The following is a 271,146-nucleotide window of genomic DNA, read 5'->3' as shown; positions in this document are numbered from 1 at the left end:
CAGTCCACATGCACCCGGACCTGGCTGACTGCAGCCACCCCGAGCTGGCGTCCCTGAAACTGTGCTCCCTTCCCGTTCATTCGCCCCTCCAGCTGGAATCATCTCCCCCTGAATCCTTCCCTGAAACCTTCCAGTAGTTTCCACTGTCCTTCGGGCTGAGTTCAGGCTCCTTACCATGATCCGACTCCTCCCAGCCACTCCCACTCCTCCATCTCTTACTCAACAAAAGAGCCCTACTCAGCTCCTCTTCCATTCTTCCAAGACACCACGCCTCCATCCCTTCCAGGTTGTCCAGGACCCTCCATCCTTCATGGCAGCACTCTCATCTCCCACACTCATCTTCCTCCCTCCCTCCCCGCTGCTTTCAGCCCATCTCTTTACCCACCAACTCTATTCATCCAAGCCTGCTGCCTGTAGATTTCTGCTCCCCAGACCCGGTTACCTGCCCCTGCTCTGCACCATCATCTGTCTGAACTGAGCCCGTCTTAACCCTCATTAACACTCTGTGATGGCAGGCTTCCCACGTGCCCGAGAGCCAGTCCCTGCCTGGCTTGTTGGCTCCCCATGGCTCTCCAAACGTTCCTGCATCAGTAAATGTGGGCTGAATGAAAACACAGACTCATTCCAGAACAGCCATGATGCCCAGCCTCTCTGCTACCTCCCAAACTCCTGCCCAACATGCGCTTCCAGCTCTGGGCTCCTCCTTTTATATTCAATCACACGACGCCAGCTTCCCTGTTCTATTTCCCTGTAACGTAACTCCTGTTGTTACTTTTCGCTGCCCCCTCACTGACTCAGCCTCATATTCCTCCCCTAGTCAGGACAGCCCACCCCACCAAGGACCTCAGAAGTTCCTGGAAACTTTGAGAAGTGCTGAAGAATTGGCTGCTTAACTTTTCGAGGCTGTGGGGCGGGTTGGCCCGCCCCCTAGAGGTGACAGTGAGAACTTGTGTAAAGTCACCTGGGCCCACCCTCACGCCACCATCCCCATCAGTAATTTCCAGAATCCCCAGAATTGCTAAGTGCAAATCCAGAAGGACCAGTAGGAGTCCTCCAGCCCAGCTGCCAACATTTACAGATGAAAACTCGACCCATAAGATCTCAAAGAAGAAAGATGGTGAAAATGCCGGTCTGCGGTCCCTCCTTGCCCCTCCCAGCCCCCTCCTCCTCCAGCATTTTAGGCCCACCCACTATAAATTCAGAGAGTCGGCAGACACAGGCACCTGGGGGTGGACACCGGCTTCATTCCTTCCCTCTCTGACTGAGTGAAAAAGTGTAACTGTCCATAGGAGAGTGTGTTTTACGGCCAGGGACACAGAGCTCTAAAGCACCAAGTGAGAGGCGGGCCCTTGGTGTGGGAGCTTATCCAGGAACGCGGTTTCTTGATCTCTCTCCTAGAATTATCCGAGACAATCCAAAGCCTTGTTCTAACAGAGCTCAATCACCCATAAAGCAAAACACCTGGGGCGCTCTGGTCGAATTTAGTAATCATATGAAGCGGGAAATATTTACTCACAGACCTTCTGCGGTGCATGCATGATAAAATGAGTGACATTTTAGGTTTTTTTTTCCCTTAAGTCAGATGCAGCTCTACCCAACGCCTGCCGAGCCTGAAATGAGATGAACCTCTCTCACCAGTCATTACTCTGGGGAGATATTAGGGTTTGGGGAAGGTGACGGGGGAGCCGTGGATTTAACACAGATGTTATGATGTAGCTAAATGGTGTCTGTTCAAGGAGAGTAGATGTGGGTGGTATCCGTGGGCAAGAGACGTCCCCACAGGGAAAGACCGTCCCTTTATCACAGGTGGCACATGCTAGATGTACCAGATTGTTTTTTCTATCACAATGCAGCTGTGAGACAAGACTTTAAATGCTTATATATTTTGAACACTCAGTAACCTATATCCATGTTTCTTAAAGTGTGATCTACAGGCCACTGAGGGGTCTCCCAAACACTTCTGGAGGTTTACGAGGTCAAAACTACTTTCAAGATAGTACTGAGATATTATTTTTCTTTTTCATCGCGTTCACAGTTGCACTGGTGGATAAAACTGCTGGTGCCTAGCACGAATCAAGGTGGTGACACCAAACTTCACCAGCAGACACCATAATCTTTGCATGCACTCATGGAAAATGAAAAATCCGGTTTCACTTAAAAATGTCCTTGATGATAAAAAGAAGGAAGCTGGAGGCATACCCCTCCCAGACTTTAGACAATACTACAGAGCTACAGTCATCAAAACAGCATGGTACCAGCACAAAAACAGACAGACAGATCAATGGAACTGAATAGAGAGCCCAGAAAGAAACCTACATATTTATGGTGAATTGATCTTCGACAAAGGAGGCAAGAATAGACAATGGAGAAAAGACAGTCTCTTCAGCAAGTGGTGCCAGGAAAGCTGGACAGCCTCATGTAAGTCAGTGAAATGAGAACACTCCCTCACAACATACACAAAAATAAACTCAAAATGGTTTAAAGACCTAAACATAAGACATGACACCATAAAGTTCCTAGAAGAGAACACAGGCAAAATATTCTCTGACATAGATCATAGCAATGCTTTCTTAAGTCAGTCACCCAAGGCAAAAGCATTAAAAGCAAAAATAAACAAATGAGACCTAATCAAACTTAAAAGCTTTTGCACAGCAAAAGAAACCATCAACAAAACAAAAAGACAACCTACAGAATAGGATAAAATATTTGCAAACAATGCTACTAACAAGGGATTAATTTCCAAAATATATAAACAGCTCATACAACTCAATATCAAAAAAACACACAACCCAATTTAAAACTGGGCAGAAGGTCTGAACAGACATTTCTCCAAAGAAGACATACAGATAGGGAATAGATACATGAAAAGATGCTCAATATTGCTAAGTATTAGAGAAATGTAAATCAAAACCAAAATGAGGTATCACCTTACACCAGTCAGAATGGTCATCATCAGAAAGCCCACAAATGGTAAATGCTGGAGAGGCGGTGAGGAAAGGGAGCCCTCCTGCACTGCTGGTGGGAATGTAACTGGTGCAGCCACTACAGTAAACAATATGGAGGTTCCTTAAAAAACTAAAAATAGACTTACCACAGGATCCAGCAATCCCACTCCTGAGCATATATCTGGCAAAAACAAAAGCTCTAATTCGAAAACATACATGCACCCCTGTGTTCACAGCAGCACTCTTTATAACAGCCAAGACATGGAAGCAACCAAAATGTCCACTGACAGATGACTGGATAAAGAAGTTGTCGTGTATATACACATACACACACACACATACACATACATACATATTACTCAGCCATAAAAAAGAATGATGTATCGCCATTTTGCCGCAACATGGATGGACCTAGCAATTATCACACTAAATGAAGCCAGACAGAGAAAGACAAATATCGTATGATATCTCTTGTATGTGGAATCTAAAAAAAGTGATACAAATGAACTTATTTACAAAACAGAAATAGACTCGCAGACATAGAAAACACACTTTTGGTTACCAAAGGGGAAAGGGAGGAGGGGGAGGAATAAAGAAGTAACAGATTAATAGATAACAAACTACTATATATAAAATAGATAAGCAACAAGGATTTACTGCATAATGCAGGGAACTATATTCAATATCTTGTAATAACCTATAATGGAAAATAATCTGAAATATATATATATACATACACTAGACAACTGATTCTCTTTGCTGTATATCTGTAACTAACACAATATTATAAATCAACTATACTTCAATTAAAAAAAAAGTCCTCATTGAAACAGTTAAAAAACAAGAATCTTATTAAGTCTCAGTCTTCTGTTACACACCTTTTTAAAAAGTTACACATTGAGCACTTGCGTTGCACTCGGAGCACAACCCTGTCCAGAAAATATGCAACTGTGGGCTATTTGAATTCAAGCTGCATGAGCCGCTTCTTTTGTGGGACACTACTGTCCCTTGAAAGGGTGACTGACAAACTGGGCTTATTCAGACACGGATATCTAGAGACGTTCTCGCAAAAATAAATAAAATGAGCCTGTCACTTCAATGGAAGCAGCTGACAACACGTGTGCCAGTGATCAAACTTGACCTTTCAAGCAAAAATAGAGTTTCGGAAAACTTGTGTCCACCGCTGTAAACTAGACGGCTTCCCAGCCCTTGCAGACTTTTCCAGTGACGTCAGTGGTGTTACTAACAAATGCGACGGTTTTTATCTGGTCGAGTGAAATTCGCCAGCATTTGAAAGATCTGCGAAACTCCGTGAGTCACTGTTTTCCAAGTGACCGGTGCATGATGTCATTAAGTCACACAGGCGTGAAGACCCACTCAAGCTCTGGACTGACCAGTGGATTTTGATCTAACAGAGTACGAATTTCACTGATGAGGCTTCAGAGGCCACATCGCAACTAACCTTTAAGAAACGATTACTTGTCAATTTTTCAAGTAGAAAAATATCCCTGATTATTTAAATATTTCTCCTTTTTACAACTACATATTTGTGTGAAGCCAGACTTTCTCCAAATATTTCAGCGTAAACAACACATCCCAACACATTTTATTCAGAAGCAAACGTGAGAAATCAGCTGTCTTCTCTTAAACCAAACATTAGAAAGAGCGGTAAACATGTAAAGCAATGCCACTCTCCTTAAAATTTCTTTGCTTTGGAAAGTATAGGGTTTTTTTAATTAAAATTGTGTTATGTTAACATATGATGGGTTTATTGATGTTATTTTTTTATTGAAGTACAGTCGGTTACAAGGTGTCAAAATCTCTGCTGCACAGCACAGTGTCCCAGTCACGCATGTACATACATATATCCGTTCTCATATTCTTTTTCATTAAAGGTTATTGTAAGATACTGAATATAGTTCCCTGTGCTGTATCGATGTTATTTTTAATTACACTTTTTAAAACTTCTCAGCTTGCATTTCTAACATATATGGACAAAAGTATCTTCTCTGTCCGTCTGTCTCTCTCTCTCTCATGCTTATCTCCACAGCATCTGTAACTAAATCAAGCTGTATCACTCCCCTACTTAAAATCCTTCAGCGGATTCCCACTGCAATTAGAATACAATCCAAGCCCTCTCCTGCAGCCAGCGAGGCACTAATCGAGACCCAGGCCAGCCTCCGCCGTCATCAGGGCCCCCACCCCGCGCTCGAGCGCAGCCCCCGCCCCATTTTCCAGGGCACCTCCAGCTGCTCTCACTTCTCGCCTTTGCACTTACTTATCCAAACCCGTCCAAGGCGGCCTGGGCCCTGTGCAGCCACCACCACTGCCTCAGGGCCCTCCACCAGCCCTCAGCCAAAGCAGCGTCTATGCGTGGCCCTGGGACTCCTTGAAATCACCTCGTTTACTGTTTTTACGTCCGTGTTTATTGTCTGTCTTCCTGCAGAGGCTGGACAGCTCATCCAGGTCACTCTTCCTTGTCCAGAGATTCTCACGCAGTGAAAAGAATGAGACCGTCCAGTGGGGACCCAAAATCTCAGACGCCTTAGGGTGCGGGGCTCTCTGGGCTGCGCCTTCCTTTTAAGGACTGGTGAGATTCCCGTGAAGAAAAGGGAGGGAGCCCTGGAGGAGCCACACAGTCAGACTTAGAGACATACATTTCCCAGGCTGGCATCCACGAGGAGGCCGGGGTCCCCCTGTTCCAGCCCCCCTCCCAGGCCGCTTAGGACAGGAGGCCGTGGAGGGCCACGCTGTCCAGGGCGCTGGCCCCCAACTCCCAGGCAGACGGCCCACACCTGTGACAAGACTGGGTGGCGGGCATCTCTGCTGCCCTCCAGCCCCACTCAGGCAGCAGAAGATGACCTCATTGTTGTGTCTGGGGTCCTGTTTTCACTATGTTCTGTTTTTGTCTCTTGCATGAAGTGGTTTTATTTTTCAGAATCGGTGTTCCATTACCCCCAAATCAACTCACACAAACAGGTACACATGCGGTCTCACTCCCACCCCAGTTACCTCCTCCCCACTCCACAGCTAACCCATTTCACCAGCCTCTTCTACCTTCCCCAGAGTCTCTGTAAAGTGACAAAAATTCAGCAGTCTTCTTACTTTCACTCTTATTTATAGGAAAGGCAGCATATTTTATACACCCCACTGCATCTGGACTTTTTTCACTTAATATTCCTGGGAAATCAGTTCCTAGATAGCAGCCTCGTTCTTTTTTATGGCTACATAGTATTCCCATGGGGGGAGGTACCATGATTTATTTAAACACTCGCCTCTTGATGAATTTATTTTTAACCATCCCCCCCAATTGTTTACTAGTAAAAACCAGTGTCAGTTAACAAATCTTGCAGGTCATCATGGACACGTGCAATTCTATTACGTCAGTCCCCAAGAGAGTTATTTTGCTGGGTCAAAGATTACGTGCACGTGTAACTTTGACAGATATTGCCAAATGACTCCCCATTCTACCTGCCAGCATTAATGGAAGGAAAGTTTGGTTTCCTCACAGGTACACCAACACAGCACATTGTCAAATTTTTGGACTTTTTCCAATCTGATAGGTTAAAAATAGTATTTCAGCATAGTTCTAATTTGCGTTGCTCCTATCACGCGAGTGAGGTTGAACACCGTTGTTACGTATTTGGGGCCATTTCTATTTTCCACCCTGTGAACCATCTGCCCACAGCCTTTGCCCAATTCCCTTTGGGGTTTCTGGTCTTTTGCTGATGGGTATCTGTGAAGTGAGCTGCAAATACTTTTCCTAGTTTATCCTACTCGCCTGTGATGTTTTGCCATGCAGACTTTTTCATATTGTTAAATTTATCAATCTTCTGTGATTTCTATGGTTTTATGATTTCTGGATTTTGAATCAGAGTTAGAAACATATTTGTCACCTCAGGGTTATAAAGGTTTTAACGCACGTCCTCCCAAGATCTCATTTGTACTTACATGGATTTTTTTAAACATTTAAATCTTTGGTCCGTTTGGAGCCTTTTTTTTTTCAATTTCTTCTTGCACAGGGAAGAGGATTCCTTGCGTCCTCTCTCTCCATTCAGCCCCCCTGGGCTCCTTTTCTCTCCGAACCTGAACTTGGCCCTGGCACTACCTTTAGACATTACAGCAGCTGCCAGCAATGCAGACGTGGGGAGAAGGCAGCCGCCCTTAGGCACCTCCCAGAGGGATCAGAGTTTCCACATGTATCCGAGCTGTCTGGGATGAAACTAAGTTTGGGGGGATTGAAGGGGGCAACTAAAGGAACCCAACAGCAGGGACCCCAAAGTTGGTTGCCTTAGCCAGTTAAAATTCTTGGAAGCACTGAACAGAGTCACTTGGAAAATGAGAGAAATGGACTTAAAAAGCAGTTCCAGGGTTTCAACATGTGTTCTTCGCTGGTAGAATTCAGGATGAGGATTTGAAGGGCCCTGTGGGAGTATCCTCTCACGGCTCTCCCCTAATCCTCTCCAAATCGCCCGGGCTCTACAGCTGTTGGTTAGCCAGATAAACTATTTGTTCAATTATTCTTGGCCTGGATGGGGCGGCTTGCCTCAAAGGCTTTGGGCTTCATAATTCGGGCCACTTCAATCGGCCCAGGCCCTCCCAGGGCTGCGCACAGGAGACAGGGCCTGTTTGAAGACTGCAGCGCTCCCCGGACGGCTCTGCCTTCCACGGCCCTTTCATCTCCACCCAGACGGGGCCGGGGCGCTGACACCTCCCCACGGACCCCAGTGTCGGGGAGCAGAGCTAGCTTTGGGAACGATGCCAAAGCAGAGAATCAAGGCGATACAATAATTACAAATGAAAGGGAGATTAGCCCGCACTGTCGGGACAAATGCTTCCAAAATGGTTCCCGAAATCTTGGGCGGCACATTCTCAAAGGAGACGCTGCTGCAGCTGCTGTCTCCACGGCAACGGGGCCAACAGATGCCCGGCTGGGAGCGCTGGCCCGCAAATGTCAGACTCAACAAAACCCCAGCCCCGGGGCGGGAGATGACAGACCAGGTCACCTCTGCATCATGGAAATGGACTGGTAATTAACACAATTTTATTTCCTCCATTTGTCTGCTCTCCCTCCGCCTTCCCTTGGCTTCAGCAGAGTCCCACTAATAAATGGTTGACAGCTGTTGAGAGATGGGTGCAGTCTGGCAGTTGCTACGAGACACATTCTCTCTTTGGGTCTGATCCTCTGCCCACTGCAGGGTCCTCAGCAGAGCTGCTGGGACCCTGGCTCTCCTGCTGCGTTCTCATCTCGCCTCCCCCGCCCAGTCTTTACTTCACTTGCTCAGGATACCCTGAGGCAGCACTATGAAGCGGCTTGGGCTAGCTGTACACCCACCTCTACCCCGTGATCTCCAGCATCTCCCTGAGACCCAGTCGAACAAAATCTAAGTAACAGGAGTGGAACTGCTGTACGACCCCTGAGCTTCGCCTGCAGGTCCTGCCGAGAGTGCCTCTCCACCTAGACGCTCTCCCCGACACCTCACACCAGCTCACGCATCCCTGCAAGGAACTCGCCCTGGAAGCCAGGAGTCCCAGGAACGTCGGCCAAGGGCGTGAGGAGGTTCTTTTCAAATATTCATTGAGAGACCCTTCTTTTTAAAAACAAGCTCGTCGCATAGTTACTGGCTTGGAGTCAAAGAACCCAGACACAAGCTCAGCTCCTCCATTCACAACGAAGCACCGACCATGTGCAAGTGTACGCTGTAAGCTCCCTCCTGGAGAGACGGAACCACACGGATTTGGGGTGAACCTCCAACGCCCAGCAGAATGCTCAGTGCCCGCAACAACCAAGCAGAGAAGTTCAGTTAGGCAGGGCGTTCCTAACTTTTGCAATCACGTATCTTTGTCAGTAAGTTTTCAACAGGCATCCCTAAGTAAACCTACCTATATAATATATAATATATAATAGGTAGGTTTATTTAAATAATATTACCTATTCTGATAATGAAAGGAGCATTATAGAACATACAGAAAAGCAGAAATCAGAAGAGGTAAGATTAAAAATAAGCAGAGGTTCTAATGTTTTCTTCTTACACCGCAGCAGATCACCTTGCTCTCCCACTTTAGAAGCCACTGGTGCAGGGGATACACAGGTTCTGCAATCAAAAGACTTACGGTCTGGTTGAGAAGACCTGAAAAAAAAATAACACTGAAACTTATAGAACAAATATATATATAATAAAATAAAAGTTTAGAGGAGGAAGTGATCACCGAGTTTCCAGATGGGCTTCATGGAGCCCACGAACCCCACTGAAATTGGATGCCCAAGTTTGCAGGTATGTGCACATTTTTCTAAGGAAAGATCAAAAGCTTTTGTCTGATTCTCAGATGGATCTGGAAGACCCAAAAATTGCAGAACAAGTGGCTTAAAGGGAGAAAGGAAACGAGAAGACAGAAGCATCCTGTCCAAAGTTGTTCTGCTTTTGCAGATAGAACAATCCAGACCTGATGGCCTCCTTCTCCAAAAGTTACCCAAGGAGATCAAGGTGTTTCCAAGGACTGAAACTTTTTCTCTAGGTTAGTGATTTTCCACCTTCTTTCAGCAGTGCCCAGCAAATGAAGTCTTACGTGGAACCCGCATAGATAAAAGTGGATCAGCGTGAAGATGCTCTGGGTGAAGTAGAGTTGATCCCAAATCACCATCATCCCCAACTTCAGGGTCCCCACATCAGTGATTCCAGAGGACTGGAGGTCTCCTTGAAATACAGCTGGAAATCCCTGTGCTTAGCATTCTTGAGCCCGTGAGGTGACAGTTTTCCTTAACCAACATCCTCTTCACTCTGTTCAAAATCACTCCTCTGCTACAGGGTCCACCTCTGGCTGTTTGACTTCCTTTGCCTCCTTTGACAAAGTGCCCACGAGCTGCAGTCTCCAACTGTCTTTCACCAAGTGTGGCCCACGGCCCACCCTCATCAGAACTACTGGTCTGCCTGCTAAAGACGCAGGCTCCCGGGCAGCAGCCCCAGCCTCCTGACTCAGGACACTGGGCATGGCTCCGTGTCACGTGCAGCTTCGCAAGCTCCTCACACAATCCTCACGCGCCCTGGAGTTTGGGACCTGCCGCGGGGCCCCCACCACGACTCCCACCACCATGCCCTCAGCTGTGCCTGAGCCTACCCAAAAGCTGAAGACAGAGCCAGAAGGAGATGAAAACCCCCAGCCTGTGTGTCCGTGGCTCCAAGGGGAACAGCAGCTGAGTGTCCCCCGGGGTGACAATCCCCTTCCTCCGGTCAGTGGCAGGCGGGTTCCTTTCAATATAGCACGTAATGCCCTGCAGACCTCAGGAGGGAACCAGGGCAGCTCAGAGGCGTGGGATTACCCACGTGGACGCCAGTCCCCTGCAGCCGTGGTGTGGGGGGCCCGAGGGAGGCTGAGCCCCAGAGTCCGAGCATTCGGGGGAAGGGCCAAGCCCCTGAACCTCTGCCTTTTCCCACGGGTAAAAAGACAGCAGTGGCTGAAGCCCATGATGAAGCTACGGGGTAAACTGGCCTCACGGGACCCTCCCTGAGCTGAGCAGCAGGTAAGCGTGGATGCTGCCCGGCTGACGTGGAAGCAAGAACCGTGCAGAGAGATGCGGACGCGTGGCAGGGTGTAGAGTCCCAAAGCCAGTTCTCCATCCTCTGCCCTCCTTCCAGCCAAATCCAGTGCAGCTTCCTCCATGAAGCCTTCAGCGCACACCGCTGTCTCCCGCCGAACTCCTGACTGGTGTGTGGGCATCAGCGGGCACATGTGAGCGTGAACTTGGACCTGACTCAAGTCCCCCTTCTTTCGTCTCAGTCACTTGGACTTCTTCAAGGGTGGAAACAGCCTTCCACCCCCACAACAAAGGGAAGCCTGGCCATGGCGGGCCGGCCCCAGGGGACAACAGGGTGTGGCGGGAAGGAGCCGGCAGCCGGCTCCCCGCCCTCCGCGGGGGAGCAGGCTCCCCTCGTGGTCCTGGCTGCTTCCCACCCCTGATTCTGCCTGAAGTTCAAGGATTTTCAGTACTTCTCATACCATCGATCTCAGCTGGCCAAACAAAAGTTTGGTGATTTCAGTGAGCACTTTTGGAGAGTAGGGCATGTTTTTTCTGAATTTGTTCTATAAGGTTGAGCGAGGGTACTGCCGGAGGGAGTGAAATACAGCGGTCACCACTACGTACTGTGTGTCAGGCACCGGCCAGGCCCCGTACCAACAGCTTTTATGTTTACTTATCCAGTTTAACACTCACAGCAAATTCACGAGGCAGAATTGCTGTCCACACTCCGCGCAAGAGGAAGCCAGCCCCAGTCTGCAGTTAAAACCTCCATAAGTGGTGGAATTCAAACTCAGATCTGCTTGACCTGGGCTCTGTCCCGTTACCTACACCCTAGGCTGGCCTAGGGCTCACATAGGGCACAGAAGCTTTTAGCCAAGTGTCTAAGAACTGAGCTCAGTGAAGACTGCATCCTTTCCCTCCCTGCCTTCTGACATCACCCCTGGAGACGGGGCAAAGGTTTGAGTCAGACACTACGGCCTTAGGTTCCTCGCCATCCACAATTTCACCCAGTCCCTCAGTGACAGTCAGATGGGCCCAGTTCCTACCAGATTCACATTCTTCCGTCTCCAGCTTCGGGTTTTTCCCTCTTCCCTCCTGCCCCTGCCTGAGAGAGATGCACTTCCTAGAAGTCCAACCTTGTGCAGCTCAATGAAAGACTTCTGGACTCCAGGACGTGCTGGCGTCACAGCTGAGAAGGGAAGGCCCCGGAAGCCTGCAGCCATCTGCTCTGGGCCCAGGGCCGGCTGGGAGGACGGCTTTGGAAAGGAGAAGGCAGGTGTGCAGCCTTCGCCTCCAGCCGAGGTCACGCAGCCTCCCAGGTCTCACGTTCCCACCTCGCTCTGATGAAACCCCCAGGGACTGGAAACATGGCGAGAACAGGGTCAAGGACGTGCGCTCCTTCTGCCCTAGAGATTCTGCCAAAGAAATTCACGTTTGCCTTAAGTGATGGCGTGTTAACAGACCCAGTTTTGTGTCTCAGCCACGGGCTTCTGCTGACGGACGAAGCCAGGATGGCACTGGGACGCTCTCCCATCACTGTGTCGGGCTTGCTCAGGATACCTGTTCATGCCTCTCACTGTTCAGAGGGCTACCAGCCTAGGAAGCCAAGAAACAACACCGCTGTGAAACTGTCTTGGACCTGGGATGTGTAGGATCAGAAGTGCATCCTGAAAGGTAGCAGGAAGGAAGAGAGGAGATGGACCCAGAGGCCAGCGCGGGGAGGTCTGCACAGTTTCGTACTTTTCAAGCAGAACTGAACGTAAGCCTGACTCCTGCATTAAACTTGGCCCGAAAGAAGCCTCTTAACGTAAGAGCTCTGGCTGGATGGAGACACGGGGAAATGGGGCTGCAGGGGCCCACGCTGGAGGGAAAGAAAGCACTGAGATTGCTTCACGGCTCTGGTGCTGGCTGCAGGGACTAAGCGCGCACTGAGCTCTTTCTGCATTAACACGTCTCCAGGGGCAACACAGCACCCCCTGGTGGCCGGATGGGTGTGCGCGTCATCTCAATAGCGTGGAAACTGCGCCACCTGCTGATCACTCTGTAGCATGTCGACTTGCCAACTCCAAACTTTACTGCAGGTATTTTCAATTTGCTGACCTAAATTAGGCAGTATTGAGCCTGTTGGAAGTGTACTGGTGAAATCTTTTTTAAAAAGTGAAAATACAGTATGGTTTGCTTACCGTTCAAAGGGAACCAAGGAAACTGGGCAGCAATTATTTCAATAATAAATGCTGCCCGTCTGTCCGGAGATGCGCGCGGAGCCAACACCTTGCAGTGAAAAAAGGCAAGAATTTTGGAGTCAGACAACTGAGGTCAAATTCCCACTGGCTTCGTGAACTTGGGAAAGTCACTTAACATCTCTGAGCGTCAGTCTTCCTTATCTTTAAAGGCGGGGAGGGGTTGACCTTGCAACATTACAGTACAATTTAAATGAGATAATGTATGTAAATTAAAAAGGAAATGTGTATAAAGTAAACCACTTAATATGTATAATAACTAGATTTTAGATGTATAATATAAAATTTTAACATAGAAAATTTCCCCCAACTGTTAAAATTGTGAAATATTCCCGAAGTGGCTGTATCAAATGAGACGACAGAATCTCTGAGGGTTTTTGTTTTAATAGTCCAGATTGTCCTTTCTCTAGAAAGGTTAATTCTGACCCTGCTCAAAGAAATAATTTATTTCTGGTCACTGGGCCTAGAAACAGAATTTCACCAAATTGAGATTCCACTAACATTTACTGAATACCAGCCACGTGCGCAACACTTTCAGAGAAACTCCTTTATTTTCAGCAGTAAAATCTAAAGCATCAAGGCCCCTCCCTTCTCACTGTAGGTCAACTAAACTTCAATAAAAAAAAATTTTTTTAAGACTCAACCCTTCTTTCCACCAGAAAGTCTTTGCCAAGAATATTAGAACTTCCTGCTTTCATACTCTTTCAAGTACTTTCAAAATTACTCAGAAAACCCCAACACTGGAAACAACCCAAATGTCCATCAACAGAGGGAAGGACTGTAGTCAATCCATACAACATACCTACAAATACAGTCACACAATAGAAAAGACAAACCACCAGATAAACACAGCAATATGGGCGTTAATCTCAAATCTCAGCCATCCCAAAAAATCCAGACCAAAAAAAAAATACATATATATATATATATATATATATATATATATATATATATATACACACACACACACACACAGTATTTTTATGAAGTTCTAGAATATGAAAATCTAATCAGTGGTGATAGAAATCAGAATAGAAGTTTACTCAGGACAGGGGGTGAGGACTGACTGCAAGGGGGCACCAGGTAACTAGCTGCTGGAATGACGGAAATGTTCTAAGTCTTGATTTGGGTGATGGACACACAGGTGTACACAGGCAGGGATGCGCTGCAGCCAGCTGGAACCCCCAAGAGTACTCACTATTAACTTTTGAGGAAGTCTACAAGCCAACCCACGATCACCTTACTTGCTTGGAATGCTCTGTGGTGAAAGTGTTTATACCACAGAATGGCTCACAGAACTCAGAGAAACATTTTACTTACTAATCACTGGTTTACTGTAAATGCATGTAACTCCGGGACAGCCGGGTGGAGGAGAGGCAAAGGCAAGGCATGTGGGACGGGGGCGCGCTCCCCACGCTCCCCGGGACCTCCGACCCCATCCTTTCTAGGTTTGGGTGGAGGCTTCATGACAGAGGCACGTGGGTTACCTCACGCACCACTGGTGACTGATATCCACCTCTAGCCTCTCTGCCCTCCCCGGGGTGGGGGTGGGACTGAAAGGGCCAACCTTCTAAGCACGTGGGTGGGTCCCCTGGCAACCAGCCCCCACCCCCCCAGGTGACCTAGGAGCTGTCCAAAAGTCACGTCATTAACATAACAGAAGACACCCTCACTCTGGTCATGGGAAATTCCAAGTTTTCGGAGCTCTGTGCCAGACAAGGCGAGAAATACCAAATACATGTTTCTTATTATAAATCACATGTCACGGGACCCCAGATGCTTGAAGCAGGATTGGAGGGGGCCCAGAGACTTGGTGAGATCACGGCGTGCAAGAACCAGCGAAACAGAGTTTTTAACTCATGATAGGCTGTTTCTACCAGCCTGTGAAATCAAGAGACCACTTAAACAGAAAGGAGAATTTCACCTTTGCCCCTTTCACACTCACCTGCCCCCCTGCTCCATCCTAACACCTACTGAGATGTGTCCACCCTCTCCCCGTCTCCGCATAGCTGGAGGCTGGGGAGCTGTCTGACCCCCAGCCACAGAGCTGAGGACGTCAGGGTGTCCCGACTCGACACCAAGCTGCCCGTTAGTCCTCACGTCCCTCTCCTCCACTTACTTTTCTATCAGCCCGTGGACGAGTTCTCCAGGCCACAGAAATTACTCTCTAAACAACATGCCAAAGCACCAATGGGGCCCTCGGCACCCACCGGCTCTTCCCTCCCTTCCTCTGCGAACCACTGTCCTCTTGGCATCTTCCTCCAGCTTCAGTAATAGCTTCCCTCCAAGCTACACCCACCTCTCATCCTTTTTCCTCCCTCTTTCCCAATTCCCCTCCCCAAGACTGAACACTTGCCAAAACCGTGCTACCTCTGGGCACTCCCCCCACCCCGAAGCTCCTGTGCCCCGGCGCTGTGACCGCCTCTCCGCCCCCAGCTCCCCGAGTCCCCGGGCCTCCCGACAGCTGGGCCCTTCCTGGATCCCCTCGCATCACCAGCTAAGCCAATGTTCCAAAACAGCCTCCCAAACAATGATGACAACTGTGCAGTTATTTTGGAAGGCCTGTGTGGCCGAGACCCAGAACAATGAGAAGAGACGGCGGGGCAGCGAGCAGGGGAGGGGAACACCGCCAGCCCCGTGTGTGCAATGAATTCGAAAGCCTGCACACCTCCTAAGGACGACCAGGGGATGGATGGGAATTAAGGATAAAACTGAAACCAGGTCCCTACCACTCCCGTCCCTTAAATACACAAGGGCTGTGAAGACAGAGCGACCGCTTCCTTTAAAATGCTGCACTGTTCTCACGGATGACCAGAATCCGGGGCCTGGACCACAGTCGGTCAGGGCCTGTTCTAAGCACCAGCACTCTTCAGACTGTTTCCAAGGCTTTCAAAATTGCCCAGAATGAAATCCAATTATATCTGGCAATATGTTTCTTATTTATTTTTTGCAAGTTTTGTTAAACATACATACAGAAACATACATAAGTCACGAAGTTCATAGCTCAATGCATTTTCACCAGTGAACACATCTGTAAAACCTAGTACCCAAGCCTCCATGGAAAGCAGTATGGGCGTGCCTTAAAAAACTAAAAGTAGAGCAAATATATGATCCAGCAATCCCATTCCTGGGCATATACCCAGAAAAGATGAAGACTCTAATTTGAAAAGATACATGCACCCCAATGTTCATAACAGCACTATGTACAATAACCAAGACATGGAAGCAACCTAGACACCCATCAACAGATGAATGGATAAAGAAGATGTGGTCTATATATATTATGGAATATTACTCAGCCATTAAAAAGAATGAAATATCACCATTTGCAGCAACATGGATGGACCTAGAGATTATTATATTGAGTGAAGTAAGTAAAAGATGACTATTATATGATATAACTTATATGTATAATCTAAAAAATTATACAGGGGGAGGGTATGGCTCAGTGGTAGAGTATGTGCTTAGTATGCACAAGGTCCTGGGTTCAATCCCCAGTACCTCCACTAAAAATAAATAAATAATACAAATTAATTTATTTACAAAAGAGAAACAGACTGACAGACATAGAAAACAAACTTACGGTTACCAAAGGCAAAGGGGAGGAAGGGATAAATTAGGAGTTTGGGATCAACAGACACACAGCAATAAAACTGATAAACAACAAGGGTTTACTGTATAGCACTGGGAATTATATTCAGTATCATATAATAACCTATAATGGAAAAGAATCTGAAAAAATAATATATATAACTGAATCACTTTGCTGTAAAACCTCAAACACAATCTTGTAAATCAACTATACTCCGATTAAAAAAATAAAAACAGCACCTAAGTCAAGAAACAGAATATTACAAAATCCCCGGAAGCTCCCAACCACACTTCCAGTCACAACTCCACCTCCACCCCCAGGGCAAACCCTGTCCTGACTTCTAACAGAAGTAGAGAAGAGTAGAGCAGTTTTCCTGTGTTTTGAGCTTTATGAAGTAAAATCACAGAATGTGCACACTATAGAGCCTGGCTTTTTTCGCTCAACATGGGTCTCTGCAGTTCATCCTTCTGTGTAAGGTAGTTAACTCAGTCTTACTGCTGTGCAGTATTACACAGAATAAACAGATCCCAGTCCGTTCATCCATCCTCCCGCTGGGCATTTGGGCAGCTTCCAGTTTGGAGACATTCGTGGTAAAGTGTTTGCAAACATTCTAGAACGTGTCTTTTGGTAAGTATACACATGCAGTTCTTGGAATGGGACTACAGTTCTTAGAAACATATGTCAAAGAAAACAAATTCAAGTTTGATATAAACTTGAAATGGATTCCATGACAGCAGAGGACCCAAACCGGTCGTGGGCGGTGGATGGAGTGTGCTCTTAAAGGACAACTATGATACTGGGAGACATGCAGACCTCAGGGGGATTGCCCTGAGAGTCACCAGATTTATTTAAAATGAGGGGAAGGAGCTCTGAGAAGAGATGCGAGAATCATTCAGATAAACAAGGCTGAAGGGCAGGGCCAGCCACTGCCTCCAGAGGACCTGTGCGACGTCACATAGTTATTCCTCATTCTCACGTGCAGAACTTTGTGACAGTGAGAGCCTGAGTCCCTGGAAAAGGAGACCAACGGGGCTGGGGGAGGCACGATGTGTGCACACGGGCTCTGAAAACTCTGCCCTGGGAGCTTTGTATAATCTTGGACGGAGGTAAAGAGGCCAGTGAGATTCCGTCATCCTAAGGAAAGAAGATTCCCTGCCCATTCCATTCTGTCCTGGGCCCTCCTGCTGTGCGCGAGCAAACTACTGTATCAATGCCATCAGATCCCCTCACTGAGACTTGCAAAATACCGATGTCATTCGCCCTCTCTTGTAAGCGACAGAATTAGTCTTCCTACTTTAAAAAGCAGAAAAACAAAATCCCGAGGGAGTCTGCATTTTCTAGGTTCAGTTTTAGTCAGCCGTCCTGGAAGTTCTGCCCCAGGAACCAAAGGACCCACCCTGGGAACCAGGCGGGGCGGGCTGGGCGCTCCACCCCGCAGGGCAGCGTGGCCAGGCCCGCAGCGCCACCTGGTGTTCGCGGCGAGGCAGCTGCCTTTCTTACACACGGTCTATTGCTCTGTGTTGAGTATCCAGCATGCACCACGCCTCACGCTTTGCCTTAGCTGCAGGACGTTAAGAATGAGAAAGGCAGTTTCAGGGTTCAAGCTTTCATCACCATATGGCTTTGGGCAACTTATTTTACATCACTTGCCTCAATTTCCTTAACCTGAAAGTGGAGATAAAAGGAAGAAACTCCTATTTCTCAGGAGGGTGTAAGTTAAGCAGCGGAAGGCATGTCAATGTTTACCAACTTAGTAATCACTCCACACGTGGTGACTACAAGGCACGACCCCCTGAAGGGCTGACCTTCTTGTGGGGAGACAGACAAGTAAATGCAACAGAGAAAATGCATCACAAATAATGAAACAGAATTTGTTTCCATGGATAGTCATCCACATAGACAAAGATCAGAGCAAACATTGATCTTACAAGTGACCTTTGGGCAAAATGTGGTAAATTTCTCTGATCTCAGCAAAAAAATAAGTACATACTAAAATAATAAGGGGGTAGGGTATAGCTTAGTGGTAGAGCACATGCACAAGGTCCTGGGTTCAATCCTCAGTACCTCTATTGAATAAATAAATAAACCTAATCACTTCCCCCCTCCAAAAAAAAAATAAATAACATTATAGGTGATTTCTTTGCCATGAAATAAACACAGTTAATTAATTTTTAAAAAATAACAATAAAGGACCTCCTGTGTGTCCAACGAACTTCCAGGCGTAAGTAGTAACTTTTCTGGCATCATGAAGGTTTCAGCTATGTCTCTCAAGCCTTAACTTTTCAGGATTTGATTTCATCAAAACTGAAATTTTCTAAGTTCATTAACCTTAGAGGGTTAATATCAAAGAATATGGTTGACAAGAATAATAGCATTAAAAAAAAAAAAAAAAGCATTTCTTGAGCTCCCCCTAGCAGAGAGTGGAATTCCAGGTCCCTCCCAACCTTGCCAGTCCCTGGGTGGCTCGAGATTGATCCCTGCAACTGCAGACATGACCTACTTCTCTGCAAGCAGCTCCCCTCCTCTGGTCAGTTCCTCCCCACTTTGCTAAAGCTGCTTTTCTCTCTCTGGCGCACTTTACTGATACTAAATCTCTCCCCTCAGCACACTTGAGCTCTCCAGGGTCCTGAGACTGGGACCACTTCCTTTCCCACCGACTCTTCCAGTCACATCACTGCTTCTGGCCTGAGCTGCTGACCCTCAGTGAAGCCATAACGTGACAGTGGGAGCCTCGGTCCAGAGCAGGGACTGGAGGTGCTGCCCCAGGGGCCAGGGCCACTTCTCTCCTTGTTCCTCTCCTTCCGCAAGAGGGAGCCTCGTGCCAGCTCCTCCAGCCAGGGTGGCCGCCACCCAGACACCTGCTGTTCTACCCTTTCAGGTGCAGAACCCAACAAGGCAAAATCTACAATGTCATGCATCCAGTCAAAAAATCATCACACATGCCAAAAAAAAAAAAAAAAAGCCAGGAAAATACCATTCATAATGAAGAGCAAAAGCAAACATGAAACCAACTCAGAAATGACACAGATTATAAAATCAGTTGGCAAGGACATTAAAACAGTTATTATAACTATATCCTATATGTTCCAGAAGAGAGGAAAGACAGAACATGTTGGTAGAGACGTGGAAGATATTTTAAAAATACCTAAATTAAACTTCTAAGAATGAAACTACAGTGTCTGAAATGAAAATATGTGGATGAGATTAACAGCAATTTAGACAATGAAAAAGAAAAGATCAGTGAACTTGAACGCACAGCAGTGTAAACCTTCCACAATGAAATACAGAGAAGGGAAAAAAACACTGAAAAACATGGAAAGAGTAGCCGTGCACTGTAGGATGATCTCAAGCAGTCCAATATATGAAAAGAAAGACACTGCAAAGCTTCCAAATGTAAAAAGGAATCCTCTAAAATTCCAGAGAGCCCATCAGAATTTTAAAATACAGATCTTCCTTGTCTTACAATGTCTTACATCCCAATAAACCCATCACAAATTGAAAATATGGTAAGCTGATAATGCATTTAATACATCTAAGCTACTGAACAACACAGCTTAGCCTGGCCCCCTTGAACATGCTCAGAGTACTTACATTAGCCTGCATTTGGGTGAAATCATCTCACACAAAGCCCATTTGATAATAAAGTGTTGAGTGTCTCATGTAATTGAATACTGTACTGAAAGTGAAAAACCGAACGATTGAATGTCAGTAGTTCACCCCCGTGGCGGCTCACTGCCCTGCCCAGCCTCACCAGGGAGGTAGTACCCTACCATGCATGCTAGCTCTGCAAAAGATCAAAATGCAAAGAATGGTTTCTACTAAATGCATTATCGCTTTAGCATCCTCCTAAACCCAAGAAATGGTAACAAACCATTGTAAGTCAGGGACTGTCTGTAGCTTTATTGGAGAAAAAAATTCATATTTGATGCCCAGACCCACTAAATCTTTATGACGCATTCTCACCAATCCGGACAGTCTGCTCTTAAACTGACACAATTTATCAAGTTTTTCTTTCATGGATGATTCTGTTGATGTAGATAGCTTAGTTCTGCTCCAGTCTATCCTGGGCAGATGGGTGGAAACTTACCCAGACCCTATGGCTAGCTCATATTCTAAATCTTCCTGTTAAATTTTTGGCCAGTCCCCCAACTGATTGCTTGTCCCCGGCAGGACTGCAGCCTCAGGCTAGCTGAGGCGGTGGTTTCACATGTTTGTTTGCCAGTGAGATCACAACTGTGACCCACAGTACTGCTGGCGTGGGGTTTCCCTGCTCATTCTAAATCAGCTGAGATCCGTCTAGCAGTGAAGTGGTGGGTTTTCACAGCTTGAATACCCTGGTATGACCTTCAAACTGGGGTGGAGGGTGGGGAAATGGGAGCAGCCCCAGGTAAGACTGCCAGAGAACCTACTGTTTTTACTCAGAGTTCAGTGTTTCATTAATACCCAGGTGGTATTAATGCCTTTGGTCAATTTCCAGAACCTTAAAATGGATGTTTTTGACAATGTAGTCCAGTTTTAGAGTTTATTTTGGGGGTGAGAATTCCCTCCTGGCACTGAGCAATGCTGGCTTGGGGATAGGATGATGCAGACAAAATGAAGTTTTTCCTCTAAGATCAGGAACCAGACAAGGGTGCCCACTCTCACCACTCTTATTCAACACAGTACCGGAAGCATTAGCCAGAGCAATCAGGCAAGAAAAAGAAATAAAAGGTATCAAATCAGAAAAGAAGAAGTAAAACTGTCTTTGTTTGCAGATGACACGTTCTTACAGAAAATTCTAAAGACTCCTTATGAACAAATTGAGTAAAATTGCAGGATACAAAACCAACATGCGGATGACAGCTGCATCTCTATGTACTAACAACAAAGTATCTGAAAAAGTAGTAAAGAACACAGTCTTACTCAAAATGATATCAAAAACAACAAAATACTTAGGAACACAGGCATGTCTCGGAACTACTGCAGGATCAGTTCCAGACCACCGCAATAAATCGAATATCCCAACAAAGTGAGTAGCAAGAATTATTTGGTTTCCCAGTGCATAGAGCATTATGTCTTTTTTAAAAAAAGGTATATACCTTAATTTTGGGGAAGACAAGACCAATAGACTTGCTCAATGCAGGGCTGCCACAAGCCTTCAATATGTAAAAGACACGGTATCTGGGAAGTGCAGTTTTTAAAATTGCAATAAAATGAGGTCTGCCTGTGAATTTAACTGAGGAGATAAAAGATGCATACAGAAAACTACAAGACTTTGATTGAAGAAACTGAAGAAGACACAAATAAATGGAAAGCTATCTAATGTTCATAGATTGGAAGATTAAATGTTGTTTAAATGTCCATACTACCCAAAGCCATGCATAGATTCAGTGCAATTTCTATCAAAATTCCAGTGGCATTTTTCATAGAAATAGAGAAAACAATTCTAAAACGTATATGGAATCACAAAAGACTCTGAATAGTCAAAGCAATCTTGAGGAAGCATAACAAAGCTGTCGGCATCACACTTCCTGATTTCAAATTATACTACAAAGCTATAGTGATTACACCAGCAACTATAGTTAAGTGATAAAAATAAAATGCATAAAAGTAAACACATACATGGTGGAACAGAATCAAGAGCCCAGAAATATACGGTCAGCTAATATTTGACAAAGGAATCAAAAATACTCAATGGGGAAAGGATAGTCTCTTCAATAAATGGTGTTGGGAAAATCAGATATTCACATGCAAAAGAATGAAATGTGACCACTACTTTATATCACTCACAAAAATCAACTCGAAATGCAAAAATGACAGAGGAACTAAATAGAATTAAAAATAAGAACTGAAACTATAAAATGCCTAGAAGAAAACATAGAGGAAAAGTTCCTAGACATTGGTCATGGCAACAATTTTCTGGACATGACACCAAAAGTAACAATTAATAATGGGACGACATCAAACTTAAAACTTTCTGCACAGCAAAAGAAATCATCAACAAAATGAAAAGGCAACCCCCAGAACGGAAGAAAATATTTGCATCATGTATCTGGTAAGGGGTTCATATCCAAAACATTCAAGGAACACATACAACTCAACAGCAAAAATGAAGAACAATGTGATTTTAAAGTGGGCGAAGACCTTGAATAGATATTTTTCCAAAGAGGACATACAAAGGGCCAACGTGCACATGAAGAGATGCTCGACATGACTCATCATCGGAGAAACGCAAGTCAAAACCACAGCGAGCTATCACATCACATCTGTGAGGACCGCTACTATCAAAAAGACAACAGATAAATGTTGGCGAGGACGTGGTGGGGGCGGGAGAGGAAACTTTGTGCGCTGCTGGTGGGAATGCAAATTGGTATAGCTCTACAGGAATCATTATAAAGGTTCCTCAAAAAATTAAAAGTGGAACTACGATGTGATCCAGCAACCCCACTTCTGTGTATAGATCCAAAAGAAATGAAATCACCATCTTGTTGAGGTATGTGCACCGGCACGTTCACTGCAGCTTTATTCACAATAGCCAAGACATGGAAGCAAATTCCTGATGAATAAATGCAGACAGAAAGTAATTCAGCCATAAAAAAAAGGAGGAAATCCTGCCCTGTGAGACAGACAAGGATGAACTTTGACAGCATTCTGCTAAGTGAAATAAGTCAAAAGAGAAATACTGTACGTTCTCACTTACATGCAGAATCCAAACTCACGCAGCAGAGGAAACTGGCGGTTGCCAGGGACGGGCGGGTGGGGCAGGGGGAAGCGAGGAGACTTTGGCAGTGGGCACAAACTTTCAGTTAAAAGGTGAGTAAGTTCTGGGACTCCAATGTCAGAATGGTGACGACAGTTAACAACACTGCATTGTATACCTAAGAGAGTAGATCTTAAATATTCTCACTATAACAACCAAAAACAGAAACAAAAAACGGTAATTAGGTGAAGAATGTGTTAACTAACCTTACTGTGGTGAACGTTTCACACTATGTACATGTATCAAATCATCCCATTTCACACCGCAAACTTAACGCCATGTTGTATGTCAATCACATCTCACAAGAGCTGGGGAAAAAATCGAGAATTTGTACCTATTTCACTGGCTATATTCCTCTTCTTTAAGTGGCTATTTAAAGAATACCTCATGTGCTTATATTTTAAACGTATGGTCTGCCTACTTCCTTCTGGTTTGTAGGGGTCATTCGTATATTCTGTATATAAACCTGTATCAGATCTATATCACAAACACCTTCTCCCAGTCTGTGGCTTGCCTTTTCAGTTTCTTCGTGTTGCCCTGGTACAAACAGAAGTTCTTAGTTATAGTAAAGTCTTATTTATCGATCTTTTTCCTTTATGACTAGTGCTTTTTTATGACCTTTGAAGGAAATATTTTTATTCCCTGGGTTATATTCTTCGATATTGTTTTCTAAAAGCTTCGCTGTTTTGCCTTTCACGATCAGACCCAGGATCCACTGGAACTGAGTTTGTGCACAGTGAGCAGAGGTCAATATAAAAACACGTCTATATACATATGGGCGTACAAATGACACAGGTCTGTCTATTCAGAGACTACCCTCCTACCCACCTCCCGCTTCACTGCCCTGCAGACTTGGCACAAATCAAGCGACCGTATACGTGTGGGTCAGTGTCTGGACTCTGTTTTCTGTTCTTTCTGTTAATTGGTCTATTCTTGTACCAGTTTCCATACTTTCGTGCTTATAGGTCATAATAAACCTTGGTATCTGATGATGCAAGTCCCTCAGCTTTGTTTTTCAGGTTTGTCTCAGCTGTTATTACCCTTTTTGCATTTCCGTCTTTGTTTTTACATCAGTTTATTGTTTTTCACACACACACGAAAAAATGTTGCAGTGATTGAGACTGCACTGGATCAACAGGCCAGTTTGGAGAGGCTTAAACCATCAGTAGACTGAGTCTTTCAACATGCCAACGTGGTATGTCCCCTTTCACACGGGTCTTCTTTAAATTCTCTCAGTATTGCTTTATAGGTTTCAGTGTAGAAGTCTTAGACCTATTTTGTTAGATTTACTTATTAATCATCGTTACCTGAATCAATTATTTTATTGGAAATTGTCAAATGGTGGCTTTCCAATTCTACCACTCATTATGCACTTAGCTACAAGTTTTCTACAAATACCTTCCTCCAACCTCTAAGTCTGTCTAGTTCCCCCGATGCACAGTTCACACCAGAAAGGCAGGATAAATGCTTAATTCTCTCCCTTAGGCTATTAATTTTTAGAGTTGGTTCCTCGGCAAACCCCCAAACCATCCAACTGGTTTTGGTTTGGTTGGGAAGGGCGGTCTCGGGTACAGTCTTTCAGCCCTACTTGGCCACGTAAGAAGGGGCCGTGGGCCTGGAACACAGTTACCAAGGTTACCGAGAGACGGGGAGCCCGCCCAGTGGTGCGGCCAAGGGCCTGTGCGGGCGCGCCCTTCCTGGATTCACTCTCAATGTGTGCTCCTTGCCCTGCTTGCACGTGCGCATCGGTGGCCCTCAGGCACGCCCCCAGCTTTCGGTATCTCAGACTCCACAGGGGAGGAGTCAGGTCCTTCTCCTCCAGCACAAGAGGGTGCTTGTTGACCAACTGCCCCGTGACAGCTGCTGGGCCATGGGGGACCGGGGCGCACTATCAGATCTGACCTTGCTCTGCCTCTTCTCTTGTGAGCCCAGCGATGTCCCACCCAGAGCTCTTCTGTGCTGTTTTCCTTGGAGATTCTCATACCAAGACGCAGTGGGCAGCGTGTCTGGACCTCCAGTCCTGGTGGCTGATGTTGTGATGGGCTTTGCTCTCCTCCCTGTGGCCAGAGTTCTCCCTGGGACTGGGAACAGTTGCGCTGTGTTTCGCTTGGCAGTCTGGTGTACGGGGCAGGGTTGCCGACCAGGGCACGGTGGAGACAGCAGGGCTCGTCGGCCTCACTGCCCCAGGGCAGTGCCAGCTCCCCGAGGTGCTGGCTCCCTCTGGCCACATGGGGATAACAGGATGTAGATAATCTCCCTGTTAACAAGGATGAGCTGCCGCAGATGAGGATGGAGACACAAGAGGTCAAGTCCTAAGACGAGTAGGAAAACAATGCCCCGCTCTTGACCGCCGAGCACTCCCACGCCACCTGCCGACTCCCATGCTGTCCCAGGCATCACAAGGGTTGTCCAAGGGTCCTGCGCAGGGAGCTCCACCCAGTCTGGGTCAGTCTTAGGTCTCAAATATGACCTGTTCTCACTCAGTGCAAAATCACTGATGGCATTGCTGGAAACAAAACTGTTGAAGTGAGGCCCTTCTCTGAGAGTGAAATAGGGAAGGTGAGGGCAGACACGGACAGGTGCCAGGGGCCTCTGCAGCCTGGCCGATGCATCGTTTGATAAAAGAACACTGTAGGCCCAAATGTCTCAGGCTGAATGGCACAGCTGGGGACAGGGCCAAGGTCTCCAGTCCCCAGTGCAGAGCAGTTGCCCTGCACCCCTGGAGGATAAAAGGGGACAAGAGGGAAATTCAGACCTTCACGTGGCTCTTGGATACTGGTGTCCACATGACAATATTTCCGGGTCCCTAAAGGGGTAAAACTGAACTGAGGACTCTGGGGGGTTGGGGTGAACACAGTGACCCACAGCAGACAGGTGCTTCCAGCAGCAGTACCCATGGTTCCCGCTACAGAGGGCCGAGTAGGCACCGGCATTTTGGCCACTTGCTGCCCCGAACACCATCACCGTCTCAAGGGGAATGTACCCCAAAAAAGACAGATTGAAGCCATTGTAGTAGACCAGGTGCATTCCTGTCCCCCAGCACTGTCCAGACCCTGGCACATTATCCAACAGAAACAATTCCGAATACCAGGTGGGGAAAAGGACATCGCTTTGCTAACCCAGGACTCGCTGGAGACAGGAATGTTACAAACTACTCTGTCACAATTTAACAGCCTGGTTGGCCAGTCGAAAAGGCCTCAAGTGCGTAGAGGCTGACAGTGGACTATCGCGGTCTGAGTCATGAGGTTCCCGCTCTTGGCCCCAGCAGCTCCAGGCATCACTGCCACTAAGATGGTGATATCTCGGGCTGCACGCTCTTACTGACTTGGCTCACGCTTATTTCTCAATTGCCCTACAGCATGAAGGTCAGGACCAGTCACATGGAATGGCCTGCAGCACACTTTTCAATGTGCCCCCACGGGGAAACCTCGGCTCCCCCAGGTTGCCATCAGTGGGCGGGGCATGACTTACACAAGCCCAGGTCATGCCTGGGTTTCGTTCATCCTGAGAGCAGGGTCCCCCAAAGAACAGGAGGAGGTGGCTACGCAGTTAGTCACTGATACGAGGACTGGCAGCCGTTGGGCTATAAACCCAGATAAAGTGCAGGGCCCGGCATGGCAGGTGCAAGTCCTAAGGGCCCTGTGGGCAAGAAGCCAAAGATGCACCCCAGATATAGTAAAATAAAAATTGTTGCCCCAGCAGGCCCCCACTAATAAAAAGCAGATCCAACCTCTATGGTAGGGCTCTCTGGGCACTAGAGACAGCACTCGGGTGTTCTTCTGGCTCTCTGTTAAGGGGACCCCACAAAGGCACCAGTTTTCAATGCGGTCCTTTGCAGCAGAAAATCTCAGAGTTGTTCAACAAGCCACGGCCCAGTCACTGCCTTTGTGACCTTTGGAGCCTATTACCAGGATGGACACAACCTCCACTCATGCCAACAGGTGGTGTGGCAACAAGAAACTGCCTCTAGGATGTGCTGGCCTCTTGGACTTGGGACCCGTAAGTTGCCGGAGGCAGTCACCAGACACACTCACTGGAAGAGCAGTTCTGACCAGGACGTAGTGGGCAGCACGTCTGGGCTTCCACTCCTGGTGGCTGGTGGTGCGATGGGCTTTGCTCCCCTCCACGTAGCTGGAGTCCTCCCCGGGACTGGGGACCAATGTCCCGTGGTCCACTCAACACTTTTACTCATCTTTCTCTTCTGAATATCATTGTGAACGAATGGTTTTTAATACATTCAGTATGTTTTCATACTATTGGTATTCTACTAGTTTTTCAAGTTTTCCCATCTTTAGAATGTTCCTTCAAGCTAGCTTCCGTGTCCTTTTAACAAAGTTCCTGTCTTTACCTAGGTTTCCCCAAGTCAGAGCCTGAGAAGACGTTTGTGCGCAGGGAGCATGTTTGGGAAGGTGATCCCAGGGGGCAGAAGTGAAAGACACAGGGAGCGTCACCAGGAAGAAGGGACCAGTTGGCTACCAGGGCTTTTTACGTGACTGGTATCGTTTGAGGAGTCTTTTGAAATTCGTCCCAGACCTATCTGCCCATGGGACAAAAGGGAAGCATTTACTAAATTGCCTAATATTCCCCATTCATGGATGTGGCCTCATGGGCATTTCATTCCCCCCAGATTCCTAGTTGCGTATGCATGACCACTAAGTGGGTTCCTGCCAAGGTTCTACAGGCTGGCGAGCCTCAGAAAAGTCCCCAGTCAGGAGTAAGAGATCACAGCAGAAGCAGCCAGGCAAGCACGCTCTGAGGGCAGCCGCACGAAGCCTGTCAGAGTTTACACGAACTGCTCACCACAGCCAGGACGTAAATAAGAGGTGGGACTGAGCGGCTTCGGCAGCGCTGCACAAGGCGTGTCCAGCGCTGCTCACTAGAGCCACTCGTGCCTCTCTTAAATCCAGTTCATCACGGAGCCTTCTTCCATGTAGTGGCCAATCACAGCTTCTGAGAGGACTCCATGTAAGAGGCTTAGTGGCGAAATCTACAGTCCTCACTGCTCAGCTTGTCCTGAGACCACAATTAAGATAGTCATCACACAGAATACAGGAGTGAGGGGGTGGGAAGGGATAAACTGGGAATTTGAGATTTACAAGTACTGACTGGTATATATAAAACTGATAAACAAGTTTATACTGTATAGCACAGGGGAATATATTCAATATCTTGTAGTAGCTTATGGTGAAAAAGAATATGAAAATGAATATATCTGTATTCATGTATGACTGAAGCATTGTGCTGTACACCAGAAATGGACACAACATTGTAAACTGACTATACTTCAATCGGATAAAAAAAAAAAAGATAGTCATCAGATAGAACCCAATCCAGACTCTCTCTCCCTCACCAGCACTTCAGCTTGGAACACACTTCTGAAATGGAGTTAACAACCTCTCCCCCGCCTCCCTCCTGTCCAGTGTTATTCCCAGGAGGTAACCAAGGTGGTTTTCCATATCTTCCTTTACACATACATGGACCACATGCCACACACTTGTGTTTGTATATAACATGATCTCATTACTGTGAAACAAAAGAACAAACAAGAAGAAAAGAAAAACAAACTAGATCTAACAGACACTCACAGAACATTCCACTCAACAACAACAGAATATGAATTCTTCTCAAGTGCACACCGGACATTCTCCAGGACAGATATGTCAGGCCACAAACCACATCTTAGGATATTTGAAAAGATGGATGTTACACAAAGTACCTTCTCTGACCACAACAGAATGAAGTCAGGAATCAACAATGAAAGGAAAACTTGAAAATTCACAAATTCGAGGCATATTAAATAACACACACTTAAACAATCAATGGGTCAAAGAAGAAGTCACAAGCAAAATTTTAAAATACTCAAAGACGAATGAAAATGAAAATACAACTTACTAAAACTTATGAGGTCCAACAACAGCAGTATTAAGAGAAAAATTTATAGTTGTGAACACTTACACTAAAATCAAGAAAGATCTCAAATTAACCATCCATCTTCACAACTCAAGGAACCAGAAAAAGAAGAAAAAACTAAACCCAATGGTAGCAGAAGAAAGGAAATAATAAAAGTTATCGCAAAGATAAGTAAAATCTAGAACAGAAAAACAATGGAGAAAACGAATGAAACTAAAAGTTTGTTCTTGAAAAACATGAACAAGATTGAGAAATCTTTAGCTAGATTGACTAATTTTAAAAAGAGAGAAGATTCAAATGATTAAAATCTGAATGTAAGCAGAGGCACTACTACCAATTCTATAGAAGCAACAGGATTATAAGAGAACAACGGCTCTATGAACAGCTGAATATCAACGAATCAGATAACCGAGATGAAATGAACAAAGTCCTAGAAACACACAGCCTACCAAGGCCAAATCATGATGAAACAGAAAATCTGAACAGACCCATAACTGGTAAGGAGATGGAGTCAGTAATCAAAAACCTCCTGACAAAGAACAGCTCCTGACCTAATGAGTTCATTGGTTAATTCTACCAAACATTTAAAGAACTAACACCAATCTTTTTCAAACATCTCCCAAAAACTGAAGAGAAAGGAATACCTCCTAATTCATTCTATGAGGCTAGCATGCCCTGATCCTAAAGTCTTAAAAGCATTACAAGAAAACTACAGACCAGTATTCTTTTTGCATATAGATACAAAAATTCTTAACAAAATACTAGTAAATAGAATTCAACAGCATGTCCAAAAGATTATACACCATGACTAAATGGAATTTATTCCTAGAATGCAAGGACAGTTCAACATATGAAAATCAATTAATGTAATATATTACATTAGCAGAATGAAAGTTGGGGGCAAGTTGTACGATTATCTAAATCAATGCAGAAAAAATATTTGAAAAAATTCAACAGCCTTTCATAGAAATAACACTCAAGAAACAACAAATAGAAAGAAACTACCTCAACATAATAAAGTCCATAAATGAGAAACCTACAGCTTATATGATACTCAGTGGTGAAAGACTAAAAGCTGTTTCTCTAAAAACAGCACTAGTCAAGGATGCTCATTTTTTCCAATTTTATTCAACACAGTATTACAGTTCTAGCCAGAGCAATTAGGCAAGAAAAAGAAATAAAAGGCATCTAAGTAAAAAGGAAGAAATAAAATGATCTTTACTCATCAACTACATGACTTTATATGTAGACAATCCTATTATACACACACACAGAAGTAATAAACAAATTCAGCAAAGTAGCAGAATACAAACTCAAGATTCAAAAGTCAGTTGCGTTTCTACACACGAACAACAAAAATCTGGAATTAAGAAAATAATTCCATTTACAACAGCATCAGAAAAAATAAAACACTTAGGAATTAACCAAGGGGGTGAAAGACTTGTACACTGAAAACTGCAAAACAGTGCTGGAAAAAATTAAAGAAGAAATAAATAAATGAAAAAACACCTCATGTTCAGGGATTGGGAGACTTAATTTTAAGATGTTAATACTATCCAAAGCAATCTACAGAGTCAACGCAATCCCTATCTAAACCCCAAAGATTATTTTTTTCAGAAATGGAAAAATCCATCCTAAAATTCATATGGAATCTCAAAGAAACTCACACAGCCAAAACAATCTTGAAAAAGAAAAATAAATGTGGAAGACTTGCACTTCCTCACTTCAAAATTTACTATAAAGCTATAATAATCAAAACAGTATGGTTCTGGTAAGACAGCCATATAGGTCAATGTAATAAAACAGGAATCCCAGAAATGAGCTGTTGAATATATATGGTCAAATGAGTTTTTACAAGGGTGCCAAGACCATTCAACGGGGAAAGGACAGTGTTTTCAACAAATAGTGCTGGGAAAATTGGATATACACATTCTAAATGATGAAGTTGGACCCTTACCTAACACCATATACAAAAATTTATTCATAATGGATTTTAAAAAATCTAAACATAAGAGCTAAACTATAAAACTCCTAGAAGAAAACATAGGGGGAAATCTTCATGACACTGGATTTAACAATGGTTTCTTGGAGATGACATCAAAATCACAGGAACAAAAAGCAAAAATAGCAAGTTGGATTTTATCAAAATCAAAGTCTTTTTGCACCAAAGGATACTATCAGAGTAAAAAGGCAACACACAGAATGGGAGAAAATATCTGCAAATCACATATCTGATAAGAGATTAATATCCAGAATATGTAGAGATTTCCTAAAACTCAACAACAAAAGTTAAAATACCCAATTCAAAAATGGGCAAAGCAGTCAAACAGACATTTCTCCGAAGAAGATACACAAACGCCCAATATTAGCACATGAAAGATGCTCAACAGCACTAATCGTCAGAGAAACGCAAGTCAGAACCACAGTGAGATAGCACCTCACACTCACTAGGACGGCTATTCTCCAAAAACAGAAACCCAGTGTCGTGGAAGATGCAGAGAAACTGGAACCCTGCTCTGCTCGTGGGAATGTAAAGTGGTCCAGCTGCTGTGAAAAACAATACGACTCCCACGCTGACAAACATTTGCTATTATAAACAATGCTACAAGGGGGAGGTTAGAGCTCAAGTGGTGGAGCGCATGCTCAGCATGCACAAGGTCCTGGGTTCAATCCCCAGTACCTCCCCCAAAAGCAAATAAGTAAATAGATAAATAATTACCTCCCTCCCCCTACCAAAATAAAGAAATAAAATAAAAATAAATAAATAAAAATTTTAATAAACAAATTAATAAATAATGCTGCAGTCAGAATCGTTAAGGTTCTTATGATGTACTAGTTCTGCGCAACGGAGTCTCCAAACTGTGATTACTGGTAACTGGTATATTTAGACCTATATTCGATCCATTCTCAATTTTTGTTTGTTCACGGGAAAAGCAGGAGGGGAGATGTTCTGCAGTAGTTAGGTTACGACTTGGCTGCATGTAACAAAAACCTCCAATAGCTGTGACTTACACAAGACATAATTTTATTTCTCTTTCAGGTTATAGTCTGGAGACAGGCATTCCAGGACTGGTACGGAGACTGCATTCTGAGCTCGCCCAAGGATCCAGCCTCTTTTTATCCTCTTACCTTTCATTTTCGTGGTCTCCGATGGCTCACTGCCATGTCCACATTCCAGTCACCAGGAGTGGGGCAGGGAGAAGACAGGCACAAGCTATTCCTTCTAGGACTCCACCGGAAGTTGCCCATACCACTTCCACTCCCGTGACTCATCATTCCTACAAGGGAGGCTGGGAAAAATCCTACTCATGCTGGGTGGCCAGGTGCCCAGCTAGCACCATGATGGCCAAAGGGAGATGCTACAGTGGGTAACCTCAGTAATATCTTCCAAAAGAATAGTCAATGATGTCAGCAATATTTATAAAATAAGCCATTTCTCATTTAATTAATATGCCATCCTTGTGCTTATTTAGGAAAACAAACAATTGGATCTGTTTCTAAATGCTCATCTGTTCCACTTTTATATTAAAACAGTTTTATAATAGTTAACTGCTCTTACTGTATCAATTAATAGTTGTTGATGTATTAGTCATTTATCTTTTGCAACTGACTTAAGCTATTTGATTTATATTATTCTCATAGATCAAGTTAAAGATGGTCAAACTCATTTTGTAAAAACTGGCTTGTCTTGGCACCTGGACATTATCATTTGAGGCAGAGGTAATTTTCTTAGTTCTGGGTTTTCAATGTTAAGGAGCATCTCTACCCAGCAAAGAGGCCAGTAATGTAATGACAGTTAAGAGGTCGCTCACGTATTTGTATCATCATTACAGCCTTAGAGGAGAAGAAACCACTGCCCAAGAGAAAGCCTGATTACAGCAGGGGCCAGCTGACAGGAACAGCGTTTCCCAGGGTAACAGGCACCCAGGACTTCACCTTTCCATCCATTGCACAAACAGTGGGTGCCAGGATGAGCCTGATGGTTCAGTCAATCCCCACGTTGAAGGGAAATTAAAGAGGTGCACTCCAGCTCCTCGATGAACGCCGGCCATCTCAAGTGTGTGGTTCAATTAGCTTTTTTCTTTTTTTAACTGAAGTACAATCAGTGTGCAGCACAATGTCCCAGTCATGTATATACACACATATATTCATTTTCATATTCTTTTTCATTAAAGGTTATTACAAGATATTGAATGTCTTGTGCTATACAGAAGAAACTTGTTTTTATCTACAATTAGCCTTTTAACCAACAGCAGCGCCTCTGCCATTATCTCCTTCCACCAGGAGAGTGGAAAATTCCACTCACTTTGTTTATAGAGGAAAATTCTGCTCAAGTCTATGCCTTATCCTCAAAAGTGCCTTCCTTTGACTTTGACTTTAGAAAAAGCAAAAGCTACTTGATCAAAAGAAGCTCCATTTAGGATCCTGGCTCCTTTCTACCCTGCTAGAGTGTATCTTTTGCCTTTCTCTAAAACCTAAATACGGCATCTCTTGCACGAAGCCTTCTTAGTTCCCAGTGCCTGCAACAATGGGATAAGCTGGAAGGCATCTTAGAGACCTCGAGGTTGGATTCTCAACCCTGACCTCCTCTGGTCACCTGAGAAGCTTTTAACAGGAGCATCTGCCAGCACTCTTCCCCAAGACTCTGATTAGTGGGTCTGAGATGGCGCCTTACTTAGCTCTGTATTCTTTTAACTTCCACAAGGGATTATGAGCAACAGATGACCAACCCCTTAACTTAGAGAGGAGGGCATGGAGACCACATGGCACCACAAAGAGTCATGCATGCCTTCCCAGCAGCAGCTTCTTCAAGGAAGGGACTTTACCTCCTCTGCAGCTGTCTCCAGTGCCTAGAACTTAGTCTAGGTAGTATGCAGATTTGTTGAATGAATGAATGAATGAATCAATCAATCAATCAACCAACCAGTCAATCAATCAGTCAATCAATTCATAAGACACCAAACTTAAACCAGAAAACCGGATTCTGGTCTGGGATATGACCCCAGAACCTTCCTTTGCTAGAGGGTGTCCGGTGGTGACTAATTCGCTGGCGTGTTCACCGTGATTGCTTGGCTTGATAAACAGTCTTCCTTACGACAGCCTGCGCTGTCACCTGCCAGGCTCTGTAACTGCTTTGCATCATAGGTCAAGGTTGGTCACAGCCCACCCTGGCTGCCCGGGAAGCGGCCCCGGTGGCGCACACACCTTAGGGAGTGTCTGGAACCAGGGAACACCTCAGCGGGAGGGTCAGGGGCGTGGAGGGCAGTGCGGACTTTGCGACGCGGGCAGGTGCGGGCAGCGAGGGAGGAGCGGGGAGGGCCGGCCGCTGACGCCCGGGGCCGGGAGGGGCGCTCGCACCTGCTGGGTGGCGGCGGCACTCGGCGCGCAACGCGGCGGCGGGCGGACGGCTCGGAGGCGCTCGGCGCAGGTGAGACGCGGGCTGCGGGCAGGGGGCTCGGACCCGGAGCGGTTCGGACGCGGAGGGGCTCGGCCAGGGGAGGGGGCTCGGCTGGGGAGGGGGGCTCGACTGCGGAGGGGCGGGAGGCGCTGGGGGCCCCCTCGGGGCTGGGTGGCGGTTCCCACCGCGCCCGCGCACCTGTGTCCGATCGCCGGCGGCAGCAGAGTGAATATTGCGGCGACCCCGGCCGGGCAGGGCGACCGTGTCGCTGGGCGAGAGGAGCTTCCAAGTGTGAAGCCTCTGCCCTCCAGTCCGCCCCGAGGATCGGAGGACACCCGCGGTGACGGCTCGTAGCCGGCCCGGAGACCCGAGCTGTTTGGAGTCCGCGGCAGGTGGCGGTGCGCACTTGCACCCCGACCCCCTCCGGGTTAGCACCGCTCCACAAACGCACCAGCACTTACTTTCCTTAGGCCGGAAAGCCTGTAATCTAGTAAGAGATGATTGATTGATAACGTCTCTGGGGTTACTTAGTCCAGTTGTCAGGATTCGGCCAGTGGGCGGAAAGGAATGTCCAGGAGCAAAGCGGCGAGATTAGCGGTGGTCGGAGAGGTTCATGTGGGCTCTAAAAATAGCTTTAGGTGTAGCTGTCTGGGTCCACAGAGATAACCTCTGGGATAGGAGCTAGCCCTAGATGTAAGAGAGATCTACGTTTCAGCAAGGGAAATCCATCGCTTTATGAAATAAATCACTTAAAAATTTTAGCCAGGCATCTCTCCAGAAGTCACAAAAATGACCACTTCACATTCTCCTGCGCCACTGCGCTCAGCGTCTGCCATTTTCCTCTGCATCCCTGACGCGTCCCCCGGTTGCCCCACCCACCGCTCTGCTTAGCTCATAAAGCGGTGTACAAATTTTACCTGTATTTTTACATTCATTTTAATAGGTAGTATGGCTAATTGTCAAAGGAAAGACATGTTGTTTTAACCACAGGTGCAACATATTCAATATAATCTGGGCTTTGTACCATGTAGAACACTGTAGGGGAGAATCGTTGTACACAGTGAGGTAAGGGGCCAGCGCTGCTACAGACTTAGCTCTTCATGACTGAGAGTCCTCTGTCCCTAGAGTTTCTGGAAAAGCTATGGAATTGATTTGAGGACTTTGTTGAATATGGCCCCTTGATTTTACAAGGAGAGACCATCAGACACAAGCAGACAATAAGGCATGGTTATGCATTATTTGTTCTGGTACCGCAGGAGGCAAACATTCACATTTCCTTTTAAAGACCTTTGACTTCCTGTCACTTCTTCCATGGGAGGTGGAAAGAGTACCACCACCCGCTTATCTCATCCTCTGCAATTTTCCTTATATTCTGTGGGTTCCTCCCCGACCCTTCCGGGGGATGTTGGTCGGGGTGGACTAGGTGAAGCTACCGAGTCTCACGTCTGGCACCAGTTACTTTATTTGCGGTCTCCCCCGCCTAAACTTAGCAAGTGGCCCTTCGAAATTGTCCGGATTTGGCAAGGGCTTGGGGTGGGGAGGGTAAAGAGAAAGAAAGACTTCTGCTTTCTTATCTCCCCATCACCTTCAAGTTAACTTTGGCTGCCATGCTTAGTTGGTCAAAGTACAATGTTACCTATGTGGGTTGTAACCAGAGGATTATTATCTCTTCTCCTCAAATGCATCTGCTTGTTGAAAATGGACAAGGGCAATTTTCTCATATGTAGAGCCACTCCCATAGCATAAGTTCCTGTTATTGCAAAACATTTTATACTTGTGGTAAAGAGAATGGAAGTCATTACTGTGTCATCAGCTAATAGTTGCACACGTAGACAAGCTTCCAATCTACACTTGTATCTATAGACAGGTTATAAGACAAAAACTGGGCTATTCACAATACCATAAAATACTGAATATGGACAATTAGAAGTTATAGGTAAGCGATGTAATTCCCACTGCATTTGAACCCAGCTTCCCTTTGAAGCAGCCAGCCCTCTCCCCCAAACCTTTACTGGGGCTAGAAGCACACAGAGATTATTTCAATTTTAGCCGTTTTTGTTTCACTTGTGTAAAAATAAAATGAGTCACAAAGTACACTATGGGAGGGAGAAGGAGACTCAAAAGACCTACCAGCCTTGTGAGATGAAGAATTAAAACTGAAGACATTAAAGCACAAGCATGTACTTCCCGGGCAGGATTTCGATATTCTAAGCCATTATCACTGTCTTGCTGGTGCCAAATCATAATGGGGCCTTCCAGAGTACCAGGCAATTTCTTTGATAAGCAGCGCTGTGAGGTCAGAGTAATAGCCCTATTTCATAAATGAGGAAATTGAGACTTAGAGACGTGAGTATCTGGCCCAGGGTGGCGCAGCTGTGAAGTGGCGAAGCCGAATCACAAACCAGAACTTCCACAATAACACGGCTCCCTCCCGTGTGGGTATTTTTCTCTTTGTTAAATTTGAGTTTGGGGTGGGGGGGAGGTTGTTTGGCACTTGAACTCTTAGAGTCTAAATTTAGAAACATTCTTGTTTGGTACATTTCATGGTCATCTTTGTTCAAGGTCATCACAAAATATTTTAGGGCTGAGGATAGCCTTAAAGATTATTCAGCCCAGTCTTCTTGTTTTTCAAAGAAGAAAAGTAGATGTGGGAAGAATTAAGCAAACCCCCCAGTGCTGCTTCCCCAGATGTACTTTGCTAAAATCTAGGTCTCCCAATGTCCAGACGATTGCTCTCTCTGGCATGTGGTGCCCCGAGGATTTCCTACACACATAAATCAAGCAGTTTATTTTGATTCACTCTAGCGCTCTAGGATCTGTGACAGCAAACCATCGCCTGCCTCTCTGAAGCCTGGACCCAAATCCCTGTAGATTCTTCTACCTGGACTGTATTCTACATTCCATGATGGAAAGAGCCTTCTTTGTCCAACATTGTGTTATTACTAGCATGACACCCAAACAAAGCACTCAAAATACATATCCGGTATACAGCATATCAAATCAACAGCTGAACAAGTGTGAGATGTCATTAGGACTTCATGCAGCTACAAGTAACAAAAGACCCTCCTGCAGGGGCTTAATACGTAAAGAATCTATTCTTCTCATGTAACCAGGTATCTGGAGGTAGGAAGTCCAGGGTTGGGACAGGCTCCGTCTGTCTTCCTGCACCACCATCCTTAGCACCCAGCTTTCGTCCTTACTGAAGGACAGGCACCTCTTCCGTGCTTAACAGCAAGAAGGGCAGAAGGCATATACCAGCTGAGTCTGTCCCTTTTTCTCTTTAAATCATAATATTAAGATCTTCCCTGCAAGCTCTGCCCAGTAGACTTCTTACATCTTACTGATACAAAAGCTATGTCACATAACCACTCCTGTTAGGAGCCTGAGGACAACTAGTGTGTTAGATGGACATGTTGCCAATACAACAGAATAGCAATTCCATTAATAAGGAAGAAGGGGAGGATGGATGTTGGGTTGGCAACTAGCAGGGTCCGCCATGGTTTAGCTTATGAGTCCCTGACTCTTTGTTTCTACACTTCTTTTGTTGTTTTTCATTTTATTTATTTCTTGTGGTTTGTTTTACTGAAAAGCAATAGATAACATAGTGGGTGGAGGGAAACCTTCTGAAATTGTAGATCCTGAGAAATGCTGATTATTTAGATCTGGGATGGGCCTATCCATCTGAATTATAAACCGGCTCTGCTGGTAATTCGAATGCAGGTGGTCACAAGACCACAAACTGAAAAACACTGAATTTGGGGTAGTTTAAGCAGAGGCACCTTCATTTTGTCCTCAACAGCTTTCTGTCTCACTCCTCTTGACGTTCACTGCTTTCTTAATTTTCTATTCCAATAAACAGACATGCATGTATAGCCTTTAAAGTCCTAAGGTCTGCAAGGTTTTACTGAGTCTATACTAAGCTGCCTCCCTAGAGGCGACCGCTTTCAACGTTTTGGGCTACGCTGTTCTCATACTTGCTGTCATATTCCCGCACGGCACGCACATGTTGGCTGTCTCTCTTTTTCCCCCAGTTCTAGACAATACTATTGACACCCTATCGTGGAGGATGAGGATTTGGCTCTTATGTCCGCATTATTCCACCTCACATCCACTTTCCTTTCTTGCAAGGTCCTAATATAGTTATATCCTAGTATTACTTGATACGGCAATGCTGAGTGTTTACATTACGCTATGTAAATATTCTCAACTGAGCCCCGTGGAAAACCATGATTTTTACACTTCCTTTCTGTGCAGCCTTCTTCTACCCCCTGCAGTTAGTCATGGCTACATCTTACACAATTGCTGTAGTGTTCTGAGTCACTCACTACCCATTCTTGCCTACCCTTTGACAGGATGGTAAAATTCCTCTCAACGGAGTTGATAAACATCAAGTAAGGAGGCAGTCTGATTTTTTTTTTTCTTGGAAACATCCCTGCTTAGCTGGCGCCCCCATTCTCTGGACCTGGTTACTCTCTGAGCCCATTGTTAGACTGCGAGCCCCCTTGCTGCACCCTGTGAATTGTACTGGATGCCTGTTCCTTGGGGTCCATGCCTTCTCATTCCTCAGTTTTGCTGGAGCATAGCCTCCTGAGAAAGGGCACACGGAGGCAGAGGCAGGTTTAGTCTGGAGCTGGCAGAGCCCCAGGCCCCTGAGAGGGTGCAGGTGGCTGCAAGTTGCCAAGGGTGGGAGGGGCAGGCGGGAAAAGCCAGGCTGCCATCAGGAAGCAATTCTGGTCCGTTTTCTAAAGAGATTTTAAAAGACAGAGCCCTGTGTGTCCCTCCGTGGCTCCAGTTTGTTCTGATGCCTTTTCTCAATGAAAGTAAATATTCACTTGCACACCCAACTTTGTATCTGTAATTTAAGGACTTCTTCCTAAAGCAGGTAAGATTCAGGCACCACGAGATGTGGCTGCTTTTTGAGAGCTTGCACGTTTCCAGTGTCCTCCTTCTTCCTTCACACTTGCTTGAAGGTTTGCCTAGATACGGGATTTGAATTGGAAATAATTTCCTCTCAGAATTTTGAAAGCGTTGCTCCATTTTCTTCTAGCTTCTCATGGTGCTGTGTGAAGAAGGTATGCCCTTCTGACTTCTGACCCCGTGTGTTCTGTTTCTCTCTCCGGACGTTCGTGGGTTTTTTCTTTCTTCTTCATGTTGATGTTTCATGATACTGTTGGTTGCCGATGAGGTTGTTTTGTTTGGTCATTGTTTTAGGTAAAGAACTTCTCGATCTAAAAATCATGTTCCTCAGTTCTGGGTGGCTTTCTTCTGTTAAATAATCTCCTGTGTTCTATCTCTCTGAAATTTACATTCATACTTAGATGTTGGGTCTCTGGGACCCATCCTCAAATCTTATCTTTTCTATTTTTAAAAATATCTCTTGTCATCTAGTTCTGACAAATCTTCCAACCCTTCTATTAAATTTTTGCATTTATACCATCATATTTTTAACTCCCAAGGTCTTTGAGGGGGAGACTTCCAATTTTTTTTAATAACATCTTGATCTTATTTCATGCATGCAGTATGTTCTCATATTTCTCTCAGAACGTTAACTCTGTATATTTTCTACATTTTAAGCGTTTTCTTCAGCTGCCAGCAAGGTGCTGTGTTTATTTTCAAAGCCCCCTTTCTGTTTTTTTGGTTCTGCTGTATTCAAATATCCGTGATTAAGACTGGTCGCATGCAGGCGGGCGAGCCCATGGCAGGGTAACGAGGCAGGGCAGGTTTTTTTGAGGACTTAGAATCACATCTCTAGCGGATTTCTAGTACAGTCACTTCTCATTAGAAAGCTGTTTATTCTTGTTTGAGAAAAGGCCACTAATAACGTACACTGACTTATTATGTAACTTGCTTAATGGTAGAGGTGCTCAAGTCCAGGATTCAGAATCAGAATTGCTCCTGACTCCACCCCACCCTGCAGCGCCAGTGCCTCCGTGTACCCCTGGGCCGCAACGTGCCTTGTCCTCCATCTGCAGCACAAAGATGATCAGAGGGCTTCCCGAGAGACTGAGCTCTTTCTTTTTTTTTTCCCCCAACAAAATGAACCTTTATTTTTCAAGCTTACCATACCCTAAAACTTCTGCTTGCAGGTTGAAATTCCTTTTGAATTTTATCCTCTAGAGCAGGTTTGAGCTCTTTTCTATTAAAAAATAAAAAGCTCCAAGATCCTAGGATAATGAAAGTTCTGTGAACACATGTACAACTAATTGTTTTGTAATAACCATTTGCAAAACATCCATTACCCACCTACAGTGAAATACTGATTAATCCGGAATAAATGAGAGTCTTCAGAGAAGCTCTGTATCAGGCCAGTGTTTGCCTTAACAGGTCGTTTGGGAGAAGATTTAATTATGAGGGAAAAGGACAGTTAGCCTAGTATTTTTATTTAAGAGGTTATATTGCGAAAATATTCTCCTAATATCTCTAGAGAATGTCTTAGCGATAGGCTTTGGGAGAGAATTTCTGCCCTTGAAGGTCATTCTCCAAATCCATACCATGTTTCCCCTTGTGCAGCCCAACGTGTGATAATTAAATCGTGGGACAGATTCATCACTTTTTTTGCTGGGAAAGCTTTAGATCTCATGAAGGAACCAGATAACATGTTACAGGAATGATACCTGGTTTAGCTCTCAAAGACCTCTTAACTGGAAGGGGTGGGCATTAGATGCTGGATTTCCTACTGCTGGCTTTTCCTTCCCAGGCACCTTCAGAGAAGACTGCCAACTCCTTGAAGGCTGTTGCCCAGTCTTGTCTGTTCCTCCATCACCTAGAACAAAGCCTGTGGTTTGAGTTAAATTGACCGCAGTACCCATCCTAAATTAGCCCTCCTTACTCGTCCCTTTGCTGTATCCTCTGTTGCTTTTGCATCTTTTTATATCACTCCCACTTGGATGATGCTACCTCATTCTCAGATTTGATGTGTGGAACAGCTTATCAGAACACAGACTGGGAAGACCTCAGACTGTCAGGACTCCAGGAAGAATTTCCAGGGGTGAAAACTCCCCATATTATCTTACTAAAGATGTCATAATGTCCTGGGTCATCAGCGACACCCCACCTGCAGCCCACCTGTGGCCGCAGTTCTGATTCTTGTCTCTCCTCGTGCTCGGTGCCTCACGGTCCTGTCCACTTCCCTCCTCTCTTGTTGATTGGTCCCCGCTTTGATCCAAACCTTCTCTTTGTTCTGTTCTAACACTGTTTTCCTGCCCCTTTGCCCCTGCCTTTATCCGCTGTCTGGCATGTTGTGTGCAAAGCACTGTGATGCACTCATATCTGAAGACGTACCCTGCCTATCAGACACCTTTTCAAACCTCACTCAGGGCCAGGATGAAAACTCTCTCTCTTCTGGCTGTTTTTGACATCATTTCTATGCTTTGGTCTCACTGGAGTTCTTTGTTTTTATATGGAAAGCTCTAGAACAAGAACTAGGCTCAGTATAATACAGCGATCTGCAGATTAGTGTTTCCTAAACTCTACCACTTGCCACAGAACACGGACTCTCATGTCATGGAGGCTTGTCTGGGAACAACCTGGCATAAGCTGAAGACTCTCTCTTTTTAAAATTGAAGTATAGTAGATTTACAATGTTGTGTCCGTTTCTGGTGTACGGCATAGTGGTTCAGTTATATATACATATATTCTTTTGCATTTTTTTCCACTATAGGGTATTACAAGGTATTGAATCTAGTTCCCTGTGCTCTACATTAGGCCCTGCTATTTATCTATTTTATATGTAGTAGTGTGATCTGTTAATCCCAAACTCCTAATTTACCCCTCCCCCTCTTTCCCCTTTGGTAACCATAAATTTTTGTCTATGACTCTGTTTCTGTTTTGTAAATAAGTTATAGATTCCACATATAAGTGATATCATATGATTTTTGTTTTTCTCTGACTTACTTCACTTAGTATGATAATCTCTATGTCCACCCATGTTGCTGCAAGTAGCATTATTTCATCCTTTTTTAAGGCTGAGTAATATTCCATTCTACATACAGACCACATCTTCTTTATCCAATCATCTGTCATGTCTTGGCTATTATAAATAGTGTTGCTGTGAACATTGAGGTGCATGTATCATTTACTGAGGATTGAACCCAGGACCTTATGCATGCTAGGCATGCACTCTACCATTGAGCTATATCCTCCCTCTCGCATGTATCCTTTTGAAGTTTTCGTCTTTTCTGGATATGTCTGCAGGAGTGAGATTGCTGGATCATATGGTACTCTCTTTTTTAGTTTTTAAGGAACCGCCATACTGTTCTCCATAACGGCTGTACCAATTTACATTCCCACCAACAATGTAGCAGGGTTCCTTTTTCTCCACTCCCTCTCCAGTATTTATTATTTGTAGACTTTTTGATGGTGTCCATTCTGACTGGTGTGAGGTGATACCTAATTGCAGTTTTGATGTGCATTTCTCTAATAATTAGTGACGCTGAGCATCTTTTCCTGTGCCTGTTGTCCATTGGTATGTCTTCTTTGGAGAAATACCTATTTATGTCTTCTGCACATTTTTTTACTGTTTTTTTAATATACGTATTGAGTTGTATGAGCTGTTCGTATATTTTGGAAATTAACCCCTTGTCGGTCACATCATTTGCAAATATTTTCTCGCATTCTGTAAGTTGTCTCTTTGTTTTGTTTATGGTTTCCTTTGCTAAGCTGAAGCCTCTCTCAATACCAAAAAGTGTATGCTACCCCAAAACACATCTCCATCCATTTTAACATGAAAATCATTTCCCCCCAATTCTGTAGGTGAAATTGACACTTCAGGGTGGGACACTGTGTTGGTCCTATGAGTTCAGATACTCCTTTGGAAGGAAGGGCACAGCACTTGTAAGATGCTCTTGTAAGGACTTATCTAGGGTGAAAAATTACATGGAAAAATAATGATACGAGCAACCATACTATGGACTGACTTAGGAGATAGTTTCCCCATGATTCAGTTATTTTATTTATTTGGGTCCTCTCTCTTTTTTTCTTGGTGAGCCTGGCCAGAGGCTTGTTGATTTTGTTTACTCTTTCAAAAAATCAGCTCTTGGTTTTATTGATTTTTTTTCTATATTTTAAAAATCTGTTTTATTTATTTCCTCCCTGTTCTTTATTAGTTGTTTCCTTCTGCTGACTTCAGGTTTTGTTTGTTCCTCCTTTTCTAGTTCTTTCAGGCGGTAAGTTAGGTGGTTAATTTGAGTCTGCTCCCAGGCTGCTACAGCAGAAGCCCCCAGATCCATTTCTGAACCGCGGTGTGAGGCAGGTGGGACTGAAGCTCGTCAGCTGGGAGAGAATCCCCTGAGTATTCCTCTGCAGGAGCCATCCACCAGGAAGTACACTCTGTGGTGTCACCTGTCACCCACTGTGCAGGCTCACAAAGGGCACTGTTGGTGGCACTACCCTCAGCCCTGCCTCAGCTGTGAGAAGGCAGGCAGTCGGCTCTGGTGTCCCTCAGGTGCTGTGCTCACACAGTCACCAGGGCAGATCTGCTGAAGTCAGGCACCAGGACCCAGCTGTAGTCACATGCAGTCGCGCACCTGGATCCGCCATGGGATCAGCCCAGACCTCAGCCCTGCCTCCGTTTGCGCGCACCCACTGCTAACACCAGACCTGTCCCAGCCTTGCACTCAGATGTCCCGCAGACGCTGAGCTTACAAAGGCACTGGCGGTGTAAATCTGCCAAAGCCACCTGGGACACAGCTCAGATTTCAGCCCTGCTTCCCGAGTCCCGCAAACCCTGGAAATGAGCTCAGATTCCACCGCGCCTGTGCCTGGGGGCAACGCGCCAGTGCCCATGCGCTCCCACAGCTCTCAGAGGCAGGGCCGTGCCAGCTGCGAGCATGAGAAAGAGGCTGCTCTGGCAGGGTCGCACCCTTCCCTTCGCATGCATTAACAGTGGGGGTTTTCTATGGTGGACCCAAGCTCCGTTGCACACACTCCCAGTTGTGGCCCAAACCACACTGCAGACCCCTCAGGCTGTGTCCCTGCAGCCAGCCCCAGTCCTCCCCGCCGAGGTCTCTCTGAAGCCCGAGTTTCAGCCCCCAGCCACCGTGTGCCAGCAGACGTGCGCCTCGGGCTGGGGCGTGCTCTGCCTGGTGCCCCTCTGTCCTGCCCGCCGCAGTCCTCGCATCCTCTGGAGCCCCCTTCTCTCCGGGCTGATCTCCCCACTGACGAAGGGGCTTCCCAGGGTCAAGGAACCTTTCCTCTTTCACAGCTCCCTCCTAGGGGCAACAGTACCATCCCAGTACTTTCTTTCTTTCTTTTCTCTACCTGGTTACATGGAGCTCTTCCCCATAGCCTTGAATGCATTTAAGACCTTCTGCCCGAGTTCAGCAGATACTCTGTGAGAACTGCTCCACGCGTAATGTATTTTTGACGTATCTGTGGGAGGAGGTGACCTCTGTGTCTGTCTATTCTGCCATCTTGATCCACCCTCCTCTCCATGATTCAGGATTAAAGTTCGGTTGCATCAATTCAGTTCAGATCAAGAACTATTATTCCACGCCATACCTTGTGCTAAGCCATGGGAAGTGGAACATGAAGCAGGTAAGGTCTCTGCTCTTGAGGAGCAATAGTCCACTGAGTAAGACCTGTACATGTGTCATTTTAATATGACACAGTCACTCAGTGATAACAATCAAGATGTCTCTATGGCAGTATGGTCGCCTGGGGTGGGGCCGGGGGGGCACACACAGCCCAGTCTGGAGGTTCACAGAGGCTTTCTAGAGGAGATAAGCCCACCTATTGAAAACTGAGTGAAGGTAAGCCAAATTTTTTTTTAATGAGAATTATACACTAGGTGAAAGGAACAGCCAAGTATATACTGTAAAGAGACACTGCGGGAAGAAATGTGAGATGAGGCTGGAGAGACAGGCAGAGAGCCCAGTCCAGGGCTACTCAGCGCAAAGGGGCACGGACTACACCCGCCAGGCGGTTAGTCTATGGAACGTTTTAAATTCTATCATTCAATCACGATGTCATCGTGGTCACCTTGCAGGTAGGTGACGGTGGCTTCAGAGAAGAAGGATTTATGGAGGCCGTGCAGTAGTCCAGGCACAAGACAACGGAAGCCTACACAAGATCGCCGTCGTAGGAACAGAAAGAAAAAGACAGAACACCAGGATATTTGGGGAAGCAAAAATAAGCAGCATTTTTAGGTTTTGGGGGAACTAAGACATGGCAGGGCAGCGTGAAGGATGAAGAGTCCAGGAAAGACTCCAGGATTCTGGCTTTAAGAGTGACTCAATTCTAAGCCATTACCTGAGTTTGGGAGACAGCTGAGAAGCAGATTTGGTGGGGAAGGAAGATGACGACTTCAGTTTGGGACAGATGACTTCGAGATGTCTAAAGCTGTAGAGGTCAGGGCCAGAGGCAAGGTCACAGAGTCATCAGCATGCACATGGGAAGTGAACCACAGATGTGGGCGGGCTCTCGCAAGACATATAAAGGAACAGTGGAGCAGACACTGCTTGTGCTAAAGGAGAGGAAGATGATTATGGAAGATGAAGAGACCACGAAAGAAGAGTCACAAAAGCCGAAGGACTAGGTCATCTCAAAGAGAAGTGACTAGATAACGGTGTCAACTACAGAGGAGCATAAGCCTGTTAGGCAAATCTGGAGGGCATCTGGTGACGTCTGGGAGTACAGTTTCAGTGGGGTGGGGAGGAGGCAGGACCACATGGAGTCAGCAATTGTCTTTCCAGTTTTTTTTCAAGAAACTTAACTGATTTTGACAATGTCTGATTGCACTAAACTACCAAAATCCCTTTCTAGACAAAGAAAACTTCATTTAAGTAGTAACTGAGTTGAATAACAATTTTTCAAATAAATTTAACGTGAAAAATTATTTTTAATTATCTATAAATAGACCTATTATCAAAGGTGTTTACTGGCTACTGATGGCGTGGAAAAGCTCCACATGCTTTGGCACCGTATACAAAGTTTAAAATTTTGCAAGACTGTGTGTTGTTTGGAGACGGTGCTCCTAGTAAATGTATGTGGTACGCACAGAAGCAAGTGGATGCCAAACACACAACTCAGGATGCCGGCTGCTTCTCGGGGCGGGGAGGTGGGGAGTCCCTGGGAAGCCCCGGTGTTAGTCATGTTCTGCTTCTTAAGCTGGGTCACGGGACACAGTTAAGTTATTCTTTGTGCCTTTTACATACATTAGTTATACTATTCTCGTGGCCAAAACAGTAAATAGGAAGAGGGATACACAGCTGTTTCTTTCTCCTTTCTCTGTTGTTACTTTGTGTGAAGAGGTCTTGAGCCTGGTCATAGTGGGGGGGGGGGCGATTAGAGGGCGCGGGCAGCTTGTAGCCGACAGACGAGGGCCCGGGGGGCACAGGTGAGGATGCGATCTAAAGCGTAGGTGAGGGCCTGGCCTACAAGAGGAGGGCGAGTCTGAGGAGGAGACTGGGTGTGGAAGTGGGTGAATTAGAGACACTGAGATGACTGATGCCTGAGAGTCTCAATCGTGTGAATGGAGTGAGAGGACAGGGTTACGCACGACTGGCTGCACTCAGGTTTGAGGGGAGCTATGAGTTTTCAAAAACCAGTCTGCGGGAAACGGGAGGAAGAGCTTGCCCGTGACAAGGGCCGCAGGGTGACGCGGAAGGCCCGGCAGCCACCTTGTTCACTGGCGTGAGGAACAAATCCACTGGATGTAGGGAAGGAAGGAAATATGTAATTTAACCTTTTTTCCCTTGTTGCTTGGAAAATAAGCCAACCTTTAAAGTCCAGAGACGCCCCTTTCACTCTAACGTGTGCTGACGTGGCAGCTGGTAACTGCTTCTCTGTTGGCGACATGCATAACTGGTTCCAACTTCCCTCACCATGACTGAACTTGCTCTGATGCCGTTTCACTTTTCATTTCACTGCATTTCATTCTTGTGATGTCTTAGTTCGAAGCAAAGACAGAAAGGGATTGTAGAACTAGGAAGGGCCACGGAAATTACCTCTTCCAAACTATACCCGATTAGCGAACAAGGAAATTGTGGTCCCGAGAGGTCACATGTCTTGCTTAAGATCACAGAGTAAGTTCATAGCAAAACTTCAACTAGAACCCAGGTCTTCTGACTCAGAGGCCAATGTTCTTTATTAGAGCTTGTGAAATAACTGAACTTAGCCCAGATGTGTTCTTCCGTCCTTAATTCAAGATTCCAGTAAGACTAATTTTCATGAAAGTTTGAAAGATGCAATCAAGAAAGGCCCAGCTCCAAAGCCAGCCCCCCCGGGAAGCCTCCTCAGATTCTACTCCATGCCTCCAAGGACTACTAGCAGTGTATCTCGTGACATCCCACTTCTCACAAGTACATACAGCTCCCTGTTAGATTATGAACTCCTTGAAGGTGGGGATCGTTTCTGTTTCATTTACTTCCTCAGCACCCAGCAGAGGCTTGTATTTCACAGGCTCACGTGAAGAAGAAGAAGGGAAAAAAAGCAGGAATGAAACAAACTTTTGCTTAGGAACCAGAGCTGGGAGGTAACTGAGCCCCTGTTCACGGTAATTTTGTTCCACAACATCAGACACACGCCAGAACAAGGTTCAGGCTCATTCTGGTCTTACTCGTTCCAACCATGTTGTCTGAGGAACCCACGTACAGAGAACATAACAGCGACAATCACAGCTGTCAGATTCTGGAGAAGAGTGATGGACTTCAGAGCTACTCAAGGCCTCTCAGACTAGCGTAGAGCAGGGGTCCACTGTGCCTAAAGTTTAGGGCTAAGCCAGTGTCATCAGCTTGTTGGCAACAGAGGACTTTCAACACTACCTTGTGCTTCCTCTGCGCCCTGTTACTAAGCAGTACACAGGACAAGGGCGGGTGTGAACCTTGCTATTTGCAGATTAGCAGAAGGCTGAAAGGCATGGCTGGTTGCATTCCAAAGTAAACGCAGACCAGAAACCACGTGAGTGTTTCTGTTCGCAAGCACATGTTCAGAAAGTATAAAAGCCATGTTCTACAATAAAATAACATGCTATTCCAACTATGCTATATTCTTCCTATAACCTACTCCCTACTCACCAAACACACTTCATATTTCTGTCAAAAACTACACTCAACCACTGCCCTAAGATCAGGCAAAGGTTCAGCCAGTGACCTCCCCAGCCTTGGGATCAGCTGCGCCAGCAAAACACAGCAGCCTTAGTTCAGTCATTACACCTCTCCCAAGAGAGCAGCCCACTCCCCCTGCACTGACTGTGGGAGATGAGAGGGAGCAAGTGTTTATAACACCCTCACTCCAGTTAGCTGCCAGACATTTTCAGTTAGTCCTCTCAAGATCCCTGTTTGTTAGTGTCCCTGCTTAGAAGGAGGGGCACTGAGGTTCAGAGAACTTACGGGAGTTGTCCAAGGTCTTTTCACTAGCAGTGGCCAAACCAGGATTGGACTTAGGCGTGACTCTCCACAGTTCATGTGCTTTCTACTACAGGACTATATTTCCCCTTAAAAGGAAAGTGTAGGAACCCAGTTTCTTCAGGGGAATCTGGGAAATTGAAGGCACTCAAACTAATACAATATTTGACTTACATCTTTTTGAACTCAACCTGGCTCAGACCCTTTTGTGAGTTGGTTTATATGCTTTCCCAGAGACTCCTGGGCACAGAGGACCACAATGTCTTGTTGGTTTGACTTTTAAGGAGACTAACCTAAGATGATTTCAAGGCTGTGCATTCTGCCCATGGAAGAGAATGTCCCATGGTCTTTCGGGAATGGTAGGGCAGAGAGAGTAAGCAACGTTATCCACCCACTGGGATGACTGGCTTCAACTGCCTCTTAGCCTTTGTATGTGCTATTTGCTCTGCCCAGAACTCTACCCACACTACCTGCGTTCACTTCTTTTTCAAGGACACTGCAGTGACATTTGCCTCTAAAGTTTTTCTCCTCTTCCCCAGAGACTGAATTGGAGTCCTCCCTTTACTGTCATAACACTCTGTACACTCTTGTGTTGTAATAATTAAATTCTTCACCGCAGTTTGACCTTACTACGGACAAAGCCCTTCCCAGAAGATTGGTGAAATCCATTTTCAAGAGTAAAAGGGCAGACAAAGGCACCAAGACAATTCAGTGGGGGAAAGAAGAGTCCTTTCAACAAATGGCTGGGATATCTAAGTTTGCAAGAGAGTAATACTGGATCCCTACCTCATACCATATACAAAAATTAAAGTGGATCACAGACATAAACGTAAGAGCTAAAATTGTAAAAATCTTAGAAGAAAACTTAGGAGTGTATCTTCATGACCATGAATTAAGCAATGATTTCCTAGATACGACACAGAAAGCACAAAAAAAGGTAAACTGGATTTCATCAAAATTCAAAGCTTCTGAGCTTTAAAGGACACAATCAAGAAAGTAAAAAGACAACCCACACAAAGGGAGAAAATATTTTGAAATCATGTATCTAATACAGGACTTTTATCTATAATATATAAAGAACTAATATAACCCAACAATAAAAAAAGACAACCCAACTTAAAATGGGCAATGGATTTGAATAGGCAATTCTCCAAGGAAGATAAACAAATGCCCACTAAGTGCATGAAAAGATGCTCCACATTAGGGAATCATTAGGGAAGCAAAATGAAACAAAACAATGAGCTACCCCTTTACACCCACGAGGATGCTAAAATTAAAGAGATGGACATAATAAGTGTTGACAAGGAAGTAGAAAAGTTGGAAACTTCATACATGGCTGGTGGGACTGTGAAATGGTGCAGCCACTTTGGAAGACGGTCTGGTAGTTCCTCAAAATGTGAGACACAGAGTTACCATATGACCAAAGCAATTCCACTTCTAGGAATATGCCCAAGAAAAGTGAAAACACAGGTACACACAAAAATATGTACACACATGTTCATAGCATCATTATTCTTAACAACCCAATTGTCCATCAACAGGTGAATGGATAAACAAAATGTGATATATCCATACAATGGAATATTACTCAGCAATAAAAAGGAATGAAGTAGTGATACATGCTACAACATGGATGAAACTTGAAAACATGATGCTAAGAGGCCAGCACAGAAGACCACTTATTTATGATTCAATTTATATGAAATGTCCAGAATAGGCAAATTTATAGCAATGTAAAGTAGATTAGTGGCTGCCTAGGGCTGGGGGGCCAGAGGAGGATTGGGGGAAATGGAGGAGTAACTGATCAGTAAGAGGTTTCTCTTGGGGGTGATGAAAATGTTATGAAATCGACTGTGGTGATGATTACAAGAACCACTGAATTTTACACTTTAGGTAAACTATATGGTATATGAATTAATATTTTGATAAAGCAGGGTTTTTGTTTTTTTTTTTAAGGGTATGGACAGCAAGGAAAAATCTGCTAGGGAAGGAGGCTTATAATCCACAGAGTTTTCAAGGGAGGAGAGCACCGATATGAATAACAAAGAAAGGCAGGCAGCCTGTTTTCTGTTTCCTATAGAAAAAGAAAACCAGGAAGCTGGCTCAGAAGAGCAGGGTGTCAGTCTCAGCACTAGGAGATTTGGGGCTGCAGAATCCTGTGCTGAGAGGGACTGTCCTGAACATCAGATGTTCCACAGCACTGCTGGGCTCTTCCTACTGGATGCCGGTAACACCACCACCCCTCACCCCCACTGTGACAACCAAAAATATCTCCAAATGGTCCCCCACTGAGAACTGCTGCACTCGAGCAATGGACCTGCGCTTAGCCCTGCAACATGACAGGCCGCTGGCCACCTGAATTCTAACGATGTCTTCAAGGCAGGGCCACAGCCTGGGGGTGGAAGAACTCACGCACCATTTCAAAAGAGAAAATGCATCTATCTGATGTCAGGTAGGGAAGTGGGGAGTCAGGGCAGCTCCAGAGAGAATTTGCCAAAACTGCCCTCGGCACATTTTGGGTACAATTTCTGCTGTTCCTATGGTACCACAACTACTTCTTCCTTGGATTTAATCACTTTTCAATACTTAAAAAAAAAAAAAAAAAAAAAACCTACAAAAGCCTGTGTCCCACTTGTAACGTGTTAACCTGGTATATAGCTGTTTGATTCAGAACCGGTTAGGTTATGCTGATAAAAAACAGCCCACAAAGCTGAGTGGCACATCCTGTTGACTTCTCATGCCATGTGTTCACCGTGGTGGGTTTGGGGCTCGGCTCCATGTCTCCCCACTCTGGGATCTAGGCTGTCAGAGAAACTACCGTGATGAATACGGATAGTGATGAGGGAGAGGCTCGTGTTCTGGGGTCTTGAACTGGCAATTACGTGTCTCAGCCCAGAAGTAACACGTCACCTCTACTCAAGACTCACAAGATGCCGTCCAACTACCAGGGGACCAAAAAGTGCAACCATACCATGTCTAGAAGACAGAGCCAGAAATGAGCAGCATTAAGGGACGTTATCACTGCTGCACAAAATGAGGTCGTATTACAAGTGGTCTTTTCCATCTTGCCTGTCTCCCCCAACACCACCTCGTGGAAAACCTTACAGAACAGCGGGTTGTAACAGCGCTAGTTCATTTCTGTTAACGGTGCCACAACACTCCATGGTGAAGGCAACCCCGTGGTGAACACAGGAAGCATAAAAGGCGCAAATGGAGCTAAGCAGAGGCCCAGGCTGTGACAGCTGGTAGTCTATGTATTTGTATCCTGTCGTCACAAATTCAGGAAAACTGGTTTTAATCCTTCCCCTGCTGTGAATGCCAAGGCCTCGGTTCTGCTCGTCTTGGAGGTTGTAAAGCCTAAGCACTTGAGGAAGAAAACAAAATTCACTTTTCTTGCTTCTTTTTCTGATCCTCTCGCCCGTCCACACACACCCGTTCCTTCACTACTCCTACTCGCCCTGTCTGAAATAGGGGAAACGTCAGATTTACTGAGAAAAGCCATCAGGGCAAGTTTTATTTGAAACCACCAGCAAATGGCATTAACTGCGCTTCTCCTCTCCTCTGCACTTCTCCCCACCGCTCCCGGGTACGTCCTTCCCTCGCTCCCCACTCGGCCTTCTTCTCTTCTTGACACCTGTCTTCCACCTTGAATACCTTAAATGAAAAAGAGGGAATGTAGATTGGGGGAAATGGCTTAAAACCAGGAGTAAAAGGAAAGCAGGCGAAACCTTACTCAAACGACGTTCCTTTCCCAGTGATCTTTCTAGACATGAAATGAAAAGTAGCCCAGACCTCTAGCCTTCCTGGTTTCTAGCTTTAACTCAAAGTTACTACCTCTCAAAACGATTAACCATCCCTTCACACTCCCATCCTATCTCATGTGATATCAAAAGAGTAAAAGTATTAATAATGAGGGAATTTGTCTTTGTGGAAGCACTTTCTAATGTTTTCCTACCTGTGGGTTTTCCTTAGATTGAAATATTTTATAGCATAAAGGCTACACCTTTCTGTGTATTCAAGGGAGCTCATCCCTTAAACATTTGCTTTTTCCTTTCTATTTGAATGGCGCTATCCAAATTATTAAAGGTCTAAATTTTTATCATCCTGTTTAAGTTACTGCCTTCCTTCTCATTAAAACTGGACTCATCCTCTTTACATGCTCTATAATGTAGCTAACCTAATAAACCTAATCTATTAATTTGTTAATGGAAGAGATCTACCTCCTTGCTCCTCTCCTCCATCAAATCAAGGTACTCAACCTTGCAGTAGTAGCTTCTCCAAATGTACTGCAGGCCCTGGTATCCACTGGTGTGAACTTTAAACCAGGTGAAAGGGAAGGGTGAGGCTTGACAAATGGTGTGGACGCCACAGAAGCAGACAAGGGACTCTGCCTCTGTTTGGGTTCTGCCTCTCAGAAAAATGGGGAGGGGCAGGGAGGGTTTGCAGAGCTGGTTTTCCCGCACTTCTGGCCAGGAAAACAAAGGCGTGTAACAGGCTTGATCTTTAGAAAGGGACCTGTGTTAAACATTAAACGAAACTGGAGATTCGTTAAACGTTGATCAGTAGAGGGTTAAAAAAAAAAAAAGAGAGAGAAGAGGTTCTTCCAGTTATGACAGCATGAAGAGATGCAGTTCCTTCTGTAAAGAAACAAAGCACATACACACCCCGCCTCCTAAATAAGTGTAAAACCAGGCAACATTATCCAAACCAACCACTTCAGGGAACTGGAAACTGACCAAAGGTCAACAAGTTGGGAAGCTGTGGTGACTGTTAAACTAACACTTATAAAATAGTATCTTGGAATGCTGGGTGCTGGATGGTGAGCCTCAGTTCAACCAAAGCCCACAAGAGAGCTGAAACTGAGTTCACTACTTACAGGTCCTGGAGAAGTACAGAGCATGCCTCGAGGGCCACGCGGGGAGGTCAAGGCAGGGTGCCAGCAGAGAAACAGGCAGGACCGGGTATTCAAGCCTTTATCAGGGTCCACAGATGGAGTGCTTTAGGGTTCCCGGGTAAGCCAGATTGGGCAATTCAAACCAGAAAGAGCAGGGTTTTGGTAAGCTTTGCAGGGGTCTTATCCAAGGGGGGAAGGCCTGGGACGTGGAGACTGTTTATCACATTCACCTGGGACTCTGCAGCTGTGTCCAGGGCACGCTCACAGGAGGGGAGTGTCAGTTCAAAGCCCTGCAGGTCACCTGCCACACAAAAGGGGACCAAGGCAGTGATATTACAGAGTAGTTCCACTAAATCCTCAACAGAAGCATTTATTCTTGAGAAACTATCAGAACTTCAGGTAAGAATGGTGGGAAACCACGACCTTTTCAGCAGCACCCTAACAGGGTCCCCCTCACTCAGTCAATGACTTTTATGTAAGGTGGCACTTGCTCTGCTCCCAGGAAACAGACACAGTTCAGGGCGGTGATGGGGAGTTGGAAATCCTTGGCTTTCCGGACTAGCATGGACCGAGCACTCAGGACTGAGCAAGGACACGCCCTGTTTGTGAGCCTGAGGTCACAGGACCAGCTGGGTGAGCAGCAGACCAACTGGGAATTTAACAGGGAAAACCAGAGGAGTGAGTCACGGAAGGGCTGAGGCTCCCCTCTCCGCACGCACCTCGGGCTGAACGGCAGGCTCTCATTTTACCAAGTTTGAATGACCGTGTTCATTTACACTTAGAGGGCGGCACCAAAACTCTTAATTCTTCAGATTAGATGAAATATAGTAGTGCTTTCATTTGCGTATCTTTAAAGTGAAGTTTATCATCAGTTTGTTATTTTGTGAATTGCACGGCTCATGCTTCGCCCATTCTTCTGTGGTCATTTTCTTACTCATTTGTAAAGGCTCTTCAATGGACTATCCGCTCATCACAGCTACTGCAAACGTTTTCCCCAAACTGTTCGCCTTCTGACGTGTTTGATATGTAAAATGCTCATACAGGTGACGGTTTTTCCTTTCTAGTTCCCTCCTTACGTTTAGGAAGGCTTTCCACCCTAAGATCATGAAATATTCACCCATCCTCCTTTTCTCATCTATTTTACCCACGATTTTAAGGCTTCGGGGCCAGTGGTTCTTGGGCTTGTAACTCACTTAGCAGACAAGATTCCAAAGACGTAACACAGGCTTATTCAATGAGAATGAGGAGCTCCTTCTTAATACGACTTACAACTTGGAATTGTCAGTCATGTATTGTGTTTCCTGCCGAAATATCCACATGTTTTTTCCTCCATTCAGCCACCTAACAATTGTCTCCTTATTGTTTAGGTGTCCTTGGACCGTGATGGCAAACTTCAAGGGCCACGCTCTCCCGGGGAGCTTCTTCTTGATAGTTGGACTGTGGTGGTCAGTGAAGTACCCGCTGAAGTACTTTCACCGAAAGGGGAAAAGCAGCCAACTGACTCATTACTATCAGCGTCTGGAGATCACTGAAGCTGCAATCAGAACTTTATTTTCGGTCATTGGTAAGGATGGTTGATCTGGCCCAGGGCATCTCCCTGTCATACCCAGAGCCTGTAATTCATTTTCTGGATCCTGTGAAATGGATGTCCCCACTGGCAGGAATAATAGAACATGGATGTTCAGTTAAGTACTAAGTATTTTATCACAGCATCTACTGTGTACCGAGCTGTGTACCAATGACAGTTACTAGCACCCGACATCACAGTACACTGTGAGAAACTACCAAATAAACTGCATCCTTTACCACAGAAGGATGTAGGTATAATTTGTAGGAACATGACATAAGTTGTATGAACAGAAGACATACTTTATGAAAAAGATAAAACAAAAATAGAAAAAAAAAAGAGAACAAATCAGCTTAAACTCATGCACGAATTGTAAGTACTAAATGGAGCTTAGTTTTAGGAAAAACACCTTTCTCCCCCCAGTTGTCCCTCCACCAGAATTGCAGTCGTAGTTAACACCCCCTCACAGCACGTCCCCCACACCCACACGCAGGCACTCAGAGATGGGGAATTCATGCTGGAGGCTGGCAAGAGGCGGTGTGAGGGTGAAAAAGGCCACTGAGCAGAGGGTCAGTCCAAGGGTTTCTCCTTCGCTGAGCCCCATTCCAACAAAGCCCACCCCCTTCCACTGTCACCAGTCGGCCTCTCCACCCCACTGGTGGCCCTCAGGGAACAAGCAGTGCCAGCAGCCCATCACGCGGGCAGTGAGGGATCTCAGCCTGCAGTGGCATCTGGCCACCTGTCCCCTGTGGCCCACAGTCCCACTGAGGAACTAAAGCAAGGGCAGTGGCTCCTCTTGGAGTGAGCAGAGTCCACCGCACCTTCCCATTCACCGGGCACCCGGTTCTCTCTCTGAAGCTGAGACGTGATAGGGCCCAAGTGACTTACATGGTAAGGACAGCACTGGGCTGGCCTCAATAAAGCTAGGAAAATAGTATTAGACCTCTCTGCCGGGTGGAAATACTACTCATCCAACAATTATCTCCTGGGCTCCTACTGCGTGCCTGGAGCTCGCCGTCTCAGTGTCGGGGATGCAGCCGGGGAGCCAGGCAGTCCCCGCTCTCGGACAACTCCTACTTGCCTGTCACTGGGACATCTCCACCAACACGTACAGCCTTGACACGTGAATTCAGGAAGAGACCGGTTTGGGAAATAGGGTCCAGAGTGTCATCACAGAGAATTTATTCTAGGCTCCAAGAACACTTTAGGCACCTGATGAAAGGCCAGCCTCCTGCTTCCAAAAGAGGTGATGAAGGTAGAAGGAGTAAGAAGTGAGCAAGGCCCCGTGGCTCTGCTGCGCCTGTGTCCTGAGCTTCAGTGAGGCCAGAAACACCGGGGTAACAGCCCTGTTCTCCCGGCGTCTGGGAGACCCGGCGCAGTGGGAAGGACCCCCACCTCCAAGCTCGTAGGAAGCGAACACACCTGGGAGCAAGGGTCTGTCCACCACCAGTGTGTCTCACTGGGGTCCTTTCATTTTAAACCGAGTTGCTTCCTTCCAGATCTTTCAGGGCTCACTTGGCGGGGGAACCCACAGGTGGACGTATCACCCAAACTCTCACTTAAGTGACAGTGTCCTTCTGTCATCTCAGCTGCTGGACAAACATCCCGGGGACCCAAGTGGCTGCGTTTCTATCGCTGCTCCTACCCCCGCTTCTCCCCTAAAGGAACCACAACAAAGGCAACACGGCCCTACAGGTTCCCCAGCAAACACTTATTTTACACCGAAATGGCTGCATCTGAGGCAGCAAAGCAGGTCCCCGGAACCGCAGCCCCCCACGCATGACTTGGGGTACTTGGCTGCTTGTCCTGGAGCTGCTCTTCCCCCAACCTGCACCCCCGTCTCCCTGCAGGGGTCCTGGCAGAGCAGTTTGTTCCAGATGGGCCCCACCTCCACCTGTCCCAGGAGAGCCACTGGGTGAAGCTGATGAACTGGCAGCACAGCACCATGTACCTGTTCTTCGCTGCCTCGGGAGTCGCGGACATGCTCACCTACCTCAGCGCCCACACCCCCGTGGGGCTGGACAGGCTGGTCATGGCTGTGGCGGTGTTCAATGAAGGTAACTGGGTGGTCTGGATGGAGAAATGGAAACGGAGACTGCCAAGCTGTGCTGAGAGGGATCGGAGGACAAACCACCAGAAATACCACTAATTTAATAACCTTCCCCAGAAAACCCCAATCCTTGAGCATCAGAAACCTGCACAGGACCCGGTCCTATGCTGTGGATGGTTCAGACGACACATCCCCTAAAGCAGCACATGAAAGCACGAGGCTTTTAGCCCGAGCTCCGGCTGACAGCGCACAAACGCCTCGCCCCTCACAGGAGACTGGGGGTGCCCACCTGGTTAAGGGAGAGACTGCCCCCACCACACCCTGGGTATGACTGTCTGGACTCCGTCACATGTCCCAGGAAGCCCGCCCGGCAGCTAGGACAGACCTCCCAGTGTAACTCATGTTAGCTAGGTTAAAAGGAGCATTCTGTACTCCAACCACCTTATTTACATCTGTACCTCAGGAAGCGGTGAAAAAAGGTTGAAATGAGGATAAGACTAAACTGAAAGTACACACACACGAAAACTGTCACACATCAGCAACGTGTCTCACCAGCCCATCCCACAGAACCTGCCACGGATTCTGTAAAGAGATATAAGACGCATCCTTCGCTGCTCACACCTGCTCTCACACGAGGCACACGCTCATGCAATGATTTAACTGCATCAGTCTGCTGCTCCAGTGTTACATAAAGTGATTCCTTAGGGGTGGAAAATCTAACTTGGAGACAGACGTGTCCTAACGAGGCTAAAGCAGGGATGAGTCCTCTGGGTGGAAATGGGGGCTGACGGCCGTCCTTGCGCTGCAGGCTTTCTCTTCTACTACCACGTCCACAACCGGCCGCCGCTGGACCAGCACATCCACTCCCTCCTGCTGTACGCAGTATTTGGAGGGGCTCTCAGCATCGCCTTGGAAGTGATCCTTCGGGACAACATTGTGCTGGAACTCTTCCGAACCAGCCTCGCTATCCTTCAGGGCACCTGGTTCTGGCAGGTAATTACCCCCAACCATGCCTCTCACCCTGTACATGGATGAAACAGCCTCACCGAGCGTGTCCAGGAGACGCAGCACTAGGTGCCATGCGGAGGGGTCAGAAGCCGCTGCCCTGCCTGTGCCCACCCCTGACCTGCATGGCTTCTCCCATTAACATCCTGCTGCTGGCGCTGTGCCTCCGGAGCACGCGCCGCCAGCAGGCAGGGGACCGCCCCGTCTGCTCTCCCCAGGGGAGGGACGGACGCCACTTACAGGCTCCACTTGCTAAACTTCACAATAGACAAGGGCTCTGATACTGTTTTAAGTAAGGCTACACTAAACTCGGGATTAACTTAGAAACATTTCCTGTGCAAAGAGGCCTTCTGATACTAACAGGGTATGGGGGTGAGGTGGTGGGGAGCTGCTGACAACTCGGGCAGCCACAGGGGGCCAGGGGTGTCTTGGCCCCCACGGATGACAAGGCGGCTGCTCTGCATCACCCACCAGATCGGGTTCGTGCTGTTTCCGCCTTTCGGAGGACCCGAATGGGACCAGAGTGACCACAACAACATCATGTTCATCACCATGTGCTTCAGCTGGCACTACCTGGCCGCCCTCTGCACAGTGGCCATCAGCTACTCACTTGTTCACTGGTACGTCCAAGGTCATCCTCCTAACCAGCCCCCTGCCCTGAAATGCACTGCACTGCATCACTGTTACCTCCACTGACCTGCCTTTCACAACCAAGCAGTGCTAACTTCCACCTCTCAGTGAGCGCCAAGTCCTGTGCAAGGTACTCTACGCCTGCAAACAAGGGTGCCAGGGCTTGAGAAGTTAAAGGGCCTGTCTGGTCACAGCGGTGTGATGGGAGAAACTCTGAATAGGCATTGGTCCTGGATCGCAGTGCCTGCTGTCCCTGGTTCATTCCGAGCCCATCCCACCATTTCTTGGTTTGCCTGACTTCTCACAGACATGCGGTCAGCAGATAAACACCGGGGCAGCAAGCACTCTCCGAGCGCTCCCAGGGCTTACCAGAGCAAACAGTGATTCCCAGGCACCGACCGTGTCCCCGCGATGCGGTCAGCACGTGATGCGTATTAAATTACCCCACGTGACGCTCACCTGATGAAGCGTGCACGTGATGTGTAGAGATGGGGAAAACAAGGCTTGGAAAGACTGAAGCATGGGATCAGGGTGGCCCAGGGAGCAAACGCAGAGCTCGAGACTGCAACCGCGTTCCAGGCTCTCAGCCCTGGTTCGCTGAGCTCTGTGTCATCAGAGCCGCCCCCTGCTCCCTCCTAGTCCCTGACTTCCCTACTCAAGGCAGACACTTCACCCAGAAGGAGTTCCACGGGGACCAAACAGAAGGGAAGCGAGCTCATGGTTTCCTTTTGGTCCACTGCCTGGTCTGTGAAACAAACCGCGGACAAGAGACCTGAGCTTAATCTCAGTTACGACACTAACCATTAAATAATACCGATCATGAGTTCTTTTATCCACCAAAGAATACTGTCTGGGAAGTCAGGCATGTGGACAAGTAATCACAGTATTTGATAAACAGAGAGAGAGAATGCTTTAAGCACCAGCAGAGGCCCCCTGCATCCTCAGCCGAGGGAATGTGGGGACCTGGGGGCTACCCTCAGTTGCTCTCACTGTTTCTGTTACAGCTTTCTGACACGAGTCAAGAGACACGGAGAAAGAGAAATCATTGGGATTCAGAAGCTGAAGTCAGATCACACCTACCAGACAGCCCTCCTGGGTGGCTCGGATGAGGACTAGAGGTGGCCGGTCACCCATCGGCCAGTGGAGGATGGATGTGTCCCCTGCACGCCCTCAGCTGGCGGTCAACCGTGTGGCTCACCTCCTCCACTTCAGTCCTCACTGTGGTCCTCTCTGGGTCTGTATATTTGCACCTCCTCATCTAACCGACTAAAATCTGGTTGGTGTGGTATCCTTTGTAAAGAAAACTGAAGCAAGCCTTTAACTGCATCTCAGTGTGAAGAGAAATCGGACCCTGAAAGTTTCTGAACAGGAAGTGACCTTCTGGATGATTTCAGGGTATGAATCCAGCAGAACTTACTGCTTTTAATAATTTAGCCCTTTTCCTCTCCAGAAATCAAGTACTTTCAGAAAGTAAATGACTGACAGAGTTTATTTTAGACATTTAATTCCAGTATGTATTTTTTGAAGTAAAATAATTCATACGCTTTGGTGTTTTAAATATTACTTGTTAAACATCTTCAAAATAATCGTAACATTCCAGTCGTGCAGTACCACTCACTGCCAATAAATAACAAACTTGGGCCAAAGGTGATTTTTTTTAATCAGGAAGCTAGTTAGTGGCCCAGCTGAGAGCTGGAACTCAGATGGTCTGACTCCTCAGAAGTACCCTAATAGGATTTCCTAAGAGGAAATCCCTGTAATGAGGTAGAGAGAAAAGCGTCACGTTATGGAACGCCCTGAATTTAGCTGAAAGCAAAGGATAAGAACCCTGTGAAGGACGTGAATCTTGAATGAGTAATACAAAGTCTTGATACTCGAATCTTGGTTCTGGATCTGTTCTTTCTTTTTTAAACTTCTTTCAACAAATATTTATTAAACATCTGCTTTGTACCAGTACTGAAATGGTCGTACGGATTAACGAAATACGTGTCCAGCAAGGATTCGGTCTAAAGGGAGAGGTACAAGCAGCCTCGGGCAGGGTGACTGGTGCCCTCACGCGTAAGGACAACGGCCGTGGGAGATGAGCAGGGAGAAACGGGGAGTCTGCCCTACAGGAAAAGCACACCCCAGGCCCAGAAGCCCGCACGCACGGAGACAACAAGAGCACAAAGGAACCCGGAGAGTTCAAGTCCCGGAAACCGGCAGGGGTGGGTCGGGACACAGCGGAGAGGGCATCTGGACCGGCAGTGCCGCTCACCCGCACAGCACCTCTCAGACTCCGAAACGCGCTGAAGCTCGTGTGATTCTCACGACCACCTGCACTGCAGGTACGCCAGGCACTTCGGAGAACCGGCTCAGCCCTCAAGCCAGTCCTTGGGAGGACTCAAAGCCAGCTCCTCTCGCCACTCCCTCCGCCACCCAACCCAGTGCGGCACAGACCATCTGTGCGAAACACTCATGCTCTTGGGAAGAAGAAATGCTGTACTTGCAAGAAAGGCAACCTCCCACGGACCGCCACCACCCCAGAGCTGAAGGCACATCTCAGGGGTTAAAACACTGACTGAATTATGAGGAGAGCCTGGGGGTCCCCTTTCAGGACCCACTTTGCTTTGCCTGCTGAGTGGGACCCAAGCCTTCACTCAGCAAGTTCTGGAGACTCTATTGTTGGCACCTGGTATAAAACATGCTCTTTCCTTAAGACCAGAGGTGGGAAGAAGGAAGCTATTCCCAGTTTCACTCTCACAGCAAGGTCTCCATTTTAAACTTGAAAAGTGGGGGTGGGGGAAACTTTAAGGAAATGTAGCATGCTCTCCAGAGTGGGGCACTGAGGTGTGAAGATCAGATACAAAGGATTAAAATCTGTTTTGCTGCTCCTCCCACGCCAGGGTCTGAGACACCTTCATGGAAGTGATCAGCCCATATAAACATTCTCAGCTGCAGCAGTAAAGCACAAACACATCATAATGCCACTCACCAAACCTAGCGTCAGAAGCACGGTCTGTGCAATCTTACCAGCCTGCGAGCCTCTCAGCCAAGTTCTTCTGGACTTGTTCCCTCAAAACACCCATGATAGCTACCACATCTCTACAAGCACCCTGAGGTCTGCGTCCAAGGCACCATGACTGATGCAAATGCCGGTGACGTCATTTGAGCAGCTCCAACGGGGGGGCACTGTTGCATGGTACCCAATGGCAGGCTGGGCACGAAGTACCAGATCACACTTACCTGGGCGTCAATCCTACACTGGCGTCCTGAAACATACCTGTTTGCTAGGATGTAAATAAATGTCTGCGGGCACCAAGGAGACAGGTAATCAGGTGACTTTAGCAAATAAACGTGTGGGGTAGGGTTGAGGCTGAACAAATTATGCAATCATTTCTTAAGTAAATTCAGAAGGGGTTTGTTTTAACCAGCAGTAAATACCAGAGACAGGATCCCTCAAATTTCTACCTTTTTCTCATTTGGAAACCGTCACACAGAACTGTCACGTGAACTGTGGCTCTAGGAAATAACGCCATGCAAACACCCCAGTTATCATAAAACACAGACACCGCCCCTCTCCTCAGGCGGAAGACGAGCCTCCTTCCATCCCTGCACTCTCCTCCTCTCCCCACCACCAATCTTACCCACCTCGACTACCCATCAAAAGCTCCATCCGACCTCAGCCAATTCACCTCTGCTCTCTGTAAGCCAGCCTCACCACCCCCAGCTCTGGACAGTCCCATGTCACCAGGACGCACCACAGCCATCCTTCCCACTGGAAGGTAGCAGCAGGTCACCTGACTTACAACCAGAAGACTGCACTTACACCTTGGTTCCCTTTAACTTCAGCTCAGACCCGCACCTTCCCAGTTAAAACAGGGAGGATAATGTCCATTTCACAGAACTGCTGTAAGAATCAAACTTCAGTAAGACCACTGCGTATCCAACAGGCCACTCTAACCTTGTCCGCACGTCTGCAACTTGCCTAATCGCTCACCTTCCACCCAGGATTCCCCTCCTCTAAACAAGGCCATTCTAATTCTTCACCCTCTAGCTCCACTTTTTCAGCCAGACCCCATTAAAGATCATCGCTAAGTTTCCATGGCTTAGAAACACGTTTTTAATCTGGACACTTTCAGGAGAGCAGGAAAGCCATGTCACTGCAGAAAAGCTTTACCATCCAACACCTGCTCCAACACAAAAGAGGCGTTGATTATTATCGACAATCAGTGCTTTTAATTACATTTTAAAATACCGTTCTGAGCTCTGCCTATAGCTTGATGGAGCCTGAGAAGTGTGGAGGAGCCGGGATCACGTAACTGTACCCCCACACCTGCCTCCTGCGTGGCCAGGTCTACCTCGTGGCCACACCACTCCTCTCCTGCCGCCTCCACTCTGGAGCAGAGTGTCACTTAACAGTCACAGAAGAAAAATTTCAGGCTTGAGGCCACAGTCTCTATGACAACTACTCAGGTCTGCCTTCTAACCGAAAGCAGCCATAGATACTCATAAATGAATGGGCATGGGCTGTGTTCCAATAAAACTTTATTTACAAAAAAAGCAGGTAGCCAGCCCCAGGGGAACGGTTTGTTGACTTTAGCTCTGGAACAAAGCAAAACGTATTGTCTCCAAACCGCAGCGAAGCTTGTGCTGCAGCCTCCCTGTGAGCAGTCCCTGCGGGCTTCCGCCCGCTCTGTCCACTGGCCCTGGACCTGCGCGTGAGCGGGCCTGACGAGGGCAGAGCCAGCAGGCGCAGGTCCCGACCACCATCAAGATCCTGACACCTTGCCTGTAAGATCGCGCCAACTCATTGCGCTTCAGGGACACACGCCGTCCACGTCCTTCGTTCCTTTCCCCTCTTCCTGCCCCCAGTTACCGTGAGTCATCAAGTCAGCCACCAACTTACTAAGCACCTTGATCTTCTCTCCTTCTGGTCAAAAGAGTAAGTAATCGGTTGGGGTGGGGTCGGGGTGCCAAGCTGAAGCCCAAGTTTCTACTCAATAAACATGTACAACAGGGTCTGTAAAAAATAAGTTACATGAAAACATCCAGACACAAAACTCCTACCCAGACACCAGTCACAGGGAAGAGCAGACGCTGAGAGGCACAAGCCCAGCACAGGGCGGGACTCATCCGCCGCCCACACTCCTCGCGCCCTTCCGCCTGCCTTGGCGCCGAGCTCCCAGCAGAGTGCCCGGCTGTGTGACCACCACGAGCTCACGCAGCCCCACGGAGAAGCCCCTCCTGGGCCAGACAGAACAGACCGCGCGGGACCCCGGCAACCCTCGCGCCGCCCCGCCCCACCGCGGGCCTGCCTCAGACGGACACGCTCAGGGGACACTGCGGCTGCCCACTCCCGCCTCCCGGCCCGAGAGGCCGACCGGGCATGGCGTCCACGGTGGCCGCCTTCCTCGCTCAGAATCACTGCTGATCAGGTGCCTGTTTCGGAGACGGAGCTGTGGTCACGACGACGGTGGAGACTGCTTTGGAGGAACCAGAAGCCGTTCCTGGCTGGAGGTGGGACGCAGGGACCGTCTGGATGCGCACCTGTTTGCAGAGAGTCCGGTCAGTAGGCTGCGAAGGGCTCATGAGTGGAGGACAGCAGCAGAGAGCGGCCGACACAGGGCAGCCAGGCCTTACCTGCGTGGCCTGCCCTTGCTGCTGGAGCTGCTGCAGCTGCTGCGCAGTGAGGAAGCTCACGGGCTTGTTGCCGGCGATGAGCTTCGTCCCCGCCGGCATCGTGGTGAGGATGATGTTGCGGCCCAGCCCGCTGAGGCTGGAGGGAGGGGAAGCCTGAGTGAGGCCTGCGACGGGGCTGGTGTCCTCCTGGCCCAGCCCATGCCCAAGGCTGGGGGAAAATAGGGAGTCTGGTGCCCAGGGAAAACCCCAGCCTTCTGGACTGAAATGGGGATGAGCCGGTGAGGCCACCTTTCTCCTAGCTCCTGTGTTTCCCGGGTCAGAGAAGAAGCAAGGCCCCCAGTGCCATGGATAAAATGGCCCAGCGTCGGGTGGTCCCCGCAATAGGGCCTAGTCTTCTCATCAGCACCACAGGAGAACTGAACGACGGCGGGGGCGGGGGGACCATTTCTGCAGGTCTGTGGACCCCCTTGGCGGGCACCGTGTAGGGAAATGGGGGGGCTCCCAGCTAGAGCTATTTCAGGGAGCATTTCACTTCAACACAACACATCAGCCTTGCTCCGGCAGAAACACTGTTCTAAACAAGGACAGATCATTGCATTTTAGGATTTGTGTGTGTACACCTGCTTTCTGTCCTGGCTGTGAGAAGTTAAATGGACTTCATCCCAGGTTTCATTCCTATTAATTAAAATAAATTGATGTTTAGGACTGTCGAATTCCATACTGTCAAAAAGAAGGTCACTTTGATGGATTAAAAAAAGTGGAGGGGCCCTGCATCCACACCGTGATCAGCAGAACAGAACAGCACCCGGGGGGGGGGGGGTGTGCACTCCGAACAGAGACCCTCCGCGAGCAGCTGCCCTGAGACGGGCAGACATCGCTCCTTCACCCTCGTGTAAGTCAGAGCCACAGGAAGCCCCTGCTTCCAAGCAAGCCCTCATCCTCTGAAGCAAAGGGCCCAGACATCCCTAACACCCACATTGGGATCTGCCACCAGAGCCACGTCAGCACCCAGCCCATCCCAGTACCTCCTGTCCCCTCCCTGGCTTCTCCCCTCAACAGCACGTATCACCACCCCAGACAGTATCTTCATTCACTCCCTCTCCCCCCGTTTACTCTAAAGTCAAAGCCTGAGGACAGCAGACGCTTGTCTCTGTGAATCGCCATGTCCCCAGCACCTAAGACAACGCGAGGTGCCCCAGAAACACTGCTGAGCACCACAAAGTAGCCCAGGAACCCGGCTGCCACCCCACCCCGTGGTCAGGAGCCTCCAGCAGCCCTGCCCACCCCTCACTCCAGCACTCACTTGGCTCCAAGGTTTCCTTTGATGATGGGAGCTGTGACCACACTCTTGCCCTTCATAGGCTGGCTGATGACAGAGAGTGGAACCGTGATCCGCGTTGGGAGCTTCCCCTATGGAGAAAAGTCAGCCAGGCTCACGGGACAGAAGAGATAAGGAACGCCACCCAGAGTCACCCGGAGGGCCGTGAGCGCCCGGAGCAAGCGCCCGACCCTCTGCTCCCCGTGCCCTGCGGGGCTCAGGCGGCCCTCGCAGACTCACTCACATCTGTGCTTACTGCTCAAGGACACTACTTAGGAGTCATCCTCCTCTTTCCTAAGCAGAGCCGCAAATGTACCTGCTGGCATCAGGATGAAACGTGGGCCTGAATCGCAAAGGAAGTGTGTGCTCACCTGAGCACAGTCGGACTGCGCCCCTGACATGGCACACAGGACCTGCTCACAGTAACTCAGGGGGACACAGGCACTCGAGAGTTAATACAGCAGGTGCATACTCCTGCTCCAGCGGGCAGGCTCACCTGGGGTGCCCACAAAGGGCACATTCTCCAGGTGCACTTTCTGTTTCTCCCAGAGATAAGGGAGGTTAGTCAGGGGACACTAATAACAAACTCAACCAAGTGAAAAGTCCAGCCCCACAGCTAACAGGAAGGCCCAGGAGAAACACGAAAGGAGCTGGAAAAGCCTGGTGTCTTTGGGATTTCAGCACGGCTGGGGTTAGGTCACTACATCAGCTTGCTTTTAGGTTGCCTAGTTTTTAACCCTTGGTTGATAATAAAATTTATATACAGTAAAATCTTGTGTAAATCTGACTTTTAAAAATTATTCAAGAGGGGGAGGGTATATAGCTCAGTGGTAGAACACATGCTTAGCACGCACAAGGTCCTGGGTTCAATCCCCAGTCCCTCTTCTAAACATAAATAAACCAGGTTACCTCTCCCAGCCAAAAAAAAAAAAAAAGTTATTGCTTTAAAAAAAAAAAGATTCAAGAGGGGTGGCTGACAAGATGCACAGAAAAGGACTCGACACTTCCCGCGGGCAAGCCGGTTCTAAAAAAAGCCGGGTGTTCAGGAGGAAAGCCAGAGGGCCCCACACCGAGCTCCACAGCTGACTCGCCCTGTAGTCCTAAAAGCACTGAAAAAAGCCCGCAGGCAAGCAAACACGGCGAGACGGTGCCTCCAGGATTTACTTATGGTTGCATCTTCTTGTTAAGAATGCCTTAGACGCTTGAAACATTTCAGGCCAGCAGTCCACTAGCTGGAGCTGGCCTTTCGTGAGCAAACCCAACCAGCCAGGCAACTAGATAGGGGAAAAAAGCTCCATTCAACACTTCCTGGCCCATCAAATGCTCTCTGGCTACATTTATCCATACTGAGGAGAACAGGGTAGGTGCCACTGGATACACATTTCTGTGTCAGACGGCTCAAGAGAAACAGAAGTGGACCAAGGCAGTGTTCCCTTGCTTCCTTATTTCACTCCTGTGATGTGAGGACTTAACAAACATTCCCTTTAAAGCCACACTGTATTTCAGGGTTGGTTTTACTAATGTGCATATTTTCCTCCCTCCATTATCCTGGACTTTATCCAAATTAGTGAGGTTTTACTATACAGCTCGCTTGGAAAAGTAGAACTGAGTTTTATACTGCCCGTATGCACCGCCACGCCGAGCAGCACCCTCCATCCAGAGGCTAAAGAATAAGCACGTGCACCCAGGAACACACCTGCTGATCTGGGGATCTGGTTTGTGATAAAGGTGCTGTTCCAACTTAGTGGGGAAAAAATTTACTTGTCAACGATGTTGGAATAATTTGAAAAATACAAAATGCCATCTCTACCATGTGCCGTTCACAAAAATATACTTTAAATGGATTTATGAATTATACTTCCTTCAAAACTCTAAAAATAATTTATGAAAATGAAGGCTGACATCTTCATAACCCTGGGGTAAAAAAGGCACAAGACACAAAACCTAGGAGCCATAAAAGAAAATGCTGGTAGATTCAATCAGATAAAATACCTGCAGAGCAGAACTCTTCGTGTGCAAGGTTAAACAGTGACAGACTGGAAGAAAGCATTTTCTAACGTACAAGCACTAACAGCCGGAAGACAGAAACCTGGTGCCAGCTCAGACAACATGGCAAGGCCAAACACCCCAGAAGAAAACTGGCGAGGATTTATCCACCCCTGGAGGGCCTGGAACAACCCCTGCACGCAGGGATGCCCAACCGCACCAAAGATCAGGGAGGCGGGGAGAAACTCTTCTTGGCAGTAAGACGGGTATATAAAGTCTGAAAAATACAAGATATCCAGCCTGGGTAGGAAACGGGGGAAACAGGGAACTGGCTGATGGGAGTGTAAGATGGCCTTTGTGGTAATGCGACTGGAACGGCAAGACTTTGAACACGGGGGTCTCCCTGGCCCCTTCTGGAGCCTCCATTTCTGAAACTTACACGTGCTCGCGTGCACAACACGAACGTTCACTGTGGCCCTGGTTCATGACACCACGGTATCACTAAAAGGACACATTCAGTGTCTGTGTGGGATCCAGAACAACCCCCAAGACATTTTTAAGTAAATAAAGCAAATCATGGAACAATATACAGACTGAGATCTCTCAGGGATTTTTTTTAACTACGTGTACGAAGATGCTCAGAGAAAGGAGAAGGATAAATGCCAAACCACCACCAGTAACGAGCCTCACGGAGGGGAATCAGAGGGCAGTGAGAGGAGTTTCCTGTTTACATACCTCTGCTCTATTTGGTATTTGTTTAAGAATGTACGCCTGCACTACACCTTCATACACATGTTTCAAAATTAAATAACTAAGTCTTACAATAAATAAGCCTGTTTGGGTCCAAGGAGGTGACAGACAGGGCGTCTAGTCTGCACCCCTAACAAACGCTTCCCGAGAGGAAAGGCTACTCCTCACCACCACCGTTACTCACAGCCTGCGACGTGGAGACCACGGTGGTGCTGACAGGGACCTGCCGCACAGCAGGGGCTCCGGTCCCAATGCTGATGGGGGAGCTGGCTGAGCCAGAAGCCACGGCCACAGTCTTGGACGTGGCAGCGTTCACGCTGGGCAAGGACACCGCAGAGGTATGAACAGTGCCGGACCCACTGGCCACTGACGACCCCTGCTTGGCATGGGCCGCAACCGTGATGGTCTGGCCCGCTTTGGGAGGCATCACTCCCAGGCCCTGCACGATGCGGATGGTGGCTGCCGGCTTGGCTTCGGAAGAGGCCACTGTAGTTTTCCCCTTCTGGTCAGCCACACTCACACCAAGCGCTGGCATTAAGCGGAAAGCTGAACCTGAGGCTTCTGTTGGCTTGAGGTCAGGAGTCACCTTGACCACGGTGGTCCCTGTTGGGGTGGATGAAGGGACGCTGGCCGGACTGGCCTTGGCAGGGCTGTCAGCCGCGTGGACGGGATTGGAAGTGACGTGTAAGGTAGCGGAGATGCCTTTGCCCGCAGTGCCACTTCCTGTCCCAAAGAGGTCCTGGGTCAGTTTAACTGTGGTGACCTGGGACTTGGCCAACGTGGCCATCATGTCTGGAGTGATTCGCAGAACCGTCTGGCCTTTGGCATCCGTGGTGATGGATGAGGGCGGCAGGCGCAGCACGTCCTTACCCTGGATACGGAAGTTAGCGGCTGTGAGTGGCACGCTGCTGCCCGCCTGGGGCTTCACGCCAAGCTGCCCAGTGATCGCCACCTGGAGGGGAAGGGAGAGCGCTGATGAAGGGGGCCACATGGCGGGATGGGCTACAGAGCAGGACTGGGGAAAGCTCCACCGTGGGAAATGGGTGTTCCATAAATCATTCTCACATTTTACTCTGAAAACTTCTGGAAAACATTCACAAAGTAGAGAACAGTCTAACAAATCCATGTACCATCACCCAGCTTCAAAACCGATCACGTGGCAGCTGTGTTTTCTCTACCCTTCCCCACTCTCCGGAGTGCTGGGGTGGAAGGGCATTGGAGTACTTTAAAGTAAACCAAGAAGTATCATTTCACTGAGAAATACGGTCGTTCCTCGGTATCCACGGCTGCTCCAGTCCCTTACATGAAATGGAGCAGGACAGTCAGCCCTCTGCACCTGCAGGCTCGATCAGCAGTTGGTTCAACCTATGGACGCAGAACCGGAGGAAGGAGAGGGCTGACTGCACCTCTGTACATGTCTCTAACCTCGAGAAAGACTCGAAGTTAAAAAATAATCACCTGTCATTACCTAGTAATCACCTACAAATAGTACAACATACATTCGCATTTCCCCCACTGTCTCAAAAATGCCCATTTATGCAGATTGGCAAGACAGGCAGGGACAGTGCCCCACCCCCCCGCTCAGCAGGAAGCAGACATGGAGATGAAACCTTCGCTCCTGCTCCAAAGATCTGCCACTGCCCATCTGTCAGGGGGAAGGCGGGGCCCACTAGTGTCCTTCCAAGTCCAACGACCCCCATTCCTGGGCTCTCAGATGTCTGCCTGGGATCCCTCAACAAATAAACTACATTCCTCACGGCGTGTGTTTGCCCTAACGAAATAACAGTCCCAGGTAACGATGCCTAATCTCACAGTAGCTCAGGATGGCTTGTTTCAGCCCACCTTATCAGTCATAAACCCCAAGGACCCTAAACCTCTTATCTCACCTGCAACCATCCAGAGACCTGCGCACAAGCCTATCAGGCACCTTGTGACCCGACCTTACAGAGCACCCCAAACACCTGGCCCTCGTCTGTGTGGCCCGCTCTTGTCTACAGCACTGCTCCCCTAATAAAACTCCTTTACTATTCTCCTAGGGAGAAAAAAAAGAAAACACCTATTTATGGCTGCGCCAACCTCCACTCTGAGAGTACGTCACGGTGGTGACAAGCCAGACTTTCCAGGGTCACACGCCGACTCCCACCTAAGGCCGACCTCCTTGTGGAACACATACTACCCTTCCAGCCTGGGGGACTGTATCTCATGAGCCACCCCCTCTACCGGGCCACTCCCTGCCATCAGAACGCAGTTCCCTTCCTGAAACACCGTGAACCCTTGCTCACCCCACACCGACTCCAGCCCCAGTTCTCTGCTCTCTTCAAACGCAAGACTGACAATCACCCACACTCACTGTCTCCACTTTCTCGCCTCATAGTCTCTGCTGAATCCATTCCCAAAAGCCACAGCCCTCTGAACCCTGGCAAGTTCACTCGTTACCTGCGTCCAGTGAGTGGGCAATTCTCCAGCCTCATCTCCCCTTCACACACTGACGCAGGCGCTGGCTTCAGTGTTTTTGTCTCAATCTGTCCTACAGGTCCCATACCTCAGTGCTTTCTTCTGTCTCAGGAAACCACAGCAACACCCAAGAGCCGTGGGGCTATTCCCAGCCCTGCTTCCACCTCCCACGACCATGGCGGAGGCAGCCACCCCCACTTGCAGGGCTGCGATGCCTCCCACCTGGCCTCCCTGCTTCCACTCCACGCAAAGGCAAGGTTCCTTTAATGTAAGCGAGGTCATCACCCTGGCTCACAGTCTCCCACGTTTAAATTAAAAGGGGAAGTCTGACACCATTTAACCACTGGCAACCTCGCCTTCTCACACAAACACACCTGCTCACCGAGCTTCAGCCACACAGCCCTCCTGCTGTTTCTGCAACATGCTCCAGATGCAAGGCCCTTCCCTGCTGCTCCTGTGCCCTGAGAACCCCTGAGCACCCCAGCTCAGCACCCGCTCCCGCCTCCCTCATCTCTCTCGCCAGCCATCTCCCCGGAGAGACCTCCTCTGGCCCCTCCACCCTCCTGCTCACCGATCCCCACAGCCCTGGCTGCGGCTGACCCCGAGGTACCTATCTGTCCCCAGACTCTGTGACACTCTGAGCCCCAGCCTGTGCAAGCCCCTGCTGGACAGTGCCGGGCACACAAAAAGCACTCAATAAATACTTGTCTGATGGAAAAAAAAAAAAGGACACTTTATCAGTAGTGGTTCCACTGCTTCATGTATAAAACGGGGACAAGAGAAGCGCCCACCCTGTGGTATCTTAAGGACCACAACGTTTAGCATCTGTAACAGGTGGGACAGGTGCAGATGCACAGGAAGCGCTCCCATCACCATTCCACTGCTTTTCTACCTGACAATTCCTCCAAGTTCACCACTTACCCTTGCGTATTCACAACCAAGAAAGCACAAACATACTCTAGTTGTATGGATGTAAACTGAAATGCCAATTAAGTCTATCAGGTTACTCCACAGGGTTTTAACTAAGTAAGTTAAAGTCATTAGCTGAGTCGAGAAACTCAGCTAATAAACGCTGAATTATATGAAAAGAAACACACAAAAAATTCCTTTGGGATCTACCAAACTTGCACTGCCCTTGGTAGAAACTCACACTTGAAACACTTATGAACTCAAGGACCTGCTACTGTAGAGCACAGGGAACAATTTCAATTTCTCATAATAAGCTATAACACAAAAGAATCTGAAAATACATAGATGTACGTGTGTGTATAAGGGAACCACTTTGCTGTACACCTGAAACTAGCACTGTCAGTCAACTACGCTTCAATTAAAGACAAAATAAAATAAAATAAATATACCTATGACCTAAGGACCAAAGATCACAAATCACTACATCGCTGTCCAACCGTCCTTTGATTTCTTCAGACAAAGGAGTCAGACCCACCCAGAGAGACGCCCCCCTACCTGCTTGATGATGTTCTGTCCCGTGACGTTCTGAATGACCGCAGCTGTGGGAGCACCCTGAGCGGAGCTCCCAGGGGAACTGGTGGCTGGCTTGCTCACAGGGTTGGCTGCTGCAGGGAGACTCGTCACCGTGAGCCCCGCCGGCCCGGGTCCAGGCCGCTGCACCGTGGACGCCGCAGTCTGGGCTTTGACCGGCACGGTGGCCATTACTGTCTGGTTCGGGGCAGGAGGCCAGGAGCTTAATTAGACACTGAGACGCAGACCGCAGAGCCTCCAGCCTGTCACCACCCAGAAGCGTTCCTCTGAGGCACTGCTAACCTAACAGTGCCCAGGGCTCAACGCTCTCTAAGAGTTAACTTCTTTATATTTGGGTAGAACACCTTAATTTTCAGAAACATTTTCACATTTAACATCGCATTTTATTCCTACACACGGAGAGCAAGTATTACATCCCTTTTAAAGTAAAGGAGACTGAGGCAGGAGATCTTCTCTAAGATCACGCCAGTGAGTGGCATGGCTAAGACTAGAGGCACAGTGGAAGGAGCCTGAGACTGAGAGTCACAGGTCTGGAGGTCCTGACTGCCTGCTAGACTCACAGACCAGCCCGGGCCCACCTGCTGCCCCTCTTTACCTGGGGCACGACTTTGGTCTGTGTGGCAGTGGCTGGAACGCGAATCTGTGGCAGGGTGGGCGCTGGCCCCGCTGACTGCTGATTCACAGCAGGAAGGCCGGGCTGGGCCATCACCCGCACCTGGGGGAGCCCAGCCGAGCCAGTGTGGCTCACAACCCGGGCAGCTGCCTGAGAACTTGGTGGAGTCTGGCTGGAAGCTGGGGAAAGCATGGTCCCCAGCTGTGGCATCGTCGGGGAAGATACGAGAAGAACCCTGTGGGGAACACCAAGAAGAAGCAGGAGACAGACAACTCAGGAGGCGGACTCACAGGACTCTGGAGGGAGAAAGCTGGAGGGGAACGGAAGCACTTACCCTGAACTAGATTTGGCTGGCTCTGAGACAGCAGTCGGGCCGCTTTTGTTCACTGAGGACACAGGCGGAGGGGAGATAGGGGTGGCGGGCAAAGCGGGGGTGGTGGGGGTCACAGGCGTGACCGGGGTGGGCGGCATGCTGGAGTCACTGAGGCTCATCTGGCTCTGCTCGGAAGGGCCACCGCCGAGGACCTTCACCGAACTCTCCTTGCTGCTGGACTTCTGTGAGCGGAAGAGAAGAGGATTCACACGCAGGTGGGACGAGGGCCGGCTCGGCCCCCGCGGTTCCTGCCGCACTGTGTTAAGGGAAGGTCTGGCCGCCATCGCCCCAGGAGGCACCTACCACCTTGGACGGGGGCTTGGGCTTTTGCTGAAGGGCTTTTCTGGCTTTAGCTGCAGCTGCTTGGGCCTGGTGGATCCGCTCTGCAAACAAAAGTGGAAGCTTCAGTAAAGGCTTAACCTCAGCACAGTCAGGAGTGGCTCCTCTAAGAGCCAGGGCTACAACCACGTCCTGCCCAAATGCCACCGAGAAGGACGCAACTGGGGCACCAAGTCAGAGGCAGCCCTGGTCTAGCGGGCACATCGCCCGCAGCTCACACACCGAACTCCTCCTCGCTCCGGTCGCGATGCAGGTAGATCCACAGCTTCCGCCCAATGTCGTACTTCACGCACGGGTCTTTCTCATAGTGCAGCCGGTCCAGGGCTCCGCTCACTACCGTGTTCACCTGGAGCCCCAGAGCAAAGTGGTGAGGGCAAGGCAGACGTGGATTCCAGCGGAAAAGCACTGGGTGTGAGGCACGGCTGACACACAGGGCCCATCCCCCATGGTCACCCTGTCACTTGGCAAAACGAGACACTACAAGGCCCAGGAGATGGGGCGCTGTCACCCCCAGGATGTGAGCAGGCAACCTCCAGCAGAAGCTGAAAAAGAAACGCTGCCGACAGCGAGGTCAGGGTCAGAGCTGCTCCCGTTCAAGACGCCCTCCCTCCGCCTCCCCCGGCAGTTTGATGTAATTTAGGTTCTTTGTATTTCCCCATAAGCAACCTCACGTCCATCCTGGAAGAAAACTCAAGCTCTTGTCTGCTCCTACCTGAGTGCTAGTGACGTCCGGCGCCAGGAATTGGGAGTCCTTGAGCAGCTCGCAGATCTCCGCCCGTGTGCCCTCGCCATTGGGCAGCCGGGCCGCGGCGTCGCGGACTGACACCGGAAAACACAAAGCCGAGTGTCAGCAGGGCTCCCCAGGGAGGGCCTCCATGCCCAACGCCAACCCAGCACCAGGCGGATGCTGCCCCCGGGGACAGTCTCCCACCACCAGGCGGACGCTGCCCCCAGGGACAGTCTCCCACACATCCTGCACACTCAGCCGAGGCTGAAGGTCCCTGAGAATTCAGCGGGTGCGGGAACTCAGGCAGGAGAAAGTGACCACTTTCACTGAAATTCAGCACTTCCTTCAATTAGGAACAAAGGTAACAAAACACAAGCTGGCAGCACTGCGACGCCGTAGCAGAAATTAGGTATTTTCTTAGCACAGCCGCAGGCAACTCGAAGTCTCACTTCCACTCACAATGGCTGGGGTCACAGGAGCCATCAGACCTGCTCCTAGGGCTTGTCACTTTACAGTGCAACAAAAACGCACGTATTTCTGCACCCTAAATTTGTTTGGATATTTTGATAACGATGTCAGTATGATTGGTTTCTTCTGCAACTCTGTGCATTTTAGGCATTGAAAGATATTCTGTCCAGAGGTTTCACCAGACTGCCTAAGAGATTCATGGCATAAAAAAGGTTAAAAACCTCTTTAAAGGAATCCTAGTCTGGAGGAAGCAAACTCCTGTACTTAAGCTAACTGTTCAGCAGCCTGTGAACAACTCCTGAATGAATGTAAACGTGGGCCTAGACTCCAGGGAAGAAACACGGGTTCCTGGCACACATCTCTGGAGGCAGAACTGCCCCTCCGTGTCCCAAACCCCAAAGCTTCCTGAAGCTGCACTGACCCTCCCAGCCTCCGCCATGGGGGCGGGGGCACGCCCAGGGACTAGGGGTACAGCAGACCGAAGGCAGGCACGCACCCAGGGACAGGATGGTGACGTAGGCGGGCCGGTCGGACCGCAGCAGGGAGTGTTCTCGCGCCTTGTTGAGCGAGGTCTCCTTGTCGAACACGCCCTTCACAGGCCCCACCACAGACTCGAAGCCGTGCATGCGGAAGGTGAAGGCCTTGTGGGGCTGGCTGTACCTGTAACGCTCCTGCAAGAGAAGGGGCAAGGCTCCCGAGTCAGAATTAAGGGGGTCCTCTCTAGAGCCCCCAAACAGCAAGGGGCCTCAGAACAGGAAGGAAACAGGCTATTCCATGAGGAATACCAAGCCGACCACAGTGGGAAAAGGATGGTCCCCAAAAGCCAGTCACTAGCAAAGGGACCAAGCGGTAAATGTGTGTTTTGTATCTGGAAGAAAAAGCATCAAAACCTTTTTCATTTGCCTTCTCACACCATCACTACCCCCTCAAAACAATACCAACAGAACAGCTAAGGTTAAGGGTGTGAGTGTCCTCCAAGAATCTGGACGCAAGGACAGCCAGGCTCAGAGCTCTCCACGTGGCCTCAAAGATGCAGAGATTTACACCAGATTCCAGCTTTTTCTTACCTGCTCCTGAAAAGCTCGCTTCTCCTCTCCTGTGCTGGGCCGCACCACATAGTCAGTTCTTCTGGAACACAAAGAATTCTGGATCTATCACCCCTTCCAGCAGCCAGAGCCACTCCCTCTGCAACACGAGTGCCCTCTTTTTACAAGTGTTTTTTCTATTTCTGGAAAGCAGTATGGAGGGTCCTCAGAAAACTGAGAACAAAACCACCACACAATCCGGCAACCCTACTTCTGGGAATATTTCCAAAGGAAATCACTATCTCGAGGAGATAGCTGTACCCCCATGTTCACTGTATTATTTATAAGAGCCAAGACATGGGAACAATCATGACAGAGGTCTATCAGTAGACGAATGGATAGAGAAAACATACACACACACACACACACACACACACACACACACACACACACACAGTGGAGTGTTACTCAGCCATAAAAAAAGAAGGAAATCCTGACATTTGAAACAACATGGATGGATCTAGAGGGTATTAGGCTAAGTGAGATAAATCCCATAGAAAGACAATTACTGGATGGTATCACTTCCATGTGAAATCTAAAAAAACCTAACTCACAGAAACAGAGACTAAAATGGTAGTTACCGGGGGCTGGGGGTGGGGGGAATGGGGAGATACTCGTCAAAGGGTACAGATTTCCAATTATAAAGTCCTGGGGACCTCACGCACAGCATGGTGACTGCAGTCAGCAATACTGCATCACACACTGAAAGGTGCTAACAAAGACCTTACATGTTCTCGCTGCAAGAAAAGAACCTGATAATTACGTGAGGTGGCAGATGTGCTAACTACCCTTACTGTGGCCATCACCTCACTACATGCATGCATAAAGTCAACACACTGCATACTTAGACTCACACTGCACACTTAGACTCACACAATTCCATCTCAACAAAGCTGAGGGAGAAAGGGGCCACGACAGGCTGGACATCATCGCCTGGGGTGACCCACAGAGACCAGGAAGAGAGGCTGGGGACCTGAACCCTGCCTGGGTCCTGTCACTAACCTTCAGAGAGTCACCCAGACTCCTGCCTCCACTTCACAGGGAAAATGAGGAAGATGGGCTGGATGAACCATTCTCCAGCAGGAACTGAGGAAGGGGCTCGGGAAAAAGCAGGCACCTACAGGCGGACAGCACCCCTCAAAGGCCCCTTGGGCAACTCTACCGGTGGGAGTGTGCTGCCCCCCTGGGGAGGCTGAGGCAGGGAAGGGTCCATGGACCCCCGGCACCTCCCAAGCCCACGACAGCTCTGACACACTAACCACCCCCCATCACAGCATTATACTCACACCCGAGGAACAGGCATCGTGGCATCTGAGCTGTCTTCATTTTCTTGCTGGAGAAAAAGGAAAACAGGCACAGGTGGATGGACTCAAGGGTTCTGGAAGCCCAACAGAGAGAGCTGGTATTTCCTGAAAACTGTACCTTACAGAAGGCCTGGTCTTTGGTTTCTAGCCACAGCTGGAAGAGGGCAGCTAACTCCTTTTCATTATCTTGGGACTGGCCTATTAAAAAAGCAAAAAGGCAAAAAATAGTAAGATTCCCTTTCTCCTCGCTTGCTGTAACTTGCCGGGACCTGCAGCAACGGTCCTGCGCACAGACGACCCTCCGCCTGGGCGTCCACATGCAGAAGGGCTTCAGGATCCCATGTGACACCACTCACGAAAATTAACCTGAAATGTCCGCATGGAACACGGTCCACCCAGCATCCTCAAGGCTCAGTCATGTGACCCCAGGGCCCCCCTCCCTCCACTGCACCCCAGCCACTCACTCCCACAACCACAACCGGACTGTCATTGCCCAAAGCTGCTCCACCTTCAAAACGCTTAATCCAGTGTTTCTCAACTCTAGCTGTGCATGAGAATTACCCAGAAACGTTTTACAATGAATGCCAGGGCCCTACTCAGGCAGTTAATCGAAAACCCTGTGGGTGAAGTCCAGGCATCAGCATTTTTTGAGAAGATTCCCAAACAGCTGCAGCACACACTCAGGGCCGAGAACCTTCACACATCCTGCTCTCCAGCCACAACAGCCTCCCCTCCGCTTGCTGCGTGTTTACCTCTCCCATCGACATGCTACCCGGTCTCAACTGCCAGTCCAAACACCCCAGTTCCCTGCTCCCATCAGCCCTGTCTTCCCCAATTCAGCTCTGGGTCCACGCCCACCATCTCAACAACAGGCACAGTAACACCTAAGGCCCCTCTCTCCCATCTGCACCACTGCCCTCGAGCAAAGCTCAAATTCTGCACTATCCACCTTCTCCAAGTTTCAACTCAGGCAGCTGAGGGCTGCCAGAAAGAAAACCCAGAGGAAAGCAAAGGACACCTCTATACACGAGTGTGAGCAGCCCCCATGGGCCCTCCATCTGCCCAGCGAGCTAACCACATCTCTGACAAGTTGGTTCCCCACTCGCTCTAGAACAACTGTCCCCACTCTTGTCAACCTCCCTTCCCGCTCACAGCTGAGCTCGCCGCTCTCCCTCCCACTTCACACAGAAAAGCCGTCTGACCAAACCCCCTCAAACTTCCCGCAAATAAAACCTACAAGCCCACTGCTGTGCACCAAGTCTCTCCCCCGCAACGAAAACAGAGGAGCCGCCTCCTGCCATCTGAGGCTGACCCACTGGCATCAGAATTTGTACGATTGACTTTCCCTTCTCCGCTTCGTATCATCTCCATCAACACTTAGACACACTCTAAGTTTCTCTCAGTTTTAAAAAAAAGTCCTCTTGTGGTGGGGGAGGGTAGAGCTCAGGGGTAGAGTGCATGCTTAGCACACACACAGTCCTGGGTTCAACCCCCAGTACTTCCATTAAACAATAAAATATTGTTGAAATTTAAAAAAATAATAAAATTTTAGAAAGTCCCCTCTTGGCCACCAGGCCCCCTTCCTGCCCTCCCCTCCCCCGCTAAGCCGCTAGAAAGTGCAGTCGATTCACTGGCTCTGTAACGGGGGTGCTGGGAAGCATTCACGTGGCTGCAGAAAGGGAGCCCCGATATGTGTGTACAAGTCTCCACCGGGGACGCGAAGGTCAGCGAATTGCTCTGTAAACAGAGCTGCGTGGCCACTGGTTCACACTGTCTGCGGCTGTGCTGCACAGGGCAGAGCTGAGCGGCTGCAGCCAAAAGCTCCTGGCCCACAAGCTGAAGACACTACGAATTGGCCTCACGAACGGCCATCAGCTTGCCAGCAACCTAACCCTCGTCACCCCACTAACGAATGACTCCTCCAAAAAACTCATCACTTCTTCCATGTCCACAAACCCCGTCTTCATCTTCCTAAACCTTCCAGGAACAGTCAAGGCCAGTGACCACTCCCTACCTCCTGACTCTGCAGTCACTGCCTCTCCACGTGTCCTCACTCCGCCTCCTCCACCGCGGAGCTTCTCAAGGTTTAGTCCGAGGCCCTCTTCTCTCCTAACACTTTCCCCCCAGGCCTCCGGCTCCAAGCACTCGGTGTGTGCCCACAGCTCTCCACCCTGACCCTCTGGTCTGGACCCTCAACCCACCCATCCCACTGCCTAGTCAGCTTCTCCACCTCAGTACTTCAAAGGCAGCTTGTCCAAGACCACACTCATGACTGTCCCCCTCACCCAAGCCTGGACGTCCTCCAAGGCCACCTCTGCTGCTGGCAGGACCCCTGCCCACCACGTACCAATCTAGCAGAAGTGATGCCTGTCAGCCCTCCTCCTTCACTCACCATGTCCAATCCATAACCCGGTCCTCTGGCTCTCACCACCTAAAACTTTCCCAAATTCACCCATTCTCCCTGTCTGGGTCCAGATTAGCATCATCTCTACGCAAGCTTGTGTGACCTTAAATCCTGTCTCCCTGGCATCCCCGACCCACACTGCTCCCTCCACAGGGAGTGCTTCCAACCCCCCACCCAGCTCATCCCGGGTCACCGCTGACACCTCTGCTCAAATCACCTTTCTCAGGAAAGCGCTGACTCTGCACACACCAATGCCTCATCACAGACGCGCACGCCTTCTAGCATTTTCCCTTACAGAATGTGTAAGCTTATTTCATTTAAATGAGTATTTGTCCCCCAAACAAACCTTAAACTCCAAGAGGGGAGCACACTGTCTAACTTACAAACCATTACATGCCCAGCATGTACCACGGTGCCTGACACCCAGAGGCTGAATACACGCTGCAAAGAATGAATGAACCTTCTGCTTTCCTCACAGACACTGGACAGGCATGTGTGCTTCCCCAGGAGACCAACACTGCGTCTTCCTCTGATCACCCCCTGCCCAGGTAACGGTCACCAAGTTATTTCAGGCGCACGTCACCACAACTTACACTGCACTTGGGACCTCCCACATTTGCAACAAAGGGAGCCTGTTCTTCAGAAACAGCTTGCTCGGGGCTGCCCAACACGTCGTCCTCAGAAGCAAAGCCCACCTTAGGAAGGAAAGTAATTTCTTTGCTACAAGTTAATCTAAAACCATAGACGTGGCTGACGGAAACGGAGGAGCTGCTGTAGAACACCCCTGCAGGTTTCAACTCCACCAGCCCCAGCGGGCGTCACAGCGAAGGGCAAGGCCACCGCAGCCACACCCGATGGGGTGAATGCAGACCTCGTGAGCCCCAGAGGGGTCCTGAAGGATTCTTCTACTGAGCAAAACAAGGGTTACTACCGCCCTATTCAACACTCCCCTGGCCTGTACTGACTGGAAGGCACAAGCAGCTCAGGGGAGGAAACAGAAGGAAAATCTGTTACAGGTAGTGGCGTGCGTTACTCACCAAGCAACTTCCACTGCTGAGTCTTCTCTTTGAACTCAACAAAGGGAGAGAAACCGGAAGGCATAGCTGCAAGAAACGGAGCCCATAAACAAGCCGCGCAGGTCCGAGAGAACGCTAAACCGAGAGCAACAGGCAACCCGGCTCCGACCTCCCCACGCTAATGGCCCTCAGGACAGCACCCTGCAAAGCCAGGATGATTTCACCAGCCCAGCTTCAGCTTACTAAGAGGATTTCTTAGACTGGGAGGTGGGCGGGGAGGGGATACTGACTCCCCAGAAAGAAGTACCTTACCGCGGCTTTCTCCAGCAAGACACTGCAGGGCTGGTAACACCAACTCTGCCCAGTTGGGGGCCGCAGAGAACCAGCTATTAAGGGAGCTGGCCGGAGAGGACTGCCAGTCCAAAACTCGCTCCTCCAACTGAGGGAAAGTAAAGGCAGAAGCCAGTCAGAGTTCTACTCTACACCAGCCATCCCACGGCTGCGCCGGAACAAGCTGGCTGTGTTCGTCCAGTGTGCCCAGGTCACAGACTCAGTCTGCTGCGGAGCTCAGGGGGGACCCAGAGCTCTGCTTCTCGAGCCACAGACCACTGAAGATGTCCACAACCTGAAACTTCGATGTATACCTGACTTTTCCAAAAAGGCTTACCATAGGGAGACTGGTCTGCCCCTCCAGCAGCAAGATCTCCAACAGAAGAGAGAAGAAGCTGGAAGATATCTCATTGATTCCAAGGCAAGGCTTGAGGTCTTCAAGAGGCCTAACGAGGGAAGAAAAATCTGAGAACCACCAAAAAGACCAAGACACCCCCAGGTTGCTTTAGGCCCTCCGAGCCTCCTAGCAGTCATAAGAAAGTTCAGTAGAGGACCACAATATACACTTTCCCCAGGACCCCTAGGACTCAAGGCTCACAGGGTCAACCCAGCCCAGCTCACAGCGAGCACCAGCCCTGGGAGCATGCCTGACTGGTCACCCCGGTCGCTCACTTACTCCTCTTTGATAACTGGTATGGCCAGTGGGGATGGAGCCTGGGAGAGGGGTGGAAGCCCTTCAGCACTGCTCAGGGGTTCAACCAGATCCTCTGTCTCTGATTTGATCATTTTTATTTTTTTCTTCTTCCTTTCTTCTTTTTCCTTAACCTTTTTTTTAAGGACAGCCAAGTCATACAGGGCTGGAGAGAAAAAAGCAACACAAGTCACAGAACTGCATTTTCTACACCAGAAAACGACGAGTATTATCTGCGTATTATTTTGCCGAAGCTGAGAAGTAAAAGAAAAATCTCAGTAAGAAGACATGTAGTTTTGTTCTGTTTTGATTTTAAACCAAACCCAATGAGTGATTTAAAGACTCAATGATCTGTTGTACTGGTTTTATACTCACTGTCTACCTATAAATCTGAAAGAGGCAATAACAAAACAAAGGTCACCAGTAAGAAGGATGCGGTGGTTTCATCTTTTTTTGCAACGTGCCGACGGGTGTAATGCAACACCACAGCCAGACAACGGCCTCCTCTGGGGGCCACCATTTACCTGCCAGAGAGCCCTTCCTGCCAGCATTGACTCGCATCATGATGTCACTGAGAGTCAGGTCCCCCGTCAAAAGATCCGGGTGATCCTAGACATGAGAGTGAGATTCGTCACGGAGGCCCCGAAAAGGAGCTACAACTGTTGATCATTTTGCCAGCTTACCTAACAGATACAATGAGACGTCAGGTGCACTTGAGGAAATCATACTGAACTTAAACGGACAGAGTTAAGAACTATTTGCTCCTCATGACAGGGCAGGGAGAGCCCAGCTCCAACTGCTCACACCCGGCACTTAAAGCTGACAGAGCTCTTTCGCACCTCTCACCTCACATGCTCTTCTAACTGTCTGGTTAAGTAGCAGTGTAGTTTACAAAGACTGAAAGTGGGGTTCAGAGACATCAGGGATTTGCCCATCACAGTAAGTGGCAAGGACAGAGACAGAACTCAGTTCTAACTCCAGCATGGGGCTCTTCCCAGCTCGCCGCTCCACCGGGGACCGACTGCCTGCCTCTCCTCCTCCACTATGCTCTGGCTTGGCGCCACCTCAATGTGGTGGACTGGAGGGGCAGGAACGGAACAAGCGGGAGGAACCCAGGCCCGACGCCTGGCTCTGCTGCTCAGCAGCCACAGGACTGGAGACGAGCTCCATGAGCCTCACACAGCAGCGCTGTCCTAAAGAGTGGACCCGACGGCGCGCTAAGACGCCCTATGCAATCAAAGCATCAGTCTTCTCCTCACATCCTTGATGGAAACGGGCCTCCCATGCTGCTCCTGCCCCCAAGGATAAGGAAAGGGGACACCAGATCTGGAGAGATCAGACCCCAGTCCCCGTCTTACCGGCTGGTATTTCCGTTTCTCGTGGTGCTTCCTCAGCATGACCTTCAGGTCACTCTCCCCCAGCTCTAGCTTATCTGAGAGAAGAGGAACCAAGCCACACAATGGTTGTTCACTCCCACAACACTCAAATTCACTGCTTTCTGGTCACTTGCAATATTCGAAAGTAAGGTATTTCCTGAGTTTCCCTTCTGACCTCGGTGCTGAAAGGACCGACAGCCACAGGCTCACTCTGCAGCTCTTCTGTACGTTGGTCAGTAACAGTGACCTCAGAGACGACCCTTAGCTACTCCTAAAACACCTGCAAGTTTCTTAACATTCTTCTTTGATTCATCTCCTGATTAAAACGTTCTCTAATTCCACAGACATGCCAAGAAACCGCTCTGGCTCTGGTACCCCTTCTGTTCTACTATTGAATCGTCTCTTAGTATTGTTATTTTGACTGAGGATTCTGCTTTCTTTAGGCCAAAATGCCAGCTGATCAGTTCCTGGGGTAAATTTCAAAGCAAAGGCAGGAAGGCCGGCTGGCCTAGCTACTTGTGAAAAAGTGGAACCACACAAAACCTGCTCCAAATCTCCTAACTCTCAGGAACCCCGCTCCGCTCCCCTGGCGGGAGGAACCCACGGCAGCCGCTCATGCTCACCTGCAGGTTTTCATGTCCGTGGTGCAGAGTGTGGGCACCACCCTCAGGGGCACCGCGGGGCTAGGAGAGCGTGCTGGAGAGCTCGGAAGCCACGAGCTGAGATCTTCAAAAGAAAATTTTTCTTGTAAATCCAACGTGGCTGTGGACTCCAATAGGGGAGACTGAGTAAGTGGCCATTTGGGTTCAAGAAGGCTAAGCCAACAAGAGGGAGGCTGGGCTCCCCCGTCCTTCCTGACCCTCCCCAGACGGCTGGAGCACTCAGGTCACTTAAACGGCTCTTCCAGGAAGAGAGACTTCAAGAGCGGTGGGGCTGCACTGCGGGGCCGACAGGCACTACTCCTCTCCTGTGAGGGGAAAAGCAGTCCCTCAAGTGGCACCGCGGGACCAGAGAGCCTGCTGAGAGCGCCCCCACCTGACACCTGACGGGAGTGTCTCCGGGTTGAGCCCCGACCCTCCACCCACAGACCGCGGGGACACCTCCTTGCTGGGAGGAAACGCTACCACTGGCTCCAACCAGACAACAGGCTGTGGGTGTGGACGGGTGCCCAGCCCGCCAGAGCCCAAGGACACTCACCCTCTTCATCAGAGGACAGGGCCGTGTCCCCGCACTCCTCCTTTACTTCCCGCAACACCTTCAAGTAGCGCTGCTGGGTGCGCCACTCCCGCTCCTCAGGTGTGCGGGATGGGGACGGGCGCTTCTGCCGGCAGGGCGGGGCGGGGCCGCTGCGCCGGGCCATCTCCAGGAGGTCCTGGAAGAGCGGACAGGCCTCAGCCAAAGCCTGCTCTGGCACATTCCCAAGTCTACACCTGGTTCTCGTCACTGTGTCGCAAGCTCAACTCCCTCCCCGTCACAAAGAGGCTCGCACATGAACATGCCCAAAGACAAAGGGTTTGTGTTATTACTAAACGACGAAAAATCCCAAATCTGTGTGTTGGACTGCTCCATCAAGAATCAATACCTACACCAGACACCCAAATATTTTCATAAAGAAGCTTAAAGAACCACTTAGATCCAGAACAACTTCGCCCCGAAGAATCCCAAGACAGGTCCAGATCCGGGGGTGCCGAGCCTGGTGCACTTCGTCCCCGTTGGGCACCCCCGCCACCCTGCCCTGGCAGCCTCAGAGCGACCTGGTTCTCCCTCACAACCCACCACGGAGCCAGCAGCCGCCTCTCTTTCTTGGTAAACGCTGAAGCTACACTTCATCGATTTTACGATGTAGTCTTTTTTCTCACGTTCACCTCTAAAATCAGGACACATCTCAGAACGGGTCGTGAGAAAGACAGATACACTGAGCTGTGTCAGGGCCTCACGGGTGGCATTCTTCTGTTCTGCCCCTCCCCGCCCCGCCTCTCCCGCCACCGGGGCACGGCCCCCGCCCCGCTGCACTCACGTTCCGCGAGGCCAGGATCTGCCGCAGCAGCCGGTGGAAATACTGCTGCTGGGAGCTCAGGTAGCGCTTGTACTGAGACTTGAAGCACAGCTGCCGGTACTTGACCACCTCGGGGTTGAAGTGTCCGTCTGAAAGAGCAGAGGCCACCGCGGACACGCTGTCAACAAACACGTCACACGCCCTGGAAACGCAGTCAGCTCTGTGCTGACGAGAGCACAGCGCGCGGGGCAGGGGGATCGTGTCCACGTGGAGCCTGCCGCCCAGCGGGAGAGACAGGAAACCACCGAGCCAGCCCGAAAATGAGACTCAACTCTCCCGAGTGCTCTGAGGAAAGCCTGGGACGACTGTGAAGAGTGAGAAGCTACGTGGGGGAAGGGGTCACTGAAGAATAAGAGAAAGAAGTGACCATTCCAAGGTAAGCAGTGACAGCCAACACCAGAGCAGGGACCTGGCAACCAGCTGGCACTGTGTGAGGGCCCTGTGTCATTAACTCACCTCATCCTCCCACAGCCCATAAAGACAGCACTTCCACATGCCCATCTTACTTACAGGTGCACAGCCCAAGGCACAGAGAACTTAAGTAACTGGCCCAAGGTCACACAGCTAATAGAAGAGGGCAACCAGATTTGAACCCAGGTGGTCCAGCTCCAGAGCCCAACTTCTAACCACGTTACGCGGCCTGTTGTAGGGAAACGGGACGTCTGACAGCCAAGAAAAGTGGCCAGAGAGAGAGTGGAATTCTAGATGTGGTCATTTGTGTCCTAATTTTTTTGTTTCATTTTGGTTTTTGATTTTTTTTTCTCCCAAGTGTATGCTTAGTTGTTGCGTATATATATTGGGGACCATTAAAACTTTTTTTGGTGTATTATTAAAAAAAAAAAAAAAGAAAAAAAGGAAAGTGGCCAGGGGAATCCTCCTTAATAACCCACCAAAAGAGGAAATGCTCTTTTAAAGCCCTAGGGTAATGAGGTTTGAGACAGCCTGTTCCCTCCGGTCCTCCTGCAGCTGTCAAGTGGTCCAGTTTAACAAAACTCAAGATGTGCTGTCTTTCAGGGCCTTCTGCCACAGCAAAGTCACTCCAGGAAGGGGCCAGGGAAGAGCTTCCTCTGTTCCTCTCCACAGGATGGAGAGCAAACTGTGACTTAAAAGAGTGGTCCCAAACCACTGTGGAATCCCCAATGTAATAACCGATTCAGGGAAGGACCAGTGGAAGCTAAACCACTGGGTAAAACAAAGGCTTTTGGGAAATAAATTATCACATGGTCTCTAGGTATCATCCTACAGATTGCTTCTTAATTATAAAGGGAAAAAAGCACCTCTGCCGTCAGCAGGCCTGGCAGCCACCACATAACCCAGTGGTCAAAAACGTCATAACCAGCAATGCAAAGACTGACATCACACGCCCCCTGAGGTGGGGTGGGAAAGAAATGACATTTCCCCTCTTGTACTCATGGCAAAACATTTAACCCAAACCTAATGATGAAGCAGCAAGAATACCCCAGAAAGCAGGATGTTTTGTAAATCACAAATGTCACTATTTTGAAAAACAAGGGAAAGAGGCAGAGGGCCATAGATTCATGGGGATACAAGACACGAGAGCCAAACATACATCATACTGGACTGGATCCTGGATTTAAAAGCCAACTACAAATGACATTTGGGAACAATTGAGAAAATCTGAATATGGGGTATTCCAGGATATTGTTTGTTCAATGTAAAGTTTCTTGGGTGTGAGAGCAAGACTGCAGTTATGTGGAAGGATGTCCCATTAGGACATACATCCTGCTGAAGTGCTTGGTGGTTAAGGGTCAGGATTTCTGCAGGAAGTGTGTGCATGTGCATCACACACACACACACATGTACATGCGGTAGAACAAAAGGTAAGCCAGCGTGGTGGCTACACAGTTGAGTTCATATTATAACAAATCAATGAACAATACAATTATGATTCATGTGTTTCCAGCATAAGTTAAACATTTTCATTAAAAAAAGAACAGCCCAGGCAGCAAAGTGTTGCACAGAAACCGCTCCGGATCGGTGTCTGTGCATGAGAACAAAGTGTAACTGGGTGTGTTCCCACCCTCCACCCCTCTCAAAAAGAGAATTCTCTGCTACACACCTCGGAAAAGCTTCTGTGCAATGTGCAGAGGGTTCCCAAAGCGGAAGTTCTCCCCACTGAACAGGGCGAGGATGAGCTGGTTTTGCTGCTGGATTCCATCTTCAGGAAAGTGGGGCAGAAACTGCTGGAGGTGCTCACGCTGACAGTCACTTAGGACTTCCCGCCACGTTGAGAGACTGACCACATCAAAGAATATCTCAGGCTGGAGAATCAGGAAAAGCAGGAGGAAAGTAAATAAGAAAAAATTTAAGTTTTTCAGTTTTTCGTACATAAGTGGTAAAACATACACGACATAAAATTTACCATTTTGTCCATTACTGCACGTACGGTTGGTTCAGCGGCATTAAGCGCTCTCACACTGTTGGGCAACCATCACTATCATCCAGGTTTTCACATTTTTTTAAACAAACTAAAATTCCATTGATCTTTACTCAACTCTCAAAACTTAAGAGATTAGTAAAGATTACATGTAAGCCACACTCTTACCCTCAACAGTAAATAACAACAGGAAAATGAGCCCAGCAGATACAAGTCCATGTGGAAACCAGTTCTGCTGACAAGGGTTAAGATGGAGGACACCTTGGTTCAGCTTAAAATGAGTGGCAGAAAAAGTCAACACGGCAGGAGAGAAGTTGGGCAGCCGAGGACACCTGCTGAGTTTACTGTCACTGCTTTCACTCTCAGCAATCGCGTGCGGGACACCTGCGAGCCGAGGGCTCAGATGCACTAGCGCACAGGCTGACTGGAGGAAGGAAGAACAGTTAAACAAGCCATCACAATGCAGTTTACCTGTAAGTACACAGGAGAAGCACACATCCCAGAGAACACCTTCCAGACGGAGTAACATTTAAGACAGCAAGGGATAAGGAAAGGGAAAAACATGCTGAGGCAGGAGGGTTAAAAATCCAGAGCAAAGCCATAAAAAGAGAAGAATTAACACACAACAAAGGAGAGCAACCACCTGTGGAGGGAATGGAGGGGGAGGAGACGGGGAGGGGTCCGGGGCTTGAGCGGTACTGGTGGCATTCTATTTCTCAAACCAAGTGGTGGCTACATGGGTATTTCATTACTGCTTAAGCTGTACGTATGTGCATCATGTGTGCTACCTTCCAATTTTTAATTAAAAGAAGAGTTTAGGCAACATTTGGCTAGCACAACGACAGGGAGCAAAAGGGAAGCAGCAGACGGTGAGGAGGAGCAAGGGAGCTGGACACATGCTGAGTACTCGTGACTCCTCCTAAGAGCACCAAGGGGACACTGAGGGGTTTAAGCAGGAGACAACCCAGAAATCCAACCACCTACCAGGCTTGTCAGCAGCACACATGCAACAAAGCACCTCTGGCTCCCTGCTCATCCAAGACCTTCCCTTGCAAACCTATTTCTGCACATGACTTTATTCCTGGCATCTCAGTGTCTGGCACAAAGTAGGGACTTAAATAAGTGTTTACTGACTGAATGAATGACATACAGAGATTTACTTGAAAGAGTGTGCAAAGAAAACATGGATGGGAAAGCTATATACCAATTTCAGTAGCTGTTACTTCAGGTGGGAGAGAGACTAAGATGAGGGCAAAATTTCATCTACAATGTTTAACACACCATGAAAGAAAAACCTGAACCAGTTATGACTAAATGAAATTACCCAAAATTGAATGATGCACAGATGTTTGCTGCATGATACTCTACACCTATCTGTATGTTTGAACTACGGCCAAATAAATAAGATAAATAAATGCACGATTTAGGGAGGGAGGGTATAGCTCAGTGATAGAGTGCATGCCTAGCATGCACAAGGTCCTGGGTTCAATCCCCAGTATCTCCATTAAAAATAAATAAATAAACCTAATTACCTCCCCTCCCAAAAATTTTTTTAAAAATAAATTAATGCAAGATTTAGGGGGAGGGTATAGCTCAGTGGTAGAGTGTGTGCTTAGCATACATGAGGTTCTGAGTTCAACACCCCGTACCTCCATTTAAATAAATAAATAAATAAATAAATAAATAAATAAATAAATAAATAAATAAATAAATAAATCTAATTACCTCCCCTTCCAAAAAAAATTATAACAAATACAGGATTTAGCATACCCAGTGCCTTGTACATAATAAGCACCTATTAATGGCAGCCACCTTAATAACAATGATACCCGCACAGCTGTCTGCCATGATCAAAAGCACACTGATATGCTATCCCAGGGCCCATACTATTAACTGACTAGACGGCTGCTTACCTTATGGACAGAGATAATATGTTTGGGCTTTGTTTCCTGATTCGCAACGTAAGTGAGCATTCTAAGATAAACATATATATAATTCTGCCCTTAAGTATAAAACTTCTTGTTAATTGCTGAAAATCATCCTATTAAAATATGCCTTATGCCCCATTATCAAGTTAACATGTTATTAAACATACAACAGGATGTAGCTTACACTTTCTTCCTTAGTCAGAGTATTAAATAGACTCTACACTTTAAAAAAAAAAGAGAGAGATCATTTGGGCTACAATGTAGAAAATTAAACAGAAGGGAGTACAAAGGACTGAAAAGTTGCCGAGTGTGGAAAAGGCTAAGAACAACAGTTAGAGAGAAGAGTGTCGATGTCACTACTCACATCCTCCAGAAGGTCCTCCGGCAGGCTCACCCTGGTGCCCCCCAGGAGGCAGTCCTCCATGATCCGCGTGCCATGGCCATCCCCACACGGGCCCAGTTCCAAGGGGTCCGTCAGCATGTGGTCCAAGGAATCCATTGCTTATGTTCCACGGGTAACCTAGACAAAAAAAAATGCAGTCACACCTTGAGACAGAAAGGCAGAAATCCCAGGGATCTGATTGACGTCAAAAAATATTCTGGACCAGAATACTGGATCTCAAATCCATTCTCACACCTTATTCTCACACCCTAACTACAGCTCAACGGCTCGCCTGCCCTTCTACCACTGAATCCTCCTCTGAATTTCAGATCTTTTCTAGGAGGATCTCTCGCTACTCAGAATGCTTCTACAGTAACTCCCAAATGTATAAAATTTCTTATGCCTTCATTTTACACACAAACAAAATGAGACTCAAAGATTAAATGATCAATACATCAGAGTCCGTAATTTAGACTTCCCAGGCCAATAATCTACTATAACACAATTTATTTAATACTGTAGAGTTCTGTTTTAGCAATTAATTCTTTGTTGTTCCTTCACAAAAGAAAATTCAATGAAAATCCACATAGACTAGTAAAGTCCAGACAGTAACACTACATTACTTAACGAGGGTATTCTAAGTGCCAGGCCTTTAGTATACCTCATTCAATCCTTACAAGCGTGCAAGACAGGGGTATTACATCTATTACAGACAGGAAAACCCAGGACCAAAGTAGATAAGTAACTTGCCTAACCCCAAAGGTAGGACTGAAACTCAGGTCTGCATGATGGCAAACCCATGTTCTTAACATATGCACAATACCTCCTGGATAAACTCTCAATTTAAATCAGGAAAAAGAAGTACCTTAATAGGACTTTATTCATCCACATAAACTCTGGAGGCTCCAAGACCTGACACCGACAGCCAGCAAAGTCAGTGGCCAACCCCTCTTTAGTTGGTCCATTTGATATTTATAACCATGTAAATGTGAGGATATTTTTCTCCCTCCTGTAATAACTGAACACTGCTGACCACCTTTAGAAAAGTGCACATGAAGATACTTTCAGAGAACAGCTCATAAAGCTGAGACCACAGGATTGAACAAAGTTAACAGGCCCACAGGGAGCTGCTACTCAATCTCTCTACAAACATGCTAAATCCATTCTCTATCTCTGATTCCTACCAAATGGAAAGCAAAAAAAAAAAGATTTAACAGTTAAAACACCAAACTTCTAGCCTGATCTCAGGGACCTTGGGCAAATCTTACCTCACCAGGTGTCAATCTCCTTATCTATAAGATGAAGAGGAGCTGGACCAGGTCCTCTCTACTGTTATTTCCAATCCTAGAATCATACAATGAATAATCTCCAGGTGGATGCATTCGTATAACTTAACGTAGTCACCTAACGACATCTCATACTGAAACTCTCAAATGATAAAGGGCAGACCTGTAATAACTATTGCTAAAATAAGCACCTTTCCACTAATTATTTCAAGTTATCTGGAAGAGACGTCAGATCTAAGTAAAGATACAGCAGAAAGATGAGTGTTCAAAGCAGCTGCACAGCCCCCAAGCCACTGGGCACCATCACCCTTCAGCACATGGTGAACTGCGCATCCTGAATACTCCTGGTGCCTAAATGACTGAAGCAGGTGAGAAAGCATGTGACATTCGCAGTTAACAAAACTTAAAAAAAGAAAAATGTAGATGCAACTTGATGCTCAGAATAAAGCCCGCTGAACAGAACTGGCACAGAATAGGTAACAGCTGCAAAGCCAGTGCTCTACCTGATTCTTAGGACGAACACCTGTTCCACAACTTGCTCCCAAGTTTCTTCAACTAAGGTGGATGTGTAGCTAAATTTAACCTATTGGAGTGTCAACCTTTGCCCTGCTACAATTCTGAAGAGGACCTCAAAATACAAAAATCAGACAGCAGCCAAAGGGTTGGAACCCCGGAAGCCGAGGATTTCTAAGTCTTGTGGCGGCCTGGACCTCATTAGCAGACCAGGAAGGCCTCCCCCAATGGCCTCTCCTCTGCACCGGGGATAACCTTCCTTCTGGACCCTCCCCAACGCAGAAGCTAACACCCCGGGTCCTTCCGGAACAACCGCCGGCTCCAAATCGGTCGCCCCTGCTGCACAGCCCACCCAGCCAGCCCCGCCCGGGCCCAAGGCCCAGGTCCGCCCCCCTGAACTGCACCTCCGCGCCCGCGGCCCCTCCCCCACACCGCGCCTAACCCTAACCCCCACCCAGCGGGCCCCCGGCTCCCGCCGGCTCCCCTGCCCCGCGCCCCCGGGGACAGCGACCCTCGGAGACCCACCGCTTGCTCCCTCCCTCCGCTCCCCGGAAACACTTTGACCCTTCCGGCGCCCCTGGCCCGCACTTACCCGCGCCGCGGGCGCGGGTCTCCTCACCCGCGGCGCTTCTCGGCCAGTGGGCTCCCGGACGCGCTCGCTCCCGCAAGGCGTCTGGGTGCGTGCACGCTCCGGGCGCGGGCGGCGGAAGAGGCGGGGCTGCGCGGGGCGGGGCTTGGGGGCGCCGGGGGCGGGGCATGTGGGGCGGAGCCTAGAGCTGCAGAAACCCGCTTGGCTGAGGCTTGGGATGCAGTGTGCAGTTATCCTGTTGGTTTCACCTGGTTTAGAAGCTCTCGGAGGGCAAAGACGGTGTCGCTAGTCTTTACCCGGCCGCGAATTGAGGCTCCGGAGCCCAAGAGTGAGTGAGTGAATGCAATTTTATTAACTAACGTTTTTAGAGCGCATACCCTGCTCCAGGCACTATGCTGAGTACTTTCCACCCAGTATGATACCACAGCTGGGTGCACTATTAGTTCCCATTTTGCGGTTTCTTGAGTTTCATAGAGGAGAATGCGGACCTAAGCCTGTGCCCACCACCCACCCCCAGCCCCAGCATAGCCCATTTCTCTCTTGTGGCCCTGGACCCTCGCGGTCTGGAAATAAAGTACAGACATCGAAGAAATATATGTTAAATCAAGCTCAATAGCCTTCCTCTTGTTGAGAATCTAGGGCCCTTTCTTCTTCATTAATTTTTACTTAGAACAGCTTCAAACCGCTTATTCCACAACTACTGCCAACCAGCCATGCAGAGACCATCAGTTCTCTAGATTGGATGAAAATACGTCAAACTGGTGAGCCAAACTAATGTTCCTCCCTTGTTGGAAAATAGTGGTTTCCCAATAAAGACCAATCTCTGTTCCCCTGCTGGCTGCGTGCCTGCCCCTAGTTCCCGTGAGACTGTTGGGAGGGGTCTCAAATTAGAAACCATCAAGTGCAAGGACAGAGGAACATCATTCCACAGTTGTCATCTATAAATTCCCTTACCTTGCGTCTCTGACCACACCAGACTCAAAACAAGTAAGTTGTAACATAAAAAAAAAAGTAATGATCTCAGTACCTCTTGTACCTTGTACACATACAAACAAGGAAGGTGTTTATTAAAAAAAATATTTATTAATTTTTACACCTGCTGAGTAGCACAAGACTATTAACACTATAACTCACTGAATGTACAATAAATGTTCACATTTAAATAACAGGATAGGGTCAACATTTTCAACCTGTGGGTCAGCTTTAGCTTCTCATGAAGTGCTTTTTAGCCCTACGTATCTTAAGTTTTTTGAAAGGATAATTCCAAGTCAGAAAACAATTCAAGAAGATCAAAACAATAGGTTTTTCCAGAATTTTACATGATGAAATGTCTATTTATGTGGGCACAAATCAAACAATAAAAATGTAAAATCTATATGTAACCTCCAAAATTTTCACACCACGCTGATTTAAGTCTACAGTGCCAATGTGTTTTAGGAGAGGCCACAACATAGACGTTGGCTACACACATTTTTTTCCAAATTGGGTCTTTAGATGGCTTATAATCTTCCATCTCTTCAAATCCAAGTCCTTTCGAGAATCTGTTACCTTAGAATAGATGTGCAGAATACCTGATCTTAAAGCAATGTTGTTTGGCTTGACTGCCACACCTGCATCTCTGGTTGACAACATACCAGTTAGTTTTAATTAGCATCTTTACTTACTCCACATAAGGACAAAAAACAAAAAGGGAGAAAAAAAGAACTTAGAGGGGAAAGAAACAGATGTCCTTCCACAATATTTTTTTGTCTTCTGTGTATTTTAAAACTTGAAATAACTGGCATAAAATGAACATTCCATTCAGTGATAGTTTTCAATGTTAATCAATAAGTTATTCCTGAGGGGAGGGAGGTACATTGCTGGTTCAAATTTAAAAAGACCCAACAGGGCCAGATTTAAGTTATAAAAACTAAACTGGACCTTTGGGAAAGTCTAATATTCTTCACCTAGCAAGTCTTTCTAGACTGGACACTAGGATATTTATAATCAATTCATTGTAGGACTTTGGGACTCAAAATCTCTATATTGTGACACAGAGTCAATATTTTCTATTGAAAACGTCAGCATTAAGTCTTTGTTACCAAAGATATAGAGTGCATTTTCATTTTCTACACAATTACCAAGTAACTCTCAAGTTCTCTTAGTGCCTGAGTTTTCAGGGATAACTAAATGAACAAGGTCCCAAAAATAAAGTGCAAAATCTACACATTAGTAAAGTTACTTCAATAGAATTGTTTGCTTTTCAGAAAGGTGTCTTCACCACAAAGAAGTTACTATACTTCTTAATTTACAGAACCAGTTTTTACCCAGAAATGTAAATAAAATAAATCAGTTAACTTCATTTGAAACTGAAGGTAGGTAGGTCTTTCCGTTCTGGAGTGATAAATTCTATCATGCCATAATTATTCTAAAAATGTATTAGTATGTCACAAAGAGGTGTTAAAATACATACTGATTTCTGCAAAGTTTTGTGTGTACCACTGGAATGTACAGTAAAAAGAAGGGGAATATCTTCCCCCACTGAATTCAGACCTAACAGGACTCCCAAACAGGAATACAAATGAGAAAAACCATCACTGAGGCAGATTTTTCTCCCTCTCCCAACTGACTGTGCAATGTTAAGACTGGATTTCTTCCAGATCCCTTATAGTTACCTTAACATATTATAAATGGTCCCCACATTTTTATTTTCCCCTTAGATGTGAAGTTGCTCATCTTACCAAAAGGCCCAGATGAGTAGCAATATGTTTTAAAGTTAAAAGTGTTAAAAAAAAAAATGAGGACCACCTTTCTACCCAACCTTAAAGAATGTTCATTTTAAGACAGCATTAGAAGTACTAAAATACACTGAATGCACAAGCGAGGGTTGACTATATAGCTGGTAAGAGCGGAAATTCACCCTTCACCAATGACGGGTAAGTGGGTCCTGCAGAACGGGCAGGACATGGTCTCAGTGCTTCTTAGTCTCTCAGTACAATTGTTTTAGTAATTTTTCTTGGTACCGTTATCTCCACTGTCTTCTCCATACAAGCACAACCAGCGGGTGGGAGGCCAAGCTTGCACGTGGAAGTTTAAAATCTGCTGACATCAAGCGACCTTTTCTCGTACAGGGAGTCCACAGTCATGGAGTCATAACAGGAGACTGAGCAGAACACAAGGTTCCAGCCTAACCTGCTGAGGGCCAGCGTCTGTGGAAAGCACCACCAACAGCCCAACAACCGCTTTCTAAAAAAGGCAAGTTTAAAAAAACATCAGCAGTAAGAAAAATTGAGATGACAGCTTGTCCTTCAGACCGTCACTGCCAAACCTTTGTTTCATCATTTTAATTTTCATATTCAATAGACTCCCTCTGTTAAATGACTGAAATGCAAACAAGATGAAGCAGTCCTGACCTAGCACACGCCCATAAGATGCCCCTTCTCCTTTGGAGCCGTGGCTTGGAATCAAGAAGTCCAGTGGCCATGGACTTGGCACATCCCTTCTCCACCTTTGGCACAAACACGATACACCACTTAATATTTCCACAAAGGAAAAGTAAGGCTTATCCATGTGTTGAAAAACCAACTCAAGAGCAAGGCAAAGTTTCTCCGTCTTGAAATCTACTTTCCCCTGAAAGATCTCCATTCCGTGGCAGAAACTGCTAGGCTTTGGAGAGTCAGTTTGGTAAAGGTGACCTTGATAAAACAAGCCCCAGGGTATGTATGAGCATCAAAACCGTGATTTCCAAACTCTTGAGTGAATGATAAATCTGAAAAAGGAGTTCTAAGTGTCAGAAGCTTCCAAACTGATGAATGAGAAAAGACATGATGTGACTGCTTGATTCTGGCTCAAGGATGGAAGTTAAGGTTTAGAGATGTGCACTTCGCTGCTCCCATTCCCATTGGTGGTGGTTGTAATGATGTACTGTGTGGGCTGCTGGCTGGTGGTCTGGGGGTCCAAGTCACTGTGCGCAGCTGGCTGAACCTGGACCCCCCCGGAGAGAGCAGTAGCTTGCTTCTCCTCCAATTCTGGTTGACTTTCTGATAACACGTAATGACCCTAGAGCAGGGGGAAGAAAAAGATCTTTAGAAATCTAAGGCCTAAAGGTCAGGGTCGGGGACGGGGAGGAGGAAGAAGGAATATGCAAAGAAATGTTACAAGGGGAACCAAAATAAGTACCTATGGGAGATGCTTCACCCACGTCCTTCAGAAAGGATGGGTCAGTCATAAACACAAGCCATCAAGGTAATTTAAGACAGCATCCTAGTAGTCCTACCAAGTGATACAGTGAGGAACTTCAGGTACAGAAATTTACATCATGATGGTAACCTACCTGGCAAAGGAAATGTGTTATTGTGCTGTCCCTAAGAATTTAGAAATTCATAAAATAAGGTCACTATCTTTCAATGAATGTTTAATACAAAGTGGATCAAAGAAGAGATATTTCAAGTCTCCTTGAAGAGGCAGAAAGGCCCCCAAGTCAAGATCAAAGGTTCTCAGACTTCAGAATTTCAAAGGTCAGCAAAATTAAATAATCCGTATTCCCAAATTTTATTTTCCCCAAGTAGAATCATTTTTTAAACGCTACTGTCAAGTGAGACATTTCAACACTCAAAAGCATAGTAAGACACAATCTTAGAATAAAGCCATTTGCGTTGAATAAAGTCAATTTTATGAAAACATACATTGTCTTAATTTTCCCTCTGATCATGAAAATGCCTCCATGGACCTACAGCCAGCTCTGTCTCTCTGTCGGCATCTTCAAAGAGAGAATGTGTCCATCAGAAGGAGGGCTGGCTAGCGGCATAGGCTGAGAAACAAAGAAGTCACGGAGGAAAACTAAGGCAGTAGCCTTGCCTAGTGCTGTCCAGAGAGAAAGCCACAGCCAGACACCCATTTGGTTTATCTCAGGCTGGATGTTCTGAGTCTGTGCTCATCAAGCAACTCTCTGATCAGGGTTTCACTTCCCGTGTGAGTCTTTAGCAGGAGGGGGCTGGTTCTCTACCTGGAGTCCATGGATGCCTAGGTGGTCCAGAGGTGGCCTTCAGAGAAGCCATGAACAAAACTGTACATTAAATTTGTATGTATGTGTGCCGCGGCAGGGAGGAGGGAACATCCTCGGCTATATAATGGGTTCCCGGCCAGAAAAGGGTAAACAGTCAGTGAGTCCCACAGAGAGCGAAAATCTCACTGATCATGCCAATGAGACTACTCATTTTACATTAGTTGTTGTTTTCACTGACAACAGTGTTACTCTGGATGTATACGTCTCTCTTAAGCCTAATTAATGTGAATTAAGTCTAGTTAATTAAATCTACTTAATGTGAATCAAGTCTAGTTAATGTGCGCTGAAAAATTGGTAAGCACTCAGTACGCTTTGAAAAAAAAAACAAAACAAAAAAACAGGCCACTAGACTGCCCTGCTACTCTTTGAGGCCTCTTGGGAAATAGTCTTCCTCTGGGAACATCTCAGTATCCCTAGCCACTAAAGAGTATTTTTCTTAATTTAAATTTACAGACTCTGTCTTCTAACAACTTAGAGGCAGAGTGAAGATAAAAACAAGAGGTAGCAGACACTGACCTGCCTAACCTAAACATAACAAGATAATTTATGGCTATGTTTTTCACCCTGGGGTGGGTGGACTGTTTAAAATAACATAAAAGAGTTTCATAATAGAGTCATTATCTTATTCTCCCGCAACTCAGTTGAGGACCAGTAGTCATCAAGACTCATCTACTTTCCAAGAAGCACATGAAAAGGTGGCCAGTTACCGATACGTAGCTACACGTCTATGGAGGTTCATTACAGTTATTAACAAAGTAGATCTTTATTGAGCATTTGCTGTAGCCCAGCCTCCTGTGCAAGGCACTGAGGGTAAAGAGAACAAGACCAAGACCTAGCTTTCAAGGCATTCATTGCCCACTGGGAAAAGACAGGCAGTGAACCAATAATTAAAATAAACTGTGCTATAATGTAGCACCACAAGGTCTAACAGGAATACAGAGGAGGCACTTCTGACTCAGGAAAAGCCTGGGAGAAGAAGGCAGGGGAAGGCGAGGGTGGTGCAGTGCGGTGAACAGGGAAACCCTGCAAGCAGGGCAGCTTACCGGAGTAACCGCCTTCACTTGGCCGGTGGTGACAGGAGTTGCCACGCCACTGTCTGTGATCACAAACTGACCTGGGGGAAGTGTCATCATCTGAATCTCAGATGCTGAAAAACAGGAAACAGCCACAGTTCAGGGGTCTTAGATTTTACTACAAGTTGTGGAAACAGATACCTAACCAGTGACCACATTCCCCATTGAGTCATTTCCATGGGTCTGCTTGCTCTTAGCGTCTTATGTGGATTTAATTCCTTGATACAGTGAAAGCACCTCTGACTGAGATTTGATCATACGAGGTTAGTAGAGAGTTACCAAAGTCAGAAACAATCAATGCATCTCCTCCAAACGTGGCTTTGGAATATCCACAAAGACAAATATCCGAAATTTTAAAACCTTGGGATAAGTTACAAAGACTTACCTGTTAGCTCAATATTTTTATCTTTTATATTCACATTTGAATAGTGGCACAATGTATCCACTACTGCCTAGCAATCACTAGTTAGTCTAACATGAATTTTATCTCACTACTGCATTATTAAAGATGATTAACAACAGAGTTCACCCTAGCACCCAGCTGACAGTCTCTAAATAATATTCTCTACTAAAAGGAACTAGAGCTTCTTGGGGAAATGACTGATTCCAGACCTGGGGCAGAAAATGTGTCAGGTGAGCCTGGAATATGGTGTCATACCAGCATGTAAGACATTATAAAAAGCTGCAGGGTCATGTGGAGAAGATACAGGGGCCAATGTGAAGATGTTCCCATTAGACAAAGATGGGGTGACCTGAGCATCAACCAGGATGGCGGCTGCAATGGTTTGAACCACGTCAGGTGTGTAGAGGTCCATGCGTACCCAGCGATATTGAGACACACACACACCCGTCATTGGTCACCCCGGGTAACACTAGCAAACAACCCACTGTTTTGAAAACTGGTAAATAAAGGAGATGAGCTGAGTACTTAAAGCATCTATCCCAGCGTTCCTGTACAGACCGTACCTCAGAGTAAGCTGATAAGATAAAATGGTTCTTTTTGTTTTGTTTTATGAGGGGGAGGTAATTAGGTTTATTCATTTATTTCTGCTTGGAGGAGGTACTGGGGATTGAAACCAGGACCTCTTGTGTGCTGGGCATGCACTCTACCACTTGAGCTATACCCTTCCCCGATAAAACTGTTTTTTACAGAGGTTTTCTAGCAATAAGTGAATAAAGAACGAAAGACTCAGAATACGACAGCTCTGTGATCCCTAGTGAAACAGTGGAGCAAAGGGAAAGGGGGCCAGGCAAACATTAGGTGTCTCCTGGTGGAGGCACACACCGCCAGCTGTGGAGTGTCTCGGGGGGAGAGGACTGAGTCTGAATCTGATCAAGCCTCTGGTCTCATTGCCAGCCTACAGGAAACACAAGGGACAGAGGAACAGCATCTCAAATGACAATACAGGGATGTCAACAACAAAATCCAGAATGTGGGGACCTCTACTGGACAAATGACCCAGTTTCTTCAACACATAAATTGGAACTTGAGAGAAAGAGAGAGAGAGAGAGAAAGCACATATATTAAAAGAAACTCAAAAGATGTAATTACAATGTATGGCCGTTATTTGGAACCCAATTTGAAAAACTGACTATTAAAAAAACATTTACAAGACAATCATGGAAATATGAACACTGGAACACTGGATATTTGATGGTAGTAAAGAAGTACTGTCATTTATTTTGAGGTGTGATACCAGCACTAGAGTTGTGTTTTGTTTAAAAAAAAAAGAAAGAAAGAAAAAGCACAGCTCCGTGGGAAAGAATGGCAGCAGGTCGACGTCAGCCAGGACTGGCCACGAGCTGAAAACCGCTGAAGCTGGATGATGGGTGCAGGGCGTTCATGACACTTCTATTTATGTGCATTTTAAACTTTTTCCCTAACAAAAAACTTCAGCTTCAGATCTTGTCATCAGGTGAGAATGCTGGTTCTTACTAGTTTTCCCATGGCTGTCGGCATCATTCCACTCCTCTCACAGGAATTAAACTGAGTATAAATGTCAGTCTGCTTACCAGGACTCCACCAGGGCTTCTCAGGAGTGGGGGACCTTCCTTGACAGGAAGGAGACTCAGCTGTCATTGTGGCCACCCGAATTTAAGAGAATAGATTGTGAAAATAACGAAACGGTAGCGTTTGAGCCTATCTCCGTGCTAAAGCCACCTAACACAGCCGAAGACCGATCACAACAGAGAGGGGCCCCAAAGAAGACATCCGTGGTGGGAGAAAGATCAACACAGCCCATTCCTCCTTGTCCCTACTGCCAAGCTGCCACTCCTCCTGCTCCTCCCACATCATCAGTGATGAAGGTCTCCTATTTTCCAGCTCGTGCCCAAGGCCGTTGTCCCCACCAAGATTCGCCTGGTCTGACTTTTGGCAGCCAGCCTAAACTGCTCCCGGTAGCACTAACCTCAGGGTTTGAAATCAACTACTCATTCATCTATCTCTGAGATGATGGTCTCTTTGAGCCCAAAACACCCTCATTAGGAGGGGCAGCTGGTTTACAGTGTGAACTCTGGAGCCAGGTTGCCTGGGTTCCAGTCCTCCCTTCACTAGCTCTGTTCCTTGGACAAATTACTGTGTGAAGTGCAAGTGACAACTGTACTTACGTGGGAGGTTGCTGTGAATACTGGATGTGAGATAGATGTGGTTTAGAATCATCCCTGGCACATAGTAAGAGCTTAAGGAAAGCTGGCTAACCTTATTGTGTGGTGTTACACGAACGTCAGTGTTGGACGTACAGGCATCGATAGATACGGGTGGAACAGGTGAATCATTACCACTAACATACCTACCTCCACCTATTCTACTATTTAAACCACCTGCCTCCAGCAATATTCCCGATGTCTCCAGAAAACGTCCCATCGGGGCGGCCCCGAGACCAGACGCCGCCTTGAATTTTGTGGTGAAACTCATTTCAAGTACATGCTCTACAGAGTGTAGAAAATGACCAATGACCCTTTCATCCGGAACGTTGATCATAAAGCTGATGGAATTCCGCCCCGGGGCTGCAGACTCCCCACCCGTGCCCTGGGGCACCCCCCTCACTTACAGTAGCCACGGAAGGAATTCCAGGTGTTGGGGAGGTACGTGTGCTGGACGGTGGAGCCCTGGGGCTGGCCCTGCGCCGAGGAGCCGCCCGGGATGTGTGCGGGGCTGAGCCCCTGCTGAGACGGCTGCGGGGAGGGGCTCAGCGGCTGCCCCGCCACCTAGAAAGAGCAGGAGTGGGGCCTGGTGAACTCTCGAGTAACCCAAGAAAACAGATCGGGCGGGCATGGAATATGACACTGGAGGTGCCGCTGCTTAGAGAGTAACGTTTTAAATAAGAACAGAATTAATGAAAAGCAATCATAACTGTGAAACCCTAATGAGTTTTCAAAGGGTGATCTACGAGAGTATCCAAAGCTTAATTTCAGTAAGTTTGTTAGAAAAGTAAATGAATGGAAGTATAATTATCTTCATGACTTCGGGCTGAAAAACACGGAGAAGCCCAATAACTTGCCTGTGTCATGAAGCTAATCGAACACAACTTGAAGGGCAGCCCAGAAGTCAGAATTTCCACTGGCGTGCTCTGGAGACTCCCCCAGGGAGTTGGGGTGAACCCGGGTACACACGCCAGCCCCCAGCGGAGGGGCCCACCCCGCCTCCAGGACAAAGCCCTCGCCCCACTGTCTGCCATTCAAGCCCCCCACACTCCAGCTCCAAGCCGCCTTCCCAGCTTTGCTTCCAAACCCCATTTCCTGTCACTCCCTAACAGCGTTTATAACTACACCACAACTGCCCACCCCTGTGTCTTTACTCACAACAGAGCACATTCAGATCATGGTGCCTTCCCCAACCACCATGATAAAATCCTACCCCTCCTTCAAGAACTACTTCAAACGCCACTTCTACAGACATGTCCTTGATCCCCTGCTAAGTATCTTCCCTTCATCTGGACTCTGTAGCCTAACTTCACATCCGCATCGTCCTCAGACCCGGGCAAGGGCGCCCCCACCGGGATCTCAGCCAGCCCTTCTCCAGCTATGCGCCTCCTCCCGTGAGGCCACGTGGACCTTGGAGACGGCCCTACACCCACTTCTGGGACCTGCACAAGCCTCTTCCCTGGGCCTGTCCTCCTGCAGGGGGCTTGTCACCTGGATGTGGGCTCTTCTAATGGTAATCGGGGACCTGGGACCAAGGGGGTGGCCATGGGATCGCCCCTTGCAGGGGTGCTGGTGGAGCTGAGGCACGTAGGTCAGGGGTCTACGTGGTACACAAGGCCCTGTGAGGTGCAGGGTGGAGACTGGGTGAGGAGAAGGGGACGCAGGCGTGGGGAAGGCTGTCCCTGGGCCACCTCATTCTGACAAGGAATGCTGCGGCGTCTCTCCTGGCCCTCCAGCCTCAGGTTCCTTTGAGAAACTTAGAAGTATGATGCCAGTGGCTGTGGGAAGCTTGCGGCCCTTCGTGGATAGAGGCTGCCTGTCCTGGGCTGGGAGAAGTCACCAGAAACCTCACAGCCACTGAACCGTACACTAGAGGGTGGGGGGTTGGGAGGGGAGAGCAATCAGACAGCAAGCAGCAGAGCCCCCTACCCCTCCATCCCCACTACCCCAATGAATAGGAAGGCAGAGAGAGAGCATTTTTCTCCTCTGGATTTGCACAGCAATGGAGCCAGCGAAAGAGAGGAAAATCCTTTCTCCCACGTTCCCCACCCGCGCCCGGCAGCTGCCAGGGCCGTCCGAATGCACTTTCGGCAGAAAAATGCATTTAATTTTGAACTGATGCTGTCCATGTTATTTAGTTTCAACCGTCACTTTACGTATATTTCTCAGTGTTATCATTATGAAAGTACCTCGGTCAAGGAGGAAGATAGAACCGATTTACTTTATGGTGCGTGAGCTTGACTTGAAACTTGTTACTACTCAGGGTTATGGCGTGCAGGCCTTCCTGTGTGCTCTTGCCCTGGAACCTGGGAATGCCAGGGCTGGGTCCACAGGCATCCTTCATAGTTCAGAGTATGTCCTGTTTACTCGTATCCATGTGTTATGCCCCTGCTAGATTCTGAGCTCCTTGAAAGCCAGACCTTGAAAGGCTTCGTGCAGAGAGTAAGACTTTAATCAATGTTTTTTTTTAATGGACGCAGCCGTGCTATCTCAGTGCTAGACTCTACCACACGAGCACAGCACTACTCCACAGACGCAGTGTCCCAAAGTTATTTTAGAAACAACCCAGCAGGGGCAGGCTCTCATGCAGCCACTGAGAACAGGAAGCCAAGGCCAGTGCTGTCTCTGGGCGATCAGAGCTCAGGGCTCCATCTGGACCGGAGAAGCTCGGCACTTAATGGAAGTGTGTCCCTGACACCAACAAAAAAATTGGAGGCAAAGTAAGACTCTTTAAAGGTCCAGAAATAATGATGTCATTTCAATAGTCAAGGAGACAACGAGGGCTGAGGATAACGTCTCCTCGCTCTTATTACGTCTTCAGGGTCCCTGAGGCCACAGTAACGCTTGGAACTAGTCCCCAGAGCAGCGTACCTGGGAAGTGGGTGCAGCCGGGGCGGGCGGCTCCGTGACGTGGATGTGCTGCACCTGGATGGCGTGCTGCGTGTAGGTCTGAGGGTCATGGAGCTGGCCGACATCCACCGTGGACTGCTGAGACTGGTGAGGGGAAGTGGCCTGCAGGGAGGAGAAAACCAGATGTGCACAGATCAAGGTGACGGGTCGGCCTTCCACGGCCTTCCTCAGCCTTCCAGAGAGAAGGTTCAGCTAAAACAAGATCCCAACAGAAGAACAGACGGGATGGCAGATCCCAAAGGGCCCACACCTAAGCCAAGCTGGCAGATGTGTGAGAGACAGTTTTCAAAACGATGCTTATTAACTGTAAGACAGCAGTGCTATTTAATTCTGGAAGAGAAGGCGACAGAGAGAACATAGCTCCTAGTGAGAGCTTGAGAATTTCTTGAGAATTAAAAATCTTTTCCCCTTAAATTTCAATTGAATTTAATGGCATTTACTTTATTAGTTAAAAGAGATAGAAGAAGAGAATTCAGCTTGTCAATATTAACCACAAGAACAGAACCTTCCTAACCTTTTATGCGGACAGACATCTTTGAAAATCTGGCTAAAGTACAGATGCTTTTTCCAAAAGAATGTACACATATGTCACATTTTACAGGCAACTCCAGGGATTCAGATTCCTCCAAAGCCCGAAATCAAGAACCCTCCCGTTAAAAACAAACAAAAACACAAGATGAAGAATGATCAATGACAGTGGCAGCTGTCAGCTTCCTGCTTTCATGTCAGGTTTAAATTTTCAGAGACCAATTCATTTCAAAGGAAAAAGTTTGTTCCTTTGTGCCCTGAGTGCACTTCCTCAGCATAATTAAGTGAAACAATAGCCCTGGGAGGATTTTTTTCTTTTAGCTCCTGAATCAGTAAGAATGAGCTACTAATTACTTGGTAGAAGGAACAGCTCTACTTCTTTGCTCTTAAGGTACTCACTGATACTCAAAATTCACGATTATTCCTTATAACCGCCCACTGATGGACGTCACTAGATGCCTGGGTAGAGGCTGATCAAACAGGCTCTTCACCAAGCAGCCAACCTGGGTGCCCGGGGCAGAGACTCGGGGGAGGCTCGGCAATGTCCTGCCACAGTGCAGGGTGACGGGACACGCTGGGGCCTAAAATTTCTGGGTTCTGTTGACAGAAATCTCTTACACTGCCGAGTCCAGAGCCCTCGACAGCTGGGGCTTTGCAAATGCCTTAGACTCCAAGCTTACGTGCACATGAGGTAGGGTTCGGGTCCAGCTCTGAAAATTGGGTGCTTTAGTTGACCCCAGCTAGGGACCCCGTACCGGCTGGTGGCAACACGCCATTCACGCAGGTAGAGGGAAAGACCCGCAGGACAGTACCGGGGCCACCTGCACCACTTGCAGCTGGATATGCTGAGGCTGCTGCAGGCCCGACGCGGACTGCGACACCGGAATGTACTGAATTCGCTGGTAGTCCCCTTGCGGTGTCCGGTAATCCGTCGTCAAGGTCTGGGACAGCTCTGTCATGGCCTGGGTGAGCAGGTCTGTTGTCTAGGGAAATCACCAAAAGCACATCAGTTGGTAAGACTGCTGCTGGTGGCTACTCCAGTGCTCTCAAATCCTACAAAAATTTGGTCTATCTCACTTGTGGGTCATGGGACCACAAATCAGCCCTGAGCTCAGACAGAAAAAAATCCAAAGTTAAGACAAGTTCATACTGTACAGCACAGGGAACTTAGTCAATATCTTGTAGTAACTTATGGTGAAAAAGAATATGAAAAGGAATAGATGTACGTTCATGTGTGACTGAAGCATGGTGCTGTACACCAGCAACTGACACAACATTGTAAACTGACTATACTTCAATAAAAATATATATACACAAAAGAAAAAAAAAGGAAATCTGATCACGTTTGAAAAAAAAGAAGATGTTGGAAGATTACCTCTAGACCCATATATACCTGTCTGTGTCGGCCCCAGGGAGCTACCCCGGAGCTTCCAACAACCTTGCGGTGAACACACAGCACTGAAACTTCCTGCTGCTCCTTTTACGGAGAGCTTTGGGAAGCACCGACAAGGAGACCCAATGGTAAGCGTAGTGCCTCGTGTAGAAAACTGAAGGCGGGTGGGCTCCATTTGCAGCCCATGAAATAACAAAGCAGGCACAGCCTTGGCGTGGAGGCTGTGATGGGCAGGACTGAGGAGGAGACGCTGTCACGGGTCACACACTTACCACCACTGTCTCTCCAGTAGCACTGTCCGTGGTTAAGACGGCTGGAGCCGCGCTGATCACAGCCGTGGTCAGCGGGGTGTGGATGGTGTTAGGGAGCTGGGCGTACTCTGGATGCTTCTTTCGAATGTGCTGTACCATTTTGGTCTGAAGAATTGTGGCAAAAACCAAGAAGAAGGACTAGAATTAGTTGTTTTTCAGTCTTTCTCAAATGCAAACCCACCAATGGTCCTAAAGTCTTTCGTGTTATGCCTTAAAAAAAATCCAAGCGACCCTGGCTCTGCCTGCCCTTCCTGAAGTGAGACAATGGTATGAAAGGGGAAAAAGAAGAGGCTGAAATCAAAGTGAAGAGTCACGTGACCTCGCAGCATCCCCCGAGCCCACCAATACCTGCAGCACTCAATGGCAAGCACCCCAGCAAAAATGACCCTTTTCAAAAACCATCATTGAGGTTCCTATGTGGTCCCTGCCGTAAGCCTGAGCTCATACACCAGGAGCAGAGAATGTTCAAATAGGAGCACCGCCAGGGGCCAAGGGACAAGGAAACCCATCGAATGCTGACGCTCTCAGATGGCCCTACTGCCGGGGAGAGTCCGCCGTGTTCCCTTCCCACTCTGTGCTCTGGTCCCTGTTCTCAGGGAACAGCTCCTTGAGGCCCCCATCAATTCAGAAGCAGCCATCACTGCATTTGGACGAAAAGCTGTCTCCTCTTACGCAATGTTCCCGTCAACGATGCCCTTGCTTCCGACGTGGTCTGAAGCCTTCCGCATACCTTGCTGCTGTACTGTTTGGAGCAGTGAGGGCAGCAGACGGGCGGGGTGGCTATGGTGCCTGTGAGCTGGGTGTGAGTGCTCAGCATGGGGTCTGGTTCTCCAGGGCCCGCAGGGCGAAGCTTTCGAATGCTTGGCGGGAGCTCAGCCCCAGGGTGGTTCTTCAGAATGTGGGCTTTTCGCTTGCTGGCACTTTTATAAACCTGCAAATTCAAAAGCTTTGCCATGAAACAGAGTTCCACTTTCTTGCCTAAAGCAAACTAACACTTTCATTACAAGGAAATGAGAAAAAGTATGTATGTAGCCCAAAATAAAATGTGTTAACAGATACACTGAAGGATATGACACAAATTAGAATGAAGTAAGAACATGATACAAACAGGCAAGGCGTCTTCCTTGAACTTATGTATGTAAGACAGGAATAGTAAAAAATACCCTTTACCCCAGAGTTTAAGAGGTGGATATATATATAGTCACAGAAAGAACTGCTTCTCAGGCCAGTTCACCCTTTAGCCTTCCTGTGAAGCTCTCGTATGATGTATGCAGCTGGCCACGAGGTGCCAAAGACTCTTCCAAAACAGCAAGTCTAACAGCAACTAGTACCAATAGTGGTGAATCTGTCCTTAAGAAAATGTTTCTTACTTTTAGGTTGACGCTACTTAAACACAGCTTATACCTTATATAGTTGCCATCATATAAGGAAACAATCTTACAATGAAACAATAAATGGACGTTCTAGTCCTGTCTTTTCTGTGACTGAACAATAATCAAGAATGGAACAGCACCAATAGAGTATTTCACCTCAAAATGTCTTCACGTCCTCCTCACTCTTCCAGAAGCCCAAAATCTACTGTGTAGTTTACAAGTCGGATGATAAACACTCTCACTTTAGAGCCAAGGAACTTGAAAAAAATTCATATACTAAGCTCTTGGCAATAAGCCTCTTCTTTTACAGCAAAACTCACAGAGAGAAGGAACCACAAGGAAAACAGAGTCAACTAATTCTTAGGATAGAAACTTTTGGCTTCGAGTGAGGCGACACTTCAGCCCTTTCTTGTCTGGATGGAAAACTCTGAGAGACCGGGGACCATCTGCTAAGAGAAACCACGAGATCCTAGGATGTTTATACCCGCAGAAAACAAGGTGGCCCCGGGCAGGGCTCGCACAGAGGCAGGTGTCCTCGGGCGGGCGGTTCCGTTTACCTTATCACAGTACTGACAAAAATAGTCCCGGTTGGGCTTTATGATGGGCAGAGTCAGTTCTGGCACCTCCTCTATCTTCATGTCCGGGTGCCTCTTTGATAAGTGATTTACCTAAAGGGAAAAAAGGCAAATGAGAAAAAGAGACCCCATTACAAGCTGAAGGTGAACAGATACCCGTGGTACTCGCGGCTGGAAGCTGAAATTCCTTAAGCAACGCCCCAAAACATAAGGGGTTTGGCCAGAACCAGAACGACCAAGTGCATATGACACCAGAGTGTTGACAGGAGTTAACGGTAATTCAGCAGATTGCTGCAGGTGAGCCGGCCACTGTGGAGTCACCAACAGTCTTGGACTGAAGGAAGTGCTGGTGGGACAAGGGTAATTACACCAGGAAGAATTTCTTTTGTGAATTCTCCTGATGCAAACTCGCCTTACTGAGGACAGTGAATGACACAAAGTGAGGTTCTGAATTATAAGCAACGCTCTGTGCCTTTAGCTCCTGGCAGAAACATATTCTGCAGAAACTGTCATCAAGTCAGAACAGATTGCGAGCAGAGGACTGGCTGGCTGTCCTGGTGTCCCCGCTAACTTGGTTCACATGCCCTGCCTGGATGGAAAGTTCCCTTCTCTTGCTGTGTGGTGTCTGGAAAAGAGAGGCACTGACGGGAACCATTGGTGTGGGGGGGGCTGAGGGGCAGAGTTCCCACCAGAAAGTATGTCAGGAACACAGACAAAGACAGGGGAAGAAAGCACAGAGCAGAGACTGGGAAGGGTGAAGCAAAGCAGAACGAGGACTGAAAAGTGATCACAAAAGACCTCTTCCAAGAGGCCACTGGAAATGAACTGGGGCAAAGGGGGACAAGGGGAGACTGGGACAGAGAGGAGCCCCACGCGGGGAGCCGCCCGGCCAGCGGTGAAGCCCAGTGGCAGGTGTGGGGGCCAGTGCTGTGCTGAACCACGGCCCGGCAGAGGCGGCGGGCCTGGGGGCGCGGGGCACTGACCAGCATGCCGCGTCTCCGGAAGCCCATCATGCACAGACGGCACTTGAACGTGAAGCTGTCGTAGTCGGTGGAGGTGATGCGAGGCTTGAACGTCTTGGAGCGGCTGATGCGGTCGGCTTTCTTGGCCTCCCTCTCCGGGTTGTGCATCCTTTGCATGTGCTCCCGTAGTTTGTCTTTTCGCTATTTGGAGTTTTTGAGAAGGCAGAGGGGTGGGGAGGTGGGGGTAGAAACATTTTTAATTGAAGGGGTTAAAAAAACCCATACAAGTGAATAATAACACAACCCACCAGGAGGCATGGGAGCTGCTGGAGGGCTGAACACAAGGACGCAGCCACAGTGGCCGGGAATTGCCCTGTGCGCTAGCAGATGAGCGCGTCCCCGCGGGCCTTGGTTTAAAAGGACCTTTCGGTTTGAAGGCTACGCACTGATTTCTGAGAAGACTTTGCATTTATATAGAAGAGATTTCAGGGCACAAGGGGTAAGTCTGGTATTAAGAACCGCAAGACAAGTTGATAATGAATGGCAGGTAAGACTGGATTTACAGAGCTGTGTGTATACTCAGTCCCCACACATTTTAACACACATCATGACATTCCTCTAAACCCCAAATGAATTCAAGGAAGTCTCTCTCATCATACGGATTTAGATGTTCAGGCAAGCTGTCACACTGCTGGCTTTGGGTAGGGTACACGGTCTGGGTCACAGCTCTCAGTCTGATGATCTAATCTATGGTGCACGTAGATGTGACTCCACAGGGAGAAAAACGAGGCAGAGCCCATCACGAATAAAAACAAATTCCAAAAATGCCAGCTCCCTCATCCAGTGAGGCTCTGCTCTTGGACATATCATTAAACTGTTATTGGTCATATAAAGATTTTGAACCTTTCCACCAGACCAGTTCTTTCCACATTTTGGTATGGGGACTTTCCTGTAACCACTTCACTGTTCAACACATTTATTTAACAACATTTCCTGAACACCCACCAGGCATTGAGAACCATGCTAAGTTCAGAGGGGCAATGCTCAGCTCCCCACCTCCTCTCTCTTCTGCTACAGTGGATGTGACCCAACTGCTTTTCTTCCTGTCCCACCCACCCTCATCCCTGGAACTTCACAGTTCCTCACCTGCAATAAAATTTGGATTAAAAACATCGCCCTATGCTCACTTCAGCAGCACACATACTAAAATTGGAATGATACAGAGAAGATTAGCCAGGCCCCTGCAAAAAGATGACATGCACATTTGTGAAGCATTCCATATTTTTTTTTTACAATAGCCAAGACGTGGAACCAACCTAAATGTCCATCAACAGATGACTGGATAAACAAGTTATGGTATATTCATACAATGGAATACTGCTCAGTCATAGAAAAGAACAAATTAATGCCATTTGCAGCAACATGGGTGGACCCAGATATTAACATATTGAGTGAAGTAAGTCAGAGAAAGACAAATAACATATGATATCACTTACATGTGGAATCTAAAATATGACACAAGTGAACTTATTTACAAAACAGAGACAGACTCACAGATACTGAAAAGAAAATTAGTTACCAAAAAGGAGCGGGGATGGAGGGATAAATTAGGAGGCTGGGATTAGCAGATACAAAGTACTATATATAAACTAGAAAAATAACAAGGTCCTACTGTATAGCACAGGGAACTATATTCAATATCTTGTAATAACCTATAATGGAAAAGAATGTGAAAAAATATATATGTGTATAACTGAATCACTATGCTGTATAACAGAAAATAACAACATTGTAAATCAACTATACTTCAATTAAAAACAAAATACATAAAACACCGTGATAAATAACAGCATTTCTCCTTAGTCCAGATATAGCAACAAAGCTCACTGCCATCTCAGACCTCCGCTCCATTTCCACTTTTTCCTACGCATCAGTCTTCACTGATTTACCACCCCCCATTCTCCTTAAACAGACGGATCTATTTTAAATGAATCACTACTTGAATCCCAAAGCCTAATACTAATCCTGCACTGTGCTACGCATGCAGTCTGCTGAACGCCAGCTCTCCAGAAGGCCCTTCAACCCTGCCAGCTCCAAAACCAAATTCGCCTCCCCTCTCCCCTCCTGCCGCAGGCCTGTGCCTGCATCCGCAGTCCTGCCCACCTACGAGTCTCGGTTCCTCGCGGTCCACCCTCCACTCTTTCATCCAGACACACGGTCCCAACAGCTCTCCCTCAGCGCCTGTCTGGGATTCGGGCCCTTCCCCACGCCCACTGCCTGAGCCTCGGTCAGGCCGCTCCAGGATGCCCACGGGTTCACGGCACCAGAAGTCTAATCACTCGGCGGGAGAAGCTGGCTAAACCTGCTTCTGTGGCCTCGTCTCGCCACGGGCCTCTTGCCCACCCTCCATCCACCCCACCTCTCACCCTCTCTGTCTGTCTCGATGCCCCTCCCTCGGCCCTCATCCTGGCCCTGTGTCTAGCGGGCTAACTGCCCCAGCCTGTGGTGCATTCAAAAGCATCGCCCTACCCATGAAGTCTCCCCTTCACCCCAAATCAAAGGTAATCCTTTCATGACATTTTCTCCTTTTCTCTATGACAACAGCAATAACTTTTTAATGCACAGGTCTCGCTTTCCCATAAAGCTGTGAGCTCCTGAACGTCAGGGTGTCTTTACATGCACTGCCCATGTGGGGCTCCCTTAGCAGGACAGCTACGATGCAGCAGGACCAGCGCTGTGATGGGATCACGGGTAACAGGCCAGGTGGGAACCACAGAAGCAGCACTTAATCCAGTGTGAGTTGGAGGGGGGTGGACAAGAAATGCCCCACACAAAGTGACATCAGCCAGGTAGGATGACAAAAGGGCATGAAAGTTCATTTCAACAGGGGGTGGAAAGGAGAGCAAATGCGCCCAGGACAGACGGCAGGCCGGGCACAGGGCGCTCAGGACGGTACAGGGCAGCCCGAGCACAAAGCGGAGGGCACCGCAGCGTTACTCATGCCGGCTCTTGCCGTGTCTTTCAGAGATAAGCACTGTGGAGCCCATCTATGCGAAGGGCTGTTGGAAGGTCTTTCACGAAGGACACGACACCAGGTTTGTTCTCTGGAAGAATCACTGTGGTTATCGTCTGAAAATGGACTGAAGGTTTGCGGTGATTTGGTACCTTGTCCGCTTGGCTCAGGGAACCACCCTGACACGGGTCTCCTTCCCAGCGTGGTCCCAGCTTGGACTCAGCCGGGAGGTGGGTCAGATGCAGAGGCGCAGGACACCCCTCCACCCTTGCTTGCCCTCTTCCCGACGGCCAGCCCTTGGCCAGCTCCATGTCCACCACCACATGCGGCGACACAGCAGCTCGCCATCAAGGGCCCCCTACACAGGGAGGTGCCTGCGTTCCCAGACCCTGGGTCAGTCCCGTTTGTCCACCCTGACCAGGGCTTCACATGGGAGACCTTTCTCTGATCCTCCAACTTGTCCTCTCAGACCCTTCTCCATCTTCTCCTGTCACTAAGTTTCTGTAAGAAATCCTACATTTCCTGTGAGAAATCCCTCATTCCACAATACTCCTGGTGGGTTTGCTTCCCTGATTGAATCCTGTCTAATATATTGGGAGAATGTAGAGGAGAAAACAAAAGCAGAAAGATTTTTTATGTGCCTTGTAGCTAAAATGATATCTGGCACAGAACAGACCATCAAAAAGTGCTGAATGAACAGGATAAAAGGCCAGCCAGCATCACAAGACAGGGATGCTTTCCGACACACTGCTATTGTTGCTGCTTTTAATTAAGAAACAGGAAAAAAAAAAAAGTAGCTCCATTTATACTTTTCACACTGGAGTTCTCTACGGAGATCTAAATCATGCTACTATGTACTGCAAGTCATGGAGATGGAGATTATATTCCACAACGCACACACTGCAAAACTGAAGCCTTGACAATTACTTTCTATTTCTTTTAAGGTCTCCACATTCTATACAAATGCATCCTTCTAAAATTAGTTCTCCCCCCGAACCCACTTCTGCCTCTTTGCCAGTTTCTGTGACAGCCTGACCTGCCCTCACGTTCTGGAGTGTCTCTTGGTGACATCTCTGCAGGATCAGCTGGTTTCCCAGTGAAGTGAATTTTACCATTCTCACATTTATTTGTTTAACTCTGATTCCCGAGTCTCCCGTGGGTTTTTCCTTTGCTTCCTTCTAAATTCCAGGCATGTTACTGATACTTATTACTTGTTATCTTAATCCTGGAAGTCATTAACATTCCCCAGAGTAGTCTAACCCCTCTCAACATTCCACTGTTGAATGACAGTCCTGACGCCCCAGGGCTCCATTTATCAGGCTCTTGTATTTAATAAGTGCTCAATAAAAATCTCTTGATCTGGTAGGTAAACGTACCGTCCTCTTAGGAATTCCTCGATAGCGATGTAGTTCTATTCATTATACACTTGGACTCTTGTAGGAGATGCATTACTACTCTGGGGATGTGAAGTCATTATTTTGGGAAATTAAAGTGAGCTTTCCCCTTAATTTTATTATCATAACTAAATCAACCATGAGGCACAAACTTCAAGTCCAGTCGACTCTTGGAGTGCAGGTAACAGGTGACCTGAGCAGGTGTTCACCCTCAGAGCGACAACTCCAGGGGCCCCAGAGCACCCGGCCTGCTTGCTGGTTACGTACCTTGAACTGCTTCCCGCACGTGGAACACAGGAAATCCTTGCGGTCCGAGTGCCGAAGCATGTGTAGCCGCAGCTTGTCGGGACGGCAGAAAGCCTTGTCGCACTCGGTGCACTGGTAGATCTTCTCTGAGTGGAAGCTTCGCACGTGTTTCTTTACCTGGCAGTGAAGGAGCGGCGTCAGGGCGCGGGCACCACCAACAGACGGAGGGCAGCCCCTGGACGCTAGAGGGCGCCAGACGCACGGCCGTGCACCCCGCTCACCTGGCCTGCGGACCCATCAGGGGCCAGGGCAACACCACCCCCTCACGTCTCGGAGAAACAGGCGAGGGACCACAAAGCCTTAGAAACCCCGACCCTGCCGGCCTTGAAGAGGAGGGAGAACGTGCTTGCCTGGCCCAGGCCCTGATCACATGGAACTCATTTCTCTCTCTTTTTTTTTAAGATTAAAAGCAACAGTTCCTTTGGATTTAAATGAATCGTGGTAAAAATTATCTATCGGAAGACAAAAAAAAAAAAAAATCCTTTCTCACTTTTTCCTGCCTCCAACATGTATAGAAGCAATTTAGCCCCCTGAAGTAACTGGTCCTTTTACATCACTCTATAAAATCAGGTTCTGAAGAATTAAAGACTTGAATTAGACAATATAAAATACATTACCCACTTATGAGAACAATACAACACCAGCGTCATTTCCCTTTAATTGGGATTTATCTCCTGTTTCAGATAACTTAAACAAAGGGATATAGCCTCTGAACTCTCTTAGCCATAAACATCCAGTGAAGAAGAGATGGGCGCTAAGCAGTGAGTCACATCCAACCCTTCCTGTAAGACATTTTCCTTCATCATCTTTGGAGTCTCTTTTGCCGTTAAGTTCTGCCTTAAAGCAACTTTTCTAATTGTTTGTGTGAAGTGAGAAAAATCACCAAGGCTCCCAACACTAGCAGAACTACGATTAAACCCTCGTCTCCTTTTCCTTTGGTAATTAAAAAAGAGAATATTTTTACTAGATATTTAGATTTCATTATTCATTCACTAGCATATAATAATATCACTTGAAATCCAAATGAAATCATGAACATTCTAGAATTTATCCTCATTCATTTTGCTGTAGAATATAATACAGGGGAAGAGGTCAGTGCTTAATACAAAAGTGTATCATACACCAGCTTTCTGTCTCTCCCTTTAAAATGCATCACCTTAGTAGCACAAGACAGCAAACCGCAGCAGCAGGAGACAATGTTTCCAGGCCAGGAGATGGGAGGATGTCTTCTCTAGGCTCTATATATTTTGTGAGTAGTGGGTAGTGGCAAGGATTAAGAAAGACTTCTTTAAAAATTATAACCAGATCTGGGTGTTTATCACCTGTAATACAACTTAAATGTTTAAATGCTAATGTCTTATCTGGACAGTTAATCATAATAACTTTTGTTTATCATAAGTAGTTTGAGTGAAGACATATCATTCTCAATTATAAAGTCGCTTCAAAGAAGGGATGAAAATGCAGATAGGCAGTCTTAATTTTCCAAAAATCGAAATTTCTTCCACCAAAAAAAAAAAAAAAAAAAAAGAAAGTATACAGGCACCTGAGTAGGAGACACTCACCTGGATAAAATCTGGGAACCGTTTCTTGCAAGTGGGGCAGGTGAAGTAGCCATCACTGATGTGAACGGCCACGTGATCTTTCAACAAATCAAGGCGGTCAAAGGATTCTGGGCAAAAAATGCAAGAGTAAGTCTTCTGGTCCGAGTGCAGCTTCATGTGGCTCTCCAGCGACGCGCTGCTGATGAAGCCCTTGTTACAGAGGTCACAGGTCAACGGGCAGTTCCCTTCCCGCCCGTGGAAGCGCAAGTGCTGGTCCAGTTTGTCCTTTTCACGGAAGGCCTTCCCACACTGCAAACATTTAAAAGGCCGGAAGGACTTCCGGATAAACAGGTGCTGGAGAGCTGCATTCTGAAAGACACACACAAATGAGACTACTTAGTGAGTAAACCGAGTGTGCAGGCAGCTCACGCATCGACAGGGAAAGAGGGTGCTCTCTGCCATCACAGACTTTCCATAGACATTAAACTTCAGGACACACAGTTGAAAGAAGATTTTTCTGGTGAAGACATTAAAAATGAAGCCATCCCCAAAGAAGCTCATCTGGAAAAGACAAACGTTTGTGTTTCGCTTTATGTCTATGTATGTGTATTTTCTTTTGAAAGGATCTAGGTAATGTTCAATAAAGTATTCCCAACAGAGGACTTATATAATAAAACAAATCCCAGAGTGAAATATAGGATAAAAATCAAAGATTGGGAAGAAATGACTTGGGATAAATCATGTATGCATGATGAGGTTGGAGTGAGTCAGCCAAATGTTACTTGCCGAAGTCCTCAGGAAGAGGGACTTGAAGCTTGATTAAAACATTTAGCAAAAATAAAGATAACAGAAAGAACTGAAGCGTAGCACTTGCCAGGGGCTGGGGTAAGGAGGCAGTGGATGTGCGGCTTCGTTGGAGGGTGATGAGAATGTTCTGGAATTAGGTACAGGTGATGGTTGTAACACTTTGGGAGTATTCTAAAAACCACTGTGAAAGGGTGAATTCTATGGTATGTGAGTTGTGTCTCAATCTGTGAAAAAGAACTGAAAGAGAACAAAGGATACGGATTTACGCGAACATGTTTGCGGCTGAGACAAGGTATAAAAGCACACGTTGTCGGTGGAATAGGAGCACTGATCACTCCCTACTCAGGAAAGCAGAGGACAGGTTCTCAGCGAAGGCAGTTAGTTCCATTGGTTAGAATGCCATGCTGACACGGTTAAGCTTCTCTCTTTGTTTCCTGACTAAACCCATCAATTTTGCTCTCTTTTTTTTTTTTTTTTTTTTCAGTCACAGATTGCACTTCTGATGGTGATCAGCCACCTTGTAAATTCATGCAATTGTTACAGGGAACTCAAGTGACAGTGTATGGATACTCAGCGCAAATTCATCACTACTGCTGGGAAGGCAACTCATGCTCCACTGAGAGCAAATCAACAGAATCATCTTTCACACAGAGAATCATAATCAGTATTTCAGCTCTACTATAATGAAGATGCATTCATAAATTCCTCAAAACACCCGGGGGAAAGCTCTAGAAAGCTATGAGGGGAAAAAAAAAATCCCATCTGTGAGTGGGTCTGCTTAGGGAACTGCAAGAGAATAGCAATTAAAGGACTAATGCAGATCTTAGTGCATTATTTGTGCAATGAAAAAAGCACAACGAACAATGCTTAAACCCTTAATTTCAAATTACTTACGAGCAGCAATTTCTGAACTAAATTTAATATGAAACAATCATTTCAGAGGAAAAGCAAAAATAATTATTTTTGATTTAGTGAAAATTCTAAACATAGTTTCTGTATAACAGAAAACATCTTTCTTGCGGCTTCTCTAATAGGGCTGGGGAAGATCTTTTACCTACTCATTCATTCTGAGTAGATAAATTTAACAATTCTGTTGTCTTTCCAAGTTGACTGAGGTTGCAACATATTTTCTTCTCTTTTGTATCTAGATCTCTTAAAAAATAGCTCAAAAAAATAAGCTTAATTAGCTCAGAGGAAATGGTCAATAAAAGTTTGCAAATTAATGAAATGCATTTCATATGAAAATCAAAAAGAATTAGTTCAAGATCTTTTCTGTAGCATCGGAAGAGATCGTACAGAACGGAACTTTTTTCAGATCAGCCGCAGAGCTTTCTTTCACTTCATCATACTGCTTGGCAGTCCCCTGATCTTTTCACTCTATCCAGACAGATACTCATTTTACATAAAAGCTCTCACTATCCTGGCTACAAATATTTGCAAATGGACAAACGCTACCGCGAGGCTCCGAGACTCAGGACTGAGAGTTCTTGGGGGTGTAAACACCATTTCCTTTACCCAAGTTCAGTGACGTTTCCACGGGCAGACACAACGCTCACACTGATCTGGGACCTGCTTCCCCTCGGGTGGCAAACCTAGAACTCGGTTTTGTTTTGCTCCATGATGCTAATAAGTCTTCTGTCAGCTCTGATTGGGGTGAGTGTCCTCAGACACTTGATCTGAACCCAGCAGCCACCGGGCTCCACTTTCCCAGCTCTACAGACAAACCGTGCTCTTATCTCTCTTTGATTTCCTCGGAGCCCCGAACACTGGGTATCAAAAGCTAGATGGTGTTTCTCTGACCTCGTGGTCCTCACGTAACCCTCTCAGGTGGCCCGCTGAAACTGTCCCCACCCCCGACCTGCCTGCGGGCCACCTCTGCGCTCCAGTATCTTCTGCGGTTCAGAGCAGCAGTCGGTACACATTTTCTAGCAGAAACCACGAGGAAGGGAGGAAGCAGCACAGACAGGCCCCGGGGCTGCACTCGGCCAGCCACTTGGCCCTAGATGGCACACGCGCTACCCTGAAGCTGCTCAAGTGGTGGAGCTGCTAACACCTGCGGCAAGGGGCTCGGCTCAAACTGAAGTGAATTCTGACACAACAGATTCTCTGCAGACAAAAACCACAAAATGTTTCACAAGTTTGACATTAATAGCTCAAGGCACCTAAATTACTGACCAATCTTCATATTATTTGAACCCTGACACTAAAAGGAAATCAATCATGTCCGTTTGTTGGCCTTTTTTCCTTTTGAACTTTTCTGTGGACTGTTTGTTTTCAAAACCTTTCTTGGCGTACCCTGCACAGTGTATCTCGCTCTCCACTGTCCTCCAGTCGGCGCCCGTGCTGGGGTCATGCTCACGTGTGCCCCGTCCCATGACCGCACCAAGCACAGTCCCGTGTCTCGGCCCTCTGTGCTGTGGCGGCCTTCCTCTCAGACAGTCTCCCTTCCTCCTGCCTCTCTTTCAAGGACCAGCTGAAGTCTCACTTCATCTGTGAACTAGTCCCTGACTTCCTCTTTCTTTGGCATTTTACTCTTCCAACTTATTGGAGCAGCTACAGGCTATCCCTTTAAATTGAGCACTTCACTGGGACCCACCTTACCCGAACATCGTCGCCCTAATTAGATGGTAAGATCCCGGAGGACAGGACACAGGTGAAAACTCTATCGTGTACCAGGCGCAGCGCTGAACGTACGGCTAGAGCTCAGTGCCACTGCAGAGGTCACTCAGCTGTTTCGGAGCCAGAAGGGACCTTGGACATCACTTAGTCCTGCCCCTCATTCTGTGCATGAGCAGAGTTTACTCACTGACTGTTGGAAAATAAATGATCACTATGCATTAACTAATTTGCATTGACTGTAGCAACCAAATTGTCGTTTCTACCAGGACTTAGTAAGTACAGGTTGCAAAGAACAGCAGGTCAGGAAAACACTTAAATAACATTCTGTTATGTGAGTGAAACACAGGAAACAAACGTACCTGCAGCTCCAACTGAGCAGGCAGCATTAGAGGAGAGAAAAATAGTTACATTACCAATGGGGTTGGAAGGCTTCCCTTCAGTTGGTCATTACCAATCTGGATAGAAAAGATGAAAAAAATACATAGCCCTGCTTTTTAGAATATGTGAGAGGAAAAAAAAAATAGCTCAGCTATGACTGACCTCCAACAGCCACCTGCACAGGGCTCTCACTTGGACACAAGGAATCTTGTACCAAAACCAGTCACCCAGCTCATTCCACACAAGTACGAGCACGGCCGCGCTGAGTCTGCACCCACACACCTCACTGGACATGTGGGCTCTAGTTTCTTCCTTCAGAAAAATTAAATCTAGGAAGCATTTCTCTGGACTTAGTGAAAAATCCAAGTGGCCAAAGCAGAAAAGACAGTCACTGAGCAAGAGAATGGAATGCAAGATTGGGGAATCATGTAGCATGATGGACGAAAGGTACGCGTAGCTTTCTGCCTTTCTGGTCTGTATTTAAGTATGTTTACTCATCCTTCTGAAACAGTATGCATGGAGCCACCAGTTTTATAAGTTTCCATAAGCAGAACTTTCATGAAGCCTATTTAGCCTCAGAGTCCGTCTAAAGCTGTCACATGGTCCAAACGTTTAAATGTATTTTTACAGGAAGGCACAGGCTAGGCTATTTTTCAAGGTCCCTTCTAGCCTACAGGCAAATAAGACCAAAAGAAACATAAGCTAAAATGATCATCCATTTAGCAACTGTAACACCTGGGAAGTTGTACAAAAAGTCTCTTCACCTGCACGTAAGGAACTAAGAAGAGAAGCCTTTGAACACCCTGCTGCCATGACCTCGGGTTTAAGTAACGTTTCTAGATATAAGCTGTCAGCACCAGCACTTTTCCCACAAAACCACGCTGCTCTCCACGTGTGTCCCCGGCGGGCCAGGCGCTACCCCAGCACCATCTGTGACACGGGGATGAAACACTCGAGCCGGCAGCCACAGGGCCCTGCAGCCGTGAGGCCCAAAGTCGAGGCCCAAAGTCAATGCGCAGGTCAGGCAGGTGAGCCACTGCCCGCCCTGTGAACCTGGTGCTTAGCTCCACTCTCCCTGGTGTGTGGGCTGCACTTGCCACATCAACTCGGACACTGGTCCCTCTGCTCGGATGAGGAAAGGCATCTGCCAGTCTCCCCTTGGAAACTGTCGATAACCAAATTCAAAACCCATAATTAACTTGAGGGCTCTGATTAGGCACAGGTTAGCCTGGCTTACATGTAAATAACTGTTATAACTCAATGTACTCATCTCTCCACTTCCAATCTGTAAGTTGAGGGATCCGGAGGGCTGTCCACTCTAACTACACTGGTCCAGAAGCGGCCAGGAGCCCGGCTTCTGTGTCATTACTAAACAGACCAAACCTAGGACCCGCCACGGGACACAAAGACCCCAAGAAATGTTCACACTTTCTTCCAAAGTTAAGGGGCTTGAGCGTGTGCTAGGCTAGATGTGCGATGTGGAAGCGGAGGGTGGGCAGCAGGGCACCGACGGGCTGGCCGCCTGCAGCAGGGGCAGAACCCGCCCGGGGCCGGGGGTGGGGCCGCGCTCCCCACTTACTCGGATGCGCTTGGCCCTGCGCATGTCGTCGGCCGTCAGCGTGCTCTGGGCGGGCAGCACGCTCTCCTCGTGCTGGGGCTGCAGCTGCAGGCTGTGCACTTCCGGCTCGGGCTCCAGCGAAGCCTGGGGGTCCTGCGGCAGGGGCGGGATGGGGAGGGCGGGCGGCTCCGGCTGATCCAGCCCGTTCAGGGTCGCCGGCTCAGCCTCGTCAAGCTGCTCCTTGGTGGGAAAATGGAGCAAGTCCTGAAAGTTCAACAACCGGGAGTCGCGTCCCTGCCAGACAGAGGTGCGCGCTAGGCTCTAGGCCCGCTGCGCGTGTGCTCAGTGGCTGGGGCCGTCGCGCTCAGTAAAAACATCCTCCACCTGAGGAAGTCAAACCACCAACCACCCACAGGGCGTAAAAACTGTGACACAGTCCAGATCTCTTCGTGAGGAAATGACTGACAGGACTCTTCTGGAATAGCATGATTTTAATTGTTTAAACTAATTAAACGAAGTCTCCCAAAACTATCTATGGACAGTTTCAAATCTTTTTTTTTTTTTGTATTAATTTTCTTGGGGAGGTGGGGCAAATAAAGTCAGAATGCAGATATTAATAATAATGTCAGGCAAATGGAAGTTCAAACCAAGAACAATAATACAAGCAGAAAAAATATATAAATATATTATACCCATAATAATGTCAAGATGTATAATGAAAACATAATGATAATAAACCTCAATGCACATAAGCTGTGAAACAAACACATAAATCAAAAATAATTAGAAATTTAAGGATTTTCAAATCTTTAGGGCAGCAGAGTTGGGTGTTTGCTCTAAGTAACATTTAAAAATACATTCTTTTTTGTCCTCTAGTCAGATTTAATTACAAGGCAGCAAAGCACTCGCAAGATGCGCTATCAACCCCTAAAGGTATCTGTATTTAAACCCTGTCTCCTGGAAGCCAGCATCCAGAGTAGCACCTTCCTTCCCATCCCCCGTTACCTGGGCCCCATCATCACACTTCTCCCCGTTTTCGCTGGTTATTTCCAAGCGGATAAATTTTGGAGGGCGCCCTGGCCGTCGACCTGGGCCAAACCGCCTCTTTCCTCGTCCCCTTCCTCTGCCTCTCGTTCTGGGGACAAGAGATTGGGTTAGAAACAGTCACGGTTACATAATACTCCATAACAAATATTTCCAGAAATGACCGTCACTGACACCAAATCTTGATTTCCTCTCACTTTATTTCTCTTCCTGGTTCTGTTTTGCCAATGTATGTTTTCTAAATTTCTCATCTTTGCAGTCTGTACAGCTCAAAAAGATGTCTTAAATTATTGAGAAAAAAAAAAAGGAGCTTTAAGAATTCAGAGCACTTGACAGTATTTTGCTACTGAAAATTCTGAAGGCTCGAACGCATCTCTGAAATTCTGTGAGCAATGCAGACAGGACAGAACACGCTGAGCCTGGTGTATCCCAGAGACAAGATTCCAGTCTTCCAATTCCTTCTTTCCCCTTGCTCACTTCAGATCCCTTGCACGGAATGTGGCTGGAGTCAAAGAAACTTTCTTGCTTTACTAGAAGCTTCTGGAAGGTCAGAACAAATTCCTAATTCAAAGGTTCCATAGCATGTCTCATAAACAACCAGATAAGTTTTATCCCCTTTAACAGATGTCTAACATACAAAAACTCCTTAATAAAAGGGATTCAGAGAGTGTGTCATTAAAACCTCTTTTAGAAGACGCGTGTGTGTGAGATGTGTATAAACTCAATCAGAACTGTGCTTTACTCTTCCACTCACCCATTTAACAATTAAACAAAAGTTACGTATTTTTCCAAGAACTTTTAAAAGATTCTGTATCACAGGGAATTCTGAACCTACACAAATATGGAGAATACTATAACGAGCCCAGCGTACCCACTACCCCTCATTTCAGTCCTTATCAACTCACAGGCAGTTTCATTCCATCTATATCTGCACCACTTCTCCCACACACATACCCATTAGACTATCTTGAAGTAAATCCCAGACATCATTTCATCTGTTAATATTCCAGTATGTATCTCTAAAACATAAGGGTATATATATATATATATATATATATATGTATATATATATATATATATATATATACATACACACAATACCACGATCACACCTAAAAAATAACTAACAGTTGCTCACTATTGTTAAATCTAGTCAAGGTTCATGCTTTCCTAATTGCCTCAAGTTTCTTTTAACAGTTGGCTAACAAACATTTTTATCTACTGCGTATCATGCACTGTGCTAGGTGCTAACGACGGCCAGTTAAATGCAGCAGTTTTTACCCTCAGAAGTCCGGCAGAGGCAGCAGGCATATAAACCAAACCCACAACATAATATACAAAGTGTTCTAATAGAGCCGTGCCAGAGTTTTAGGGGTGCCCAGGAGGGAGTGACGGGACCCTCATCACGTCCTCCACCCACCCCAGACACTGGTTCCCGGCTCACACCCCAGACTGCGTCATCCCCGGTGCATACAGAACCCCCAGTCCCCCGGCCCCACGCCCTGACACTCTGATGCCGCCTCCAGACTTCCCAGCTCACGCCCCCGACACTGGACTCAACAATCCTTCCTCCTCGCTCCCATCTCCAATCCGATCCTCTGTCACCTATTTGCATCCTGTGCACATCTTCTCTCCCTCCTTCCACTCATAAACTCCAAAGTCACTTACTGCAGTCACTCCTAGCTGCCCCACCGCTGCTTCATCACGCTTGGTGAGCCCACACCCCCATGCTATCCAGCCCCCCGCCACTCTGCACTGGCACCCTCTCAGGGAAAGACACTGGGCAACAGCAGTGCTCAGGGACTAGCTTTTGTTTCAGGACCATGAGCCTCAAGGGAGCTCTTAATGTCACAGGCGATCACACGGGACTTGCCTGGAACATCTACCCTCCCACATTCCTCAGCACCATTTCACACCGTCTCCTCTCTTTTCAAATCCTGTAAAAGCCAGCAACCCCACATCTGTCCTGTTGGTACCACCCCATCCCAAACCACTCTCATTGTTCATCTGAACTGCTCAAGCAGCTTCTAGCTGGACTCCCTGTCTTCACTTTTGCTCCAAGATAAGCTGTTCGTCCACAGTGACATTTAGAAATATTCAATCGACAGCACAGCAGGATTCGATCAGCACCCTCTGAAGACACAGAACGACGTCCAGATTTCTTGCCATTACCCACCAGGCCTGCCTGACCTAGCTGCCGCCTACCCCGCCTGCCGGGTTCTCCTTCATCCATCTTTCTCACACAGTGGAAATCAAACATGACTTAGTCTGATGAAGGAGTCCTACTTCTGTAAAGACTTTGAAAATCCGAAATGCAGATTATGTCAAAGGGGTACACCGTTTCACAAGTTCCTATTTCAGAATCTCTAGCCAGGGGAGATCTTACTGCGGTGGAAAGATCTCCCATGGCTGGGTGCCGGTTATGCCGGAGAAGACGGGAGCAGTAATGAGGACCAGAGGGACACGGGGAAATGACGGGTGACAAAGGCCCCCCGCAGCCGACCCGGTTACCTGTCCATACACACGCACGCACCACGCGTGCACGCACGCACATGTACATGCACACGCGCGCACATGCACGCACACATAAACACACACGCACACGTATACGCACGCATGCACACGTGCACGCACATGCATGCGCGCGCATCAGCTCATCGATAATCCGGAAATGGCTGCGGCCCTTTAAAGACGGGGTTTGTGACCCCTCCCCGCTCGTCGTACCTGCTAAACACATCCAGTTTCTCGTCGTGAGAGTTGAGATGCTGCTGCAGCTGCTCCGAGCTGATAAAGCGGCGGTTACACTCGTAGCAGGGCCAGTTCTTCTCCTGCTCTCGAAGAACTGCAGTCACAGGGGAGGAACCATGAAGGCTGGTGACCAACAGGCACCAATAAAGCTCCAAAGCCCGGTCTCCCCCACTCTCATCTCACACAGCCCAGTGCTCGCAAACACCCAAAGTCCGCTGTTCGCATTGCTGCGTCGTTAAAAACTCAAAGGCTAGAGCTTGACAGACAGCAGTTTTTAGGATCTTCCTTTCTGATATATTCACATAAGACATCAAGGGAACAAACACCCTCCTGTACCCTCTCTCCCATCCCCAACACACACACACACACACGAAAGACAAAATGCTACACTGGAAACCTGTATTCAAAGAGCCTAGTGATTCAGATCTAAGTTTCATAATCAGAGGGTAGATTTTATCACAAATAACTCGAAAATTAATGCCCAGTATAATCACTTTCAGGAAATGTTCAGAAGTACCTATTCAGGCTGATTATATGCAAACCCTATGACCAGCAGGTTCCACTCCCACGTGTACACCCAATATAAATGCGCACACAAATTCGCTAAAGACATGTAAGAATGTTCACAGTGGCACCCTCAAAATATCCCCAAACTGCAAACGACTTGTTGCATAATAAAGAATTTTAAGAGTGGATAAAGATACTATGTAGGTAGGGATGCTGTCATATTTTCAAAAAATGAAAAAAAAATTAGAGATTCTCTTGATGGTTATAGCTTTGGCAATTTGTAGGGCTGCTTATAAGAGCGACAATTGTTTCTCATTTGGTTTTTGATTCAATAAAGTTACCCATCAAGAGGAAAAAAAAAAAAAAAAAAGAATTTTGCTGACTTTTGTCCTAGCACGGGGGCAGGGAGCCTCCTCTAAATCTTTGGGATTTCCCAAGTGATAGGTGTGTCTTTTGTTACTCCTGGTGATCTGGTGATCAGTGACCACGTCCAAGTTCATGCCAATGAGACAACTCAGGACAGGGCTGGCTGTCCCAGACAGACCACCTGCCTGATTGCAGGGTTGGGGCTTTGCACCAGGTGGTGTCTGCAGGGAGGGGAGCGGGGGTGGAGAGCAAATTCAGTCACCAGCCAGCGATCCAATCAACCACGCCTGTGTGAAGATACCCTAGGTAAAAGCTCCAGACACAGGAGCTCAGGGGAGCCTCCCCGGTTGGTAGGCCCACATCAATGCTCCAGGGGTGTGACTCAGCCTGAGGGCAGGGGAGCCTCACGTTTGGGGCCCTCTCAAACCTTGCCCTAAGTGATTTGCTGGTCCTAATACCTGTCCTTTATAAGATGGTCATAAGTGTAGAACTTCTCTGAGCTCTGTGAGTCATTCCAGTGAATTATCACACCGAAGGGGGTGGTGGGAACTCCCTAAATTATAGCTAGTTGGTCAGAAGTGCCGGGGGCACAGGACCAGCTTGAGGCTGGTGTCTGAAGTAGGGAGAATCTTGTGGGGGATTCTACCCTTGACCCATGAAATGCAACCTAACTCCAGGCAGTCAGTGTCAGAACTGCATTGTGCAACCCAAATTTCTACGGTAAAATAGATAAATGGATTGTGGTACACTAGGACACCAAATGGCAATGAGAATGAACAAATTACAGTCACACACAACAGCATGGAAGAATCAAACGAACAAAAGATTCCCAGACACCAGAAGTGTACGTGTCATATAATTCCATTTGTACAGGGGTCAGTAACACGCATATCCTACCTGTGGTGTTGGAAGCCAGGAGATTAGTTATACTTGGGGAGTGAGGAGCAGTCGGAGGAAGGTGTGGGGGACTCCTGGGGCCGCAGCCATGCTCTGGATCTGGAGCTGGGTGGGCTACCCAGGTGTGCCCATGCTGTGAAGGTTCACTGGGCTGTTACTTGTGATGGGTGCACTTTTCTGTGCATAGATTGTACTTCTGTGACATTTACTTTGAAAACGAAGTCAATGTCTGCCCTGCCATGTCCTCAGAGATGATTCAGTCTAGACAGGGATCGTCCTTTGATCTAGGTCCTAATTTAGTATTTGGAGGTTTTCATTATATTAAATACTACTTTCCAGCTCCCCATGAGAGAAATGTAAATACGTCATTGTCATTTGACCCTAGAATTAGACAGGGATGTGTAGGTCTGAAAAACCTACTGGAGTATCTTAAGTACACATAGATAGATAGACTAGAGACTGCATCAAGACGTAATACACACAATTTAGAACCAATATATAAAATACAAAGTATTAAAAAGTCGCAGCACCTTTCCTCTCTTCCTCAGAAATGTCGTGAATTTTCTGGTTCACAAACTCAGCGTAGGACGCCGCATACCACACCTGCAAGAACCAAGGACGGCATCAAGGACCAAGGACGTCACGGGACGTGCTTCACGGGCTGAAATTCTTTCTGCTGCTCACATAAAACAGTTCAGGCTTTTTCACAGCCCGTGAAAGAAACAACAACAACAAAAAAAACCGCCCTGTGAGCCCACCCCGTTAGCGCCTGCTGCAGATGGACGGTCGGTGCAGTGCACTCGCCACGATGCACTGCGTGTTTTCTTTTTCCTTTTTAAAAAATGGTTTTTGTTATTAGAACAACTTCACAGGGGATAATAATATTAATAGTCTCTTGATCTAAACAAAACATAGCCTCTTCAGATTTTCTTCTCTGTATTTAAACACAGGTTTTACACAGCTGTGATCATCGAGGCTCCCATGTGACACGTCACCGGACGGCTCTCGCCGGTATCACCAATGACCACTGCCAGCGCTACCCTGCCCTCCTGAGGCTCTGTCCCGTCCTGCCCCCCTTCTCCCTGCCCCGTCCTGCCCCCTTCTCCCTGCCCCTGCTGCTTCTGCTCAGTCTCCTGGGCTGCCCCTCCTTCCTTGCCCTCACTTCTCAACAGTCCAAGTCCAGGGCCTTCTTATTTCTCCCTACGGTCAGCACATCCATTTGCAACCAGCTCTATGCTAATGACCCCCAAATCACCACGCCATCCCAGACTCTACTGCCTGCCTGATGCATCGTGTCCAGAACTGACTTCTCACCCACCCCCACCCACCTTCCCCATCTCAGTAAAGAGCCTACCTCCCACCCAGTGGCTCTTTTCTTTCTCAGTTCTCTCCCATGGTCCTCTAGTAAGAACCGAGGTCTGCTCAGATGCACGCACCGAGATGCAGGCCAGGACAGCTCTGACCTGGCTTTCTAACGTGCCTCTCTCCCGACTCTTGCTCCCTCCATTCCGTTCCCCACACAGGAGCCCGAGTGGTCTCCTTAAACCACAATCTGATTTCGTCCCTCCCGTGCCTGACAGCCTGCGACAGCTTCTTGTTTGGTAAAAAACCTGACATGCTCGATCCTGGTCTCCCAAGGGCTCCGTGAGGTCCAAGGGCTCCCCCTGCCCTCCCTGAACCACCTTCAGCCGGGAGGGCTCGCCTTCAGTTCCTCAAACGTGCCAAGTTCTTTCCCACCCCAGCCTCTGCTCTGGCTGTTCCACTGCAGGAGTGTTGGGTCCTCCCCCCATCCTTCCCTGCTGCCAGCACCCTCATGTCCCAGTTCTCAGCCCCACTGTCACCTCTTCAGCAAGGCCTCCCCTATCGTCCCAGCTAAACAGGTGCCTCTCCGGTTATCTGCTCCTTCATTTCAGAGCAGTGCAAGGCTGGTGTGATCACCCTGCAGGACCTCTCATTAAGGTATCAAACATCAGGTGCTCAGAAACTTCCTACTGACTTAATTGAAAAACAGTTAACTTCCAAGGTCATATGTTTCAGTTGAGCAAAAAGACACATAATGGGCTCAGTCAAAGGGAAGGCAAAGCATGAAAACCTGTAGAAAGGCTATCAGGGGCTTGGAAAAACAGCCCAGAGGCAACAGCGGGGCACTCACTTTAAAAACACTGCGTCATCATCAAGACCTTGATGGCAGAGGTGACAGATTTACAGAAGCATTAACATCCATGACAAAGTAAAACAGGATTCAGTCAAAGAAAAAAGTCAGGCTGCGTGCAAAGCAGTTACACCTTAACCAATTTATTTTGCCTATAATGTGCTTTTTTACGTATGCATATGTGTAATGTGATTTCAAAATTATGTCTAAATAATTCCAAAACAGCTCCTGCAATAAATATAAAATAACTACTTCTGGTGATTAAAATAAGCACTGGAACATAGCTTCACTGGCAGCGTTTTCTTTCCTTAATGGTGTGTAAAATAATGGTGCATCTTAATGTCTGAGTCTGTAAAACGTGACAGCACAAAATTCTAACACATCTAGCTCTATCTTTGCTTATAATTATTTCCTCAGACTAATTTCCAAGGATTGGGTTTCTGTGTCAAGAACATTTTTGCTGCCTACTGTCAGAAATATTCTATAAAATGTTGCAATTCTGTAACAAATATCTCTATTTTTCAAACCCTCACATTCCTTGTACTATATGTTTATTTTCGCTAATTTAAATTAACAAAAAAAACTAACTCACAGTTGTTTTAAGGGTTTTTAAATTATCGACTTTTTTTTTAATGTTAACATTTCTTTACTATTTGATTCCTCCTCCACATAAAGTCTATTCTCCACATTTGTCTGTTCCTCCTTTGGATGTGGTGAGGTTAGAGACAGACAACCCTCTCTGTTTTTATACTCAAACCTTCTAATGTATATTACAAATATTTCCCCCATTCTGCTGCTTTCTTGTTTGGGTTGTTCACTATACTGAGATATTACATCCTTATTTAATTGTTTCTATCTGTCTGGACCTCTACGATTCTACCTCCTGCTTTAAAAGAGAAAACATTCTCCCCTCCAGCTGGGAAGTGTTAAGAATCTGCTGGGATCCAGGTGTGAGAAGTGGATCTCCCACATATCTTCTTTGGGGTTTATAGATTGACTACCAGGCGGTTTCAAAGACACAGGTTTTGTACAACTTTTTAACGAAGTCCAGGTCTTTGTTCTCCCCTAAAGAGGCACCCATTTCTCACTTTGCAACACCGAGGCACGGTGCTAACAGTGTCCGTGCACCAAAGCAATCATATCTCACATATTTTTCGTTTACATCTTTTATATTTTGACCCCTTCTTTTGACCATGTTCCTAACATAGCTTTAAAGAGGATGGGGAATGTTCCCTTAGAATCATAGCAGAACTTCCATTATATCATCAAGAGTTAATACTCAGACAAACTCCTACAGAGAGCTATCCTTGAAAAACATATTCCTCAAGTCAGAAGTCAGTGCATAGAATTTTGGGGGTAAAATGAGTGTTCAGATAAAGAAAAGAAACTTACTCATACATCTGAATTCCATTTTACAGGCTCTCCTGTTTCCCAGCTAATTCCCCTCTAGAGTGTAAAGATGGTATGTGACCCCACCTGTAACCACGCTATCCACATGCACGTCTGCTCCACAGAGCAAGGACTTCCCTACCGCTGGGCCTAATGCCTCAGGAAGGCCTCTGACAGACCCAAGAGTCAAATACTTCTCTCCCTGTTTTATTTGTGGCATTATCAGAAGTGTACAGCACACAGCAGGTCCTCAACAAGCAAGTGAATTATAAGAAAAGGACTGGTTTTTTTTTAAGAATCCCACTTCAAGGAAAAAAATTAAAAGTATGAAAAGCATGAAGTGATCGCCACTCCCCGCAGAGGCCCCGCCGGCCCCGCACCGCACCTTGAGCTCCTGCTTGGGCTCCACGTTCTTGATGGTCGTGTAGTACACGTGGTGGCCGTACTGGTAGGCCACCAGGTTCTGCTCCAGGTGGTTCTGGGCCGGGCGCACAAACATCATCCAGTTGCACAGGGTCTCGTCGGACAGCTCGAACCACAGGTCCTCGTGCAAATCCCTGTCCTTTCTGTCCCCTTTATCAAGAGAAACCTGCAGCCAAAGGGGAAATAAAAAGCCACACACACAAAAGCTTTAATACGATACACACTCACGAAATACCACACAGGACATTGCTCCCTGAATTAGCCGTATACGCTGCTTCTTCCCTTCGTGTCTAGAAAGATACTGGAACTGTGTCTTGCCAAATGTAAAAGGGAAAGGACACTTTCTGAAGACAAACTTGCAGGAGGATTACCCAGCAAAATCTAAAAGTTAACGCTGACTATAGCTTTGGTTGGTATTTCGTCATCAACTAACACGTCAAAAAAGAAAAAAAAGCTACTAACAAGCCAGAAAACGCAAGCAACCTGCTCTCTAGTTCATTGCAAGTTGCTTCCTTAGGGATTCAACTGCATTCATTTACAAGGTGCAGCCTGGTGGCAGGTCTTCCTCTTTACAGAAGAATTGTCGTTCTTGGCCATCTTGAGCACTCACCAAGGAAATCTCCCCACAACAGCTGCTGATTTCTCAAAAAACACCCCAGGTGTTCCCCCTTCCCACTCTGCTTCCTGGCTCTCCAGGAAGCAGACAGCAGAGGGGTTGGACAGAAGCAAAAGCATCACATATAAGGAACGGGCATCAGTGTAAATACCGCAAACTATTTTTTAACAAAAGATTCAGCAAGACAGACCTGTTTCAAAAATTGAAAAGAGCTTTTCCTGAAAACTTTGTGGGCACTTAACAGGTAACATGAGTCTCTGCAATTCTCTTTATATTCCAAAGTTAATTTGGAAAAAAAAAAAAAAAAGCTGTCAAAGCCCCTATTATGGGCTGAATTGTGTCCCCCAAAATTCAAATGTTGAAGCCCTAAGCCCCCAGGGGCTCAGAATGTGACTGTTTTTGGAGGGAGGATTTTGACGTGGGTGATTACATCATTAGAGTGGGTCCCAACCCCATCTGACCGATGTCCTCACAGGAGAGATCAGGACACACAGAGACGCATCAGAGGTACCTTGCAGACAGGGACAACCATGTGCCAAGGCAGCCAGGGGGCAGCCACCTGCAGGCCAAGTAGAGTGGCCCCAGAGGGGGCCATCCATGCCTGCACCTTGCTCTGAGACTTCCAGCCTCCAGGACTGAGAAAACCATGGTCTGCCTACCAGTCTGTGGATTTGGTTAAGGCAGCCCCCGCGGAGGACCCAGCTCCTAAGAACCACACCTCCCAGAATTATTCACAGAATGCTTAGGGGGCTTAAACTACAACCTCCGCTCTATCGAGAGACAGAAAACGTCTCCACTCAAAACAAGTCAAGCCTGGAAAGAAAAGCAGCAGCCAAGAATGGCTACGAGGTGGGGAAGCGTGTGCCCCGCACGGATCACGAGAACGAGGGTGAACTCGGGCGCAGCCCAGATTACCTTGAGGTGGATGTAACAGTCCTTCAGCTCGGCCTCCCTGACCAGCGGCCCCTCCACGGGGCCGAACTGGGTGCGCTTGGGGATGCGCCTCTTGGAGAACACGCCCCCCAGGAAGCGGTCGATGTAGAGCACCAGGGGCAGGCTGGCCCGCGCGCGCGTCAGCACCGGCCGGTTGGGGATCGGGTGCAGCGGGCCGTGCTTCGGGCACACGGAAGAGTGGGCGTTGTTGCACTCCTCGCACCCTGCACGACAGAGACATCCTCAGTGGGGCGGCCTCGGGGAGCCCGAAGCGGAAAAATCCCCAAATCTGCGTTTTCAAGCCAAAATTCATTAACGCCTGTGACGGCCCTGCCCGCTCAGTTGTAACACGTGACTCTGCAGAGACCCGTAAAATCCTGCGGTTTTCCTCTCAAGCCAGGCGGAACCAGCTCATGGCCTGTCAGAAATCATACGCAGGCCGTGGCTTATTTCTGCACCAGATATTCACTGGAAGAGTGGGCACCAAATTTACAAACCAATCATAACATGTCAGAAAAGAAGAGCTTATTCGGCTAAATGTTGCAAACTCCGATGAGACGAAATAGGTGCATTTTATAGTACATAAATTATATCTCAGTAAAGCGGTTTTTAGGAAACCTGACAACACTTCTAATCAGTTTCCTCAAAAGGAGAGTGGAAGCCGTGTTGCCTGGGCGTCTAAATCACACAGGAAAAGTGCCGTGGAGTTTGAGACTCCCATGCATTTTGGATGAAGCCAGACAATGCTTCGTCCACTTGGATGGCACAGTCAGCCCAGCCCTGACACGCATCTGCAGCTCATCCTGGGAGTGATCAGCCAGCCTCGCACCCCCACACAGCCCCTCTCTCCCCATGTCACCCCTCTGTCAGCTGACCACCAGGACGAGACATGTAAAGCTGCAAAACAAGAAGAGTGCCTGGCCCACACAGAGATCACACTCGTGACCCTTAACAAAGCTAATGAACCAAACATGTTTTACCCAACCCTAGCCACGTGATGACCCAGCTTAGGGAGAGGTATTTTCAGTTTCTACGGTTCTCTGACAATGGAGAGCTCCTTTGTATTAATACTTACAGGACAAAGTAACTTTATGTATGTTTGACTAAGGCGCTGCCTTGAAAATTTACGAATTCAAAGAAAAACGGAATGAGGAAGTTCTCTATGGGGCGTGGAGATGAACACCAGCCCCATACACACTGGCTCACCACCACCACACAGACGGTCCCGGGAGAAATATGGTGAGGCCACAAAGCTGGGCAGAGCCACAGTAACACAAAAGAGGAGATAAGGACTTTGCCACATATGTGTGAAAACTGATGGCCAGCAGCAATGACTTGGCAGGTGGGAGCAGGACCCCACAAGCAGGCAGTATGGACAGACAGGATGACCGTGGGCACCTGGAGCCAGACCACCTGAGTTTGAATCCTGATCAGTACAACTGCCAAGCATGACCTCAGGAAAGCTGCTGGCTTCACAAGACCATAGAGAGCATTACTCGAGTTAAAAAATGCAGAGCGCTGGGGTAGCTCAGTGGTCGAGCACATGCTTAGTATGCATGAGGTCCTGGGTTTGATCCCCAACACCTCCATTAAAAAAATAAACAAAGTGAAAAGAAAAAATGTAGAACGCTAGTGCCCGGAGTTTCACAGGCTTCTTTTTATAACAGTTTTTAAAGGTTGTTACAAAGAGAGTTCGGTAGCAGAGGAACTTGTGAAAGCGGAAACGGCTGGATCTCCTGGATGCGACAGAGTCATGGTTCAGTAGCTGGAGCTCTGGGATCAGAGGCTGAGGCACATGCCTGACCCCCCAGCCCCCACCCCTGGGCCACAGAGCAGGCTGCCCGGCTTCCTCCGGGCTTCAGTCTGCTCATCAGTGAAGTCACAACTCCAGCGTGACCTGCTGCCTGAGGACGGGGGGAGGCGATGCACGCCGAGGGGCAATGACTGCACACAGGGTGCCTTCGGCAAAGGTCAGCCCGCCTGCTCCCAGGTGCAGACTCTCACAGGGAGCAGCTCGTACTTACACAGGTCATGCGGGTCAAAGGGCCGGGGGGGATCAGGTTCCCAGTCGTCCAGGTCAGTGTCTTCGCCGTCTTCCTCCTCGTCATCCTCAGAATCCTCATCCTCTTCCTCCTCCTCCTCCTCCTTGGCCTCCAGTCTACCCATGGGGTTCTGCAGGGTTGCCAGAGGGTCTGAGCCGTCCACACCCTCAATTGAAGGCAAGACCTGGTTGTGCACCGGCAATGAGGCCTGGACAACGATTAATCGTAAAGCCATTAGCACTGTCCGTCTGAGTCAGCGGGCGCCTGTGCACACAGAACCCAGGTCTCGGTGGAAGAGGCTCTGCACACCAGCTCCCTTCCAGGCCCTGGAGAAATCATCTCCATTCCCATCCTGGGTGGTAATGAGCAGTCTGTGCTCATCTTCGCTGTTTCAGTCCCACATCTGGGCTCCTCTGGTGCCAGCGAGAGATTGAAACCCCACAAGGCCCTGGCCATGTGCTCGGGACCCACATGCTGACCCCACCCCTTCACCTCAAGTCCCATTTCCTTGCTCTCTCAAGCTCTTCCAAACCTGCTTGACAGGCCTGCCCTGTCCCCCCAGAGACTCTGAATATGGAAGTCACCCTTTCCATGACCTCTTAGAACACAGGTGCCATCACTAGTCTCCACAGTGGCACTCGGTTTTGGGTGGGGGGGTCCCTCTTGCCTTTGCAGGGTGGCCACAACATAGCGCAGGTAGAGAGACCTGACCCACCATCAACCACGTGGCTTTAAACTGAACACGTGGTCCAGGATGCAGCTGGTGAGATTCAATGGGTAACGGCTCTCCTTTCACACACTCCAGAGGCAGAGGTTTGTAAGTAAGAAGGACAGAGATGCCTGTTTGTTTCATCACGCTGAAGGTGGTCTTTTGCAAATAAGTCACTGTTTGGGTCATGCATTGGATTAATGCAACTTTACCAAATACACTGGCAGAAAATAAATGGCACCTTAAAAAGGTCTCTCTCCTCCTAAATAAGTGTCAGGGGCTGTATACCGCCCAGATTCCTCTTACGCAGCCAATTTCCCCTGCCCCGTTAGCATAATTAGTCATACTCAAGCCATGTCCCCTTCCTGTTCAATAAATAAGACACATGTCTCCAAATGTCTACTCCCTTTTTCTTTATCTTTCCCCACCTAGAATTGCTCTCCCCTCAGCAATCTTCTAAATAAACCCCGTCATCCTCCGTTTTCTCCTGAACCATCTCTGTTCTCTGCTCTGACCTCCCGCTCCACGACACCGTGCAGCCTGGCTTCGCAGTTCACCGCTGCACCCAGCAGGCAGCCCCATGGCTTTGGACTAGCTCACGGGTGGTTCAGGTGGGGTCAAGCCCTCCCCGACTTTCCACTCAGGTTAGACAAAGCCAGTCTACCCTCTGCCACGTGAAGACAGTTCCTCCAATATGTCAAGACCAAAACCTCTAATTCACTGAATCATTTCTCACATGGCCAACCTTGCTTTGTGCTGACAACTGCCATGTTCTACTGCAGACCCGTTCTGCGGGTGCAGGTAACTGAAACCCCTGAGTCCTCGTGTCCTCTCAAAGAGCGTACTGAACCATGTGTCTCCTCCTCAAGACTTAGATAGCTAGTTTTTACTTAAATGGGCATTTACCTCCAGTAAGTTTCATTTTACTGCATTTTCCGTCCTTCCCGTCTGCCAAGATCCTTTCGAATCTCGGTTCTGACATCTCACACCTTAGCTATCCCTCATGGCTTTGTACCCACTGCCAAACCACATCTACTCTTCAATCACTGTGCATTTTCACTTGAGCCTGGCTTGCCTCTCCAACTGCACTCAGGGAAGTAGACCATGCACTTTGGAGTCAGATTTGGCTCAGAATCTTGGCTCCACTACTTAGCAAGTTAATAAACTTCTCTGAACCTGTGTTTCTTTATCTGTAAAATGGGCACAACTTACCTCATAGGTTGTTGTGAGGATTAAATGGAACAATGTGTATATGAGACCAGTAGTAGAATGCCTGGCATTGAGTAAGTGCGTAATATTTATTTTTATTATTATCATCATCGTTGTCTTCATCGTAAGTTCTTCAAAGGACTGAGGTGACATCATGTATTTAATCTACAACCTTAAGAGGCTGCTGGGTTTAAAGACTTAAATATAAGACATGAGACCATAAAACTCCTAGAAGAGAACCATAGTCAAAACATTCTCTGGCATAAATTGTAACAATATTTTCCTAGGTCAGTCTCTCAAGGCAAAAGAATCAAAAGCAAAAATAAACAAATGGGACCTAATCAAACTTAAAAGCTCTTGCACAGCAAAACAAAGTAAAATGAGAAGACAACCTACAGAATGGGAGAAAATATTCAGTAACAATGCATTTGACAAAGGGGTTAATTTCCAAAATATACAAACAGCTCATACAATTCAATATCAAAAAAACAAACAGCCTAGTCAAAAATAATTGGCAGAAGACCTAAACAGACATCTCTCCAAAGGAGACATACAGATGGCCAACAGGTACATGAAAAGATGCTCAACATCGCCAATTATTAGAGAAATGCAAATCAAAACTACAATGAGGTATCACCTCACACCAGTCAGAATGGCCATCACCAAAAAGTCTACAAATAATAAATGCTTGAGAGGATGTGGAGAAAAGGGAACCCTCCTACACTGCTGGTGGGAACTTAAATTGGTGCAGCCACTATGGAAAACAATATGGAGATTCCTCAAAAAACTAAAAATAGAGTTGCCATATGATCGAGCAATTCCACTCCTGGGCACATATCTGGAAAGGACAAAAACTCTTAATTTGAAAAGATACATGCACCCCAATGTTCACAGCAGCACTATTCACAACAGCCAAGACATGGAAGCAACCTAAATGTCCACGGACAGATGAATAGATAAAGAAGATGTGGTCTATATACACAAAGGAATAATACTCAGACATAAAAAATGACATACTGCCATTTGCAGCAGCATGGATGGACCTAGACATTATCCTACTGAGTCGAAGTAAAACAGAGAAAGACAAATACCATATGATACCACTTCTTTGTAGAATCTAAAGTGTGATACAAATGAACTTATTTACAAAACAGACATAGAAAAAAATTATGATGACCAAAGGGGAAAGCAGGGGAGGGATAAATTAGGAGTTTGGGATTAACAGACATACACCACTATTTATAAAACAGATAAACAATAATGGTTTGCTGTAGAGCACAGGGAACTATATTCAATATCTTGTAATAACCTATAATGGAAAAGAATCTGAAAAACTAAATATATGTATAACTGAATCACTTTGTTGTACACTTGAAACCAACACAATATTGTAAATCAACTATATTTCAATTAAAAAAAAAAGGCCGCTGGGCAGGTAGCATGTATTCAATGAAAAGTAGTATGTGGAAATATATTTGGCCCTCTGGGAAATGACATCAATCCCTTTAGGCATCTAAAGGAACTCTGGGGCTATTCACAGAAACATCCATGAATCTACGTTTTGCATCTAAGAACTTAAATTCTACAGAGAAACAGTATGTGTGTGTTTACAAGATCTGACCTGCTATGGCAGTTAAAGGTCACTGCCCAACACCTGAAACCCTCAGGCTCCGGAAAGCAGATAAAACCAGTTACCTCATATCGCATGTGCATGTTTTAACATGCATTCCTATGACCTAGGAGCCCAGACTCTTACGTGACATTCCACCTGTAGCTCAGGGCCTTTCAGAAGTCTATACAGGAGGACAACGTTCGGGGAGATGCTTCTGCTTCAACTTCAACCACAACAGAATAAAATGCCCACTGAGGTGAGGACTCAACAAGGAAACGAGCAGGGACCTCTGGTGATGAAACTGTGTTTGCCCCACTCTGCATCCACACTGACCCTCAGCTCCCACGGGCTGCGTCGGAGCGCAGCTTTGATATCACACTTTACTCTACGCCACTTCAGTTTTACACCAGCATTAGTGACGAATGTTATCACACACTGAACAAACCAAAGCGTAGATCCAACCGCTATCCATATACATTCTCTATCTCCTTGCAGAGCCAACCTGAAAGAATGAATTCAGCAACTCAGAGTTACTCCCAAGAAGCTGCACTGTATTTTCTACCAACAGATGCTGCTGGAAAGACTGTGGTCGGGCAAGTCTGGCTCCTGGCCACTGTTGAGAAAGCTGACATTAAAACAGACCGACAACCTCCTCGTCCCCGGGCTGGAACCCTCCTCAGAGGCTGTGGCAAGGCACAGGCTGGAACACGCCAGCATCACCTAGAGGCACTGCAGCTAAAGCACAAGCTGAAGGTATACCTGCATTATGCAAACTACCATTGAAAAGGCATGGAGAGTGTGGGTGATAATCGTTTCTAGGTAAGAACTGGGAATTCCAGATGGCATAGACCATAGCACATGGTAGGTATGCATTACCGATTTTTTAAACTAACAATTCAAATTCAACTGACATTTCCTGAGTGCCAGGCATGTATCTAAATTCTCTAAATTCCTCTGAGGCCAGATAACTTGACCACACAGCTCCTGGGTGGCAGAGATGAAACTCACATACTGACTCTGCCCTGCTTTTCCAGTCCATCACAATTGCCCCTGCAGAGGCCAGTCTATTCAGGGAGGAGGTGAATACCACACACACCTTGAGTACCAGAGCAACCAGGCAACACACCTGCTCCTGGGGCAACCGCCAGGCAGCAGGGCGGTGAGCAGTTCTACTTAAAGGAAGAGAACGGTAACAGAAATTAGTTTACTCCTGTGCATTTTGTCACAGACAATAAAACGTGGCGAGAGGAAAAGGAATTTGTTAAATTCATGGTACATTTTCTCCTTCCCACTTAACATCATTCTCTGTAATTATTTCTGAACTGCATAATGCATTTCCGGATACAATTTATCTGAGAGTGAAATATGAGACTACACCGGACGGCGGCGAACACAACAGAATGCTCTGGATCCCTGCTGAGACCAGTGCTGAGGGCAGCATATTTTCCTCCCAGTGTGTGGGGAGTCACACATGCTCCTTTTCAGAAACAAAGCGGAGACCGTGCTTCTAGGTCTGGAGAGAACCGGGGCCTTCCTTACGGACGGGGGAACGCATATATGAAAAAGGCTTCCAATGGATTTTTGCCACCACTTAAAATAATTGAAAATAGGAACCTTCTTGCAAAAGAAAAAGAAAAAGAAAAAGCCCCTGTCATCTAGGTTAAACTCCCATGCCAACTTCTATCCAGAATTTATCCAGGTCATGGAATAAACTGACAGTCACCGAAGTGCCACAGCCAGAAATGAAACCGTGCCAGCTGAGAGGAAGCTGCAGCGGAGACAGAGGCTAAGCCCACAGTTACACCGCCTGGGGTGCCGGGTTCACGGAGCCATCTGAGGGCAACTTTCCTTCTGTACAAACATGAAACAGGCAGATGGTTTCTGGAGACTGGGGAAGATGAAGGGCCCTTTGAGGTGCAAAAGGTGACAAAACCTCTCATTAAAACGATGCCTTAATATTAAAGCAACAAAATACCATTTTGCTCATCAGATTGGCAAAATTTTAAAAGAATGCAAATGCCCAATGTGGCAAGGGCATGTGGAAGTAGGCGGTCTCATATAAATTTTTTCAGCATCTGAAAAGCTATTTAGAATATCAAAATAACTCTTCCATGTATAATGACAAATTTCACATGTGCCTCAAATAGAGAGAACAGTAGAATAAATGTTACGTACCCATCACTCAGCCCCAACAATGGTCAACTCATGGCTCACCTTACTTCACCTGTCCTCCCAGCCACTGTCCCCCTCACGAGACTGTTTTGAAACAAACCTTAAACGTTATACATTTTCATTTCTAGGTAGTTCAGTAGCTCTGTCTAAAAGAAAAGGATTTCTAGACTTCATATACTGTCGCACCTAAAAAATAGTCATTCCTTAATATCACCAATATCCAGTTGTTGTTAGGATTTCCCCAACTGTCTCATAACTTTTTTTTTTTTACAGTTGGTTTGTTCAAATAAGGACCCACACAAGGTCCGCATACTGCATCTGACTGATACATCTCTAAAGTCTCCTTTAATCTGTAAGCTCCCACTTCTCTTCTTTTTCTCCACAATTTGTCTGTGGGCGAAACCAGGCCATTTGTCCTGTAGGGTATCCCACAGTCTGGCTGTGCTGGATGCATCCCTGCACGTCTTGTAACTTGTCCCACTTTGTCTGTGCTTCCTACGAGGTGGCAGTGAAAGCTACAGACTCAGTCAGATTCAGGTTCAGTTTTGGGGGAGGAACACTTTTTATGTGGTTAAAATGCAGGAGGAGGTTCATTACACCAGGAGGCCTGTGATGAATGCTCTCCAACGTGCAGAGGGGTGAGCTGATCTATTCATTACAAAGTGCCTCATCAGCTTTTTCCTGACGGCAGGAGATGAAAAATGGTGATGCTCTAAGCCAATCATCCCCCTCCTTTATTTATTACTTGGATGCTTCTGTAATGAAATTTCCCTCAACAAGAATGGGGTTGGTGCCCTCATACAAGACCCAGAGAGCAGCCGCACGCCTCCTGCCCTGGGACAGCACAGCGGGAGGCAGCCGTCTGTGAACGGGAGGAGGGCCCTCACCAGACAACAACCCTGTTGGCCTTGGACTTCCCAGCCTCCAGACCTCTGAGAAATAACCTTCTGTTGTTTATAAGCCACCCAGTGTTTGGCGTTCTGTGATAGCAGCCCGGATGGACTAGTTGATAGACTGACCTCCCCCCCAAATTGTAGATCACTACCCACCAGGAATAAATGCAACCATAACTGACATGACAAGGAGCCCTAATTCTCTCTAGATTTCATAAATGACACTAACACAACTATTTTCATTTTTCAAATTTTAAAATAGAAGTATCCGAATCCTCTTCTAAAAAATTTAAAAAGCAGGAAGCGCTTACTAATGCGAATTTACTTGATAATCACTCGTGACACTCAGTGGTGCGGCCAAACAGCAATCACACCAGCCAACATGAAAATAAAAGTATCTGGATTCACGTCCCCTCCAGGGTGAGACCGACAGCACGCAGCTTCTGCACCTTCGGGAACACGTTCACAGCGTGGAGGGAAGTAAGGAACGAGTCCCTCCAAGTCAAATAGGGTAGATTAGAAACATGGATAAAAGGGAAGAAACGTTTTAAAAGGAAATCAAGAAGAACCTCAGCTTCAGAAACTACAAGGAGGAAGGCTGCCGCCACATGCCTTTGCAAGTTAAGCAGGAATTTCCCCCCAACATTCAAAAATAGAACAAGTACTAAAATGTTTCCAAATTTCCATAAAGTGACACTTTTAACACTCGGGATTATTCTTTGGAACCTGAACCAATATCAAGTTGATATGCTTATTTTTTAATTTCCCTGACAAACCATTTTGCAATGCCAGGCTATCTCAATATATCCTGACTAAAGTGTGTTAAGTGTCCTGTTCTGCTTTGTTTTCACTAATGGAACTAGAGAATATTCTAAATACATGAGAAACAGACACCCAGAGAACGCACAGTGCAGAGGGCTGGGGCATTCCAGGGAAGGGTAACTTCATAGCATCACCAAACAACAAAAAGGCAAAAAAGCAACTCCTTACCTGCTGAGCTGTAGCATCCTGCTGGACATAAGCTACCTGGCCTGGGTCTGTAAACAGAGTCTAGAGCGAAAAAACAAAAAATTATCAATAGATCTTTAGACAACTTGTCTACACGGAAAAAATTATCCTACTGCTAAGCACCAAGTCTTGAGAGAGTTAATTCCCACATAACTAGTAACACTTTCATTAATAAAGAAGAAACAAAGAGTAATCATACATTTAAAGCCTTTCATTCAGGTGGCTCCAAAGAGATTGCGTAAGCTAACCACCCCCACTGGCGAACATACTTCCTACTTCACGATTTTACTCTAAAGCGAAGTCTCTCCTGAGGCTGAATGTCGCAGCCAATGACAAAGGCATCCATGAATGAGGGTGCACGCGTTCACATGTAACCCTGTATCACAGGGGGAGACTTGTAATTAAATGAGGGTGGCTGGAGGTACACCAGCAGAAGAGTACTCTGTGCCCAAGGACTACAACTGTTTCAAACACAAATGCACACTCGTTAACCGAAGAGAAGTAGAAGGAAGATGAATTGAATTGAACGTCCCGAGATTATTTTTTGGACAAAGCCAGTAAAATCATAATTTTAAAAGTTCTCATTATAAACACATAATTTGGGTCATGATGCAGCAAAGCTAACTAGAGGAAGGAAAATCTTCAGAATTATTTTAGCCAGGGTACCACAGAGTATCTCCAATCCAGAAAAATATTCTTTTCTCTAAAGCTTTTAAAAGATTAATTTGTCCAAGGCTTTAGCAAACCCATGGGCTTAAGAACTATAGTTTAAGTGTTGATTCCAGAAGGTTGTAAAAGGGAATTTCAGCCCAGTGTCAGATTTCTTATATTTGGCATTAAGAAATTATCATAATTCGGACACTTAGCAACGTAGGAAAGAACTAAAAGCTAAGCACAGGTCACCCTTTACATAATCTCTGCTAATATTGGTAGGGGATTAAAAACGGAGAAGGGACATTCCAAAAGTACCAGCTGACTATTAGGCGACTTCACCTCTGTATAGACTTGAAAGGTACTTATTAGCTGGGTCCCCTTTCTTCTTGAGAGTGATTTGAGTCTCTTGATTAAATATTACGTGAGGGCACATTTTCATTACCAGGATGCTACTATAAAAGCATGGAACGGATTTCTCTTTAAATATGTTTAAAAGTGCTTTGTACACTGTAAAGTGCTAACAATAACGAACTAACATTTATACACTGGGGAATATTCATGTCATGCATTTGGAAACTAACACTCAGAGTCACTGGGAAAAAAAAGGAGCTGTAACTTTTAGCTGTGCTTCCACACAGTCCTACAGACCAGCCAGTTGTCAGTTAAGAGCAGTTGGCAGGACCCCACGTTTACACGTTTTAAGGGAAATGATCCGTATGTTTTCACGGGGCTGTCTATGATAACACTATACAGAACTAAATGCCACTTTTGGCCTGGCTCTTGGTAACTCAGGAAAAGCACCAAGCTGATCATCTAGTCAGTCAATAGTCAGTGGGGAAGAGAACTCATTCGAGCCTGGTGCACTAACTCCTTACTGCACTTAAATTTAAATAAACAAGCCACGTCTTCCTCTGCCAAGTTGGTTATCAGCTCCTTGACAGCACAGACCTTATCTGACCATTTTCTGCATCATCAACAGCAAAAAGCACCGTGACTACAGAATAAACCTAAATAGCTGGTGAATTAATTGACTAACAAGCTATGAGCAGCAGTGCTCCACGTGCCTGCGCGGCTTCCACGGGATGGATGTAGACCAGCGTGTGCTCCGGCCCATCCACTGACGCGTAGGAGGCACCATCTGCCGTGTACACCACCTGCTGCGGGGGGCGGACCTGGTCATCGGCGTAGACGATCTGGGCTACAGTGCCAGCGTCTGGAACAAAGTGCACCTGGGGAAAAAAAGCCAGCATGTATGTAGCAACCATCCTGGTGGAATGACACCTGTCTCACAAAGGTGCGTAAGTGACTGAGAACACTACACACTTGCATTTTTAAATGATCCCCAGTAAAAGGAGGATGCAACGGATACACCTCTGTCTACAGCAAGTCAGTGACTGGGGGATGGGATCCAAGGACCCTGTGACTGATTCACTGCTTAATATGAGGCAACCGATTTCAATTCCCTTCTGCCTCCAATGTCCAGTACAGGTATCTCTGCGGAGGAATAATGAGGGAGAGGTTCACTGATGCTGGAAATGTGACAGAAGGTTCCTGGTTGACATTATCGGAATACAAAATATCAATTGTCCTGTAATGTGAAAAAAAAATATGTCAAGACTCAAAAGCCAGTTGCTTGCAACACATCATAAAAATTCTGCTTTATAACTAACAGTGCCTTTTGGCAAACATTAAAATAAACAAGGTCACTTTCTGACAAATTATTTCACGCTCAAGGCCGTTCTGGAGGGGTATCGGTGACCATTTGCTGGACTCAGTGACCTTGCCAACTAGGTGAAGATACAAAAAATTTTAAGAAAGTACTTTTGAGGGGTTTTGGACAACTATTTCACTTGTCACCAGGGGAAATAATTTTCTATCTACCAAGAACTAAAGCAGAAACTGGACTTTGTAAATGCTTTCTGAATAGTCGGCTTTGGAGGCTGAGTTCTTGAAGGCGAGTCTGGCACGCAGTCTGACGTCTGATGTTGAAGGTGTGGAAGCTGATGGCCAAAGTCCACGTTTGGGAGAAAAATGATTTCTGTGCTGATATTGAAGTTAGGCCCGCTTAGGGTGGGATCTCTTCTTCTGTCTTGGCGTAACACCTAACTTTTTCCATTTCAGTTTTTTCCAGTGGGGAACAGTAGATCCCAAAGATGACATAAGCTAATTCAGTCCCCAGAAAGACATAAGTTAATTCAATCCCCAGAAAGAAAACCGGAGGCCAAACACGGCCAAGAGCCCCAGGAGTAAAGTCAACTCCCACTCTGTGCGAAGGGCTGCGTCCAGCTCCTACGCAGATCTCGTCTGCCCATGGAGACATGGTTTGGAAATCAGAAGACGGAGGCTTATAAGGTATTTGTGCTGTTTCGAGTGCTGCAAGATAATTTTGTGAGTTTAGGCTTGTCCATTAACATTAAAATCTTGGACTAGTTTCAGTGCTTAGAAAAGGGGAAAAAATGTCTGCTCAAGAACAGAGTTATCCACGCTTTCCAGCTTGGTTGGCATCACCCTGCTTTCTAGTAAATCAGAACTCCTCGTTGGGAGGAGGAACATGGAGAAGGGGGGGTGCTGAGCTCTACTGTCCACCGCCTGGTTGCCCACAAATGCGGGCCCTGTTTATTAATGGACTACATTTTTGTTTATAAACAAAATGCACCAAAATATATAGAAAAATATACATGAAAACAGACTTCCAAACAGTTTCCATGAGAACAAAAACAGCATCTCTAGTTCTTCTGACAGTATCATCTCTGGAATTTTTTTTCCCAATATTCAGACTCAGACTTTAAAATCAGACCTGATGACCGATTTTATTTATTGTTAATATTTATTATATTGCTTAAGTTAAATAAAATGTATATATTTAAAGGTTTCAATGTTAACTTCCTGATTTTGATAATAATACTATGGTTATATAATTTGGTGAAAATTAAATTACAATGACATTTGTATTATAATGCTTTAAAAGGAAGTTTTATACTTTGGTCCCATATAAAGCATGGCTCCATAGGACTGCTGACTCTTCCCAAAATCCAAATCAATATCCAAAATGTAGAGGTTGGCCTTTGCCAAGAACAGACAGAAGAGTGTGTAGCTTGTTACGATAGCCATTTGAAAGGCAGAGATCACCCAATACCACAGCTTTCAATAGGTGACTAACCTCCAGAGCTGTTGACTCAGTGGGACAACTTTCAGTTAGAGGTTTATGTTCTGCGTTTGGAAAGAAAAGGGAAAGCCACTCACTTTATAGACAGAGTTGTACTTCCTCACCCGGGAAGAACCAAAGCCCTTTCCTGGATAACATAAAGGAAACACTGCAGCTCGAGGCTTTCAGCACCAATACCAGGAAATAAAACTGGAAGTGAAACAATTGATGACAACAAGGTGGGGGAAAGGCAGGGAAGTCTGTGGGTAGGAAGTAACCCCACTAAACGGCAGTGACTGTGTTCGGAGCTTTCAAAGTGCTGAAACGCTGCCCTTTCCTTACACACCAGTTCCGCACGTTGTTCCGCACGTCAGCTTCCTCCCATGTACAGAGGCACCATTTCTCTAGCTGTCAGCAAACTGAGCCCAACTGAAAACTGCCACCAGCGCCAAGCTAGAAGACCACCCTTCACCTGTGCAGCGCTCTCCTCGTGATCTGCAGACGGAGGCCACACGTGTGAGCTATCGTCTTTGGAATCCATCCCTTCCCTGCTGGACCACTCCAGGGCCGGGCACCTAGAGCCGCGCGGGCTGGGGGACAGTCATCTGTCTACACGTGCATGTTCGCGAAGGACAAACAGGCCTCTCTGCAACGTGCCTGCAAAAAGAGAGAACAGGAACCAAGACTTCCCATGAATTAATACATTTTAATAAATTACAGTTTCATCCACAAAAAGGGGGGGGGGAAGCTTTGTAAAAGATAACACACCTGGGCAGAAGGTAGAAATGGAGAAATCACGTGTAATAATGATACAGTGGAGTGCGCGCTTGCCAGTTCTGGGCGCACCTTAGGTGGATGTACCCCTCATCGTGAACGCTAACAACAGTCCTCTTAATTCTCCTGATGAGGAGGACGAGGCCCCCAACGCTCAGTGCAGGTGAGGGACGGGTTCACACCACGTCTCACTGCTGCGGGGCCAGCTCACCCCTCCCTTGCACACTTGTTTAGACACTGACTTCCTGTACCACCTACTCGAAATGAATAGCAGAAGGAGAAAAGCCACATAGCAAAGGAAAGTGGATGAATTTTCTGGGCCACAACTTGGTGAAAACAAACATAAACTTCGCTCTCCCATTTGGTCAATACAGGAGTGATCAGTGAACAAATCAAAAGCCCTACGAAACACCGACATGCACAAAATCCCCATCTGGGAACATCACTGCTTTCCAAATAGGCATTTTACTCAACCTTCCCCTTCAGTGATGGTAAAACACTGGCATTTTAAAGGTCACATGAGACCTGCTGCAGACGGGGCAGCCATGCCTGATCACCTCCTCCCGTACCGCGCTGAAGGAGCACACAGACGGGAACACCACTCAGCTGGGGGTAAGAAAGAGCACTGCCCAGGACCCAGCCACAATTTCCTCCATTATTAATGGAAATAAGCTGAGCAACATTCTTAGACTGCGCATGTTCCAAAAAGAATAGGGGCCGAAGAAGACAGAAAAGCAACTGGAACACCTAATCTCTGGGCCTACGTCTGGAACACAGTAGAGCTGTGTCCAAATCGCCTGGGAGCTTCTTCTGAGACACTGAGGCCCCTGCTCCTGGTCGGCCTCAATGCTGCCACCCTCACCCCCAACACACACACACACACACACACACACACACACACTTGCCCTGCACACACCCTGCCCTCTCCCCTCCATTCAGAGGGTGCTGGAAACAATGCCCACGCCATCAACAGGTGAACACAGAAACAAAGGGCCACGGGGGCACTTTCTGGAGAAATGGAAATCTTCTACATCTTGTATCTAGATTGGGGTGGTGGTCACATGGGGAATTCATTGTCAAAAGTGATCAACCTATTCAATTAAAATATGTGAATTTTTTCCTGTATAAATTATACCCTAATACAGTTGTTTTTTTTTAAGCATACTATGCTTATCTAGTAGTACAATTTAAGCACACGTAAAAGGCAGGGTGAGTTGTCTCATATGTGAATTATATCCCAACAAAGCGGTTATATATTTTTTAAAAGGAACAAAAATATTAAGAAACCTAGGAATAAATATCAACAATAATACAAAGATCTGTAGGAAGAAAAACACAAAACTGACAAAAACACGAAGGGCTCAGTATCACAAAATCATAAAATGTTCCAAATCAGAACTGTTTTTTTAATTCTGTATTTTGAAATAATTTCAGACAGAAAAGCAGCAAAAATAGTACAAAGAATTTCTGTGTTTCTTCACTCAAGTTCCCCGAATGTTACCATTTTACCATGTTTACCTTATAATTCTCTTTTTCTCTCTCCCTCTCTCCTTTTTTTTAACCTTGAACTATTTGAGAGTGAGTTGCAGGCACAAAGCCCCTTTACTACTAAATTCTTCAGTGCCTGTTTCCTAAAAACAGGCCATTTTCTCACATAGCCAGTCCTACTATCAAAATCAGGACATTAGCATTGAAACAGTACTATTCCCTCATTTATAGACCACATTCAAATTTTGCCAATTGTCTGATTACCGTCCTTTGTCGAGAAGGAAACACCTCTTTTCTGGCCCGGGATGCAATCGGGCATCGCACACGGTGCGTCCCACTGTCACATCCCGACAGTGCCCTCTGATCAGAAACAGTCCCTAGTCTTTCCTAGTTCTCCACAACCTTGACATTTCTGAAATGCACAGGCCATTTGTTCTTCAGAATGTTCCTCAACTTGAGTTTGTCTGATGTTTCCTCATGGTTAGATTTGGGACACGTATTTTTAGCAGGAATTAATACCACAAGAGAGATGCTCTTCTTTTCCCATACAGGAATTTGATGGGGTTTTTTTTTTTCAGCTTGGTTTACTGATCACACAAATACTCAAGTGCACAGTGTCCAGGCACTGGGATGCAGCGAGGGTCAAGGCAGGCTTCCCCACGCATGCAGGAAACACACCAGCCCAGAGCACCTTTCTTAAAGGTGCTTATTATTTCTTTCATTTTAATTTTATTTATGTATTTTCTAGTAGTTGGTAAATTCAGCTGGCTGAAAATTCAGAAGGTACAAAAAGGTATTTAGCGGGCAATCTCTCCACCTGGAATCTCTCAGCCACTCCTTAGAAGCACCCTATATCACCGATTTTCCATCTGTTCTTCCAAAGATATTTTATGCATATACAGGCAAAAATATGAACACTCTCTGCCTCTCCGACCACAAACAGCAGCGTACTATTGATTCTATACAAAGTAGCGTCTCTTTTAAACCTGATTTATGCCCCATGATACCACCCCTTTTAAGTTGTTCATACTATGTATCATTTCTTCATTCTTTACTACAACTGCATCGCTTCATTACATGAACACGTCATAATGTATTTAATCAATCTTGTGTTGATAAACATTTAGGTTATTTTTAATCTTTTGTGATGAATAAGTTTGGACATACAATGTGTTACATCTTGAATTCTTGCCAAGTCTCTGAGGGATGACACAGTGAGTTACAGTGGCTGAATGACTGTTCAGCAACTGTCAGTCTCTGAACTCCGGCACCGGGGCGCTCCTCTCCCTGTGCCCAGAGTGTGAGGCCGGGGGACGCGGGGGGAAAGCGCGTGCTCTGACCTGTGCAGAGGCAGCACTCGGTACAAGAGGCACAGTGGTTAGGAGCTCAGGCTCTGCACCTGGGGTGGGGCAGCAGTTCTGTGACTTAACTGACCTTCGGCAAAACCTGGAAGTTCTCTAAAGTCCTCTGCTTCTCTGTAAAATGAGGACCATAAGGTTATTGAGACAGCATGAAATAACGCACGTAAAATGCTTAACACAATGCCTGCTACAGAATAAGCCCTCACATACTAGCTTTAAAAAAAAAAAGTACTCAATCATACCACATGGTTCTGTTTGTCTGCCTCCCATCTCAACTCTAAGTTCCTTCAGGTCAAGGAAAGTGAGTAACTCTAGACCTGGCATCTAGATTAGTGGAAGATCCTCAGTGATCTGTATGGATTGGCTGAAAGACACCACAGAGTGCAGTGGGAAGACAGAAGACATCTGATCCCAACGGGGGTGTCCAGGCATGGCTTCTCGGAGAAGGTGACACTTGGAGGAGGAAGAGGAAGAAGCAAGCAGAGGTGGGAAGGGACAGCATATTTACTCCAGACTGAAATACCTTTTTTCTAATCTTGCCAAAATAAGGAAATAGGCATTACAAGACATAAAATAGCAGAAACTGCATAAGGGAAGGATAAAGGGGGAGAAAAAAGGAAATAACTGCTCAGCAGATGTGGAGAAAAATTACAGAACAGTTAATCCACACGGAAAGTCTGCAGGTAAAATTAGCTAAATAGGGGTGAAACACGGCCCACAATGGCAGTGCCCAGTAATTTCAGAATACCGTTAGCAAATAAAGAAGCCTGAGATGTGAAAACTCTTTAATTCAAAAAGTGCCTGGAATCTAAAACAGCGATACCAAATACCCAGATCTTGTTCTTTAGGACAGAATCGCAAGACCCATGGAGCTTCTGTAACTATGAAACTACTTGAAACACCAGTGTGACATTCTGCATTTATTTACTGTATAATACATTGTTGAAGGAAACGGCACTCCAGTCATGACTCGACTACTACATAAGTGGCTCTAAATCCTCTCGCATCAGAGACCTCGTCTGTAAAATGAGAGTATGAAGCGGTTTCTAAAGTCTATTCGAGCCTTAAGCTTAGACAGGAAGCAGCAGAGCACAGCAGGAAGTCCACAGGCTCTGAAGTGAACGTCCCAGCTTCCCAACTGGCCCAGGGCTCAGCAGTCACACCCCCTGGTGTAACCACTAAAACTCCCCGAGCCTCAACAGCAGTCTGTGCAAAACGGAGATAATAATCACGTCCTGGTGACACCGAGAGGGCGACATGACACACAGAAAGATCTAGGCCCAGACCAGCACACAGCAGTGCTCCAGTACATCAGCTTCCGTATTTTACAGATGAGCTGTAAGAGCTTCAAAATTTTCAAAACATGTCATATTTTTCAAGCCTAGTAATTCATCAAATAACAAGTGCCCCGGACCTGAACTTCCTTTATAGCAAAGCTTGTCATATTTGTTTTCCTTTTTTATTTTTTAATGGCACAATTTATAGAGCCCCATTGATCCTGGTTTATAGGAGACGGGGAGGGAGGAGTCCAGGAGCGACTCCAGCGCTGTCCAACAGGCAGGTGCTGACAGGCTCCGTTAGCGAGGGGCAGGCCTCCTTCCACTCCTCTGCCATAGACTTGAGAGAACCCAGAACCTCAGGCTCTACCTTGTCTGGAAAATGGTCGTCCATCTTCCCTCCTTTTACCCACTGTCCAAAATGTTAGAGACTTCATCTCCAGGAAGAGAAGCATTTCTATCCTCTCTAGGGATTTTATTCACAAATATTTATTAAATACTTAGTATGTGCCAGGTACTGTCCTGGGTCCTTAAGAAACACATATATATATATATGTTAGGAAACATATTCATATATATGTATTATATATGCATTTTACACACACACGCACATATGAATGAATAGTGTTAGATAGTTGAAAGTATGAGCTTTAGAATCAGATAAGTCTGGGTTCTATGCCTCCAAATCTACCATGTGCTTAGTAGGCCTGATGTCAGTCAGCCACAAACGGATGCTCGGTCTCACTGGGAAATCCAAATTATCTGCCCAGCGTGGCTGCTGTAAGAATTAACAGTCTGCATCTCATCAAGTCTCTAACGCACTTTTCTCACATGTTAACATCTCTGAACGAGGTCTGTTCTACAACACTGGGTCCCGCGGTCGCTGTCACCCAGGGGCGGTCAGGATGTGGATGCACCGCCCGCCTGTGTGTGACCTTGCTCACGGCCCTTCATGACTTCAGCCCCTGCTTCGCTGAATCACGTGTGTTGTCGGCAGCAGACACTCTGAGTGTAACTGCCATTTTAAATGTCTTCGAAAAGATGACATGATAATTTGCCATTAAAACTGAAAGGCATGGGAACAGGAGCTGGGCATGAACTTGATTAGGGAAGCAGACATCCACCACTGGAAAAATGACATTGCCAACCAAACCTATGGGACTCGGGTACAAGAGACGGCAGTGCGAATGGTGCTGGTATTGGGCGCTGTGATTTCTGAGCCACGTGGGAAGACGGGCCTGCCACAGGCCAAGTGAGAAAACACCGGGATCAGAACTCCCAGAATGGGCACCAGCCACTGGGAAGTCTGCACATCAGGTGATGATTCCTCCGACTTTTCCTGCGCACGAAAAGGGCTTCAGAGACTATCGGCTAAGGGTCCTCTTCTTTGAAAGGTTGTTTTTTCCAGCCAAGGTTGTGGTACTCCTTTCTTCATGCCTCACAAGAGGCACACAAGCAAATCTTTCCTCATGACCACCCAAGAAACGTGGGCTTTATTTTCCTAGTTCAGGTAAGACCTTTGCACGCACCAAAAGACAAAGACTGATCCTCCCATCCCGTCTGACAGTTTGGCAGCAACGCACCAGAACCCCATCAGGTCATTCAAAATAACTCTCACCATTCCCTCAAGGAGAAGCCCAGGCTAAGGACATGCTGGGGGTCTGAGCCTGACGATTCCACATGAATATCCTTGAGAGTTCAAAAGGAACCAGCACTCAGTGTGAGTTCTAAAGAGAGAGAAGCCTTGATGTTTGCCTCTTCCCTTTTTACAGAGAACAGCTGGTTGGCTGGTAAAATGTGGCAGCAGTTTCAAAGAGAAATCTAACAGGAGTCCCCCCTTGTGCTCTTACAAGATTTCAGGGGGAAACCACAAACAGCGGTCTATCACAGACTGCAGACCATTAGCATCCGACTTGAGGGATGTTCACAGAGTAAACGCACACGGACCAAGGAACAGAGCACCATGGTCTCCCAAAGACACTGCCGCCATCCGCCCCCACCCGCCAGCGGGCTGCAGAAGGCAGGGTCCCCCATCCCACCAAGATGACTTCAGGCTGGTCTGCGCCTCTGTAGGACTCTAAGCCAGAGCCTGCTCCAAGGTTTGAACTTCCAGGGATGGCAGCAGAAATTTTGAGGTGCTTCTTAGGGAACCTCTTCTATGGTGGGCCCTGAATTCCATTGTTTTCTTCCCAGCAAAGTAAGACTCCCTAAATCCCACTCTGCTAGCCAGCTGCTCTTGGCTGGACCGCCAGCCTCCTGACCGGCACAGCCTAGGCAGCAAGAGCTCTAGGGGAAAATCGGCTGGACCTCAGGCTCCCTCCTTGCCTCGGGGGTGCTGGCTGCTCTGTTCTGACAGCCTTCGCAGCTCTTCACCCGAAATGTCTGATCTCCCCAGCCCCTCATAGAGCCCTTTCCTACCAGCTTCCCGGCCTCCGGGGAGTCAGAAAATGCTCCAAGGGGAAAGTCAGGTGCAAAACACTGGGCTTATTTCAGAAAGCATCCCCTCTCTCCAGAATCTGACCTCTCAGAACTGGCTGCCTTGGTAGGAAACTGAGGGCAATCCTAGGGGATGAGACGGTGGGAAACGTGCCCCCTTTGACCTTGTGTCTCTGTTTATCAAACTTTGAGAACTTGTGGGCACCGGTTACGGGTAGACCCTGGTAAGAAGAGCACTGTCATGGGGCATGTCTAATATGACAGTGTCATCAAGATATAACAGAATCACTAAACAGGTCATTGCTTTATCAAGGAGCAGAAAGCAATGAGAAAGCTTTGGAATATCAGCGGGATCTTAAAACACCGTGTTGTTATTAAAATGTGATTCTCCCCACTTTGAAAGTAAACACGCCTCCACATACACTGCAATGGAGGAAAGGTCCCCAGTCCCACCCAAGACCAAGCTCTCGGCTCGGGCTGCTCTGTGCTGGTCCGGCTGGTCCCTCCAGGGCTGCACACCCCGCCCTCTGCAGCCCCTGTAGGACCTCCCTGTAGGACCATTCACATCGGCACATGTGCACGGCACCCCCCATCTTTATTATGCACGGGTTATATTTCAATAAACTGTTTATGTTAAACAAACTTTCCCTTGAGCCCACTGACCTGCGCACCGACCTCCACCTCTCTCTGCTCCTTCTCACACACGGCCACCTCCACTTCCTCCCCCACATTCCCTCCCCCACATTCCTCCCCCACATTCCCTCCCCAGCTGGCCTTCCACCCACCACCCCAGGCTGCACTTGTTTTTTCCACCTTTTTTTTTCTTTCTTTTTTTGGGGGGGGGGCAGTTAGGTTTATTTATTTTTAAATTTTTTTAATGGCAGTACTGGGGATTGAACCCAGGACCTAGTGCTTGCTAAGCACGCACCCTATCACTGAGCTACACCCACCCCTCCCCACAGCTAGTTCTTAAATGAACACATGGAACAGTCCTGCCTTAGGAGGGAATCTGCTGCTGAATGAAAACTCTTTAAGGATGAATTCTCATCAATAAAAAGTGTATTATCATTAAAAATGACAGTGCACTACTGCTTACAAGGGTGAGTAACTAACTACACATATAATATCAATGCTTATAACTGAACTTGAATGAGCAGGAAGGAAAAAAACACAAAGAGGAGAAAAAGCAAACGACTCATGACATCATCCAGTACTGTAAACGAGCAAATACAAATATTCATGCCAACTATATGACTACAAAGGTACGTGGAACTCAGCTGCTCTCATGTTACACAAAATCAAAATCAGTCCTTGTAAATGCACAGAGTACAGTGCAAGCCAAACATGGTAGTAAAAGGAATTCTCTGAGAAGCCCACTCATTATAACCTAAGATGTTCATCTTGCCGGGTGACTGTACAGTGTCTGAAATGTCTGTATCCCCAACCTGGGTCATGATCACGACAGCACCGTGAGATTAGTTCAGATGCCACCATCCCCATCACACTTGGAGGAGCCGACCTTACAGTGGTTAAAACCCAGGCTCAAGCTGGCATGGCCAAGGCCAGGGGGAGGGCAGTTCCGGGACTAGAATGTACATCTCACGCCTTCCCCGCGGCCTCGTGCAACCTGCCTTAGTTAACAGGATGGACAGCAATCCAGGGATGACAGTCAGAAGTGTCGGCAGTCACACGTCAACAGTATTCCCCCACGTAGGTCCTTACACAATACCTGGTGCCTCACCCTGGCCCTCCGCTGCCTGCCATCCACCCACTCCCTCCTCCCCCACCTCCAATGCCGCTGCATGAATTCGCACGAGAGGAACAGAGCCCCACAGTCAGGCGGCCGGGATGCAGGCTCCTCAGCCTCCACCTGCTCACTGCAAGACCGGGGACAAGTCACTTTACTTCTCGGGCCTTAACTCCCTCATTTATAAAACAGGAACAACAGCAATGAAACCATGAAATCAGTGACATGAAACACCACACCTGGCGTCTGGGAAACACTTGGAAATGCTCATTGCTGCGGTTGTTCTGGTTACTGATATTAATCATTAATGGGCCCTAACAGTTCGTGTCCACTCCTACGGCGGACAGGAAGGGGCGCCTCTGGCTCTTGCCCTGCTACTGTGTAAGCAAGCAGCACATTCCTGGACTTCAACTCACACAGAGGGTAAGCTCTCCACTCCCAGTAAAGGTTCTTCCAGCTAAGGAAACGTACATCGTAGCTTCAGAATTATAGCTGAACATAACTTACATGGCCTCACTCTCAGCAAAACACTAATCTGCTTAACAGCGGCAACATCTTTCACGCCATGTCAGCTAACCGCACCAAGCCGCCTTTGTTAATGCTATTCCAGTGGCATAGCGACCACTAGCGAGTGTCGCTGAGTGAGAAGGAAAACTGGAACCTTCACACCCTGCTGGTGAGAGTGCAAAATAGTGCAGCTGCTGTGGAAAACAGTCTGGCAATTTCTAAAGGCTAAACAGAGTTATCAAATGACCCAGCGGTTTGTCACCAAGGTATAATAAACCCAAAGTAAATAAAAACACATGTCCACATTACAACTTGTGCCTGAATGTTCATGGCAGCACAACTCATAACAGCTATAAAATGGAAACAACCTAAATATCCATCAACTGATGAACACAGAGAGAAAATGCAGTATCCATGTAATGGAATACCACTCAGCAAAAAAGGGCATGAAACTGCTACATGCTACAGCAAGAATGAGCCTTGAAAACTCTGCTAAGCGAAAGAAGCTGGTCACAAAGGAGCACATGCTGAATGATTCCATTTACATGAAATATGCAGAAAAACAAATCAACAGCGATAGAAAGTGGGTAAGCGGTCGCCCAGGGGTTGGGATGAAATGGGGAGTTAAGGGGTGATGGCTAAGAGGTGTGGAGTTTCTGTGGGGGTTATGAAAATATTTTAAAATTGATTGTGCCAACAGCTGCATAACAGTGAGTATACTAAAGCCACTGAATTGTTTGCTTTAAATGAGTGAATTGTATGGTATGTGGATTAAATCTCAAGCTGTTTTTTAAAAGGAAAAAAAAGATGGGCATTTAGGAAAAAAAAGATGGGCATTTAAATCAATGCGAACCTTCTAGGAAGCAATTTGGTGATAAACATCAAGAACTTAATATATAGAGAGACAGACAGAGAGAAAGGGAGAATAATATTTGGGCATTTCTGATGAAAGCAGCTTGAGAAAGTTCCAGAGGCAAGGGAAACTGAGAACGTGCTCAGGCACTAGTAACCATAAGAGAGAAAAGCCTCAAACGACAGTTAGGACAGGCCTACAGAAGACTTCAAGGTGAAGAAGTCCAGCTCCCAAAGTTTATGAACTGGTTTTATCACATTCACCTAAGAACCTAGGCAAAAAAAAAAAAAAAAAAAAAAAAAACAGCAAATTCCAGACTCTCACCCTGGAATTTTGTATTCCATCAATTGCAGAGGCAGAGGGGAGAGCAGGAATCCTTGTTTACAAACCTCTCCAGATGATCTGAAGTCAGTCAGACCGGGCTAACCTTTCACAACAGGGTAAGAAGAATGTTTTATCATGGCAGTAACACTTCTTAGAAAATCATTCTAGAAGCAGTATGAGGAACTGATTATATCAAGGCCACAAACTGCCTTTAGGAAGCAGGGTACAAAGGTGAACACTGAATTCTTACTCCAACTTCATGATACTAACAGCTATTAACACACAGACTCTCAGTGCTCAAAGTCACCTTTTTAAAAAGAGACTTTCTAAAATTACTGAACAGAACTTTAGCAAGAATCCTTACAGCTTTCTTCAAAACATGCAACTTACCAGCTTCTCTAATATGCGTGTGCTACGTACGTCTCAGAATTCTGAAAAGACTGGGTGGTTGTTCATTCAGGGTGGTCTTCCTCGCCAATCAGATTAGTCTCAAGCACATTTGATTTTTTAGCTTCCCTTCGCCACATGATAACAAGCAAATCTGTCCCGTGCACTTAACCAGGAATATTTGAAATAAGCTTTGTATGCAAATATGGATTTATGAGGAACAGTTGAAGACTGAAAGATTGATACAAATGACTCATCACGTAACACTAAGCACCCATGTTTTCCGGCTGTGAGTAACAGATTGTGTAGCCCTGAGCACAGTCCCTCCAGCCCCCTTTTTCCACAGTCGTGTTTGTTCACAAGAGAGCTGGCGGGGGTACAAATCCGAGCTGCGGCCCAGGCACCCCTGTACGCAGAAGGCTATCTGGCCCACTTATCTCCAGCTCTTTTGTTGAACTAGCAATTGCAGTAACTAAATAGGAGACTTGCAGGTGGGTCTTCTGGGGCCCTGAAAGCCTTTCTCACAGATGGTTCTGGGTGGTAACTGACTCGACAATCACAAATCCAGATTAGGATAAAATATTTGATAATGTAAAGAGGCATAATCTCAAGTACTAAGCTATTTCCTCAGTAAATTCAAGGGCTTTAAAATGTTTTAACTGGAAAAAAAAGAAATTTAAAATTAAGATTGCTTAGAGGAAACTATTCTAGAGCACAATTTTTAAAATTTAAGAGTCTATAATACAGCTCCTGAAACGTGCACAGCCTCTTTTCAAAGAGACTTGGACCATGGCCCTGCCCGGGACTAAGAAGCAAAGTGACAGTGTTTGAAGTAACTGCCTTTATATCCAATTCAGTTCCCCTGTGAACAGGTAATTTGGGCCTTGACCTCCTGTTCATTTCCAAATTCTCATTCCTCAACAGTCACTTGTCTGCAAAGTTAAATATGAAACATAGGATGGTCAAAAGCAAGCATTTAATGAACAAGGTGGTGAGCCCAGACAGACGACACAATGAGGCAGTTACTGCCTTCATAAAAACTCTGTATTAATGGCATATAATCAACAATTGTGATCTAATTTCAACCTCCTCCATCTTAATAAAACTACTACAAAAGGCCAGCAATCCACTGGCCTAGTACTCAGAGATGTCTTCTACAAGCCAGGACGTTTCTTAAAGTGTTTTCTCAGTACAGAGTAGTGGGAAAATACTGGAAGCGAAGGCAAGTGAAAGTTCTTTATCTTGACAGCTGGAATAGTAACAGCTGATTTACCTGCTCCCAGGCCAACCGATGAGAGGGAGCGGGATGTTGGTTACAGTTACTACAGTGGTAAAGGGTGTATTCCCAGTGTTAGTAACTATTTAACTTATGAAGCTGAGTATTAGATCATAAAGGCACTGTAATCCAGAAAAGTCTTATTTCCAAGTAAAAGAATGACTTAATACATTTTCATTATTAAATAATTAATTAGAGAATAAATATGTCTTAGCTGTACGCGAGGGTTCTCTCAACTGACGTATTTCACTAGATAATATGCATATTTCAACTTAAAATTTTGATAGAATTTTAAAACTATGTGATTAACACTTTCTTCCATAAGGAGAGACAAAACAGTGGCATCCTATTCCTGTTTAGAGCAGGGAGGGTGTAGCTCAGCAGCAGGGTGCGTGCTTAGCATGCATGAGGTCCCGGGTTCAGTCCCCAGTACCTCCATTAAATAAATAAACCAATAAATAAACCTAATTACCCTCCTCCCCAAAAAAAACAAATAAACAAAAATATCCAGAATTTTATTCCTGTTTGGAACCATCAGTCATACCTACTCTGCAAACACTTACTGGACCACTTCCTTCAGGTGTAGGCTACACATGTTGGACTCATTTGCAAATCCAGAGGAGATAAGGGAGACCACAAAATTAGAATCCCTTAACAGATGCAGCTCTTTAGTTTAGAAATCAGCATAATCACAGTTCATCTGACAGAAAACACACACCGTGGATATTCAACGTCACTGAAGGACGTAACCAGCAGCACAGTAATAACTGTGGTGACTGCCCCTCACTGAGCACCTATCACACGCCAGGCGTCGTGAGGTGGCCTTTAAATACTCAGTTTCCCTGAATCCTCACAACAACCAAAAGTTATTACTTTCCAAGGTCATAGCGCTGAGAAGTGGGATGTGACCCCAGGCCCCCTGTACTACAGAGAAAGCGTAAACGTCTCTTTCCTTCTCTGCTGCGCACCTTTCCTCTGAGGCAAAGCTGCCAGAACCAAGCCGGCTGCACCGGCTGCCGGCTCGGCCTCCTACCAGATGATGCAATCACTGGGCGAGGCTTGATCTCAAAGGAACCAGGAGAGGTTGTAATCTCCCAGACCCACAAACAGATTTAATTAAGCAAAGGATTCAATAGCCAGAGAGCTGAGGTAACTAACTAGAAAGCTATGGTGAAGGGTATTCCCTCTAAAAATCCATATAACAATTTTTTTTCAACACAACAATGTATTTATCAAATGCCTATTCTGTGCCCAGCATTGTTTTGGGAAATGAAGAACAGACTGGATGGAAGATTTTATTAACATATTCAGCAGAATGAGAAAATATATAAATAACATTTATTTACCATTGCACTGAAAAAAGAAAGCTGTTTGTGTACAGAACACAGCAGCCCTCAAATGTTAACTAAATCAGCTCATATCAGGAAAATTAATTACTCCAGATACTCTTCCTGGTTCTCTCGTGCGTATGCAGTTCTCTAACAGCAATCGCCAGGCTGTAGAGTCTGAGCATCTTTGACTTTCTAGGCAATGCCAAGCTGCTTCCTAAGTAGTCATACCAGTTTCTATTCCTACCAGCCAGCTATGACTATGTTCTTTTTTTTTTTAATTCTTATTTTTTTATTGAAGTGTAGTCGATTCACAATGTTAGTTTCAGGTGTACAGCAAAGTGATTCAGTTATACATAGACATAACTTTTTTTTTCAAGATTCTTTTCCATTATAGCTCATTAACAAGAAACTGAATATAGCTCCCTGTGCTATACAGTAGCGGTGTGACCGCTCTATCGCTCACCAGCTTCAGGACTTGCTATTGCCAGCTGTAATTCAGGGGCACAGTAACACGGCACTGTGGTTGTAATTTGCACTTCCTTGGTTATTAACAAGGTTGAACACCTTCTCATATGTTTATCAGAGTTTTGGATTTCTCCTCTTCTGAAGTGCCTGTTCAAGAGTTTTGCCCATTACTCTTAGGGCATGTAACATCTTACATCACAGACCTTTCTCTAAGGCGGAGGGTACAGCTCAGTGGTAGAGCGTGTGCTTAGCATGCACGAGGTCCTGGGTTCAACCCCCAGTACCTCCTCTAAAAAGTAAATAAACCTAATTTACCTCCTTCCTGCCCCCCCCTAAAAAACCTTTCTCTCCACTGAGTCATGAACTTATACTCCTGTGTCAACTTCTAAATGTTTTATTATTTGGCCTTTTATCTTCCATGCCTCTTAGATTATAAATCAAGTGTTTGAGTATGTGTGAGACTGTCCGGACTCCTTGTGGTGCTCTATTGGTCTATTCCTCTATCTTTGTGCCAGTATCACACTGTCTTACCTTTTTTATTGAGGTATAGTAGATTGACAATGTTATGTTAATTTCTGGTGTACAGCACACTGATTCAGTTATACACGTATGTTCCCTTTCACATTCTTTTCCCTTACAGACTATGACAAGACACTGAATACAGTTCTCCACACTATCTTAATTATTGTAGCTCTTCCTGAGCCCTAGGACACTAGTTTTTCCAACTTCTTTTTCTTTGTCAAGAGTGCTTTGCCTTTTCTTTGGCCTCGGCAAAAATTGTTATCAGCTTGTCTAGTTTTTTTTTTTTAATTTGCTGGGATTACATTAAATCCATAAGTCAGTTTCCAAAAAATTTATGCCTTACAATATTAAATCTTCCAATCCTCGACCCAGTGTGTCTCTCCATTTATTTAGATTTTATTTAAAGTCACTCAATAAAGCTCTAGAATTTTTTTCTGTAAAGGTCTTATGCATATTTTTTAGATTTAAAATACATCACCTACATCTTATAACTGTTGAAAAACCATGAATCTGAAAGAGCCATGATTTTTTAAATGATGTACAAATATATATAATCTTTTGATACAATACCTAAGGTTTGGGGAAAGTATATATAAATATGAATATCAACTTTCTTAAATTTTTTAAATGAAACAAAGTTCATCAGAGCACAGTGAGTGCTCCATAACTTGGTTTTACTTCTAGAATCATTGTTTTGTGGTTACATCACTGCAGTGGTTTAACATACTTGAGAAAACTTGTGTGTCACATAACAAGTGTCCTAAAAATCTATTGGTCAGAGGTCCTTGTATCTGTCAAGTTATGAAGTCCTGGAAATCCAGAATAATTTCAATTCATCAACTTCAAGAGAAGAAGAATAAAAGAGAAGATGAATAAATGATGAGTAAGAGGCTAAAATCTTATAAATGTATACACCACTGCCTGGGGCGGCCCAGGCACCTTGCTCCCGCCTCTCTCACATAATTCACTAAACTTCTGCCTCCTTTTTCTCATTTGTAAAGTAGTTACAACACTGTTCTGTCACTATCACACAGTAAGGATTAAATGTAAACAGGTGCCTTAGAAAGGACACTTAAAAAGTCAGTCAAACACAAAGCAATAATTAGTCACAGGATTATAGCTAGTCCTCTCTCAGAAGAACATTACTATAAGGTTGTCTATAATCATGGCTTGTGGCAAGACTGATAATAACCCCCAACAAATTGGCCCCGAAACCTTCAAGCCATGCCAACAAGAAGGTGAGATTTTCACACAAAAAATAAGAATTTTGAAGGAAAGGAGGAAAATTTCAGAAATCACTTTGAATGTCTAAAGTTATCCTTTATCCCTCTGAACATCTTAGCATCCCAACAAGCGAACGGCATTTTTGTCCTGCATTCTACATGAGAGGACTAACTGGTATCCAAAGCTTCTAGGAACCTATAATATGTTTAGGAAGCAAGAAATAAGCACAAACAGTTCCTCCACGATACTAATTAAATACTCAGAAAACTTACAATTATTACAAAGCAGTACAAAACTCCTGGAGCACATTCAGAGACAACAGGGATCACTTACAACCCACCCAGTCCAGCAAGGAACGTGTGACTTCACCTTGCTCCAGGACAGGGCTGCCCCAGACACCTGTCGGTGTATGGCCCATGAACTAAGAATGGTTTTTACATTCTAAAATGATTGAAACTTTATCAGAATGATTTTAGGATATAGGACCCTTTTATAACATAAAACAAAGACAATATTGTGTATCAGGAGTTAGCAAACTTCTTCTGCAAAAGACAGTCAATATTTTAGGCTTTTCAGGCCATATATGATATCTGTCACATATTTTTTTCTGTTGTCTTTTTTTTTTTTTTAACAACTCTTTACATATAAAAACCATTCTTAGTGTGGAGTTTTTAGAGAAGCAGGCCACAGGTTGAATTTGTCCCATGGGCTACAGTTTGTTAAATCCACCTATATATGGATTGATACATATATTTATACATAAAAGTATAGAAAATATAAAATGCATTCACAGAAGAGTCACAATAGTTCTTACCTCAGAAAGGAGATAAAGCAGAATAGGAAGGGGATGTTAAGACAAAGGGTCATATTAATCTGGAATGTTTTATTTATTTCATTAAAAATCTAAAGCAAATATGAAAAAAAAGAAAGGTTACCAATGGTTCAGTTTGGGATCATGGGTCCACGATGCTCTGTTTTCGTTACTCTTTATACTTTCTTGCTTTAAATTCTGCAAATAAAAGCATAATCAAGAAAAATTAAATTAAATTTAAATTAAATGGTTGAAAAGACTCAAGAATATTTCATGACACATGGAAATTACATTACTTCCAGTTTCAGGATCCATAAAGTTTCATTGGAACCCGGGATGCTTTCCCACAAGGGGTGGAGAGTAGTGTGTGACAGGGACCAGGTGGCCCCCAAAGCGGCAAATGGTTACTATCTGGTTCTTTACCAAAAAAAAGTTTACTGACCACTGCTCCAGAAGGATGAAAGGGATTCTGGTGGGCAGAACCAGGGGAGAAAGGAACAAACATCCTATTTGAGAAATCAAGGTATGAAAACATGAAGGAAAGCTCCAGAATCTTGCAGGGAGTGGGAAGACGGGTTTGGCTGAAGCAGAAGTTCCAAAATCAATAAACAATTACTGAGCTACTGAGGACTATCTGCTCTGTTATTGAGCCAATAATACGACCATGGTAAGTGATCACAGGTACCCTCACACCGAGTGCTGAGGTCGGCACTATTATCATCCCCATTAATAATCAAGAAATTCATTTAATAATTTGATAAAGAAACTAAGGCTTACAGAAGTTAAGTAACGGGCCCCAGATGCTGGCCCCTAGGACTGAGATGGGCTCTGAATCTAGGATCTTTTGCCCCCCAGGCCCAGCCGTTACCAGTGCTACCCAGTACGAAGCCCCAGTGCAGGGCAGCAAAGGGAAATACATCCACAAAGGTAAGGGAGGGCAACACAGTGAATGTTTTCAAATACTGGTATAAAAAGAACATGATTTTATCTGTAGGTTACAATTCTGTGTTTAAAAGGATAGTTGTCCCATGAGCTGCACCAAAGTGTTCCACACTTAGAAGCAAACTATTGTGGTCTTTTCTTTAATCACAGGAGAGAAAAAAAATGTGAGCTTGAGTTTCTCAACTTCAAGTTCCTCCCAGAAATATTTCTTAAATCTTTGAAAAATAGTACATTATTTAAAAAAAAAAACAATGAGTAAGTAGCCAACCAAGTGTGGGAAAATTCAGCTGATTATGCTTAGCTCAACTTTTTTTTAATGGATTATGTGCTTAACAGATATCATTTCATTATTTTAAGTTCAAATGATTAATTGAATGTATTAATTCAGTAACAGTTAACTCAATTACCTGGAAGTGGTTTAAACATTAAGGTATTCTTCAAAAGAATAAGGTGCTCACTTCAGCAGCACATATACTAAAATTGGAACGATACAGAGAAGATTAGCATGGCCCCTGCGCAAGGGTGACATGCAAATTTGTGAAGCATTCCATATTTTCCTGTACATCAGAAACTGACATGCTGTAACTGGCTGTACTTCAATAAATAAAAAAATTATAAAAGAATAAGAATGTTTCTGTGAGAGCTATCATAAGATCTAAAAAAGAAACAGACACACCTACATATTAGCAGCATCTGTTCATTGAAACTGTGGAAACAAAAAGATGATACATTGTACAGAGATACTATCACTTGGGAAGGCCCCGCCTCAGGGACTAAGCCCAAGGCCGCATTGTTCAGTGGATGTATCAGGCAAGACACATACATAATTTTAAATTTTAGCAGCCACATTTTTTAAAAGTAGAAACACGAAATTAATTGCAATGATGTATTTTATGTAACCTGGTATATGCAACATAGTATCGTTTCAACATGTAATCAGTATTTCAGAAATGGAAATATTTCTTGGTTTTTTTCATTCTACATCCCAAAATCTGGCATGTATTTCACACTCACAGCCATGTTCCAAGTGCTCCACAGCCACACGTGGCTACTGGTAACCATACTGGACAGCACAGATCTCAGGGATGGCAGGAAAGAGGCTGTGGTAGCAACCAGAGAGCCAGACCTTAGAGTGAAGCATGTGGGTAACAAAAGCGAGTGCTTGGCCCCAGTGTTCTGATGCTGAAATGAGAGTTCAGCTAAGACATGGATAATGATACAGACTATTTTCACAGGTAGTAACCTTTCAGCCATCTATATGTTTGGGGTTCTTAAAGCATTGCCCAGTATTGATTTTACAATTCTATAATGAGTGTTTTTCCACATTTTAACTAGTCTTGCTGTAATTGTGACTTGGGACTATCTATAGCCACTCTCCTCCCTCTCAATTTCCCCAACGCCAATTCTCCAAAATATTTCAAAGTCATCCAAAAAGAACCCACTTCCAGCTGCTTCCTACAACCCAAACAAATTAAAAACCTATACAGGTCTGGGCAGCGGGAAGCCACTGAAGGACTTTGGAGAGGGAGTGGAAATGAAGTTTCAGTACTAACAGTGAAGCATTAGTGTCACAGAAGAGGCTGCAAAAAATTAACTAGAAAGGCACCAGCTCAGAATGTTCCGCTTAAGTTCTGAACTAAGGTTATAACTTTAAGAATGAAAAAAAAAAAGGCCAGAGGCCAGATACCCTTTAGCAGTAATTCATGTAAACAGTATAATGTCAGAGAGGGAGATGAATGCTTCAACGAGAATGACCAAAATAATAGAGTCAGAAAAGCTCTCTCTCATCTTCCTGCCCTCAGCCAATACTCCAGGAGAATTCCAGTGGGACCACTCTGCAAAGATTCAGTTGTAGCAAACACTTCCTTTTTCTTAACTCACTGTCTCTTCCTAGACACCAAACAAAATTCTCACATTTGCTAATCTATTAAAACACCAATGATAAATTTAAACAGTAATCAATAAATTATTTGTGAAAATCACACAAATGGCTGGACAGGGTGTGTCCACACTCTCTGGGATGGAGGTGGCTGGGGGAAGACTGTGTATTTTAGTGGTAATAGGTCAAAGTACGTCAGCACTTCAATTTTAAAACAGACTCTGGCTAAACAATTGCAACATTGCAATGACAGGATGTTTTAACAGTTTATCATTTGTACCAAATGAAATTATGTGGTAACCACATGCTTAATATGTAAAAATTGTTAAGGAAATCAAAATTACAGTTCAATATGTCTCAACACTTAGAACAATTCTGCTTGTTATTCAGAAACTATCCCATTGGGTCACCTATGCTAAATTTAAACAGTAATCAATAAATTCTGCTTGTGAAAAACAGAAGGAATCAAATACTGTAATTCTTTTAGTTCAGAGGATTTCATGACATGCCCCTTCAAGTAATGGGGAAAACTACTGAAATTGACAGATCATCAGTAGAGTCACTAGGTACCTATTTACCTTTTTTTAAAAGCAAAAAATTCAACCAACCAAACAAAAAGACCTAGACTTGAAAACCGTACCACGATGTCAAGTTTGTAAAAATGTTTCATATGCACACACAAAACAGACATCCAAACATCAGTAGAAATTATCTCTGGTAATTGTACATCAGCTAACTTTTACTTTTTATACTGTTTCTATATTTTCTATGCTTTCTACTATGATCAAGTTTTACTGTTAAAACTAGAAGAAAAAAATAAATTTGGACAAATGGAAACTGAGGCAGTGCCAACCAATTTAGGATTACACTAAATCGATACACTATCCCGCATACCACCGTAATCTCTTAGTAAAAAGCCCGGCGGGCCCTCGAAGACGTGGACTTTGCCTCTATAACACACACTCGACTACATTCACACGTACAATACACGGCGCACACATGAACGCCTGGCCGAGCACGTAGCAAAACATTAGAAACTATAAATGGCTTATTTAGAAAAACAAACAGCAGTTTAGCGTCCTCACAAAACACATAGCAGAGCAGAGCCAAGAGTAGGTGCTCAAGGAATACGTAAGAGTCGCAAGGTGGGATAAACGTCTTGGTCCAGAATTTTTAAACGTGCATCTACTTCTAAAGTGTTGGTTGGTTTTATGTCAATTTCACTTCACTTTAAACGTAAACCCTGAAGTTTATTTACTTTCTAAATATGTCAGATTGAGTAAGCACTGCTTTAAGCATGGCTTTGCCCTAACTAATCCTTTTTTTTTTTTTTTTCAATTCTAGAGCCTCATACAAGTAGCTTTATTGCAGTGCTGGGGGTGGAGTGAGGGGGATACTAAAAACACACGTACACCTTCCTGCCTTCAAAGACCTTACAGCAAAAGGTGGAGTGATAAACAAAGAAACAGATCAGAAAAAGAGACCATAAGCCGTCACGAGGGATTTTTTTGTTTTTAATGAAGGTAAGTGCTTTTGAGTTTAAAGAACTTTGGGGGGCGATAAGCCGGACACGATCCGAACAGGCTTCGGCGCTGGTGGCACAGGCCGAGCTGGGTGGGACTCCTCACACGTCTAACCCTCAACTTCAGACCCAAAACCAGCCCACCTAGTGCTTAAACGTAAGCAAAACACTGAAAATTGATCGAAACCCAGCAAATCTGCCAGGCAAGGCTAAGCACGCGCGCGTACAAAATTCAGCAGCGCTGCGTTCACCGTACTTAATAGAGCACTTAATACCTGGCCACAGGCTAAAAAGTGCTTAAGGAGGGCCGAGATCGGCCGGCAACCATGCACTGCCAGCCGGCTCCCTAAAGGCCTCGGCTCGCGACCCCAGCGCAGGTTGACCTCGGCCTGCGCCCTGCGCTCCGCGGACACTGTCCACCGAGACTGATCCAGACATGCCACCCCCAACCCCTCCGAGCTGGGCCTCGCGGGGTCCCGGGGCGCCAACTCGTGCGTAAGGGATGGGGGACCAGCAATCAATGGCAGGACCGCGGCGCGGCCTCCCGAGACAAAGCAGGGCGCCCCGAGCCCGGGCCGCGCCGCCGCCCCCGCGCCCGCCGGCGGAGACGGCTCGCCGCACCCCGAGCGCCCTCCGCACCCCGAGCGCCGGCCCAACCGCCGCCGCAGGAGCGCGCAGGGCGCCCAACTGCCGTCCCGGCCCAACCAACACGGGCAGGGGAGGAGAGGCGCGCGCGGCCGGCGGAGCGTGCGAGCCGCTCGGGGGTCGCAGGGGGAGGCTGCGCGCGGAGCAGGCAGGGCGAAGCGGCGCCGGGGCCATGGCTGCACGCAGCGCCAGGACGGGCTCCTGCAGGGCATTTTGCCCCTTTCCCCTTGGAAGGTGCAGATGGTTTGACCCCCCACCCCGACGGAGGTGCCTTGTCCCAGCCCCGGCTGGACTGTACCATCGGGCGGTGCCGCCGGGATTTCTCCCCCCCACCACCACCATCAATTCCCCCCCCACCCGGGTCCGCGGTCGGTTGGCCCCGGCCGGGCTCTGAGACGCGGAAAGAGCTTGGCGCCATTTTGGGTGGGACTAAGCAAAGACGAAACACCCTCCCAGTCGATGGGGTACTCTGGCCGCTGGCTTATCCGGTTCCCTTAATCCTTTAGGTACTTACACGACGTTGGGTGAGGGGAGCTGGAAGATCTGCGGGTCCCCGATCCTCTCTCCCTAGGGGTGATGGAAATCAAACCCCCCCGCCACCTCCAGGTGGTTCTTCCCGCCGCAGAGTGGGAGCAGCATAAAAGGCGGGGCCTTATTAGCATAACCTGCCTGGCAACCTGATCTTGGCGCTATATGATTGGTTGGACTCTGTAAACTCCATGCCCTGCCTAGAGACAAGTAACTCTGGGGCGAACTGACAGGCCCAGATTTAAGACTCATGACGAAGATCCTGAGACGCTTATTCAGTCGGCGGAGAAGCCAAAAGGAGATTCACACAATGGCCCAATGACTGAAGGCCTCTTTATTTCGTGCTCTGCTGTTCGTTGAAAATCCAATCAAAGAGCGGGTCTCAGGCAGCGCGGACCTGCGTTTGTGCTCTAAGCCAATCAGAGAAGCCGACTCTTCGGATTCAGGGTCGAGACCGCTGGGCTGGACCGGCGGCGGCCCAGGTGAGGAGACTCGCAGCCTCTGAGCCGCAGGTGCGGAGGAGGGGCTGCTGCTCGGGTGCCGCGCCAGCCCCGCATAGCCCCGGGAGACCCGCGTCCTGAGGGCTGCGCCCGGGAGCCCGCGGACCGAGCAGGCTCCGGCTTGGGGTGGGGCGGGCCCCTGCGGGAGGCCGCCCGCGGAGCGCCCCGCAGAACCCACGCCGCGCTCGGAGCCCCAGCGCAGCGCGGCCTCACGCCCCTGCGGCCCGGCCCTCGGTGTCTGAGCTCAGCCCCTGCAGAACCCCGGAGCGCCGCGCGCGTCCTCCTTTTCCCTTTACCGTGCTGAAAGGGAGCGATTTTCAGGAACATTAAGTGTTAATCAACACTGGTTAACCAAGTGCTTGACTCACTCATTTCTTAACCTCAGGCTTCCACATCCTCCCATCCCTTAAAACTGCCTTCGCAAAGCAGCCAGATGCAGACAAACGAGGTCAGGTTTTGCAGCAAGACAACCAGTTCCAGGTCCCCACCCCTGATACGAATGGCAACTAGGCCTTGAGACCTTGAGCCTTTGGACCTTCAGGGGACGGTTATCCCGTCCGTGTGACGCCTCCCTTGCTACCTTGTTTTGAAGATTAAGTGAGATTTACGTGTAAAATACTTAGCACACTAGAATTTAAACAGATAAAAGTATTAATGACGGTAAAACATACAAAATTGCCAAACTGTTAGCTAACCAAGGAAAAAAGTACAGCTAAGTAAAAGACTTAAGAATAGAAAAGACCCAGGGCGGAGGGCGGGGTCTAATAGTCTTTCAACAATATCCTCTTTACTGTTTCGTTTATTTTAAAAACTGGAAACAAAGTTGAAAATTTGGGAGAACACTATGATTTTCAAACTTCAAGGCAGTTGACTGCCTTGTAAGCAACTTGATGACTAGCCTGTGTCTTGTTAGTCCGCAGGCTCTGTGCAGGCTGTCAGTAAACACTTGTTGAATCGAACTGAAGAGAAAGCATAAATTGGGGCCTGATGAGGCAGACTTTATAGTGAGCGATGCTATTACCTTTTCACTGGATGTATAGACTCATGGAAGTCAGTTGCCTTGGGAAAGATGATACCGGTTAAGGGTCACTGGGAGCAGGCAAACGATGCCAGAGATGGACAGATCTATTTCCCTACCCCCGGCCTCAAGAGAGAACTCCCTTTTTGAGATTTAACATTATTAAATCCTCTCTAATGGGTTAGGATCCTCACAACAGATCTGCTGACCAGAAATGACACCAAGGAACCCTTTCAAAAGGGGAAACTGCCATGAGGAATGAGGCTGTCTGGACTAAAGAGACCAAGTTACCCTCATGGACTTGGAGAAATTGTCTAAAACTTCAGAGGGCATGACTACGACAGGCAGACACCACCCCAGGGTTTTTTGTTTTTTTTTTTTATTCGTAAGATTTGGAATGAGAATCAGGAATCTGCCTTTTATGTAAGTTTCTTAATTTGCACACAGCAAAATTCACATCTTTTGGTATACAACAAGAATTTATTGTACCAGGCGCTGTTCTAAACAATGAGGCTGGGATGGGGAACCAAAAAACGAAACAGCACAAAACAAAAAGCCCCCGTTTTCACGAAGCTTACAGTCTACTGGAGGTAACAGAAGAAAATTGATAAATAAATAAGATAATTTCAGGTGATGATAAGTTCTATGAAGAAAATAAAGCAAGAAAACGCAAAGGGGAGGAGAGTGCTGGCAATCTAAATATGGGTGTCAAAGAAATCCTTTCTAAGATGCTAACATTTGAGCTGAGACTTGATGGAAAAACAAAAACGCCCTCCATGCTAAGATCTTGAAGAACATTCCAGTCTGAGACCAGCAAATGTAAACGCATGGGGAGAAAAAAAAAAGCATGCATATATTCATTCCTTCTTCCAGTGAATGAATGTTCATTGAATGCTTATGCTATGCCAGGCACTGTCCTAGGTGCTTTGAGATTTGACAGCTAACACCATAGACACAAGGGAAAACACAGCACGTAAGAATCCTGCCTTTATGAAGTTTTCGCTCCAACACACTGGAAAACGTGAGAAGGCCTGAGTCCCTGGAACACAGGACAAGAAATAACGGTGATTCAAGGAAACTTGGGGAAACAGGCAAGGGCCAGATCTTAAGCAGCTTTGGAGGCCATAGTATGAGAGTTGTTATTGTATTTTAAGTGTAATTTAAAATAGTTGGAGGTTTTAGGCAAGGGTGTGATACAATGTTTTGTTTTATTTTGTTTAAAGATAACTCCCCTGCTCTAGGAAGCTTATCCAGTTGGAGGAGGGGATGAGAAACAAGAGGCAAGGAGGATAGTTAAGGGTCTGATGCAGTATGCTTTAAGCAAGAAATGACGGTGATCTTGACTACAATAGGACCCGTGTAAAGGGGGGATTCGTGTGGACAGCAGGTATCTGTTGGAGGCAAAGCCAAAGAACTTGCAAATAGATAAGATAATGGAACAGAGTCAGGGTTTCTAGTGAAAAGAGAGTGATCAAGAATCACTTACATGAATCACTATGCTCTACACCAGAAACTAACACAACATTATGAATCAACTAAACTTCAATTAAACAAAAAGAATGACTTATAAAGTTGAGACTCAAGTGACCAAGTAAATGTGGATGGCTTAACTGAGGTTGGGAAGACAGGACTAAGAGTTCTATTGTGTCCTGTCAAATTTGAGATATCTTTTAGGAATCCAATTGGACATACTGTAGAGGCAATTGGAATTCAAGGAGAGATCGGGGCTGCAATACAACTTTAGAATTCACCACACTATAAATTGTACTCAAATACACAGGATTATATGAAGTCTAGTTAGATAAGGTCACCTAATGAGATGAGGGAGAGAGCGTATAGTGAAGATGAGAGGGTCCAGGACTAAGCTCTTGGGAGCTGTTGAATTTAGAGGTGAGAGACAGGAGGGGAGCCAAGCAGAGATAGTGAAGGCCAGTAAAACAGGAGGGGAGCAGAAGACGACGGTGTCAGAGAAGTCAGGGAAGCGAGTGTTTGAAGGATGCAGTTGTCAGCTGCAGCTAATGATGCTGAGAGGTAAAGAAAGATAAAGGCAGGTGACCTGTGGGCCTGGAAAGGTGGAGGTGGACGTAGCCGGTCATTGGTCAGCAGCAGCTTCAGGGGAGGGTTAGGAAGCCTAGTAAGAACAGTGTGAAGAAAGAACGAGAGGGAAAGAGTGACGTGTGTTGCCAACAGTATAACAGATCAGACAGGCCAATAAAAACAACGAAAATGCCCCATGCGCTATTTGTGAAAGACCATTTCTGAATGCATCACAGAGCTGGCAACGCAGGAGGACTCTACAAAGGCTGAAAACAAAGTCAATGAGTAAAAAGGGAAAGCTCATCATTACAGAAAGAAGCAAACTAATCAAAGAAAAAGGAATGCTGGAAAAAGAAAACATCATTTGGCAGCAACGTTAACAATTATTAAATTTTTTCAAGCTGTTCAAGAGCCATGGGGGCTAAACCTAATGGATGAAAATTTGATGGTTTGATATCAACATGGCCTCAAAATATCTCCACAAAAGGTGCTTATTAATTACAAAGGAAAAAATAATGACTTTACAGTGGAGAAATTTGGCAGATACCATCATTGTGATCAAAGTCACTGTCCTCAGGAATAGAACCATGGAGACCATGTGCTTCTGCATGTGGTGCCCTGAGAAGGATGCCGCTCTGCAGTACGCCTGCCAGAAGTTTGTCTCCTGACTCTAGCTGTAAGGAAACCATGGGCGAACCCCAGCTGAGCGACATTCTACAAAATAACTGGCCTGTACTCACCTTAAAAAAAGTTAATGCCATGAAAGACAAACCCTAAGGAACTGCTCCAGACTGAAGGAGACTAAAGCTAAATGCAACGTGTGCCCTGGGCTGGATCCTGGACCAGGAAAAAAAAAATTTATTTGTTTACATATATAAAGAACACCAGTGGAATCACTGGTCATGTTGGAATAAAATCTGTAGGTTACATAATAATACTATATAAATATCAATGTCCTGATTTTGCCCAGTATCCAGTCCCCTGGATATATAAAAGTATATCCTTGCTCTTAGGAAATATACACTGAGTAAAGGGGAAGTGTATCTGCACTGTTTTCTCAAACAGTTCAGAAAGAAAATATATGTGCATGTACGGCTAAGATGTCAGCATATGGGAAACCTGCATGAGAAGTGTGTGGGAATGCAGGTGCAATTTTTGCATCTTTTCTGTGTAAGTTCAAAATAATAAAACAAAATAATAGTCCATAAAAAGCAAAAGGCCAGTCATTTGGCTTCAGGTCTGCACTTTGAGGAAGGGGGATGTCTGGTGCTGGAACAGGGTGGGCTGCAGAGAAATAGTGAGTTTGTGACCCGGCCGGAGTAGTTCAGAGCTTCACGCTTAGGGCTGGGGCAAGAGGAACATGAGGGGGGGCCGGTGTGGGTGACTGGGAGTGTTACTGGGTGTTTGACACTAGTCATGGGTTGAGTAGTGTTTCCCCAAGTCCGTATCTGGGACCTGTGACTGTGAGCTTATCTGGAAGTAGGGTCTTTGCAGAAATAATTAGTTAAGATGAGGTCACTCTGGATAGGCTGGGCCCTAACCCAGTGGCTGGTGTCCTTAAAAGAAGAGAAAGTAGAGACACGGGCATGGGGGTGGGGTGGGGGATATATGAAGACAGGCATCAGAGGAATGGAAATTAAAGTAATTATTGGATATTACCTTATATTCATCAGAAAAAAATTAAATTAAAATTAACTCTATTGTTAGAGTGCCTCCACACAATGTGGTACTGTTGTGAGTTGTTCCAGTCTGTTTGGAAAGCAAGGTAGTAGCATCAATTAAAATTGTGTATATACGTATAGACCAGTGACAGGAGATACCTACATAATTACGTACCTCAGCACTCACCATCTTTGGATTCTATCTACAGGAAAGAAAATCACCAATATAAGATGTTTAATGTAGCATTTTCTGTAGTGACCAAAAAAAAAAAAAAACTGGCAATAGTTAAAACATAATGGTACATCCACACCATAGAACAGTATATAGCTGTTAAATAGAATGAACTACAGTGGGGGAGGGTGTAGCTCAGTGGTAGAATGCATGCTTAGCATGCACAAGGTCCTGGGTTCAATCCCCAGTACCTCCATTACAAAAATAAATAAGTCTAATTCCCCCCTAAAAAAATTTTTTTTAGATAAGAATGAGCTATAACTGAATCAATGGGCTGGGAGCGAGTATCGTCGAACTAGGAAGGCAAAATGAGAAGAGTGTTTTGTATCAGTCAGGACTCAGCTAGAGAAACGGAACAAGCAGGGACATATGTTAAGGAATTTATTGCAGGATTTGCTTTCACAGCGGTGGGGGCTGTCTAGACAGGTCCAGAGTCCAGAGGGCAGGCTGTCCAGAGGGGCCGCTGGAAGCCCCTGACCCCGGTTGAAGCTGCTTTCCAGGGTGGAATTTCTTCTCTTCCCCTGAAGTTCCAGCTCTGCTCTTCAGGTTTTTCAGCTGGGGGGGCCCCACCCGTGTTACTGAGTCACTGATTATTGATTTCAATCACATTTACAAAATACCTTTGCAGCAACGCCTAGGTTAGTGTTTGACGGAGTAACCAAGGTGACACATATAACAGACTGTCACATGTGTCATAGCTCATTTTTGAAAAAAACAAATAATGGCAAAACCCCGGTATGTTTACGTGTGTTTATGTGTATGTGAATAACTGTACCTTTATGAATACATGTCTATGTGTTGTGCATATGGTTGAGCATGGAGAAAAAATATTGAACAGTTACTCGGGTATGTGAGTCAGGGAGGAACGGGAAAACGGAGGAGAGTGCCAAGCAAAAAAAGAAAAAGAAAAAGACTGCAGTATAAAAAACATAAAATAATCTCTGTGCATAAAAAAATATAAAGACATTCAGTGGGGAGGGTATATAGCTCAGTGGTAGAGCGCATGCTTAGCATGCACAAGGTCCTGGGTTCAGGACCCAGGACCTCCATTAAAAATAAACAAATAAACCTGATTATCTCTCCCCACCCAACCAAAAAATGAGTATATATATATAGAGAGAGAGAGAGAGAGTGAGAGAGAGAGATTTAAAAACTATATAAATAAATACATATTTAGCAAATATTCAATAGAATACTCATTGTTAATTTTCTAAAATGTAATCAAAGAAGTGTTCTTCTTCTTAAATATCTATATTAAAATACAAACGGTATCTGTATCACTTTCCTAGGAACAAATTACCATAACCTGGATGGCCTGAAATAATAGACATCTGTTCTCTCACAGTTCTCGAGGCCAGAAGTTCGAAGACAAGATACTGGCAAGATCATGTTCCCTCTGAAGGCTCTGGGGAGGAGTCCTTCCTTGCCTTGTGCTAGCTCCCGCTGGTGGTCAGCAACCCTTGGCATTCGTTGGCCTGTAGAGTCATCACTCCAATTTCTGCCTCAGCCATCACGTGACTGTCTTCCCTCTGTGTATGCGTGTCTCCAAATCTCCTTCTCCTAAAAGGACAACGATCGCTGCATTTAGGGCGCACCTTAACTTGATTACATCGGCAGGGACTCTATTCCCCCCCAAAATTAATATTCATGGAACTGAAGGTTAGGACGTAACACATCTTTTGGAGGGACACAATTCAACCCACTATAGTGTACAACTTACGATCATCGACTAAGACATTCCTATTAAAAGGAGATAACAACAATGCCACATTTATTACAGCTATTTAACACTACCCCAAAAGTTCAAACCAATGCAAGGAAATATAAAACTAAAATAAGACATAATTATTGGAAAGGGTTGGGCCGGGATCAGCATTGTGTGCAGAAATCCAGAGAATATGTGTTGCTATACAACTAAGTCTGTAAGAGAGTTTGAAATGGTGACCACACACAGAATAATTGAATACAAATCAACAGTTTTCCTTAATAGTAACTAAGATCATTGGAAGCACCATAGAAAAATACGCAGGTGTGGGGAGCCTGCTACACATTTAGCTTTGTCCTTGAAGAAGTGAGATGACTCGGAAAGATGAACCAGAAACAAAAAAACAAACAAAAAAATTTTTTAAAAGTGAGATGACTCAGTAATTAAGAAGGATTTTCTGGATCCCAGGGACCGAGGTTTCTGCTCCAGGCACACCTGACCTGCTTTACCACGTTGCCTGTGGTCTGCTCACTTGCCAAGATGACTTTGGATCCTCTCTGGCCTCCTCACTGACAGCAGGAAACACAGCGGGGCCATCTATGACTCTCCTTTGTCCCATCTCTTCTGTTCAGTTCCAAGGTGCTGGGTAGGTAGCAGCCCAGAAGCCCCCTGGATGCTTTCACTTGTCACTAACCCGCTGGAGTAGCTGGATTCCTGGTTGTTCATGAGAGAAGGTCATTTTCTAGGCAGAAGCCAAGAGCAGTGTTAAATGTAGCCGTTTTAAACACATCGTGGCCTTCTGCCAACTTTTTCCTCCTGTTTGTGATTTGGCTTCACCTCCAGCTGAACAATCATGGGCGAAAATCACAGAAGGACATGGCACTGGGTAGAGGAGACAGACATCTGCGGATTTTGATGGGGAAAAAGAATTGGGGAGGAAAAGGGGAGAAAAACAAAACAAATAATGATGGTAACAAAAATTTCACTAGCATAAGCCAAGGAGATGTGAATGACCAAAAAGATAGCTCCCAGAAAACATGAAAGAAAACACTCTCTAAGAATTTTCACAAAGAAACCTTCAGAGCACCCTTTTAGGTTTACTTCAAGCTTAATTTTTAAAAATAAATGCAGGGCAATTTCTATTTTGAGTTAAGCCCTTCTTTTCGCATGTGCACTTCGGCTTGCTGAGCCTTTTATGTGGATTGCAGATATACTGGCTGACCAGACAGCAAACTGGGGTTAGTCTTATGCTGAGTGGGAGAAGGGAAATGGAAATGTTTTTAGAAAACAAAACCCTAAGCCTAATGTAGCAAAGATTAAGATCCACAGAAACACTCTTCTGAATATTTATGGGTAATCCATGAATAATCCTCAGAAATAGATATTGCTGATGCAAATCAGATGAAAAAAAAATTGGGGTGGATTTTTCCAGCACATATGGCAATAAAGAAGAGTAAAATACAGTGATACTGTTACCAGGGCCATGGATGAATAATTTTGAAGACTGAGAGGAAACTAAGCGAGTGCCATTGGTTAGAGAAATAATCCTCTGTTAGTGAGGACCACGTTTCTCTGATGATTAAAAGTAGGAGACAGTAAAAAAAAAAAAAAAAATGAGGGGGAAACTCCATTGTGCTCAAATGCCGACCATGATGTGTGGATTTTAAGGTGCTTAAGATTTTTGTTCCTTCTCAGAAAATATTAACAAGAGACAGGTCCTGCACAGATTTAAATTTAAGTAAGACCTTTTCTGTTTCTTCACAGTGTTTTTTATTTACTCTACTCCTGTGGTCATGGAATGTAAATATTCTCTCAACTTCTCTTTCTTATCACATTAAAATAACCAACCAAGAGCTTGAGAATTAAGCTGGAGTCTTTTCCCTCAAGGCTGCTTTCAAATTCTAGTCTGGTATCAAATTTCTTTTCATTTTAGTCCAGACCAAATCAAATTATTTTACATTTAAATGTTTTTATTTCCTCACCAGGAAGTAACATGAACCACTAATACCTACAAATGCAGTCAGTTGCTAGTGACTAGGTTTCCAGGAAAAATACTTTTTAGTTTTGTTTCTTTTCACAAAAGTCGCACACACATGAAAGCATCTCAACAATACAGTTGTGTTCATGCCTCAGTCAGCCCTCTCACATGCCAGTTGTTGGAAAGTGTTCCCCCAGGTTAGACAAGGAAAGTTAGATCCTGGCTTTTAGCCTTGAGACTATGAATCCCTCTAAAAACCTTCAGGTAAAGAACCACGTTCAAGTTCTTATGTGCATCTCTTGTGAGAGGAGATTTCATGGCTTCCAGCACATTCCAGGGAGCCCACGATTCCATTAAGACCAACGATCACTGTCTTATGACAATTACTGAAAACCCAGGGACCTCACATTGCATTCCATACACTTTCTTAACTGGCTGCATCAGCACTTCCGAAATTTTAATTCAAAACATACAGATCACGTGGGGATCCTGTTTAAAATGCAGATTAGAATTCAGAAGGTCTGGGTGGGGTCTGAGATTCTGCATTTCTAACAAAATTTAAGGTGATGCTGCTGCTGCTGTTACTTTAAGTAAGAGCAAAAAATAGGACATGGCCAGAGAGTTCAGAAGTCTCACCCATTGAGAAGATTCTAACACCATGTGTGTCAGAACACCCAGTGTCTGACAAAGACAGGAGAGTAAACACAGCGCTGACTTTTACCATCCTTGGAGTAAAGAATATATTCATGAGATGATGAGTCACACCCTTTCCCACTGCTGCGAGGTCTGAAGCTGATTTTTGCAGATGTCATAGCTCATGGGAGCTCTCTGATTGAATTCCCTATTTTTGTGTTTCTTCCATCCCTCCCCCCATCCACAGAATTGGTTCATAGAAAGAGTTTCATAAGATGCTGTCTGTTCCCAAAGAGCAGACATAGATATAAATGGATGCTTCTGGTCATTAAAAAGGAAAAGATTGTTATTGTTTCACTGTCTTCATGGCTGTGAAACATTGCCCTCTCTTTTTTCATCCTCAGGCATACAAAGCCTTGATACAAACAGGTGTAGAAATCAGCAAAACAAATATACTGTATTATTCCAGTGGGGACAGGATCATCTCTTTCTGGAACGTTCATCTTTTCTTCTCATCTGCTTTTTACGATTGACTCACCCACGATGATCAATACCTATCTGGAAGCTTTGCCAACACCTGAAGCTTAACGCAAGAAATTAAACTAATAATTCCCCTTTCTTTTGTTTAACACTATTTTTAAAATTGTTTTGGGGGAGGTAATTAGGTTTATTTATTTACTTATTTAGTTTTTTGAAACCCAGGACCTCGTGCATGCTAAGCATGTACTCTGCCACTGACTTCTACCATCCCCCCTTTCTTTTTTTTTTTTAGAGTTTCTTTTCTTTTTTTTAATTGAAGTATAGTTAGTTACAATGTGTCCATGTCTGCTGCACAGCACAATGTCCCAGTCATGCACGTACATAACATATATTTGTTTTCATATTCTTCTACATTAAAGGTTATTACAAGATATTGAATATAGTTCCCTGTGCTATACAGAAGAAATTTGCTTTTTAAATCTGTTTTTATATATAGTGGCTAACATTTGCAAATCTCAAACTCCCAAATTTATCCCTTCCCACCCCTACCCTCCCCCTGTCTTATTCATATGCATTTTCCATGATCCAAACAACTTGTGATCAAATCTTAAGGTTTCATTTGACTCTATGTCAAGCTCCACACTTAATCATTTACCAAATCCTATTAAGTCACCTTCTCTTGTTTACTAAAACAATTATCAAGGATTTCAAATGGGAAAGAAAATAAAGAACTACACAGGTTTTCTTCCCTCCGGCCCTTACCAAGAACTGCAGCCTCCCCTCTGAGATTCGAGGGGAAAAGACAGCAGCGAAGAGGAAGGGAAGGTACCAAAGGAGGAAAAGGTAGCACAAAGTGTGTTCCAGTTGTTCACACCCCATCTTAAGCGGAGAGCAGGGCCAAAGCCATTTTTTATTTGATTTTATTTTTAATTTTTTTTCAAAGCCATTTTTTAAATAGTGCCATGTAATGTAAATGGTTAATAATTTGGGCTCCACTGTCAGACCTACTTCCAACACTATTTCTCAGCATTCTTCTACTCATTTCCCTTATCTGTAGAAAGAAGATGACATTGCAGGTTGCCTACCAAAATAGCCTCCTCCTTCCTTATTAATGAAATTGTATTTGGCGATCTCACAGCCTCCCTTGCCGCTAGAGGTAATTATGAAACATAGTTCTGACCAAAAAGATGTTGCTGGAGGTCCTTGAGAAGAAAGAAGACAGAACAAGCCTGGATTCTTGGTGACATCACTGAGTCACACATAAAACTGGACTGGGCTCCTTATTAAATGGAAGAAGCAAAAAAAAAAAAACCCCAAAAAACAAAATGGACAGCCTAAATGTCCATCAACAGATGACTGTATAAAGAAGATGCAGTATATTTATACAATGGAATACTACTCAGCTATAAAAAAACGACAACATAACTCCATTTGCAGCAACATGGATGTCCCTGGAGAATGTCATTCTAAGTGAAGTAAGCCAGAAAGAGAAAAAAAAAAATACCATATGAGATTGCTCATATATGGAATCCAAAAAAAAAAAACAAAACAAACGTAAATACAGAACAGAAACAGACTCACAGACATAGAACACAAACTTGTGGTTGCCAGGGAGGAGGGGGGTGGGAAGGGACAGACTGGGAGTTTGAAATTTGTAGATACTGACAGGCATATGCAGAATAGATAAACAAGATCATACTGTGTAGCACAGGGAAATATATACAAGATCTTGTGGTATCTCATGGTGAAAAAGAATGCGATGATGAATATATGTATGAAAAATTGTGCTCTACATTGGATATTGACACGATATTGTAAGCTGACTATTACTCAATTAAAAAAACCCCCACAACCTGACTTCTTTAAACTCTTGGTTATGTGTAACCTGTAACGCAATCCCAACTGATACACCATTTCAGAGTTACTGAGATTATTATTAAGTGTGATAATGAATCTGTAAATGGTTAACACAGGGTCTAGCACATAGTAAGCATGCCATCAATGTTAGTAATTAGCATTCACCATTATTATTTTTTTAATTATTATTTCCCATGGCTCCTTCATTCTTCTCCATCTTTCACAAGCGTTTTGCATTATACTCTGTTTCCACACCCATCAGCCAAATCAAGACACTCATTATGTTACATCTGGCTAATAACCAACCCACCAAGGGTTTTAGTTGTACCTTCAAAGATGGATTGTTTGAAATAGGCAGAGAAAAGGGACGAGGGCTTTACTGAGAGGGGGAAAACAGTGTCAACACAGAGCGGGGAGGCTGGGAAGCAGAGTGTAACAGAAACTCCTTGCTTCTCTGAAGAATTAGTGTGAGATAAGGTAGAAAAACAGGTTGGAGCCAGATTGTCAAGGGTTTTCAGTGACTGGCAAAGAGCAGGCCAAGGAATTTGTAGCATATTTCTCTGTGAAAATGTTAGGGCACTGTTTGTTCTTGATTTGACACTGGAACTAATACGATTAAAGTCAAGAGTAGTTGATTCCTTTGCTTACTTGGCTGGCATTTAGTTTGCTCAGTTGTCACATGAGCAAGTTAAAGCAGATGCTCTCAAAGACCTGTGAGCATTCTAGAGTTCTCAAAGTCATTGGGAATTACGAAAAGGTTCTAATATCTAAGCTTGAGCTCAGAGCCTCAATTTCAATGTCAGCCCTGACCTATTCTTATTCATTTATTCTTTCTTGCAACAGAGTTAATTTATGTTGCACATTTTGGGTGTGAGGAAACTTGCTGCTACTTCAAGTCTCACTGGAAGCCAACTTCAGCTAGCCACAACCGTCAGAATAATCCGCATAAACTTCACGGACCCCTAGAGCAACCCTTGGTCCACCCGGCTTCACACACCTTTGTCAACAAACATGGGTACCTGTGAACCTCATCTCTGCTTTCTCCATCCTTCTACGGCTCACACGTGATGCTAGATTCCAAGCTAAGCAGCACATTAATTTACAAATCAGAGGCACTATAATACTCCAGATGGTTTAATACCCAATTAAAATGTTGTGCTTGTTTTTAAAAACAGGTTTACTATTTTTAAATTATAGTACAATTCTGGTCATAAAAGAAAAATAGACGAAAACATTTTTAAATAAGGAAGTATTAACACCACCATCTGGAAGGAAAAGTGTTCATTTTGGGGGCGTCTTCCTTTGCCAGGTTTTTTGGTGGCTTGAACATAGTCATAATCATTTTGAATTTAATGTAAAGTTATAGCACACCTATTTCCCATGTTATTATATGGGCTTTATGTGTAACTTTCTGATAGTTACATAATATTTTAAATGTATCATGAAATATTTCAGACATACAAAAACATAAAGAATAATAGAATGAAAGTCCACATAACCTCCTGGAGCTTAAGAACGAATTAAAAGAACATACAATACAATTGATACCTTCTGTGTAATCTTCCTCATTTGCAGCTTCCTCTCTCTAGTATACTAACTACTTTCTTAAATCTGGTGATTGTTCAGTTCTTGCGTGTCTGTATACTTGTACCACAAATGTATGTATCCCAAAGTCACATGTAGTGATATTTGCATGATTCAAAATTTGCGTAGTTAGTATCACACAGTATATATTCTACAACTTGCTTTTATTTCCTTCTCGGTATTGTTTTGGGAGTCATCCACGTCAAGTCATATTTGCTATATCATATTTCATCAAATAAATATACAATAGTATCTCTTGTGTTGACTATTTAAGTGATTTGCACTTAATTTGCACCTATAATATTTTGACAAGTATCTTTCTGCATTTTTTATCTTTTTCTTCATGTAGGATTATTCCCTTAGTATAAATCCCCAAAGTGAAATTATCAAAAAAGCATGAAGATTTTTAAGATTCTTGACATATATTACCAAACAGCATTACAAAAGGATTGTGCCAATTTCATATTGCCACCAGAAATATATTAGCTCCTTGTTTTATCACACATTTTACCAGCTGTGGATATTGCTACATTTTTCTTTAACTTCAGTTAGTTTGCTCAGCAAAAGGTGGCACCCTGATTTCTGGGGAAGTTGGAATTGGTTAATTTTTCCATATTATCAGTTAAACATATTATCTCCTTTGTGATCTGTCTTTCATGACTTTCGCCCATCAACACCTTTTGAGACAGTGTTTTATCCCATCTTAATAGCTTTTGATATAACAATATATTAATTTGTTGTCAAATTTGCTACAACTTTTTTCTAGTTTTTGGGGGTCCACAGTTTAGTTTGTAAATAATGCCTGTCAATAAACAATGAAAGGGTTTAATACTTAGTTCTATTATAATGTCAACTTGCTAATGCGGGTGGTCATACACGTAACTGAATAAAACATTTTCATGATAAAATCATTAATATACCATTAAATTTACAAAGTATATACTAATCTGAAATTAGCTAAATTTTAAGATTATCTTGGTGGTCTTTTAACTCATTCATTTCCCAGAACAGCACTGATGGAACTGTGGAATGCCAACTCCCAAGTAGCCTGTAAGCCTGAGCAAACTTTGATATCCTATCGAGACCTTTCACTTATTCTTTTTTCCTTTATTTATTTATTTTTGTTTTCCTAAGAAAACAGCTCGCAGGTCAAGTTTAAATGACCATTAAATCCTTTCTAATTACGTTTCACCACACTGTCTAACCTGAGGAAACTTAGCACCCCGCTCTTTCTTTTATAAGCTTTGTCTACTTTGAGGGGTGGGTATTTCTGCAATTTTAAAATAAAGATTTGGCCTTTAACATTTTTGAAGACTCAGGTTGAAAGATTCAGTGGTTTCACTCTGAGGGGAAGAAAAACTAAATGTCATTTATATACCATTCTTATACCTCCTCTGGTATGAATAAATTCCTAGGAACTCGTAGATGTCTCCTTTGAAGACTTGTGAAATGAATACAGCCCTTAACAGGTCAACACAACTGTCATCTATTATCACCAACATTTAATAATACCACGCGGTATTTAGTGAACACTGCTTTATGCCCAGGCCCGCCACAGGTGCTAGAAAACACAAGGAGGGTGAGTAAGATGTCCTTTTAGGTAGAGCAGGAGCGGGGAGAGAGTAGGGAGAAGTGAGTTCCTGCGCCAGGATGCAGACCGTCTTTTACAACCTGCTGAAGAATGTGGATTGCCAGCAATTGGCTGCCTTTAAACTTCTATGTTGGGGAGGGTGGGTGTAGCTCAAGTGGCAGAGCTCATGCTTAGCATGCAGGAGGTCCTGGGTTTAATCCCCAGTACCTCCTCTAAAAATAACTAAATAAAACTAACTAACCCCCCCCAAAAAAAACCTTTAAAAAAAATCTATTTTTTCTTTTATTTTGACCATTCCATAAATCAGTGGGCATCTTTAAATGCACAGACACGCATGGTGCTGCCTTGGCCGTATTTGCAGCACCATGAATCTCATTCAATAATAACAAGTCAGCATTTCTCTTTGAATGAAAAGATGTGTTTTAGAAAGATAATTCAGGAGACAGTGGAAAATGGGCCATAGAGAGGAGATACAGATGGAGGGTGACCACCGGGAGGCGGATTGCAATAGTCCAGGTGAGAGAAGATGAAGGTCTGAGGTTACAAGACATCACATTTAGCACTGCAGGGAACAGAAGCAGAACAAGACACGGCCCCTGCTGGGGAGGAGGGACGGAGGGAAATGCCAAGCCCCATGCTCATTTCCCTGAACATGAGGCCCCAGGAGTGGGTCAGGTAGAAAGCTATGAATAAGAAAAGATGGACTTCTATTAAAATTCTGCTGAAGGTAAAGATTATAGAAAGCAATAATTGTCTGTTTGGTTTTTGTTTGGAGCAGAGGAAGCTTTAAGGCAGGGCTGAGCAAGGTGGACGGGGTGGCTCACGCCCAAGAAAACTCCAAGCTTGAGAGCAATCATTCTTGGCACAGGGAGTGATATTCAACATCTTGTGGTCACCTATGGTGGAAAAGAATATGAAAACGAATCTGGGTTTGTGTGTGTTCGTGTATGACTGAAGCATTATGCTGTGCACCAGAAACTGACACATTGTAAACTGGCTCGACTTCAATAAAAATATATATGTATACGAAAGCAATCATTCTTGCTTAATCTCCTCAGTTTGACTGTGTTGTCTCCCACGTCTTTATGTAATCACTTTACACACCCTGCTGTTTGGGCTTTGACCAACCATACAAAACAAGGCACCAGGAACAATGCAGTCAGCAGTTGCCTGGACTTGTTATTGGCTGTGATTTCAGTAACTAACGACTTGCCGGCTCGGAGACAAGGGGAGAGCCAAACTCTCCTCTCCCCGTGCCTGCGCCAGCCAAGCGATTATGAGACTGTCAAAGTTCACAGGGATGGGGCCCTCCTTCTTTCTCCCAGCTTCCTCATTTGCTGGGTCATTCATTAAGCAGGACAGAAGTTTCACTCTCAACTTCAAGAAGTCAGTGAGTCACGTCAGTCATTTCCGGGGCTTGGTGTCCAGGGCCAGGTGGCAAAAAGACCAGACACCTTCCCCGGCCTGAGGCCTCATTACTCACCTGGCTCCTTAGAGGGAACCCAGAGCAAAGTGACTGCCCCACCCTCCCCCAACTCCCCTGGGAAAGCGAACGCCTTGCACAGAGCCCAGCTCCCCAGTAGAAAAAGGCTGGGCTGTCTAATCAGACCTGGCTGAACACTGGCTCTGTCAAGGCTGTGTGACTTCCTCTAAGTCAGTTAAGCTCTCTCAGCCTCAGGTTTCCCACCTATAAAATGGTGATTATGTTTTGACTGCACATACCTTAGCAAAATAATTTCACAACACCTGGCACTCTGAGACTTTGCTGGTAGGAATGTAAAATGGTGCTGCCTCTTCGGAAAACTGTCGGGCAGTTTCTTAAAAAGTTAAACATAAATTTACCATACAATCCAGCAATTCTACTCCTAGGCATCTCCCTAAGGGAAATGAAAACATATGTCCACACAAAGACTTATGTGTGAGTGTTCATAGCAGCATTATTCATGAGTGAACCGCAGAAACATTATGCCAAGTGAAGGAAGCCAGACAGAAAAGATCACATGTTGGATGAGTCCATTTACACGAAGAAAGGCAAACCAAGAAAAGACAAATCTATAGAGACTTGAAGTAGGTTAGAGTTGCCTGGGGCTGAGCGCCACTGGGGGCGGGGGGTGGGGTGGGGGTAGGGGAGAGGAACTGAAGACGGGCAGGAGGGAGCTTTCCCGGGGTGATGGAAATGCTCTGAAATTGGATTGTGGGGATGGATGAACACAACTGTAAATTTACTAAAAGTCACTGAATATACACTTAAAATAGTGGAAATTTATATCTAAATCTTACCTCCATAAAGCTGTTTTTTAAAACCCACCAGGCATGTGGTAGATACTCAATACTATAGCAAATCACCAACATTTAATAAGCATTTACTGGAAAGCTACTTTAAACACATTACCTGCCGTCACTCAATTTAACTCATTTCTTTCTTTTTATTTTATTTTATTTCTTAATTAAAGTATAGTTTACAATGTTGTGTCAATTTCTGGTGTACAGCATAGTTCAGTCATACATGTACATACATATATTCATTTTCATATTCTTTTTCATTACAGGTAACATTTATTTCTAAGGCACATTTCTTAACTTCACAAACTTTAGTCTTTCAAATACCACTTTCAACTGTTTTTTGCATATCCACTCACCATCTGTACCATTATCAACCACCACCCTTTTATCATTGAAGTTTCTGGTTTATAAAATTGTTCTTTACAAAAGATCTGTTGTGTAGGGTGTAAATATTTAATTTAATCCACATCCACTTAGGCCTGCCTGGTGTTTGTTTTTCATTTCTATTTCACCGTGTTACATAATGCCAAATTCATCTGCCAATTCACTCCATTCAATTTAGGGGGGGAAAAAGCACAATAGCTTTTTGGTGTTGTATAAATACCAAATATTTAGGTGATCAACTGAATTTTGCTGTCAAATTGGGCTAGAATTGTTTACATGTTCTTCTTGTGCTCCAATAATAGATGAAGGTGTTTTTTTCTCTCCATGCTTTTACTTTTCAACCACCTACTTCTCTGAGTTTGAATCAAACTCAGGAGTTGGTTAAGATCAAGGTTTCAATACCCAACCAGTCAGGAAATCTGAATTTGGCCTCTCCTAGCTGGGAAAATCACCTGAAATTCTAGAACTGCACTGTCCGATATAGGACAACTAGGAATATGTGGCTCTTTAGGTTTAAATTCATTAAAACTAAATAAAATTTAAAATTCAGTTCTTCAATCACACTAGGCACATTTCCATCTAATCAAAAGCCACACGTGGCCGGGGCTTCCAAGCTGGAAGCCCAGATGTAGAACACGTCCGTGTCCCAGAAAGAGCAGTTACGCGGTGCTGGTCTAGAATCCCAGGCCAGCAGTTGTATCGTTGCCCACACTTTCCAAACTCCCCGCCGTCATCTTCCTAACTTTGAAAAACCTGTGCGGGTGCAACTCTGGATGAGGAAGCTGCGGACAAGACACGAATGATGGAGACAGAAGTCGCTAATTAGAATTCTCACTCTTCCCTGGAGACTACTTCTGGTCCGCGACTCAGGCTTCTGTCCTGACCCACATCTCTGAGTTGTAAGATTTTCAGAGAGAGATCTTACCAAGAGACAGAAGTGGATCTACTCACCTATTGTGTTTATTTATGAAGCAAATTTTAAGGATTTGAGGCAAATGTAATAGGTAATCCAGTTTTGTCTTTAGACAAATTTCTAAGTCACTGCTTCCTTCTTGGAGGGCAGACTACTGGTCAACTAACAGCGTACAGCGGGCAGGAAGTTGGCCAGTATGCATCCAGTGACTCCATGAGGTCAATAAATGGTCCCAGCTCAGGAACACTCTTATTTTTGCAGAGGACAAACTCTACTGACAAATAAGGCAACAAGATAAGCTAACACCTGTAAATCTTTGAACTGAGGAAAAAGAGTTAGCAAATGAAACTTCTCATGGAAGCAGCTTTCCAAAACCAATAAGGAGATTTTTCTTAAAATTTTCCCCATTGTTTCTATGCACCTACTGCACTGTGATTTAACTTTTCATTGGGTTTCTTCTCCCTCTGTATTTTTCCATTTGGTTTTTACAGAATTGAGCACTATAGCTTTTTCTAAAATGATTCCATATACCATTTTAACCTTAAATCACCCCATTTTATTAGAACGACTTATAAAGTGTTCATTATTTCAATTAATAAAAGTATATCCTTTTCAATGATTGCTTTGGGGCATGACTACAAAGTTAAAACACTCAGAAAGTTATATAAAACTATAAAAGCCTTCAGCCAATGACAAATGTGCTCCTTGGGCATTAAGCCATTTTAAGTAATTTTAAAGCAGCTTTTACAAAATACCCTCTTACGGAGAGTTCAGCTGAAGAAAGAGAAATGTTGGTACAAACTCTGAAGGAAGCCAAACTAGGGCCTTCACCAGGACTGAAGTGCAGAAGGACTGATTAATCTGAACAAGAGTTTTCCATGAAGAGGCCTCTGCGGCTTCCAGGTCCCTCTTCTCCAGGTGGCAATCTGGGACCTGTAAGTAGGCGTGCCCCGCCGGAGCTCAAACTGCTGCAGTGCTGCAGAGGGAGAGAGGCAGTCACTAGGGTAACCCGATCTCAAGCCACTGGGGACTTTACAGGCATGGTCAACACTTACAATTCTCCGTAGAAGCAATTGGCAGCTTATTCAGACTCTCCAAGACGAGTTCAATCTCATATTTTGAGAGTTTCAGAGGTGAGGAAAACAAATCTGATGAGTTTTCATTTCCCTGAATGCCAGGCAAACATTAGCATCGTGTGTTGTCACCACTGATTTCCCTGCAGCTCACTACAGGCTCATCACCATTCCTAGGTCCTCGCCTTCGCCTCTTTGCTGTAACAATAATGAGCTCGGAAAGAGAGGCTCTGAGAAGCCTCTTTGGTTTTAATCAGCCACTCAAAGTAACTGGTTACAAATAACCTCACTTCTTGTTGAGCATATTATTCAGGGCGGGGCTCAGACCACCTGACTAAGTACAGTCACATGCTTATAAAAAAGCATGTTCCCAGGCTCCACCTGAGACCCAGAGGCTCAGAATCTCTGGAGATAGGTGCCAGGAATCTGCATTCTAATCGGCTGTCTTCCATGAGCTTCTTGCAAATTTGAGACAGAATGGATGGAAGATAAAGAGGGTTTCTATGCCTTTTGCTATGAAGAAACAAGATGACTCAGAAATGCAGCTAAATCTCTGAACCAGAACAAAGGAAAATTAATAATTGAGAAATAACTCTGGGCAAAAAGCGGAAGCAGAAGAATTTTAAAGCTATAAATACTTTTAAGGAGTTCAGTGACTTGGCAAGCCCTTGGTCATCCTCTGTCCCTCATTTTCCAAGCCAGCTCCACGTTCAGATATCTTTTCACCAGCAAGCATTTGTCTTCTCTTTCTTTCCATTTCTCATTTGTAAAGTGAGAAATAGAAATTCCTGTCTTGTGTACCACATAATGTTTTTGTAAAGATGGAGAGATGGATCGAATGAGACATGTGAAAGCAGTTTGCAAACTATAAAGTGCTTTACAAACATGATGAGGTCCAGGGAATAGTGAATTGTATTATTTTTTCATTGGCTAATTTTTCATCATTTTGGGAAAATCAGTTACTAATTCAATCTTCTCTTCCGTGAATTAGGGCTATGTCTTTGGATCATGAGTGAACTATATTATGGCACAATCAGTTCATTCATTGTTTGTCTTTGCAATTGAGTTAACATGTGGTAATTTACACTGATTGTGGAGACACTCAGATAAGATGTGTTACTGAGGGCTCTTCACAAATGTAGACACAATCCAAATCTTCATCCCTCTCAGCGTCCTTTATTTTGTCTCTTTTCTGCCGTGCATCTGAAATTATCTGTTTAAGACTCACTGACATAGAAAACAAACTGTAGTTGCCAAAGGGATAAGGGCGCAGGGGAGGGATAAATTAGGAGTTTGGGATTAATGGACACGCACTAGTATATGTAAAATAAACAACAAGGACTACTGTACAGCACAAGGAATTATATTCAATTTCTTGTAACAAGCTATAATGGAAAAAAATCTGAAAATACGTGTATATGTATGTATGCATATGGATAACTGAATCGCTTTGCTGAACGCCTGAAACTAACATTGTAAATCAACTACACTTCAATCAAAAATAAAATTTAAAAAACTAAGTTATCTATTTAGTTTTAAAATAAGTAATACATTTGTAAGAATCAAAAATCAAAAGGTATAAAAAGTCTCTTTAACTTCATGATTTTTTTTTAATGATATTCTTTTTTTTTTTTTAATGGGGGTACTGGGGATTTAACCCAGGACCTCATGCATGCTAAGCATGCGCTCTGCCACTGAGCTATCCCCTCCCCACAAGTCTCTCTAAACTTCCATCTCCCACCCATATAATCCCCACCCACCTTGGTAAGCAGTTGCTGTCACTGATTTCCTGTGTATACTTCCGGAGATGGCTCTCACGCGTACACAAGCAAGTGTAAATCTGTACCATCCCTCCTTCGCTTTTCCGCACTACGGCAGCAGACTCCATACACGGCTCTGTGCTTTGCATGCTTCACTTAACAATAGATCCTGGAGATCTGTCCCTAACACAGGATAAAGAGTTTCCTCGATCTTTCTCACAACTGCAGTAAATTCCATTGAATAGCTGAGCTAATAATTCATCTAACCAGTCTCACTGTGATAAAATTTTAGGTGGATTCCAATCTTTTGTCATTATAAATAATACTGTAGTGAATAAACCTGAACATTCGTTATTTTCCATTTGTGTGAGTATGTCTGGAAGATAAATTCCATATGGCTTCTTTTCCAGCCTCTGAATGTTTTGGTTGATTTTTTGGGACTATTCCCAAGTTGTACACATCTTTCTTCAATTAGGGAAACCAAAATTGTACACAATACGCTGAGAATAATTTTGCCAGTGCTGAATATAGCAAGATCGCTTTTCTCTCTTTTGTTCTTGCAAATCAGATCTGCCAAAATTATAAGCCAGTTTTCAAAAACGGTCTAACAACAGCTCTAAAAAGTAGTTTATTAAATATAATGATCTAACTGCTGAAGAATATTAAATATCTAAGCACCATGATTTCTAGTTATTTGACTGCTATTTGCTTTTTTTCCCTCTTTAACACATGTTCTTTGTTTTGGTTTCTATCTTTATGCAAGGGTTTGATTAAGGTCAAGGCTGCCCAATACACAACAAGGAAAGCAATAATGAACAGGGGCAGCTTGGGAAAATATTATTTTAACTGTCAAGTATGTATGGGGCTAACTCTTCTGACTTGAAATAGTTGGTCGTACTATCGGATCATATGCCTTTGCTTTAGAAATATAATCACCACAAAAATATAGAACGTCATCAGCCCAGGAATTCAGTAGCTATAGCCTGTTAGTGTTGCAGGCGTCAGCAATGGCTGAAGAATTTCCAGTTTTCTTTAACATTTGTTAATGCTCAATGATTCAAAGTGACTGAGCAGCAGGCAGAAATAGCCACTAACTCTAAGAAAGTTTCAAGGTATTTACTTATAGCTGGCTGATAGAAAATAGCAGGAAGGCAGGACTGAACACCCAAAAATGTTTTATAAAGAACTAAGCAAAATGGCATGATGAAGAATTAGAAAGTCATTCTCACCTTTTCTCAAAGGTAAGACTCCTTTACCCCATCTGTACCTTTTGTCTCTAAATTCAACCTCATAGATCCTGGAAGCGTCAACCTCGATCTATCGAGGGCAGCAGCCAAGAGCAAAAGATGAAAAACAACCCATACAAGAATCACTTCTCCTGCAAGGATAGGTTATTGCCCCATACGTCAGTCTTTACTGCTTGAGACGGTTGCAAACTTTTTATTTGGGGATGTTAACTCGATCTCACGATACACGAGTTATCACTTATCCTCACCAAATTTGTCAATTGATATGTTTGCCTTATTGTTTATCTTTAATGTTCTCTGAGCACTTTGGTGTAAATAATTTCTACCAGATCTGAAAGGCTGCATCCATAGTCCAATCTCAATGATTTGAATCACAGTTACGCATTTTTAAAAATTTACTTTTATCAAATACTCAATTCTGTCTGCCTCCTACAGGCTCTCCATTTTGGGGCAACCTCTTATTCTTCAGTTTCACCATTATATATATATATAAATATATGTTTTAGCATGCATCTCAAAAGAAGACAATTTTTTCTCACATAATCACAATACCATTGTCCCATCAAACAAATTTAACAAAGCTTCTCCAAGTGAGCCTTCATTTCATAATATTTTACTGTGGCTCTGTAATTCAATGTGTGAGTTCCAGCAAAGTGTAGGTGATACATCCTTGGTTTCCCCAAATGATCAGTAAATCTGGTCATTCCGAGATGAGCAACTGCTGATGCCGTGATGGTGGGGTTAGTCACCACACCGTGATCAGCACCCTGTCTGGTCTGCAACCCATCCCCTCAAAAGGAGTGGGACCCAGAGTGAGCTACTACGGCAGGTCTGGAAACATGTCAAGTCTCCAGCAACCTCCTTCATGTTAAATGAAATGAGGGATTTAAAAGGTGATTTGGACCTCGTTTCTGGACTGCTGGACGCAGAACCCTTTTTACCTCAAAATTGTACAGACATCATCAAAGGTCCCTGTAGGGCAGGCATCCAGGACCTGTGTTGAATGCTGCTAACTGTGCTTTTAAGATGTGCCAGAAAATGTGATCGGGAACAGCTTCTCATAAAAAGTTGGCAGGGAGAGAGCCACGCAGACACCTTCAGAATTCGGCTTACCAGCTCACCTTCTGAGAATAAAAGTACTGAGTGTTAGTGTACACTTATCTCAAGCAGCCATTTGCGGAAAGAATAGTGTTGCGAGGGAAAACACTGGAAACAACTCATTTTCAACAACTGGACAAATATTTGGTGGCGTTGAGCAGTGTATGTCCAGTCTTGTACTTCAGAGAGACCTCTGGAAAGAGGCAAGCTTCGGGTTCAAACTCTATTGTTTCCACCTATTTTCTATGTAACCTGAAACAAGTTACCTAGTCTCTCTAAGCCTCAGAGAGTTGTTGTGAGTACTAAGTTAAAAATTAAATAGAGTAATTTCCAGCTTCTCATATACCTCGAAGTTGGAAAGGATGTTCCCCAAATAGCTAGCATGAGGATGCGGGTCTCCTGAAAACAGTAACCCTGTTGTCAACTGATGTGTTGTCTTCTGGTTCTGCGTGGCACTCTCCTCTGAGCTTGGTGACCTTAAGATAGTCCTTTAAAGTTTCTGTTAAGATCAAGTTTCTGAACTGCAAAACAGTGGGCTACCATATGACCCAGAATTTCTACTTTTAAGTATATACCCAAGAGAAAGAAAAGCGTGTCCACACAAAAACTTGTGCACAAACGTCCATGAAAGTGTTATTCGTAGTAGTCCAAAAGTGAAAACAGCCTAAGTCTCCATCAGCTGATGGCTGGATAAATTACACATGGTCTCTGTCCATGTAATGGAATATTATCTGGCACAAAGAAGGAATAAAGTACTAATTAAATGCTGCAACGTGGTTAGCCTAAGTCTGAAAACATAAAGCTTAGAGAAAGAAGCCAGTCACAAACGACCATATATTTTATGATCCCCTCTATGGGCAATGTCTAGAAAGGCGAATCTTGAGATCCCAGAAAGGAAACTAGGAGTTGCCTCAGGCTGGGAGGAAGAGGGTGGGGGAAACCGAGAGTAACTACTGAGTACGGTGGGGTTTTTCTTTTTTTTTTTTTTTTTTGGCATAAATGAAGATGCTCTAAAACTGATTGTGAAAATGGTTGCACGACTCTGTGACTACACTAAAAACCATTTAATTGTACACTCAAGTGGCTGAATTGTATGGAATGTGAACTATATCTCAAAGATGTTATATATAAAAATAGAACAAAACAACAAGCAAAAAACCTGAAACAGACCTTGGGGTCCCACCCAGGCCCTCTCACCCTGTGAGGCTCCACCTGAGAAGCTGGCTGGGCTCACTCTTCCACAGTTCTTTCTTCTTTTTTTTAGGTATCATCAATTTTATTTTATTTTATTTTTTTGAACTTCTGTTTTTCTAATTGAAGTACAGTCAGTTATAATGGATCCATTTCTGGTGTACAGCACAATGTCCCAGTCATGCATGTACATACATATATTCATTTTCATATTCTTTCCATTAAAGGTTATTATAAGATATTGAATATAGTTCCCTGTACTATATGGAAGAAATTTTTTTAACTCTTTTTTTTTAGTAACTTATTTATTTAGGTTTTTTTTTTTTGGAGGGGGTGAGGGAGGCAATTAGGTTTATTTATTTCTTTATTTTTAGAGGAGGTACTGGGGATTGAACCCAGGACCTTGTGCATGCTAAGCATGCACTCTATCACTTGAGCTATACCCTCCCCCTTTAAATCTATTTTTATATATAGGGGCTAACCTCTTCGGCATTTCTTAATTGAAACAACAGGCAAACATTGTCAATATAAGCCAAAGGGGGAAAAATGGCATATTAGTTTGTTCTACATCTTACCTTTAACTCAAAGGTTTTTAAGTAATTTAAAGCCAAGGGGTTCACAGACTACTTAGTCAACGTATATTTAATAATGCACAGAATAACAAATAGGGAACCAAAATAAGGATCCCAGGAAGGACAGCTGGGAAGGGATGAGATTTGTAGCTACCTTGGCAGTAAGATCCAACCTAAACTGAAAGTTGAGACACAGAATAATTGCCACTGTCTATTTCCTACGAACTCTCTCTCCCCAGTTCTCCCTTCCTATTTGATTTTCATTCAGTTATCACTCTCCCCCATCTCCCAGCCCTTCAGTTCCTCGGGAGGTGCTGGTTGACTTAAGACACTCAGCACATTTTATTTCTGCCCTTCTTCCCATCCCCCCCCCCCTTATTGATTCAGGAGTGGGGATGTGACCTAAGTTGTTTAGCCAGAGTATCTCAAGACACTTGTTTGGAGGGCCGGGGCAGAGCTGTCTTTCCCCCTGGACAATTTCCTGAGCGGATGTAGGACGGAAGCCAACGGTCGCAGACAACTCATTGTTAGTCTGTGGATGAGGAGAGGAGGAGGACCAGGAGACTCACAGAGATCTGAGCTGCAGTACTGACTGGAGGCACGCCTGAGCTCTACATTGTCACCTCTAGATTTTTCCCAGTTACATAAGCCAGTAATTACCATTTTTGTTTAAACCAGATTGAGTAGACATTTCTATTATTTACAGCCAAAAACATAAAAATGAGACAATTCTAATAAATTCTAAACTAAAATTGAAGCTTAATGTTTATTAAGATGCTTAGGACCATGCCTGACGTGTAGTAAGCTATAGAAATGTAGTTATAGTTATTATTACTGTGGAAGTGTTAGTATCACAAAGCAGAGAAAATAATAATGAGTAACTTATCAACTTAACAAAGCATCATTTTGTTTTGTTTTTAGTTTTTTTTAATTGACGTATAGCCAGTGTACAATGTTGTATCAATTCCTGGTGTGCAGCATAATGCTTCACTCATATGTACACATACGTATGTTCCTTTTCATGTTCTTTTTCATTGCAGGCTACTGCAAGTTATTGAATATAGTTCTCTGTGCTGCACAGTAGAAGCTTGTTGTTTATCTATTTTATATACAGTCATTAGTATCTGCAAACCTTCAACTCCCAATTTATCATGTCCTGCCCCCTTTCCCCTTTGGTAACCATAAGTTTGTTTTCTATGTCTGTGAGTCTGTTTCCATTTTGTAAGTAAGTTCATTTACATACTTTTTCTTTCTCTTTCTTTTCTTTTCTTTTCTTTTCTTTTTAGATTTCACATGTAAGTGATATCATATGGTATTTTTCTTTCTCTTTCTGGCCTATATCACTTAGAACAATGATCTCCAGGTCCATCCATTGCTGCAAATGGGATTATTTTATTATTTTTTATGGCTAAGTGGTATTCCATTGCATACATATACCACAATTTCTTTATCCAGTCATCTGTTGATGGACATTTAGGTTGCACTGTTAACAAAAGGAAAATGAAAGAGGAGAGCATCGTTCCTCCCTCCACTGTAAAAGTAATACACATCCACTACAGAAAATTGGGAAACACAGAAATACATTAAGAAGACTACAAACATCATTTACAATCCTATTCTCTAGAAAAAAACTGATACTTTGGTTTATTTTCTCTAAGTCTATTTAAAGGTCTAATTGAAATTATTCTATATATACAAATTTGCATTCTCTGCTTTTAAAAATTTTACCATATCCCATAAGCATTTTTCCATCTTTCACTCTCATTTTGGGTTATTTCCCGAGGATGGAGTCCTAGAAATGAAATAAGTGAGATTTATAGGGTTCTTTTGAACATGAAATGAGATAATGGATCCAAGAGACATTTGAAAATTGAACAGCACTATACAAATATGAGCTATTATTGTAATATCATTATCCCTTTGCCTAAACTTGCTCCTGGTCTGAATCCTCTATCTTGCTGAATTGTACTAGTGTGATGGCTGCCTCCATAAACAACCAGCCGCAATTACCTACTGCCTTGTATTGAGTACTTATCATACGCTATGCATTGGGCTAAACCTGTGACTACTTCATCCATTATTCCTTTTCATCTTTGTAAGATCCCTGCTAAAGAGGTGACATTATCCTTTTTTACAAAGAGAATTCTGAGCTTTGATGAAGCTGAATCATTTAAGGTCACACAACCAGAAACTGTAGAGCAGGAATTCGAATCCTAAAATTCATCTGAGTCGAAAGTCCCTGCTTTAACCACTTGTTATCTGCCATCAGGCCCTGCCTTTTCCCCAGTGTGCATTTCTGTATCCCTCAAGTCACTGAGTGGGGCACTTTCTGACCCCTGTGTCATCCTTCTCTGCGTTTCTACTTCTTCTGCCCTGGTTCAGGCTCTCATTGTGTCTTCCCTGGATGATTTCAACAGTCTCCTGCTCTGATGAATCCCCAGTCTGTCCTCCTGCTGGCAGAGTGATTTTCCGAAGATGCAAATCTGACCATCATTTAGTGCTTCCCCATATCTGTCAAGATAAAGTTCGTAATCGTTAGTAAGCATCCTTTCTTCTCATGATCCCTCCTCTCTCTGTTGTTCCCATATGGTGTCAGGCTGCTTCACACTTTCCTGTCCATGCCCAGACCCAAGACTAGCCATAGCTGCCTACTTTGCTCAGGTGATTCCTATCTTTCCCAACTCAGTTAAAGCATCTTTTTCTCTGGAAAGTGTTTCCTGTTATCATCACACTTTTTGACATTGAACAAAGAGCCTTTATTTATTAAGCAAATTGAAAACGAGAAGTAGACCTTATTTCACTTTATATCTCAAGCAAAGGACATGGTATGCTGTAAGTGCTAAATAAATATCTGCCAGACGAATACTTAAGTGACTTTGGTATTGATGTCTCACCAGGAAATGTTAGGATGTATTAATAAAATGCACACTGTGCAGAAAAACAACATTGTGGCCTATATAGCATGTGAAATATTGTACTCAGTTCTGGAGTCTGCATTTTTAGAGGCTGATTGGTAAACTGGTATGCACACAGATGTATAAAGAAGGTAACAAGGTCTGGTAACAATGTTGCATGGAAAATGGTTACAGAAATGAGTCTCTTTACATTAAAGAATTTAGAATGAGGAGGGCAGGATGGGTAATGACAACCCTCTTCACATACGTGATGAAGATTAGCTCAATAAAGTCAAAATGTCTAATCATAGAACTGTGAGTTTCTCCATCCTTCTGTTACAGACATCATAGAAAGGAGTTCGGTACAAAGTAGAAAGTTACCCAAATATATTCACACACTTCAAGCCTCTCAAGCTGAGAAATTTCACATCCACTTTTCTGAAAAGCAAGTACTATATAGAAATCACCAACAATAAGAAGTTTTAGTGCAAGCAGTTCCCAGCACTGAGGTTTTTTATCATCATTTTGTATTTTCTGCGCTGAAGGCAGAGGAAATCACTCAAAGAAGCACCAAACAACAACTCTGAAAAAAATGCGGCTTCATAGCCACAGTGTAGGGGCAGAACAGCCCAAGGGATGGGATGACGCCTTTCAGATGAAGACTCAGGGCCAACAACAAATAAAGGAAGGTAAACAAACAGGCAGGGCCACATGCAATAACAACTCCTCCAAAAGTGATTTGCAGCTAGAGGCAGCTTTTCTGCAGAGCTAATGAAGATTAAACTCCAGGACCACTTTTTTGCCCCAGTGTCCTCCCAGGCTCCTACAGGGACCCTAAAATTTTCATGTTTGTCCTTACAGGGGCACCCAAGATTGTATACGTTTTAGACCTTACAGAACTTGTTTCCTCCAAGCTGGTAAGCCACTTTACCAGCAAAACAAAATGCAGCACATTTGTCGTGTGTGTAAAGTTACTTTTTTCAAACCTTGTACTTCAGCCACACCTACATACCCAGGTTGTAATCAGTTAAGTCAATATTATTTTTGAAAACAAAAAATGTTTTCCATGAATCCTCCAGGGCCAGGTTCTTTTTTATGTCTAGATCCTGCTTTGGCATTATTGAAATTTGGGGGCCCTGTGTTGATTTGAAGTACTTCATATTTTTGTCTGTTTGACTTGCTTAAAAATCAGATCTCATTTTAGTTTAGACCAGTAAGAGGTATAAGAAAGGCTTTATAAATCAAAATATTTAAATTTTAATTGCCTACTCATCTGATGAAGGTGAAACTCATGTAAAGTTAAATCTGTTCTTCTTCTAGAAGAGCATCCTTCTGAGAAGAGATTCCACCTGCTCAGTGTCAGTGGCAGAGGGAACACAGAAGCCTTCTAAGCAGGAGAGAAAGGTGGATGGCTAGGTAAATTTCTAATCCCTCTCGAGTCACATTTTTATAGAGTGGCTTCTCTGTTTATTAATAGAAGTGTGATTTTACAGACCATCACAAATGCAAGCCAAAAAGGATGGCCAGCCGTGGATACATTTTCCTTGTATCCATCGAGGGATTTATTAGGTGAATGCTTACTGGTATCTGGTAGTGAGCTGGTTAGCATGATTCCAGCAGGAAACCTGAAGTCTCTGAGTAGCACAAACCAACACTCAGTTTCCTTCTTTGTTGGTGACTGGTTTTGGTTGTGGGTGAGTTATTTAACCTCTCTGAGCCTCGGTTTCCTCGTGGGCAAAATGAGTGTAATATTCATCTCACAAATCTGAATGGTCTCTCTTGCATGATCAGTTTCTCCCCTTCCCCAGTGGCTTCTCATCAATGATAAACAGCAACAACAGCACAACAACAAAACCCTCCACCACAACCGCACGAGGGCTGCTAGTTCATTCTCTCAATGGGAAACCTCTTGGAGGAGACGGCCGTACTTGTTAGCTCTCCCTCCCCAGCCACTGAGACCTTCACTTCCCGCACGTAGCTTTTAAATGTACAAAGAAATGACCAGTGCCCAAGTTCAATGGCCTCCAAGTTCAGTGATCCTTTCTCAGTCTTGGAATTGGAATTCCCTGGAGAACTTAAAAAAAAAAAAAAAAGAAATTGAGTTTCTTATGCCACTAGCCTTAGTGATTCAAAATTTCTGAGGTAGGAGCTGAGGAATTTGCCTTTTCATAAAACTTCTTGGTTGATTTGGAAAAGCATCCTGATTTGGGAGCAACTACTCTAGCCGGATTTACTTTACCTGAATAGGTGTTGGATGAGTAAGTGTCAAGTGGATGAGCAGATGCTGCTCATATAAAGATACACTTAAGGATATAAACTGCTTTTCCCCCCCAAAATGAAACATGCATATCTTAAGTGTACATGAAAGATAACTTAAGTGAGAGTGTGATTCTTAAGAAGATAGGAAGCAAGGGGTTATTTTAGGCTTTTTACTTTTGTGCACAAAGGGTAATAAACTGAAAACAGTACTCTTCAAAGGACTTGCTCACTGACATGAGCATATTTAGGATGAAAAATTATTCTTTGAGAATTGGAAGATGAGGCATGTTCCTGTGATTGTCACTTAACAAAAAGAGGGTAGCAGTTTAAAGTCAAGAACATTGATGAACAGGGCAACGAACTTATTAATGCTCCTTCAGTGAACTGAAAATGCAAATAAACTTCTTTCAGGACCTAATTAATTTTAGGCAGAAAACACCCTAAATCATTTTTCTATATTTCCCTGCCCTGTCTCATGATGTCAGAGCCCAGCCTTGAAAATACAGTCCCCAAAGTGTGAATACTGAGGCCACCGTGCTGAACTGAAGGAATTTCATTTGCTTTTCTCTTAGCATTTAGATTCATAGAAACTTACACGCCCCTGAGTTTGAGTCCCTGACTTTGTGGGTCAGAAACAGGTTCCAGAGGGTCTGTAGGACTCATCCAAGGCTCCACAACAGAATTAGGACTTCCAGTCACTTGGCACTGTTTCCACACATATCTTCCCAGAAACTTGCACTTCATGCTTTTCACTTCTATACATTCATTTTTCACTGAGTCACAGAAACTGGTGAAATAACACAGGTTTTTAATATTGACACTTGACAGAGAAGGAAAGGCAGTCCAAATGATGAAGTGCTTGCCCATGGTCATGAGCTGCACTAGTCAGCTTGGGCGGCCGTAATGAAATATCCCAGACTGGGTGGTTTAAACAGCAGGAATTTCTTTCTTACAGTTCTGGAGTCTGGGAAGTCCAAGAGCGTGGCTGGCCAACTTGGTTTCCCCATGATGAGAGCTGTCTCCTCACACGGATGGGGATGGGATGGGAGCCAAGCTCTCTGGTCTCTTCTTATCAGGGCACTAATCCCCTCTTGAAGGCCCCATCCTCATGAACTCATCTAACCCTAATTACTTCCTAAAGGTTGCATCTCCAAATACCATCCCACCTGGGGAGACAGGACTTCATACACGTAAGATGGGGAGGACACAATTCAGTCCATAGCAACAGTTTCAGAACTAGGACCAGAACTCAGCAGAACTGGTTTCAGTGACGCTGCACACACACATGCTGGGGTCTCCAGGGCGAAGGGCCCTGCAGTACGACAAATTCATGTCTGGTCAGTGGCAGAAGAGAGCTATAGAAATAAACAGGGGAGCAAGCGCACAATGGAAAACGACATTCCGGGGATTCAGAAGCAGAAGACTTTACCTTCAGGCGAGTAGAGGAAGATAAAAATGTTTTCAAAGAGTAAATATTGGAGCGAGGACAGTGCAGGCATGGGGGAAAGGTGCGGGCTGGCTTTGGGGAATGGGGTGGAGCCTGTTCCCCCGCAGGAACGGGACATGTAACGCAGTGGGGCTGGGAAACCCAGCGTTCTTCTGGTGGCCGCACTGTGTGTGCTCTGTGGGCACTGTCTCTTCCCTCTTACTGTCTGTTCCCGGGGTAGAGACCCTGTTTTCTATTTACTTGGAAACTAGCAAGCACTCTGCGGAGGGTGGTTCATAAATCACGCGGCTACTGAAAGGAAACAAAGCCAGTGGCGCTGCAGCCCTGGTGGGGCCGTGCCAGCTGTGAACCGGGCAGCGGGACCTTTCCCAGCTGAAGTGGAAATGTAATGGAGCAAGAAGGCAGAGAGAAGCAGGTCTCTTGCTAGTGATCGTAAACTGATGAAGAAAGAAAAATGATCTTTTCCTGAAACACATGAGGAAGGGGACCTGGGCTTTGAGGTCAACGTGGACCTTGCACCACTGGTCTCCGGCAGGAGGCAGCGATACCTGGCTCGAGTGGCCGCTGGGAAGGAAGAGTAAGGATGAGGCCTAAGGAATAGGGGTCAACAGGGTGGAAACACGGCCAGGAGCGGCGAGGAAAGGGCAGCGCTGGAAAGGGGCGCGCCCTGCGCGGGGGTCGGAGCGGAGGGAAGCTGCTTCACGGCAGCCCTTCCTCTGCCCAGAGGGCCTTCTATAAGCCGGCCTGGCACTCCGAAGAATTCATCCTGTTTTTTTATCCTGTTTTTAATAAAACCGTTTTCAGAACCGAAAAGAGGGCGGTACCCAAAGGAATCTGGAAAATACCCCGCAGGGGTGGGGAGCGGGGCGTGCCCATATCAGGCGGCTGCAGGCGAACAGACCAGCGCAGTGCGGGCAGATACCCGCGCAGGGCGATGGAGCCCGGGGCACGCCCCCGCCGGTGCCGAGCCGCGGCCCCCCACGCACCCCACGCACGCTACACGCACACCCCACGCATACCCCACGCACGTCCCCGCGCCTCCGGGCCGCAGGGCCCGGGGGGCGGGGCGTCAGCGGACGGGGGCGGGGCCGGGAGGGGGCTCGCGGCTAGAGCGGTGGGAGGGACGGGCTCTTCCGTCCTTTGATTGGGCGTGAGCTGAATAAGGGGCGGTGTCTTAGGGCCGCTCTGCGGGCGGGTATTGGGGGCCGGAGATGGAGGGCGTGGTTTTGTGAAGTCAGTTCCGGTTGGTGTAAAACCCCCGGGGCGGCGGCGAACGGGGTTCAGATGCTTCTGGGTCGCGGTGGGGAGAGCGTCCGTAATCTCTCTGTGTGTGTGTGTGTGTGTGTGTGTGTGAGCTTGAGAGCCGAGCGCTAGAGCGACCCGGCGAGGGATGGCGGCCACCGGGACCGCGGCCGCCGCGGCCACGGGCAAACTCCTGGTTCTGCTGCTGCTCGGGCTCACGGCGCCTGCCGCGGCGCTGGCTGGCTACATTGAGGTGGGGACCGGGCAAGCGCCCGAGCCCAGTCTCCTGCGCCCGCCGGCGGAGCGCGGCCTGCGGCTGGCGGGCCGCGGGGGCCGGGCCGGGCTGGGGGCGCGGCGCGCGGGTTGGTGGGGGTGGTCCGGCGCTGCGGCGGGTCTGGCGCGCCCTCCCCCGCCCGCCCCTGCTTGGCGCAGTGCTTAGCGCTGGAGGTCGGGCTGCGTTCGCCGCCGCAGAGGCCAAATGAAAGGCATCGGGGTTGCGGGGGGCGGCGGGCCGTCTGAGCCACCCCCAGCCCCCAATCCCGCCCTCGGCGCCGCCACATCCTCTGGGGACCCCGCGCCGCTCCTGAACGCCCACCCGCCTCCCCCGGGACCGCGCGAGCTTCTTGCCGTGTGCCCCGCGGCCCCGCGGCGGCCCGCAGCCCCGGACCCGGTGCGGCTGGGCTCGCTCCGGGGCGCCCCGCAATCCCCAGCCCCGGGCTGGAGCGGGCGGCGCGCTCTCCGCGCGGTGCCGGGGCTTCCCACCGGGAAGCGGTGGACGCGGCCTTTGTTGGCGTGGTGGGCCGGGCCGTGGGGAAGTGCCGCGGTGCCGGGGCGAGCTCCTCTCGGGCTGCACGGAGCTGGCTCCCGCACCCCGCGGCGGGTGTGCCTCCTGCTTCCTACGGGCCTCCCTCCCAGATCCACCGCTCTGGCACCGGGCCTTCGGGAGGAATTGTTAAATATAGCAGCTTGCCCGAGTCTGATAAACAAGGGGAGAGCCCTCTCTGCCGTCGCTCCCTTTTGTAGTGGGTTTCCGCGAGTGGGGACGGTGCCCGTGAATACGTTGTAAAAACTCTTTTGTTTAACCGTACTTTTTTAGTGTCCAAATTTAAGTAGTTTTTCTGCACCTGATAACCACGTGAACATCGTTGTACCTCGAGGTGGTTGCGTTGCCCGCGCTTCTGGGGACTCGCTGGGGTCCGGGCAGTGGGCAGGCCGGGTGGCTGGGGTCCGTGGGTCCTGCCGCGTGGCCTGTCCACTGCCGCTTCATGGAAACCTTTCTGTTCCTGAGGGAGACAAGGGACTTTTTACTTGCCCTCTCGAAATAGTGCTTGAACTGTCGGACTGGAATGTGCATTTCTGGTGCAGTTTATTTCCCCTCTTCTCTGTTTTAAAAATTACAACGGATTTCTGCGCATTTGGCTAATTTCAGAAGGAAGTGATATTGCATTTGATTACATAGGCATTGACCGAGAAGTTTCTAATAAAAACACCAGGTTAGAATATGTTCTTCTGAAGAATGTTTAAACATTTCCACGATTAGAATAAATCTAATCAAGAACAAGCAAGCCTCTGATGGAACGGCTTGAAACGTTTCTATTCATTCTGCTTAAAGCTTTGATCCTTTAGGGAGAAAAAAAGGAAGTTTTAAGTAGAAATAGTTAATGTTTATATACGCGTTCTTTTAGACTAGGGTTATTTTAGTTTCCACACGATGGTTGGTTAGCTTTACATTTGTGATTCCTGCAGGAAGGCAAGCTAAATCAGTGGGCTGGGAGGGGAAGGAAAAAAAGGATTTTGTATGGAATGTAGTTTTAACTCTTAGGTCAGGGTGTCAAAAACCATTGTTCACACTATTTTACCTCGCTTCCCGGGGGTATGAGTACTTTCAAGCACTAGTGAATTCACAAAAAAGGGCTCATCAATTTTAAAGAACATCATCTTTTCAGGTTTGAACAGAATAGTAACACTCGGTATTCCTGCAGAGAAAGAAATTAACAATGTCAGAATCAGGTTGTTGTGGATTAAATTTATTACCCACATCCTAGTTCAATTGAAAAGTCTGGCTAGACAGAAAGTAGGAAATTTGATATTTCCCTAAAATGGTTTTTGAATGCCATTTTATGTAACTTCTGCTATTTGGAACTATATTTTTGCCTACAGTTACTAAATTATCTTTCAAATAGTTTTTCCTTATGTCAAGCAGGCAGAATTTCATTCATATGTATATAATTTTATTTTGTTTATTCGCTTTCAGGCAGAAGCCTGCCTAAGCCTTAATTTAGATGAGAATGGCCTAAATCAGGATTGTCTTTGGGACAGACCTTATTGAGATTAGCCAAAGGGATTCTGGCCAAATCCCTGATCAAATTGCTTTGGCACAGAATTATTGATTGGCGAATCTTGAATGTTGCTTGGTGTTGACTGAATTAATCTCTTACACCTGTTTAAAAGGAAAAAAAAAATCTCTGTGCTCAGGGTCACTTCCTCTGTTAAATCCGAGACAAGTTCTGTTGTGGGCATGCTCCCACTGGGAATTCTCAGACAGTATTTGTGCTGAAATTCTGCACTCTGTACAGTGGACACTGAGGCTTCTGAGAGCTAGAACTCGAGTTCATTCTGCCACATTTCAAAGTAAGTGCGCCCTTCGGTAGCCAATTTTCAGGAAACTCAAAGTGTGACAGCAGAGGTGGAGGATCAAGAAGCCGTGAGTCGGCATTTGAGTGATGGTAGAAGGGATGTCCGATTATCGCCTGGATGGATATCAATGCTTCTGGTAGGAACTTCCGTCTTTATTTATCATATCTATGTTAAAACTAGTTTGATGAATATGGTGAGCTGAATCTTAGCCATCAGGCCCTCCTTTTGTAGCACTCAATTCCTCTGAAGCTGGGCCGCCCCACAGCGTAGCTACCTGACCTGAGTTTGCAGTGTGGCTATTGTGATGGAGACATGAATTTTCCATTTTGTTTAATTTTAATTAATTTACATTTAAAAACAAATACTCCATTCAGTGTTTGGAAGACTTTGGACTATGTTTGAAACAACTTGGTATGTGAATCTACTTCCTGAACTACGTTGTATGACATCTAAATGGCATATCAGATATTTCCTGTGAAAGTTTAACATCTGAATTGAGATATACTCTAAGCGTAAAATGCATGCCATATTTTGAAGACTTAATGTGAAAAAACTTGTAAAATAACTCATTTATAATTTTTATATTGATTACATTGACGATAATATTTTGCACATTGAGTAAAATATATTAAAATTAGTTTCACTTGCTTCTTCTAATTAATGTGTCTGCTAGAAAATACAATATATATGACTCACATTTCTGCTGGACGGTGCTAATCTAATTTTTTGCCTAAGGCTGGTGCTGCTTGTTTTTATTGGCACAATTTTTTAGTATGTTGCTATTTTTCCCCCCAATAAAGTCTTGCTTGAAGTTGGTCCAGCATAGTCTTAAGAACAATTCTGAATTTTTTAATGTAATTTTTTCCATTAAAATTTTTATTTAAAAGTAATTTCATGCATCCGGAAAACTGCAAAAATTGTACCACTTTTTATACCCTTTATTTACCCAAATTCATCAGTTGTTAACATTTCCCCTATTCAGCATGTGCTTTATCATTCATTTTGTTATTATGCATTTTTTGCTGAGTTCTGAGAGGAAGTTGCATGCATCATGCTCCTCTATTCATGAAAGCTTAAGTGTGTATTTCCAAAGAACCAAGGACATTGTCCTATGTGACCTTAGTATAGTTATCAGCCTGAGGAAATTTAACGTTGATACAATACTTTGATCAAATCTACTGTCTGTATTCCATTTTGTCAGTTGAACCAGTAATGTTCTTTATAGCATTTGAAGACATTTTTTTAAATTTAAAAAGCTTTAGAGTTATTGGCAATAATATGTGAAAGTAATACGTTATTTTTTCCAAATATAAAAATCATATTTGTAACTTACCTGATACTGTTTTGACCCTGCAAAATCAAAACTTAAAAGCCTTTCAAGATTCTTTAATTACGTTACTCACCCTTACTGACTTCTTGGGCTTTTGTGTTCTTTTTAAAATAATAGAAGAAAAATTGTATAGATAGTGCATATTCATTGAAAAGTTTAAAAAAGTGCATATAAACAATAAGAAATGGAAAATAGTCTGAAATCATGTTATCCAGCAAAATCTCACTCTAAATGTTCTGGTGGCGCATGTCCCTCTAGAGCACCAGGTGCATAAGTTTATAAAAGTGACATGTATTGCATGGTTTTCTCTTTTTTTTTTTTTTTTAAATTGAAGTATAGTCTATTTACAATGTGTCAATTTCTGGTGTATAGCATAATGTTTCCGTCATAGGTATAGGTACAGGTACATACAATCTTTTTCATTATAGATTAGTACTAGATATTGAATATAGCTCCCTGTGTTCTGCAGTATAACTTTGTTGATTATGTTTTATATATGGTAGTTAGTAATATATTGCATATTGAAGCTGGTACCTAACAATTATTATTTCAAATTGTCCTAAAATGAACTACTGAAATAAAATAGTTATCTGTGTGATAAAAAGTAGGGATAAATTTTTGTACAGTAATTGCAGTCTGTGGAGGGAGGCCATTTGAGAATTCAAAATCGCCCACAATCCAATTTTCCTGAGTTGTTTTTTAGTGAGATAAACTAGATTACCTTGACTCTTAATTAAATTTAGTCTAGTGTACCTTGATTTATGGCCTGAGATGGAAAGTGAACCATGTAGGTAACATTCAAATAGAAATGAGTTCCAGTCCTTTATATCGACTACAGCTAATAACTACTTTTTGCTCAGAGAAATTTTCTTCCATAAGCATCGCACAGCCTTTTTTTAATGAGATCTTGTTAAAGGTAGCTATGATCTATCTTTAAAATAAGACTTTTCACTTGTTACTCGTCCCGCTAGTGTTTGTTGAACACTGTTACGAGGTTCTGTGTTAGACGCTAAACCGTGGAGTAATGAAGCAAACATGCAGAGTGCCTTTTCCTCTGCACAGGGCACTTGCATGTAATTTCTCGGCCCCACCCCCAGAGATTCTCCCTGGGTACCTCTGGGATTCTCATTGTCACGAGCTCCCCAGGTGATTCTTTGTGCAAGTAGAGAAAAACAAACTCCAGCAAGCAAAGAAGCCAGCATAACTCATTTGGGTGCATTATATAAGTCCCTGATGAAAATCTGGTGAAGTAGTATTCCTATCTGCACCTAAAAAGGGAGTCAGGAGAGGCCAAGGGTTTGAGGTCATGCAGCAGGGCTGGGGTAAGACTCTGTCCTAATCTGAGTCTACAGATCTTTTTTCTGCATCAGGGTGTTTGGTAATACTTCTCTTTAGGTTGCATATTTCTTTTTACTCCTATTTACCTGTCTTCTCCACTACCAAAAATCCTGATATGACTATTTTCTTTAAATGAAAGTAATTTCATAGATGCTGCAATGTATCATGAATCAGTATATAGTGAACTGTGTTATCTTTGAAGGATGTAATTACAGGGCACTTTGCCTTTTCGCATTTTCCATGGATTTTTATAAAGATGTCTAATGCTTTTTTTTTTTTTTAAAGCGAGTTCCCTGTTTCTCTCTCTCTCTTTTTTTTTTTTTTTTAAAGTAGTAAGCTTGTTCATCTTTGGATTCTGAAAAAAAACTTTTAAGAAAAGAAACTGTGACCACCTGCGGGGAGTCTTATCAAAACCAGTGTATGGGGTTATTTGGAAGAGAAAGGTTACTGGCACCAGATTCACAGCCACTGGCCTAGTTGACAGACAGACTGTTAGGAGGAGGCTGAAACAGTAACCAGTAAGACTGGAGTCAGATTTTGGTCTAGAAAAAAGCGTTTGCAGTGGGGCACCTGCAGTGTGGGCTCAGCAAGCAGCTCGGCACAACCTTTCTCTGATGCAACATCCAGAGGAGCTTGGGGCTTTCTCAAAGCCCATCAGCATGAGACCCCTCAAGTCTTACGGACAGATTTATATCAGATGCTTCCAGCCAAACCAGACTGTGGGCAGGGGGATCGTAATGCAGTGACAGACTTGGACCACACATTGGGTTCTGTTGGAAAGGAGGGCTATGGATGTTGGGTAGATAACAACCTAACATTGGCCACAAGGGCATTCTCCACTTGGGAGGTTATACAGCAGGGCTGGCTGGGAAGAAAGAACTAATTTATTCTTCCCTAAATTATCTGTTGAGTTGAAAGTTTGCTGGTGAAATTGAGACATCAGAGGAACTTCTCACACAGTTTACTAGGATCTCGGCACTTCATTTGAGGAGATAACGCCATCCAGGACGGAATGGCTGGAATGGGGAAATATATGGAAAAATTTATAAGGGAGATATATTTAGCCTAGAGAAGAAGAAAACATGGGATTTGGTGTTGTGGTGGTGAGGAGTATAAGCGTTTTCAGATTTTTGTGTGTTGGCTCTGGAAGGCTACATAGATGACTTGCCCAGGCAGAAGCACAGTTTTTATCTGGAGAGATGATCCAGTGAGAGTATAAAGTGTGTAGGACCTTTTATTTGATTCCTCTTAATTGTGAACATTACCAGCATAGTACAGTAAATATATAAAAACCTTACTTATCTCCACCACCCAGCTTTGTTAAATTTTAACACTTCGCATATTTGCTTTAGCCTTTTTTTTTTTTTTTTAAAGAACTTAAACATTATAGATAGAGAAATAAAACATAATAGAAAGGCCTCCTGTGAACTTACCCCCACCCTATTAACCTTCCTTTCTGGGAAGTAACTCTTGTCTTGAGTTGGGAATTCAGGATTTCCATTCATGTTTTCATGCTGAGAGAGAACCCTTTCATCTCTTTGGATTCCAAAGAAACTTGCCCGAGCTCTTAGAGTTGTAATAAATATTTACTTATCAGTTCAGAGTTTGAGCACATTAGGATGATTTCAGAAAGTAAGAATGCTGAGATATTTGAACTGAAAGTAAAGATTTAGCACCGTACCCACCCACGAAGGTGCCAAGCATACAAGATCCCATTGCACCCCCCCCCCGACCCACATCTAAAGTGTTTTTAAGCCTTTAAAATTTAAATACACAAAGGAAAAAAATTTACAGCTCGGTGTATTTTTCTAAAACAGGTACTTGGGTAACCAATGCCAAAGTCAAGAAGTGGAAAGTCCCCATCCCCCGCCCCCCAGAACCGTCGCCCTGATTTTTATGGTAGTTAAGTCTTGCTGTTCTTTACAGTTTTACCACCAAAGCACTCGTACCGAAACACTGTAGTTTAGTTTTCCCTGTTTTCTAGCTTTGTGTGAAGAGAGTCCTTCAGTATGTGTTCTTAAGCATCTGGTCTCTTGCACTACACATTGCTGAAGGTAATTTGTGCTGTTGCGCGTGGCTGTGGGTCCCTTGTTCCTTTGCTGTATAGTATTCCAGAGCAAAAGAAACCACAGATTGTTTTGTTGACGGACCTTTGGAATGTTCCCAAGTTTCAGGTTCTTGAAATAATAGTGTCCTCTGTGCAGCTTTAGAAGTTCTTAGTTTTAATGTCTACTTTATCAGTTTTTAAAAAAAATTTATGGTAGGTGCTTTCTGTGTCCCATATGAGAAGATTTCCCCACCATGAGGACGTAGTTCATCTCCTACGTTGTCTGCTAGGAGCCTTTTGTTTTGCCTGTCACATCGGGAGCTACAGTTTACCTGGAACTGGTTGTTGTGTAGGTATGGAGTAGTGGTCTTTTTATTTTTATCTTTTCCCTGTGGCTGTCCAGCTTGCACCCATTATTGTCAAGGTCATCCGTTCCCTCCTGTTCTCCCATGCCACCTTTGTTGCTAATTAGTACTCAATGTGGGTGAGTCGTTGTTGGAAATGTTAGGATATCCTTTTTTATGGATGAATAATATTCTACTGTATGTATATTTGTGTGTGTGTATATATTTTCTTTATTCACCTATTAATCGACACTTAGGTTGCTATGTTTATCCCCTTTAACTCCTTTGGAAGTGGTTGTTATTTACTTCTCTCTCATTACTTTGGAACGTATTTATATAATCTTTTGCTATCCCTTTAGTGGTTACTTGAGACATTTCAATCTCTTTCACTTACCAATGTCTTACATTAGTTGGTACTTTTACCCTCTTCTTGTATGAATAGAAGGGCATTAAAACACTAACTCTATTTAACCCCCCTTAACATTTTTGCCATTGTTGGTATGTATGTTAATTAAATTTAAACTCCAGAAGATCTCACATAAGCCATGTTTTATACAATCAAATGAATTTGGATCAAAAAAAAAAAAAACAGACAAATGAACTTAAATATAAAACAGAAACAGACCCACAGACATAGAATACAGACTCATGGTTGCTGGGGGTGGGTGGGTGGGAAGAGACAGACTGGGAGTTTGAGATTTATAGACACTGACAGGTATAGATAAACAAGTTTATACTGTATAGCACAGGGAAGTATATTCAAGATCTTATAGTAGCTCATGGTGAAAAAGAATATGAAAATGAATATATGTATATTCCTGTATGACTGAAAAATTGTGCTGTACACCAGAAATTGACACAACATTGTAAACTGACTATAACTCAATAAAAAAATAAAAATTTGAAAAATGAATTTAGGTCAGTAATTATCAGCTCTGGAGGCACACTGGTATCATCTAACTTTCACTAGAACACAGATTGCCCTCACTCCCATTCAGACAGATTACATCAAGGTCTTTGGAGGAGAGAGTGTCAAGCATTAGTATTTCTTAGAAGCTCCTCTGGTGATTCAAATTTATCATGAGATTGAGAGCCTCTGATTTAGATTTACATACATACTCTCTTTGTTAGTCTTCATGCATCTTGTATCTGACATTCTTTTTCTGATTGTTTTTTATCTTCCAAAATATATTTTAGAATTTTCTTAAGCTTGGCTGGTGACATATTCTTTCATCAAGTATCTGTTTCAGTGACATTCTTGCAAGTTCATTGAAAATATTTCTTTCATCATTTTAAAGATCTTATTCTTTATTCTATTCCTGGTACTTAATGTTATCAATATCCTGATGTTAAATATTACCGATAGCTTACCAGAATTAACTGTCAGATTGTTACTCCTTTGAAGATAATGTGTCCCTTACCTCTGACTACTTACAAGATACTTTTCTTTAATCTGATTTTCAGCTATTTTACTATGCACTTAGGTGTGGATTTTTAAAAAACGTACAGTCCCTTGATATCCTTTGGGGGTTGGTTCCAGGACACCTCCCCCATACCAAAATCTGTGGTATTCAAGTCTTTTATATAAAATGAGCTAGTATTTGCACATAACCTATGAATAGCCTCCTGTGTACTTTCAGTCATCTCTAGATACTTACAATACCTAATGCAGTGTAAATGCTATGTAAATAGTTGTTGACCCATGACAAATTCAAGTTTTGCTTTTTGGAAGTTTCTGGAATTGTTCCCCCAAGTATTTTCAGTCTCAGGATATGGAAGGCTGTCTTCTGCTCGTAGAGCTCCTGGAGTCTGTGGTTTGATGTCTTTCATCAGTTTTGGAAAATTCTCAACCATTGTCTTAAGTATTAAAATATTTAAATATTGCTTCTGCCTTACTTCTCTCCTTTTCTCTGGGACTCCAAAAACTAACAACTTAGATGTTGCTATTCTGTCCTTTATGTTTTTCCATGCCTCATTTGATAGATTCTCTTCTGATCCATCTTTCTGCTTACTAATGGGTTCTTCAGCTATAGTTAATCTACTGTGAAGTCCTGTCCATTCAGTTCTTATTTTCAGTTATTGTAGTTTTCAGTTTTACAATTCAAAATTGATTTTTTAAGTTGTTTTGAGATAACAGCTGAAATTCTCAATTTTTTTGTTTTTTTGCATTTTTGAACATGGTACGTGTACTTAGTCCATGTCTGGTAATTCCTTTAACTGGGGTCCCTGTGGGTCTTTTCCTATTGTCTGTTTCTGTTGATTATTCACGTTACGTTGTCTCCTAGTTTGTCAAATTATTTTTGTTTATGTGCCCAACATTGTATTTACGCAAATGCTTGTAGATTAATTTGAGTCCTAGGCTAGTGTTACATTCCGAAGAACGTCTGATTTGCTCCTACCTGGAGTTTGAAGAGCTGCCAGTCCAGAGTCTCAGTTTCTGTGAAGTCCTGCCAGAACGTTTGGATTACCTTTCTAGGTTTCAGGCTGCTTTGGGGTACCCACTCCAAACCACAGGTGTATTTCCTTTCCCATCTCCTTCCCGCCCTGGACTCCAGCTCCTTTCTCTTCAGTCCTTCCAGGCTGTCAAAAAGCAGACCTCAGCCACTCCCTTCAGGGTCTTCGAGCACCCCCAGAGTGAAAACCCCAGTGCAGTGTTCACCTCCTTGGGCTCTCATCCTCCCCTGAAAACTGACCTGGGAAATCTTCACCGTCTTTTTGGATCCCTACTGCCTTTAACTAAGTGCTTTTAAACATACTTCATGCTGCTTTCTGGCTATCTTCATCAGAAGATTTGGTCTGAATTACCTAGTTGGCCATAACTGGAAGTTAATTCCCTTGAAATTGGATATCTACTGGGAGTTTATAGAGACAACCTATGTGACTTCAAGTAGTTAGGGAAGAAGAGCAGTCAAGCAGGAGTGGAGTGGCAGATTCTGGTGGTGGTTGGAGTAATAATGATGATGAAAATCATATTTATGGTGCAATTACTATTTATAGTATTTTGCACATACTTATTGAAACCGTTGAATTATCTTCTGAGACAGGAGCTAAGGTTGTTGATGTTTTTCGGATGTCGGAACTGGGACACATACAGATAAAGTAACTTGACCAAGGTCAGATGTCAGTAAGTGATGAACTGGCTCTCCAGGTTGTGCCGAGTGGTGGAACAGATGGCCTGGGTCAGAGGCACGGAGAAAGGGTATCTCGGGTCGGCATGGGCCCACCAAAGGCTCATGGAGAAAGTCTACATTTAGGCAAAAATTTAAAGTAAAAATTCTTAGTAATCAGAAAGTAAAGAGAAAACTCATCTGAGGTTGTTTCTCGATCTTTCTCTACTACCAAACCACGGTCAGGTCATGGAATTTAGGTTGACAGGAATTGTACATTATGACCTGAATGTGTGTCATCTCAGGAACATGTTTCCTGCTTCTTATAATCTTTCATTAAAAACGACTGTCAGATTCTAAATTGATTCTTTACAAATGATTATTATGGTGTCTTTTAGTGTGTGTCCTCTGTTAAAGAAGACATTTATGGTCATTGTGAAAAACTTAGAAAATAGAGGTAAAGCTAAAACAAGCAAACAGAAAGAAAGAAATGAACTGTAACTTGCCATCGAGGTAAATAACTTTAATTTTTCCAGTGTGTATTCTGGATATCTTTCTTTTTTGAAAGAATGAATTCCCCCTTATATGTTTATAACCTGTTTTCCTGCCTTTTGACATGTTGAATAACTTCTCAAGCCATTAAATGTTTTACAGCATCACTTTTAATTGAATTACACTTCATAATTTGGGGCTTTTTAAACTCCCTGCATTGTTAAATGTACACTATCCAGCTGCTCTTAGTTGCCTTCCATACTGTGAATTTCGGAGTACTTTTGCAGCAGTATTGGAACTACAATTTGAACATTTTATATTGCATTTTGCCTTTATTTTGTAAGAATGAGTGAAAAAAATGGGAAACAAAAAGCACTTATTTTATTGACAAGAAGCACCTGGTTTGATGGAGTTGGTGCCTATTTGGTGCTTTCTATTCTAGGTCTAGAGTCTTTGAACTGAGGTGAACACCCAGTGGGCTCAATTATGTAGGGAAAGTAAGGAATGTTTATAAAATGCTGAAATTAAGTTTTCGAGGGGTTTTTTCCTTAAAATACTGGAAGGAGTTGAGATTTGTATAAATTACTTGCTTATTCGTGGCAGAATCCCCCCAAATAATGTGCACGTTGAGCTTGCTGGTCTTTCCAGGAATGTATTAAACATAAAACAAGAGTTTCTTACTCTACGTTTTGTTTAATTCGTCCCTTTATAATTGGGTATTTACATTTCTGATTTTTTCCTAATGCAAACAATACGCAATAGATACCTCTTTTTTGTATCTCAAATTGACATTTAAAAGAACCTTTGGGTATAAATTGTTCTTAAGTTGAAGACTTTCCGTGGTAACTGGCTCATCTCAGGTTCTTCATAGTCATGTTGTTATTAGCTCATGTTTATTAAGCTGCTGTCTGCAGGGCACTGCAGAGCACTAACATCACCGCTGAAGGCAACACATCCTTCCTAAGGTGATAAACGAAAGAAGCCTTTTTAAGTGGTTGGAAAAGTGGCAGCCAACACTTCTCTGGTCTTTCAGAATAGATTATTTTAATCTGGCTTATCTTTTGAAACTATGAGGTTTACTTCCAGATACTTTACATTGTCAGCCACACAGTTAGTGTTTTCAGTTCTTTTGGGTGTGACCCGGAAAGTGGAATTGCTGGATCATATGATAATTCTATGTTGAACTTTTTTTTAATGTTTAACTTTTTGAGACTTGCCCGTTTTCCACAGTGGCTGCAACATTTTATGTTCCCACCATCAATGCCGTGGCTTCCAGTTTCTCCACGTCTTTGCCAACACTTGTTTCCTTGGTTTGTTTGTTTTTGTTTTTTTGATAATAGCCATCTTAATGTGGGTGTGAACCAGCATCTCATTGTGGTTTTGATTTACATTTCCCTAATGATTAGTGATGTTGAGAGCCTTTTCATGTCGGCCATTTGCATGTCTTCTTTGGAGAAATGTCTGTTCAAACCTTTGATGCATTTTGAGCTGGGTTTTTGTAGTGGTTCTTGATGAGTTACAGGAGTTGTTGTTGAGTTATAGGAGTTCTTTATGAATTCTGGGTATCAATCCCTTATCAGATGTGTGATTAAAACATAAAGATTTTTACTTAGTGAAAACATATGAAAATGAGTATGTGTGTATATGCATACATATGCATACTGTACTTCAAAAAAAGGTTTTTTAAAAATTTTGGGAAAGTGCAGTTTAGCTACTTTTTCTTTTGTTGACTGTGTTTTTGGTATCATATCTAAGAAATCATTGCCAAATCAAATGTTGTGAAGATTCTTCCTTAGGTTTTCGTCTAAGAGTTTTTATCTTTTTGGCCCTTATGTTTAGATGTTTTACCCATTTTGAGTTAATTTTTGTATGTGGTTGAAGATAAGAGTCCAGCTTTATTCTTCTGCAGGTAAGTATCCAATTTTTCCAGCAGTGTTTGTTGAGAAGAGCTTCCTTTCCTGATTGAACGGCCTTGGCGCCCTTGTGGGAGATCATTTGATTGTATATGCAGTAGTTTATTTCTGAGCTCTCTCTGTCCGTCTTTTGTTTTATGCCCATACTGTACTGTTTTGAATACTAGCTTTGTAGTAAGTTTTGCAATCAGGAAGGGTGAGTCTTCCAACTTTCTTTCTCAGGATTGTGCAATTCTGTATACATTTTAGGATTTTTTTTCCCCTGCAAAAGACACTTTTGGCATTTTTATGGGGATAGCATTGAATTAGCAGATTGCTTTGAGTAGTACTGTCCCCTTAACAACATTAAGTATTCCAATTCTCGTATGCCATAGGTCTTTAAGTTATTATAATCAAATTTATTATAATTGACAATATGCTTAGTTTTATACTGTGACTTCTGGATGTTAAGTGTTTGATGAACTGTACTTTTTTAATCCCTCCTGACTGTGACGCCTCTAGCACCTCACCTCAAGTGGAGACGGAACACCTGCAGCCTAAAGACAGAATGGGACCTACCCTAACTCCTGTTTTATCTGGCTCTCACTTTGTTGGCCTTCTTTGTATTTTAAATTCAGCTGAAGCATCACCATTTCCAAATAACATGTGTGTTTGAAGAAATTGGACATCTGGCCTCAGCAGGCCTCCTTTAGTTGTTAGACTCTAGTCTCCCTGCGGGAGGTCGAGTGTGAGCCGTCATTTTTGTCTCACACCCCCAGCTGCTCCTGGGACCCCTCTGTCATCTGTAGGCACAGAGTTTTCAACCTTTGTTGAAAAGAGGAGAAAGTTGGCTTGAAATTGCCTATTACAGTAACTGTCTATTACTCACAGCAGATGTCAGGTGACCTGAAAGCCACATTTCACAGCAGAATCTTCGCTGATTGGCTGGTTGGACTCTGCCCAGCTCCCACCCTCTTTGAAGAGGATTTCTCTCTTAATGCTAATGTTTTTCCTTATAGCAACTTCTCTCTCTCTCTCTCTTTCTCATAGCAACTCTAAGAAAAATGATTATTTGAGGCTTGATTAGCTTCCTCAGAATCTACATTAATAAAATGTCCTGCTGGGCTGTTATTTTGAAAGATTAATCTTGCAAATTGATACAAGTCATTAAGACTGAATGTTGGTTTGTGTTGTTTTTAAACAACGGAAATAGTCAGGACAGATTAAAATCAGATTAAAATGTTTTAAGCATTGATTTTAAAAGATTAGATGCAAAGCACAGACTCAAAGCTGGTAAGCTCCCAGCCAAGCGGAGCCATTACGTGTGGTTTTGTGTGTGTGTGTGTGTGTGTGTGTGTAGTGAGTAAGAAGGGAACTTGTCACAGAATGGTGGGTTGTAGATCTAGTGCCAATCCCTGCCAGATGAGTGGGTCCTCACTAAAATATCCCCACGGCGATCTGATGTTAGGCAAACAGCATCTATGTCTGTCTCCAAAAAGCTATAGAAAATAAAACAGACCATAGACTCAGTGGATTTAAGGCATCAGTGTTTGCTGCAGTAAACGTTAAGAAGATAACGTTGTAACTGTACCACTTTCGGCATCTTTTTCACTTGGTAATTTGTGAAGATAAGTATCTTTTGGATGTCACATCTGTGCCACATCTGTATTTGGAACATTTTGGAGTTTTTTGGGAGAAAATGTTTGGAAGAAAGCAAAGAGATGAAGAATTGATCAGAGAGAGAGTGTCCTGTACAAATATCAGACATCAGCGACATCATTTTATACCAGCATAGGTAGAGTTCATTGTTGGCCAGGCTGAAATATTATCACATTAAATATTACTAAGAGCAAGATGTGGCTTTTGTGATGTTATGTATGTCACTGTTAGTCTCGCATACATTTGGAAATGTTTGAAACCAGCTTTTTTCCTAGGGTAAAGAATTCATTTTAACCTAATATGGACACTTGTTTCATCCTGGCATCAGGCATTAGAAATGGCAGAAATTCTTCCATTGAGCTCCTGAACTGTTCCCACGGCGGGTGAAGGAGGGTCATTCTGATAACGCCCATGTGGACTGCCCAGCCTTGGCTTGGGTCTAAGTTACCAGGTAGTATTGGGCCTAAAGAGCTGCTCAGCTCACCAGATTTGAAGGCTTCAAGGTGCAGTAGTCCTGATGACTCCGTAAGGCTGGAAGGAAAACATGGAGGGATTTCTGTAGACGGTGCGTGCTGCACGTGCTCTCATGTCTGGTGAAAATTACCTAGGTGCTTAAATACTCAGGAGACCTTTTTTTTTTTGGTAAGGATGCTGCATGTCGGCAGAAATCATTTTCTCCCTGTGGTGCTTGGGTTGGTGATGCTGAGAGGCTGATCTAACTACGACTAAGGACGTGTAAGCTCTTTACTTTTAGGAGAGCTGGTTGTTTGTAAACTGGTTTGGTTGTTGGTGTCCTCAATCCATATCAGTTCTCACGGGGTGAATTTTTAAGAATTGTTGAATTTGGGTGTGTGTACACATGCACACATACATATATGTGTGTGTATATGTTTACATATATATGGTTGTGGGTTGTAATGACATATTAAAGAATGGAGACTATTTGGGGTTTTTTAACTTTTTGGGAATGCATAAAATAATTTTGCAGACTGGTTGTCATTTTTTTCATTCAAAATATAATAGTTTGGAATTTGCTGATGGTTGCTATGCTCTCAATCTGCCTTTTATTGATTTGCTTTTATGGGGTGTCTGAATTTAAATTAAAATGGCATGCTGTTACACAAAGTAATTGATTAAGCTTGGTTGGGCAGTTTCTGTAAATCATCACAGAATGGAGTTGTTAGCACAAGGGAAGGGTGGTTTAATTGCTCCAGGAGAAAAAAATGATAAAATGGATTTTTTTAAAGAAAGTGTTTGGGGGAGGCTTTCCGCACTGGTACGGAAACAGGGTTTTCTGGAAAAGGTAGCTGAAATTGGGAGTAAGAGAGCACTGAACAGACATTTTTGGGAAAATGCCTGCCTCCGTGGTAGACATGATTGAGGCCTTCATATTTAGTGAATTGGCAGTGGGAGTCATCCAGGCATGTAAACTTAAAGGAAATAATAAGATTCTTAGAGCGACAAAAGATACTTATGCTTGCTCCGGCGAAGTTTTCAAGGAAAAGAGAGGTCATCTTCTCTCTGTACTTTACTAGATGTAAATATAAGATGCCTCAGCTATTTTGCTCCACAGTGGAAACAGTCCAAAATAACTTTTATGATCAAGATACTTAAGTTAATGAAAATATTTGCGTTCTTTTTCCTCTCTATATTTGCTCAGGAATATTATACCTATAGAAAACAGAGGTACCATCATTGTACCTTTTATTGTGGCTTAACTTTCAGCTGCCCTGTCGGGACCAGTTGGCCTGTGAGTTGGGCATCTCCCATATGACAGAGTTTGGGAATCTTCCCTTCTTTATTAGGATTATTCTGTTTACATGGTCTCCCCGTACCAGCCGAGCCTCCCTGCAGGTGAGAGCTTGTGACTCTTTCGTTGTGCTGTCTCTGGAGCCTGCTTTTACGAGGCCCTTACAGATGTTTATTGACTTTTCAGAAATAATTGAGTCAGCAATTCCTGTGTGATATGAACACCATGTCATACATACGCTGTCTGTTCTGGCCTTTTTTTTTTTTTTAAATCTTTGAAAGACCTTTGGATTTTGTTCAGTGGTTGTTAGAAACTTGGGAGAAGGTTTTATTTTGTTTTTGTTTTGTCTGTCAAAGAAATCAGGGTTCTCTTAATATTTGTGGATCTAAAGAGTTGCGGAACGGAGGCATGGCGTTGACCACCCCCTCCTCCACTCTCCGTTGGATAAAACGAGAACTTTGGCTCTTGGCACTGCTTAGCCCACTTACATAACCCATTCCAAATCCCCTTTAAGAAGAAATGTCTCAAGGTCCTTCTTCCGGTCTAACTCCTGTTCGCTATTTTACTTGTAACCGCTGTCTCTTTTGAACGAGCCTGGCCTCTTCAGAGAACCTTTGTGGCTCTTCCCCATTTAACTCTTGGCGGCTGGGGGGGGGGGGGGTTCTCTTGGAGCCAGCTGAGTACCCCGTTCTTTTAACTACCAGAAGCCCTGCTAGCCTTCATAATGGAAGGGAGGAAAGTGCATTTAAATGGAATTCCACAGGTGAATAAAAAAAGTCACCGGGCCACGCCTTCCCTAGCACAGTGTTAGCTGAACGTTTAGCACAGTGCTGTCCAGTAGAAAGAGGTGCAGGCCACATAGGAAATGTAAAGTTTATAGTTGACTGTTTTTTTTTTAAAGCAAAAAATAGGTGAAGTAAGTTTTAATAGTATATTTTATTTAACTCAGTATATCTGAGATGCTGTCGTTTCATGTGTAATCCGGACGAGTGCAGAGGCGTCCTAACTGACCTCCTTGTCTCCACCTAATCTTGCCGGATCAGACCTTCCCACGTTCTGAAGTACACCTGGCGAGGCCATCCTCGTGCTGGAAGACGGCCCCAGCACATGCCGCTGGAGAAGGGGTTCTGGAGCCAGGTCTCCACTCCCTGCAGCTGCTCCTCCTCCAGGCCGAGCCCTGTGCCTGCCCCGCTGTAGCGCGTGTCAGATCACTGCATGCTGGCCCTGCCTCCTCACCTGTAACCCAGAGATTATGCTTCCCACTTTTTTTTTTCAATTATTGAAGTATAGTCAGTTTATAATTTTGTATCAATTTCTGGTGTACCAGTGATTATATTTTTAGTTTTTTATTGTAGGAGTTACAAACATATCCAGACAGAGCAAATAACCACATTAACCCTCATGTGCCTGGTGCCTGGCTGCAGGGCTGGCCGTTAGTGGCCTCTCGTGCACACTGTGGTCCTGGCTTCCCTGTGTCGGCATCCTGTTCCGCCGGTGAGTTCCCCGAGTCCGTACACTCAGTCTGATCAGTTCACCCAGTGTATTCATTCAGGCTGTAGCAAGTACCACAGACTGAGTGGCTTCAACAGCAGAGACTTACTGTCTCCCTGTTCTGGTGGCTAGAAGCTTAAGATCAAGGTGTGGGTGGGGCCACGCTCCCTCTGAAGGTGCTGAGGCAGGATCTGGCCCAGGTCTCTCTTGCTTCTGATTAGTCCTCGGCTGTTGGCACCCACGTCTGGTCTTCGTGTGGCATTCTCCCCGGGCCTGTGTGCTGTCTCTCCACATTCCCTCTTGTCATAAGGGTGCCAGTCATATGAGATTAGGAGCCCACCCACCTCCAGAATGACCTCATTTAATTCATTATGTCTGGAACCACCTTATTTCTAAGTAAGGTCACATTTGGAGGTCATAGGGGTTAGGACTTCACCATATGTACCGGGAGAGGGAGACAGACACAGTTCAATCCACACCACCAGTGACTAGCGTGGTGACTGTCATGTAACTGTAAGTGATCGAATGAGGTAATCTGAGGAAAGCATCAGAATTGCATTTTCTTAACAGGCATGATGTTTAAATAATCAAAATAGATGCTTGAAAACCCAGAAAACAAATTTATGGTTACCAAAGGGGAAGGGGGAGGAGGGATAAATTAGGAGTTTGGGATTAACAGATACACACTACTATCTATAAAGCAGATAAACGAGGACCTGCCTTATAGCACAGGGAACTATATTCAGTATACTGTAATAAACAATAGTGGGAAAGAATCTGAAAAAAGGATATGTGTATGTATAACTGAATCACTGTGCTGTGCACCAAAAACTAACACAACATTCTGAGTCAGCTATACTTCAGTTAAAGAAATAATGTAAACAGGAATATTGATTTGACCAGTGGAGCAAGCAGAGGGGGGTGGATGAACATAGGTCTGGCGGTTGAAGAGTTCAGTCCTTTTCTTAATGGGAAGTTGACAGATAATACTGGGCTGAAAAGGTACGAAAGGGAGGTGTGCTGTTGAGAAATGCGGAGGCCCTGGCGGGAGAAAGGGCGGGGAGGGCTGCTCTGCTGGGAGCCTGGCGTTGGGTGGCTTTTCGGGCTGGGCACACGGATTCACGTGGCAAAAATTAAAATTAGAAAATTGAATCTTGCTGTACTGCAAGAGTTTCTTTTTTTTCCCGTTTAACTTGTCATTCATTATAGATGTACTTATATGAAGTGTTAATCATTTAGAAATTGCTGCTGAGTGATAGCTCCTAATTGTTATTAGTTTAACTAAATGTCAAAAAAAAAAAAGTCTAACTAAATGTCTTGAAAAAACCAACAGCACAGTCTTTAGATACAGAGTCACCTCCTTGGCTGTAAGGGATTATGTACTAGGTTCTGGGTGCTGTTTCCAGGTACCAGGGTTAGAGAACCTGGCGAGGCCCCTCGCCTGGAGGAACCTGCATTCTGTTGGAGGGAGATGTGCACACAGGTGAACGAGCAGGTGGTTTCAGATTGTTGGAGGGGGAAATAAAACCCTGTCCTCGGGAGGGGCCCCCAAAGGATGCACATTTGAGCCGAGTCTTGTAAGGTGAGACGTGCCAGCTCAGGGAAGAGTGGGGGCAGGAGTTGTAGGTGAGAGCCTTGAGGCAGGAGAGACCTGGCTTGTGTGGCAGAGGGTGGTGCCCAGTGCCAGGCTGGGTGATGGAGGGCATTGGGGAGGAGGCAGGGGTCGTCAAGAGTTCAAATTTCTTGAAACACGAGAGTGACTGATGGGTTCTGCCTTGAGATGATTCAGAATGCTGTTTGTGCAGAGTGGCTCAGGGAGGGCAGAGGGGACACAGCTCCCCAGAGGCCCACCTGACCAGTTGAACAAAGCACCCCCGTGCTTCGCACTGTGGGGGCATTCACACGGCTTTTACATCCTTTTTGCTCATTCTTTACTTGTGTGTAGCTCTTCCTGTTGTCCTTTGTGCGTTTATTTAGCAGTTAGGTGGCTGGAACCCAGGAAGGCTAATTAATGGCTGAGATGGCAAGCAGTAAACATACTGACTAGCAGCTTGTACTAGCTGTGTTACTTTATTTTTTTTAATTGCTGATTATTACAATAATGCACATGGGCACGGGTCCCAGACAGGAAGAATTGTCTGCAGGCAGATCTGGTGTGGGCTGATAATGCAGTCTGTATTTACTTTTACATTTAAATGCTACATAAATCATAGGAAAGATGCCTTTCTGACTTGCTTTGAACTTGGAGAGGGTGGAGTGCTTTCACATTTGTGTTATTTTCGCAGTTGTTTTAATGGATATTAGAAATTAAAGTGCTCTGTTACACCAAGATTGGTATCTGAATGTTGCTTGCACCTGCTAAAAACACAGTGGACTGTTTAGGAGACTAGCGTATGGAAATGGCCATTTTTGTATTTTTAAATGTGCATGTCCTCTCCCTGCCTTGTGAAAGCCATCCTGGCAAACTCTAATTTTCTGTTTACAAATAAAGAGATGAGTTATTCACAGAAGAGTTTCTACCCTTTCTTGCCTTTCAGCACAGCAGAACTTTGGGAATAAAGAGCTAATCCTTTGGTTTTCATGCAATAGTAAAACTAAGAAAAATTAAAGTGCATGCCTAGCATGCACAAGGTCCTAGGTTCAATCCCCAATACCTCCACCAAAAGTAGAAAATGAATAGGTAAACCTCATAACACCCCCCAAAAAAACTAAAAAATTTTAGATGTAAGGTTGTCAATTCTTAATATTATGGAAGGAATATTTTTTTAAAAAACAGGCTACGCATTTACTATTGCTGTCATCTTGTGAAAAACTTCTTAAACCAAGAGGTAGAAAGGCGATAACCTTAGAATTCAGGACAGTCACTTCTCAAGAGAGGACAGCCAGCAGGTCGGCACCTTGTATGTCACATGCACACACACGCGCTCAGACCTTTCTTGCTGGTCTGAAAACCTGTTAAAATCTTACCCCCATGAGTGTTAGGGAACCTCTGCTTCAAAACACCAGCAAAAACTGTTCTAAATATTAAAACATGGATGTTTTCAGCTGCATGGATTTGTCTTTTTTTTTTTTTTTTTTTGCTCCTGGACACTGTGTTAAAGGAAAAGAGATGCAGTGAAATCAGATCTCTGTCATTGGCTGTTCATGTTGGGGGGTGTGACATCTTGAAGTCGGAGCATTTCAGCCAAAGCTGACATGTTGAATAGTTTCCCAAATTAACTTTAGTGAAATCACTAAGTTGAATATTTCTTTTCTTTTCTTTTCTTTAAAAATTTTTTTGGTGGGGGAGGTAATTAAGTTTATTTACTTAATTAGTTTTTTAATGGAAGTACTGGGACTTAAACCCAGGACCTGGTGCATGCTAAGCATGTGCTCTACCACTTGAGCTGTACCCTCCCCCAGTATTTATTTTCGTGAACAGTAAGTTGAGTATTTATTTTCGTGCAATGTCTGTCTGAAGAATAGAATATTTTTAAAAGAGGTGTAACTTATTACATTTCCAGTACTTGAAATATGCTCCCAAATTACCTAATTTTTAATGACTGACTTTATGCATTTTAAGTAAACAAAGTATTATGGAGCATTAAGTCAGCCAGAAGTATGCTTATAGTTTCTGAGAATGCTGCCAGGTTTGTGCTAGGATATTCCACTGAAAACTCCCCATCGCTTCTATTATTTCTGTCACCTGTGAATCAATCAGAATGAGTTAGAATGAGCGTATTTAGTGACTAGTCATTTGCACTTATGGGTGTTTGTTACCTGAAATTGTGTCACCCTTTTAAGGTTTAGGAAACATCCCTGTACCTGCCCACAGCCCTGTACCTGCCCACAGCCCTGCCCAGGCTGTTGATTTAGCAGCCTCTTGGTAGGTAACTGCTGGAGTAACACTGGCCGGTGAGTTGAGAGGGGGAGGCGAAGTTGATACCATGGAGATTCACCTAATATTAATATTAATAGTCCAACCTCCTGACTTTCTGACCCCTTCAAACCGTGACTTTACCTCTGCTTTGGAATCATGCAGATTTTTGTTCAGTGAGGAAGCTGTCTTGGTTTACAGGCCATGTTTCTTATGCGTCGGGAGTTTTAGGAAAGTGGACTTTTCTTAGCGTGAGCCAAATCTCGTATTGTGGGTGTCCTTTGCTGTAAGACCTAGCATTTGGGTAACGCCATGTTTATGTTGCCTCAAAGTGAAGACGGGTCAGGAGAGAACTTCCGTGAGGCTCCTTAGCTAGTAAGTCGAGGGAGCATCCCTCAAGAAAGCAGATTTGAGAGGAGCCCCTCACGTAGTGCTCTCCTTACTTACTTATTTTTTAACACATTTTTATTGACGTATAGTCAGTGTGCAGGGGTGTCGATTTCAGGTGTACAGCACAGTGCCTCGGTCGTACAGGAACACAATGCGTTTCATATTTTTCACCTTCAGTTACTACCAGATGCTGAATATAGTTCCCTGTGCTGTGCAGTGGGACCTCGCTGTCTGTCATAGCGCCCTTCAGAGCACAGCAGTGTCTCAGCAGTAAGTGCAGATTCATCTTGACCTCACTTCCCTGCCAGCCGGAAGCTGGACCGGAGCCAGGAAGCCAGCAGCCCCTGGTGATTTTTTTTTTTTTTAATGGTAGGGCGGTACGAAACTGTCGTGTAAACATTTGGTGACCGAATTCCCACGAGAGGAAACGCGCAGCGTGCGGGAGGACCGCGCAGCCGCGCCCCGCGCGTGGGTTGGGGAGGGCGGCGGCCACCGCGTGGGCTTCTCGCGTGCGTCCTTCAGGCGTGCCCGTGAGTCACGCCCGGGTTCTGCGTAGTCGCAGCCGGAGAAAACTGAATCTCGGGGAGCCGGCCAGCGATAACGAGGCTGACGCTTGAGTGGGCGTCGTGCTTGCTGCCTGCGCTCAGTATCTTAATTTAATCCCACAGCAGGCCTGGAGCAATAGTGTGCTAGCAGCCCTGTTTCACAAAGAGATACAAAGCCTGACAGTAACAGCCACCAACACTCGAAGTTGAACCGTTCCTTCTATGTGACAAACTCTGTTTCAGGCACTTTAAGCTAAACTCACTTAAACCTCAGAACAACACTGGGTGTGTGGTTGCTTTGCCCTCATTCTGTAGATGAGACTGAAGCCCAGAGAGATGAGGTAACTTGCCAGAAAAGGCACAGCTCACAGGTGGGGCTGGGGCGCAGGCACGGTTTGTCTGCCTCTCCCAGCTGGTGCTCGAAGCCAGCCGGTCACGCGCTTCCCCTGAGGGCGGCAGTGGAGTGAGCAGAGGACAATGGTTGGCCGAGCCATGTCCCCGGCATCTCTATACCCCAGGAAATCAGTTTCACAGAATTCCTGTTTTATTGTGGGCAGCTGGAAAGAAGCGCAGGCACCAGTAAAGAATCTGTTCACTTGAGGATTTTAGATCCGTAAACAGTGTTCTGCCTTTTTTTTAAAAAAAAAAAAAAAGCATTTTATGTATTTTCAGTAACTTTTATAAAAGACTCAGCTTTCATCTCAGAGACACATACAGAAAGACCTCTCCTAAATCTTGGTGCTTGGATCCTCATCAGTGTAAGCCAGACAGACAGATTACCGTGTTCCTGTAAAAAGCCTTGAAGACGGTCTAAACCTTTTTCAGTCTTAGAAATGATACCTCATTTATACTTTGATATTTGGAGTTCTAATAAAAGCAGGGATTATTTGTGTAAATTGCCGCCTAGGAAAGTTATGGCTAACAGCTGGCGTATGTCTGCAGAAGAATAATGACCTTTTATTTGCATTTGGAGTTTTCCATCTAACCCTAATTCACCAGTTTCTTACTAGAATTACGTTTAAATGTAGAAAACGGCCAAGGATTTTCAGCTGGTGTAATGTAAACTGTCACTTTTAAGATCAAGTTTCTCAGTTTGCTGCTAAAACTGGAAAAGGCTTAAGAATCCTGCAGTTTTATTAAGTACTGGGTTGAATTGTTTGAAGCGTGGAGCTTTTTTAAGTTGAGAGCTTCACTCTACTGCTGATGAAGATACACTAACGACTCAAACTGCAGTCACCCTTTGGACAGTAACAGAAGTGGACGAAATTTCTCATTCATTAGTCTCTGGACAGTATTGTAACAGTCCTGGCATTGGAGAGAAATCAGATTTAATGTATGTGCATGTGGGGTTTGGCTAGATTAGGATGTGTTCAGAATAAATATCATGTTTTTCAGGTAATGGGCCTGCTCTGATTACACTTACTCACTGCCCTACCTGAGAGTGCGTGTCTTCTCTTTTTGACAGATTGAAACTGTAGTCACAGCTGATACTCAAGCAAGTCATGAACATCACTTAAAAAATCAGTGCCGTTTTATTTTTAACTAATTTTAGAGTTTTTTAAAAGTTGCAAAAATACTCGAGAGTCCCCCTACCCCCTTACTAAGCTCTTCTCTCCCTGTCAACGGCTGACAGGCCCACGGCGCAGTCCCCAGGACTGGAGGCTGGCCTTGGTTCAGCACCATGGCTGACTCACAGCTCTTGCCCACATGTTGCTCCGGTTTCCCGACTCACGTCCTTTTCCTGTTCCAGGATACGGTCGAGGCTCCCACGTTGCGTTTTTCTCCTTAGTCTCCAGTCTTTCCTCGTCCGTCCTCTTACACAAACAATTGTGGGTGAGGTTGACAGCAGTGTCTCCACTGTGCAGTAATTTGTCCTCCCTTTTGTAGTTAATATATCAGGGAGCTCACCTTGAACCTGGATTTTTTTAAAAATTGAAGTACTGTCAGTTACAATGTGTCAATTTCCAGTGCACAGCACAGTGTCCCAGTCATGGATATACATACATGTATTTGTTTTCATATTTTTTTCGTTAAAGGTTATCACAAGATATTGAATATAGTTCCCTGTGCTATACAGTAGAAACTTTTTAAAATCTATTTTTATATGTAGAAACTGGATTTTTAAAATTTTGTTCAGTTAAGTAAATCGTAGATGCAGGTTTATGGACTTAGATTGTCCCCAGTCTGAGTGGACATATGATAGATTGTCATTTTACTGACTTTTTCATTAAAAAAGGAGAGTCTTTGAGTAAGAGTCTGTCTGTGGATATCACTCCCTTGCAGGTGGTGAGCAGACACACAACATTCAGTCCTCTGACAGAACCAGAACTGTGCTGACCTGCTTCCCAGGGCAACTGGAGCAGGGAGCATCTTCCTGTCCTCCCTCAGTAACAGGGTAAAACCTCCTCCTTGGAAGGTGCTCCTTGCATGACAGAGGCTCTCGCAGACCCTGGATTCTGGGGCAGTAGCTTTAGTGAGGAAGGAAGTGACTGCTTCTATGCTTGCTTCGGAGGGAGTGGACTTGTGAAGGGAGGGGCGCTTAGGTGGGCCCAGGAGCTGCTTCTCTTGAGGTGATGATTAAAGGCCCCGATTGAAGTTCGGTCCAGATTTATGTTTGTTGATACTTATTGATTGCTTTAAGCTGATTCAGGTTTTCAACCAAGTTACTAGAAGCACTTTTTACCAAGTTGAATTTCTGTCCTTGGATAGCTAAACTCTTTTCCCTGAGCCAAATTAATAGAATGGGATTTCTTACTAAGAATGAATTATTAAGCAACGTGGAAGCACTGGGCTAGGAAAGCGATTGATGCAGTTTCTTCAGAGCCCTCAGAGTGCTGCCGCGTGACGGATTGGGCTGGCCTCTGCGCCCAGGCGTGGGGCATTAATTTCCTTCCGTAGGGGAGTCCAGGTTGACAGGATGTCAGAAGTGCTGACTTGTCAGTGGAGCCCCATTTGTAACACGTTAGATTAGGAAACAGATTGATTTATACGTTGATGTAATGGATCAAGGCTCAGTGTGCACTTGAGAAAATGGAGAGCACGTTCAGGGAGAGCGTTTTCCAAGGAAAGAAGTACAAACGTTAGAGAAAAAGCCGATCCTGTTCTGCTCCAGGTACAGGGCGGGGGGTTGGTTAGTTAGTTCCCAGACATGGTCCACAGAGGCTTTTTATACTTCAGATGATACCTTCTTGAGAGCCTCTGATGACCACAAGGATTAATCTTTCTGAACTCGAAAGTGAATCACTGCAGCCTGTTAGCTGTCTGGACCCATTCCAGTTACTCCCTTCTCTCTCTCGGTGGAAACCGGCGTAAGGAGCTGCGGCTTTGGCGCCGCCTCTTCCTGCTGCTTGAACCTCGGGTGTCTTCCGTCCTCTTCGGGGAAAGTGCTGCTGACCATCTCGGCATGAAGGTCAGACGCGCTCACCACTGGTGAGTTTGCCCTCAGAGGTTGACCCCTGCAGCTGGCACCCTTGTGGTCCTTCAGCTGGCGGGCGTAGCCAGCCAGCCGCACGTGCCGTGTGACTGAGGGCTGCCTGCCCAGCTGCGACCACGCCACGGCTGTGGCCCGGGGGCAGGGGGCTCAAGTAACTGGCTGACACTGTTTCTCACCTGTATTCATTGAAGAGGCAACTGCCTCCCTCCCTGCACCCTGTGCTCCTGAAAGATGAGGTGCCACCCCTGAAATCCTGTTTGTTTAACACTGAAACGTACAATCCCAGAGAGAGGACTGAGGGAAGGTTGTCCAGCCCCCTTCCCGCTGCATTGTGGCGCTTCATTTACGGCGGCTTTAAGAAGTACTTTCCTCCTGACCCATCGATTGGGAAGTTCTTGCTTCTCTCGTCTTCCTGGATTTTCTTGGTTCATTTCTGCTTGAGCTTTTTGGAGGAGGAAGGAAAGAATTTGCCAAGAACACAGTGTTCCTGGGGTTTCCTTGCCTTAGTCTCTGTGTGGACCCGTTTATGTCCTGTGGGCCCATCTCCCTCCGTATCATAACCCACGTTTCTAGCCCCAGTCCTTAGATCCGGCTCCCAGAGAGGAACGGTCCATGTAAGAGGCATTTTCACGCACATCTTGAGCTCAGTGTGAGAATTAAATGTGTCTGTCTTGTGCGTGCTTAGACCTTTAACGATCTGTTTGAATTAAACGCCATTAGCACACTGCCCGCCCTTAAGTTCCTTTCCACACATGTCTCTAAGGGCTTCCTTTCTTGGGGGAAGACAGAACTTCACAGCCGTCTGCAGCTTCATATGCAGTTGTACTGACAGCACAGAATCTGTCTTTTACTTTAATAAACGATGATTTGTCACGGTAAGGGGACAATCTATTGTAGTTAATAAAGTTGCTAATTGTTCTCCTCATTGCACTTAATTGAGGTTTTTTTCAACCCTGATTGATCTTGGCAACATTTTAGATCCAAATTATCATTCTCCCAGCTCTCCAGCTAGTGTTTATGCTTCCTTCTCTCGTGCTAGTGGAAAGCAGGCTAATTTTAATCTCCAGAGCAAAACATGTAGGTTGGTGGATTTGTCCTGGAAAAAGAGCAGCATATATATCAGAGTCAGATGTAGGCTCCTGGTTGGAAGAACCACTCATGGCTGTGTGGTCAGCCCATCAGCACAGATAAATGGGACCCCCCTGAAAAGCACAGTTTTCCATTTATTTTAAAAGTCAATCTACTTTTTCTTGCTAACAGGAAAACCATTCTGTATGACTGCTCTTTGCTCTTTTTATTTCAAAAACTCATAATAGACCATATAATCTGACCTGACCTCTCAAGTTTTAACATTTTCACAAGATGTTTAATTTTTGTTTGGAAAGCCTTTGACTTTAGGAGACACCACGAAACTATTGTGGATGTAAGCGTCAGTGTTAGTTTATTTCTAGATCCAGGGATGCCTGTGGATTTTCTAGTGCGTGAGACTTTGCGGGAGCCTTATTGTTGTAACACTGAAATGTTATTTCTCACCTGTAATTTGTGATCTGGTAATGGCTACAAACAGTTGATTTTTTTCCTAACACGAGAGACAGCTGTTTGTGGAATCCCTTTTAGTGTCCTCATTCCACGCATGACGCCAGGTCACACAAGCCAGACTTGCCATCTCCCTCTTGGTCACCCCCCAGCCATTGTCACCAGGTCTCACCTGCTTTGCCGTCTCCCCACGCTGCCTTCGCTCAGGCTTCTGTTACCTCTCTCTTGGGCTTGGCGACTCCAGCTCCCCGGCCCCTCCCCGGCGACCAGAGGGAGTGTCGGAGCTGCACTTGGAAAATATTAGTTCTGTGCGTAGGGCCCTCGGTGCTCCATCCTTTCTCAGTCTGCAGACCGTCCAGTCTCGACCCCCACGCCTCCCACCTTCTCTTAACCCTCCACAGACTCAGTCAGCATTCTCCCCGCGCGGGGCGCTCAGAGCTGCTCCAGGGTCACTCTTCAAGCTTCCTGATCAGCCCCACCCAAGCCTGCACCACGTTCCCCTCTGATGTCCTTGAGCTCTGTGTTCTTCTCATGAGGACGTCTGGGGATGGGATCACACTCTTGTGTGAGCATTGACTCTCGGTCTGGACCGTAAGCCCCCTGAGGGCTTGTGTCCTGAGCGTTTAGCACGTTGCTGTGCAAAATAGTAGCTGCTCAGTAACGTTCTGTTGCGCAAGTAAATTGAGTCAAGTTGCTGGAACTTTAGCGCGTTCTGTGCTCGTGGTTTGGTGCACTGAGGAGCGGGAGGTGGATGTGCTGTGTTAGGACCGCAGTTGATTGTCTGCTCCCAAGTCAGAAGTGTCGCGGCGGGGAGTGGGGGTTCAGTTTCCCACCCGCCTCTCTCTCTTTGATCATATGTGTCCAAAGGTCATTTTTAATTCTGCATTAGCTCTTGGGAAAAGGACTTGTTTATGAAGAAAAAAATGGTAAATAATTTAGATTTTGAAAAGATCGGCTCTACTGTCACAAACCGCTGGGTGACTGCCTGTGTGCCAGCCTTTTGGGAGTGACCCTGGAATGTGGTTTTCTCCTCAGGCTCTCGCAGCCAACGCCGGGACAGGATTTGCTGTCGCCGAGCCTCAGGTCGCAATGTTCTGTGGGAAGTTAAATATGCACGTGAACATTCAGACTGGGAGATGGGAACCTGACCCAACCGGCACGAAGAGCTGCTTCGGAACAAAAGAAGAAGTTCTCCAGTACTGCCAGGAGGTAAGCGTGCTGCCCGGAAATTAAAAATGCTTTTTTTTTTCTTTTTTTCTGGGTCATGTGTGAACCTGTTTACCTTAGAAATAGATATTCTGTCATTCTTCTGTGTTGTCCTGAGACTGAGTCAATGATGACGGGGGCACCCAGCTTTGTTTCTGCGTGTCTGCTTGGCCTGGAAGTGCGGTGAAGTCAGTCCTTTCCAGAAGGACTCCTGCAGAAGCCTGGCAAGGGCGTGGAGGTGCAGCCTGGTTCTCGTGGCTTCCTACGTGTCACGGGAAGGTGGGGAGCAAGCCCAGGGTCACGTGTGTGCCGGGGTCCTGCTCTTGTTGGTAGAAGCCATCAGTATCATAAGCGATTATCTCAGGTCTGATTCAACTCATCTTTGGGGTCAACACTTGACGTAGAAAAGGATGTGAGAAACTTGCCTATGGGGCCAGGGTTGAACTATTACCCTATAATTTCATTAACAGACACTTCCGTAGACCTGCCTCTTAAATGTGTGAGTCTGTGAACTCAGCTGTTCCCCTGACCCCTTCCCGCAAGTGGACTGGATACCTAACAGACTTGTTTGGGGCTGAAAGCCTGCTGTTTTTGTGTGTCCTTTTTAGAAGAGAATGGGTAAGAACTGGTCTGAAATCTGCCTGTCAAAAACAAGCTTTTTACTGGATGAGTTCCGTTGGAAGCGGGCCACGGAGTGCAGCTTCAGATTCGTAGGGGAGCACGGGAGCTGAGTGCGCCGGCGCACATCCGTCTCCATGAGCGAGCGTCACCTACTGTGGACGAAGCCGGTTCACTGTGTGTTTCCTTGTCCCTGGCAGATGTATCCAGAGCTACAGATCACGAATGTGATGGAAGCGAACCAGCCGGTCAGTGTTGACAACTGGTGCCGGAGGGATAAGAAGCAGTGCCAGAGTCACATTGTGATCCCTTTCAAGTGTCTGGGTGAGCCACCTTCGGCGATCCTTGGTTACGACTCAGGATTAGGGGTCCCCAGTTTTCAGTTTCATTTCCTCTCGGCTCACAGTGAAGTATCTTAGTCTGTAAAGAAGCCGAGGGCTGCAGGAATTTGCTGGGGGACTTCCTCGCTTGAATATTTACTGCTTTCTAGTCTAGCCGACTGTTGCCTTGTCTTTGATGGTCAGTGACTCTGCCTCCTATCGTGGGCATCCGCTCTCTTCCAAGGATGAGCCTTTTCCATGGCACTGAGTAATCAGAGCGCTGCCCTCAGAGCAGGCCAGCTTTGCTCCTGCTGAGAGCTGAAATTCCTGCTCACAGTCCCGGGAGGAGTGGTACCGAGGCAGCCTAGGGGTGGTCTGTGGTTCCCCTTACTTCACCCGTATCTGAAGTCTCGTATTGTTAGCCAGACCAAGCTACCTGTTAGGTAGTTTTCAGGCACAGAAGAAGTGACTCTTCGCTGCCTGGAGACAATCAGGGATGCCTCGCCTGGGCCCTGTGCCACCTGCCTTTCTGAAGGCTCAGGGCCCATAAGGGTGTTTATGACTCAGTGTAGTTGGTGTTAACAGGCAGGGCTAACTTGAGTAAAACTAACATTTTATTACCGAGAAGTAGAGTTGCTGCTTTAAACGCTTATGCATCCTGACCAGTCATCACGGACATGTCTGAATGACACTCACACGTCTGCAGCCTGGGCGATTCAGGAACAGGTTTGGTTCTAGAAGCTTAAAAGGACAAAACAATCCATTTTAGATGATCATGTGATAGGATTAGCATAGATGGAGCATTAGCGTGGTCAGCCCAGGGAGTTCTGTAAGTGTCTTTAATTTTAGCCATTAATGTAATCTGTTCCCTTCCCTCCCTCCCTCCATTAAAACCTTTCCTAAAATGGAACATGTTATTTTTCCCATTCTCACGTGTAGCAAAGTTACGGAAAGTGTCAGCACCCGAATAACAGTGTTTAAAATCGGTAGCAATTACTTTGTTTAAAAAGTATTCGGCAGGGGTGGGAGGGGGGCACCACTGTTTGCTTAACACCATTTACTTAAAACTGAGCATGATGCAGTGAGTAAGGAGTGTGAGGATTGTGCAGTTTTGTGTGATGTGCTTTAAAGATGCTCTTTTTTCCATTTGGCTATGTCTCCAGGTATGAGGTTTCCTGCATTCTCTGTAAAATTCTCAACCTGGGTGAAGCAAGAGAGCATTTGTGAATATTTGTAGACATCAGCTAGATAGTACCAACAATCCTCTCTTCCTTTTGTATCGTTGTCCCTAAAGGCCTGGTCTCCGCCCTCCTGTCTGCTTTGTCACTTGCTGGCTCCACCACCTGCTTGAGGTCTGGGAGACCTTTATCTCCCCACACCCGTTGGTTTTCAGGCCAGCCTGATTCTTACCTCCTAAGCATGACTTAGATCCATGGTTGAACTACCAGCTGGAGGCGTTCACCGTCCCAGCATCAGCCCGTCTCACTCCTTTTCGATGACCTCGTGTCTTTGTGGAGCTGTTTCTTAGTGGTTCCTGTGATGAAAGCCAGCATCACAGCGGATCACCGCGGAAGAAACAGAGGTGACAGTGCTGAGTCAGTCGCAGCTCAGGGGCTGTGCGGTGCCCAGCAAGCGCAGAGGTGTCAGGCACTAGGGTTTTTACTAAGTTTGTGGCCTCCTCTAAAGGAAGCCTTTCCTCCCGGTCTTGTTTTCTGTCTGGTGATCCAGGTTTCTCAGTCCCTCTTTGTTGCTGCCAGCGTTCCTGTCCCACTGCACGAAGGTCTGTTTCTCTAGCTCCACGGCGAGCACCTTGGCGGGGGCCAGCTGTGGTCTTCGTTGTCCCCTCAGTCCTGATGGTACCTGGAACTAGGATGCTCTGCTCATTACAGGACAGGACCACAGCTGTGGTTGGTATACAACGAAAGTGTTATTTTCCAAATGCTAGAGTTAGAACTTTTCAGTGCGAGAGAGCCAGACGATGAAATATCGTCATTAACCAAATGCATAAGTGACAGTCTGACCGTAAACCATTCAATACCTTCTTTGCATGGAGGGCCCTGAGTTCTGCCCTCTTCTGAGAGTGTGCTGGCTGCCTGCCAGCGTGACCCTCTGCACTGCGACTTAGTATCTTGGGGTGAGAAGTTATACTTCAACCTTCCCTCTCCTCAGAATGAAAGTTATTACTGATTACCTGTTTATCCATAAGGTTTTCTCTAGATAGGTAGGTAGGTAGGTAGGTAGGTAGGTAGGTAGATAGATAGGATGATCTAAGTGGGACAGAGTTGGTGAGGAAGCAGAGCTGCTGGCGTTTGGGGGGAAGGAGTTAGTCATCTCTGACGTTTATATATAGACTGGCTCCTGCACGAGAAGAAGGGCGCTTTGTGAGTCTGTTTTTGTTTTCGGTTATTTCTGGAAGGAGATCTGGATGGGGAATACTGCTGCGATGTGAAGACTCCCAAGAAGGGTCTTGTTCTCAGGGCTTTGAGGTGGGGCCTGGAGTGAACTTGGTTCCGACTTGTCCACTGCAGGTGTCCATCTGCAGGTGGCCTACCTTTGCGCTCCGGCCAGCCCATCAGCAGTTCACCCTGTCCCGGTGTGGACCCTGTACAAGCCATATGTTCCTGCTCCTGAGCATTGTTCCAGCTCTAACTGCTCAGATGTTTACCACCAAGACACCTGCTAGGGATGGCTCCCAGACCTCATGCGCACTGGGTGGTCAGGTTGATTTTCTTGGTTTATTCTCATTACAGAAGGCTTTTTCCCAGCTGGTTTTAGCTTTCAGTGGCCCTAAAAATGACATGGTTGTCCTGTTTGCAGCCGCAGAGTCCCTTTGCAGTAGGCTTATTTATACACATTGTGTTATTGTTGGGGACTTCCCCAAATGGGTGAACAGTCATTGTTATTTTGAAAGGAATTTTAGCAACTCTGAAAAGGCTCTGAAACCTGATGGCTGCCACGGCCCTGGTTGGGGGAGGTGGCATGAAAGAAAAACAGAATCCCAGGGAGTGAGTAGAGATTGGAGATAAATCATAAATGCAGCTTAAATGAAATCCTCCAGGCTAAATTTTGCTAAATTTGCATATTGATTGACCAGCAAAACAATATAGGTTTCTATTTGCCCGGTGACTTTGGAAATTGTGGACACTGTCCATTGTACTCCAGCAGGTTACATTGAGGATTGTTACAAACTTGGATAAACTTTTAAAGTGGGACCCAATCATCTTCTGTAAAACAGAGTAAGACTGATCTGTGTAGGTCAGTTTTTTCCTAGAAGCTTCTGTTAAATCATTGTATCCAAGGCAAAAAGTCACAGTAGAATGACTGCACTGATGCTGGGATTGAAATGTGTTCCTCTTTTAATTTACATGTTAAAAAAGAGTTTATTTTTTAATAAAAGAAGCTGGGGAGAGGTGAAGCAAAAGCGATCATTTCCAGTTTATTTGCTTAATAATTTTTGAAATTACTAAACCATCATGAAACTTTTTCCATGTTATATACAGACATAAACTGTATTTCTTACAACCCCATAGTATTTAATTATATATAGCTACCATTATTTAACTAATTCCCTATTGGTGAACATTTAGATTGGTTGTTTTTTGTTTGTTTGTTTGATTTTGATATTAGCAACTCTGTAATGAGTATCCTTGTTGACTTTCTTAATTACTTCCTAAAAATATTTTTTGAATTGGAATTGTTTAATCAAAGAGCACAATTAGGTTCTTTTCATTTATATATTTTAGTTTATTTTCAATCGATGGTGTGAATTCTCTTTTGGTTTTCAGAGGTCAGACAGATCAGTTCAGTCATGGAATAGCTGAAGGTTGGTGGCGTTTAGTCTTACGGTTATGTGGAGTTAATTATTAAATTTCTGGCATGGAATTTTTTTATTTTAAACTTATTTTTATTTTGAAATATCTCAAGCATACTGAAAAGAGAAAACGTAATACAATGGTCACTCATGTACTCACTGTCCTGATTTAAGTTCTTCCCTGTTTTGCCACATTTGCTTCGTTTTTAATAAAGGGATTAAATGTCCCAAAGCCCCATCCTCACATCCCTTCCCTCCTTCTCTCCCTTGGGAGGTATCATTTTCAGGCACGTTTTATGCTTTTGCTACATACAAGTATATCCATAAACAATTTTTTTTGTTTTAAAACCTGCATTCATGGTATCATATTGTACTTGAGCTTTTACAACTTGCTTTTTACTTTACATCGTTTTGGGGTTTGTCTAAGGCGTGTCACATGCATAGATTTAATTAACTCATTTTTACCCTGCTTTGTAGTATTCTGCTGTATTTTGAAAACCCAGTTTGGTTATTGTTTCTGGAGAATGTATATGTAGTCATGAAGTTGCTGTCTGAACTTTTCTTCTGATGTTGGCAACTGTGCATGTAAAATTGAGGTTTTACTAACTAGAGCGTATTAACTGTTGCCTAAGTACAGATCGCTTTTGGTAACTGTGGTTGTACAGTGTGTATAAAACCCGTTCCTTAGGACCAGCACAGCGTTAACATCAGTAGTCCGCGCTGACGCTTTCATTGTGCGTAGTGCTTATGGTGTACCGGGTTCTGCTCCAAGCTTTTCTCGTGCTGTCCACATTGCATCATTCAGCCTTGCAGCAGCAGCAAGGTAGGGAAACTGAGACACAGAAGGTTAAGTAGCTTGCCTAAGAGCGCTCTGCTAGTAGTGACGGTGCTGAGATGAAGCCCTGGCATTGAGCTCTGTACGCGCTGCCTCTTGAGTATACTCTTTTGTTGCTTTTTATCATAAATTAACAGGTGTAAATAGTGCCTAGCTGACACAGAACAGTCACAGTAAACCGCGAGCTCGTGGTTGGGTGTCAGAGTTTAAGTGACTTCCACGCAGTTTGAAGGTCAGGGGTGCCTCTCCTGCTGGAGGCGAATCCTCGCTTACACTGGGCTTTGCTTCTTGAGCGTTGATTGTAAGCCTGGTTGATGGGTGACGTTTGTCTCTACCTCCGAGAGCCCTTGGGGCCCTTGCGAGCAGCGCCGTGTCTGACTCACCTTGGGGTTCCTGCATTAGTGTCAGATTGAGCAGTTTGGCCCGAAGTCTCTGTGCTAATGGTGGTGTGAAACCTCACCCCCTGCGGAAGGCTGTTTTGATGTGGGTGTCTGCTTGTGGTGGCAGGAGCTCGCCCCCCCCCCCCCCGCCCGCTGCACACCCCCCAGGACTGACTGCTCCAGCCCAGAGACTGGCTGCAGCTGGGAGCGGGTCCCCGGGCACTTCCCCCTTGTCCAGGCCCTCAGGCCTCTCTCTGGCCAGATTGTTTTCTGATTACACCTTCCTCTGCTTCCTTCCCCCACTACTTACTGGTCTCTCCTGAGCTCAGCACCCAGTCCTGCTCCCCAGCCCTGTGTGGGGCACGTGGACGGTGCATCAGACTCACCTGCAATGTTTGTTCAGAGCAAATCACTGAGTCCCACCTCAGACCTACTGAATCCGAGTCTCTGGGTGACCACCCAGTGACCATGTTGGTAGCTTTTTATTTTCGGAGTTACAAACATACCCAGACACAGAGAAAATGACATTAACCCTGGTGGGCCCGTTGCCCGGCTGCATAGCACCCATCCGTTCATGGTCGCGCTTACCTCGTCTGCAGCCGGCTCCCAACCACCCCTGATTATTTGGGAACAAATCATAGCTACCAGTTTTTTTTCCCCTGTAACTACTTCAGCATATGTTTCTAGAAAAGTAGGGTTCTGTTTTCTAAGCAACTCTGTGTATTTTTCCCCCAGCTTTTTATTTTTGAAAACTTTCAGACCTGTTTTTAAAAAAAAAAAGCAGCTGTGGACCCTCTAGACCTGTCACCTGGATTTCCCGGTTCTGCCTCATCCCACACTGTGTGTGTGTCTTACGCACTTTTTCGTTGTCACTGTTGTTGTTGTTGTTGAAAGTAAGTTGGGACGTCATGATAGTTTACCCTAAATATTTTTCAGCTTGCTTTCCTTCAGAGCAAGGGCATTCTCCTGTGTGACGATTTTCCTCAGCGTCCAAATGTTGTCCTTTACAGCTTCTTTTTAAAAAGGATCGCACATTGTATCTAACCTAGACAGTTCCTCCGTTTTTTCCTTTCCAGTCTTTTATGACAATGATATTTTTTCAGAGTCTAGGCTGTCTGTTTAACACAGCATCTCTGAATTTGAAATTGTCATAGTTTTTTAATTAAAAATTTTTTTGAGGGGGGAAGTATTTGGTTTGTTTGTTTACAGAGGTGCTGGGAATTGAACCCAGGACCTTGTGCAGGCCACACATGCACTCTACCACTGAGCTATACCCTCCCCCTTGAAATTGTCATGTTGTTTTATCAGATTAGATTCAGATGACATGGTTTGGCAGGAAGACCATGTTGGTGACGTGTCCTTAGAATGTCATTTATGTCAGCTGTCCCTTAGTGGTCACCTGGCTGAGGTAGCATCTGCCAGACTGTCCCACTACGAGGACACCTGCTCCCCCTCGTAATTAACCCTCCACTGGTGGCTTGTACCTGCATCAGTTACTACAGTGTGGTTTGTGTTGGAGCTAGGTGTCTCTGGGTCCACCGAGGCCTAGGTAAGAGTCACTGTCCTTTAGGGGAACACCCAGTCTTCATTTCCTGGGCGTTTTGTTATTAGAACGGACATGGGCAGAGACAGGGAAGTGAGAGGCCAGGATCGCTGTTGATGTGAAGTCAGAGGTGGTAGGGAGCAGCTGTGCATGTGTGTGAGGTCACGGGGGGTCCTCATCCCATTTCTCTGCCAGGGCGCCAAGGCCCTGCACGGACGTGAGGGAGCGAGGAGGCCCGGGGGTCGTGGCTGGGACGGAGCGCCGGGCTGCCCGAGCCAGCCGTGCTCGTGGCGTCTGCAGATGAGCAGCGCAGCGCGTGTTACCTGGAGGCCGTCCCGTCTGCACGTGGCCGCGTGCCTGTCACGGCGGGCTGCAGCGAGGGGCGTCTTCACCTTGAGTCACGGTCAGACTTGCTTCTGACACAGCTTCTCTTTTCCAGTGGGTGAATTTGTAAGTGATGTTCTGCTGGTTCCAGAAAAGTGCCAGTTTTTCCACAAGGAGCGGATGGAAGTGTGCGAGAACCACCAGCACTGGCACACGGTGGTCAAAGAGGTAAAGAGGGGGCGGGGCAAGTCGGGTGCTGGCTTTTGTGTTGGAAGAGAAAATAAGAGTTTTCCTCCAAACCTTACCTTGATTTTAAATCAGTTTTCTTTCTTTTCCCTGTAACTCTTCAACGTTTACAGCTACCTGTGTCTCCTAAGTGAAACACACTTGGGAGCAGAGCAGACTTTTTGGTGGGAGTACAGTGCTGACAGTCCAGCCCCGAAGGCAGGGGCGTTGAGAGCGCTAAGTGGGGGTGCTGTCGGCAGGGCCCCCGCGAAGGCCACCCCGGACCCTGAGGCCGGCGTGGAAATGGTTACAGAAAGTCCGTGTCTGGACGTGTCTGCTGACAGGATTAGATGCCATTTCATTCTTCCTGTGGGGAGAACTACCCTTTCTTACGCTTGTCCTCTGAGTTAGGTTGGTTTTCCAGTCAGTTGCCTTTCTTTGGTGTAATTCTGGGCTCCTCACCGACCAGGAACGTACGTTACCACGGACCACCCTTGGCTGGCGTTGGTAATTGCTAAGAGGAAACTCCCTTTTCTTTCACTCATTCCAGCTTCAGGCTGTTGTTCTTTTGGCCCAGATGGTGTTTCCCCATTGCAAGTTAAGCAAAATTTGTAAATCTTCAAACAGTAGCATCACAACTTTTTGACGAATGTGTGTCCTCGAGAGAAAGCCTCGCGTTGTGATCTGATTGAGTTTCTTTCGGATGAAGCTGGGGCCGGGGGGCTGGACAGCCGCTGTGGGCTGTGTTCTGACGTTGGTCTGTGGGTCCCCAGGCCTGTCTGACTCAGGGGCTGACCTTGTACAGCTACGGCATGCTGCTGCCCTGTGGGGTGGACCAGTTCCACGGCACCGAGTACGTGTGCTGCCCTCAGACTAAGGTGATGGAGACAGCCGTGTCAAAGGAGGAGGAGGAGGAGGAGGACGATGACGAGGAGGAGGAAGAGGAAGACTACGACATCTATAAAAGGTAAGCTGCCCTGAGCCTGCCCATGGCTCTGGCTGCTGGGCCCTGGCTCTGGTGAAGCAGGTCTGTCTCCCCTGGTCCTGCCAGAGCTGGGCCGAGGCTGAGGGCAGGTGAGCCAGGGCCTCGGGCTGTCTGTCGTCCTGGGCGCCCTCTTCCCCGCGGGTCAGCGCAGCCCTGCCCCCCGACGCCCCCCCTTACTGCACTAGCCGGGCTGAGGGCCCTCGCGGCCCTGTTGGCCGTGAGCAGAGCTTGCTCCCTGCCTCTGGGTTTCTGCTTCACAACCGGGCAGGAGTGGTTGCGCTGCTCGGTGCACGGCAGTTGGGATGAACCTCCCTGTTTTATTGTGACCTGTAGTGAGTTTCCCACCGAAGCCGACTTGGAAGACTTCACAGAGGCAGCCGTGGATGAGGAGGACGAGGACGAGGACGAGGACGAGGAGGAAGGAGAGGAGGTGGTGGAAGACCGAGACTACTACTACGACACCTTTAAAGGGGACGACTACGCCGAGGAGGGCCCGACCGAGCCCGGCAGCGACCGGACCGTCTCAGAGAAGGAGATTGCTCACGATGTCAAAGGTAATGAGCCCGCCTAGGGCCGTGGCCTGAACATCCACATGTAGTTATTTACTAGAATTTTTATTAGTGTTCTTTAATTTACTCAGAGACTGCTTTCCTCACGGGTAAGTCACAGGAAGGGCGACTCCTGTGCCCCGAAGGTGAGGTCAGCTCTGGGGGCTTGCAGGGCCTGATGGTTGACCTGTCCAGGGAGAGCTGAAATGAGTCAGAACTGCCTGGTGGGGACGTAACTGGAGGCTGAGAGACAGTGTGGCCTGCCCTCGGGCAGGAGCCCTCCACACTCGGCCTGAAACGTTCTCTCAGCGGCAGTGCCGAAGCCCCCGCCTCCCAGAGTGGACAGCACCTCCGTGGTTCTCTTCCTGAATGTGTTCCAGTCGGTAGGCTGCCCTGTTTGTCCATCAGAAAGAGGCTTGTAGCTGGGAGGGTGGCATTTGATGACCTGCTGGTAGGGGATCCGGGCCAGCAGTGTTTTTCATCTTGCCACGTGGGGAGAAAGTTGAGCAGTCCTAGACCACTTAGGTGCAGCCTCCTGCTGATCCTGTGTTCGAAGCCAGTTAAGACCTGAAGAATTATTTATGATACAAGCAGGAGAAAGTTACTTAATGAGTCTCGAAGTTTGTGATTTCACCTTGGAGAACACAAAACACATGCGGCCTTTGCAGGTGTTTCCCGCGGTTCTCACCACTGCAGCAGCCTCTGTGCCCGCAGGGTCTCTTTCTGCCCGTGGCACCCCAAGACGGGCGAATCGAGCAAACACGCCCACTTGACAGATGAGAAGAGTGGGGCTCACAGCGCTGTTGGGGGGTGGGGTTCCTCCACGTCAGCCCGGGCCCTGCTCTAGACCCCAGGCAGCGCGCACAGCGGCAGGTGCTGAGGGTCTGCACCGCGTCAGAGAGGAGGGCGAGCACATCCTCACAGTGACTGGCTTGAGTGGCGCCCGCGTTAACCGAGGCACCCCGGTCCTGCCAGTCTCAGCCTTCGCTGTCCGGTGTCGCCTGCTCGTCCCCGTCCCTCCCCTTGCCGGTCTGTAGCTCTGAGCCGTGGGAGCTGCTGCCTCTGCCCCGCTGATGTTCTGACCATTTCCACACAGCTGTCTGCTCCCAGGAGGCGCTGACGGGGCCCTGCCGGGCCGTGATGCCTCGGTGGTACTTCGACCTCTCCAAGGGGAAGTGCGTGCGCTTTATATATGGCGGCTGCGGAGGCAACAGGAACAATTTTGAGTCTGAGGATTATTGTATGGCTGTGTGTAAAGCGATGAGTAAGTCCCGCCACGCTGGCTGTGCGCAGCCCTGTCCCGTCCAGCGTGCTGTCCTCCCCGCCGTCCTCGTGGCCGCGTCTGTGTGGAGCTCCCTGCCCACTCGCTGTTCGCTGTCGGTCGTCTCCTCTCCTCTCTGTGCTTTCCAGAGCTCAGCTTTGCTTTCCTGTCGGCAGCTGCCAGCTTGGTTTCCTGTGTCCCGTGCTCGTCATGGGCCTGGCGGTGGTGGAGGTGATGGTGGCGGAGGAGGTGGTGGCGCGCCCTTCCGGCTGCGGCGGGAGAGCCCGGGGCCTGTCTTTCCTCCTCCCGCCTCGGCCCCCTCCGTGCTGGGTGGGAAGGCAGCCTGCCCTCCGCTGTCTGCAGCTGACCGGCGTGAAGGGCGGGCAGGCGGGCCTGGGGTCTGTGCGGGCTTTGCCTGTCACTCGCCTCTTTGAACTGCCCTGTTGCCGATCCCCCTGAGGCACGCTGACTAAGGGGACGCCCGCTCTCCAAAGAGGTGACGATAAGGACACCTCAGGAGCCCGGGATGTTGGAGTGTCCTGCTTCACGCACTCCAGGGAGAGCCCTCTGCAGCCAAGAGGTGGTGACTCTGTTTCTCCAGCGCCTTGGCAGGGCTGGATCACGAGAGCTTTAGGAAGCAAGGGAGTTTGCGTTTATGGGTTCTTTGTTCACAAAGGAAATTCCATGCTCAGTTGAGTCGGTTTGCTCAGACGTCAGCAGGTTGCTCTTCTGTACGGTTACCCGTATTCCTGTGTAAGACCCTCCTTTCCATACGGCGCAGCACTGACCCGGGTGTGGGAAAACCCTCTGGCGAGGCTCCCTTCCTCCTTCTGATTCTGGAATTCATTAGAATAATGAACTGCTGCCTATTTCCTGGTGTTTGCTCTAAAGGTTTTTGGCTGTAGCTTCTGATAGTTTTTCATTCAAATACCTTTATGTTCCCTCTTTCTTTTCCCCCATCCAGAATTTTTAAAAAATCTTACTGTGACACAGTTTACTTTCAGTGCTTCCACTCCAGCTCCTGCTCTGTGGAAAGATGACTTTTATTTGAAATGACTGAAAAGTGAAAAAAATTATGAGCCTTTAGATGACAGCAAAGTTTTTACTCAGGAAAGACAAAACTTACTGTGATATTTCCTGTTTTGTAAAACTGCCTAAACATAGGAGCAACAAAACGTTGTTTGGGGTCAAAGCCTGAGGAATGAGGGTCATTGAAGATCTCGCCTGGTGTTGGGGTGGCAGTCTTTTACCCAGAGGACCAGCTAGATGGTGCTGCGAGACACTACAGAACAGTAGATTTTAGAGCACGGATGGTTTTGAAGTTGGCAAAATAGTAGTTCCCTGTTACTATGCAAGGCAGACCTGCCACGGAGAAGCAGTGTGTCCATGCACTTGTGGGGCCTGTGGCTGGAGTGCTTTGGAACCTAGAGGCATCACTGTTCCAGGGGTCAAGTTTGTGTCCCTCTTTGAAGGGGACTGAGGCCTGTGAACGTGCCGGCTTCGTGAGCCGGTCATTGGCACACAGAGGAACGCGGTTCCAGGTCCGAGCCCACCATGTCTTCAGAACCAGACCTCCAGGCCTGCTGCCCCTTTGCCCTTTTGTTCCCAGTGGGGTGGAGGCAGCTTGCATCTGTATTATCTTTATCTGGCCCGGGGATACGAACCAAAGACTCTCTCCAGCCCTTATATAAGCCTTTAAGCTGCAGACGTGCGTTGCTGGTGGCGACGTGATCGTTGGCACGGATGGACTTCCGTGCTTTGAAATGCTTCCAGCTGAACTTCTGAGTATCAGGGGGAATGTGGTTTGTGAAGCCGTATGTTCTGATTCAGCTAATCTGAAAATTGACTGTTGAGATCCTATTTAAACTTCATGTAGGGGCCAAATATTCTTGACAAGACTTTAGCTGTAGCTTTTAGGCTTAAAACTAAATGAAAGGAGAGTGGAGGGTGCTCTGACAGGATGGCTGCGGAGTGGCTGGCTGACTCGTGGTTACATTCATCAGTTACATGGTTGTTCTCATGTGTTAAAGTTATGCAATTCTGGGAATTGGGTGAATTTGTTTCTGAATTAGAATTTGTTGAATCTGGCGTTTGCTCTCCACTTTGCTCTAACATTGGGTCCCGACAGAGCAAGTTGTGCAAGCAGGTTACCTGTCACTCCTCCCTGGCTTGGGAAATGCCGAGTGAATTGGGGTAATAAGGGTTTCCAAGGGGGTGACTAAGTACCCTTGTCATCCCCATCCTTCCTGGAGCAGGTTAAGCTCCTTTGTGCGGAGAGAGTTGCCTGCCTGGGGCCAGTAGGAACTTAGGCTGGACCACAGTGCGGGGTGTCGGTTCTGATGGGTTTGTTCCCCGGCTGGCGGCCTGGAAGGCCAGTGAGTGTCTTGAGTTGAAAAGCCCAGGGTCTCTTCACACTTGTGAGAAGTCCTTGTCACATACGCGGTCCCTGCCGTTGGGGGAGGGGTTAGGGGTCCTCTGGTGGAGCTGAAAACCGACCAGCTGTAGCTGAGGGGCTTGGCTTCCTCTGCCCAGTCTGTGTGCAGGGTACACTCAGCTGGATCAGCTCCCCGAGGTGAGTTGTGGCCTAAAAACAGCAACAACGACGAGGAGGAGACCTGAGCACGTGCCTCTGCAGCCCTGCCTTGAGCCCCATCTCTGGCCAGATGCGCTCAGTGACAGCAGCACAGTAGTGATTTTCTAGGTGTTAAGGATTAAGAACTGAGGGAAGGTGTGGAAGAAGTGGTTGCCTTTTCTGCCCCGAAGTCCCGTGTAGCCGCCTCACTGGTGCTGACGGAGGCAGGGGGCTGGCCGGGCCCGGTGGCCGAGGTTAGGTGAGGAGGACGGCCCGCAGGGGGCTGGTGGAGTGGGTCCCGGCAGGCAGGTGCACCCTGCACTCGAGCTGGGTGCCGGACACACTAGTCCGTCCTGCGGGCCGGGCTGGGCTTCCTCCTGGGGGCCCAGTGTGGCCACAGCGTCGTTCCCGACCCCCAGAGAGAACCGTCTTGTCTTTTCATTTCAGTTCCCCCAACTCCCCTGCCAACCAACGACGTCGACGTGTATTTCGAGACCTCGGCTGATGACAACGAGCATGCGCGCTTCCAGAAGGCCAAAGAGCAGCTGGAGATCCGGCACCGCAACCGCATGGACAGGGTGAGCCGGGCGCCCCTGCCTCCGCGGAACCCGGCTAGGGACGCCCCCCAACCCTCCCCGCCCCAGGTGGTCGAGCTGGCCGTGTCAGGACAAGTGCGGGGAGGGGGTAAGTCCGGCTGCCTTCTGGCCGGGACTGTCCTCACCCACCCCCCCATCTCCGTGATAATGGAATTACCCTCAAGTGCTTATCTGCTCCAGACTGCCCAGCGCTTCCTGTAAACATTACGTTCTTGTTATTTTTCTTTGCCATTAACCAACTGCTTAAATATTTTTTATTTTAAAGAGGGACAGTTTATATCAATATTATAAGTGGAAAGCCAGTATCATTTGTCATTAGAACAGGTAACTATGAAAATGGTGCAAGCAAATCGTGTTAATATGTTCTGGCTAGATCCTGTTACCTGCTGAAGGTCCTGCGTCTCAGGGATGCTTTCTTTTAATGAAAGGCGTTACACGTGTTAGAGCAGCACCAGCACCAGGGTCCCACTTTGTGCTGCACTTGCTCAGAAGGGCTGGGCTGCCCGAGGTCATGACCGAGGCAGGCGTGGCCTGGGGCTCCATCGCGGTGGGGAGGGGGCGATGTCCTTCTGCACTTTCCCACATCACGTCCAGCGCCTGCCAGTGTTTTTAGACCTGGGGGAGTTGTTTCAGAGATGATTCTGCTTATAACCGCTTTGACCTTTGGTCTAGGTGAAGAAGGAGTGGGAAGAGGCTGAACTTCAAGCCAAGAACCTCCCCAAAGCAGAGAGGCAGACTCTCATTCAGGTGAGACATGTCCTCCAGGGACAGGCTCCCAGGCCGACCCTTTGAAATATGGTCGGAGCCAGACTGCCCGCAAGTTAAGAGTCTTGACACCCCCTTTTAGCTGAGGGCTTGCGTTATAAGGAAGTTTTCACTGGCCTGCTTTTTTATTCACCTGCCAACTGGGTTGCTCTAGAATTGCTCACCTCCAGTGGCAGGGACCCGAGCCCGGACCCGAGCACACCTCATTCATGCTGGGGGAATCCTTAGCTCGGCTGTGTTTGTTCTGTTTTCCTGACAAAAGTCCTCGGTCATCTGCCTTCTTAGGCTGTGCCTTGTTTCTCAGCAGTACTGAGTTCTTTTTTTTGCAGACTTACTGAAAAATCAAAAGGCAGAAAATTAAGCTCCCTGATAGCAGTTCAGAGTGAGAGCTTGGAATCGTGGCAGCCGCCGCCCCCTGGACTAGGGGGCATGGTAGGAATTCACAGGATTGATCTGGGATTCATGAAACTGGCTGCTTCTTAAGTCAGTTCGTGTTGGACGGAGATCCGTCTTCTCGTGATGTTGATACCTTGTTGGATCACCTTTCCTCTTTTTTTTCCCCTGATAGCCTAGAAAGTTCACAGACGTTTCATTTCCATGCAGCCAGTTTAGTTGGGCAGCCTCGAACTCTGCCTTCAGACCTGGCCAGCACCTCACAGGGAGCTTGCCCTTTAGACTTGGTGTGAGTGGCTCGTGTCACTTACCCCAGGACTGAAATGTGTGTCAAAGCCTGTCTGTGGTTTTGGGGTTTGGACGTTGGTGCCGGGCTGTGATGTGGCAAGGGCAGCCTTCCTCTTCTCCGGGCGCCGGGCCCAGGCTCCTGTGCAGGGAATTGCAGCCCTTCTGATGCCCAGATTTGCATGCCTGCGTTAGATGAGGAAGTACCTGTGAGTACTGCACGAGTCCCACACGGTCCGTGGCTGGTTGAGCCTGCGGGTGCAGAACAACGTACACGGGCGGTCGACATAAGTCAGTTACACTTACTTTCGACTGTGGGGAGGGTAGGCGCCCCTGTGACTGTGCTGACAAGTCGGCCGGATGGACTTGGACCTCACCCCTGCCCCACGCTGGTCTGCTGCTGGTGCAGGGGCGCTGGGCCAGGAGAGGCGCCTCAGTGGGTCTCATGTCGTTGGCTCAGGCGCCTGCTGGTGCCATGAGTTACATGTGGTTCCTGCTTTCTCGGTTAGCACTTCCAAGCCATGGTGAAAGCTCTGGAGAAGGAAGCAGCCAGCGAGAAGCAGCAGCTGGTGGAGACCCACCTGGCGCGGGTGGAGGCCATGCTGAACGACCGCCGCCGGGTGGCGCTGGAGAACTACCTGGCAGCCCTGCAGTCCGACCCTCCACGGGTGAGTGTGTGGTCGGGCCCTCCAGCGGCAGGTGTGTGCGGCTCCGAGCCGCAGGCAAATCACATCCCTCGTGTGCCTGCCTGGAAGGGGGTGCGCGTGCGCGCTTGCGTGTGTGTGTGTGCGCGCGCGCATGTGCGAAATGGATTATTATGTTCCAGTGTCTGCCAGGTAAGCTCACATCACACCTGAGGCCCCCTTGCCACCTGTTGTGTGGACACGGCTTACACTGAAAAAGCAGAAGCTCAGGCTGTTGGTTGGTAGTTCCCCAAGTGGTGAACTTTTATAGTAACCTCACTTTCAAAGAATAAAAAAGCATGCCTTCCATGGGCAGAGGCTTTTGAATCTAAGATTATGAGTAAATTTATATTGAAGCCCTTTTCTGCTAGTGGTGCCCTGCTTTGTCCCTTAACTCTAACTTGCCTTGCTTTGGGGGGATGGAAAGTATTGAAAAGGAGGATGTTTGTACCTTTACCTTCAGCAGGTGAAGTCTTTTCTGGATGACACGGGGACTGCCTGGCTTGTAATTAAGGTGTCAGATGCTGAGCTCACAAAAGAGGACAGATTGGAGGAAGACAGTGGGCTGGAGATTCTGAAATGTGGGGTTAAGGAGCCAGTGTAACTGTGGGCTTTTGGCACTTCACATAGAAAGGACGTTTCTGGTTATTTGGTAACTAGATGCTCTTAAAGGTACAGCGTTCATTCTCGTGCCTCGCTGAGGTTTCTGTTCTTAGGTGAGTTTTTAAGCTTTGTTTTCCCGCCTCTTTTCAGTTCTCTAGTCTCTGGACATGAAAACTGTTTTCTCTTACAGCCTCATCGCATCCTTCAGGCCTTGCGGCGCTACGTGCGCGCTGAGAACAAAGACCGTCTGCACACCATCCGTCATTACCAGCACGTGCTGGCTGTTGACCCAGAGAAGGCGGCCCAGATGAAGTCCCAGGTACACCGGGCAGCGCAGGAGCTGCCCCAGGAGAGCGTGTCTGGTGGGAAGGGACTGCTGTGACTGATGGCTGGACAGCACTGACGGTGGTGTTTCTTCTTGTTAGTTCTTAGAAACTAAGATTTTTGATTTCCAAAGATACTGGGTACAAGAGTTGGTTTTTGCAAAGGTACTATTATAAAAATGTCTTTTCCATACTTTTTAACATTAAATACGTTCTACTTACACCATTTCTGTAAGTCCAGGAATGCATCCTAGTGGAGAGGTAAGTCAGTTTCTGAGTCATTTCTGTGTCAGTTTATTTCTGATTAAGGGAGGGTACCACCAGAATTTATATTTGAAATCTCTTTCTAGGCGGATTGATCAAGCACATCTTAAAAACTGGTCTCTTTTGTTTTGTACAGTTTTTGTTTAGACACTTTGACGTCCCTGGTTTGTCCCACGCTGTGGCCAGCTGGCCTTTGCAGTCGTCTGCAGAGGTTTGCTTCTGGACCTACTTTCTCATTTCTGTATTGTCCACATATTAACCTGTTTTACTCTCTTGTACTCAGAGAACGTGAACTTGCCCGCAAGACTGCTGGCTTCCTTTGAAATAGTTTGGCCTCTGAGTTTTCCTAGAGAGCTGTGTGACGACGTAACTGCTCTTATTCTGTTTCCTACCCTGTTTTTAACGCAGTGCTGAGCTGGTTGTGGGGACCCGGTGTGCACAGGCTGGGGACCCACAACCCCTCCTGCCTGCTATTGCTCGCACGGTGTGATTGTAGGGGGACCCACCAGAGACCCCTGGGAGGGGTGCTGCTGAGGTCCTCCCGTCCTGTCTGCTGCCCGGCTCTGCTCCGGCATCTGACCGCGCACAGTCATGTAGGATTAATTATGTTAACTATAGATGAAGAATCATCCTTAAACGTACAGAGTCCACAAAGGCAGCTGGGTGTTTGGAGAATGAAAGGACTCAGGCCCCTCTAGAGTGTGAAGGGTGTGGGGGGCGGGGCATGGATCTGCAGACCCCCAGGGCTCTGTTGGGGGCCTGGAGCTGAGGCTCTGTTCTGAGCTGATGGAGTAGGAGAGGAAGAGGGAGGGCCAGCAGACCTTGCCGGGGTAGCTTCCAGGAAGCTTCGGGGTGAAGCCTGCATCCTGACCTGTTAGATTTGTTTAGGTCTACCCAGTTGGAAAAAAAAAATAATATTTTCTTCAATTTTTTGGTAGAAAATCTACACTGTAGTGTAGTATTTTATAGAAAAGGCCTGTTTTGTGTGGTGAAAGTAGAAGGTGTGATCAGTGTGTTGAATTAACATGTGTGCCAGGACCAAGGTGCCACTGGAGTGACCTGAGGGGCGGGACCCGCACTTCTTAGAACATCTCTGCTGTGTGGTGTTCAAGGCCCTTAATTCTGGGGAAGCTCAGCTTCTGGATAACATCAGCCTATTGCCTGTTCCCTGTGCTGTCGTAGAAGACCCTGGATATGTTCAGCCTCTTACAACGTGTACACGTCCGACTTGGGGACGAGCAATGTGGGGCGGCAGCCCTGGGGCCCCTCCGAGGACCCTGATGCCTGGCCCTCCGCCGGGTGGGCTTGTCCTCCAGGGTGTGGGAACCGCCCTCTCCCAGGCTCCGTGATCCACCTGACGTGTGGCGGTGTCAGCATGTGCTGGATCTCGGGAGTACATGGTTTGGATTCCATTTGCATTTCCATTTTTTCTCTAAGGCAATCACTCTGGTGCTTTGCCATCAATTTACTTGATTAAAACAATGGCAAATATAAAATTAAATTGCTTTCATCCTCGCTTTTAAAGGTCAGCGAGACATCCATCTACAATAAAAGCATCTTTCCCTTGAACTTTTTTTTTCATTTTGACCCTTCATGTTAATGGCTTCGAGCCCACGTGATTAATCCGTGGGCTCAGTGCGCCCTCTTCAGAAAGGGGCCGGTGGCTGCAGGTGTCACCAGGCAGGGCGGCCTTCCTGAGTAGCTTGTGTGACCTGCAGCCACTTCCTTACTACGCACTGGGGTGGATGTGGCCCAGAGCGCCCCTCAATTCCACCCTGGAAAGCTTAAAAGTCAATGACCACTTTTAATGGCTTTTTTTTTTTTTCTGGGACAACCAACCTTGGAACTTCTGCACTCAGAAAAGGCAGTGAGCTTTGGCAGACAGGATGGTAGATAAATCTTCCTTTATCACTCCTTAAAATCAGGTTCATTTATCCTCAGCAGTGTTGAAAGAGTGGCTGATTTAATTAAACAGGAATAAAACTAGTTCTGATGCTCACGGTGATGATCATTTTAGGCCGTTACTTCACTGAGCAAAAACCCTGCCCCCAGATCACTCTCCTCGCTTCACCAGTCTGACCAGTGGTTTAAAAAAAAAAAAAAAAGACCAACTCTTTTCTTCTTTCACTCAAGAAAAACCTGCTTGCATGTCTGGCGTGGTACAGATTTGGATTCTTCTTTTACAGGACAGTTAGCAAGTGCCTCATGTGAACCAGATCAATAACTGGCCAATGAAAGTTGTGACATTTTCCCTGAACTGGGAGCACTCTCTGTGGATAAATCCTTAGGTCCCCGAGAGGCATTGCACTCATTCTTGCACTGGAGTGGTCAGTAAATATGAGGGGTTCGTACTGTCCCTCTGACCAGCGGCTCTGCTGGACTCTGGAGAACGTGTCCCTTTGCAGAGGCGGGTGGATGTCCCGGCTGGCCCTTCTGCTCGCTGACAAGGCGTCCCCCGTCCTGTGCTTACAGGTGATGACACATCTGCATGTGATTGAAGAAAGGAGGAACCAGAGCCTCTCTCTGCTCTACAAAGTACCTTATGTGGCCCAAGAAATCCAAGAGGAAATTGGTGAGTGTCCACTGTTTGCAGGGAGGTCAGGCGGGACTTCTGTCTAAGGCTCGCCGGCGGCGGTGGGAGAGGGAAACAGGATGAATGAGCAGGGCCGTGAAGCTGGGCATTAGTGCGCCAGGGCTTCTGGAGTCAAGGTCAGGTCCTGGCTGGGAGCCGCAGAGCCTTGGGTTTCACTGACCTTCACCCGGTTACCGGAAGAAAAATCTAGGGTGTGAGGTCCCAAGGGACTGGGCAAGTCTCCTGTTACCTTTTCCTCCTCAACTGCTGATGTGCTTCAGGGCACGTGTTTACACACATTCTCACTTCCTCCCTCTCCTCTGGTCTTTCTCTTTTTCGTTTATGCAGCATATGTTTGTCGTGTCTACTGTGTGTCCCTGAGGGAAATGTGCTCCAGTAGACAGACCTCCTGGAGCTCACACTATAGGAGAGAACAGACAGGAAAGCAGGTGTGGGGTGGGGGTCTGCGTGGGACAGGGAGAGGCTGTCCCAGGAGGGAAGCCTGAGATCCGAACGATGCGGAGGAGCCGTCCCCGCAGAGACCGCACAGAGGGGCCCTGAGCGCAGGAAGTGATAGTCACCTCAGAGGCCGACTGAAGCGACGTTAGCAAAATCAAGGAGTTTGCATTGCGTTCTAGGATAACAGAAAGCTGTTGGATAGTTTTAAACTAGCAAGTGAATAGATCTGGATTACGCTGTTAAAAAGAATGTGAATTTTTAAAAAATCACTTGACTGCCATGTAGCCAGTTGATTAAAACTGAAAACCACCCAGGAAGCAATTGCACAAATCCAGGAGACAGAGGACGGTTGTGCACAGAGAGGTGGGATCGGGGGAGACGGGGGTGTGGGTGGTCGGGAGGATGTGTGTCAGAGGGGGCGCTGACGGGGGGATGGGGGAGGGGGCTGAGGCAAAGATGGCATCGGATGACACCCAGGTTTCCGTCCTGGGCGGCTGAGTGGGTGGTGGTGCTGCATTTTACTGAGGTTGAGTGTTCTTTGTACTTGTTAAAACAGAAGTTGCCCTTGGACATTAAGCGGAGGTGTGAGGTGGGCCACCAGTGGGAGGAGCGGAGGTCGGGGCAGGAGGCGCAGGATGCAGGTTTGGGAGTCAGGGTGTTTGGATGGTATTTGAACCTGTGCTACCGGATGAGACCACTTGACCAGAGTGCGTTGGTAGAGGAGTACCCAGGACGGAGCCCTGGGGTCCCCAGTGCTACTGTGTCAGGGATGCCACCTCGGGTAGAAGGGAAGGAGAAGAGGACAGTGTAGGAGCTCACGTGGTCCACCCATAAGGACACGAACTAGCCCGGTTCAGGCTGTCGGTCCCGTGCCTAGAAGCCAGACCCTTCTGAAAACCGGGCTCCTGCCATATCTGTCTTTGTCAGATGAGCTGCTTCAGGAACAGAGAGCAGACATGGACCAGTTCACTGCCTCCATCTCAGAGACCCCCGTGGACGTCCGGGTGAGCTCAGAAGAGAGTGACGAGATCCCGCCATTCCATCCCCTCCATCCCTTCCCGTCCTTACCTGAGAATGAAGGTGGGTATGATAAACAGCGCACCTTCTTGGCACTGGGGGCCTGGCAGGAAGAATGCAATTAGAAAATTGAAGCAGATTTTGGGTTGTGCTGGGGAGGCTATGTTCCTGGTGCAGGTTGGATGGAGGGACGGGAGACGGGGTTCACTCTGCGCACCTGCTATGTGCGGGCGCCTGTGGGGGCCTTCAGCCTCATCGGCAGGTTAGTAAAATGTCTGCCATGTTGCACACCGTTTGCTTAAAGCCTGCCGATTTTCCTGGTCCTGTCAGCTGCCTCCAGTGTGGAGTCACTTTTCCTTCTACGTGGAGGTCACTCTGCCGCTTAGGTAGCACCTTCGTGTTCTCTGCTGCTGTGGTCTTTTCCTGGTGGTTTGGGGAGGTGGGTAACGGGGAGGCTGCAGCGGCGACGTGACTTGCTCGAGTCTGAGGCTGGTGACAAGCTGTCCCTCTGACCCCAGCGGTGAGAAGAGGCATGCTGCTCTCTTCTGTCCCCTGCTGGTTCTCGATGTCTGAAGGCGCCTCTCAAAGCTGTGGGTCTGCGCCAGAAATAAGCAAGCTGCCGATTCTGGCGCACCGAGATCAGGGCGTGGAATCCGTTTCTATTTATTTGCTGCTGCTGCTGCTGCTGGTGATAAAAATAGTGACCACAGCTACAGAGTGCTTCCCAAACCATACAACCAGCCTTGGCTAGTGCTGTGCGTGGACGCTCTCATTTATATTTTTATCCTCAAAATAATCCTCTAAGGTAGGGCCTGGAGTGTTGGCCCCATTGGGGATTCCAGGGTTTCAAGGGGTTAAGTGTCTGCCTGGCATCATGTAGCTTGTAGGTAGAGGGTAAGGATTTGAACCCAAGCCGACACAGTCCTACTGTCCTAGGTCCAGTGCCACCCCAACCAGGTACGGTGGCTCTGCAGCAGAGGCCCAGGCAGGGGGCATCCAGGTTAGCCTCCAGACCGTCACAAAAATGCCCCTAATTCTGTTATGTCAGAGGTACCAGCTCAGCCCAGTTGACTCTCTGATACTAAACTGGGATCCGAGGAAGGAGCCGGGCGAACAGAGTGGTGCCGCTGCACCCTACACCCGCGCTCACCCTACACCCTACACCTCCACGGGCTGTCGGTGGGGGCGTCTCGGACGTCTGTGAACTCGGCCCTTTTCTCCTTCTCAGAAAACCACAGTCCATACTAACCTGTGTTTTTCTTATTTTCTAAGAAAAGTAACTTGGGGCTAAGCTCAGTAATATTGGAATCTCACAGAAGTTCCCCCAAAAGACCCAAACCGACCGGCTTCTCTCTCCTGCCCTCTAGCCCTTAGCTGTAGATCTTCCCGCCTTGTGCTTACGGGGTGTGGCGCGGGCGTGGTTGTAAGGGAGAGCACTTTTGTTCACATTGTAGAGAAATTCTAAGGTAGGAATTTTGAAAGAAACTTTTTTTTCCCTTAATCTTCTTTTATGCTGTTTTGTTTCTGTTGTTTTCCTTCCCGCTAGACACCCAGCCGGAGTTGTTCCACCCAATGAAAAAAGGTTGGTTGTCAAAGATGTTCCCTTGTAAGACCCTCATTCCTTTCACATCCCCGGAAGTTTCACATTCTGTTTCATTCCATCTCCTGAGCTTTTCCACCTCATCCTTCAGACGTGGCTGTGGGTGCAGGGACGGCAGCCCCGGCTCCCAGCGTCGGTGGGTCTGCTCACCAGGTGGCCACGCTGAGCTGTCCTTCTGGATGTCCAGAGAAGACAGAATAACCAAACTCGATTTTTCATAAATCCTTTCAACCTGGGTAGACTTTTAAAAGTGTGTCCAGTTTAACCAGGTTGGTTGCGAACTGTTGGGAGACACACAAATAGGCTTAGCGTCGGGCAGAGAGTCGTTTTATTTTCCCTCCCCTTTTCCTCTGCTGCTGCCACTTTGCATCTTCCCCCTTCCTTTCAGCTTCCCCCTCCCTCCGTCTCTGCCCACCTGTCTCTTGCCCACTGTCTCATGTCCCTGGAGATGGAGCCCTGCTCCTCCAAACTCAGTAGAAGATGACGGATGAAGCAGGTTGAGGCAAGGGAACTCATGCGTAGCGAGTCCAGGTTTGAGATAAAGTTGGCCGGATGTGCTGAGCGCTTGCATTCTTCATCTCATTTAACCCACTGAGCACAGGTGTGGGTAGGGTTTCAGCCCTTTTCTAGGTAAGGCATTTGAAGAAGCTCAGAGTTAAAGTTAGGAGTTTAAGAAGCGGTGGAGTCAGTTTGAACTCTGTCTTCAAAGCCTGCAGTGTTTCTGTTTGGTAGAACGTGGTGTCGGCTGCAGCATCTCCCGGGTGGATGGGCGGCCCAGCCTCCAGGGTCATCGCGAATGAGGTCCCACGTTCACAGACTGCTTGTGCTGCCAGCGCTGGGCCCCGGCTGAGGGGCGGCGGTGGTGTGTGTGCACCAGCTGACTCTTCAGAACCACCCGCGTGTACCTGCTTTGTTTTATTGTCCTTGGATGTGCCTCTGGGTCACTGTGTGGACATTCCCCTGAACAACGTATCTTGGATATGCTTAAAGACAATTTTCTAAAAGTTTAACTGGCTTTCACCCTTACAGTTTAACTGTCATTAGTGGGTATAGTTTAAACATTAACTTTCGGTCTCCTGAGTTCCTTGTTTACGCGTTCTGTAAAACCAAAGTGGTTTCGATCAGTGTTTAAGAAGCACGTGGGTCGTAGCACCAAACAAGCCTTGGAACAGACTGCACTGGTGGTAGGACTGAATTAGCTGGGTCTGTGCCACATTATTTTTCAGGTGGGGTCCTGCCCTTGTGACCTGGAAACTCTGCGGTGGGGGAAGGAGCACAGTTAGAATTTGTTAGACTCGGTCATGAACTTCCCACTGAGAGAGATTCCTCTTTCTCAAATAGCTGAAATGCAGTGTTGCTGTTTCACTGATATTTTGAGACTACAAAAGCCAGCCCTGGTTTTACCCTGGAATCAAGTTGTGAAACTTCCTTAAAATGAAAGCTTTGGAACAAAGCTGTGTCGTCTTTGGCTGCCTTCTCACGAGTTAAGTGTGAGCTGGCCTGAAGGTGCAGCGACTGCAGCCCAGTTCGCAGTGACTCGGGTCCAGCGCGGGTCTGGCTGTGAGCTGGACAGCTCTGCCGGGTGTCATGTCACCACCCGTCTCGGGGACAGCAATGCTATGCACATTGTCCTGCCGGAATCTTACTCACTTGCCGGTGGTCACCTTAGAATGCCGAGTATGCTGTCAGATTGATCTGTTTGTAAAAGGTTCATTGACTCATAGGGGTCTGTACAGAACTAGATATATTATTATTAATAGGAAACTCGTGGGAGAGCTAGAAGCCACGTGCTCTGGAGCTAAAAATAACGAGGATTGTTCCTCACTTCTCCTCTCCCTGGGTTTCTGCTGCATCTGGGCGTTGTCCTTAGGAGTGCCACGCACAGGTGACGTGGGCTCAGGTGATACCGGCCTTGACGAGAGCAGTGTTTCTGTTCTTGCTCTGTTCATGGCAGGGTGCCTGCCACCCTGGGGTTGGAATTCTCACTGTGTATGGAATGCTTCCTTCCTGTTCCCTCTCTCATGACCATCGAGGCGGTGACCGTGTGTGATCTAGGCCCCGAGAGGGTTACGGCCTAGTGGGAGGTGCAGGAGAAAATCAGGGATCATGGTGACTTTAAGTGCTGCAACCTGGGATGTGTCCCTGGAGGAGGTGCAGCTTGAAGGACAAAAAGGAAGGGTTTAAGGCTGGGGACGGTCTTTCAGGCAGAAAGAGTGGCCTGTGGAATAAAAGACGACGCTCAAGGCGAACGTGCACATTCCCTGCTGGTGTGGCCCTGCTTCCGTTCAGAGGGAGCCCCGGCTGTTGAAGGGGCAGGTTGAGGGGTGGTAGGTGCTTAGTAACAGCCACGGGGGGTTACGTGTTCACCTGGGCTGGCATGCCTTTGGATTCAGCTTCTATGTCTCTTACAAAAAGCGTCTCTCCTGAAAGTTTGCGTTCCATTTTCCAAGTTGGACGCAAACCAGCGAGCACTGTCTCCTCCTCCACGATACCATCGGTCCTGTGTCGCTCATCCCTCGGGAGCACAGTTGCATCCTCGAAACGTGCGCGAGTAGCCTGTCGAGTGCGGGGGGAGGCTTTCGATGTGGGCTCCCCAGCCCGCATCTGTGAGGTTGGCATGGGGTCAGCCCATCCTGGGAAACCCAGCTGTGCTCTCTCCATCCAGGGTCTGCGCTGGGAGAGCAGGACGGAGGACTGATCGGTGCCGAGGAGAAAGTGATTAACAGTAAGAATAAAGTGGATGAAAACATGGTGAGCCATCTCTCTCTGCTGCCCTGCCATGTTAACTTTGAGAACAGCTGGAGCGAGCGGCCTTGTTCTAGGTGCCTCACAGGTGGGTGGGCTCCGACACTCCCACAAACGTGCTGTATCGTTTAGCGTCTGGGCGTGAGAAGGAACAGAGAATTATTTTTCAGCAGCAGCCCATCTCTTGCTCTGCGCTGGAAAATATATTTGCACCTAAAGGTATGAATAAAATATGAGAGGCCATGTCAAGTGAGTAGAGATTTAATAACTGAAAAAGGAATGGAGTTGGACTTGGTTCTCACACTGCCTGAGGTTTATACGTCCTGTTGCTGATTCCTCTAGCATTTTTGTCGCTTACACTTCTGGATCGTCCTTAACTGGGTTTGGTATTTAATCAGGGCTTCTTGGTGATCTGTCCTGAAACACCCCCACGACAGTTACCCAAGGGAAAATGCAGGTGACAGCCCTTGGAAGAGCAGCTGCCGTGCAGTTATCTGGCACCCACACTTGCTCCTTCATTTAGGGGTTCAGCGAGGGGACTTTGGTGAATGCGGCAGGACTGACGGGTCAGTGGGTGTCCATCAGGTGTCTGCTTCCCTCCACCAAAGGGTAAACAGCAGAAGAGAAGCAGTTATGTTTCTGCTCATTGTCCCCTCCCACCCAGTTGGTGACATTTCCCTGCTGTTTCAGGTCATTGACGAGACCCTGGATGTGAAGGAGATGATTTTCAATGCTGAGAGGGTCGGGGGCCTCGAGGAGGAGCCGGTATGTGTTTGTGACTGGAACCTGCTGGCAGCTCCCACATCAGTCTGTTCTGTTCTGTCCCATCTTCTCAGCTCAGGCGGTAACTGGGAGCAGTGCCTGCCCTCTTTAGTTACTAAACGTCCCTCATCACCCCATTTTCCATACTTCTGGACAAGAAAGCTCAAACTAAAATCTCCGTAGAGATTGGGAAGGGAGGGCTCTGCGCATCTGGGTGGTCACCGGGCCGCAAGGGAGACCCGACGGAGGGCTCACGGCTGCTCCAGCCCATCTCTCTCACCTCCACCTGCTCCATTTCAGGAGTCCCTGGGGCCGCTGCGGGAGGACTTTGGTCTGAGCAGCAGCGCCCTCATCGGCCTGCTGGTCATCGCGGTGGCCATCGCCACGGTCATCGTCGTCAGCCTGGTGATGCTGAGGAAGCGGCAGTACGGCTCCATCAGCCACGGCATCGTGGAGGTGAGCGCTGGGCGCCCCTCAGCGCAAGCTCTGCCCTGAGCTGCCAGCAGCTCTCAGGATTCAGACGTCTCGCTGGGGACCTCGCATCCTCGCCGGGTCATTAGGCCACTTGTTGGAAGTGAGCCCCGCTGAAGGACGGTGATCCTCGACCGGGGGCCACAGCCAACTTGGCGCGTTGAATTCGGGCTTTGTGAGTGTGAGGAAATTGCAAGGGCTGCAGAGGGTGAAGCCTGTTCTGAGTGTTTCCTTAGCGTTTCGTTTTCCAGGTGCGTTAGATGTTTGAGAACCGTTAGATGTTTGAGAACGAAGGACTGCTGATACTGTTTCTTTATTTACTGTTAGTTTAATGTTTTTGATCTGTTTTATAAGGAACAAAGCTGATGTTTGACGGCTCAGGCAGCAATGGCCACATGAGTGAACCGAGTCTTTAAAATATGAAGTAGGAATAATATTCCTCTTTTTTGGTGGGGAAAGAAGCGACAGGAAGTTCAGAAAGAGGCAGAGCAGACTGTTTCTGTTCCATTGTCTGTGCACTTGTAATTAGAGCTGCTTTATTACGCTTGTGTTGGTGGTGGGATCGCCCAGAGAGTCTGGATTCTAGAGGAGGGAAAGCGTATGCTCTGGAAACTAGTTCAGATGCCTGTGTCTTAAGTTACGTGGTTTCACCTCCTGCTGGACGCTGACCTCATTACAGAATTCCAGGCTGGAGGAGCCCCGGGGGGTTGGTTGTCTGGCACCACTCCTTAGGTTACAGGCGTGGCTCACTGAGGCCGCCCCGCACCAGAGCAGCAGAGCTGAGCCTTGCTGTCACTGTGATGCTGAGAGACTCAGCTCACCGTTTTATCCAACTCGGAGCAAGCGTTTAGGACTCCAGCTTTCAGAAGCCTGGCCTCTCTGACCCTCTTCTTTCCTCTCTCCCTCCCTCCTCCTGGGTCCTCACCAGCTCTTGTTTGGTTCACCTGGTGGAAACAGGGCGCTGGGCTGACTTTGGTCCCTGGGGAATCACACATGCAGCTCAGGTCTCCTGACGCCCTGGGAAGTTCTCCTAGGGTCATGCAATGACCCCGCCCCCACCCCACCCCCATCTCTGTTCTTCCAGGTCGACCCAATGCTCACCCCAGAAGAGCGTCACCTGAACAAGATGCAGAACCATGGTTACGAAAACCCAACCTACAAGTACCTGGAGCAGATGCAGATTTAAGCGGGAGGAGCGCAGCGCCCGGCGGGAGTGGGGGCGCGGCGGGCGGCGGGGCTCCAGGCGCCTGGATCGACTACTGAGCAGCAGTTACTTCCAGAGGATTTCATCTTCACTCAGACCTCCTGGGTCACTAAGACTGTAAAGCACTACTGTAGAATCACGAGTTCCATGCTTTTAAATGGGTGAACAAATGTTAATATAACTATATGATATATAAACCTTAAATGAAATGAAAAAATGGTCTATTGCAGATATTTGACTGATGTAGTTTTCCTTTTTTTTTTTTTTAAATTAATCAGGAATCCCACTTCCATTGTATTGTCTCACACGTACTCGCTATAGAAACAGGAAATGTTGATTTTCAGCGATAGACTGTACATGCTGTATGCAGGCCATTTGTTCCAGCTGCATTGTGTAAACCAGCTCTTTAAGGCTCACTGTCCTGTCCTGGTTTTTATTAAAAAAGAAGAAGAAGAAGAAGAAGAGGCAGTATTCCCTTTTAAATGAGCTTTCAGAAAGTTGCTGAGAAACCAGATGAGCTAGGAGCCGAAACTGAAGTACATCGTGACCCCGTCTCAGAGTCACTGTGAAGGACCAGTTCCTCGAAAGTCCGGTGCTCCCACTGCCGGGTACCTTGGTGTCTCCACACAAGGCCTGTCACCACGGAGGCGCCAAAGGCAAGCATTTGAGTTCCAGCGTCCTTCGGCCAGCCTGGCGTGTGCAGGTTAGGGCCCCTGCCGCCTTCCTCCTGAACCCAGTTCTCCCACAGAAAGTAGCCTGTAGTTTGTACGTGATTTTCTGCCACCGTCTGCCGTTGACTCACCGTGGCTTCCCACTGCTCACCCCCATCCTGAGTCGTGTCCCGGGGTGCCCCCTCCCTCGCAGGGCATTTCGCCCCCGCAAAGGCACTGACCCCGAGCCCCCCGTGGTCCTCCGAGGTGACGCGGTAGGAGGCGGCCGGCGGCCCGAGGAGAACGCGGGGGATTGCCTCCGCATGGAAGGTGGGTGTTCCGGGTTGCACATGCAGTGATCTGTAGACCCCGCAGAAAGCTCTGAAGGTTTTGTTTCCTCCACTTGAGTCTTTGTGATGCTTGTATAGTTGATGTCGATGCTCACAGCTGCTGCTTTTCCTCTTTTTTTCTTTTTTTTTTTTTTTTTAATTCTGAAGGTTCTGGTAACCTGTGGTGTATTTTTTTTCTATTTCCCTGTGGCAGTTTTTTTTCTTCCTCCCCTCTACCCTGTCCATGTCTCTTCCCACTATGCACAGATAAACTTCACCCACAAACTCCTTAATCTGATCTGTGGAGAATGTACAGTTTAAAAACATCAATAAATACTTTAACTTCACCAAGACTCCTTGTTTTATTGGCCTAGAGTTAATCGTGGCGATGGCTTTAACCCTCCTGCCCCGGGACGGTGGGCGGCTTCCTGACCTGGGGGTCACCGGCTGCGGCAGGGGCGGGAGCTGGTCACTCAAGCAGGCTGGACTCCTGGGCTTGAATTCTGCTTTTCCTTTAAAACAGAAGAAGGAAAGTGCCTTCAGCCTCAAGGCTGGTGCCTTTTATTGATCTCAGAGGAATAGTCTTTCATTGTTTCTTTAATGATTTCCTCCACTGTATTTTATGGTTCCTAAAATTCTGATTGAACTTTGGACCTCCCTGATTGCTCCTTTTTCTTTAGGTTTAGTCTATAATCTGGGTGATTGCTTTGTATTTTTTAAATTTCATAAGAGTGGCTTGCTTTATCTTAATATTTCTTGTAAAATTTCTTCTTTTTATGATGACAAATCCACCTGAGTTTCTGCATCAGGATTTTTAAGGTTTTCTTCCTTCTATGTGACCTGTTTCCTTTTGAGCTATTGATATCCTATAAATTCCTGTAAATGTGTAGGGATCATTCATTTGACCAAATGTAGGAATAAAGTACATGATTAGCTAAAAGGACTAATATAAGAAAGTCAGGAGTTCGGTGCAGCAAAATCTAATTAATGTTTATTAATATGAGACTTTTCTTGATCCTGGAAACTGAGTGGAGCCTGTGGCTGAACTGTCAGGAAGCTTTGCAGTTTCTGAGTTTTTCAAATAACCTGCCGCTAGGAGGCACTGTTCTCACTGGAGGCGGTTTGTTTACCCCACACCTGCTTTCAGCACTTTGTGCCTGGGGGTGGTTTTCACTGGTGACCCAAGTCTTTTTAACATCCAGCTACTGTATGAGTCAGTTCAGGGGCTCAGGTCAGAGTCCTCACTGTAGTTGAGTGAAACGCCAATCTACATATTTGGCACAGTTAAGATTCCATGGCGTACACACGCGTATCTGGGTATAAAAGTACATGTGTGTGCATGTATGGTGTATACGATACTGGATTAGGGAGTGCATTTTACGAGCCTCTGGCCAGAAAGCGCCTTGGGACAAACCAGCTGGACGAGCTGGTTCTCCTCAGCGATCACACTCCCCCACCTGCCCCTCCCTCCCGCGTTGACGTCACAACCTGCTGCCAGGAAGGTCGTGAAAAAGACGAAACTTTATTTTTTGAACTCAGTTTTCTGCCAGAGTGCCCTGAAGAGTGTTTTCACCTGACCCTCTGTAATATCAGGTCAAAGTAGGGATCTACACTCATGATTCGGTTCCAGTTCTAACAGGCCAGCCTCACGTGAGTGTCTGCCAGCTGCCAGCTGCTCTGCATGCAGTGCCTCAATTAATTGTCTTCATTTTATAGCACAGCTTTTATGTTATAGCAAGCTGAGGTCCTCTGACTAGGGAGGGATGAAGCAGAGATCCAAGCCCGGCTGTCACTGTTGTCTCCTTGTCCAGTGTCCGTCAGTCCTGGAAGACAGCCCTGGAAGTCAACGCACAAGCTGGTGCTTGCCAATCAGGACCCATCCAACAGGCCAGCTCTTAGGGCTGGTGTCTGCTACCCACGCTGCTGTCGATGGTGGACTGGTGACATAGTAGCAGTGGGTTCTTTTAAGTACAACTCATTCCCTGAATGGGGTCGGTGCAGAGGATGCTGAGGTTAGATTGGAGCGTTCTGGCAGCTGGGTTCACGTAGCACCCTCCTCCTGGATTGACGGAGAGCTCTGTGTATCTAGATGGATAGAAGCTCTGGAGATGCAAGGTTTTTAATTCCGAAAGGAAACGCCCATGGAGATGCATGTGAGACCGGGACTGCCCGGCGGGCTCCGCTCTGCTCCCTGCTGGCACCGTCGCCTCACCAGGTCCTGAGAGAAACCTGCCCTCCCCTGGTTTCTGCTCGGTGACTCAGCCTTGCCCTCTGGGGAATGTGGCCCTGCCCATCTTGCTGGCACCTCAGGTGCCGACAGCTCCCAGTGGACTTTGATGCGAGGCCCTCCTACTTCCCCATCTGCTCTCAGTTACCAACCGGAACCTGGCAGCTGAGGTCTGAGCCAGGTGCCCTGGAAATCTCTGGTTTCTATGGCTGTGATTTAGGAGACAGATTGGGATGCAATGAGTCACTAAGATTTGAAGAGGTCCTGGGGTCCCCTCGAAAGGAGCACACTGTCTTACACTACTCGTTAGAAGTGGTGGGACGGGCGAAGTGGCAGGAAGGAGCTGGAAGGCCCTGTGGCATCCCCCTCGTTCCACAGGTGGCACAGCCACCAGCTCACATGCCACTCAGCACGCAGCCGAAGCGTAGAGCGTGCAGTAAGCTCTTTTCTGGGACAGAGGGTGAAGTGGTCCTTCTAAGACAGGGAGAGCCAGCACCTTGCCTTGTCACCCAGCGTGAACAAGGGGACACGGCGTCTGCCCTGTCCTCTGTGTGCACGAGGTCTAGAGGCCTTGGCAATTGCAGGTGCGGGTGGTCCAGGCGTCCAGGGAAGCGGGACGAGAGACCTAACCAATGAGAAAATGCTTTTCTGGAATCCTTGAAAAGCATGGGGCATGATTTGAGGAATCTTGAAGAGTTCTCTGGCCAAGTTGACGCACGTCTGATGGAACTTAAAATGCTGGAGTCTGTGGCTCTTTTTCCTGAGAGCAGTAACACCCATTCAGTAGAGACTTCCTCATGTGTGTCCCCCACAGAGAGTTACTTTAAAATTATGTACATAGATTATCATAGATAGTAACTCTGAAAGCATCAAAAAGATGAAATTTTTTCCCCAAATTTTATTTCATAAGGGTACAAAGCCTTTTAGGCCCAGTAAAATTTATTCAGATTTCATTAGTTTTTGCAGATGACTTTTTCCTGTCTCTCAGGATATCACATATTTAGTTGTCCCTTTAAGCTCCTCTCGACTGAGGCAGTTTCTCAGAATTTCCTTGTTTTTGATGATTTTGAAAGTTTTGAGGAGTGCTGATCAGGCCTCTTGTAGGATGCCCCCTCTGTGGGGAGTGGTTGGATGTTTTCTCGCAAAAGCCCCTGGGGTTGTGTGTTACTGGGGAGGAAGACCGCAGCCGGGCGCCACGCCCATCAGCCCGTGTCCGGGTGCACACCGTCACGTCGTATCCCCGCTCACCCTGGCCTTGACACGCTGGCTGAGGTGTGTCGGTTTCCCCCCTGTGAAGTCTCTCTCCTCTGTCCTCCCTCTCTGGAAGGACGCCCCTGTCACCCGCCTGCACTTCAGGAGTGGAGTTACACTTCCCCATACCTTAATTGCTTTTGCGTGTTCTAACCCGCAAAACGGAGCCACTAGGAAGTCTGGTTCTAAGGCCCATTTGTTTCTTTGTCGTATTCTGTATTTCATGGCTATCAAAGCTCGAAGAGTTCTTGACTATGGGATGGTTTCAGGGGTGTATAAGTCTAACCTATGTCAAACTTACCAGATTGTCCACCTCTAGTATGTGCAGTTTATTGTATGCCAATTACACCTCAATAAACCTGGTTTTGTTTTTTTTTTTTCCAAAGCCAGAAGAGACGCCTCTCAAAAGCAGGCTGGAAGTGGGAGAAGTCATCCTTGATTGTGCCTGTTAACAGCACAAAACTCAAATTCCAGTCCTGGGGTGGTGATAACTCAGTGGTAGAGCACATGCTTAGCATGCATGAGGTCCTGGGTTCAACTCCCAGTACCTCAAAATAAAATAAAATAATCCAACCCTATCTACCAATTCCATTTCCAAGTTTAAGTATACAAATAGGTCTTTCAGGTCCCTGTTGACAGTAGAATTATCTGCTAATGGAAATCTTTCCAGACCTTGGTTTTCAAGGTTCTCCATAGCATGAGTTTCTTAGAAAAAGCAAATTGGAGAAGATGTTTTTAACTTAGCGAACAAAACAAAAAACAGTATAACATCATTAAGTTCAACAACTCTAAACACTTTGTCACAAGACGAATCTCTCTGTGAGGTACAAAATGTTTCCTTGGTCACTCCCAATCTTATTTTAAAATATTGCAAGCATTCTATCATATTTAAATGTTCCTGAGTCTTATCAAAATAACTACATTGGTTGGAGACATTTTGTGGCAATCCATGCACTTATGATTTCCAGCATCAAATGTTATCTGGAAGTATTTCATTACTCCAGTCAAAGCAGCCAATCCATCAGTATTACGTTTTCCCGGATTTTTCAAACTTGTCTTTTCCATAAAATACAAATAAAATTTAAGAAGCATCCAGAGTGTTCCAAGGGGGAACTCTGAAGCCAAACTGCCTGATTCTTTTCCTAATCCGGCTGCCTCCTGGCTGATGACCTTGAGGAAGTTGTCTAACTGCTCTGTGCCTTAGTTTCTCCATCTGAAAACTTGGGGGTGGTGATAGTACTTACTAGGTTGGGTTAGGAGTGAGTGACAGGTACCGATTCTAAACCTACACCGGTGCCCAGTGCACAGCAAGTGCTTGATGAGCATGAAGTGGTTTTACTATTTGACCGCTGAAAACTTCCTCTCCACTACATGGGGCTCAACAACAAAAAAATAGCATTTGTGTACGTCCTGATTAAAGCAAATGGCAAGTATTATAGCATAAACTGGGCTCTGATAGAAACACCTGGACTTTCATCCAAGCCTCCCGTACTCTGACGGTGCTTTTTGCTTGTTTCTTCAAAGTGGCCATCTTCCCACAGCCCTTGCTGATGGAAGAATGGATGATACTGCTGCCACAGTGCAGAATTCTCTGTATCACTTCAGTCCTTTTCACTACGGCAGGACAAAGTGATTCTGCACTGGTTTACGGCTTTTTGTCTTTGGCTTTTAATTAAGAACTTCAAGCTGAATATTTATCACCCCTTAATGAAATTATGTAAATTACGAAAGTGAGTGTTGCATGACTTCCGGCACTGAAAAAATGATAGTGGCTTGTCTCCACACACTGGACATACAGTTTTTAAGTCTCATTAATCCTGTTGGCCTCATAGTATTTGTTAATGCCTCCAGACCCAATGTACACTTAGAGTAAGGAACGTCATTATTAACAGATGTTGTAAATATCCATTATTGATTTGCGATGTAAATCCATGGTCCTGATAATTTATAACTTTTTTTTTACCAACTTCTTATCAGATGACAGTTGTTTTAACCAGATAACGTGGCAGTTGAAGCGTTTGTACTGGGAGTAGAAACGTCAACGTTGTCATTTTCTTGTTCTGCACTTGTAGTGACGAGAATACATTGGAAGAATCTTTAAAAGCCACACAGACGTTTATTTACATTATTTGATTAGAACGTCAGTTCCTTTAATCTGATGCATAAGCAGTGGACTCAGAACATAAGGAAATGCATCAGGTACTTTGCTTTCTTAAAAAGCCCACGTAGATCCCTTTGGGTCCGTGGGTCAGGGAGTAGCTACAAATATCAGATGGAAGAAGGGATGAGCTCAGACCTGCTGATGATATGGACAGGGCAGAAATTCTCAACTATGCTCCAAAGAGCAGCAGGTCCGTAGGCCTGGCTAATCAAATGCACGTCCAGAAGGCTCCGAGGATGCACTCCAGGCCGCCAGCTCAGATCATCTGCATTCGCCCTGCCCTCAGACGCCAGGCTGTCTTTGGAACAGCCCTCCGATGTTGGGAAGGGTTTCTGTATCATGCCTCCTGTCTACCCACAGCAAGAACAGAACTTGACTTCTCAGCCAGCTTGTGGGGTGTCACTTAGGGTCCCCAGTGAGACGCACTCTCAGGAGACCTACTCAAGAGAGGACAAAGAGCATGCAGCCCACTGTCTGGTTGTAGTGACAGCAGAGGCACACAGCTTCCGGGCAGCACTCCTGGCCTCCAGGGTCAGCCTCACCCGGGGCGGAGCTGCAGCGGTATCTCCCTGGGATGGGAGCCGGGGGCGTCCCAGGCAGCCACTGGTGAGGCTGGCCTTGTTCCTGGCTGTGCCTTCTCGCTTCTTGTCCTCTCTGGCCCTCCCAGAGGTTCTAGGAGCTTCCTAAGAATCTTTTAATAACTTCCTCTTTTTTGTTGTTGTTTTTTTACCCAAATTAGCTGGAGCATTCTGTTGCTTGATGAGCTGGCAGGTTAACAAAAACTCCACTAAGGGCAAGCTCACTGAACTCTAATGAAAAATTGTAGTGTTGCCTTCATTTAATAAAGGGGGTAGAGCTTTAAAAAAGAAAAGGCGACGTGAGAACAAGGACTCTCCGTGCAGGAAAAGAAAAATACAGAGACAAGGTATCATAGTCGATGCTACCCTGTGGTCCCAAATTGGAATCAGAAGTAAATATGAGTGAATTTGCTGGATATCTTATCTCTTTAAAAAAAAATTCCTAGCTTTGTCCACCAAAAGCCCCAGACACAATGACCAACTCAGTGTAACGAACACTACTTGTGCCCAGATGATTGTCTTGAAACAGCATTTCTCATCAGAAGACACTAGGATGTCTTAAAGAAACGGCTGATGGCACGTGTGGGCAGGTGGAGCACAAGGTGGATCTTACCAGAAAGCAAAGAATGATCAAAGATGAGCAAGACTGAGTCAAAAAAAGAGTCAGAACCAATGAAGACATTCCTGCTGGTCAAAGAGAGGACAGTTTGAACATCAATAGCATAAAAATGGCAACGAACCAAAACATAATAACTATGTTTATTTTTTTACTGAAGTATACTTGATTTACAATGTTGTGTTAGTTCCTAGTGCACAGCATAGTGATTCAGTTACACAGATAAATATTTTCTTTTTCATATTCTTTTTCACTATAGGTTATTACAAGATATTGAATGCAGTTCCCTGTGCTATACAGTAGAAACTTAATGTATATCTATTTTAAAAATCGTGGTTTGTATCTGCAAATCCCAAGCTCCTAATTTATCCCTCCCCACCCTTCTCCCTTTGGTAACCATAAATTTGTTTTCTATATCTGTGAGTCTGTTCCTGTTTTGTAAATAAGTTCATTTGTATCATTTTTTTTTAAGATTCCACATATGAGTGATATCATATGATATTTGTCTTTGATTTGCTTCACTTAATATGATAAACTCTATGTCCATCCATGTTGCTGCAAATGGGATTATTTCATTCTTTTTTATGGCTGAGTATATTTATAAATATATAACATCTTCTTTATCCAATCATTTGTCAATGGACAAATTTTAGTTTGCTTCCATGTCTTGGCTATTGTAAATAGTGCTGCTATGAACATTGGGGTGCATTATCTTTTCAAATTAGAGTTTTCTCTGGATATATGTCCAGGAGTGGGACTGCTGGGTCACATGGTAACTCTTCAAGTATGTTTAAATAGAAGAATTCTTAATAACACAAAAACAAGTAAATGCACACCAATTGGTCCCTTTGGCAAATGCTAGAGAACTGACTACTCTGCAAACTGCAAAACGGAGGGAGAGGCTCACCCTTTTACCCTTCCTTCCCTGCAGAAGCCAAGAGCGTGGCTAGTCGCAGGGGAAGTAGGGTTGTTTTGGGGACAAGCATGGGGAGGGCTCCGTGGTGGGCTGTGTTGGCAGGTTCGAGTGGTGATGACAAGGTGATGTGTCAGAATAATCCAGTAAGCTGTATGTTCCACGCTGTTTTCTGTATTTGTGTTGCATTTAACAATAAAAAGTTTAAAGTGCTAATGGAAACCAGAAAACTTTTCCACTTATTCATTTAGTTTTTTTTAAATAATTTAACAAACACGTGTTGTGTGTGAGCTGGGGAACTAGCGGATACCGATCCTTGCCGTAGGAGCTTTGTGTTTTGAGAGGCAGGCGATGCAGCGCCAGGGATCCCGCGTGGTAATCACAGCAGATGGCCGGAGTGGACCAAGGCGGCCAGCAAGAGGTGATGTGTAGTCCAGGCAGGAGATGCGGTGGCTTAGAGCAGGGAGACGTGGTACGAAAGAGAGGCGTAGGCGGAGTCTAAATGTATTTCAGAGGTCGAACTGACAGACGTGATTTGTTTGTTGTTTGTGGGTAGGTTGGACTGAGGGAAAAGAAGCCAGTGATGTCTTTAGAACTGTTTCGCTAAATGGATGTTGAAGCCATTTACTGAGATGGTCGGATCCGAAGTAACATAAAGGGGACGGCACGCATAGCACTTAAACCTGATTGCTCTGCCACAAAGGAGGGTCTCCAATCGCCTCCCAGGTTCCTAGAGCATCGTCCCTTCTCTCACGGAGCTGTGGATGCCCTGCACGGAGAAGACACTCGGTGCCGTTATCTGAACCTAATGCAGATGCGGTGCGTTTACTGTGACTCCAGACCAAGAGGAAGCGATGCAGGCGGAGACCCTTCCCGACACCGTGTCCTGTCAGCTTACTGAGTGCACTGTCACACGGGATGCAGGAAGAGGTGTAACCGCCCATCCTTACGTTAAAGCCCTGATATGAGGCTGGTGCTTTTATTCCTAAACTGTAAGCAGACAAACCCAAGAGCAGAAGCTGAAGCTCCTTAATACGCCGACACTCCTCAGCTTTGTGGCCTCCCTCTTCCCTGCAACCCCGTTCAGAGAGCTCTTACGTGGACCAGGAAAATCAAAACGCCCTGCGGTGCAAGCTCCAGCTGAGGGTGAGTCAGTCTGGGAGGAAGGAGACGTTAACTGTGCCTGTGAAAGTCCCACAGAAGTGACATTCGGGCTGAACTTGGATTTTGCCTGGAGAAGGAGCACAAGTGGGCGGGGTGATGTGGGAAAGACGCCAGGCTGATGGAGTATCGCTGTCAAGGCGGGGGCGGCGTGTGGAGGGAGGGCAGAATTTCCTCGTGGCTCCTAAACTGGTATTTAGAAAGCACGTGTTTACCTTCCACAGGAAAGTGCCAGTAGGTGTCAGATACACATAGCTTGCTCTAGAAGATTAAGATACATTCACGGATGACGGCCCTCTAACTGGTTCATTCTGCTCTCCCTAAACCTCTCCCACACCAGCTGTCTGTAGACTGGTCCTTGCCGGAGTGGGGTTTGCCCGCCAGCCTGGCATGATCTGTGTCACCTGGGTTTGTCCCTGGTTCTCACCATCTCTAACAGGAACAGAGCTCGGGGATTTTAACCTTGGGCTGGGTCGACCTGACGTGGCCCTACTCCCTCTCATGTCATCACCAGGTGAAGCCAGTATCTTTTGGCTTGTGCTCTAGTCCACACGTGTACACCTTCTAAGTGGCTCCGGCCCCAAGTGCTCTGGGGGTAGCTGGAGGGAGTGGCCTTCAGAGGGGGCCCCAGGGCCCCAAACCTGACTTCCCCAGCAGACAGAGTCCGGGTCAGGAAGAGAAGGACTTACGCAAGAGATGGCAGCTTTGGGGGCAAGGAGAGAGATGAGGGTGGAGGCGTGTGAGTTGGTCATAATGGCAAATGACACAGGCCTCGGGCTGACATCTGGGTTTGAACCTGGATTTACCCCTTAGGAGTGTGAGAACCTGGCTTTATCCTTCTGGCTGTCTGCTCTTGGGTTTGTCTGCTTACAATTTAGGAATAAAAGCACTGACCTCACATATCTGGGCTTTAATGTAAGAACGGGCAGTTACACGTCTTCCTCTGTCCCGTGTGATGTGCAGTCAGTAAGCTGACGGGACACGGTGTCGGGAACGGTCTCCGCCTGCATCGCTTCCTCTTGGTCTGGAGTCGCAGTAAACGCACCGCATCTGCACTGGGTTCAGATGATGGCACCAAGTGCCTTCTCCGTGCAGGGCATCCACAGCTCCGCGAGATAAAGGACGATGCTCTAGGAACCTGGGAGGCGACAGGAGACCCTCCTTTGTGGCAGAGCAGCGGGTTTAAGCGCTATGCGTGCCGTCCCCTTTACATTACTTCGGATCCGGCTTACTTTCAATCATTCATGCTAACTGAAGGGTATTGCGTCATTGGTAACTGTGGTACCAAGGTAGCACCTTCGAAGTTCTGTAGATGACTTTGTCCCAATATGCAGAAAATTATTTTCTGATATCGTCTACTCAGCGTTGGAATTCTTCACATGGTGGAAAGTGGCAGACTTATTTTCTGTGTATTCAATGGATATGATTTACTGTGCCAGTCAGTGTGCTAGGCTCTGAAGACTCAAAGGTAAGACTTTGACAGAAATGCAAAGAAAAATTGATAAGTTCCAAGACAGAGGTTCAAACAGATCGAGTTCCGGTTTAGAGGGAAGGAAAATCTTGTGGAGGAGACAGTATATCAGTCAGGATGGGCTAGATCTGCTGTGATAACAAACAGGGCTAGATCTGCTGTGATAACAAACAAATCTCCACTCTCAGTGGCTTCACTTCCCAAAAGCTTACTTCTCATTGATGCTACGCATCAAGTGCCCGTCAGCAGGACTCTCTGCTCATTGCAGCACCTAGGGCTGCAGGGGATGGAGGCCCTATCTCAACACGTTTTTCCAGGATCCCCTTGCCAGGGGAAGAGGGCGTGGGGATTCTGCATCGTCTCCTTGTGCTCCTACTTGGAAGAGGTGTGTATCATTTGACGTTTTACATTTCCCTGCCCACAGCTACCCATATGGCTGCGCCTAACTTCAAATCCTAGCCTGTGCCCAAAAGGCAGAGAGCTAGACACACTTGGTGAAGAACTCTAATGACTAGTGTTGCACAGGTGACTTTGCCCCAGTACGCAGAGATGAATGTGAAGGAGAAGGTCTTCCCAGGAGATGGGAAGCATTAGGAAAGGTGCAAATGTGGGAAAGTCTGGCTGCAGAGAAGGAGTCTTAATAAGAACACTGGGAAGGCAAGTTTGTAGAGGAAGACAGGTCACGCTATGAAAGCCAGGCAAGGAGGTTGAATTCCATCCAGGAAACACTGAGGGTTTTAAAGAAGCCGTGGTTTAGGAAGGGTAGACTGATTGCTGTGTGTAGGAGAGATCTGAGGTCCATAAACTAGAGACAGGAGGTACTTTTGCTTTTTACGCTAATCTAGGCAAAGGGTGACAAGGGCTTGAAGTGGGGTCTTCTGAATGGGGAGGAAAGAGAGGGCTCTACATATTAGCTACGTAAGAGAGAGACTTGCAGGTTTGGAACTAATTAGCTATGAGATGTAAGGGGGTAGAGAGTCAAAGATGATTCCAAGGTTTTGAGCCCAGGAGAATGAACGACAATATTACAACCAGAGAAAACGGTGCAAGATGGCTGAGTCTGGGAAGGAAGCTCTAGGCTTGCTGATTGTAAAGCAGGGGGTTTTATTTTGTTCACTCTTGTGTCCCAGCACCTAGAACAGTGCTTAGCATATAAATGTGCTCAATAATATTTGTTTTTTTTTTCAATAATATTTGTTGACTAGGTAACACCAGTAGAACGCGAGCGGAGAAGTTCCCAAGCAGTTGTTAATGCAGTCGGCCTCCTTCACGATGTCTGCTAGGAAGGCAGATTCACCTACTTGAAGCCATGTGATGAGATGCCAAGAAAGTGGAGAGGAAAAGGGGGGAA

At 46.2% G+C, this 271,146-nt stretch overlaps 4 protein-coding genes, 1 long non-coding RNA gene and 3 other non-coding genes across 17 annotated transcripts; 6 read left to right on the top strand and 2 right to left on the bottom strand.

Moving 5' to 3' along the window:
• The first annotated feature begins 16,135 nt into the window (after nucleotides 1–16,135).
• On the top strand, nucleotides 16,136–16,207 carry TRNAT-AGU. Its single transcript has one exon. It is a non-coding gene; the product is annotated as a tRNA-Thr (tRNA).
• Nucleotides 16,208–34,219: 18,012 nt separating this feature from the next.
• TMEM45B (transmembrane protein 45B) lies at nucleotides 34,220–60,599 on the top strand. Of its 2 annotated transcripts, XM_032472538.1 has the most exons (6): nucleotides 34,220–34,370; nucleotides 54,944–55,140; nucleotides 56,994–57,200; nucleotides 58,002–58,186; nucleotides 58,673–58,818; nucleotides 59,833–60,599. In XM_032472538.1, the coding sequence occupies exons 2-6, from the start codon at nucleotides 54,960–54,962 to the stop codon at nucleotides 59,942–59,944; spliced, it is 831 nt and encodes a 276-aa protein (XP_032328429.1). In that variant the 5' UTR covers nucleotides 34,220–34,370; nucleotides 54,944–54,959; the 3' UTR covers nucleotides 59,945–60,599. The 2 variants fall into 2 exon arrangements, with proteins under 2 accessions (XP_032328429.1, XP_006181779.2); XM_006181717.3 differs by lacking the exon at nucleotides 34,220–34,370 and having other exon boundaries at nucleotides 54,345–55,140.
• On the bottom strand, nucleotides 60,316–92,447 carry NFRKB (nuclear factor related to kappaB binding protein). Its single transcript, XM_032472542.1, is given in 26 exon segments — nucleotides 60,316–64,357; nucleotides 64,451–64,586; nucleotides 65,754–65,860; nucleotides 68,689–69,456; nucleotides 72,423–72,635; nucleotides 73,054–73,306; nucleotides 73,406–73,626; nucleotides 73,748–73,827; nucleotides 74,006–74,129; nucleotides 74,496–74,602; nucleotides 75,475–75,649; nucleotides 76,046–76,106; nucleotides 77,350–77,396; nucleotides 77,486–77,565; nucleotides 80,809–80,874; nucleotides 81,100–81,226; nucleotides 81,455–81,563; nucleotides 81,794–81,974; nucleotides 82,333–82,417; nucleotides 83,167–83,240; nucleotides 83,785–83,946; nucleotides 84,382–84,556; nucleotides 85,202–85,329; nucleotides 87,321–87,522; nucleotides 89,931–90,086; nucleotides 92,340–92,447. Coding segments are annotated over 25 exon segments (3,942 nt in total). The 5' UTR covers nucleotides 90,066–90,086; nucleotides 92,340–92,447; the 3' UTR covers nucleotides 60,316–64,231.
• Nucleotides 92,448–93,399: 952 nt separating this feature from the next.
• On the bottom strand, nucleotides 93,400–167,681 carry PRDM10 (PR/SET domain 10). Of its 5 annotated transcripts, none has more exons than XM_032472262.1 (23): nucleotides 167,569–167,681; nucleotides 162,191–162,264; nucleotides 145,756–145,940; nucleotides 143,203–143,367; nucleotides 141,467–141,526; nucleotides 133,864–134,089; nucleotides 131,822–132,063; nucleotides 130,253–130,456; nucleotides 126,857–126,929; nucleotides 124,533–124,650; nucleotides 121,770–121,899; nucleotides 120,786–121,028; nucleotides 115,424–115,771; nucleotides 113,823–113,978; nucleotides 109,170–109,349; nucleotides 108,169–108,279; nucleotides 106,969–107,169; nucleotides 106,200–106,343; nucleotides 105,347–105,517; nucleotides 103,968–104,108; nucleotides 101,504–101,660; nucleotides 98,424–98,527; nucleotides 93,400–96,374 (listed from the first exon to the last, which is right to left on the bottom strand). In XM_032472262.1, the coding sequence occupies exons 3-23, from the start codon at nucleotides 145,822–145,824 to the stop codon at nucleotides 96,177–96,179; spliced, it is 3,441 nt and encodes a 1,146-aa protein (XP_032328153.1). In that variant the 5' UTR covers nucleotides 145,825–145,940; nucleotides 162,191–162,264; nucleotides 167,569–167,681; the 3' UTR covers nucleotides 93,400–96,176. The 5 variants fall into 5 exon arrangements, 4 of the variants coding, with proteins under 4 accessions (XP_032328153.1, XP_032328154.1, XP_032328155.1 ...); XM_032472263.1 differs by having other exon boundaries at nucleotides 120,786–121,004; XM_032472264.1 differs by lacking the exons at nucleotides 145,756–145,940; nucleotides 162,191–162,264; nucleotides 167,569–167,681 and having other exon boundaries at nucleotides 143,175–143,237.
• On the top strand, nucleotides 110,328–110,434 carry LOC116661223. Its single transcript, XR_004317041.1, has one exon. It is a non-coding gene; the product is annotated as a U6 spliceosomal RNA (small nuclear RNA).
• On the top strand, nucleotides 163,459–163,565 carry LOC116661221. The gene has a single exon (XR_004317039.1). It is a non-coding gene; the product is annotated as a U6 spliceosomal RNA (small nuclear RNA).
• LOC116661077 lies at nucleotides 165,167–175,877 on the top strand. 2 transcript variants are annotated; one of them, XR_004316818.1, is made up of 2 exons: nucleotides 165,167–166,410; nucleotides 174,376–175,877. It is a non-coding gene; the product is annotated as an uncharacterized LOC116661077 (long non-coding RNA). The 2 variants fall into 2 exon arrangements; XR_004316817.1 differs by lacking the exon at nucleotides 165,167–166,410 and adding an exon at nucleotides 167,709–168,064.
• Nucleotides 175,878–201,249: 25,372 nt separating this feature from the next.
• Nucleotides 201,250–259,764, top strand: APLP2 (amyloid beta precursor like protein 2). Of its 4 annotated transcripts, XM_032472637.1 has the most exons (18): nucleotides 201,251–201,474; nucleotides 230,104–230,277; nucleotides 231,093–231,216; nucleotides 238,221–238,333; nucleotides 239,104–239,297; nucleotides 239,649–239,869; nucleotides 240,960–241,127; nucleotides 244,144–244,274; nucleotides 244,965–245,039; nucleotides 246,245–246,403; nucleotides 247,212–247,340; nucleotides 250,081–250,180; nucleotides 251,567–251,719; nucleotides 253,203–253,238; nucleotides 255,922–256,007; nucleotides 256,692–256,766; nucleotides 257,064–257,219; nucleotides 258,319–259,764. In XM_032472637.1, the coding sequence occupies exons 1-18, from the start codon at nucleotides 201,370–201,372 to the stop codon at nucleotides 258,418–258,420; spliced, it is 2,301 nt and encodes a 766-aa protein (XP_032328528.1). In that variant the 5' UTR covers nucleotides 201,251–201,369; the 3' UTR covers nucleotides 258,421–259,764. The 4 variants fall into 4 exon arrangements, with proteins under 4 accessions (XP_032328530.1, XP_032328528.1, XP_032328529.1 ...); XM_032472639.1 differs by lacking the exon at nucleotides 240,960–241,127 and having other exon boundaries at nucleotides 201,250–201,474; XM_032472638.1 differs by lacking the exon at nucleotides 253,203–253,238.
• The last annotated feature ends 11,382 nt before the right edge of the window (nucleotides 259,765–271,146 follow it).

Source organism: Camelus ferus, chromosome 33, assembly GCF_009834535.1.
Source record: "Camelus ferus isolate YT-003-E chromosome 33, BCGSAC_Cfer_1.0, whole genome shotgun sequence".
Lineage (NCBI taxonomy): Eukaryota > Metazoa > Chordata > Mammalia > Artiodactyla > Camelidae > Camelus > Camelus ferus.
Note: the sequence above shows the minus strand (reverse complement) of the source record. Positions and strands in the feature narration are given on the sequence as shown.

What these genes read in the sequence shown, in the direction of transcription:
- PRDM10 (XM_032472262.1), bottom strand. Translation starts at nt 145,824, where the DNA reads ATGGATTCCAAAGACGATAGCTCACACGTGTGGCCTCCGTCTGCAGAT. An exon ending in TCCGGAGACGCGGCATGCTG is followed by an intron (nt 108,280 to 109,169) that starts GTCAGTGCCCCG and finishes TTTTCCCTTTAG; the next exon opens with GTAAATCACTTATCAAAGAG. An exon ending in CGGCTGCACCCACTTCCCAG is followed by an intron (nt 101,661 to 103,967) that starts GTACGCTGCTCT and finishes TGCTCTTTCTAG; the next exon opens with GTGGCGGGGCAGCCGCTGAG.
- TMEM45B (XM_006181717.3), top strand. Translation starts at nt 54,864, where the DNA reads ATGTATTGTGTTTCCTGCCGAAATATCCACATGTTTTTTCCTCCATTC. An exon ending in TGTGGCGGTGTTCAATGAAG is followed by an intron (nt 57,201 to 58,001) that starts GTAACTGGGTGG and finishes CTTGCGCTGCAG; the next exon opens with GCTTTCTCTTCTACTACCAC. An exon ending in AGGGCACCTGGTTCTGGCAG is followed by an intron (nt 58,187 to 58,672) that starts GTAATTACCCCC and finishes ATCACCCACCAG; the next exon opens with ATCGGGTTCGTGCTGTTTCC.
- APLP2 (XM_032472637.1), top strand. Translation starts at nt 201,370, where the DNA reads ATGGCGGCCACCGGGACCGCGGCCGCCGCGGCCACGGGCAAACTCCTG. An exon ending in CGCTGGCTGGCTACATTGAG is followed by an intron (nt 201,475 to 230,103) that starts GTGGGGACCGGG and finishes TTTTCTCCTCAG; the next exon opens with GCTCTCGCAGCCAACGCCGG. An exon ending in GTTCCACCCAATGAAAAAAG is followed by an intron (nt 253,239 to 255,921) that starts GTTGGTTGTCAA and finishes CTCTCCATCCAG; the next exon opens with GGTCTGCGCTGGGAGAGCAG.